This window comes from Leptidea sinapis, chromosome 10, assembly GCF_905404315.1.
Source record: "Leptidea sinapis chromosome 10, ilLepSina1.1, whole genome shotgun sequence".
NCBI classification, from domain to species: Eukaryota; Metazoa; Arthropoda; class Insecta; order Lepidoptera; family Pieridae; genus Leptidea; species Leptidea sinapis.
Genome location: NC_066274.1, coordinates 7,329,006 through 7,617,363, shown reverse-complemented (window position 1 = coordinate 7,617,363; position 288,358 = coordinate 7,329,006). Strand labels below are relative to the sequence as shown.

General features: G+C 35.5%; 12 protein-coding genes across 15 annotated transcripts; 7 read left to right on the top strand and 5 right to left on the bottom strand.

Annotated features, from left to right (window-relative positions):
• The first annotated feature begins 10,323 nt into the window (after positions 1-10,323).
• LOC126966637 (uncharacterized) lies at positions 10,324-15,674 on the top strand. The gene is made up of 2 exons (XM_050810797.1): positions 10,324-10,450; positions 14,951-15,674. The coding sequence occupies exon 2, from the start codon at positions 15,087-15,089 to the stop codon at positions 15,672-15,674; it is 588 nt and encodes a 195-aa protein (XP_050666754.1). The 5' UTR covers positions 10,324-10,450; positions 14,951-15,086.
• A 29,866-nt stretch (positions 15,675-45,540) lies between these two features.
• On the top strand, positions 45,541-80,805 carry LOC126966431 (tyrosine-protein kinase Shark). The gene is made up of 14 exons (XM_050810471.1): positions 45,541-45,772; positions 46,270-46,366; positions 46,444-46,520; positions 46,826-47,034; positions 54,148-54,346; positions 55,534-55,674; positions 58,278-58,383; positions 59,086-59,312; positions 60,373-60,513; positions 62,634-62,931; positions 67,557-67,786; positions 73,456-73,652; positions 75,702-75,927; positions 77,044-80,805. The coding sequence occupies exons 1-14, from the start codon at positions 45,737-45,739 to the stop codon at positions 77,236-77,238; spliced, it is 2,379 nt and encodes a 792-aa protein (XP_050666428.1). The 5' UTR covers positions 45,541-45,736; the 3' UTR covers positions 77,239-80,805.
• Positions 80,806-83,928: 3,123 nt separating this feature from the next.
• Positions 83,929-88,312, bottom strand: LOC126966433 (leucine-rich repeat transmembrane neuronal protein 3). The gene is made up of 3 exons (XM_050810473.1): positions 88,027-88,312; positions 86,320-86,559; positions 83,929-85,074 (listed from the first exon to the last, which is right to left on the bottom strand). The coding sequence occupies exons 1-3, from the start codon at positions 88,237-88,239 to the stop codon at positions 84,301-84,303; spliced, it is 1,227 nt and encodes a 408-aa protein (XP_050666430.1). The 5' UTR covers positions 88,240-88,312; the 3' UTR covers positions 83,929-84,300.
• An 11,418-nt stretch (positions 88,313-99,730) lies between these two features.
• On the top strand, positions 99,731-103,120 carry LOC126966442 (cytochrome b-c1 complex subunit 7-like). Its single transcript, XM_050810482.1, has 3 exons — positions 99,731-99,899; positions 99,976-100,023; positions 102,780-103,120. Exons 1-3 carry the CDS (start codon positions 99,866-99,868, stop codon positions 103,025-103,027), a joined length of 330 nt encoding a protein of 109 aa, XP_050666439.1. The 5' UTR covers positions 99,731-99,865; the 3' UTR covers positions 103,028-103,120.
• LOC126966432 (sorting nexin-17) lies at positions 103,109-120,522 on the bottom strand. Its single transcript, XM_050810472.1, has 8 exons — positions 120,349-120,522; positions 120,043-120,232; positions 119,600-119,954; positions 119,354-119,516; positions 116,414-116,638; positions 114,075-114,224; positions 112,996-113,142; positions 103,109-108,592 (listed from the first exon to the last, which is right to left on the bottom strand). The coding sequence occupies exons 1-8, from the start codon at positions 120,406-120,408 to the stop codon at positions 108,446-108,448; spliced, it is 1,437 nt and encodes a 478-aa protein (XP_050666429.1). The 5' UTR covers positions 120,409-120,522; the 3' UTR covers positions 103,109-108,445.
• Positions 120,523-120,856: 334 nt separating this feature from the next.
• On the top strand, positions 120,857-128,028 carry LOC126966435 (proteasomal ATPase-associated factor 1-like). The gene is made up of 6 exons (XM_050810475.1): positions 120,857-121,058; positions 121,192-121,508; positions 122,094-122,310; positions 124,115-124,247; positions 125,219-125,383; positions 127,562-128,028. Exons 1-6 carry the CDS (start codon positions 121,006-121,008, stop codon positions 127,856-127,858), a joined length of 1,182 nt encoding a protein of 393 aa, XP_050666432.1. The 5' UTR covers positions 120,857-121,005; the 3' UTR covers positions 127,859-128,028.
• On the bottom strand, positions 127,866-141,725 carry LOC126966430 (putative uncharacterized protein DDB_G0282133). Of its 4 annotated transcripts, none has more exons than XM_050810466.1 (15): positions 141,612-141,725; positions 140,645-140,885; positions 135,786-136,026; positions 134,793-134,890; positions 134,587-134,721; positions 134,329-134,449; positions 134,174-134,240; positions 132,954-133,015; positions 131,556-132,882; positions 131,186-131,225; positions 130,995-131,104; positions 130,397-130,912; positions 130,177-130,317; positions 129,613-129,776; positions 127,866-127,992 (listed from the first exon to the last, which is right to left on the bottom strand). In XM_050810466.1, the coding sequence occupies exons 1-15, from the start codon at positions 141,637-141,639 to the stop codon at positions 127,936-127,938; spliced, it is 3,348 nt and encodes a 1,115-aa protein (XP_050666423.1). In that variant the 5' UTR covers positions 141,640-141,725; the 3' UTR covers positions 127,866-127,935. The 4 variants fall into 4 exon arrangements, with proteins under 4 accessions (XP_050666423.1, XP_050666424.1, XP_050666425.1 ...); XM_050810467.1 differs by having other exon boundaries at positions 135,786-136,020; XM_050810468.1 differs by lacking the exon at positions 140,645-140,885 and having other exon boundaries at positions 135,786-136,020; positions 141,612-141,678.
• Positions 141,726-142,177: 452 nt separating this feature from the next.
• Positions 142,178-154,672, top strand: LOC126966437 (alkaline ceramidase). Its single transcript, XM_050810477.1, has 5 exons — positions 142,178-142,553; positions 142,885-143,041; positions 144,433-144,532; positions 151,842-151,979; positions 154,064-154,672. The coding sequence occupies exons 1-5, from the start codon at positions 142,461-142,463 to the stop codon at positions 154,383-154,385; spliced, it is 810 nt and encodes a 269-aa protein (XP_050666434.1). The 5' UTR covers positions 142,178-142,460; the 3' UTR covers positions 154,386-154,672.
• A 2,688-nt stretch (positions 154,673-157,360) lies between these two features.
• Positions 157,361-159,374, bottom strand: LOC126966441 (6-pyruvoyl tetrahydrobiopterin synthase). The gene is made up of 4 exons (XM_050810480.1): positions 159,278-159,374; positions 158,967-159,046; positions 158,125-158,270; positions 157,361-157,937 (listed from the first exon to the last, which is right to left on the bottom strand). Exons 1-4 carry the CDS (start codon positions 159,343-159,345, stop codon positions 157,731-157,733), a joined length of 501 nt encoding a protein of 166 aa, XP_050666437.1. The 5' UTR covers positions 159,346-159,374; the 3' UTR covers positions 157,361-157,730.
• Positions 159,375-167,940: 8,566 nt separating this feature from the next.
• LOC126966436 (electron transfer flavoprotein subunit alpha, mitochondrial) lies at positions 167,941-179,305 on the top strand. The gene is made up of 7 exons (XM_050810476.1): positions 167,941-168,109; positions 168,205-168,345; positions 168,597-168,861; positions 171,494-171,709; positions 172,251-172,402; positions 176,037-176,147; positions 179,092-179,305. Exons 1-7 carry the CDS (start codon positions 168,068-168,070, stop codon positions 179,155-179,157), a joined length of 993 nt encoding a protein of 330 aa, XP_050666433.1. The 5' UTR covers positions 167,941-168,067; the 3' UTR covers positions 179,158-179,305.
• A 47,227-nt stretch (positions 179,306-226,532) lies between these two features.
• Positions 226,533-227,836, top strand: LOC126966440 (fork head domain-containing protein FD4). Its single transcript, XM_050810479.1, has one exon. It carries the CDS (start codon positions 226,615-226,617, stop codon positions 227,386-227,388), a length of 774 nt encoding a protein of 257 aa, XP_050666436.1. The 5' UTR covers positions 226,533-226,614; the 3' UTR covers positions 227,389-227,836.
• Positions 227,837-267,819: 39,983 nt separating this feature from the next.
• On the bottom strand, positions 267,820-279,819 carry LOC126966439 (fork head domain-containing protein FD4-like). The gene is made up of 3 exons (XM_050810478.1): positions 278,968-279,819; positions 270,350-270,494; positions 267,820-268,044 (listed from the first exon to the last, which is right to left on the bottom strand). Exon 1 carries the CDS (start codon positions 279,751-279,753, stop codon positions 278,971-278,973), a length of 783 nt encoding a protein of 260 aa, XP_050666435.1. The 5' UTR covers positions 279,754-279,819; the 3' UTR covers positions 267,820-268,044; positions 270,350-270,494; positions 278,968-278,970.
• Between the last annotated feature and the right edge of the window lie 8,539 nt (positions 279,820-288,358).

Genomic DNA, 288,358 nt, shown 5'->3' with positions numbered 1-288,358 from the left:
TAAGCTTTTTTTTACGGAAAAGGAGGACAAACGAGCGTACGGGTCACCTGGTGTAGGTAAATGCAATTCTAACGTCTCTGTCTTTATAATTTCTATACAATTGCATGAGGGGGTGCAATGAGTCATCACGTAATTGTGATTTTAAGAAGAAATACTAAATATCGATAAAGCGCATACTGGGACCAAACATTCCAGGGATAGCTCGTAATGAGGAGCTTAGTGATAAACACACTCATTGAAGAATTATATAAATATTTCGTGGTATGATTGTATTATTACTATATGTTGTCATCCTCATCATTATCAGCCGGAAGACGTGCACTGCTGGACAAAGGCCTCCTCCACAAACCTCCACGGCGATCAAATCAAATCAAATCAAAACATTTTATTGCAAGTCACATTTTACAGTAGGATGGTTGGTACATTAATGGGTAGACAATATGTGACGCCCTGCAAGGGCACAGCAACGTTATACATAAAATACATAAGTCTTATACATTTTATACATTCTTATACTATATTGTAACTAATTCTCACATCGGCCCTGAGCTGTCGTCATCCAACACATTCCGGCGATTTTGACCAGATCTTCGGTACGTGGTCGCCATTCGAGGACTTTTCTGCCCCACAGGTCATCTGTCCATTCAACTATGTGCCCTGCCCACTGCCACTTCAGTTTCGCAATCATTTGGGCTATGTCTTTGGTTTTCCTACGGACCTCCACATTTCATGGTCCTCACAGGGCAATGGCTCTCCATTGCCCTGTGGACCATGAGGACCATGAGTTTTCTCATATTTCCTCATCAGGCCCATAGTTAGCGACCACGTCTGCGTACCGTAAATCATCATTCGAAGCACAAACTGATTGAAAAATGTTGTCTACTAGAAGTATATAGAAGGTATTTTAGCACAGTATATAGTAGGTATGAAGAATTTATAACGACTCTACATTTCGATCTTTAAAATTCTAATTCGTATTCGCAGACGGGCGTCTTGTTATAACTTTCAAATCGTGCATCGCCTCAGTTACAATTCATTACAAGAAAGCTTGTCATCACTTTAAGATTGAATCTGTACGTAACAGTCGTGAGCCCGAGCACGCCACAGCGTAATGAATGATAGTGCCATGTAGTGCTGGGTGTAAACTACCGTGCTACAATATCAGGTAGTATGTGACGACACCAAACTATTTATCTGCACTCTGTGGGTTAGGGTTGTCCCTTTAACAACAAAAAATGTTTTTTTACAATATCCGGTTGTATATGTCGGCGTTAAGCCAGGGTTTTCTCGATCATGGTCCATCACGGTGAAATAACACACTAATAATTTCTTAGTATGATCACTCACAATTTCTAGTTTAGAATTCAACTTTTTACAACAACCGCTTTTATAGCTACCTTACAATAGATAAAAGTAGATACAACTTCTTTTAAAACAATTAAATAAAATTAGGTACTGCAAAATAATTCATAAATACAGCTTAATATTTATAATAAATGTTTTAATGAATTTATATAACTTCAAATGATTTATATAATATGGTTTGTTCATCAAATTTGAATAAACATTAGTAAGTAAGAAGATGGCGCTGCAAGCAAGTTTCGAAATGCAATTAAGAAAGTCTAATTGCATAAAATAATAAAGTTTGATACAGAATAATGATATTAATTCTAATACAAATTAATTTTAACATTTACACTGTAAATTAAGTATTTTAACAATAAATGAAACATCAGACATGTTCAAAACATTCAAACAGTCAAAACAGTGTCTATTAAATATCAGACTTTAAAAAATTACGGTTTTATGTTACAAATAGCTATTTGTAATTAAATCCTATATATTTCAGATATATCTACAACAATTATATTCATTTTAATGATAAACTAAAACATAAATATCAATAGTTGCCAACTATTACCGGTAGGTGGCAATTTGCGCCCATATATATTATTACGAAAACAATATATATATTTTAATGTGTTTGTTGTTTTTTCTCACTTTCTTTTGAGAGTACTAATTCATTAGTGTTTTTTTTACTCTCCTCATGGATACTCGAATAATAAGACAATTTACTATAAAATATGTAAAATAATCAACATTTTCTTTTGTGTCCTGTTCTTCCTCTATTCTTCCAGTTCAATACCTGTTCGTGATCCAAATTTTTCTCCTTTCTTCTGTCCTACTTTTTCACTTCAAAAATACAAAACTTTAATTTGAGGTACGACCAACAGCCCTTCCGTCTTGTACTAATAATTAATTGCTAGAAATATTATTGGTATGAGTAATGACTGAATTCGGCCTTTTCGTTCGCTTGAATATGTGCAATGTAATAGTGAATACGTCGCATATTTAGGCCGTGCTGCTTTTGAATTCATATTGAAACGCCAATTGACAGCTTATGACTGTATCGCAATAAGCAAGAACGTGTAAAGCAAGGGTCGGCAACAGGCGGACCGACGATAACTCGAACTTCGGACCAACAAATATTGTAATATATTTTATACCAGGTACAAATTAATACGGAGATTAAGTATATTATATCTTTATGTATTTAAAAAATATTTTAAAGCTAATTGCAAAAAACTAGCCATCAATTTTGCGACTGTGTTTGACTCGACATACGTAGGTATGTGAAACATCTTTTTCAAAGATGAAGTTTTTGAAAAACATTTTTTATGTAACTTCCTCCTCAGTATCCTACCTATTTTATCAGATGTTAAATACGCCACTTGCCGTTTCACCGTTGCGGTGGGCCTATGCAAACAACAACTATAACAGTTGTTGTTTGATTATTGTTTTCATTTTTGATTGTTCCGAAGAGCTGTTTCACCTGATTCCTGCCGCCGAATTCCACCATCGCACGACTCGCCACAAGTTAGCATATCATCTCCCTCATCTGGATGTGTGGCGGTACTCCACAGAGCGGTTTTCAAGGAGCTTTCTTCCACGTACCACAAAGCTGTGGAACGAGCTTCCTTGCGCGGTGTTTCCGGGACGATAAAACAAGGGTACGTTCAAAAAAAGCGCGTACACCTTCCTTAAAGCCCGGCAACGCTCATGTGATTCCTCTGATGTCGTAAGAGAATGTGGGTGGCGGTGATCACTTAAAACCAGGTGACCCGTACGCTCGTTTGTCCACCTTTTCTATAAAAAAAAATGTTCGAGATTAACGGACGCAAATCTAGAAGACACAATTTGAATTTGCTATTCTTCTCGAGAACCGGACTTTTAAAAACTGGCTCAAAACCGTCAGGTCAGGTTTAGTTTCTAACATTAATTTTAGACCTTATGTTTTATAATTCTAAATTTTATTTGAAACCATACAATATATATTGCTTATATATATAATATTTATTGCGTATGATAAATTAATGTTGAAGCTAATTTTATGGTTGCCACAGAGCTACTTTAACAAGTGTATCACATAGGCGCACCGCAACGGTGGAACGGCAAGTGGCATATCTACCATACATAAAAGGGGACACTGTTAAAATAGATAGGATTCTGAGCAGGAAGTTTTATATAAAAACATTTTTTCAACCCTTCAAAAAAGTGGTCGCCTACCTACGTTCGCCAAAAGACAGTATTCCATACCAGTGCCCCGAGATCTAAGACGTTGACTGCAGCTGCGAAAGCTCCTATATCGGACAAACAAAAAGAGCTATTTCTCAACGCGTTAAGAAACACATTAGCGCAGTCAAAAATATCTGACCTAATGACTGTTCCTAAAACATCCGCAATAGCTGACAACTTGCTTAAAGCCGGTACCAACCACTTGATACAGCAGCATATATATTATAACCCACGAGTAATATCTGCTGAACGCCAATACATCCCAGGGCTTGTTAGAGAATCTATCGAAATTATAAAGCATCCTAACAATTTTAATAGGGAGGATGGTTTTAGACTCTGCAGTACCAATGTAACAAAATGATCCGAAAGTATAGACGTCGTCAGTAGTGTGTGTCGTGAATTAGGAAATCAAAGATCAAAACTAATTAGGCGCCACGTAGACAGATTCATGCACTATTAGTGTCAATGTGTTTAGTCGCGGTGGAACTGCTGAGGCGGCGGGATACTCTTAATTCAGTTGTATGGAAATGTCAGCACCAAAATAATAAAATGTATATCGTGAGTACCCGTCATTGTAATTACAATGTTAAAGTTCGGCTATGATTAAAGATTAAAAACATTTGCAATTATATTATTGCTAACGTTTGTCACGATCGCCCACTTGACGTATCTATCTCGAGTTATTTCTGTGGATTTAAGCAAACAAACAAGCTTCGTTATGATTTCTCCTTCATTCAAAAGCGGGTGCACTCTATATAGTACTTATTCCAGAAGGTATTTCTAAACGTAAATTGTGTATTCATAACTTTATATAATAAACAACCGAGTGCGCCATATTATGTTGTGGTCCCGTGGCGAGTGAATGGGACGGGCGCGCAGGCGACTGGAAGAATCCGGGCGGGGAGTTGTTCATTTTAAACGCATGCAGTTTTCATTAAAAGTTGCATTTTCAATTACTATCAACAAAAAGCAGAGTTTAACCAGGCATACATACATACAACATGGTGTATGTTTTTCCCACGGCCAGCTCTACGTGGTTTGCTCACGCGTTTTATAATCGCAAAATCTGCATGTTTATGCTGACCAAAATAAATCGTTTAACATAATTTATAGAAGTATATTGTAGTAGCTACCTGTAACTTTTGCATAACCATCAATGATCATATCCTTACAAATTATAGCGTTTATAATATCTATTAGTGTCTCATTATATCGTACCATTCAAAATACTTTGTTCCAATTTACATTTCTTAAACAATATAGTGGTTCGAACACTTATAACTGGAGAACGGCTAGACGAAAAGATTGACAAACAATGACTGGGTCTACTAAACCGATTTTTAAAATTCTGTTACCAAAAACATGATATACATATGTTAATACAAAGCCACATTTTCTGTGAGAGTTATAGGCTATATTTTAGTAACCCGAAAAATGAAAAGTCTTTTTAATGGTAGTTGGATTTATTGATTTATTTAATTAAAACATCACAAAATCCACAGAACTTAAATAAGGTTATAATATTACTATTTTGTAGAACTTACTTCTAATAACGGATTTGCAATATTTAAAAGTAATTCGGAGAAAAACAGTCGATAACTAAAAATAATTTATATGGCAAAACAACGTTTGCCGGCTATTGGGTCGAGCTAGTTCACCAACTAACGTCAGGGTGTAACAGTAATGTCAATTTGGATGTCAGGTGGCGGGCGCATCGTAAAAATTCAATGTGATAAATTTGGGTAAAAAATAAAAAAACTTGAAGTTATCCGATTTTATGCGAATCCAGTTTACTTAGCTAAAATGGTTTTGATTAGCAAACTCTCTAATGGTCCTAAATTTTAAGGCCTCTACTAAAAGTTTCCATTGAACCCTGTCAACTCGTCTCCATGGCAACTCGTCACCAGTTCGAAACAACTGTGAGCTCATCATCCCACCGCTTGTGCTGCCGGTCTCTACTTCCATTTCTGGGATTGCATTTTGTCCCCAATTTGCTTCATTTGTCCTGATTACGCGTGACCTGTCCATATTCACTTGAGCTGATGTACTTTATAGCGATTATTATAGATATAATTTAAAGGTTCAGGCATACAAATTAAATTATATTATGAAATAACTATTGGTATTAGATATAATCTTTGGTGAACTTCAAGTCAAATGAAACATATAATTGAGGCAGACTTGGGCTGGAGCAAGTATGCGGATGGCATTCGTGTTAATTTCAAAGTTCAAATCAAATCGAAAAACCTTTGTGTCGGCGCTCGTGTTTGCAGATGAAATGTCAGTTATTTAAGGTCGTTAGAGATGTTTATTGTTCGGCTGCACCTCTAAGAATATTATAATATCGTATTGTATTATGAAACATCGTCTGTTTGTCGGAATACGACAAACTGAAAGAGGTTACTTACGGCTGTTCCCAATGTACTATCTACAGATAGAGTTAAATTACTACCTTCTACTGTCAGTAATAAGTCATTCTTATCGCCTTATATTGGGACGCGTCAATTGCAATTTCCATACAAGCTTCTATCGCTGGTAAGCTATACGTCGTCCCATTGACGTTGAGTTTATTGGGACAGAAATTCAACGACAGTTACGATTTTTATCACAAGTAAGAGATAGACTGAATATTGGGAACGGCCGTTACTCGTAATCAAAGATTATAATATCCAACATTTTTGAAGTGAATACTTCTTTAGCTGCGTTAGGCACCTTTTGGTAGTGGAAAATCTTATGGTTCGCATACCGACATGACCATGACTGGCGCACGCGATAAATAAATAATTTAAAAATATATATATGTAGTTGACACTTTTTGGATTGGTGAATTTCGTGAGCTCACGTCACCGAAATACTAATAGCAGTATATCTGTAGTTATACAGCTGACGTATTGTGCAATATTAGTGCTGTGTATATCTTATAAGTGAATCGTGCATTGTTGAAATAAGATTTAATCAATCAATTTAAAAATAAATTAAAATTAATAATTTAATTGTTACAAAACATTAAGAAATTTAAAATCTTAATACTAGAAGTTCCTAATTTTCACTACTATCGGCAGTCTCTACACCTGCCAAATTATTTTTTTATGGAATAGATGGACAAAAGAGATGAACGGTCTTCTGATGGTAACACACCTCCAAATAAGGATTATATTATTGGTGGCGTGTGGTGCGATGATGGAAGTAAGGGTAGGAATCAAGCGATACATATATATTCAGAACATGGGAGTGTTTGGGACGGGACGTCATAAATGCGATAGAAGACAATGAACTGACTTCCTACACAAAGAAAACTGCATCTTCGTCAATTCGTGCAGCTCTGCCTTACATGGGTGTAATGGTTTGAGCTTTAGCTGAGTCCTTGATCCCAGATGCGAGAATTACTCCACATATGGCCGGACTTGTACCTGCTAAAATGTGGGTCAGCTTTTATGCGGCTCTCTTGTACAGGTACAATGCAAATGCGATAATTGGCTTACCTGTCTGATCCTACCAACGTCACGAATAAAAAATTATCAAATACGGATTGAAAATTCCTCTATTTGAATCTACAATATTATGAATCTGTGACTATCAATCAAACCGAAAAAAGTTTTGCCATGATTGCAACCTTTTTCGACGCATAAGATCATTACGAATGATAAATGAATAGTTTTGTGTGATATATGATTGAGATAAACGCCGCGCTGTGAAATATATTATTATACGCCTGAAGCTACACTAGTTTTTATGTAATAAAAACGGTTACGTAAATATATTTTTGCAACAACATCAACCATCCTTAGCTGGATATATTTTGATACCAAAATATTGCACTGTGCAAAGTTGTTATAACGATACAGTTAAAATTAAGATTTTATTTTAAATAGATAAATATATTTTAATTTTATATAACTACAAAATATGATATAATATACACTACTAGCTGACCCGACAGACGTTCGGTACATAATAAATAAAATACTGGTTTTTTATGAATTTGTCAATAATATTATACATAACATAAATAATTATTTGCTAAAATGTTGTTGTAATTAAATTGTTTCACAGCAGAACTATCAAACCGTGCGTCAATAAATTCTCTCATAGAATTAAAAGTAATTATTGGTTCCAAATCGAAAACAGAACTATCCCATCTCTCAAGTTGGACTAAACTGCACGCTATAAAGTAATAATCCCCATTAATCCATTCATTGGTTTAGGAGTTCAATGGAAACAAACATCAGGACACTGGATTTATATATGTTAGATTTACCACTCCAACTTGAATAATGTTCATTTGACTCTGAGTCTCTTTCTTAGTATTTATGTAGAGTTAAGCGGTTGTATTGAAAAGATCAATATTAATGATATTGATAATGTATCAATAAACTTATTACTAATGTACTCACTTTTTTATTAATTTTCTTCCCATTCATTTAAATTTAGTATCTCATTATCAGAGGGTCTTTCCCAAAAATTTGTTGCAATCCTCTATACATTGTCCCTCCAAAGATTTTACTTGACTCAGCGCCAGGTAACCTTGTAAATTTAGAGCTTAAAATTGTGTGGTTATTTTGTAGCGGCGGCTATCCTATATTTGGAAATTTTCATTAATAATCAAGCATTTCATGTCAAATTGAGAGGTTTGTCGGTATATTCATGGTGTGTTAGTGCATACGACATACGTGCATACATCGTAAAGCTTACAATAGAAATAGAGCCACTAATTAGGGCACCATAAGGTTACAATACCCGTCTCACAACAGACTATTATTTGTATAATATATATTATTGAATATTCGCGTCTTCATGTTCCGTTCGCCTCACTCCGGACCATGCTGCCTGCATGTTCCCGGAGCTAGAACTAATTATAGACAAAATAGTTACCTATTGGCTGGTCGGTCTTTCAACGACTTGTCTAAGCTATTAGACCTGGATTTATTCACCACCCCATTTAGGCAGGTAAAACAGCTTCTTACCGAGACTTTTTCAATCAGGTTTAAGTGTAAATTTTTGGTCTTTTGTTATTTTTTTCTTTATTATATTAACTCTTAAATCATATATCCATTCCTATCTGTGAAAACTTTTAACGGTCCTTCTGTAATTAAGTATGTAACTTAATTTTTTATCCAAACTGTAAGTTTTCCAAAAATTGTAAAATAAAATAACAATAAAATAAATTATTATATACCAATTCTTTGATTATGTGGTTTAATAATAGTCTTCAGATAAACGTATTATAAGTCGCCGCCTAGTCTTATTATTGAATGCGATAAAGGTCAAATGAAGAATCATAAAAAGTGAGTCAAAATCATATTGCAAACGACGAGAAGGTCAAGACAATTCTCATACAAGGTAATATATTATATTCCTAAATATAGCGCAAGATATTCATACATTCGATATAATATGATCAAATATACTCCTTATACATTATGGTATGGTTTTATTTAAAAAAAAACTTTTACACATATATTTTATTTTAAATTTATAAGTCTAGATGGAGCCTCTAGCTGCTAGACACAACCGATCAAAACAGGCCAGGTTTATTACTTTAGTGTGCGTGACAAGCTACGTCATGCACTCGCGATTAGTATGTCAATTTGTGTTAATGCACGCATTGCTATTATATTATATTAATAGAGGTTAACCATCAACCTCAATTTTTTTCGACGTTATTACAGTCTATCTAGACGTAAGGAAATGATCTATGGATAAAAATTATATTAAAACCAACTGTCACGCAACCATCGGTGGAATTATCTTGGCGTAGGAATATGTCCAAAAGATCGTTATACCTAAGTCTAGTATAAATCTAGTATAAAATATACTTAGTTATAATAATAACTTAATATTTAACTTTATTTTTTATTTTAAATAACACTTCAACTCAGTAACCAGTTGATTACGTTGTCCTAACATGTAACGTCCCTTTTGTGTCTTTTCGTTTCTTGGATACCACTCCATTATGTCTAGTAAACCATGCCATTAAAAGAGATAGCTTAGGCACAATCGTCCTAAAGTACGAGTCCATATTAAATATAGATTATTTTCTTTTTTTAAATTTAAATTTAAGATATGATAATATAGAATGAAAGTCAACATATACAATGAGAAATAATGATAATATATTAACAGCCTTTTTTGAAGCTTATTCCGGCCAGGAAATTCATGCAACTCAAAGTGCAAGTTTCACCTATCTTCTTTAGAAAATTAATGCAACGACTGACGTCACCGCGAAAACAAACCATTGGCATCGTGAGAATTAGAACACGTCTTTGCTTAAGACCGAAGAACAATCTATTTATAACGATCACATTACTGTTTACGCTTGGAAAATATTGTGGAAGTAAAAATTTGCTAGGTAACTACTTAGATATATTTTAAAAAATTGACAGTAATTTCAGACGTGCGTTGCTTACCGTAATATTAATGGAAAGTAGCCTCAAATATTATTTAGACTTGTACGTAATCTTGTCTGTTATTATTTAACTTGATTCAAATCAAATTTAGCTTTGTGAACTTAGGTCAATCCGATACACGAACATCATTAAGATTGCGAAGCGGCTACCACACATTGTTCCCTCTAATCTGTGCATCGGCCAATGAATAGGAGCTAAATAATTTATCTGGTATCTTCTGGGCATAATGGCTTGCGTAAAACATGCTTATTTTTCCACGGCTGTTTCCCACAGTGTGTGGTGCAAGCGAGGTGGTGGCCATAGCGATTCAGTCTCTATCGCAGCCTTGCACTAACAAGAACTAGAACTTTCTGAACGCGAAGATTCTCTAGTGTTGTGTGTTGTTTTGTTTGTTTGTTTATTAAGGATGTTAAGTGCGTTATCGGTTTTGTTTCAAGTCAGGAATTTGTGCATAACACGACCAGATGGTAAAATTGTTACAAAATTCTATGATGATTGCATCAACACATTCAATATCACGTGTATTTTATTAATACATACATTTAACTTATCCAATACAATAAAAATATCAAATATCAATGCCTTTATGAACTCTTACTTAAAATCTATTTAACTGCACAATTGTTTACATAAATACAAGATTAGCTGTAGGAAATTTACTACCGCGACTAGCTATTATATATCAATTTATTGTGATAATTTTCGCAAATCTCTGAGTATCGGTACACTCCAAGGTTAAATGCTGGGACCTAACGGAATATTAAAAAATGCTAAGAATATTTAGATATACTCACAAGCATAAATACAGTAGCACTGAAAGGTGATTTAGAAAATATACTATCTGTAGACCGCGGTGCTCGTTCAACTATGACGGTAGGTATAGAATAGTAGAACACATGTCTGCAGTTACCGCTACGATACGCTTAGTAAATTGGCGCTTCTGTTTATTAGGTCGAGTGCACCCACGTCTTCTATAATTTGCATATTATTATGTGTTCATATTATTTAAAAATTGCACGATGAATATTTTTTAATGAAAATAAGGGACGAGACGAGCAGGACGTTCAGCTGATGGTAATTGGTATGCCCTGCCCATTACAATGCAATGCCGCTCAGGATTCTTGAAAATCCCCAAAAATTCTGAGCGGCACTACAAATGCGCTCGTCACCTTGAGACATAAGATGTTAAGTCTAACTGTCCAGTAATTTCACTAGCTACGGCGCCCTTCAGACCGAAACACAGTAATGCAGACACATTACTGCTTCACGGCAGAAATAGGCGTTGTTGTTGTAAAATCTAGCCGGCATCCTGTGCAACGGAGCCTCCTACTGGTTAATCGATGCAAACGCTATATTGCCCAATTTCTCAAAATAATAGAAATACATTGACAGAGGCTGCCTGTAATTCTTATCTTTTTAGATTTAACGTCGGATAGGATTTAATAAGGTCTTAATAAGATCAAATTCAAATATTTTTATTCAAAATAGGATGTGACATCACTTAATGAAAGTCAAAAACTACCACCCATTCCAAACCGAATGCCTCAAACTCAGCGGGCTTTTTTATCGAAAAAATAGGTTTACAAAGTAATATTGTACATTTAAACTTATTATTTAATAGCCTGAGGGCGGTCGCTCCACTCCCTATCTGTGGTATCATTAAGAAAGTCATTTATGTTAGAGTAACCATTATCACACACACGTTTTTTAACAATTCTTTTGAATACCGTAATACTTTTGTTTTGAACATTTTCAGGGATCTTGTTGTACAAGCATATACATCGATCAAGCCCCACAAAAGACTTACTAACTCGACTTAGCCGAGTAGTAGGCATTATAAGTTTATAATTTTGAGTCTATTAGTTTAGTCCTTTGAAGGTTTATTTAGATCATTTTCTTTGGGAAGTGGTAGATAAGGTTTTTTAACATTATCAGCTGCTTACGTAAATTTTTTACTGCCTTACGGCCGTTCCAAATATTAAGTCTATCTCTTACTTGAGATAAAAATCGCTTTTCTGTCTTTTCTGTCCCAACAAACATATCGACGGTAACTGACCTTACCCGTACACACTGTCTGTCAATGGGACGACGTATAGCTTACCAGCGATAGAAGTTTTTATGAAAATTGCAGTTACCGCGACCCAATATAAGGCGATAAGAATGACTTATATATATACCCGTATATTGGGACAGCTTTAGATTATTGACAGCTAATTACTGACAGTAGAAGGTAGTAATTTATCTCTATCTGTAGATAGTATATTGGGAACGGCCGTTACTCGAACAAAAAAGTTTATTTAACTTGTAGTTTCATATGTTATGTTTTTTAAAAAGTATCCACTATAAGTTGCTTCTTATAAATAATACAATGCTAGTGTCATTTATAATGGAATGCAAAAAAAACATAATCTTATATTTATTTACATACATATTATTTTTACATTGCATTAATTGCAGAGCAGTAGATAACCAGTCCATGTTGACCACAAATTAAAATGATTAGGAGCCACTTATCCTTAAAAACAGGTTGCATTGCAAAATTCTTAAATATCTTAGCATTTGACCGAGCTTACCTTATCACAAAACCATAATATTGAAGTTCTATTCGCCGTAGCTTCATAGATCAAGGTGAACATATTTTAACAATCTTATGGAACAACCCAAGCGATTAGTAGAATTACTACAGGTTCAATGAATCGTAATTATAGACTCGGAATTTAATTTGCCATGATATCGCAACTCGCGATTATATTTACATAACGTTAAACGATCGTAAACCAAACACGAATTTAATTCAAATTACATTGTTTAATTGCATTCCACATTAATAGTTACAATTTAATTTTGATAGGTTTGAAATGTATTTAAGATATAACGTTCTTTACTCATTCATCCTTATGTTAATAGATTCTACTACAGATACTTTGTGGAATGTGGAATCAACTGCCACCTATAACAGTATTCCGAATCAAAAACCGACACGACGTAGGGACGTTTAATCTTAAAAAAACGGACTTCTAAAACTAAAAAGTGTGACATAATTTAATAAAAAATATAATTTAATACACCTCATAAGCAAACCTTTCATTATACCTTTCATTTTAATAAAATACTATTATTTGTATGTGCTACCTATTGATCGGTTTTAAATCAGTGCCACGTAAATAATAACATCATTAAATGGCAACAATAAACATGAATTGTCATAAAAAATATTCATAAAATAAAAAATTCTATAAAAAAAAAATGGGACCAAATGGCAACTATTCAGCATCAAACTAAAGAATCACGAAAATCGGATCATAAATATCAGCGTAATCGGTGTACATACATAAAAAAATATCGATCGTATTGAGAACCTCCTCCATTTTAAAGTCGGTTTATTAAAATATACTCCTACCAAACTGACCTCTCATCATCTCATCTCATCTATTCTTGATATGAACGTGCGGCTGGCTTTTATTTTATGTCACGCTAGCCTCTTGCCCGTTAGCCCTCACTTATTTAAAAAGTCCTCGTTAATCTGCCACTTCTATGATATCCCAGTATATCACCTCAAGAGTTCATATGGTCGCAGTTCTACTTCAGCGATTTGCTGTCACGTGTGGGTTGGTCTTCCAGGATTCGGCTCCCACTCCGGTGAAAACAAATTTAACTTACTTGCAATGTATCCAGTTCACAAGATCTTACAACAACTTCAACACCGTTCGTACTTCTACAAATGCATCTTGCAGTACAAGACAAAACGCGTACATTCAATAAATTCGTAATAGAGTTGTCATACATTCAAATCTATACTAATATTATAAAGCTGCAGTGTTTGTTTGTTGGTTTGTTTGAACGCGCTAATCTCTGGTACTACTGGTTCGATTTGAATGATTCTTTCAGTGTTGGGTAGTCCATTTATCGAGAAAGGCTATAGGCTATTGTGCGCTGCAAAAACTATTGACAATAGAACAAAATCATGTACAGGCTATAATATAGGCAATATTTTATTACTTATAAAACTATCACGTGAATTATACTTTATATGGCAAAACAACGTTTGCCGGGTCAGCTAGTACCAACATAAATTACCTAATAAACAATTTAAGTATCCTACAAGATTCTAACGACCGTATAGTGACGCAATAGTTTGTTACTCAAAAATGATGTAACAACTTAATGCAGTAATAGATTAACGCCAGGAAATGTACATCAAAGTGACCTGAGTTATCACAATTCTGCTCATCTGTTGCATTAACGGCACATCAGTTGCATAAAACACCCTGAGATGTTACGCAATATCAAAGCAATATTGTAGTCCATACATGGTATCCATTATTATCTGTGGCGCACGCGCTTTGCTTGAGAATTTTCCCGCGAATGAGTACAAAAAGCGCGGGAACTAAATCAAAACAATAGCAGCCGACATAACGATCCGTACGTTATCTACCGTATGTATTGTCGTTTACAACATAGCGAACGTTCTCATTATTTGTTTTGCTTTAATATTAATTAATGTACTTTATATAAAACCAGTTAAGCGTGGTAAGAAAAGCACACGATGGGTTCCGTACAAGATGCAGGTACTACGTGCTTCGCGTCGTGCGCATGTTAATTGTTTAAGGGTTGTACGAAAATAATGGTCGGCTTATATAAAACTTACAGTAGAAATCCAGCCTTAATACGCTTAATATGCTCATTAATTAAAAAAATTAAACATTCTTTTAAAATGAATTACCTAAATAACAAACATATTATACATTCTTTTTACTATTTCATGAAACAAAGTAAAATAATCCCATATTGATTCCACTCTTAAAGCGATAATTATACTGTCAAAACCTAAAAGGAAATTCTTTACATTCATTCATCAGCTACATTTTGTACATTATTTACACAATCACAGTTTATTGTTACAATTCACACAAACAAACAAACAAAACGCATTCTTCAATCATCATTCAAATTAGCTGTTCATACAGTTCGCCTACTCGCAGTGACAAGAAGACAACAATTTTTTAAAATATCGCAAACTATGCAGCGAAATCTGATTGTGAAGGAACAAGTGATGATATTAGCAAATAATATTGCAAAGCATTAACAGTACTAAATATCACAATGGTGAATGGTAATTACTTAGTATACAGTGATAGACCTTCCTCGGAATCTGAAATCGTAGTCGACCATGTACACACAAGAACTGTTGATCGTAAGGCAAAACGTAAATCGAACCGAACAGCGAATGAACTGCACCGTTCACTAAACCTAGCGCAACTTGATAACGCAACAGACTCCGACAAATACGAGAAGAAATCAACTGGGCCAAGATTAATTCGATATGTACCTACGACCGAAATCGAAGAGAACTATGTCACTGAGAAGTTTGAAACATATGATTTGAAACCTATAGAAGAGCCACCAAAACGGTACACTTTTGCAAAGAAGCCAAAGAATCCAAGTGATGGTTCTATGAATTATGCTTATTCTCGCTCAAGTAGCGGCTGCAGCTCTCCAAATGGCAATCTGCCTACAATATCTGAGCATGGTGAGCAGTACGGGACTTACAGGATCAAGCCGACCAAAACACCATCCACCAACAACGAGCTGGATTACGAATCCAAATTTGATAAATACTTCACCAGGCCGAGGGATATCAAACCGTTCACTATAAAGGTAATGGTGGAACTATTATATTCTAGTGTATAGAATAAATAATATAAATATGAACATAACAATTTGATAAACACGAAGAATTACTGCACACAAAATCGAAACAAATTATTCTCGTAATCTTGCAGATGACAACACAATGTAACGCAGAATGCATCTATTACCCATAGATAATCTATCTGACTCTCAAAACTTTCTCTAAGGTCAAGAGTCAGTGTGATGTCTCGAACCTCGAATGAGAACAGCAAGGCCTTATCGACGCAATAATCCGCATAAATTACCCACATTTATTACATTTAAGAAAAGTTACGACTGTCGCTCCTACGCCGCCGTCGCTTTCGTCCATTTAAATGACATAATAATCATTCTTATAATGTAAATATCACGTAATATTGAAGAAGCTTATGAGCTTTGACGCTTTGATACAAATATAGTCAATTTGCTTTTAGTATATTATGACACTGTTTATGAAATAGCCGCATTCCTAGAATTAGCAATAATTCCATCATTGATAGATAAAAGCGATGCATTTTATAGACCGCGAAACGCGTCGTGTAAATGGGGGCACTGCCGGCATTCTGAAGTGTTAAATCATTGCCATAAAACCTTCTTAGAATAAGTGGCAAGCTGTCCCGTCCGTATTTAGATGGGTTTTTACTTTTTTTATTTTTAAAGTGAAAACTTCTTTAGCGGCATTGAGCACTTTTCTTGGGATGGGTATACTATGTTAAACTCGCGTCAGGACACGTGACCTGATCGAAAATTCGTAAAACAATCGTTTAAATTATGGATGATAGTTGGTTTTCTGAGAGATAAACTTTCTAATGTAAAATAATTGTAATAGTTTTGAATAAACTAAATTTTGTATGTTATATAAATTGTCATTTTTGTGTACGATACATTATGAATGAATATTGTATTTTGACCACATAAATGCTAGTAGTTCTTTTATACTGATAAATAAAGCAATTCGTGCGAAATTATTCCCTAACCATTCCAAAATATTCAAAAATGCACAACCTTAATGTTCAATTTTTCACTTCTGCCGGCAACCCCGGAGTGCAACTCATTATTTTTAATTTAATTAGTGGTAATAGGGGGTTTTAAATTACAGATAGGTGTTGCACGGAAGACACACAATTGTGTGATTGTAACACTAAAACCATGCTTGATTTTCTTTTTAGATGCAATAATTTAGCTATATTTAGCCGCACTGCAAGCAGTTCTACCAAAATATATAACAAGTAGTACTAGTAATTTAGCCCAATGATATTTAAATAATATAGAAACGTTGTACATACTCACTTGCTAACCGAAAAAAATTTCACGCTGCACATTGGCACAAGAAATTTAAGGCCTGCATTGCACTTAGAATTAATTCACTCTCGTTATAACAGTTTTTTTCTTAATAAATGTAACTACCAGTTCTAAAAAAATGTATGTAGAATGTAGTGTATGGTACAACACATCCGATGAATGTTATAATTTAAATTTTTTTCGAATCACATTTTGTCTGAAAATAATTGATTGTCTGTAAAGTCGGTTTACGGACGACAACTTTACGTGATAATATCATAAAAAAAATCTTTTTAAGTTTTTATAAGATCGTTTACGATTATTACGATTTATTACGATTTCGATACGAGTTATGGTAATTTTTTGTCAAAATTGTATCATAACCTATTATACTCTACATGTTAGCCGATGCTCCGTTTTTTTTTACAAATCAGAGAACATGATGCGTCACAAGCCGAACACTTAGGCTTCACTTGGGGAGGCGCAATTATTTTTATACTTTTTAATGCATATTATATCTATTGTTTGTTTTGGAATAGTGTTTTTGAAGTCGGTTGTTTTTTGTGTTTTTTTTTTAGGAGTTTTAGTGAATCGGATGTACTCTAACTAATAATTTGTCTAAATTACAGACAGTTAGAAATTTTGCGACAGATCGTACCCTTACTGTAAAGCCGTTAAGGAGTTCCATTGATCATTCTATCGACTACGACAATTATATGACCATAACGACGTTACTGTAGGTGACTCAAATATCTGGATAGCAAATAAAAAATATTCGGCAGAGTATCGTTCATTTGCTCCTAAGAATTAAAGAGTTCTGTTACTTTGTCATGGATTCCATAATCAGAACCTAATCAAACTCTCACCAAACTATCTTTGAAGTATATCCTTTACAACAAAGAATCATGAAATCGATTGGCGTGATATTGAGTTATTCGTAAATTTGTCGCGCATATACTTACAGCAAATTAAGACTTTAATGATTTTCTCTTGGATGCACGGTTCAGATCTGGACCACACGGTAAGCACCAGCTTTCAAATAAAAAAAGAATCATCAAAATCGCTTCACCCAGTCCAAAGTTCTGAGGTAACAAACATACCGACGAATTGAGAACTTCCTCCTTTTTTGAAGTCGGTTAAAAATAGTGTATACTCTTGTTTACCTGGAGCGGGAATCACTTATTGAAATCTTGGCAACCTCTACTTGCGGCCATTTCTAGCGTTAGCGCGTATCTGCAAAGTTAGACATAAAGTTAAAAATTAATTGTAAATTTTCTTTTCAGGGTAGCCACCCAGACAGCCTGTACCGAGTGCCAACGGGAAGCGCGACATCTCGCGGAAGAGTTGTGCAGATTCTTCGCAAGTTACGATGGCCGGTCGCATTGTTCGGAATATGCGTTGCACTTGCTGTTTTTGTCTACTATCTCATGCCCGGTAAAGATCTTGACATACAAATTAAGAATATAAGTATTATGTATTCACTATGAAAAATTAAACTTAATTCTTAAGCCTAGAATTAAATAAATTTAAAAAAACCATGGACAAAAATAGGTAAGTATTTATAATTCTATTATTATATTGTTTTTTAAATTTCTAAATTACTAGCTGACTCAGTAACTGTTGATCGTAGATGGGTGAAAATTTGAAGTTGTATGTATTTTTTAACGCTGACTCATAATTAAACAAATTAAAAAAAAATGTCTAAAAAATTAAAAAAAAAATTTGGCTTGGACCACACTTAACATTTAGGGGGATGAAAAATAGATGTTGTCTGATTCTCAGACCTACCCAATATGCACTCAAAATTTCATGAGAATCGGTAAAGCCGTTTCGGAGGAGTTCAATGTTTAACACCATGACGACCTGTATAGCCGAGTGGTTAGCAATCCTACCTACTAAGCTAGAGGTTCCGGGTTCGAATCCCGGTAGGTGCAAGCATTTATATGATGAATATGGATGTTTGTTTCCGAGTCATGGATGTTTAAATGTATTTATGTATGTTTAAGTAAGTAAATCGTATTAAATATATCGTTGTCTTGTAACCCATTACACAGGCTATATATGCTTAACTTGGGGTAAGATAATTTGTGTAAAAAATGTGTCAATATTATTATTATTATTATGACACGAGAATTTTATATATAAGGGGTATTATGACATAAAAAACGATGACACAAAAATATATGATATTTACAACATTACTACCTATATCACAACATAAATGTAAAAAAGAAAGCTAAAGAAACCTTGCTATAATTCCGTCAAATAAAATGCATAAAATACGGTTATTATTTTTATCGTCCTCGAAATTTCATAAACCCTTTTGCGTGTGGAATGGAGAAATGAGAAAGTGTGATTATTTATGAATAAACCTGGTACAATATCACTGCGATAGTGAACATTAAGTGTAAAGCTGCCTTTAAGGACTTAATAATGTCCTGCAGTACGTTTAATCTTGTGGGTAAAAGCAATTTTAAAAAGAAATTTTGTTTGCCTAATTGACACTGTAAGAGTTCATTAGGTTTTATAACTGCTTATATCGATATGGTTAATAAAATAAGTATATTTATGTTTTACTTAATGTTTTACGGAAAAGTTGACTGACATTATTGTAATGAACAGATTAGCCCAGCGAGTAATCTTGTGGTATTTTATTTTAAATTTTTGGCAAAATCGCTATAATAAAGACATCGAGTAGACATTATATGAGCCCTCATATCTTCATAGAATAGGCCAGGCCAGGCCAGGCTAAAGTACCGGGTTCGAATCCAAAAAAGAAAACATTTGTATGACTAAAATTTGAATGTTGATATTTATGCTATAATGTATTGTAAAAATAATATTGACACACTTTTACACAAATTATCTTGCCCCAAGCTAGGCATCATAGCTATGGGTGCAAGACCACGATATATTTAATGAAATATACTTAGTTACTTACTTAAACATATGTACATAAATACCTTAGATCATTTATACGTCTACAATCTAAACTCTAGATTGACTATGATAGCTGTGAAAACACACAATTCACGCACACTAACACAAAGTGTCATACAAATCGTGAGTGTAAGAGCTTGTCACGCACACTAAACTTATATCTCTGGCCTGTTTTTATCGGTTGTCTAACAGCAAAAGACTCTATCTAGACGTATTAATTATCTAAGATAAATACAAATTAACAGTCATGACTCGGAAACAAACACGAACCCGGTACCTAGACAGGGCCACTAGCCACTAGGCTATATGGATCAAATCTAAAAAAACCGGACAAGAGCTAGTGTGACTCGCCCACCGAGGGTTCCGTACATATTTTTAAGTACCTACCTATACTTATAAAAAAGGGAAAGGCTTTTTCCATTCTTCGTATTAAGTCGAAAATTATAAATAATAAAAAATCTGTTTAAGCTTGTGCCAGTGAGGCCCTTTCATAAGATACCCCACATTACACGGTTAACTCAATTCAGTCATCATTAACTGGGGTAGTAAAGTCCTCGAATGGCGGCCACGTACCGGGAGACGCAGAGTTGTTAGGCCCCCTACAAGAGCACGGCAATACTTCAAGCCGGCCCACATTCTAGCGCTCTACAAAGCGCAGGTCCGGCCTCACATGGAGTATTGCTGTCATCTCTGGTCTGGCGCACCCCAGTATCAGCTCGATCCATTTGACCGCGTGCAACGCAGAGCAGCTCGAATTGTCGGGGACCCAGTACTCTGTGAACGGCTGGATCACTTGGCGTTGCGTAGAGACGTCGCTTCATTGTGTGTCTTCTACCGCATTTATCACGGGGAGTGTTCCGAAGAGCTGTTCAACCTGATTCCTGTCGGCGAATTTCACCTTCGCACGACACGCCACAAGTTACGATATCATCCCCACCATCTGGATGTGTGGCGGTCCTCCACAGTGCGGTTTTCAAGGAGCTTTCTTCCTCGTACCACGAAGCTCTGGAATGAGCTTCCTTGTGCGGTGTTTCCGGGACGATATGACATGGGTACCTTCAAGAAAAGCGCGTACACCTTCCTTAAAGGCCGGCAACGCTCTTGTGATTCCTCTGGTGTTGCAGGAGAGTGTGGGCGGCGGTGATCACTTAACACCAGGTGACCCGTACGCTCGTTTGTCCTCCTATTCCATAAAAAAAAAAAAGATGGACCGACGATCTGGTCAAGATCGCCCGCAGCGGGCAGCGAAGGACCGATCGTCGTGGAGATCTTTGGGGAAGGCCTATGTCCAGCAGTGGACGTCTTCCGGCTGATGATGATGAACTCAATTCAAAACTCGGAACCCTTGCATAAAGACCCAGTTTTTTATACCAATAATTACAAATGCATAGTTTTCACACTTTTCCCTATACATGTAGATGTAGTATAAGACGGTACATATTACTTGTCTTTCATAGATCTAGGTTAACGGAAAATATAATTTGATTCCCTTGAGAGTGTCCAAATATATATTTTTTTTTTGCGGTTTAAACAGCCACAGTGTTTTACATTATTGTTTCACAGCTTCAAAAAACTGTAGAACTAAGTTTCTTTAATGAAAATAAGGGACGAGAACAGCAGGACGTACAGCTGATGGTAATTGATACGCCTTGCCCATTGCAATGCAGTGCCGCTCAGGATTCTGGAATAACCCAAATATTCTGAGCAGCACTACAATTGCGCTCGTCACCTTGAGACATAAGATTTTAAGTCTCAATTGCCCAGCAATTTCACTAGCTACGGCGCCCTTCAGACCGAAACACAGTAATGTTTATACATTACTGCTTCACGGCAGAACGTAGAGTACACCTTCCTTAAAGGCCGGCAACGCTCCTGTTATCCCTCTGGCGTTGCAGGAGAATGTGGGCGGCGGTGATCACTTAACACGAGGTGACCCGTACGCTCGTTTGTCCTCCTATTTCCATAAAAAAAATAGGCGCCGTTGTGGTACCCATTAACTAGCTGGCATCCGTTCCTGAGATATAGGGTCTTGACAGACAGACCGACGGATGGATAACAACGTGATCCTATAAGGGTTCCGTTTTTTCCTATTAAAATAATGTATTATATTTGAATAGAGTTTTAAGCCTTAGATTACGGATTGGTCTCCGCTGCACTCCAGCAACTAATACTACCCCCTACTAGTGAGCTTACTCGAGCCAGTCTCGAACAATGTGTGACGTGGACGTGCCACAGGTTATACTTTGCTAATAATTGAAATAAAATGCCGGGTTGTGTTGTAAAACTTTGTAAAAATCATACTACAAGAAATAAGAAAGACACTGGGATAACATATCATCATTAAGTATTTTGTATTTTATTAATTTCAGTGTAAAATAACAAGAAGCTTGTTACATAAGCTTAAAGATGCCATTGAGTGTCAAGATGCCACGCACACAAGCATCTAATACTTGCCATAATAAAAAAGCTATTGTTCTTAGGTAGTGCGGTATCTAGCGAGCGCAGCAGAGACCAATCCATAATCTAAGATTTAACCCTTTTTTAAATATTACTATTGACAGCATTGACACTAGCCCGAAGCCAAGCCCACTTAAATTGTAAATAATAATCTATTCTACTGCCAATTATACTTAATTATAATTATTACAATTACCTTGTTTCACATAGCCTTCACATACTAAATTTAGAAATTTATATAAAGTGCAGTTATTATTTACCACGCTAATAATTTTGGTGTCCTCAAATTATAGGCCATTTACGTGAAACGCCTGAGGAAATATTGAATTATATTATTAAATACCCATGACACAGAGTAGCAATGGAAACTGAATGATTGGTCTTTATACGCATGAGTTCTAACACGTGTTCAAATTATTATTACTATTAAATTGCGTAATATGTTATAGTCAGAACAGTAGATAGATATCTTTTAGGTGTTTTACTAACCAACTTCAAACAAAGAGTATGTAAGGGAACCGAGGTAAGAATACCGGGGGTATTTTAAGGGTGGAAAATGTATTATTAATTATAATTATATTATACTAGCTGCCCCGACAGACGTTGTTCTGTAGATAATAAAAAAAAATACTGTTTTATAGGAATTTGCCAATTATATTTCAAAACATCAAGAGTTATTTCGTAAACATAGCTCCCTGTTGTTATAATGAAATTGTTTCACAGCGGAACTGTCAAACCGTGCGTCCCTAAATTCTCTCATAGAAAATATGTCCATACAAAACAAATATTGAAAATAAAAATGATTATGGGTCCCAAATCGAAATAAAAACTATCCTATCTCTCAAGTTGGACCAAACTGCACTCCATGAAGTAATCCCCATTAAAATCCGTTCATTAGTTTAGGAGTCCATTGCGCACAAACAACGTGTCACGTAATTTATACATATTAAGATTATAATACTCGATATCTTCGCCATTTGTAACTATTTAATTAGTTATTTTTAAATAAAAAATAAACGAAAATAAATAAAATATGGGTACTACTACGGTCTGCTGTTCAGACCAAATTGAGACACCCAAACTGGATATCCAAAATACTGCCTTGTATAATTATAGTATTTACTACAAATGTTATATTTAAGGACTGAATTTATGGAATTGCAATAAATTGAAATTGAATATTAAATGCAAATAGTAATATAGGTTTGTGGTTGTGTACCTATAACTAACGTTTCAATAATCTATCATATGATGGTATTTTGGAATAAGCACTGGCGTTTTATACATTAGAATCGTCCGAGTAGATTTAAAGATTATTTAAATTACATTTTAAAGTGGAAACTACTATAATAAGTAGAATAGTATATAGTAGTAGTAAAATTGTCTTACAATTTGTTTTGATTTCAATAATGACTACTTCGCACTTCAGTTTTTTTTTCACAACTTAGCACAAGCGAATTTTACATATTATATAGATCTCTTCAATGGTGAAAGAATGATTAAATTTGGTCTAGCAGTTTCAGATTCTATACAAAATACAAAACAAACCTTCTCTCTTCAAAATATTTCTTGTAAGTAGATGTTAATGTTTATGAATGTGTCTTCTTTTTATTTTTGTGTTCGAATCGTATATTTATTATACAAAACACAAAACAATTCAAAGATGTACCAAAAATACAAAGGGCTAACAAAGAAACTTCTAGCAATTAATTACACACCAATTCCGCTTGTTGTAACCCAAATATTCTAATTTGTAGCACATTCACAACTCTGTTACGTAACTGATAAGGATTATTAACGACGAGCAGGTTAAACTGACCCTTATAAGACGTGCTACTGACTTCTTGAACCCGGCTTTCTCCGACGTAGACCATCATACTCCATCCGATATTACGTCAACACCGTTCGATAACAGAAATCGCTGACATCTAACATTTGTTTTGTTTTCTTTTGTAATAGATAATGATAGGATGACTAGGTAAATATTTTGATCAACAAAAGTATGTCCTCGAATGGCGTGTTGCTGTCGTATTTTACTCAAGTCAAAGAATATATTATAATAGTACAAGTACAGAAGTCTCACTCTACAAAATCACCATCATTTTATTCACCTAGAAGTTGCCTCTCTTTCTATCGCGTGACACTGACCTCTTCTGACGAAATTAGGGTTGACTTCTTTACCTAAAAGTTTACCTACCTAGTATAAGGTCATCTTATAAAAATAGCTCAGTTTTTTCTATAATATAATATATAATATATTTATATTACCTATTTAGGTATGTAATCGTAATTTAAAATCAATATTCGTTCGTTGTCAAACCTACATTAGCTGCAGTCTGCAGATAGTAATGTACCTATGCGTTGGAAGACCACGCCACATTCTCTTTAAGTACCGGGATGCATTAGCCACGCCACATTCTCTTTAAGTACCGGGATGCATTAACCATGCCACATTCTCTTTAAGTACCGGGATGCTTTAACCATGCCACATTCTATTTAAGTACCGGGATGCATTAACCATGCCACATTCTCTTTAAGTACCGGGATGCATTAACCATGCCACATTCTCTTTAAGTACCGGGATGCTTTAACCATGCCACATTCTCTTTAAGTACCGGGATGCTTTAACCATGCCACATTCTCTTTAAGTACCGGGATCCTTTAACCACGCCACATTCTCTTTAAGTACCGGGATGCTTTAACCATGCCACATTCTCTTTAAGTACCGGGATGTATTTACCTATATTCAGGAAAGAAGGCAGTAAAACACCATTCACAATCGTTAATTCTTAAGGCAATTTTAGTGTTTCTTGAATTGTATATTACACGTTTCGGCCTCAATCATACTCTTGCTTAAAGTGGAACATAATTAGAGCCACATAGCTAATATCATAGTTATTGTGTATGTATCATAGTTATTGTATAAAAATCTATTTGTATTATATATTAATGATATTGGCTGCAGATAATTTGGGCCGAGAACCAGATAAAGTCAACGGTACGTTTTGGGATGAAAGCATAACCGGAGCTCAAACATATACATCGTCAACGCCGCATACGACGCGAAAACAATTCCAGAAGCAGACCTCTAAAAATACATCTACAGGGACTGGTATGATTTTATCTTAAATGATAAATATTCAAAAAGAAGATGACGTTTTTATTTATGGAAGATCGTCACAATTCGATACAATTTTGAATAATTTTAACAAAATCAATAATATAATTATCCTTCTCATCAATAAAATGCTCAGCAATTAATATTTTTACTTAAATTTGAAATTCTTACATAAGTTACATAAATCTACAGTTAAATAGTTATAATTGTTAAATAATATAATAATATTCTGCCTGTAGTAACGTTAATACTTACACACACACACATACTCACGCCTCGTTCCCGTCGGGGTAGGCAGAGACAATAGAATACCATTTGCTTCTATCCTTACAAACCTCACGCGCTTCCTCTACATTCATTACTCTTTTCATACATGCTCGCAGGTTGCGGGTGCTTCGGACCTCTCCTTTTCTCAAAACCTCCCCAATTTGATCGACTTAATACTTTACTTATATTGTATTATAGACAGCAGAACTCAATTGAACTTGAAGCTTATAAATCAGAATAGGAATAAGATTTCAACTTTGATAAAATCAATTTTATAAATTTTTATGAATGCAAACAGGTACAAAAACACCGGAAATTGATTTCTATGACATGGATGACAAAACAGTAGACGGATATTCTGTTATATCAAAATCAAATGCTACAAGAAAACTGCCGATTCCTCCCATATTCCCAACTCACATTGAACCTGAAGTTCAATATGGAAACGAAAATGCAGATACAGAAAAGTCACGCAAGCCGAAGCTACTGGAAGAAAACAATACAATTCCCGATGAATCCACTCTCAAACCGCGCATTACACAAAAACCCGAAAAGCCATTAGCTATTTATTTTAAGGATAATGAAGCTATAACAACAACTACAATAGAAACAGTTGAACCCATTAAAAATACAGAAAAGTATAATAACCATAAGTATTATACATCAACATCGATACCAATTACAACTCAATACGTAGCGATTGAAGAAAATGCACCAAACTATCGAGTACATATTTATAATAGAGACGCAAAGGCGACGTATAACACAAGGCCATCGCTGGGATACGACCAGTTTTATAATCGACCAGTACTCAATCCCGACGTGCAATTTACTTCGGGGCATTCAAAAGTCTTTGGAATTTCTATGGAAGATTCGGAGAAAATGAAGTCAACAACACAAAGTTCTCTATATAATACTAGAGTTTCTCCAACTCTCCCATCTTGGAGAGACAGGGATGATACTACGACAAAGAAATATCCAGTTAATATTTCAGATGGTAAGGCGTAAAACGATAAGTATTTGGGAGCATGCAGTATAATTTGAATGGCTTGGAGGTTTTGGTTAACGGTGGTGGAATTAAGGAGGAATTTGTTTATTTACTTAGATGCATTGTAACCAAAATAGCACTTTTAGAATTTACTATCACTAAAAAGTAAAATGCCTCAAAGTTTGGGCAGCTTTAGCAAATATTATGGAGGTGTTATTCACATACAGGTGAGATCTGCAGGATAATTATATTGTTATTTTACAGTCCCTCAATGTCGGTCTACGCGGTTGCCACTGTGCCGAGGTATCCTGCCGTACGACCTTGCGGGTGCACCTGTGACCCTTGGCAATAAGCAGGTCACACAACTGCTGCCTCAGATAGAGTATCTGGTAGCGACGAACTGTAGCGAGAGAGTGCGATACTTCGCTTGCGCACTTCTTGAACCTGAATGTAGCCCACCACCATATTCCGCAAGGTTGCCCTGCTATAATTTCTGCAAAGGTAAACATATATTTTTTTAACAATACCAAGCAAAGCCCGCGAATACTACCCGAAAATAGCGGCACTACAGATATGGGAAGAACCTCGACGTCCTTCAAATAGAAAGTTGCAACTATTTATCAATGACGTGTAGAAACACGATACGCAGTTTGTTCTAAAGTTTGTGTACAATTCTCTGTATCTTCTGATAGTCACATATAACTAACTCGCAAATGTAAAACGATATTTTTAAATTTTTGTAATGTAGCTCCTTTTTAATTTTTGATTTATTTCCATACAGCAATTGTAGATAGCTGTGAAGGCTACATACCACAGGAATTAGTCCCTATGTTCACATGCAACCAGTATTCTAGCAGCAACTGTGCAAACTCACGCGCACCATGCTTCGGAAGAGAAATGGCTTGCGGTGACGGCTCCTGTGTTCCCCGCGACTGGATCTGCGATGGTACCAGGGATTGTCCCGGCGGGGAAGACGAAGAACCATGCTCAGCTTGCGAAGATCATGAGTTTCGGTAAGTTTATAGTACCTAGGTAGGTACTATAGGTATATCAATTTGTTGTTTCTTATCCAGAATGGCCTACAAATGGGATTAGAAAATTTTGGCCAGACGTTGCTATCATGAAAAGATGTTCTGTTTAAATATTTTTCCATGCAATATCTTTATGTATGGTCATCTAACTGTCTCTAATGTTTTAAAAGCTTTTCAATCTATTAAAAATAAGATGATAATTGAAACTTATTAATTCATTGATTGATATTGAATGAAAATGGAAATACAGTATTTATATGTGTGTAATACGAGTATCTAACAAATGTATGGACTATGATGAATTTCCTGACCTAATGATACATAATACAGTAGTTTCACTACTCAAATCAGGTTGTACCATTGATCCCACTAACTATAGACCGATATATGTACCAAATTTCAGTATTTTTTTAAAAAATAATGCTAAATCAAAAAATTGCTTCATCATAGCAGTAATACTTTACTACACAACAAACAGTTTAGTTTTACCTAGGGGCGTTCAACTACCGATGCTGGTGTTGACCTAATACATATTATATTTGAGGCCTGGGAGGTAGTGTCACGTATGGATTGATGCATCTTATGTACTCAATAACTCGTGTGGTGTTTTTTTTTTGGAATAGATTGACATTTAAACTTTCTCGTGTAATTCGTGACGTTTGAATTTTTTGTCGCATCACTTCACTTCTTATTAAAATAATTAGTAAAATGATTTATTTTAAAGAGTGGCAATGAGTTTCTTCGCTGCTTTTCATTAAAGCTTAACCATTCCCGAAGTGCTAAATAGTAAAGTGTACTTTTGACATTCACAATTGTCATTTTTTGGCGGAAATGATTAACTCACTTTTTATTGGAATTGATTATCCATTGAGCATAGTACTTTATGTAAATCGTTAACTTGGAAAAAGGGAACACATCAGTAAAAAAAATAACTACGTTCCATCTACGAAGGATTCCACATCGAATGGTACTAATCCCATTCCGATACGTTCAGTATTTTTTGAATTATTGTGTCTCAAAGAAAAAAAGTTTCGTTATATTATTTTTCAATATATTAATTGTTATAAAAATAAAATAATAGTTATATGTAGCAATCTTATAAGACGCTCATTTCTCTGGTACAAAAAAATCAGGTGCACCGTCATACCATGGAAGGTATAATATGAACCCGAGCACCTAAAATTGTCATTTCCCCTACAAGTTGTAAAAATATTATTACAATAGTAATTCAACACTCCACATATTTAGATAAATGGCAAATAAAGAAAATACACACATAAAAATAAAGTTTGTGTGAATTGTGTGGGTAATGCAGTCTCCCATCAGTTGAATCCTCTAAACCCGATATAAGAGATTTTATTATATAGTATTCAAATACTATAAATAATAGTTTATATTTTTCAGATGCAACACGGGTCTGTGCATAGTCAAACGATGGCTCTGCGATGGCTACTCCGACTGCCCTCAAGGAGAAGACGAAACCGAAGCTGTTTGCAACAAAGGGCCGATAGCACGTCTTTCTTCAGTTGACTCGGAAGAAGAACTTGAGGAGGAGCCGGCAGGTTCAGCTCCTGCTCCCTCTATACACAAGCCCAACAGAGTCCCGACACAGCAAGCGAGAACTTTTGAAAAGACAGGTTAGTTACGTAGTAGTACTAAGTTAACACATGTACCTCGAAGGTATAACAATGAACAGCACATACGGAAATTGTTTCCTCAAAGTATTCCATTAGTAGAATAGTTTTTTTGTAAAGTGTATTAAAAATACTATCCAAAAATGAAATTTTCATTTTATTTTCAGCCGGTACTGACATGGACAGCAGTAGGGAACTGCTGATGACGAGTGATTCTTCCAACTCATTCAAGCGTAACTTTACGAGAAGACCATCACCCTCACGCCTCACTCCCTACTCCAGACCGATGCTCAGAAACAAACAGACTACACCATCAGATGACGCGGAACCTGTAACAGAACGAAGACGGCTAGCAAATTTTAGGAAGGATCGTAAACATGAGTTAAGCAAATCTATTGATGAAAAGACAACGGTTTCAAGCAAACTCACTCAAAATAAACATGTAGTAAACAAAGTTAATGAAGGCAAAGATTCTTCAGAAGAGTTTAATGTTGGCGATTTAACTTTGTTCGATGATATTGCTAAAGAAACAACCAAAAAGTTCGAACACACAACAACAGAACCAATACCGATCGCTCCGCCAACGAAAGTTGATAAAACAATTGATAGTTTAGATCGGATTATTGATGGCGCTGGGTTGTTGCGAGTAAGTTTTTAATGGTTTTACCTTTTGATATATTTCCCAGCATGGGTAGATACTAATTACTATGAGACATTAATAAATAAAATATAATTTAAGTGTTAAACTGACAGTTGATCAATTTTTATTTGCTGGTGATGATTGATAATTTTATACATTCGATTTGATAGTACTACAACAAAGTTGGCTAAAAAAGTGCAGAGAGGATTTGTTTGTCTATTTGAGTCGACAGAGCTAAGCAAATTTCTTATCGGCAAAAAATTATTGCATAGTTCGACATACGTGTTCGAAACCATTGATGAATTAATATAGTATATAAAAAGATCTGAAAAAGTGTTCCAATGAATTTGTGCATAACACCAAGCTTACAGAATTTGTACAGAAAAGTGACATATTAAAAAATAGGGTCCGCTGAATTTCCAGCACTCATTCTTTTCAGGTCAGGGTTATATCTTTTAGAATAGATGGTAAATTTTTACGATAAATAAATGATTTAATACCCTGTCTTGAATCAAAATATGTGAATTTGAATTTTATATATTTGGATGGCATTTGTGGTAATAATTTGATTTTACGTATTTAATTTGGTATCAGTCCATTTCACTTTACTCACTTCTTCAAAAGCTGACTATTCCATTTATATTCATGACTCTTTTGCTCAAAAAAACAAGCCAGTAAAATGACTTTTCTCCCAACATAGAAAATGTTATTTTAATTTATAATGTTCTGTAATTAATTATTTCAAATTAATTACAGAAGGCAGCTAGTGCTCGTAAAGAAGACATAGCAGAATCACCAGAAACCAACTCCACAGTAGACGAAGAGTTAAGTGGAGGTTACAATAGCGCCCATGCGTCCCCGTGTCCCAATGGTGAGCTAAGGTGCGTGGATGGTAGATGTATCACTTTAGCTCAGCTTTGCGATGGCACCATAGACTGCAGCGACCACGCGGATGAAGATAATTGCTACACATAATTGCTCCTTGAAAATAATATGTTTTGTGCCAGTTATTATAAGTTTTTCTAGAACCTGAAGCGGTCGTAAATTATTCACCAATGTGTCCATAAGAACTAAATTTTAGGTGTGAGTATGGATCTAATTATGTTGCTTATTATTGTATGCTTATGTTTATCTGTAGGGTCCAAAATAATGGCGATTTTGTTTAGATTCTGAAGTTCTGTTATCGAACCCTACTCTATTAATTTTAAGAAGATAAGGTTAACCACATAAAATAACGAATAATAGATTTCTTGTCAAACCGAGTGAAGTCAAGGAAAGCTAAGAGCATCATTTTTCATGCATTAGTGTCTAAGGTTGAGAGCGAGTTTACATCGGTATTATTAAGGTTTTTACTGCGGGAATCCCGAGTAAACTTGCCAAGCTTTAAATTTATCGAAAATATAGACCGAGCAGATGATCTTTTGATATCAGACGGGTTCATCTGCTCCTACCAATACCAATATTATGGTTTGACATAAGGCCTAACGAGCGTTGACACCTTAATTTATTGCCTCGTGTGACTGTGATTACCCCAAGACCGGTCCACACTTTATGAATTAATTGTTATTATTAATACAGTAATACTTTACTAATGTATTAAAAATAACAATAATATGATACTTTAAACAAATGATTGGTTCTTTATTAAAATAAATTTACAATAATAAAATATCACGTTTTAATATTTTTCGGTTTTTACTTTTTTAAATTACTTAGTCCATGTCTACTGTGAACCTATAATTTTTGTTTTATATATTTATATAAAAATGTAATATTAAATTACTTGATGAAAAATGTGAACACTGAACAAATGAATCAATAATCGTCTTTAACAAGAAAACTTAGCAACTAAATTCCCTTGAATCACTTACAGCAATGTTCATTTTGGTAAAAGCTATGATAAAAATTCAACTTAAGGAATATCGTATATTTACTAATTTAAAATATTATATTTTGTTGATCTATTTGTATCTATAGCTTTGACAAATAATTGCTATTTTGTTTATTAGTAATTAGTACTTATTTACCTATAGTATAGGATTAACTTTCTTCTTATGTAGGCTAGGCTTAAATGTTTAATTATGTTAAGAATAAGATGTTACAAAATAGATATTAAAATTCAATCTAAATAAGCTGTGATAAAGCAATGCATGATTTTCTATGCTATAGTTAGCATTAGTACTCTAAGTTTTTAATTACTCAATGATGTTATTATTAATAGATAAGTAGAGATGTCATTTCTATTCTATACCATTTATGAATACTCTGTGTATACTCCTCTATAAAATTCTAATTTCTGGCTGAAAAACTACCCCCTTATTCATAATAGTCTGCTAACTTATAGCATTGCTAATTCTCTCTCTGTCTTCTTCTATTGACCTAAGTCAGAATGAGAAAAAACACTCCTTAGCGGCTGTTTTAAGTTAGTGGACAATTATGAATAAGGGGGTAGTGTTTAAAGCCGTTGATAAATAAAAAAAATGTTTTGGTTCACTGCGACATTCCTGCGATAACTAGCGCAGTGCAAAAAAATGGACGAATGCAGAATGTGTCTGCGCAAAAGCATGCGCGTGGCATTTTCAATGCCAATTAGAAGTTTTGCGAGGGGTTTACCTATATCTCTCTATATTACTAATTTCAAATGTTCCTCACTCAAAGGAGTATATCTTCAAGAGGAATCTTTACTTTTTTGTACCTAGGTTTATTTTGTAAATATATAGTTGAGTAGCTACTTGATTTAATTTATTTATTGGTTATGTCACTCGTGACTAAATGTAAAAAATATTCGTTATATTTCTATGTAAAAAATTATGTTCTACATTTCGCATTTTATTAATGCATTGCTTAATGTTTCCTTATAGTTTTTATTAACATCGTAAACATTAGCCCCCTTATTCATAATAGTCTGTTAACTTTATAGCATTGCTAATTCTCACTCTGTCTTCTTCTATTGACCTAAGTCACAATGAGAAAAAACAATCCTAAGCGGCTGTTTAAAGTTAGCGGACCATTATGAATAAGGTTGTAGTTATTTAGTATAGTACCTATTATAAATCTCGCAAAATTAGATGTCATTTGGTGATCCAAAGTATTGTCATAATATTAAAATTATTTGTTATAAAATTACGAGATGTTAATTTAATAGTTAAGCTATAATATGTTTTAATTACTTGATTTTATAAAGAGTAGGTAACTTTGTTTCAAATAGAAAGGTATCTAGATTTATATCTGCGAATTGTAAGTAGTTATAATTTTATACTTTTTATATACTTTCGAATTTTCGATTATAATAAATGAAATACCATTAGCGTTGGTTTTATTCTTTCAAATTACTTTTTGTTCTCTTATATGTATTTCTTCCCATTAATCATTAATATCATTTGCTTACTTTCCTTCTTTTGTGATCCATCATCATTATCATCACACTCTTAATCTCTGATAAGTGACGTAGGGCGATTAGCATTGATTTACGCACACTGTTTTGTACCAATCTTTACATAACTTGCCAACTTAATCCAAAGACTGCATTATACACTGACGTTCTGTGACGATCTGTTTTGAGTTTTCTACTTCCCTTGTACTTGATGGCTGCCAAGTTAGGGCCTGTTTGAGGGCATTGAAAATTTTGAATTAATTGATTTTGCTCTTTATGCCTTCATATTTTCGTGTTTGACATTGTTTGGGCACAACATCAAATTTTCAACAAGTAATGTCAAACAGGTAACAAAGTAGTTTATAAAAACTAAAAAACCTGGCGTTTGACAGTTATATTTTTCAAGAAAAGCATGTCTCACAACTATTACAGGGACTTGATGCTGGAATCAAAAGATTTTTAGGTTAAGACATGGGTTTTAGTTCACCAAACCCTGCCCTTGTGTGGAACTATCGGGAACAACTACCTGAACTTTACCACTGTTTGATGTAAAAAAAATGACAGTGTGCGCTCATAATTTTACAAGTGGTCGGATAAATACAATATGGACATCATCGTACGTCATTCATAGTATGAGGGTGTCATGTATCATGCAAGCTCATTTTTATTAAAAAGGAGTGAAAACTTCAGCCACAGTGTCTCGAGAGACTATCCTAGATCATTTTGTAAACCTCTCAGCAATACGCTTTTAAAAAATGTACCTTAACTTTCAGGCAAGACACCTGATCACAAGGCATGAATTGGCCCAAGCTAGGTTGAAAGTCAATGTTACGAACTTTATAAAAGCTGAAGACTGGATCTCGTGCCGCCCAGTTTTGAACCCCTTTCACTACAAATGTATGTTCAGTTTTAGAAGACATGGTCTGCTGCAGGACACTCCGACATGGATTTGCTGAAATCTCTAAAATAAAAAATTAAACATTAGATCTCATGGTCATGCTACTTCCGCACGTAGAGCTATTATAAGTACCAATATCACTCAAGTATAAAGTATTTTTTGAAACTCTAATTCGAACTTTCCTTACTACGCTGCAATGTTGTTAGTTACCTACTCTTAGACTTGACCATATTAATTGTTATTTGATATTCTCATCAAACCAAAATTGCATGATTATATCAATATAAACATACAGGCTTATCGTGCTTAGAACGTGTTGCCGCCCCTGAGTTGACGCCGGTGCTAACGCGTTTATTCCGGCACTCTTATTCTAAAGGCGTCCCTGACTCATGGAAGTCTGCCCTTGACCATCCGATCCAAAAAAAAGGAGACAGTTCGGATCCGGCAAACTACAGGCCTATTGCTATTACCTCCCTGCTCTCCAAAATCATGGAGAGCATAATTAGCCGTCAGCTATTGGTACCTAGAGGGTCACCAGTTGATCAACGACCGACAATACGGGTTTCGCCATGGTCGGTCGGCAGGTGATCTTCTGGTATACCTGACAAATAGATGGGCTGCGGCTATTGAAAGCAAGGGGGAAGGCCTGGCAGTTAGCCTAGATATAGCGAAGGCCTTTGATCGTGCATGGCACAAGGCGCTCCTCTCCAAACTTCCATCATTTGGGCTTCCCGAGAGCTTGTGCAAGTGGACCTCTAGCTTCCTTACTGGGCGTAGCATACAGGTCGTTGTCGACGCATATTGCTCGAACCCGAAGCCCGTGAATGCTGGAGTGCCCCAAGGCTGTGTGCTGTCTCCCACGCTGTTTCTTCTGCATATCAATGATATGTTGGACACCTCCAACATTCATTGCTATGCAGACGAGAGCACTGGCGATGCCATATACACGGGCCATGCAGGTCTATCTCGGGAAATCGTCGACCAGTGCCGGGAGAAACTTGTGTCTTCTATCGAGTCCTCTCTTGAGAAGGTCGCGGAATGGGGAAAATTGAACCTTGTCCAATTTAACCCCCAGAAGACTCAAGTTTACGCGTTTACCACTAAAAAAAAACCCATTTGTCGTATCACCGCTCTTCGACAACACTTCCCTCAAAGCCTCGCCTAGTATCGGAATACTGGGTCTCGAAATCTCGAGCGATTGCCAATTTCGTGGTCATCTGGAAGGCAAAGCCAAATTGGCTTCAAAGAAACTGGGCGTCATTAATAGAGCACGGCAATACTTCAAGCCGGCCCACATACTAGCGCTCTACAAAGCGCAGGTCCGGCCACACATGGAGTATTGCTGTCATCTCTGGTCTGGCGCACCCCAGTATCAGCTCGATCCATTTGACCGCGTGCAACGCAGAGCAGCTCGAATTGTCGGGGACCCAGTGCTCTGTGAACGGCTGGATCACTTGGCGTTGCGTAGAGACGTCGCTTCATTGTGTGTCTTCTACCGCATTTATCACGGGGAGTGTTCCGAAGAGTTGTTTAACCTGATTCCTGCCGCCGAATTCCACCTTCGCACGACACGCCACAAGTTAGGATATCATCCACACCATCTGGATGTGTGGTGGTCCTCCACAGTGCGGTTTTCAAGGAGTTTTCTTCCACGTACTACAAAGCTGTGGAATGAGCTTCCTTGTGCGGTGTTTCAGGGACGATACGACATGGGTACCTTCAAAAACAGCGTGTACACCTTCCTTAAAGGCCGGCAACGCTCCTGTGATTCCTCTGGTGTTGCAAGAGATTGTGGGCGGCGGTGATCACTTAACAACAGGTGACCCGTACGCTCGTTTGTCCTCCTATTCCATAAAAAAAGGGCTTTTTACATCCTTTGCAAGGACTGATTAACGTTTTCTGGACAACTTCACTGATTTTCTTGGTTTTCACCCAGCCTTATAATTATTTTTTACACCAAAACAGAATCAATAGTACTTATAACACTGCCAAATAAGCAAGAAGAGTAATTACACTGGCCTTCAAAAGTAAGTATCACACTTTTAAAATTGGGATACGTTTAAGTTCACAAGATATGCTTTCGAAATAAAAAGGACTCCAAAGAGACTTTAATTTTGTACATAAAAACTTTATAGTCGGTAACCTTCTTTTAATAATTGGCTGAAAAAAAACTTCAAAAATAAAACCATTCCTTTTTCAAAGTGGACGTTTCCGAATTACAATTTTACCATTCACATTTTTCTTTCTGTTTTAATTTTTTTTCAAGATTGATGGGTCTTGTTTTAAAAATTTATGCTAAAAAGCACATAACATTTATTTATCATGCCTCTTTCAGTTGAAGAATGTGCTAGGATCATGGCTTTTCTGGAAAATGGAATGGCATCAGTATGCGTCGCACTGCAAGAATGGTGGGTGTGACGGTACGAACGGTCCAGAAGGTAAAGCGAAGGTACGAAGTGACTGGACACCATCTGAGGAGACCTTGTAATGGCAGACCCAGGTGTACCAGTGCCCGAGAAGATCGTTATATTATTTCCACTGTGTTAAGAAATCGCCACCAAAATGCAGTTGAAGTCCAGCAACAGCTACTTCAGACCCGGAGGGACTACATTAGTGACAGTACAGTGAGAAGAAGACTTGCTGAAGCAAATTTGAAACCCCGAAGACCAGCGAGTGGCCCAAAACTCGAGAGACAGCATCGAGTAGCGAGACTGCGATACGCCCGTGAACACATGCAGTGGGATGAAAAAGAATGGTCAAGAATTTTGTTTGCAGATGAGTCTCGATTCTCCGTTTACACTTCTGATGGTAGGCGAAGTGTTTACAGACGACCTGGTGAGCGATACCTTCAAGACTCTCCGCATCTCAGAAAGAGTCCAATACGTGTACATGTATGGGCTGGCATATCTGTAGAAGGTTGCACAGAGCTAGTAGCCATAGAAAATGGCGACCTCACTGGGCAAAGATATGCTCAAGAGATTCTCAATGAGTATGCAGGGCCGTATTTAGCAAATATGGGTGATGGATCGATGCTGATGCATGATAATGCCCGGCCACACACGGCTCATATCGTACAAGAGTATATTCAGGAGGTCGGTATCAGCGTGATGGCTTGGCCATCAAGAAGTCCTGATCTCAACCCGATTGAACACGCCTGGGATGAGCTTGGGAGGCTAGTCAGAAATCGCAGACCACCACCTACTACCCTCAGGGCACTAAAGCAGCCCCTGGTAGAAGAATGGGAGAATATTCCCCAACATCGGCTCCGAAACCTAGTGTTCAGTATGCCAAACCGGCTCGAAGCTGTAATCAGAGCTCGAGGAGGCAATAGCAGTTATTAAAAATTAAATAACATGTAATACATTTTAGTTGAATGTTTTTACACTAAACTAAAAATGTCTATTTTCATTGTTTTATCTTTTTTAAGTTAAAAATGTTACTAATGTATAGTTTTAGTTTCTAAGAATTAAAGCCTATAAAATTTGCAACAAAATGTTTTTAATCTTAAATCTCTACCTTCTATAGTTAAGAAAAAAAAAATAATTTGAAAAGTGTGATACTTACTTTTGCAGGCCAGTGTATATCACACGCGCGCTGCGTGAATTCTGACTCTGGCAACTGGGTGGTTTGGTGTTTAAAGAGTAACGCCTGATCATATTTTGCGAGCAAATACTTTCTTACTTTACTTTGTCGAAAAATAAGGTGCAAACAGTTATATGCTTATAATCCTTGTTATTGATTAATAATCCTAATAAATGTACTTACAGAATATAAGTACAAGCTATAGGAATAACACTTCTAAGTTTCTTTAGGCTTTAATATTTTGTTTTTTTTTTTTGAGGTTTTGCCTTTGTTTTATTTTAGGACAGATCATTATGATAATACAGAAAAAGATGAATTTGACACTACTATTAGCAAAATCAGTGCAGACTATTTAATTATTGATTTCCGTTTTTGTTTTATTTCTTACACTCTTAAGGCCGCTATCCCAAGAATTCGCCAAGATAGCGCACAAATGAAACCATTTCTTAACGGTTTGTATTAAGCTTTTATTTTTACAAAAAATAATTATATATCTTCAGAATATGAAAAGAAAATCCATTTATTGTGCATTAAAACTATGGCGATCTTGTGCGGGAGAGTTAACCTAGCTCCGCTCGATTCCTCAAAGCCTTTGGCTCGGTCCCTAGCCTTAATTGGTTTAGATTTTCACGATAGCTTTTGACAAAATAAGTAATCGCTTTTTTTATTATGAACATAATAACGTCTATCGGGTCAGCTATTTTTATATAAAAACTAGCTGACCCAGCAAACGTTGTATTGCCATATAAAGTAATAAAAAAATTCAATAATTATTATTTTTAGGGTATATAAATTGATGACGACCGATTCTCAGACTACCAAATATATCAACATAAAATTGTATCGTACTACAATAATCATTATATTTGATTGCTCTATTGCGTGTCCGTGGATGGATTAGAATAATATTAAAATCGCGATACAAAAGTAAGTGTTGATCGTAGATGGGTGAAAATTTGAAGTTGTATGTATTTTTTAATGCTGAATCATAATTAAATTTAAAAAAAATGTCAAATAATTAAAATAAATTTTGGACCACTCTTAACATTATGGGGGATGAAAAATAGATGTTGTCCGATTCCCCACCCTAGCCGATATGCACGCTACGATTCACGAAAATTGGTCGAGCCGTTTCGGAGGAGTTCAAGTACGTACACCGTGACACGAGAATTTGATATATTAGACTACAATGACATACCTATTACTCGGGACGACACTTTAGCTAACGATATATTGCAGGCGCTAAAAGATAATTTCGTTCAAAATTCAACAAATTTGTATACTTCCAACAAGATTTTACTCTTTCATAATATAAATTTTTTAACAATATAAATTGCTTTATGTTTTCGTTTGCAACAAATATATATAAGATTATAAACGAGTACGCGGGTTTTTGTATGTATGTTGTGTGGTGTTGGTATTTGATCATCACAGAAGCTTTGCCGATCTATTAGGTTGGTTTATAGACTTTCTACTCTAATTCTGAAGGTACCCATATCGTAAACACCCGAAAACCGTGCAGTCTGCACACCAAATATTAATACATATAGATTTCTACCTGTTTCTTTTGGTCCTGTCCCAAAATTTCTACAACAACGGGATTATGGGAAAAAGTCATCGGACAAAAAAGCACGTAAGTATGTACCGACTGCAATTAAATGTAAAAAACTTCAGCCAAAATATAAACTAACCGCTTACTGAACAATTGTAACATATTTTTCATACCAAAATATATTTATTTAATCGTAGTTTTATCTTCGATAGCCATATTTCTACATCTAAATCTCATGGGAAGATTATGAATGCTGAATGCTGAATGTTCCGCTCAAACTCTGGGGGGCTTGCACTAAACAAACTTTATAAAGGCGTTTTGTCTTACTTCTTGAGAAGAAAATTTTTAACCATTTAAAAAAAGGCTAAATCGCGGAGCCTGGTAGGAGGTAGTTGGGGCCAGATCTAGCGTTGATATAGAATGTCTAAGGATTTTTAAATGAAGGGCCTGTAGCGTTAAAACGGTTTCTCGAGTTTTATCATGAAACAGAGTTGATTAGATACTTACAATAGATCACATTACTGAACTGTACTAAAGCCTCATTTCATAATTTGTATTGGTATCCCGCTAATTTCTGGGTAATTTGATGCGAATCGGCTTCTACCATTGCATTTAATTCATCACCTTAGTGACTGGTCTTCCTCGGGATTCATTCTACAAAACAAAGTTTCCTTTACCGAAGCGATTATACCAAAAATAAACTGCGTTTTCATCAGCCGTAACCTCTCTAAACACAGCATCACAGCCAGAACTCGTATTCATAAATTCCTCTTATTATCAATAGCAATTGATTTTTATAAAATATTAAAAAAATACTTCCTACCAAATAGCATCCCGGATGTAAAATACAGTAAAATTTATTTCGCCTACGATTTAAATGTGTTAGCGGTGCCATGACGGTGACTCAACGGTTCTGCTAAATTTATCAAAAAACAAGTATTCTTAATGTATTCTAAAATAAATTTTACAACAAACGCATAGAGTTTAATTTGCCATAACTAAGTTTAGATTAGTCAATAGTTTTTTCGAGACCCAGATGTTTTTTCATTGAGAGAACTGAACGATTATTTCATCGCCACTACTGTTTGTGTTTTTGCGACTCTGTAGCGTGCAAATCTGGCTGTATTTGTTAAAGTCATCGCCACAATCAAAAGACGATATTACTCACCAAACGCCGCTAGTAAAAACTCTAACTAAACTCGTTTCAGTAGTTCTAGATAACGCTATTAATAATATAATTATTTATGTGAGCCCGTTTTTAGTTTTGATCTAAAATAGAACAATTTAATACTGTTTCGTTGACTAAATTGATATTTGATGTAATGACTCAGGTTAAAAAGGTACTTAATTTTAATTTTTATTACAGCGAAGCCATTTCTGCCAACAAGCTCCAGATGTTTCAAAGGGCGCAGTCATGAGCAGTAAATTACTGGGTTACTAAGACTTAACCATGCATTGCATTTATAACACATTGAGTTTACGAGCACACAAATATCTACTCGTTTTTGGAGACCGCATATATTCTACCTCGAGGATAGCTATATTTTTGTACCTAAAGTTTGGAAATACACTTAAGGTGAAGAGCGCAAATCAAAGGCTTGTAAGGGGTTTTCCATAATCCAGGGCATAGAAATCTAAACACGAAGCTAACAGAAATATTATAATTAAAAGCTAATTCCTTGATGGACGGTTCTCGTCTATACGTACAAAACATACATTAAGTACATGGCTAAGTAGGTACGTATTTGTAGTCGCAACTAGAAAATCAAGTGATGTTCTTGATTGTCGATACATAATAATATATATACACTCATAGAGGTCACATTAATTAATTTGAATTATTGGGATGTCTTTATAAGCAAACCCTTTCTTTCGATAAAAAATATCATAAGGGTTTTTTTTAATGTCTGTGACTAACTGTTGACTGCTGAGAAGTTAGGAGGCAAACATAATGGTAACAATCTTGGTAACACAATATTTCGTACGTGGTAGGTAACTATTGACCAATGAAGAGTTCCTATATTATGTTGGGCTTACAACACAAAATTTCACCCGATCGGTTGAGAATTTTTTAATCGTTATTTTTTTTTGGTTTCTTCGTCCATTATTAGGACAGGCAAAGAGTTCAAGCCCGTACAGCCGTATTCGTTATTTAATAATTAATTGTCAAAGTCGTCTTTGCAAGATTTTTACAAAATTGTTCTTTCTAAAAACGTAGAATAACACGACGAATAAATCATTTTAATGATTTTTTTTTAACATTTTGTACGGCAAACAGGTAACTGACACTGGACACAATGCGCTATTTGAGGATATACTTTATATATTATAGATATCATTGCTTTTCTAACGCTCAATAAGTGATGTTAAAATTCTATATTCAATATATTTTTTTCCAGGGATATAACAAATTACAGTTATTTTAACATCATTTAAATTAGCTTCTATTGGGTGTTTACGCTTAGCAGATTCTAATTAATTACGGACTTTCTTGGATATATAATCGAAAGTCTGTTCAGTATATTTGTAAAGCTTAGTAAATATTAAAAGATTTTATTACAAAATAATGCCTCAATGCCGAGTATAGCTCACATTTCCAGCACTCACAACAATTCTCGTGTCCCATTGTTTGTTACCAAAGGGCTAAACCGATTTGTATGAAATTTTGTGTCCATATCGGGTATGTCTGAAAATTGGCCAACATCTATTTTTCACAGCCCTAAATGATAAGGGGATAACACCCACCTCCAAATATATGTTTTTATTTTTAATTTGATTCAGCATTAAAAAATACATACAACTTTAATATTTCACCTGGCTACGATTAACACCTATTTTTGTATCGCGATTTTTATATATTGCCTCCATAGGGTTGCAAGAAGGCAATCGAATAAAATAATTATTGTACTACGGTATACTTTTTAGGTCTGAGAATAGGTCAACTATTTTCATACCACAAAAATTTTAATTATTGATAAAATTATTCAAGTCATATTTCATTCTATGTAGGTAAATTAATTAGGTATCTTGAGGAAGTAGTGTTGTTAAACTGGTAAGTGGTAATTCAAGTCGTCAAGGCAGTCTGGCGGCCGTCGTCCGACCACCATGCAGTGACTCACTACTTTCTACCAGCGAACTGCGGGCTGCGGCCGCGAACAAGCCACCAAGCGGTCGATGACACGCGATACATTTACTCTACTTCAATTAGTTGATATTACGTTTAATTCATTAATATTAAGAGGACACATTACTCACCATTTTTACATACATACTCTATTCTCGACTATCTTCTCGTTGCTTTTAACCCTAGATTAAATATATTTTCAAATGCGATAAATATCATATTTGTGTCTCTCTGTTTCAAATCAAATAAAAATCACTTTATTCATGTAGGTCAAGGAAATGAACCTATGAAAGTCAAAAGTTTACTTCTTTTTTATTTTTCACTGCCACTTCGGAAATGGTTAAGCTTTGATGAGAAGAAGTGGCAAAAAAACTCATTGACACTCTTTTAAATCAACATTAACAGCTTCATCTTTTAACAAATCATTTCAGTTATGAACAATATATTCCAACAACAAAAATTCTCAAACGTCAAATACACAATTCCTTACACGAGAAACTCAAAGGATACAAATGTTAATTAAACGTAAAAACAAGAGTTATTGAGTACAGTAGACTTTTTCTTAAATTTTATTTTTGGAAGTGCTAAAGTACCTGTACTTCCAAAAGTATACAAATCCAATAACAATATGCGAAAAAATGGAAACAGTCCGACACAAAATATTTACTTACTTCGTATTCAGGTTCCAAAATTTCGTTACGATCTGTTTAATTTTGGAGGAGTAAATTTCCGAGGACGGAACTCTGATTTTTATGTTTCTACCTCACGATTTTTAGTCTAGGCTGCATTTGTCGATAGGGCACCGATTTTACAATTCTTAAATCTGAAAAAGTCCTCAACTAATGTTTCCTCTAATAAACGTCCGACTTAATTAATGGCCACGACTTCAGTTGCGTAGTAGTTCCTTTCTCAAGTAGGTAAAATATCATACCTATTACGGATTATCTATATTTTTAATTCGGTAACACTTAAATTCCTACTAGCGAAATCGGTATGGAGTGTAAAGTATTTAAACTCTCACTCAACAACGATTATTTTTAGAGTGTTTTAAGGTTTTAGAGTAATAAACGTCAAAGTGACATCGATGACGTACATTTTGATATAGCGACATGGCACACTTGATAAAAACATCGCAAGTTTAACCCCTAGGCAGAAAGATGTTTGTTTTTTTAATAATTATTTAACAGTACATTTTAAAGCGCCCACCGTACACATGGTTGCGATGATATGTGATCTTACTCGAATAATTTAAAGTATATAAAATAACGAATTACTTAGCCTAAGAGTAATTTTACAAGCTCTATCAAAATTATCGTGTGATAATTCCAGCGGTGATGGCGCGAAACGATAGACTATATCTAAAAAAACATGTTAACAAAATAAATGACACATCTTCCAATAATTTAAAAGTACTCTATAAAGATTGTCTTAAGAAAATAGATATTACCAAAATTTAAAAAATTGAAATGATAAATTATGTTATTGTCACAATATCGAGATGAAAGCTTTCCATACATCCCGTGCTAATAAATAAATTTAAAAAAGAAGGCTCCATTTGAAATTTATGCATAATTAATTTAAAAAATTCTAGAATATTCTATAGTCTATACAATTCAATGAACCTGTTTACGAACCAACAATGTCGTTGTCTATCTATAAACACTGCATCTGTAGATGTATAATAATGTAGGTATAACAATGAAACTAAATAAACAGCAATGCGTTCGTGAGGTAAACAAACCTGTCGACTGGTTTAATTCCCAAGACCTGGTGATCTTGTTAGACAGCTTGGAGTTGGAACCCGACAACGCTTAGTCTGGCGCTTTCCATTTGTTTTATTGTTAATGAAAAATGGAGATTGTGAGTACTATTTATAAAAAAAAATAATTGAAACGCTCTTGCTTACGAAATCATGCAGGCTGCAAATCACACATAATATTTTTAAATTAACAATTTATTAATACTTACTCAAAACTTGTCACTAATTACTTACTCTAATTTGATAACTCTTGTTTGTTCGATAGCCGAAACTCAAAATTGGTTAAATATTTTGAGTTTTCGGCTTCGGTTTCGAAATTCAAAAAGTCTAAGTACCTAGGTACTTAGGAATGACAAGACTTCTAAACATAGGTACTTAATATTTAGGTACCTACTTATCAAATTTTTCATTTGTTACGTACCTAATCTCATTCTTGTTGGACTGCGAACTACAGATCCAACCAAACCTCACAACAGATCAAATCCTACAAACCAAAATCCAAAAATATTAGGTATATAGTAAAACGAGGAGGAACTACTTATATAATAATATCATTGACGAATTTCATATCTTAGATCTTTTATACGTCTAGATAGACTACCTATGACAGCTGTAAAAACTTCGAAAAAATTGTGTTTAGAACTAACCTCTATTTAGAGCAATTCACGCACACTAACACAGTCACAATGTGTCATACAAATCGCGAGTGTAAGACGTATGTCTTCACTGATTTAAAGTTAGAGCCATTTTAATTTAATTTATTTAAAAACGAAATTTGTGAACGAGTTAACAAACGTTAGGTAAGTACCTACCTATATTAAAAATGATTTAAATTTTCTTGTTTTAATGTATTTTGTTTTCAGCTGATAGTCTCGTTACTTATTAATTCTGTTTGGAGGGAGATGACAAATAAAATATTAGAATGCGTTTATTTTAATGACTAACTAACTCTAATAATAATAAAAAACACAAGTAGGTATAATTATTAGGAATAACTCATGATTAAACAGTAAGTACCTACCTACATTAGAAGTAGGTACCTACCTAAAGACATTTTTATTACCTACCTCATGTTCATAATAATATTGTAATTAAATTTATGTAAGGCTTTTATTTACATAAAATAATAACTTGTAGAGACGTCAGAGAATGTGATTACTTATGGCATTGCTGAACTGAGTATGTTTGCTGGTGATTCATTTCTCGGAATTGACCTTGCTATGAGTCATTCGGTGGAAGGCAGAGTTGGGGATACCGCGCCTGTCTGCCGGTTGTTTGATAGTCTCATTCCGCTTACTACGAGCGAATTTATTAAAAATAATAAGAGGAGCTATAGTGTCGTTAACAATGTGTGACTGCAAAAAATATACAAAATGTAAATAGTGCTTACTTCAAATATTGGTGATTGTTATTTTGATACATTTCTCCACTTGGATATCATGATAACGAACATGACGTCATTCATTCTATTAAAGGTAAGTAAAAAGTTAATAGTGCAATATTAAATAAAAATATATTTTTGCCCACTTTGAATTGAATTTTTGGTACGAATTATCCTCAAATAAATTAATAAGACTCTTATTTGATTACGAAAGGTATGTGACATTTGACGTTTAGAAATCCTATAATACGTTTGAATGAAAAACAAGTTGACACATCGTCTGTCTTTTTCTAATTGAAGTTATGTTGTTCAATGGTAAAAAGGATGGCGATACTAATTCATCACAAAGCATTGGTGTTGACTGTTCAAACTGTTGTCAAACAAGAATTTAGTAGGTTAGAGAGAAATAGAAGCAGCAATAATTTTCAATGTTCACGAAGTGCTTTTCAATTTAGCTTTTGTTTTGTTTCAATGCCAAAAACGATAAATAAGTGATAACACTATAGTTATTGTGTAAAATAACACTTGTTGAATATTTGTTTTCATCAGCTGTAAATGTGACGTTGAGGGAACTTGATTGTTACTTTACAGACAAACTCATTTCTATTGAGAATGAACAGAGAAGACAACGTGAACTGGTTTCATGGCAAAATATCTCGAGAAACAGCTGAGAAACTCCTCAAAGAAGGTTTGTTCTTAACAATAATATGAAATACTGTTATACCTTAAATGAATACATTCTGGTCATAATTTTGTGGATTTCAGAGGATGAAGATGGTGTATTCCTTGTTAGAGAAAGTAATACGTCTCCTGGGGATTATGTTCTGTCAGTCTTGCACCAGGTTAGTGGATAAGTTGTAGATATTTCATCAAAGAAATATTAGCCTGAGTTTCAATTGTAATTGTTTACAAAATTACTGCCAATGCTACATCTTTTGTTAGCCTAACATAGTCATATTGTGATGTAGACCTACTTTATTTGTTTAACTGCTTAGTAACATAGTATTTGCAATAAATACCATATAGTTATACACAAGAACTTTTAATGTTAACAACTTAACACTATTTATTTGTTTCATAAACATTTATTAAACTTTTTTGTTAAGTAAGTAACATATATAAACCTTCAAATATTTAATCTGTGCAGGGTGAAGTTGTACATTATCAAATCCGGAGACATGGAGAGGATGCCTTCTTCTCTATTGAGGAACACACAACTGTACATGGATTAGACACATTGATTCAGCATTACCGTGGCAATTCTAATACTCTTGTCACTCGGCTATCAGTGGTCTGCAAGGGACAGCCTCCACCTCATGAGTCAAGGACACAAGGAACTACAAACCTCTTGCACAGGTAGATGAAATTCTATGGATTTAATAATCTATTTGTCATGATGTGACCAATTGGGAAAGCCAAGATGTTAACTTGCCCAATTTCTATGTAATTGTGTATACCCCCCAGCCTTTGGAATAGGGGTGGAACCTTGCTACATTTCTTAGTGTCTGTAACATCAGCAAGCAGTTGACCATATGCAAATTATTGTATTTTTAATTTGTGATTTTTGTGTATATGTTGTCTGTCTTCCTGGAACTGATGTAACTAAATTGCTATCCTATTCTAAATGCTTGGCTACTATATTTATATATTGTTTGTTATTATTATATTGTGGTGATTAGTTAGTTGCGGTCTTAACTTGTAGCATACATTTTTCATAAATTCAGAACTAAAAACCTTACACCATCTTCCAATTGTAGTGTATGCATATATGCATGGAAGAAAAAACAACTATCCATATATAACAGTGGCATACCATGCCTTGGCGGGGCTCCATATGAAAGAAATATTTATTTATTTAATATGATTATCTATCTGTCACTTTTTCCTAAATTTTTTTTTCGGCAAGCAGCAAAAGTTTTTATTAATTTTTGCTTACACACATGGAGCCGCCATGGCCCGGGAGCCTCATATAATTGATTCTGCAGATATGGCGGTGGCTATGCCCGTGGGCAATAAATATGTTATTTAATACTTATTATTCACCCAACTTCATACAGTTGCCTGAATTTGATAGTTTAATAAGTAAACAAATGTTTTTACTCTAAAATTTAACATTGGCTATAATGTTTGCTGTTTTTTCATTATTGCAATTTATGTGGGGATTTCATTTTTTTTTTATAAAATTGGTCTTGGTGATACTGGCAAAATAAGTTTTGAAATCAGTCAAATATTTTGTATTTATTCATCGCAAATGAATCCAAATATAATTCTATTGCCATTGCTATTTTGTTGTTTTTAAGCATAACATGCATAAAACTTCATATTATATATGAATGGACTATGACAGTGAGCCCAAGTCTGTTGATTTTTTCCATAATACACGAATTAAAAGTTTGCATTTCAGACTTTAATGTCACATTGTTTTAAATTATTCTGAACACATAATGGCAATCAGTGCAAGTGTTAACATGTACGACTTGTTCGTAATTCAATGGTAATTAGAATTCCATAATGGTTAACAGTAATTCATTAAAAGGATGTATGTAAATTATATTATACAGTTATGGCAAAATCATTTTAATATCGGCAATTGCCGATATTAAAATCGCGATCCAAACGTAACTGTTGATCGTAGATGGGTGAAAAGTTGAAGTTGTACATATTTTTTAATGCTGACTCATAATCAAACAAATTTAAAAAAAAAATAAAATAATATTGGCGTGGACCACCCTTAACATTTAGGGGGATGCAAAATAGATGTTGTCCGATTCTCAGACCTACCCAATATGCACTCAAAATTTCATGAGAATCGGTCAAGCCGTTTCGAAGGAGTTTAACTACAAACACCGCGACATGAGAATGTTATATATTAGATTGATAAAGTAATACTTACAATTCTTCAAATCTTCCATAGAAGAATATAACCGTGTAAAAAAATTGTTTTACTGAGGTCTATAATTCTAATACTAATGATCTTCCTTAAATTCAATTGATTTTAAAATTCTAGATAAAAAAAATTGACAGAGATAAAAAAAAGTAATTTGAGTTACTTATGATATAGTAAAAAAAGACGGTAATAAAATCAACATAACCCACATCATCTGAGTTAAAATTTTAAATTTTATGATTATTATGCCCACAACTCAAAATAAAGTGGTATTAGTTTAGTCTTAATTGACATGTGACTTTAAATATAAACACTCCCAGCTATCTTACATTCAATAATTCAAGTGTCAACAACAGTAAAAACAGCATCTGTCGCGCAATATGTAGAACCTTTGTCTCTTATAATGACTAAAAAAGAAATTAATTGACCGCCACAATATAATTGTGTCTTAAAGGCTTAAAAAGATCAGCAAAACAGACTGCACTTTGTGATCCGTTTGGTTGAACCTCATAATAGCCACAACATTTAATGCAAGCAATAACAGTATATTCACTAATTACTATAGTTATAATAGTAATACCGATATAGGACCAAGATAGGACGACCAATATAGCCGAACGCTTAGTGTCCCTGACTACTAAGCTTGAGGTCCCGGGTTCGAATCCCGGTAGGTGCAATCATTTATATGATGAATATGAATGTTTGTTTCCGAGTCATGGATGTTTATATGTATTTATGTATGTTTAAGTAAGTATATTGTATTAAATATATCATTGTCTTGTACTCATAGTACAGGCTATGCCTAGTTTGGGACAAGATAATTTGTGTAAGAGTGTGTCAATATTATATTATTATAGTAATAAGTCCCCTTACGTTATTCTACATACATTTGTAAACTATTAAAATTATTTTTCATTTTGACTCTGTAGAGTGAACCACCAAAAAACAATGAGATTGTTACTTGGAGAGCCCCAGTCTATTAGATCTATTTAAGTAGTATCATTGTGTAGTGAAGCAGTCAGTAAGTGAATGGGTTAATTTAGTGAATTGGCCTGTAAATATTTAGGGAGGTCACTATGGGAGTGTTGGTTGACAAGGCTTGCAGGTCAGTGACCTCATACTTTGCTCAAGTGCTCGCTTTACGAAGGTACTGAGTGTACTGACAAGTTTATCGTTGATTTCCTGCTCAGAATAACGATCAATATGCTCATATTGAGAGGACGCTTCACTTGTTTAAAAATAGCGTCAGCGTTTATCAATGCGGCACTGCTGCAGTACTTAATTTTATTGTTAAGATTGTGTCAAATTTTGAATCAACGCTTTCAAGACGTGGTAATAATGAGTGCCTTGCTACTAGCAAAAGCCCGCCTCTTTTGGCGTTTTATTTTGACTAGTTTGTGTCATCATTGGAATAAAAGAATAAATTGTAATAAGTTGGGTGTGCTTGCCATAATACATTAGTGAAAACCGCATTCAGATTGGTTTAGTCATTTCTGCGAATAGCGTGCACAAACAAATAATAATAATATTGACACACTTTTTACACAAATTATCTTGCCCCAAATTAGCCTTTTATAGCCTTTATTATGGGTTGCAAGGATTTAAATGCATGTCGAATACATAAATAACTGGATCACTCGGAAATACCTACGTTATATTTATTTAATTTTTACTATTAACCTTTGACAGAACGAAGTCTGTCCGGACGGCTAGTTTATTTATACCTAACTAGCTGATACCCGCGACTTCGTCCGCGTACACACATGACTAAGCACGTATTAATTATAAAATTGTTTATTTCTTATGACAAAACTTAAGATTTATCGTTGATAAAAATTTCATTTGAAATTTTATTTGAGCTAAAATTAAGTTTATATTTTACCTACTAAGAAAGTTGGAAAGATATGAAAATTCTAATTAGTTATTCATTTTAAAATATTCATTCAATTTGATTTCTGAACAACGGGGGACGACACATCAAAGGATAAACAAAATTGTTGTTTTTATTTAATTCCGAGCATTTTCACATTTATTCACCTTTTAAACCTTCTCTGGACCAAAATCAGCTAAATCGGTCCAGTCGTTCTCGAGTTTTAGCGAGACTAACGAACAGCAATTCATTTTTATATATATAGATTATCAACTACAATACCTATATCGGATTGAGAGGGGTGACCGGTTTCTGAATTGGTCTAAATTAAATGGGCTAACTGCTAAGGGGTATCACTGATTATATAATTAATAATAGGTCATTGACTCATAATCAAAGTTTTATTTTTTATTTTATTATTGCTATCGCGACGTCATCAAATGGCTCACCGGAAGATCAGAGCTGGTTTTCAAACCTGTTTGTTTTCGACAATTTGTTTTTTCATCTTATTTTTATATCTCTACTATAACTACCGTGCACTTACAATACGATAGAATTAAATTATTAACTCGTTTTGACTGAAAAAATATTGTGATTCGGCCATTCGCATTCCGCGATCTTGATTTCAAAATATCTAGATATTTTGTGATCAGGAGCATTAAGGGACTACGCGCACTTTATTCAGCTCTTTTCAGCTTTTGTCCATAGAAAACAACAAGTACAACAAGTAGTGTACGCGTCGATTCAGCTTTCCGCGTCCATTCTGCTTTCGCGGCAAACCAGCATAAAATGAGGATAAATGTGTTTTTATTATGCGAATGCTATAGAGAGCTTTCGGCGCTGTTCCGCCGCGTACATCGCTGTTCGCCGTCGAATGCGGCGGAACAGCACTTTACAGGGATGGTTCGCGACTCCTTGTCCACAAGTTGCGACCTGTATTGTTCCTGCATTGATTTGACGTAATCATTATGCACGCAAAGATTAAAGTGCAGACGTGATTTAAAGTTCCGGACACGGCTGATAGAAGCAGAGCTGTATAAGTGTGACCAAAATCGTTCAGCGAAACGCGAATGGAGCTGAATAAGTGCGCGTAGTCCCTAATCCGTCAATATGCTTCGTACACTACCTATCTGGATCGCGTACATTGATTTTGATGGCGGATCGCGATCTAAATTGACTGTTCGGGCCGCCATACTCACACTCACGCCATTTTCCCGTCGGTGTAGGCAGAGACAACAGAACACCACTTGCTTCTATCCTTACAAACCTTATTTTTTCAAAACATCCCATTTTGGTCGACGAATGTCCTAGAAGGTCTCCCGCGACCGTCTTGTCCACACACACTTGCCTTATATATTTGATGTCATTCTTTCTTTGCTCATTCGCTCCACGTTTCCAAACCATTACACAGCATGCTCGTACTAAGGATGCATAAAATTATATTGATGACTGCATAAATTAGTTTTTAATCCAAACAGCATTTACAAGTTTAAAGTAATCTATTGCTATTGATGTAAGTAAAAAGTAATTTAATGCTTCTCTAGTTTTTTTTTTATTATTTATGCGGAGAAAATAACAGAACAATTATCTAAAATCTAGGTACAAATAAGTGGCTTATAATATATGATGCTAACACAATTGTTCCTTAGAAATTTCTCACTAAGACTTAAAGTTTCTAATGTGACAAGGACAGTTTACTTTACTAAATATTACTGAAAAAGAACATTAAAAAAAGACTAATGTTACAGAATCTATGAGCTTCATTTTAGATCATGTATTGCAGTAATTCTCTTGTGTATTACATTTTTAAATTGTGCTAAATGTGAAGTAGAAATTTAATCAAAACAAATCTTATAACTATATTTACAATACTACGACTACATAAAATTGAAACTATCATTACGTGGAAGCGTACCAAGAATACTGGCAGCATTACCGCGTTGGATAGCAAGGCTGATCCGTTGACCGAAATAGCTGCCAGCGCTTGGGTTTCCAGTAGCCTTATTGAGGCGCGAAGATAGTATTTTGAACATTCTCCGCGCCTCAGGGCCCCACGGGCCAAGTGTCTCTACACCAAACGGCACAAAGATGTATGACTCATGTGTAAATTAATTATATTAAAATCTATGTGAATATCAACAGTATAGTTGTATAATATTTTCCTCACTACCTGTACCTCACTAGTACAGATGTATAATATTTTAATAATTGTGATCCTTATATCTAGGAGTTGGTCCTAGTGACCTGTAATATAGAGTCAACCTACTGCAGACACCTCACAAAATATCAGCTGTTAAAAAATGTAACACTATACTAACTTTAACAAAGCACTGTATTAGCTTTAAGATCTTTGTGAGGAGAATATAAATAGATATTTATTATTATTTTATTATTATATTATTTATAAGCACTTCCCGTAGTATATGCACAGAGACCCACCAATCAAAACCAAGGAATACAAATGATTTAAGTTTTAAGATACGTGTCGAATTGTTTAAAAACAAATATTGGCGGAATTAACACTAAAGAAAACTTACATCATTTGTATAATTATGGATTTCCGCAAAGTAACGCCTACTTTAATAAATTTTCTTAAAACCAAGGAATCAAGCTGATCGGAGATGTGTATACAAATATTATAGTTAATAATGAGTACAAAGTATGAAAACAAACATGTTTTAATGAATCATGAATATAAATATTGATTCATCATTGAATAACAGATGTACTTACTATCTGTTTTGTTGCTATGCCATGTAGGGACATTCTCAAAATGTGAGTAATGTCATTCGATATTATAATTGGCATGTGTTTTTTATTCCTCTGTCGAATTTTTGTTGGTGACGAAGTTTCAGTTATTAAGTTATGTAACCGAAGATCAAGCAACGCGAAACTGTAAGTTCGTCTCTCCGTCTGTCATTCACCGGGCTATGTGTCGTAAAACCGCAATAGGTCTCACCAACCGAGCCAACCGTTCGAGTGACGCTTGGATCGTAAATTTTGGTATATCTTGTTCAACTCTCAGGTTGTGGCTCGAGTGAACAATACGTACGAAGATTTACGATCGAGTGCTCGCACGGATCCCGAAAGATCGCACGTGCGAGTCCCGCGAATTTTGGTCACTCTCCTTTAAAAAAAAAATATACTTAACTACTTCCAAAATTGCCGCCATCCGATTAAAAAAAATATTTCTAGTAAAAACGTATTTTACTTAAGTGGGTACTAGCTAGGTGTATTTCTTGAACGACAGGTCTTATAAGACTGTAACTCAATTTTAATGTTAATTAATTATGAAGTTGTTAATAATGTTAATTTTACGATGTAACCATTGTTAAAATTCATTTACAAATAAGTAGGTATCATCCTTTAAAATCATCGGACACTTCAAGGGGAATATCCATAGCCAACGCGGGAAATGTGAAAATTACTGAATGTAGGTGTAGGTTATATTAAAAAGTTTTTTTTTTAAATCTAAAGTTGGTATTAAAATCCTTAGTTTAATGATTTAACATGGCAATATTATGTATGTAATATATGCTTTACGTATCCCCAAAATTTCTATGACCATGTGTGTGCTTTTTAGGCCATAGAGTATAGACTTTTTCAAAGACTCATCAAAGTATGTACTTATATTATTGATCGTAGTTTAATAAATGACAGATAAAAGTATCTGGTGGAGTAGAAATAGTAAATTATTGTTCTGTGACCGCAGGGCGACGGAGGCTGGGGACTTGAACGTGGTGTCTCAGCTGCTGGCGTGCGGATACCGGAGCCGCGACGCCAAGAACCAAGATGGACAGAGCGCCGTGCACTTGGCGGCGCGAGCCGGTCGCGACAAGATCCTGGCAGCGCTCATCGACAGCGGTGCCACCGTCAATGTTCGCGACTCTTTCGGATACACACCACTACATGTAATAACTAGTTTACATCACACTTGCTCTTTCTTTTAACATCGCCGGAAGACGGCTGGACAAAGGCCTCCTCCCAAAGATCGACAAGACGATCGGTCCTGCGCTGCCCTTATCCAACCTATTCCGCCGATCTTACCGACCCTACCAACACTACGTTTTCCGGTACGTGGTTGCCATTCGAGGACTTTACTGCCCCAACGGCCATCTATCCGTCGAGCTATATGCCCTGCCCTCTGCTTCTCCTCATTTCTGATTCGATCGCGCAGGTAAACTCCGAGCCCTCTCCATTGCCCTCTGAGCTACCAAGAGCTTTCTCATAACACTTTTTATCCATAATATTGAGCACGCGTGCTTGTAATTTTATTTCTTTATGGAAGAGGAAGACGAACGAGCATACATACGGGGTATCTGATCACCGCGATCCATACTCTACACTAGAGGAATCATGTTATCTCCGATAGGCGTGATGATGGCTTCTGTGGCGTTACGTAGAAATGTGAGTTTACTCTGTATCTACCGCATATTCTCTATATCACGGACAGTTCTCAGAGGAGTTGAGCAGCCGAATCCCACCACCAGACATTACGTCAAAATACGAAATTCCACCCGCATTATGTTGAGGTCTGGTATACTACAACCTCTCTTCTTTTTGCCTTGTACAGATATTTTGTGGAATCTCCTCTTCATTTCCAATCATGTGGGTCTCGTGCCTGTTTGCCACTCTTATATAAACTAAAATCACAAGAGCATTGCCAATCCTATAAAGAGTCGAATAAACGCAAATATGGATTCGAAAACCGAAAACACATAAGACAGAATACAAATGCGCATTACAGAAAATAGAGGTTAACTTTTCGCCCCTTTTTTTTCGATGTTTTCTCAGCTATCACAGTCGTATCTAGACGTATAAATTATCTTAGATTTATCATTACATTGGCAATATTAATGCACATTCTGTCGCAAATTTCTGTAGTGATATTTGGGTTCTTAAGATAGAGACAGGATAGATAATGGACGTCCAGCTGAGTCTTAGTATGTTGAACCCTTAGTTGATGATGTAAATACTTTCTTTACTTCCTACTGGTTTAGAAATCACTTTATACACGCTCGCTTAAAGATACGTTTTGTTTGTTATCGTATTCAAGTAGATTGGGTGGCTGGTGTGTCAATATATGGTATGGTTGCAGTACACGTGTCAGAATAACCTGGCGAGCATGACAGAAATGCTGATCAGCAAGGGTCACGCCAACTACCAGATGAGGCACGCGCCCACGGGCAAAGTGCCGCTACACGACGCTGCGCAGAGAGGGAACATAGAATGTATCAAGGTAATCACTGCATTGATAATATCTTTATCTACACCCATGCTTTGAATTCTCTATTAAAGATTCTAAAACAGTTAGCTTATTGCCAACATTAAAACACCCAATGTTCTAATAACCATTACATCATCCAAACGAGTGTTGTAATGTTGTATTGAATTTCATAACAACACTCCTTTGTTTTATTTTTCGATCCCTTCATGTGCAAAGAGTTTCAACAGACAGCCACATTCGTATTGCTCGATGCGTGGTATCCCTATGAATTTCAAAAAAAGAATATTTTGGTTCCACACTACCAGAACGTCGCGCGCCGTAAAAAAAGTAGGTTATTCGAATCCCCGCCATTTTTCTTCGATATTTTTATTTTTTTTTTTTTTTTTTTTACAAAAAATTAGCGATTCAAGTTTTGACAGTACACCGTCAGATATTTTAAACGTTGCAAAAGAGCAAAATATTCAAGTGAATTTTAATAATTGCACTATACAAAATGTAAATTAGTGCTAAAATAAATAATTCTTTCATTTATACTTAGTTTATTTGTATATAATCAGGAATGGGTGATATTAGGTTACTACTAGGACTGGCTGTTTTAATGTTGGCAATAAGCTAACTGTTTCAGAATCTTTAATAGAGAATTTAAAGCATGGGTGTAGATAAAGTCTTGTATGCAACTGTTGATAATTGGGTATTAAAACGCTCATGTGATACTATTATCACACACGGCTACGCCTCGTGTGATAAACCCACATTCGTGTTTTAATGCCCTTTATTACACAACAGTTGCATAAATAACTATTAATATATATGACAGGGGAAGGCTGTTCACGCGGTCAGGATCTTTGTGTTTGTTCATTGTTGTGGGCATTGATCACGACGGCAAGTAAAACACAGCTGTTCATGGTAGGCCCGCAGGAATGCGATAGTGCTGTGACCTTCTTATAATTGCATGTAGTTCCTGAAACACGTTCCAAGCCAAACATATCACATTTTAAGGAATTCGTGTTTAAAATTTTATAAATATTAGTGTATTCCATACATGTGGGTTGGGTTAATAAGTCATGATGTCATTTAAAGAGTTATAGTAGGACTGCCATTTTTTGTCACTACGTTAATGTGAATCAAGTGACCAGTTTCGTTTTCTTAACTCATTTGAGACATAATTGTGGTTTGGAACTTTTTTCTGGAATTACGTCCAATTCATAACCATTATCATCGAGTGTGTTAATAAATTTAAATAATGCTTAAAGTTTACAATTTTTACCCAATAATGAAATCAATCAGAACACATGTCTTTTTTTATGGAATAGGAGGACAAACGAGCGTACGGGTCACCTGGTGTTAAGTGATCACCGCCGCCCACATTCTCTTGCAACACCAGAAGAATCACAAGAGCGTTGCCGGCTTTTAAGGAAGGTGTACGCACTTTTTTGGAAGGTACCCATGTCGTATCGTCCCGGAAACACCGCGCAAGCAAGCTCATTCCACAGCTTTGTAGTACGTATTGTCTAAAACATTTATTCGACATTCGTGCTCAGCGAAGAATAAAAACTCGTTTTTTCGGACCACAACCTGATGGACTCGGATCAGTCTATTAAAAACAAAGAATAACACGGGAACGCAACTTAAGTATTAACGCGATTACTCGATAAGCGACGACTACTGCACAGCACTACACGACAGGCGTGCGAGGTGGGCGTGGCGACAGCGGGGGAGTTGTTGCCGCTCTTAACCTCTCGACCGCATTCAAATCGCGCGCTACCAGATGTTGCCGCTCTTAACCTCTCGACCGCATTCGAATCGCGCGCTACCAGATGTTGCCGCTCTTAACCTCTCGACCGCATTCAAATCGCGCGCTACCAGATGTTGCCGCTCTTAACCTCTCGACCGCATTCAAATCGCGCGCTACCAGATGTTGCCGCTCTTAACCTCTCGACCGCATTCAAATCGCGCGCTACCAGATGTTGCCGCTCTTAACCTCTCGACCGCATTCAAATCGCGCGCTACCAGATGTTGCCGCTCTTAACCTCTCGACCGCATTCAAATCGCGCGCTACCAGATGTTGCCGCTCTTAACCTCTCGACCGCATTCAAATCGCGCGCTACCAGATGTTGCCGCTCTTAACCTCTCGACCGCATTCAAATCGCGCGCTACCTGTAAATTATGTGCAGTTCCTTTAATTTATGTAATTTTACTATAATAGACTTCCGAAAGTTGATCGAAGTATAGATAAGTATTTTTAATGATAAGCTCTCTGCTTTTCGGTATAAACTTCGGAAATTGATATGTTGCTAGACAGGAATATAATTTGCTGTTCAACAAAAAATATTCATTTAATCATAATGTAATATTTTAGTTCTGTCGTATTTAAGTAAAATAAGTTTTGTTAAATTTAATTAATTTTCGCTTTATAGAAACTATAAGTATTATATTATATCTTAGTATTAGTTCTTATGTTGTTAAAATTCAAAATTATATATGCTATGCAAGTTTGCATGTGGTCGTTGCCTGTAAGTGCAATACACTTAGACTTATTTAGAATAATATTTAATGTAATTAGTTAGCGATTATTGTGTTGGCGATACTAATAAATTAATAAATATTGTACACAGGTGCTATTGAAGTTAAAAGCCCCCGCCCACCCGCGAACGATAGCCCAAGACACGCCTGCGCAACTCGCCAAGCATTACGGACACACCGAGTGCTATCAGTTGCTCAGTAAGTACTACAATTTGTATTTATGAAAAAAAATATAGTCGATGTGGTATTAGAACATATGCCTGCAGAGTTAACGCCTCTGACGCTCTTAATACATCAGCTGTAACCGCTAGGCTAACCGTCCGATAGCGTATCGTTCATAAATCTTAATATAAAAATAATCACCAGCTCCTTTGCACAGGATGCCGGCTAGATTATGGCTGCTATTACGGCGCCTATTTCTGCCGTGAAGCCGTAATGTGTAAGTATTACTGTGTTTCGGTCTGAAGGGCACTATAGCTAGTGAAGTTACTGGGCAAATGAGACTTAACATCTTATATCTTGAGGTGACGAGTGCTATTGTATTGCCGCTCAGAATTATTGTGTTTTTCATAAATCCTGAGCGCCACTGCATTGTTATGGGCAGGGAGTATCAAATGCCATCAACTAAACGTCCTGCTCGTCTCGTTAAATAAAAAAAATCTTTTTTAATTTTTCGCCAAATGATTATCAACCTTAGTTTAAAATAGCACGAATAGTCTTCTACTGTATCATGTATATATGTATAATAGTACAATTCTTGACAATATTATGACATAATATGTTCATACCAAGTGTTTAAATAAAATTCAAATCGCTTTACTAACAGCTCTGTAAAAGAGCTTAATAGAAACGCAGTTGTTACTCTTTTCATAGTAAATTAATCATAAATTTGACCTACAGAGAACCACAAGCCGGCACCCTCCAATACAACGAAGAGCCAGTGGTACCACGGGACGTTAAACCGGGATGAAGCCGTTCAGATCTTAGAGGAATACTGCAAGCAGCACAACCTGACTGAGCGAAGTGACGGCGTGTTTCTGGTGCGTTACAGCGAGCGGAACACCGGCGCATACGTTCTGACCATGCTGACCGACAACACGCCTTATAACTTTATTATTCGGAAAGAGGTGGGTAGTTTGAAATTAAGTTTAAACTTTTACTTCTTCTTTGTGACACTCTTGGCGGAGTGGTCGTGGTCATCACGAAGTCACGTCTTTTGGGGCCGATGTGATTCGCCTGACGAGCATTCGTCACTTCTCCCTGCTGGCCGAGAGCCTGATACACTCGTTCTATGGACCGACAACACTTCCCTTAAAGCCTCGCCTAGTATCGGAATACTGGGTCTCTAAATCTCGAGGGATTGCCAATTCCGTGGCCATCTGGAGGGCAAAGCCAAATTGGCTTCGAAGAAGCTGGGCGTCATTAATAGAACACGGCAATACTTCAAGCCGGCCCACATTCTAGCGCTCTTCAAAGCGCAGGTCCGGCCACACATGGAGTATTGCTGTCATCTCTGGGCTGTCGCACCCCAATATCAGCTCGATCCATTTGACCGCGTACAACGCAGAGCAGTTCGAATTATCGAGGACTCAGTGCTCTGTGAACGGCTGGATCACTTGGCGTTGCGTAGAGACGTCGCTTCATTGTGTGTCTTCTACCGCATTTATCACGGGGAGTATTCCGAAGAGCTGTTTAACCTGATTCCTGCCGCCGAATTCCACCTTCGCACGACACGCCACAAGTTAGGATATCATCCCCACCACCTGGATGTGTGGCGGTCCTCCACAGTGCGGTTTTCAAGAAGCTTTCTTCCTCGTACTACAAAGCTGTGGAATGAGCTTTCTAGTGTTTCCGGGACCATACGACATGGGTACCTTCAAAATAAGCGCGTACACCTTCCTTAATTTTTTGACTTACTCGTGTAAGGTATTTAGTAATTCAGGTTTGTGTATTTTGTTGCCATCACTTTGCTTGTATTGTAATTGAAATGATTTGTAAAATTAAATTAAAAATAATAATCTGTAATACCATTCTGTTTTGAAAAGAGCAACCTTAGGGTTTCTCGTTCTGCCTTCCGAACGAGCTGTAAGAAAAAATCACATATTTCAAGTGTAATGCAATTTACCTACGAATTAAAATATTTTTGTTTGTTTGTTTGGAATAAATAAATAAAATAATATCTTTTAGAACGAGTGGCTGTTTATCGACGATGGGCCTTACTTGGAGTCCCTGGAGCGTCTCATCGAGCACTACGGCACCGTTCTCGACGGCCTGCCCACCAAGCTGACCACGCCTGTTCCGCCTAAACCCAAACCACCGCTGCCTGAAGTGAGTACTGCGATTATTGCCCGCTGAGTTATTGGAACGAAGTTCCTTATCGCGCGTTCCGAAAGGGGCAAGACGGAAAAAATTAAGACCAAAAGTTGTAACGGCACTTTTTGCTATAGTTGTTAGCCGTGCGGCGTGCGCGTGTTTCTCTGTCTCTCTCTCTCACTCTCTCTCATAGAGAGCAAGCCAATTATTTTCTTTTTGTCTTTCTATTTCGTTCTATTGAACAGTGTGGTGTCGCGACGACTATTTTTGTTGAGTGTATATATGTTTTTGTACGTAATAAATATTAAAAATTAATAACAATAATGAATCCTAACAGTGTTTCTGCTCAAGTAATAAAAAAAATATCATTATAACTTAAAAATTAAAATTTTATTACAATTCTTTCACTAATTACTCGAAAGAAACTTCGTTCCATCTGGGTATCCCTTGACACCTCTCAAGTTTTTATTACATTATTATAAGTAGGAGATTTAGATACACGTAAATCCTAGCATCTATTGTGCACTCGACTTCTTATGTCTAAAAAAAACAATGAGCTGTGGAAAAATCGAGGCTACTGACTAGGAAACGTGTGCCGAGACCTAAATTGTATTCTCTAGATCTATTCCTTTAAAGAAGCGTAGGATACTCAGAGGCTCCAGGCAGGGCACGTCCTCTGCTTTGAGTGAGGGTGTTTTAAGAGTTTGAGGGAGTTAGCCTGATTCTGGCAATGGCCTCGCATTCTAGAAGGGTGTTCCCGCTGAGTTTCTTGCGCCCGTTCTTCTCAGGTCTGAGGCATACTTTTTTGAATGATGATAGTTATAAACTATCAATTAGTGATTTTAAATCCTATATTGAATAAAATAATTTGCGTTTGAGTTGCTACCTGTCCTACATCACATATAATAATAATTATAAAATATATTATATATAATATTAATTAAAATTTTAAGCACAATTGTTAAATTGTTAGTATGTAGAGGTATTTGGTGAGTATTGCATGTATTTAGATTAAGATTCCTTTTGTGATGAGATGGGATGGGTACTTCCCTAAAATATGGCTGAGAGAGGCGATGGCTGGCTTATGCGTCATGCTCTTGAACGGGTGCTGCTTGTGGGGACAGGATGATCCTGTTGCAGTAGATACAATGAGAATTTTTTTTTGACATTCATAAGTATCATTTCCGTGACCTACATGAATAAAGTGATTTTGATTTGATTTGATATATTCAACCGATACAAACCGCTGATTTTGCTGTAATCTGTATAATTCACCAATGGAAGGCTTATTTATTCAGGATGCCCGCTAGTTGGCTTCCACAGCGGTTCTGTAAGTGGTTATACGGTCTTAGATATTTCTTAACCGAACGGGAAGATTTTGATTGTCAATAGGTTATTTTAAAATGCAATATTAAACAAACGTTAATGTTTGAATTATGAATTTATGAGTTAAAGAAAATCGTCAACTAGCAACGTATTGTAAATATAGATGTTTATAATTGTATAGTAGAATCTATAAAAATATGTGTTTTCGGGTTAGTAGCGCCACACAATTCTCGTGTACTCCAGGGTACCAGCGGTGTAATATGTTACAGTATTAGGATGAGTAGAAACCACTGACTTCTACTTTATACCACTGGACTGGCGGCTGTCAAAGTGCTTTTGTGCCTGTTTGATATTCGCCATTGTGGCGCTGTTGGCCATGTAGCGAGAGTCTGTTGTACTAAAACTAGTGATACACAACCTCCTACCTACCTCAGCAAACATCGATAGATGGTGGGAAACTATTTACAAAAAAAAATGTGTACTTTGTTGCGTTGATTCTTGAAGTATAAATAAGACGGAAAACGAAGGAAATCAATTCAAAATGCAAAAATACTTCAGAGTATCGCAGCCATTTGTATTATACGTCAAAATTAGTTCCCTGGACGCTCGCGAGTGGTGCTTCAAATAGGCACAAAAAATTTGCTGTGAAATATATGGAACAGCCTCCGGTGGAATTCTTTTTGAGTTTTGTGTTTTTTTCGTCATCTTTAATTTAGTTACATTTTGTAAAACATTTTATGTAAAACTGAAAAAAAAATATTATTCTATTCTATATTTAAAAGTATTAATGGGGTTGTTAATATTTTCAGTTCTCAACTATGCCCCGAACGAAGAAACATTCAAGTCGCGTCAACTCAAACCAATCGTTGTCTCTCGTCAAGAATGATATCCTCAACGACAACGCGTCACCGATCACGAGTAGTGCTTTCGAGCTGTTAACGAGGAACCTCTCGTTCTCGTCGGACTTCAACAGTGACCCCCTGAACAACAACGATGACGAGTGCGACACGTACAAGGTGCCGGCCAATAACAGTGCGGTGACGTCACTCACGGAGAACTATAACGAAATATCTATTAATTCGGACGGTCAGCTGTCTACGCTTCAAGGTAAGTGGATCTGTGATTATTGATTATTGGTACCACAACGGTGCCTATTTCTGCCGTGAAGCAGTAATGTGTAATCATTGCTGTGCTTTGGTCTGAAGGGCGCCGTACCTAGTGACATTACTGGGCAAATGACACTTGACAACTTATGTCTCAAGCTCACGAGCGGAATTTTTGGGTTTTTCAAGAATCCTATTATAATATTATAAATGTGAAAGTTTGTAAAAAAGAAAGAAAAATAACTACTTTGAATATATACACCGACCAAAATAGCACTAATAAGAAATTCAAAACGTTCTCATCACTTAGAACTTTAAAAGCTAAACGTAGGATTGATTTTGATATTGTAAATCCCTATGATAATCATCTCAAGCCTAAAAAAAGTGTGTCGACATCCATGCAACATGAGGAAAATAAACCCAAAAAGAAAAAACGTTTATTTATCTTTGGAGGTAAAAAATGTGTGGGTATGACTTCTTGACTCTCCACGTTTAATTTGACTTCAAAATATGAAATCTCAGCAGAAACAAAACCTTCAGCCAGTACAGAAAATATAATCGAATCGTGTTACAAAATAAAAACTTGCCAAACGGACCAATTCATTCTTAGTTTAGGCGAACACGATAGAAATCCGTTCGTATTTATGTCTGAGACTGCTGCCCTCCTACGCTACCTAAAAGGTACTGATATTATGATATTGAATATTGTGAAAAATCCTCATCTTAACGAAATTCTTATTAATAACTATTTAAAACAAATATGTCAACAATATCCAAATTGTAAATATTTGAATTCAAATGTAAATTATACTGGATATTATAATGCTAAAAATAATTATATTAATAAAGTTTGCAACAACATCAGCAACGAATTAGAAAGTCAGCATTATAAACAGGAATTTTTGGTATGCAAGGATTGGTTAAATAAACTAAAATACAAAAATAGAAGCGTTAGAAACCAAAAAGAAATGTCTACACAAGTTGATAAAACGATATTGTCAGTTAAAAACTATTGTAATAAAGCGACTCAAACAATTAATCTAGAAAATAATACACAAGCTAATTTTTTTCGACCATAAACCATGTAAGGAAATGTATCTCTTGCACCAAAACATTGCTGGTGTTTTAAATAAGCTAGAATGGATTGAGCTAGCGTTGTCTGAAATAGAAGTAGATATAAGTATCATTTGTCTTACTGAAACTTTTATAAAAAGGGCAGAAGAATCTAATCTCATACTACAAAATTATGATGTCGTTTCGACGTTTTGTAGATTGAATGAAAGACGAGGAGGTAGTTGTATTTTATTGGAGAAATCTCTAGATTATAAGATTCTCGATCAGTGTACTGAATACTCAACCGAAAAAATATTTGAATGTTGTGCTGTTGAAGTAAGAGCGATAAATTGCTACATTGTTTGTATATACAGGCCACCAAACTCAAATATTACTTAATTTTTTGAAAAATTAGAACTACTTCTCCATAAATTAACCATCAATAATAATAAAAAGATTATATTAGCCGGAGACTTTAACATTGATATATTAAAAGAAAATCAGATATCAAAATTATTTCAAAATCTATTAAGTAATTTCAATATTAATATAAATATAACGGAACCAACTCGACTTGTTGTCGAGTTGGTTCTGCATGCCTAGATATAATAGCGACAAATATTCCTACAGCAGAAGGCAAAGTAATTAAACTTTTTCTATCGGATCATGAATTATGCCAACTAGTAAGTTTACCGAAAATATTTATAAATAAACCGAAAAATTGGTCTATAAAATTTAGGGATTATTGTCAAGAGAATATACATAAATTTAATATGTACTTACAATCTCTAAATTGGATCGATGTATTAAATGAGTCAAATGCCAATACAGCCTTCAAAAATTTTCATGATTTTTTCTGCCTGTTATACTATCTTTGCTTTCCCATATATAATAAGAAAATGTCCAATTATGTTGGCAATAATAAACGGATATCAAAAGGTATTAAGGTAGCTTGTATTAAGAAATGACTTGAGATTTAATCACTACAAATCAAAGTCTCATGAAAGTAAGATAAAGTTAAAAAAATATAGCAAAATATTACGGTCTTGTATTGACTGCTCTAAGAGACACCTAAATAATCAATATATACAAAACTCAAAAAAATAAAACTAAAGCTACATGGGATATAATAAAGAAAAAAGGTAGTCATAATAATATGATAGCTAAAAATTGTATTGACCTAATTCATTATAACGACGTTGATATAACAAATCCATTAGACATTGCAAAAACATTTAATAATTACTTTATTGATTTGACAAAAAATTGTAATCATAATTGGAATAATCAATATAAATACAAAATAAATTCAATCAATAATAGTATATATCTCTCTTCATGTTCCGAAAACGAAGTAATAAAGATAATAAATTCTCTTAAAAATACAAAGGCAACGGGTTATGATTCCATATCTACACATATACTCAAACACTGCAAGCACAATATCTCTCATATTTTGACTTACTTAATTAATATATCCTTTTCACGGGGTGTCTTTCCAGAAAGCTTAAAGTTATCTGTTATTAAGCCTTTACTCAAAAAGGGGACTAAAACCGATATCAATAATTATCGGCCAATTACTCTTATATCTATTTTCTCAAAGATAATGGAAAAAGCAATGTATGTAAGAATAATGCATTTTCTAAATAAACATAATATTATAAAAAAAGAACAGACTGGATTTCAAGCTAACAAATCAACTACTTTGGCTGCTTATTACTTAATAGAAGAAATAATTACATGTATTAACAAGAAAGTACCTGTAATATCAACCTTTTTTGATATGTCAAAAGCATTCGATTTTGTTGATCATCATATCTTAATATATAAATGTGAAAAATATGGTATAAGAGGACCTGCTCTAAAATGGATTGAAAGTTATTTAGCCGATAGACAACATTTTGTAGAAATAAATAACATAAATGAGAAACTGGAGATGACTACATACAAGTCACCCTATTTAATTAGTAAATTTGGAGTTCCTCAAGGAAGTCTTATGGGACCCCTATTGTTTTTAATTTATTTGAATGATTTACCCGATGTGGTTGACTATAACTGTGTATTATTTGCAGATGACATATCCATAATTATTCCTGACGAGCATAAAGCGATAAATAATTATAATATGACTATTAATAAAAATTTTGAAACTATATTGACATGGTTTAATGAGAATAATTTATTCTCTAATATGACAAAAACTAAATATATACAATTTTCTAATTATAAAACAATACATAAATCTCTAAATATAACACACAGTGACCAAACGATTAAAGAAACAAACACAATAAAATTTTTAGGCCTTATATTAGATTGCAATTGTAACTGGAAAGCTCAATGTGATACAGTGGCAGGCAAAATAAATAAGTTCGTTTTCGCTTTAAGAAGGCTCAGACAAACTGTATCCTTTAATGCTGCACTTACTGCATACCACGGTTATATTGCGTCAGTTTTACGGTACGGGTTAATACTATGGGGAAACTCCACTAATATTTCAAATGTTTTTCTGGCACAAAAAAAATGTATAAGAGCTTTATGCAATGTCAGTCCTCTAGAATATTGTAGACAATTATTCAAAAAGCACCGTCTGTTAACGCTTACTGGTCTATATATATTAGAAATTTGTATGTTCATTAAAAAACATGGTGAACTTTTTAAACCAGCAAAGGACTATTCCATATTAGGATTAAGAGATCCAACTCGCCTTCTGATGCCATACTGTAGAACAGCGCTTCATCAAAATAACGCAAATGCTATGTGTATTAGGGTATTTAACCACCTTCCAAAGAATATTAGAGAGATGCCTAAAACATTAATGCATAAAAAATTAAAATTATGGCTAATAGATAAATGCTTTTATAGTTTAAAAGAATTCTTTAGCCAAAAATAATAGTATTCAAATGTAATTTTTGAGCGGTACCTACAAACTAATGTTTATTTTATAGCATTGAATTAAAGCTATGTAATGTGTATTAAGAACGTATAAGTATAAATTAAATATGATATTCCAATATTGACAATCAAATATTTGTATGCCGATATATTGGCGAATTGTGCTGTACACCAATTAATTGTTAACAACTATGTTACCACGATTCATACAAATAAATCATTTCATTTCATTTCATTTTATTCAATGGATTTTGATGAAACTTTGCAATAATATAGCTTACACACCAGAATAACATATAGGCTATAATTTATAAAAATATTGTGTGTCTGTTTGTAATATTGAAATAACCGTACAAAAAATAAATACGTACCGTATATGCACTAAAATAATATTTTTTACAATTTTTGTCTGTCTGTCTGTCTATTTGTTTCGTCTAATCCGGCGACTTTTATTGGCAGGTAGCTGATGTAATAAGGAGTAACTTATGCTACGTTTATTTCATAAAAATAAAGCAATGTCCAAGAAACGGTCTAACTCTAAAAATGATTTAAATGGCAAAACAACGTTTGCGGGGTCAGCTAGTACTACCCATAAATTAGCCGGCATCCCGTGCAAAGGAGCCTCCCACTGATAGATGGTACACTGATACTGTTCCACTCATGTATTATGTATTTTCGCAGAATTCATTCCATTCAGCGAGCTGACGTTAGGCGCAGTTCTGGGCGAGGGTGAATTCGGGTCTGTTCTCCGCGCGCTGTACTCTCCGGTGAACCAGTCGCCGCAGCAGGTGGCCGTCAAGACATTACACCTGCAACACACCGACACCAACAAGCGGGAGTTCCTCGCAGAAGCCAAGCTGATGATGACGCTGCGGCATCGATGTATCGTCAGGCTTATTGGAGTCTCCTTGGTGAGTTACCATTAGGTTTTATGATTTGGAGTTCAAATTTCACGACACGCCACAAGTTAGGATATCATCCTCACCATCTGGATGTGTGGCGGTCCTCCACAGTGCGGTTTTCAAGGAGCTTTCTTCCTCGTACTACAAAGCTGTGGAATGAGCTTCCTTGTGCGGTGTTTCCGGGACGATACGACATGGGTACCTTCAAAAAAAGCCGTACACTTTCCTTAAAGGCCGGCAACGCTCTTGTGATTCCTCTGGTGTTGCAAGAGAATGTGGGCGGCGGTGATCACTTAACACCAGGTGACCCGTACGCTAGTTTGTCCTCCTATTCCATAAAAAAAATAGTGTCCTAATAGCAAATAATATGTTATAGTACAAGTATTAAAATACTGACACCGCAAAATCAATTAAAGAAATAGCTACTCTTACGGCCATACAATATGGTGCAATTAAGATCGCACAGCGCTATTAAACTACATTTTTATTCACCTAGAAGTTGCCTCTCTATCGCGTTACTCTTCCCTCTTCTGACGACATTAGCATTGTCTTCTTTACCTAAATTGTACCTACCTAGTTTAAGGTAATCTTATAAAATACATCAGTTTTTTTTAAATAATAGTAATAGGTATCTAATCGTGATTTTAAATCAATATTCTTTCGTTATCAAACCTACATTAGTAATGAATGCGTTGGAAAACCACGACCTAGTCAACATAGTTCATTTTTCATTCAAAAAGTAGGAACTATCAAATACTTTTTATGTAAGAGGGGGCAATATAAGGTGTGGTGAGGCAACCGCCCATGGACATTCGCAACAACAGGTGTCAAGAGATCCGTTGCCGGCCTTTAAGGTGGAAGTATGCTCTTTTCTTGAAGGTGCCGAAGTCGTAACGGTTCGGAAAAATAGATTGGTAGGTATATTCGAGCTTGACTAGAACCATGACGCGGGCTAGATTAACTGGTCACGACCTCTTAGGTATTATATTTACAATAACAAACAACTTTTTGCGATCGGTTCTAGGTCTAATTACGAAAAACGAAACACAACCAACCTACTTAGTTTAGGCAAAGAATATATGTACAAGTATGGAGTATCACTCCGCAAAATCAATTAAAGTACTTACATAACATTAATTGCTGATAGTAATGTATGTGTTGGAACATCATAACATAGTAAAACCTGCTTAGTATATAGGAAATAAATAGGTAACTATTATGAATGACAATTTCATTATAATAATAATAATCACTTTAAAACAGATTGTGTCAGCGTCTGGCTGGGCGCAAACGTTCGGAAACCGGATTAGGTTTTCTGATCAGGAATTCAGATTCGGAATTCCGTGAGACTAGCACAAACGTCCGGTTTTTTTATTCGGTTTTTTTACGACCAGTACGAATAGTGACGCTTGTGAAAGTACACGCAAGTATTATCATAGACGGCGAAGACGAATTGATTACTATTGCACTTTTACTGGCGGTAAACAAGAAGAAGGGGAATCGTCGTTACTGGGTACGCCCGTTGAATACTCGGAGATTAACAAATAGTCAATTTTATCTCAAAAGAGCAAGATTACGAGAACACCCAGATGAATTCTTTAAATATTTCAGGATGTCAGTGAAATAATTTGATGAGCTTCATAATGGCACACGAGACTAAATTTGTTACCTACGGCGAGTCTACAGACGTCCACTCGCTACAAAGCTCGCGCGAATCTGAATTAAAATTTCCGTGCGTGTGCGGCGGTTGAGCCGAAATGTACGCGAGCGCTGCGTTCGGGATGACGTCATTGAGTTTTTTCCGTTCTTACGAACCGAACGTTAGGTTTTTTTTCTGTTCGGAAACAATAAGAATAATGTGCGCCTTGTTGAATATTTTGTATGTAATTAGAGCATTCAGGTTTCCGAATCTGATTTCCTGATCAGGAAACCTAATCCGGTTTCCGAACGTTTGCGCCCAGCCTTAAAAATTTAAGTTTGGATTGCAATGACCTTTAATATGCATTGCTTTATTTATGTTTCTCCACTGCTCGCTCCCGAGTCCCTACTGGCTGGCCTACTGTCTAGGGGCCGCCGCACGTACTTACGATTTCGATATTTCATCAGTTAATTTTTAATTTAAATAGTCACCAGATTGGTAGTTCTTTCAGTAGAGAACAGGCCGTACATGGTGGCTCTTTAATACTGATCAGTAATGAACTGAAATATAAGGAGCGGAAAGACATTGTCAGACTCTCAATAGAACGGATTATTGAAATAGCCTGTGTTGAATTGGAGCAATTAATTATTATGAGCATATACAGACCACCCTCGGCACCATATGACAGTTTTGAAAATGTAATGGAGAAAGCTCTATCAATGATTTGTAATAAAAACAAAAAAATATTCATATGTGGAGACTTCAATGTAGATTTATTATTGGATAATTCCTCTTTGTGCTGTAAAAATATATTTTTAGAACCTACTAGACTTACATCTTTTTTAACTAATAAGTATATTATAAGTAAGCTTACTTCTGACCACTGTGGTCAGCAAGTACAATTTAAATTGCCTAGTATTACAAATATATCTAAAGAAGAATGTACTGTAATAACAAAAACCACAAAACGCTTTGAAATGTTTAAACATAACTTGATGTTAAAACTACTATCACTTTAAGTATGTGAAAACCCTAATACAGATTATAATGCATTTTTTAAAATTGTTAGTGAGGAATATAACTCAGTATTTACACCCAAGACTATTTTTATAAATAAAAGGCCATGCTTTAGTGACTGGGCTACTGTAGGCATCCATAAAAGTAGAAAATGACTGTATGAATTATATAGTGAGAAAAAATTTAACTCAAGTGTTAAATTCATTACTTATGTTAAAAAATATTCCAAAATATTTAAAATAGTATGTAGAACAGCTAAATCTCGTTTTTAAGTGAAAAGATTAAGAATAGCAATGATAAAATAAAAACCACATGGAGACACATAAGACTGATTATTGCCTACAATATAACGGGAAAATGGTTAAATCAGAAACTGAAATAGCTTCATTATTGGACAATTTCTTTTTGAATATCCCAATGTCAACAACTGAGTCCCTAAATTCTTCACCTCTACTAGCTGAAACTATGTTGAAAGAAAATGTCGAAGAATGTTCTAAATATTTTAAATTTCAATATGTGCACTATGCTGAGGTCGTTAAAGTATTTAACTCTTTAAATTTAAAAAATACAATTGACCTCTGGGGTCATTCTGTCAGTTTAATTAAAACTATAATCTCTGTCATAGCTCAACAATTAGCAATAATATTTATAAATGTATTGACTGTGGTGCCTTTCCTGATCTGATGAAATACAGTAAGACAATACCTGTTTTTAAATCAGGTAATACTAGTGATCTCTCAAATTTTAGACCTATATCTGTATTGCCTGTTTTCAGTAAAATTTTTGAAATACTTATTTTAAATCAAATGCAGACACACTTTAGTACTTTGCCGACGTGTAAACAGTTTGGATTTACGAAAGGTTGCTCAACAACAGATGCGGGTGTTGAGCTTATTCATCATGTCTATGATGCCTGGGAGGATTCAATGGATGCTCTCGGTGTTTTTTGTGATCTATCTAAGGCATTCGATTGCGTCCAACACGAGACTCTTATCAGGAAATTACAACACTATGGCATCAGGAACAATGCGCTGACACTTATTAGTTCTTATTTAGAAAATAGAATTCAGACTGTTGATATCAATGGAAAGCGCGCCCCTGGATCAACCATAAAAATGGGTGTCCCACAGGGTTCAATTCTTGGTCCATTTCTATTCTTGATCTATATAAATGATTTGCCATATGTTGTTAAGGATAATCATGAAATTGTTCTATTCGCTGATGACACATCCCTTTTATTTAAGATTAAAAGACGTGAATCAGTCTTGGATGATGTAAACAATGCTTTGTCCAAAATTGTTCATTGATTCAATGCTAATAATTTGCTTCTGAATAGTAAGAAAACTAAATGTATTAAATTCATAACCCCAAATGTCAGTCAGGTGAATTCAAATGTACTTGTGAATGTGGAGTACTTGGAACTTGTAGACACCACAGTTTTTTTGGGTATTACTTTAGACGCAAAACTCCAATGTCGTCCACATATTGCTGGTTTGGCGAATAGACTTAGTTCTGCAGCATTTGCTGTAAGAAAAATTCGCCAGCTCACAAATGAAGACACGGCACGTGTCGTATATTTTAGTTATTTCCATACTGTTATGTCTTACGGTATATTACTGTGGGGACACGTTAGTATTATTCAAACGATTTTTGTGCTGCAGAAAAGAGCTGTTCGAGCAATCTACAATCCGGTAGACATTGGTTGAGAGATAAATTTAAGGAGATCAAAATATTAACAGTACCATGTCAATACATGTGCATAAAAATATAGATCGTTTTAAAAAAACAGTGACATTCATAACTGCAACACTAGAAATAAACATAATCTTGCTCTGATTCACACAAGGCAAACGAAAATAGACAAATCATTCAGAGGACAATGTGTCCGTTTTTATAATAAAATCCCTGAAGAAATTTGCAAACTACAATTAAAAAAGTTTAAAATATTTGTTAAACAGAAACTTTTAAAAAAAGCTTATTATACAATTAAAGATTATATAACAGATAAAAGTGCATGGGATTAAAGCAATGTAAATAATTTTAAGGTCTGCATACTATTTAAATTTATAAGCAGTAGGACTGTATTATTCTATTATTTGTATATTTTCTTGACTTCAAAAAGTGATGCGGTTATCCTATTTTGAGAAATAAACTATTTGAATTTGATACCTACAAGGGGAGTGAGACAGGCCCGGTTTAGGTAATAAATAAATACCTATCATGATAGATAATTACATAATAATAATCTCTTTAAATGAGATAGTTTCAGCGTCTTTAGGAAGCTTAAAAAAATTATATTTGGATCGCAATGACCTCTAATATGCTTTGCTTTTTTTTAAAGTAGCTCCATTTTTAAAATATCGGTCGGTTCGGTATATTAGGAGACGAACAAAGCTCGCCCGTGTATCACTGCTCGCTCGTGAGTCCCTACTGAACATAATGCTTGCGTGGTCTTCGCCGCCGCGCTAACTTACGATTGTTCGATACCAACACGGGGAGTGGGACAGGCCTGCTAATAGTAACCTCCGATGCCTGGCGTAGTAGTGCTTTGCAATAACAGAATAACATAAAAGTCATTTACATACAATATGTATGTTAATGACTTTTACGCAAAAAGTACTGTAAAAATACAGTGACAATTACACGCATTTGAATTCGTTAGAAGGTGTTTTATTTAAAAGAACCCTCATTCAACTAACGCAGAAAACATATTTTGGAATTCGACTACAGTGGCAGGGAGGCACCTATGCACAGGATGCCGACTAGATTATGGGTACCACAACGGCACCTATTTCTGTAGTAATGTATAGGCATTACTGTGTTTCGGTCTGAAGGGCACCGTAGCTAGACAAATTACTGGGCAAATGAGACTTAACATCTTATGTCTCATTGAGTCTTTCAAGAATCCTGATCGGCACTACATTGTAATGGGCAGGGCTCGTCTCGTCCTTTATTTTCATAAAAGAAAGGTCTGATAGGTTCCGCATGAGGTGTTTATTTGAAGTGTGTGGTGTGTGGGCAGGGTCCTCCGCTGGCCATGGTGCAGGAGCTGGTGCCCCTGGGGTCGCTGCTGGAGTACCTGGTGCGGCACCGCGACGTGTCGGCGGGCTGCGAGCTGCGCCTTTGGGCGTGCCAGGTGGCGAGTGGCATGCGCTACCTGGAGCGACGCCGCTTCGTGCACCGCGACCTGGCCGCCAGGAACATCCTGCTGGCCACCAGGTACCACGCTACCCACGTACCAAAATTTCTACTTTGCCCTGTACTTTCCCCGGGGCGTAAAACGAATAGGGGAGTCCCAGGCCCATGGGTGTCGTAAGAGGCGACTAAGGGCTTTTTAGAAGTGGGAGAGTCACGCTGCCGTCTTATGACGTCAGCATAATCGAGCCAGACTCGTCCGGGTTAATTACCACACTCGCACAGAATACAATCGTGAAGTAGCGGCCTAGTGCCGCTATGTTTCGCATAGGTTAGTGTCGAGGACCGGAGGTCATCCCTTCCCGGAACGTCCGACCATTGCCTGGTGTAGTGCCTATCCGACGCCAACGTCGCAAACCACCAGCGACCCGCCGCGTTTGGCACTACAAGTCAGCATTGGGATAGGATGCGTTCCTTTTTTGCATCCTACCCTTGGGGCAGGGTATGTTTCCCTTCTGATGATCCTAGTGCCTGTGCCGTTGCAGTAGCCGATGTGATACTACAGAACTCAGATATTTTTATACCAAGCTCTGTAGTACCGACCGGTGGCAGATCACAACCCTGGTTCGATGCGTCAGTTAAAGCAGCATCTGACTGCAAAAAACAGGCGTATCGAACTTGGGTTTCGGCGCTGAGCACAAAGGATCCGAACTGCAAAGTTCTTAAGAGGAAATACAACGTGCCTCCAGATTTTTTAAGCGGCAAATCGCCCGTGCGAAATCGAAGCACGTCGTCAAAATCGGCGAGCAGCTTTCCAGTTACCCGACCGAAACACGCAAGTTCTGGTCGTTGTCGAAAGCTGCTCTTGGTAACTTCAACCAGCCGTCCCTGCCGCCGTTGCACATTAGAAATGACGACAAAAGAGAAAGCTGATCTCCTTTGCGCTCTTTTTGCCTCCAACTCGACTCTTAACGACAACGGAAAAACACCGCCGACCATCCCGCGGTGTCAGAGCTCTATGCCTGATGTACAGGTCAGACAGCAAACTGTTAGGCGAGCTCTGTTTTCGTTGGACGTCAGGAAGTCGAGCGGGCCGGATGGCATTTCTCCCATCGTGCTTAGAACGTGTGCCCCTGAGTTGACGCCGGTGCTAACGCGTTTATTCCGGCACTCTTATTCCAAAGGCGTAGTCCCTGACTCATGGAAGTCAGCCCTTGTCCATCCAAAAAAAAAAGGAGACAGTTCGGATCCGGCAAACTACAGGCCTATCGCTATTATCTCCCTGCTCTCCAAAATCATGGAGAGCATAATCAGCCGCCAGCTCTTGGTATATCTAGAAGGTTGTTTGCACCAGTTGATCAACGACCGACAGTACGGCTTTCGCCATGGTCGGTCGGCAGGAGATCTTCTGGTATACCTAACACATAGATGGGCGGCGGCTATTGAAAGCAAGGGGGAAGGCCTGGCAGTTAGCCTGGATATAGCGAAGGCCTTTGATCGTGTATGGCACAAGGCGCTCCTCTCAAAACCTCCATCATGTGGGCTTCTCGAGAGCTTGTGCAAGTGGACCTCCAGCTTCCTCACTGGGCGCAGCACCCGAAGCCTGTGAATGCTGGAGTGCTGCAAGGCTGTGTGCTATCTCCTACGTTGTTTCTTCTGCATATCAATGATGTGTTGGCGAAGGGCTGGATCACTTGGTGTTGCGTAGAGACGTCGCTTAATTGTGTGTCTTCTACCGCATTTATCACGGGGAGTGTTCCGAAGAGCTGTTTAACCTGATTCCTGCCGCCGAATTCCACCTTCGCACGACACGCTACAAGTTACGATATCATCCCCACAATCTGAATGTGTGGCGGTCCTCCACAGTGCGGTTTTCAAGGAGCTTTCTTCCGCGTACTACAACGCTGTGGAATGAGCTTCCTTGTGTGGTGTTTCCGGGACTATACGACATGGGTACCTTCAAAAAAAGCGCGTACACCTTCCTTAAAGGCCGGCAACGCTCTTGTGATTCCTCTGGTGTTGCAATAGAATGTGGGCGGCGGTGATCACTTAACACCAGGTGACCCGAACGCTCGTTTGTCCTCCTATTCCATTAAAATAAAAATAAAATCTAGGTTGTTGCTAATGTTACAGACACCAGGCGAAGATAAGCGACTTCGGTTTGTCTCGCGCGCTGTCCGCGGACAGCTCGTACTACAAGGCGAGCCGCGGCGGCAAGTGGCCCATCAAGTGGTACGCGCCCGAGGCCTACAACTACGGCAGCTTCAGCCACGCCAGCGACGTGTGGAGCTACGGCGTCACGCTGTGGGAGATGTTCAGCTACGGCCAGCAGCCTTACGGTGAAATGCGCGGTATCGAGGTCAGTTGGAGTTTTTTCATCAGCCTATCGGAGCTCACTGCTGAGCAAAAACCTTTCCTACTTTATTGCATTTATCTTTGTCCTGTGCCAGCTCCCACCAGGTCTTATTATTATAGGCATCCAGACCGTCATCGTTTTTCTGGTCTGCCTCGATGCTTTAACCCGTCCTGAGGCTCCCAATGCGTAACGACTTGTGCCCATCGGTCTATGTGCATCCGACATACATCCCAGTTCCACTTGAGCTTGGCAGTTTTTTCTCCTCCACCAGCAATGCCAATTCTGAGCGCAGTTCCGTATGTCTAAAACGATTGATTAGCTTTACTCCCACCCAGAATACTGCGCACTATAACTCGCTTGCAAATCTGGAAATTGGACTTCTTGATTTTCTGTAAATGACCATGTCTGTTAATAAGTTAGGATGGGCAGGATGTACAGGACGAAGTGTAAGTGAGTTCATTTACTTTTTAAAATTCAATTTAAATCACCTGAAGCTGGCCACACATCTTATATAAAGAAAAAACAACTGACTGCCACAGTACGCCCCTCATCTTAGTGGATATTCCAATTTCCTATTAAAAAAGGCCAAGAAATATGGAGTAAAATAAAAATAGACTTTATCACTTGAGAAATACGCAACTATTTGGCGCAGACAAAACATGGCGGTATGAGGGAGCGTCATACCGTTTTCATTGACAGAAAACTTGTCGATTTTGCAGCAACGTACGCCAGTAGATGTTTTTCACATCCAAAAATTCCACGCATTCTCAAGAGACGAACGTGCTTTATATTTTTTTGTATATGAAAATAAGAGCCGAGACGAGCAGAACTTTCAGCTGATGGTAATTGATACGCCCTGCCCATTACAATGCAGTGCCGCTCAAGATTATTGAAAAATCCAATGTTTCTGAGTGGTACTACAACTGCGCTCGTCACCTTGAGACATAAGATGTCAAGTCTCATTTGCCCAGTAATTTCACTAGCTACGGCGCCCTTCATACCGAAACACTACAATGCTTACACATTACTGCTTCACGGCAGAAATAGGCGCCGTTGTGGTATCCGTAATCTAGCCGGCATTGCCTCCCACTGGTATTGACGTAAACAATATGTGGCCAGGTGATACAGTTAGTAGAGAGCGGGGAACGGCTGCCGCGGCCCGACAACTGCCCCGACGAGATCTACCAGGTGATGCTGGACTGCTGGGCCTACACCCCCGACACGCGGCCCAGCTTCGGGAAGCTGCTGGACGTGTTCTCGCACCACCCGGACTATGTCAACATCAGCCAGCTGGCCATCGACGACGGCGCGTGACACCCCCCACGATGCTGCTTCCTGAGGATGCTGTGCTCCGCGCAACCCCCGCACTTCGTGTGAGTGATTATATATATTACGAACAGTGTTACCCTCTAAACAATTTGTTATTTTCAAAGTGATATCCCTCCTTCTGGGATTAATGCGTATCGAACCCGCGATCTCGGGTTCCGTCCGACGGCTCTTCCAACTGAGCCAACCAAGCGAAGCCAAGGCTAACTGTCAAGCTCAATTATTTTCGACGTTTTCACAGCTGTGTGTGTAAATGATCTAAGGTATTAATCATGATATAATTATAATTACAATATAAAATGTTTAATTGACACGAATAGTCTCGATATAATATAGGGTATGTTCCGATATGCACTGCACAGTGCTATCACTGCAGAGAAAATTCATTCCGTTGTAGACTGCCAGTATTCTGCCGCAGTACCCTAGGGGAAATATATGATAAATCGCCATATTCTACTGTGAGCACTGGCGTTTTCGAGGTAAGGTACTCGCAGTATTTTGATCACGTGATCAGTCAAAACCATATACCAGTGGGAAGCTCCTTTGCACAGGATGCCGGCTAGATTATGGGTACCACAACGGCGCCTATTTCTGCCGTGAAGAAGTAATGTATAAACATTACTGTTTCGGTCTGAAGGGCGCCGTAGCTAGTGAAATTACTGGGCAAATGAGACTTAACATCTTATGTCTCAAGGTGACGAGCGCTAATGTAGTGCCGCTTAGAATTTTTGAGCTTTTCAAGAATCCTGAGTGGCACTGCATTGTAATGGGCATGGCGTATCAATTACCATCAGCTGAACGTCCTGCTCGTCTCGTCCCGTATTATCATAATAAAAGAAAACGAGTGCCTAACGTTTACGCCTAATATTTTTAATTTGACAGTAGTCCAACAACAGTTTTTTTTAATGAAATAGAAAACTTTAATACACTCATTTGAATGCTGCGTCAAAAAATGAGTTTTAAACAGTAACCAGTATAACTGGCTAATAAAGGAACGGCTTCACAGTATGCTAAATTGACGTCACACTGTACAGTGGTCGTAGTGCATATCGGAACATACCCATAATCATTATTTGTATGCTATATTTCAACTGGGGTTTCATATAACATGCTTAGTCTCTAAACTGTTTACTAAAAGCCGGACTTTATATAGCGTGCCATGCAATTTGGTCATTAGAAACAATTTCAAATTGCTATTTAAATGTAGTGATATTATCATTAAGAAATTTACTATATTAATTATAAAATTTTGGATATCTATTTAGTAAATTGTGAGGGGATTATGTTGAATTTAGTGATAAATTCTTGTAATTATATGGATCTATATTTCGTAGGTAATAAATGTAAATATTAATAAAATTAAATATATTGACAATACAAAAAAGTTGAATAAGCAACGGATAGAGCAATATGATCTGTAGTTTTGTTTTCCTGAGTGAATGAATGAATGGTTGAAATTATTCACAAATCTCAAAAAATATTAGTATTAGTTATAAATAATTTTTAAAGTTGGAATATGTTTGTTTGCCATTATATGCCTGAGGTATTATTAGATTATAAGTTTCATTGATGTACAAACTATTTGCTAATTAAACTTCCAATAGCTTATATTATATTAAGCTATACGCAATCACCATATTTTTAGAATTTTATGAAAAAAAAATATTAAAATATTTTTATTAACATTTATATAAGACGATTATTATTAAAATTTTATATACGAAGGAGTTCTTAACATGTTTATTGGAAATTCAATGAAAATCTAGAACATTTCTTTGTTTTCGTATCAGGTGTAAGTTTTACTTTAGATATTAACTGATATTTTATCCAATATTATTTTGTCTGCGGTAAGGAATTTAATATATGTAATATTGTGTATTTATTTGAAGTTATATTTCTTTAGGCGCGTTATGAAAAACTGATGAGAGTGAGATTTTAAAATTCGCGCGTATCACTGTACAAAACACAAAAGTAACAGGTTGAAGTTTGTTATTAAAATATGTCATAATAAACATTGACATTTGACACATTTCTGACAAATACACTGATTGTATGTTTTATTTATTTAGAGCCTTGGTACCAAACAAACCAAAATACAATAAAAGAATATTTAAATAGGTTTATTACTGCATTTACAAATTACATAGACATAAAAGCAAAACATAATGACGTTTGTACCTTTTTAATGTTATTGAAGATAAACTTATTTGCGCGCGCACAACGACATCTAAAAAGCGTTCTAAAAAAGTTTTCGATATTAAATTTTTTTTTGGTTTCTTTAAAAATGGATTTTAGAACAGGCAAATGGTGCAAGACGTATATATACAGCCGTATTCGCTAATATTCAATAATTTATTTCACGATTTTTACAATATTGTTCTTTCTACAAACGTAGAATAGCACAACGAACAAATAACTTTAAGGATTTGTTTTATTACAACAAAGAAGTATAACTTCTTGCGTGCATACATAAGTATACACACACTATTTTTTGTTTTTTCGATTTTTTTTAAATTGTAAACAGCAAAAAGCGTTTTGGTCGTGTTTTTTATAATAACGTTAATGATGTAATAATGTAGGGTTACCAGCGATAGTTAAATGAATACGATATGGTATGTTGAACAAAATATGTAAATGTAACTTTCACTTTTATACTTCGCTTTTGTAAGTCAATTATATACTTAGGATACATACTGTATTTTTAATAATAATATCTATAATACCTATATTAAAGGGTAATTAAAATCTTTATTAATGTGCTGTTCACGCATTTTTACCATTTAGGTTCCTTATATAGTCACGAAACATTTGATACAATATGTACATTCCTTTTTAACTAGTTTTTAGACAAATTATTTATATACATATAAAACTGCAAGTGTATTAATTAATAGTTATTTATGCCACTGTTGTGTAATAAGGTGTATTAAAACACGAATTTGGGTTTACCATAATAGTATCACATGGGTGTTTTAATATGTAATTATCAACAGTTGCATAAAAGACGTTATCTACACCCATAATATGAATCCTCTATAAAAGATTCGGAAACAGTTAGCTTACTGCTAACATTAAAAATGCTAGCTCTAGTAACCATAATATCATCCAAAGGAGTGTTATTATGAAACCGGATGATATAATGTTGTACTGAATTTCATTACAACACTCGTTTGGGTGATGTAATGGTTATTAGGACATTGGGGTGTTTTAATGTCTGGAATAAGCTAACTGTTTTAGAATCTTTAATAGAGGATTTAAAGCATGGGTGTAGATAAGTTTTAATATAATTTTTTATTGTACAACGAACTATAATGATAATATGTAATGCCATGTTTTTTTTTTCATTCTATTGCCATGTGGTTGTGTTATAATTACGTTTAGGTATGTACAAAATTTTATGGATAGTTACCCAAAATTATAATGTTTACTAATTTTGAAGAATTTATATAAAATTCTATGAGTCTGATTATGTGTATTTTATTTTGTAAAATTATATCATTTATGTTGAAATATTGTGATAAAATGGTGTTTATAAATAAAGTTTTAATGTCATCACGTTTTGTTTGTCTTATTAAGTATTTTAAATAGTTCATTAGTAATTAGCGCTGCTTTGCTTGACTCCATCGCAATTATTTATTTAAAACTGATCACCCCAGTATCTGCTCGATCCATTTGACCGCGTGCAACGCAGAGCAGCTCGAATTGTCGGGGACCCAGTGCTCTGTTTACGGCTGGATCACTTGGCGTTGCGTAGAGACGTCGCTTCATTGTGTGTCTTCTACCGCATTTATAACGGGGAGTGTTCCGAAGAGCTGTTTAATCTGATTCCTGCCGCCGAATTCCACCTTCGCACGATACGCTACAAGTTACGATATCATCCCCACCATCTCGATATGTGGCGGTCCTCCACAGTGCGGTTTTCAAGAAGCTTTCTTCGACATACTACAAAGCTGTGGAATGAGCTTCCTTGTGCGTTGTTTCCGGGACGATACGACATGGGTACCTTCAAAAAAAGCGCGTACACCTTCCTTGAAGGCCGCTCTTGTGATTTCTCTGTTGTTGCAAGAGAATGTGGGCGGCGGTGATCACTTAACACCAGGTACGCACGTTTGTCCTCCTATTCCATAAAAAAAAAACTGATTTCCAGGATCTATTTACGATGATTACGATAACAACTTCAACTCGCATGCGTTACTCCACAGCGAGTACGATACGAGGTTCAGTCCCTGTACCAACGCGGGACAGTTATACCGTGACATATACAGCAGGACATACCTGTACCTGCAAAAACCTAAACTGTGGTATTATTAAACGCAAAGTGAAGTTATTCCAAGTTTAAAAGCTTTATCTTACCTTTGTCACTGCAGATAATTAATTACATGACAGGGATAGTAACTTTAAACTTGGAGTAACTTTCACTGCATTTATTTTTATTTATTTTTTGTATTACCTTATGGTATATTTACACATTAATTATTTATATTATTTAACATCGTATACCCCATTTACGGGCTAACTCGACATGCAAATAATTACTTAATTAAATTACAAGTACTTAAAACATTATATCCTCGTTTACTTACTATCTAAATTACTGTATAAATTAGTTACCTACACAAAAATATAAAAGACTTTTAACTCTAAACAAAAAAAAACTAAATTTTATATAAACTAAATTTAAAATACAGCAACTGTTATTAAATACGAAAAAAACGAATGATATTATTTAATTAAATGATTTTTAATTTTGCGCTTGAAAATCGATGCAGAGTTCCAAAATATGTCCAATTCTGCTATTTTAAATATATTGTTATAGGACATTACAATTCTGTTAATAGGGGCGGTCCTACCTAGGTTACTCTTTGTAATTATTGGCATAAAAGTAATTTTATTTTTAATATGTGACCGTGCATTGTCTTGGAACTGCTAACCTTATTCTGTTTAATAAGTTCGGGCTATCAATAGCTCCATTTACAATTTTATGAAAAAAACAGAGATCTATTGAGTTTCTACGATTGCATAGTGATATGGTTTTATAAAGTTTTAAGAGATCGTTGGTATTATTAATTTCTTTTAATATATTGTCCTTGTAGGCTAATTGTCGTAAGATTTTTTTTGTACTCTTTCTATTCTGTCTTTATGCACTTGATAGTTAGGATTCCATACAACAGAGCAATATTCAAGTTTACTTCTAATCATTGAATTAAACAGCGTTAATTTTATGGATGATCTTTTAAATTCTTTTGTACTTCTTATTATGAAACCTAAAAGTTTAAGAGCATTACTCACCAGATTATCAATATGTGGTATGAAACTCAACTTACAATCTAGAATGATCCCGAGATCATTTATTTGATTGACGGTTTCTAATATGTTGCCATTTATGCTGTAATCAAAATAAATATTTCTTATTTTTCAGCTGAAGGTGATACTGTAACATTTCAAATAATTTAATTTTAGATTATTTTCATTGCACCAAACCGAAAGTCTATCTAAATCCTGTTGCATATTCCTTGAGTCTTCAATATTATTTATTTCACTATACATCTTGAGGTCATCTGCATAAAGATAGAATTGACAAAACTTAAAACATTAGACTACTTATATCATTATTGAAAATACCGAACAACGTGGGGCCAAGATTGGAACCCTGCGGAACACCTGGTGTCGCAATAAAAATATTTGACTGGTACACTCCAATAACAACATTCATCTCACGGTTTTTTTAAAATGAGCCGTAGATGTAGCCGATCCAGTGATATTTGACGACGCTGCGTACACGTCCTGGCTATAAGCAGAGTATGGTGCTTCGCGGGGGCTACAACTCTTGTCGGGGCTACTTTTTAGCGACGTTGTATCTTGGTAGAAACCAAGATGGTTTATCCATTGAATAAACCACAAATACCGTATGCCCCAAGTTTTGCTAACAAAATGCGGTGATCAACGACATCAAATGCTTTTGCTAAGTCTGTGTAAACACAGTCAATTTGATTTGAACGATCTATGGCAACTGATAAATCATCGACAAACAATGCTAAATTAGATATAGTAGACCTCTTTTTAAGAAAGCCATGCTGGTTCTGTATCATTATTGATCTTAAGTGCCCTGATAATATCGGACAGATTAGTGATTTAAATACTTTTGAAAATACTGATAATATACAAATGGGTCTATACTTAGTTATATCTTTTCTGTCACCACTCTTAAACACAGGGACTACTCTATTTCTCTTATTAATAAATAAAAAACAGTAAATGTTTCCTTCCCCTGGCACAGCCAGTCTGAGGTTCGCGCTTCACATGGGACATACGTTTGGCTCGCCCGATCACGTTGAAAACGCTAATAAGCTACCAGCCAATGAGCTTATTAAAAAAAACAGTACTCCACTTTTATTGCATAAAACGTGAAAAAACATAACCAACAATATCTTACATGAAAATTGGTATTTTTTCATACTCAAACATGTGTAGCCATGAGGTTAAAAGTTATATTATGTAGCGCCTTTCGCTTGGGGATGTTCGAAGTCGTGTTGCATAGCCTTACTTGCATAGGCGGCGATCACGTTGCAAAAAGCAATATTTTTTTTATTTCATTAGAAAACCTTAATATTTAAAATGGTCTTGATTGTATCTTCCTTCATAAAAAAATTTGTAAGTAGTCGAATTTAAACATCTTGGTTAAATATGAATTTTATTAATAAAAATTATTATAATTACAATATTAGTCTTATGCGTTTCTAGGAATTTAACAGTACTTCACCAAATATATTGCCAATTTAATATCGAGTATGATTAGTTACAGAATATTGCTCATCAATAAAATGTTCAAAATAAGTAAGAAAAACATGTTCAAAATAAGCGAATTTGCATCTACATCTCGTGCAGAAACACAGCAAGTTTGGAATTCTTAAGCAATTCGCTACTCGACTGGATGTCTCGGAACCAGATGTCTAGACTCCTGTTAGATACTTTACGCGCAGTACAGCAGTCTCTTCAAATAATCAATTATTGTAAGACTTATTCGCTACTTTTTAGTAATGGGTAACACAGTTATAAGTTCAAACGACATTCGTGATACGGAGGCGGCGGCGTTTCCGAACGCCCGTCGTCTGCGTACATATTTATTTCTCGGGATGGCAGCCCCTGAGTATTTACTGTATCACTATCTGTTATTAACCCTTGCCGTCTATATATCGGGGGCGTTTCTAGGTTTCTAGGAATTCCTGGATTCCATAACAAAAGATTACGCATATCGCCCTCCCGTCTCCGCATTCTCCGTCTCTCTCTTAACGACCGACGCCTGTTCATCAGTCGGGTGCATGAACATACGCTCCTCAACCACACGTACGTCGCAACTATGCCGATCGCTAAACCAACTTCAACACCTATTACGAAGGCTTGTAACGCCGAGAAGTTTCTGTCAAACTTTTGGAACGGCGTCAATGGAGTTTTTGGTGTTGGAACAACGTCTGTTGTGTTGGAATCCGACGTGATATTCCAGACGTTTTCAATTTCTACAGGATCTTTCTCCACTTCGACAACTGATATCATTTTTTCGAATATCTTCGGACTTCTCTTCGCACATATCTTCTGATAAGCGATGCCGTGTGATGTGATCCATGTCTCAGTTGCAATAAAATCGGGATTGCATTGCCAATAGTCGTTTCTTAGTTCCAGTCTGTTCAGTTTGCGCATTGGTCGTAGTACGTCTAGATTTATGGTCACTAAGTAATTTTCGCTCAGATCCAACTTCTTTAAGTTAGGTAGTCGTGAAAATACTCTGTCAGGTAATGATTTGATGCGACAGTTGTTGAGGTTGAGGACCTGAAACCACAAGTTATAAGATACATACGTATTTAAATAAGATTTAATCACAGGCAAGCTAAAACTCAAACTTCCTTTCAAAAACATTCTATTATGATTGATATTGATAAATATTATGTACCTAACCTATATTTCATTTTTGATGTCTAACTTCTTCTTCTCTAAGCTCACGTGCAGCATGCCCCTAACGCATACACGATGACAGTAAACAAAGCGCTAGCGAATACCGTTTTCCCGCGTCGGGTTAATTTCTATGCCACAAAGGGTTCAACAACAACAGCGCCATAATTGAATGGGCCAATGAAGTCATTTAGTTCCGTTGTTCATATGACGCATGCCCTAGGTTAACAAAAAAATACAAAACCTTTTTCCCCCTACTAAGGAGTATGATGAAAGGTCATGGGATATTAGCCTTTATTCCTTTCGTAGCGGGAAAAGGTATGAAAGCTGGAAGGCGTTGAGTCCCCGATTATAGTCATACCATTCCTATAAAAGTCTGCCTTTATATACGAAACATTTTTTATAATAGACACCTATCCAGAAAAATATGCATTACCTTTTAATAGCGGCTACAATCGAGGACCTAACCCTTACTATCTTTAAAATCTTTTGCGCCCCTTAATCCCACCAAACGATATATTTTTAACCAGGAAATGTTAATGACCTAAATCACATTTCAAATGGTACGTGCATACAGTAAAACTACATCATATTATGCAACTACTGTTGTGCTCGTATTTTTATAATTATTTTTTTTAATATAACAAGACCAACTGTTTTATGTTGATGTACAACTAACGCTTTTAAAAACCTAGCCTGTTTTATTAATAAACGCAATGTAAAGTAACTCACAGTTTAAAATTACTTCTCCCTGTCATGTAGTGACAAAGGTAAGATTAAGACACCTATAAATAAACTTGACATAAAGTTGTACCTGAGAATAAACAAAGAATATGCAAAATGAAGCTCTGAGAATTGTGAAGTTTTCCAAATGTGAAGAAGTCCCACAAATAAAAGCGGGAAACGTTATACGTTCGAAAAAACCAATTGTAAGCAAAATGTCTATTTGTAAATATTTTGTATATTCTTGATGTACTCTCAGGTATAACTTTAGGTTAGGTTTTAACCTAGGTACCAAGTTTATTTGTAAGGCCGAAAAATATTACATTATTAGTATGTTAAACTAGATACCATATGTCTAGTTTACCATACTATATGGTATTATGGTAAAGTTTCATCTTATACCTGTAATTTAGTATGCATAACAAATGGCTCATTTTTGATGGTTTCAAAAACATTGGAAGACAAGTCCAGTGAGACAAGTTGTGGAGTGTACCAGAACACATCAGATGGGAAGTATCGCAGCCGATTGTTGCTGAGGTTCAGCTCGAGCAGTTGATCCAGGCCGAAGAATGCGTGCAGACCGACCCAGAATATTTGGTTGTATGATAAATTTAGTATTTGGATGGACTTGTAGCCAAGTTCCTGAAAGAAAAGCAATAAATATTAAAATTTATCAGCCTTAAACATCCCGAAATCTTTCCTATACTTATACTAAAACATATTAAAACCTACGTGTATGGGTAACTATTTCACAAGACGTCTACCAGTAATAATATGTACATACAATCCTTATAAATATCACTTTTTTAAGGTGTTTTATGCCAGAAGTAAGATTTACCAATGCCATCGCTCTGTGATATTGTAGAAGATTATCACAGAACGATTACGGCATTCTCTGGTTGCCATAGCCATAGCTCCCATAGGTACAATAATAATAAGCTCAGTGCACTGCTGAAAATATTATAAAATATACACTTATTTAATCTAAATAAGGGGACAAGATGAACCCAGACGCATCAAATTTTGTGTGTGAAAACATTCAGGGTTTTCCAGATAAGGCGATGCATTTTATATTGACTTGGTTATTCTTGAACCAAATAATATTAAATTTTATTGATCAATTGGTGACTGGCGTCCAATCATTGGATTGCAAGCAAAGCAGTGATTTATTATCATTTCGCTTTAAAAGCTACTACTAGATAGCATTTAAAATCAATTGTTGATTTTAATGCCGATTTTTCTGAAAATGTGCAGTTTCACGAATCAATGGGTAATTAATTATAAGAAATATTTTTGCCTACATATTTTAATATAAAAAAATTAAATTAGAATGCCTTTAATAGTGATAATATGATCTCGAACACTACGGACTCGCGCGGCGCGCCATTATAACCCTTCCGAGCTAAACCTCTAATGAGTTACACGGACTGGAAAGTCCGCCGAAACTGAGGAATATAACAATAAAGCCTTTAGTTAAATTCGAGATATTTACAGATTTTGTAAATAAAGATACTGTGCACGTACCAATAATTAATAATTAATCTAAATGCCCGTTTGTCCTCATCCAACTTTTTCTAGTCTTCTCTTTCCTTAACTACTCTATACCATAGATTGCCTGCAACTTGTCAGAACTTGAAGGAAATGAAAAATAGTTGCCTTTATTTTCCGAGTTAAAGCCGACAACTGAATGAATAAAGAAACGTAGTTAAATATTTAATATTTTATGTGACGACGAACATTGAATTAAACCGTATTACCAAAGTACTTCAGATCCGAATAGTGCGGACGGATTTCGTTTCGGAACCATAGACTTTAAATTTACCAAATTGTGTTATTTTTATTTTATTTAAGGTAAACGAAAGACAAAATGTCTAATCGCAAACTTCCTATCCGAAACACTTTCGTAATAGGAAAATGTACGATCCGTCAGCCGTAATAGGGCTCCTGGTGTCCGTTTGGTTGGGCAAGCAATTTGGTGGCGCGATCAGCTCGGACGCATCATGACTCTGGTGTCTACTTTGGTAGCTTAGTGGTGTCCCGGTTTAATGGAACCCTAACCATCAATAGGTACCTTCACCACAAACACTGTAAACCACAGAAATGCTTTACCTTAAAACAAAAGTTATCCAGTTCACTTATAGCGTTGTGCGACAAACTGTATACTTGCACTTCTGCAGGCACTCCCACCCCAACACTCACAATGTTCTGATTGACACAGCTTGCTCTGTTCAACCCATTGTCCATATCACAATCGCACTGCGTGGGACAAACACCCACCGAGCTACCGTCCACTGTGATTAAGAAAAATATCAACAAGATCATTTTGAAACACTCCTGCTGAGTGCATTATTGTGTTTGTGTATCCGATGACACGGCGTGCAGAACTAGAGCAGCGTCACTTCTGATAATATCGTTATCATTGTGATAAGATACATGATATCAGTCGCTGTGTATTAACAATTACTATTCGAGAATAATGAACAAACGAATTAAATGAAAGACTTCCCAGATTCCATTATTTATTCAATTATAATAGTATGTATTTATAAAACTAGACGTATACATTAAATAAAAGCACACACAATTCAGATAATTCACCTAAATAAATTTTTCATAATGTCATTTCGGAACCTTTAAGTAATCTAAGTAGTTACCATACGGCGCGTTCAGAAGTTGAAAGTCAATAGTATCCACATAAGGATGATAAAAATTTAGTGATGGGCCGAATGTGGTTTCAATCGAATACGAACTTCAGTCGAGCATTCGGTAAAATCAAAAATTCGACCGAAGTTCGGTTTAATTTTTTGACTCGGGAGGGAGAGGGGCGCGTCCTGTTTATGCGTCGCGGTAAGCTACGCCCCACCTGCACTCCGCGCACCCTCAGTGTTTTAATATTTTCTTGTTACAAATGATAAAGGGCTTGTTTTATTTAACAGATATGATAAACATTATTTTCAATCATAAAAGTGCAGATGTTTTGTTTAGTTTCTTCGTGTACCGAATCGGCTTAATGCCGAAGTTCAGTTCAGCCTAATGTAAAACGAAGCTAGGCCCATCCCTACAAAAATTGTGATTTTTTAAATATATGGCTATTGTTAATATCTTGTTTGTTTGAAAATTAAAAAGTACTTTAATTTTAAGATTTATCTTTTTATATTGTGAAGTAGTGACTAATTTAAAATTTCTAATGGTAGTTAATACTTATCAACAATACTAAAAGTTCATTTCATAAGCATCAAATCATAGACAAATTTTATATAAATAATGTTCACAAAATGGCACCTCCCAATCTTAACTTACTTGAGTAGATCTTAAGAGTAGTATCCGAGCATCAAACACAAAAATAATACTGATTAACAAATATGAATTTTTTTTTACACCATTAATTTACTTAAATTGTGCATAAGAAAATTTATGTGCAGCCATTTAATTTTTTTGAAAAAATTTAACGGAATATGTATGTGCAAGCAAGGGCCTAAAAATTTACAGACATAATATTTTTAATTGCACTTTTTTTATTTGTTGGAATTAATTAAATACACATTATAGATAGACATTAAAAATATATTACAAATACTTAACTAAAGAGATTTGCATTATCTCGGTTTTGATTAGAGTTATTCTGTGTACAACATCTTTTCATGGTATAGTCCATGCCAATGATAGCATTTCTTACTTCATATATTGAGCCACACATACCCTCAAATGTTGTGGCAAGCCTCTCAACTGCTAGCGCCTGTAATATTACAATCAAATAATTTAAATGCACATTATTCAAATTCAAATATTTTAAAACAAAATAGGATATAACATCACTTATTGAAAGTCAAAAACTACCACCCATTCGAAAAAGTATACCTCAGGCCCTGTTTCCACTAAAGCGGAGAGATTAGCAGCGAAGCGGTCAGGTCATTTCCACCAAAGCGGAGAGGAGATGTTAGCTCTACATAGCGGAGATGTCAGCTGTAAGAGCTCAAAATCAGTAAACTGATATCTACGAAAGGAATATGTCATGTCCTTACAAAAGTTATATTTTAATTTGCTTGAAGAAGAGGAATTTGATATTGAAGAAACACAATTCTATAAGAATACATTTCGAGCCTCCTCCCTTTTTGAGTTAAAATACTTCGCAAAACTACTAAGGTCGGTTAAAAATACGAAAGGAACGCTTTTCGCATTGAAGATCATTAATCGAATAATTGACGCTTTCGGGTGTACGAGACGCGGTTAGAAGGTCGACTACAGACATCTCACATCTCCACTCTGCCGCGCCGCTTGCTCGCTCGCGGCACAAAATGAAAGAAAAATGAGACCTCTCCTCTCCGCTTGATCCATTTCCACGAAATGGAAAGGAAATGTGGAAATAGCGAAATCTGATGATGAAGAACGGGCGCAGCGAACTCATCAGGGTTCTTTTGGGCTGCATTAGTCATAAGGCAGCACACCAAATAGCTAATAACACATAATAATGAATACTGGCCGTAGACTAGAGGAGTCTACCATGTAAAGAATACACAGGACTTACTTTCGTACATACTATATTTGGAAAACATACTTTGAAAAAACGCATTTTCATGTCTTCCCATATGTTTGGATGAAATCATCCAAATATCAATTAGACTATTTTCCAGCATAGTAGGGGATATAATTGATATTTACATATTATTAAAAAAAACCCAATCCTTTAATTACATCAAGTTGACGAGCGCAATTGTAGTGCCACTCATAATTTTTGGGTTTTCAAGAATCCTGAGCGGCACTGCTTTGTAATGGACAGGGTGTATCAATTCCCATCAGCTGAATGTCCAGTTGTCTCGTCCCTTATTTTGATAAAAAAAAAGATTTAGAAAAAGACTCTAAGTATTAAAATTACATACTTGTTTATGTGATGCTTCTGCTATTTGCTGCATTGCCTTTGAGTTTGTGAGTGAAGCTTGTGCCATCTGCGAGAGTGCAGCTGCCTGCTTATCTAATGCCTCAATCTGAATTCAAAACACAACAAATAAAAAACTCTACTCCATCTCATGACATATTGAGTGGCAACACATAACTAAGGAGAAATGTGTAAGTAAGCAGAAAAATTAAATGCTATTCCGCTATCAGAATGCAAATGAAATGAAATGAAATGAAATGAAATGAAATGAAATGATTTATTTGTATGAATCGTGGTAACATAGTTGTTAACAATTAATTGGTGTACAGCACAATTCGCCAATATATCGGCATACAAATATTTGATTGTCAATATTGGAATATCATATTTAATTTATACTTATACGTTCTTAATACACATTACATAGCTTTAATTCAATGAGATTATATAAAATAAACATTAGTTTGTAGGTACCTCTCAAAAATTACATTTGAATACTATTATTTTTGGCTAAAGAATTCTTTTAAACTATAAAAGCATTTATCTATTAGCCATAATTTTAATTTTTTATGCATTAATGTTTTAGACATCTCTCTAATATTCTTTGGAAGGTGGTTAAATACCCTAATACACATAACATTTGCGTTATTTTGATGAAGCGCTGTTCTACAGTATGGCATCAGAAGGCGAGTTGGATCTCTTAATCCTAATATGGAATAGTCCTTTGCTGGTTTAAAAAGTTCACCATGTTTTTTAATGAACATACAAATTTCTAATATATATAGACCAGTAAGCGTTAACAGACGGTGCTTTTTGAATAATGGTCTACACGATTCTAGAGGACTGACATTGCATAAAGCTCTTATACATTTTTTTTGTGCCAGAAAAACATTTGAAATATTAGTGGAGTTTCCCCATAGTATTAACCCGTACCGTAAAACTGACGAAATATAACCGTGGTATGCAGTAAGTGCAGCATTAAAGGATACAGTTTGTCTGAGCCTTCTTAAAGCGAAAACGAACTTATTTATTTTGCCTGCCACTGTATCACATTGAGCTTTCCAGTTACAATTGCAATCTAATATAATGCCTAAAAATTTTATTGTGTTTGTTTCTTTAATCGTTAGGTCACTGTGTGTTATATTTAGAGATTTATGTTGTTATATGTGTATGGACTCGGTAGTACTCGAATTATTTCTAGAAAATAACACAGTTCATGTTTAGTTCATGGTAAAAATTAAAAACAAGCTATTAAAAGAACTGTGCCCCTAAATAATTGCAGCAATTTCCACAGTGCACACTTAATACTAAGATTAAAAGAATTATGTATTTCTTTAAAACTTGCCCTAAAACAGTTACAAATTAAAATGGGGTTTTCACTGTACACTCAGATATGAGCACTTAGATGACTACACCAAGTAAGACATACTGTGTAATTTCAAAATAACATTCTTAAAATAATGTAAGGATCTATCAGCAAAATATAATAAAAGAATAAGTTATCAGGTCTCGTATATTAATTACATATATAAAAAACAAAAAAAATGGATATTTTTAAAATTAGAACTAGCAATAAAGTACATTACCATTTTATCCATTAAATTAAGATTCCTCTCATCCAGTTCTGTTGGCAGCACAGTAGAAGTACTCCCTCCATTCTGCACAACTACATCAAATACAGAATTTTCCTCTCCCATGCAAGGTTCTTGTTTTACTGTCTTTCTTTCTAAAAGAAGCAATTTATATTTACTGTATCAATGTTGGTCACTTTAGGTACTAAGACAAAAATGAAATTTATTATTACTTTTTGTATTTTTCATAATTAGTTTTCACTTTTCAGCCTCGAGCAAAAAGTTTTTCCGTAATTTATTTAAATTTGCATTACACATATAATAAATACTCTTACTCGAACAAAATTCGTTCCAACTTCCCAATATTTAAACTTTAGTACTGACATACAAAACGCAATTATTAATTTTACAGCTAATTCCTGTAAATAATAGCTATAAGTTGTAAATTCCGTCGTAAATATATTCAATTTTCCATATAAATTTTTATTATTATTTCTATTTTCTGATAAATATACCTTCCCTTTACCTTTATACTCTATCTACGCCTAACCCTAAGTAGTAAGTACTATGTATTATTTTACTCTTTAATACCGGTTGTCAATTTGACAATACAATCCAAAAAAAAAACAATTTGACAACTCACAACCACAGAACCATAGACCAAGTATAGTAACTAGACATCGGTTTGGCGTGGCCAACATGAGACAGATAATATCCTATTTAATAAGGAACATAATATAACACAAGTGTTCTTTCACTATCACTTTTACATCGGCAAACACACCATCGCACCATATTTCCTTCGATTCTACTTAAAATTGTCACTGATGTTGAATAAATAGTGGATATTTCACACGTTTCACAACAATAATAGCTTATATTTTTAGACGCAAATAAAAGTAAACAAAATATCTGTGCAGCGCTGTCAAGTTTGTTTAGCACACCCCGTTGTGCTGACCTTGAAAAAACCGGCATGCATGGCGAAACAAAATATATAATCACTCTATATCATTTCTTTACATAAGATTCGCATATTTTTTTCTTTTTCTCGTGTGAGTGAGACGGAAGCTATCAATTAGTCTAGTTACTATACTTGGTCTATGCACAGAACACTTTTACTCTAACAAGAAGAACGCCAACTACATATAAGATAAATGCAAGCACGTTAGTAGCGCCAGTTTGTGAACTCAGGATCTCCTCGCGATTGTCTTCCGAATGTCTGCGCAGAGTTTTAGAATACTTCGGTCACATCGCAAGGAAGGACGATGGAAACCTTGAGAGGCTCATTGTGGTCGGCAAAATAAATGGGAAGAGGCCTCGTGGACGCAGTCCAACACGATGGTCCGATCAGATCCGCTCCGCCCTCGACTCTACGGTTCACAATGCCTTTCACACCGCCAGAGACAGGAATAGATGGAGAGCGATCATACGTGAGAAAGTGATACAGAGGGGTGGTCACGACCCTCAGTACTGAGGATTACGACGCAGGGAGGAGGAGGAGTAGCGCCAGTTTGTGCCACCGGAACTAATCAGTAAAAAAAGGCGGCAGATTTTGAATATTGCTAGGGAAGTTTAGGTATTGTACCTATATATGCAATGATATTTAAAAGTATAGATAGGTTACACAACATTCAGTGTTTGTAAATGATACACAAACACACACATGAATAATTTAACATTGCAATAGCACACTACATTACGATTATAGTAAATGCAATTATCGCAAGTGAAAAAGAGATAAGTCTAATTTGCTAATTGCTTCGTATTTGCATAGCAAAAACACAGAATCATTGAACAGATATGATTTTTTACCGTACACCGTGATTTAAGCCTACGATTAATTAATTCGTGAACGAAAATACGATTAATTCGTGAGTTCAAGTAATAAAAGTTATAAAGTAGTAAAACTAAATTTAAATTAGGTAAATTAGGTGTTATTGATATAAAAAAATAATAATTTAATATTGATTATAATATATAGCCATAATGAAGATATAAATTATTTGTACATAAAATAATAAAAAACATACAGACATATCAAAACAAAACCGAAATGTATTAACAATAAGGGTTCCATTTTTACAATTTTACTAACGACAGCTCCCAAAAAGTTTTAAGTTTACAATTATTATTTCTTGTATATTATATTATTTAAGAATGTATTTCTGTTGAGGGTTTATTACAATAAGATAATGGGAGAAACACAAAATGATCCATTGATTCTTTTGCAGTTAGCAAGGGATATACCGAAAGGGCTTTGTTACTGAAAAAACTCCTACGCAAGCAGATAGCTTACTATCTACGTCTACGTCCGCTACCTACCCTAAAACTTGTTTTTGTAGTTTGATAGTTCAGCTATACGCACTTGTTTATTAAAAAATATTAAATTACGTATTACATTAATTGCAACAACGCCTTTTTTACATCATTTCCTAAATTGTCCTAAAAGAAAAGAAATAAAATCGTGATAAAATACAAATACGACGTTCTTTTATATAATTTCGTATGGTATGAAATACCTTCACTTCAATATAAGATATATATCTTGCAAACATAGTTTTTACATTTTCTTAACACACAGGTTGGCATTTTAGATTATTATTGTCACGCCACGAAAACGTTCGGCTTAGCTCGCTGCTATTAGCCGACTAAATGAAATTACGACAATTGTCTGAATTCTTCTGCAACATTTTGCGCGCGCTAGTGCGATATCTACCTCTTTATTGTATATAATATCATTGCCTGTAAGTATATCCATTCTATGGTCCCCTAAATGGTGGCTATAGATTGGACATAGTAAAACAACGCTTTATACAACATAAATAGTCTATATTATCTCTTGAGAAAATTCTTACATACAATATGAACACTACAATTTACTAAATAATGTTCTATATTCTGGAAACTTTCAGCAATAGCCTCTAAACTCTTCAATGATTCTTCTCCAGCGGCTCCAGTCCAATCTGAGCTCCTGGGTCTCTAGGGATTTCGTGTTAGCGTTCCTATAGCGGCAGAATGATGCGGTAATTCATCTGAAACAAATAATCCATAATATATACTCATGGCATATTTTTGGGGTGAAATCATGGAAAAACTACAAAATGTATCGGGACTATATATTTTCATATATTATGTATATTGAATATTATTTGACTCCATTGACCCTTTTACATTTTTTAATTAACATATTTATCCCTACAATGCATGAATTTTTTAAATCATGTCAAATAAATATATGTGATTCTATTTATAATTATAATAAAATAATTATCAAAATCCATTGCTTTTATAGATATTTATTTATTAAATTTTGTTCCATATGTGGTACAATATGCATTTATACTAATATTTGGCTCTTAATTAGGAACAATGAACATAATCAAATAGTTTTAAATATATTACGTTTATGAATGAAATTTATTAAAACAATTGTTATCTTTGTTCAAACACAACTCAACACGACACTTTTCGCAAGATATGTATGTCTGTCCTTTACACTGAGGATACTTACAGCGTTGTCGCTTCTCGTTCCATATAGGAAGATGATCAAATTTAACAAGTCTTACATCTCGAGGGGGAAGGATAGCTGCATTTTTTTTTTCATCTCGATCATGTCATCTATGGCAGAAGAGGGTCTTCCTCATTTTCTTTGCAACGACGGATCACACATACAAACACTTTTAGCTAGTTCTAGTTTAATTTTTTTTAATTTAATAGGATTGGGCTCATTCTTCTGTTCTCCTACCCTCTTGTGCAGTAGCCAGCAATTTATGGTGGTAATGTCTAAAAAATGGTAAAACAAACGCAGATACCATTTTCTAGTACGCATTTTTATTTTATGCTTCCCAAGACAGGAGTCCAATAAATCTGTTCTTTCGTTCTGTTCTTTTTTAGTGTGCTTCAGATCTTGCAGAGATGGAATTTTCAAATCTTTGCCTTTGTTGACAGTTCCAAGTGCCTGGATACCTTGTTTAGACAGGAAAGAAATAAGTTCAGCTGAAGTGTAGTAATTATCTAAAAATAATTTATACTCTTGGTGTCTCGGCATAGTTCGAGCTAGGCGAACTACTATATTTCCACTTGCGCCCAAGTCATGCTCATTAGCATATCTCAAGTCAAAATATATTCCATTCCAGAGTATATTTCGAAGTCGTATGCCATGCCTCTATCATCACATAGCACAAGGAGCTTATGTCCCCATTTGTACGGTGTATTGGAAAGATATTGACGTAGGAAATTTGCAGCTTTCGTTGCGCACATCTGTTCGTCCACTGATAATGTCTCCCTCTTAGGTATATTCTGGCATTTTTTTTTCAGTGTTTCGAGTATTGGCCTTATTTTGTGGAGGTGATAATGTCCTGGATGATGTGATGGTGCTTGTACGGAGTTGCCGTTAAAGTGCAAGAATCGCCTTATCTTCTCAAAATGATTCACGGTCATAGACTCTCTTACTATAGGTATACCTAACTCAGATTCCCAATACATTCGTTTATTAGGTAATGGTGCAATGCTCATGAGCAAACATATACCTAAATACTTTATTAATTCATATGTGGTGATATGGAACGGTTTAGACGGGTCTTTCTGGATGCTGAATTTATGTATTTCTTCAACTATGTGGTTTAGTAGGTGTTCATTAAAAAATTATAAAAAATATTGCAATGGAGTATCCAAATTTGTGATTAGTGGCTTTAAATTTGTACTTCCAGAAAATTGGGGATGTTCAGTTTGTAAAGATTTCTTTTTCCAAATTAAATTGATTTTCATCCTTTTATTAGTTACATTATTCGTAAATCAATTTCTTCTAACTGGCAAAGAGAGAGAACTTCTACTTTGGCGTGATGAAGTACTTGGTCCTGATATGCTGGCCTGATGATTTGTCGATACTTCACTCATATTTTCGTCGAGGGTAGTACTACAATTAGCAGAAGAAAATGCTGCATACCTGGTAGGCTCATTTCAGAGTCGCCATCTTCATTCATTTGGTGCAAGTTTCTCTGATTTTCGCCATGTCATCATCACTTTCCGCACTCGAAAAGTCTTGACCGTCTTCACTTCCTGACGGTATATCCAAATACTGCTCAATCAACTCGACAAACAATACCTTCTTCGCCATAATCTGTAATTAAATCCAACCAGAACAAAATGTTAGAAGTGAACTAATGCATGGTGTTCCATATCTGGAACATTTAAATAAGTTGATAGGTTAGAACAAAAAATAGTAATGTTTCAAAAAAATAACTTACCTTCATTTAATATACACCATTTCTAACGTAATTGTGTTTTCTCCGCTTTCTAACACTCAAAAAAATTTTTTTTTAAGAATTTTCAATTTACGTTAACCACGAGTACGCGTCAAACTTTCAAATTGTGTACGAATCAGAGTAACAATCAATTGCTAACACGATCTGGTGACACTTACCATTACTAATCCGTTGCTATGTGTGCAAAGTGTGTATTTGTGTGCAATTATTCCGTCAGTCGGCAGATGTTGCTAGGTGTCTTTAAACGAACAGTAAACTTAATTATTTTGATTGTACCAGATATGCCACAGTATGCAATTAAGGGTTATTATAATTTTCCATGCTCACAACTGAAGAGAACAAGAGGGCCGGGGATAGCTATATGGAAAGTTTGAGCTACGCTCACGGTAAGCCGGTCCTCCGTCCGGTTGGCTATGTCTATCAGCCTAGCGAAACTCTCTAAGAAAAAAGCGATTCAATACATTGTATGAAACGTGCAGTCATTGACAAATGACGGCTATAATCTCGTAAAAAAGGAGATCCGAGATGATGAGAGATGGCCGAAATCCAAAACATTTTAAGCAACTGCTCGCTTGCAAACTTAGCCGGATGCTTCATGTCCAATCGCCATACTGTAATTACTAGTATTTCAAACTTATGTCAAATGACTGCATGTTTCATACTAAACTAAATTTCAATTCTTACTTAGACAGTCCCGCCTCTTATGAAGTAGTACTTACAATTATTTTCATCCTCTTTGATGTCTATGGCTATGACCATGTTTAACGGCAGACTACCGTGTATGTTTTGAATGATGATTGTTTTTACAGTAACCTTGCAGCATACCATTGCGAGATGAATATATAAAGAAACCGAAGATAAGAAAATCTAATCTACTCCTATATTGCCTTGATATTGCTTTAAGTGTCTGATTTTTATGTTATTCGAGTGTTGTGTAGTTAGGTTGATAGGTACAGTGGCATATAATTGAGGTCATAGTATATTATAGCCTAGGTCGTTTCGTATTGTGTTAGCTACGACACTGTTATGGGTAGGCTATGAAGCCTGATATTATTTTGGATTTATTGGATCATGTTCTCGTGCTCATTTATTGCCATGAAAATGAAACTTACCAATGTTATTGATAAAATAATACACATTTATAATATAACAATATCTATATTAATTTGGAAATAAAGAACTTTATTTTATTTTAATTAACCAAGGATGCCATTCTTATCGATAATAAATAATAATACGCCGACTACCGTACATTACGTATATATATGTGACAAGATAAATGACAGTGACAATGACGCATAAAGCCACAGAATAATAACAACATATCAAATGCATTTCTAACAGTTATTTCGGGTGATAGAAAAGTATAACTAATAAATTCCATCGCGGCAACTGGATATGTCATGCTCATTTACTCAAAAGGGACAAACAATCCTACAACCCGGAAAAATTAATGAACAGTAAAGTATAACTATTAACTAATAAAAATTATGGCTTTGCGCCAAGATTGATAACTTGAAGTTACTATAGTTTTTTTTTAATAATAATATTTATTATGGTGATAAGCAATATTTTTACTGATTATTCTCATTATTGTGGAGTTTTTTATCGCGTGTTAATAGTCTAGAGCCACAAAGAATAGGTAGTCATCTTAAAAGCTTTACTAGCTGACATACAAAGCTGATCAAAACTTTTTCCAATTTCACAAAGATAAGAGAAGTGAAACAAAAAGGCATACCAGCGGGCCTACCACGAACTCTTTACTGGCCCTCAGTACTGCTTTAGTTTCAACATTTGCTGGTATTTATTGTTCAATAATAGGAGCAACAGCTGTAGCACAGTTGCTCTTATTATTTCTATATTTTTACAAAGCAAAAATATTTAAACTTATATCATTCTTACGTTATGTTTTGTGATTTCCACTCAGTAATAATATACAAAAAATCACTATTTTTCTTAGTATGGTGAACAATGAATTAAAATAAATTACGCATCCAAGTACATACTTCATCCTAGGTACCACAGAGAAAAACATGAAAGCCTTATGAAAACTAGGCTTGCCAATCCTCAAATTGAACAAAAAAGCAAAAGTTGTCATTTGTCACTTTAGCTCTGAATTTTCGATCTTTCACTTGGTTTGGGAAAATAGCGTTCGATATTCATCACACTGTGTTTTCAGATTTGGATTTTAAATTCTGTGGTCTGTTTTCTCAAAACAGTGTAACACTATTTTGTAAATTATGGCCCTTAGAACTACTAGAGTTCTGTATAACAGTACGTATATAAGTTAAAAATAATTCTTTAATGTGGTGCAATTTTTAATTTATAACATGATTACATAATTTTTCAGACAGTTTGAAGAAATGGTGTTACAACCTCTCCGGATTTAACAAATACGGTAATAATACATTATTTCTTAATTTTATATAAAAAGTATGTTATCCTTTGCAGTCACATTATATAACAGTATAGGAAGCTTACATATCGTTAGGTGATAATGATTTTGTTCAAATTCACTTTTTTAATGATGATACATTAATGTGAGAATTAGAAACTAATGAAAGTAATATTTAAATAAACAGTATTATTCATGGAACTTAACCTTAGTCCTATATCATTCTGTTGATTTAAAAATTTTACAATAAGAAATATATTCCAAAATATTCAACAAGATTCTGGAATATATAATTCAACAAAATAACTTCAGTATAAGTTATTTATTTTTCTAGTTTATACAGAATGCGCTGGATCAGTGTAAATGATTTTTAAACTCTTGTTATCCCATTTGAATCTCTTGTATATTAAATGAAATTTTAAAGTAAATACCACCTTTTGGGTGCCACCATTTACTTTCTTTTGAAACATGAAATATATTTTCTGTATTGATCATTCCAGTTGTATACACAAATGTGTTAAAATATGTGTGAGAGTTCCATAATTATTATGTATTTTTTTTATTTTATGGAATAGGAGGACAAATGAGCGTACGGGTCACCTGGTGTTAAGTGATCACTGCCACCCACAATATCTTGCAACACCAGAGGAATCACAGGAGCGTTGCCGGCCTTTAAGAAAGGAGTACGCGCTATTTTTGAAGGTTCCCATGTCATATCATCCCGGAAACACCGCACAAGGAAGCTTATTCCACAGCTTTGTAGTATGTGGAAGAAAGCTCCTTGAAAACCGCACTGAGGAGGACTGCCACACATCCAGATGGTGGGGTATGGTATGGTATAGGGGCTCCTGTTTCCGCAATTAAACCACTAGCATGGGTCCATTTTGCGTGCAGTAATGGCCAGTTACTCTAACCAGGCCAGCTCCTTCCAGAAGTTCAGATCATTCCTGGAGTGTTCACAGACTTCTTGGAGCGACCTCATATTGGTTAAGGTTTTTGCCCATTGGTTGGCTACCCCCGCACATTCCAGGATTACGTGAGCGACCGTTTCGTCTTCGGTCAGACAACCTCTGCACTTAGGACTGTCCGTTACGCCGATTGTGAAAAGGTGTTTGTTTAGTGATGTGTGACCCGTTAGGGTGCCCACCATTATACGGATGTCATGTCCGGTGATAAGTCTACGTGTCAGTTTGGGCGATAGTGCAGGTATCGCCACCTTCGACTGTCTACAGCTTGAGACATTCATCCATCGGGTGTTGTGTAGGTCGTTGGTGAGAGAGCGTATCCATGAAGCGCATTTGGCTGAAGGGCAGTGGCAGAAGTGGCAATGGACCAGTCACGCCTTGCAAGCTCATCCGCTGCATCATTTCCCAACGAACCGCTATATCCCTTGATCCATTGCAGAGTTATAAGAGGTTATAAGAGGCAACTTGTTCAGGGGTTTGGTGACACTCGTGTATTAGTGCTGATTTGTAGGTGGTAGTACCCTTCAGCGCTGTTAGTACCCCCATACTATCAGAAATAATTCTGATTCTGTGGCCATGTACTTTTCTTCTTAATATTGCGCTGGCGGCTTCCTTGATGGTTACGCACTCACATTGGAAGATAGAGCTGTGTGTGCCCAAGGGTAAGGAAGTGTGTATGTTCAGTTCCTGTGAGAAGATGCCAGCACCAGTTCCAGTAGCCATTTTCGAGCCGTCTGTGTAAATTCTTAATTCATTTACACCAGACTGGTCAGCATCTTTCTCACATAGCTGTATGTGATAGTTTTTATGAAAAGCATGTGTTTTAGGTATCTTGTCGCATATTGCCTCACAGAGTGGATAGTCCTTTGTTACCCTATTCCAGAGATTATCTGTTAGGCAGTCTTCATTCTTCCATACACCCAACAGCTTTAGACGTAGAGTCGCCATTGTCGCTTCTTGTTGAAAGTGTATGTCGAGTGGTGTTAGCCCTAGAATAGTTTCAAGGGCGGAAGTAGGCGTGGAGCGCATGCATCCTGTTATGGCTGTACAAGCTAGCCGCTGGAAACGCTGCAGCTTGGTTTGTACTGTCACAAGCTCTATCCTGGGCCACCAAGCTATTGCTCCGTAGGAGATAATTGGTCTGATGACTGCTGTGTAGAGCCATCTACTTATCTTTGGAGCAAGACCCCAGGTTTTAAGTATAAGCACGCTTTTTCCAGCTATGTTCAAGATGTTTGTTCCAAAGCAACTTACTATCGAGTATGACCCTTAGGTATTTAACTTCTTTAATAAGGCTTAGTTCGGTGTTGAACAGCTTTGGTAATGTAAGATTACCAAGGCTGTGTTTGTTTGTGAATAGTATTAACTAGTCTTTGACGGATTAGCTGTTAGTTTGTGTTGCGCGCACCATTCCTCAAGAACCTTAAAAGCAGATCTCATGAGGCTACACAAGACACTCTCGACTGGTTCTGTTATTAGAATGGCGAGGTCGTCAGCAGATGGTGGGGATGATATCCTTACTTGTGTATGAGATGATCGGTTTCTGTGTTACCACTATGGGACCTGTAGACATGTGCATAGATGCGGTCCTCTAAATCTACGCGGAGCCAGAGAGTATACAGGTCCCTAACCCCAATAATCGCAACATGAATGAAGCTAAAACTTAAATCAGTGATCAGTTTATATCATAATTTTTCTTATGTAAAATTTGACCAATTGTTTAATTTTATTGATATTTCAATATTATTATTTTTTTAAATCTGTGTGTAAAAATATTTACTTTAATGTGTACAGGTCTAGTCCGTGATGACTTGCTGTATGAAAATGAAGATGTTAAAGAAGCTCTACGTCGCCTTCCTGACCATGTAGTTGATGAACGTAATTTCCGTTTAATTCGGGCTATCCAATTATCTTTACAAAAAACTATACTACCTAAAGAAGAATGGACAAAATTTGAAGAAGATAAACTATATCTTACACCTATTGTTAAACAAGTAAAGAAGGAACGGGCAGAACGTGAGAATTGGGAGAAAGAATATTAAAATTATATCATAGAATAATTAGTTTATTTATTTTAAAATAGTTAAAACTATGTGCACTTTTATTTGTCAATAAAACAACTGTTCATTTTCAAATAGGTAGTTTATATTTAAATCATTGTAAAACATAAAAAATAACACAGTAAATGTGATTAAACTTATTACAATTATATTATTATAATAGAATATGGTAATATAAATAACATAATGATGCCATTGTATGGTCCCCTCAATAAAATATAGTATTGATATTTATTTTTTATTTTTATGCATGCTGATGCAATTTATGTCAGCCAAGATGTTTGTGAGACTCATGTTAAACATTGCTTTCCGACTACTGGTATTAAAGAGAATGTCTAGTTTGATCCGGGAATGTATTTTCCATACACTTACCCCCTTATTCATAATGGTCTGCTAACTTAAACAGCCCTTAAGATTTTTTTTTCTCATTCTGACTTAGGTCCATAGAAGAAGACAGGGTGAGAATTAGCAATGCTTTAAGTAAGCAGACTATTATGAATAAGGGGGTTAGAATATAATAGCATAGATTATCACTGACATCCCAATAATATGTTTGGAAATTTTGATTTGTCAAGGTGTGCATTATTTAAAATATGAAGGACCTAATTCCAATTGTGGCCAAATGTGTAAGACTTATCAATATAAATTGGGTACAATGAGAATAGATAAGCTTTCCTTTTCTCTTGTCATGCTGTGTGTATCCTATCCACTAGTATATTGTAAGTCTCTGGTATTAACACATAATATATCCGGCAAAGTAAGTCGAGACTAGTAAGCAAATTAATATGATTTTTAAACAAACAGCAAAGTGAGCACATTACATTGCACTTACATTTTATATGCAAGATCATCTAGCAATAAGTGACTTCACATAATCAGGTTGTTAATGTACATTTCATATGACTACAATATATACTGGGTGGCCGAGAAGTTGACGTCCAAAGCTTAAATTAGAATTTGGCTCATTTTATTGGCCAATGTTCTGGAAAGTTTTTAAAAATAGAAGCCATAGGCTCCCCATTTTTTTTTATACCTTGAACATTTTCATGAATTTAGCTGGAGCAGTTATCTTGAACTTACGACTCAATTCTAAACTAGTTCCGCATTGTCTAAACTATTGATAGTTTCGTATGTGGTTATTGCAACAGTAGTTAATAATTATCAACAATAAAATTAACTAAAACTGTTCAAAAAAATTTGAAAGAAGTGTTAAACTACAATTAGGTGAAAAAAATTATTATCTCCTAAACTACGCAAAATCGTAGAACATACATAGGGGTGATTCGGATACTCATCACCATGAGGCTTTCAAATTTTAGCTTTGGACGTCAACTCGGCCACCGTGTATATTAGTCATGTATAGCTAATTTATTTAAAAAATTATGATACAAATGATTTAAGTTTTCTTTAGTGTAAATTCCGCCAATATTTGTTTCTACACAATTCGACACGTGTTTCGCCTCTACACGAGGCATCCTCAGGACGTGTTGTCTCGCCAAAATCTGGCACGAGACTGAATCAAATGAGCCGGAAGTGTGTTCATTCAACAATGTAAACAAATTTAGTCCCATCACCTTTGTTACGTATCTCTTCCGGGGGTAATACGTCACAACAGCCGACCAATCACAGCGCGTCATTTCATGGGACGAGGGTATAAAAGAGCGGCTTACAGCTCATTGCCAGATTTTGGCGAGACAACACGTCCTGAGGATGCCTCGTGTAGAGGCGAAACACGTGTCGAATTGTTTAGAAACAAATATTGGCGGAATTAACACTCAAGAAAACTTAAATCATTTGCAAAGTAACGCCTAATTTAATAAATTTTCGATAAATTATGATTCAAATAATATATTAAATTTATTACACCCGTAGATGAATCTCTATCATTCAAAAAGTTCTTCAGTTCAAATATTAAATTCTTGTACATTTTTTTTTTGTAAACATTTATCTACAAACTTTGAGACCACACAAATTGACATAGCCATAGCATATAAAATTATGCTGAAATATAGCTTGTTCGTAAGTTATAAAATATGAAACGAAGTCTTGCGATAGAAGTAAAAGCAGTCTTATCACATCTAAATATTACATGGTTATTATTTGATCTAAATTATCTCTATAGGTACCTACAACACAGTACCCTGTTTGAATGACTACTTGAACTTACAAATCTATAGATTTGGAAGAAATATTTTTAGTTGCAGCTTTCAAAATTGCAGCATAACGTAATTTATGCAGGCATATGCAATGCCTTGGCACCAGCTGTGTACAAATAATGGATCTAATATATTAAATATAATATGGACATACATTCAATAATTATTTTATGAAGATAACTTACAAAAGTGATATAAATAAATATGCATTCCAAAAAATTACCTGTTTGGGGTTTTATCTGGCAACAGGAAAATTTTATCTAGTTAAAAAGACTGCTTAAAAAAGATCACCACTGGTCTATTGTAAATTCAGTATCCGATCATCTTGAGAAGTACAGTTCTACAAGTAGAAGTTATTATGGAACTTTTCTGACTGTTTGCATAATCACCGCGGGGATTTTGAGACGTCACTTCAAAAATCCAATCAAATGTATCATTTACTAACGTGTCGCAGAGTTACCTAGGTACGTATCACGTAGAGGTAGGTATCGACTACTTAATTTTTATTTTACCGTGACCATCCTTATTACTAAAGACTTTCAATATACCTGCGTATAGACGACGCGACAGCCTGATAATGCGTGGCGTGCGTGGATAATTTTTGTTCGCTACTGGTTTTATATTCAAAATAATGCCTAGCGTGGCTGACTATTTCCGACCTGTCAATCAAAATCGGTTACAGTAACAATAGATTCGCTTACCGATTCTATTTTGCTTTATTTCCTTTGGAATGATCTCTGTCGTATTTTTTGTTTGTCTATACGGTAGTATATTGTAAGTGTATAGTTGTTACAGTTTATGTCGTCAGACGCACAATCACAATAAATCACACCGTCTGCCAAAGTTTAGACAGGTTCGAACTGCGTGTAACGTTTGTCTTTAAGTTAAGGCGAACAGTAAGTAGAAAACACGCAAACATGGTGTTTTTAGACAAGTTTTGTGGTGAAAATATAGTATTTCGAGCTATCAACACTACTTAATCCTGTTACACATATCCTTAAGTCTTATTTGTAGGTTGCTAATGCTTGCTGTTGGTTATAGTTAACACTGCCGAGCCTTTTTGAACTTCCACTTTTCTTTGAAGTTAAACAAGTTTTTTGGCATGGCGTGACGCATTTTTTGGTACTTCTCTCAGAAAAGTTATTCTTATAGCTTGTACTTTTTTGTGTAGGTTCATTTATTCAGATTATTAGTTAATAACGAGGATTGTAAGCATATAAACTGTTTTCCACCCAAGAAATTTGAAAATATTGGCTTTGTGACATAGATGGCGGGCCGGCAGTCGTGAACTCATATCGCTCAAGGTCGCTGGCATTTAGTGTCGCCTTAAGGGCTGGTAATGATTATTAGTATTATTCCTATACTAAACAAGTAGCTACATGCTTCCATTATTACTTAAATAAATATTAATTATGGTATAACATAGTATTTTCTAAATTGAATAAAATCTACATGGTTATTCAAAAAGTGTGTGTGTATTCACGTACCTACATTAAATTTTTTGCTATTTTACGTATGCAGAAAGAACAATATTGTTATAAAGATGGTATTAAATACAACCAATGAAAATATTATTAACCGCATATTTTTTTTTTCAATCAAATCCCTAGAGTAGGTAAGGTAAGCCCGCGGCAGACTTTGACAATTCAAATAATAGTTGTCAAAACTTTCCTTTGGTCGATAAAAAAGACGTGTGGCACTCAGGGACTGCCGCGGTAAAGCTATTGCATAGTATTTTTTGTCAACTTATGCAATTATAATTATTTATTTATGCAGCATTTTATTTTGATAAAATTAATTTAAAAAAAGCAAACGGGAAGTGAGTAAAATTTAACTTGCAAGATTTGATTACAGACACACAACGGGACGGGTGAAACTAAATAAAAATGCTTGTCATAATGATAAAAATTAAAAAACGTGATAAAAAAAAATAAAGAAATTAAAAAAAATCACAGGCTCGAACCTGAGACCTTCTGCACAAAAAGCATACGTGATAACCGCTGTTCCTCGGCAACTGTAATGACCGTGGTGAAATATCTATATAGATCTAGTAAGTGTTAGGTTATTTTCGTTACGGAATTTCTGGATTCGGTCTCAACGCTCAAGGCCCGCGATAGAAGCTATGCAATAGCTTAAAACTAACGTTTGGATGTCGGTATGCGCACGCAACGAAAAGTTCACTCTAATAATATTTCCCTAACGCAGCAAAAAGGATAACTTTGATTTGATATAAGATCATATTCGAGGTAAAGGTGTCATAATATAAGTATGAAGTAATATTGATAGTAAAATTGTATAATTTTTGTAAAAAGTATTTTAAATAATTATAGGTAATTCATTCAGACAAGAGGAGATGGAGAGCGATCATACGAGAGAAACGTGATACAGAAGGGTGGTCGCGACCCTCAGTACTGAGGATTACGACAGCAGGACGGAGGGGGAAGCAAAGCAAGGTGGTGAACATGAACAATTAGAATTAGCACTACTGGTAGTACTATCAGCATATGTGTTTTCCTCAACTATAATGTTATATCATGTAGGTATTATACCTAGGCCCACTATATGAGTTACATTATAATATATATCTAATTTAAACAATATGTTATGTTTTTAAAGTGATAACCCTCACTTCTAGGATTAATACACAAATAAAATTTGAAAAACAAAATTTTATGAACGATGCGGGATTCGAACCCACGACCTCCGGCGACCAGCCACAACCTGAGAGTTGAACAAAGCAAACAGAATTTTATAACGAGGCGGTACTCGAACGGTTAGCTCAGTTGGTTAGAGCACCGGCACGGAACGCCGGAGGTCGTGAGTTCGAATCCCGCATCGTTCATAAAATTTTATTTGTGTATATCTAATTTATAAAACAATATTTTTGGATATTGTGTACTTGATAAAACACACATAAAATTCACATTAGAACCTCAACAAATAGCTCACATCCCACGAAAATTTCGAGTAAGTAATTATTTATAAAATATAGGTACAAGATAGGTAAATATAATAAATTCGCTATAAATATGGCAAGTTTATGGCCGGAGATAACACGAAGGTTTAGGTATGTTAAATAACGCCACAAATTAAGGAATGAAGATTAATTTCATAGCCATATTCAATTTAAAAAAAATCTAACTATTTAATACATATGTACATAGAACTTATGTACAATTTAAGGCTATATCTACGCGAATATTGTATATTGGCGACATTATCTCTTTGGAAAATGGTGAGTATTTTACAATTCTTCATCTCCGATTGCCTCGAAGGCATTATTCTCGACACAATCTTTCCCCGACTTGAAGGCGACGGATGCAAATTTTTCAGTCAGTTTCTGAACAGAAAATATCTCCCGGGAACTTCCCGAAGTGCAGGAATCGCCATTCTGAAAGTCAATGTTTTAATATTAATACTAATAGGGTAACAGGCGGATAATTGGACAACATTTTGAAAAAAGTTCTAATGACCAACTATTAAAAACTAGATGTAGGTACTCTAAGTACGTATAGGAATATATATATTTAAACAAAATTAAAACTGGCTTCGAGTTATTCTTGCTTTATTAGAACTCTCAAAATCGTTAGCTGCGAAAATTCTGCTAGGATATGATACAAGAAGAAAGTACTATGTTTTATTAGATAGAATTATATTAATATCATAAAAGGCATTTATTTTCTCAAAATTGATTCCTTTAGAATTCTTTTTGATAGCAAAAGCGGTGGTACCGCTTCAGAAAGAAACGGCGCACGGAGCGAGAGAAAGCTGCGCAAGAAACTGGCCCAGCATTCTTTTTTTGCGCTCGTTTTAATAAAATATATAATCAATTGATGTAATTATATTTAATTATTGAGTATATAAATAATACAGAGTAAGTACCTACATGATAATTATTTATTCAGCCTGAAATTGATTATTCTGATTAATATTGCAACAGTTCACTCTCGTAAGCTTTGATACAGTAGATATAATGCAAGTGCAAATACTATTAAGGCCCGCGATATGACTTATCTCCATCGGATAGGTACAGCTTGGTACAGATGTATGGCCTGTGATATTTGACAATCAAACCATTATGGTGCCTGATTAATTCAGAATGTTTCAGCTTATTCTGATATATGCCTCCATATCTAATTAAAATCCATAGGAATTTTTTAAATAATTTTTAAAAAGACATCGTTTTTAACCGACTTCAAAATGGGGGAGGTTATCAATTCGATCGGTATTTTTTTTATGTATGTACACCGATTACTCTGAGATTTATGATCCGATTTACGTAATTTTTCGTTAGTTCGATGCACCATTTCGTCCAATAAAAATTAACTGACACTAAAAAGTAATAAATAAATATAACTATGTTTAAAAAATTTACATCAAAAACTGAAAAGTATCAAATTTAATTGAATACATTATAGTATTTTATTAATATTAAAAGTAAAGGTAAATTTTTAGTTATTTGATACTTTTCAGTTTTTGAAGTCTGTTTTTTTAAACGTAGTTTTTTTTTAATAATATCATTGTTGCTCAGAAGATAATATATAACATAAAAGGGTGAAATTAGCAAATTAGCGTTGCAATATTTTTATTGCAAAAGTTTTATCGGGAAACAAAAGGAATGAACGAAAAACCTTTCGAGCTAGGTTTTGGTTAAAACACAGAAAACAGGTTTTGTCGACACGACATAATATAATAAATTAAAATAAGTACCTACTTATTGCAAAATTTAATAACCTTGCAACTATTATAACGCACGTAGCTATAAAATACACGAATTAATTATTGTATTCATCCAAGCAGGCTGCTAATGACACAGTGATTTGCATTATTTGCCAAGTTCTAAACGCCAAATTAACACATATTTGAATAAAATACGATGAAAAACAATTGAGTACATAATATTATAAGAACAGATAGTTTCGCTACAAACTGCAGTATCTCCACAAGTTAGGATATCATCCCCACCATCTGGATGTGTGGCGGTCCTCCACAGTGCGGTTTTCAAGGAACTTCCTTCCACGTACTACAAAGCTGTGGAATGAACTTCCTTGTGCGGTGGTTTCGGAACGATACGACATGGGTACCTTCAAAAAAAAGCGCGTACACCTTCCTTAAAGGCCGGCTACGTTCCTGTGATTCCTCTGGTGTTGCAAGAGAATGTGGGCGGCGGTAATCACTTAACACCAGATGATCCACTACCATAACGCTACTAATACCACTCACTGATAACGCTTGGAATTTACCAATTTTCTGGAGTAGAAAGAAAAGGGGTCTGTTATTAAACTCATGCTAAATCATGAGAATGTTGCCAGTCATCAAGGTGAGTGAAGACGCGTGTCATATCGAACTGAAAGGACCGTAGAATGAAGAGCAATAATTGATTATTACCATATTATGTGTAAAATGTAAATAAATACAAGTAGTGAGTCCACTCGACCACTGCACTGGACGGAGTAACGACAGGGTGCAAGAGAGAGGCGTCCCCCTCCTGCCCGCACTGCCTTAGACCGTACCGGTTCGCTCGGTTTCGTATCGGTACCTCTATTTAGGCATGTCACGTGTAAGATGTTTAATGCCACAACACGTATAAGTAACAAAGAAGGGGTTTGTAATTATTAATTTACCTTTGGGTATGGGATAACTAAAATCCAACGCACAATATGACCATGAGATAAGATCAAACACAAATTTCTTTTGTTTTTTAATTTCTACAGAAAACTATTTCGAGTGTGTAGATTTGTTTTTCTAGAATATTATCATATTATGTATAAAATGTAAATAAATACAAATAGTGAGTCAACCCGGCCAATGGACGGAGCAACGACGGGGTGCAGAAGGCGTCCCCCTCCTGCCAGCACTGCCTGAGGCCGTACCGGTTCGCTCCGTTACGTATCGGTACTTCTATTTAGGTATGTCACGTGTTAGGTGCTTAATGCCAAAACAGAAACGAATGAGGTTGTGCTCTACTTTCAACTAGCAAAACAAGCGATTACTTGAACTAAATTTGTCTCTATTTATTTTCTTACGCACTTGCATAACAATATTTACATATAAACGTAATGTAAAAACACTAGTTTCAACACTTGTGACACTTTTTAAAAGACATATTATTCCTTTTAAAATAATTAAAAAAATTATGCCGTGGACGTCCGGCTGTCAAATGTATGTATGAAAACCGGCGTGGTCACGATAACTGCCGAAAAACTTAACTGATCAAGTCCATTTATTTAGAGATATTTTTTTTATCAAATGGTAATAACATCTAAAATGTAAATAACGTGAAAAGTAATATGTTGACACAGTTTTGTAAGTTTTTGTAACAAAAGTTGAATTTTCTTATCGACTAAACTGCGCCCGTCAGTCTGATACTAATGTTGGAAATGTGCCAGTAATACACATCCTAAAAACCGAAACAGTACAAATGCACTATTATTTCTCCAATAGCTGATGTGAACGAACGAACATACAGTTAGTTCGAATCTTCACGCAGATACATAGGCTGCACTAAAAGTATCGGGAATGGAATATTTCCACTGTTCCTGTCATATTAAAATCTTTTTAATTGAAAACTCCATGGTTTTAAAAATCGAATACCATTTATTTATTTAAAAAAGATTCTCGGTCTTGTCACAAGGTCTTGATGGAATTGACTCGAGAAAATTCTAGAGCGATGATTTATTATGACTTTCGAGGTGTTTTAACACAAAAACAGTGTATTGACCGGATGATTTCTGCATTTGGTGATGAAGCCCCATCCAAAACCACAATTTATCGCTGGTTTGCTGAATTTCAACGTGGACGTGTCAAGCTCAGTGATGATCCCCGTCAAGGTCGTCCAAAAACTGCAGTCACCAAAGAAAACGTTGATGCTGTGCGTAAGCTGATTGAGGAAGATCGACATGTGACATACCGCGAAATTCAGGCAACTTTAGACATTGGCATGAGTCAAATACAAATAATCTTGCATGAACAATTAGGTGTAAAAAAGTTGTTTTCCCGATGGATACCGCATTTACTCTGTGAAGAGCAAAAAGCGGCTCGCGTTACTCGCGTCAGAACTCTCAAAAGATTCCACGCAGGATCCTCAAATGCTGTATACAACATCGTATCAGGTGACGAATCCTGGATATACGCGTACGAACCCGAAACAAAAAACCAGTCACGAGTTTGGGCATTCGAAAATGAGTTAAAGTCAACAAAAATTGTTCGTTCACGGAGTGTTGCAAAAAAAATGGTGGCCACGTTTGTCTCCAAAACCGGCCATTATGCGACTATTCCTCTTGAGAGACCAAGAACGGTAAATGCAGAATAGTATGCTAGTATTTGTTTGCCACAGGTCGTTTCTGAACTCCATAAAGAGAGCTGCAATCGCCGCATCATCCTCCATCACGACAATGCGAGTTCTCACACCGCGCACAGAACAAAAGAGTTTTTAGAGCAAGAAAACATAGAAGTATTAGACCATCCGCCGTACAGCCCCAACCTAAGCCCTAATGTTTTCTATACTTTCCCTTAAATAAAGAATAAATTGCGTGGTCAGAGATTTTCATCACCTGAAGAAGCTGTGGACGCCTACAAAACGGCCATTTTGGAGATCCCCAACTTCCGAATGGAATGTTTGCTTCAATGATTGGTTCCATCGTATGGAAAAATGTGTCAAATTTCGCGGAGAATACTTCAAAAGCAATAAATACATTTTTTAATAGTAATGTTGTGTCACTTCCTTGATTCCCGAAATTTTCAGTGCCGCTCTCGTATGTATGTACCTACCGCAGTATAACGGATATCACTTACCAGTGAGCTAAGTGTGTCGCTGGATGAAGACGGGGTGATAAGCTGACTGGAACCATCCCTTCGTAGGTAGGTCAGGTTGGCTCGCTTGTGTCGCACTGAGGTCGGACCCTCGCCGACTTTCTGGCGCATCAGCTCATCAACTATCGACTGAGTGGTTTATATTTATCATTATCAAAGCTACATAGCATATAATCTATTCAAATTCAAATATTTTTATTCAAAATAGGATTTAAAATCACTTATTGAACGTCAAAATCTACCACCCATTCAAAAGAGACTGCCTCAGACCTGAGAAGAATGGGCGCAAGAAACTCAGCGGTTTTTTTTTTATATAAAATATGGATTACAATGTAATATCGTACAATAAACATTTATAATTAAAGAGCCTGAGGGTATTCGCTTTATTCCGTGGTGTCATTAAGAAAATCGTTTATGCTATAATAACCTTTCCCACACAAACGTTTTTTAACAATTCTTTTAAATTTCGTAACACATTTGTTTTGTACATTTTCTGCGATCATATTGTAGAAGCATATACATCGCCCAACAAAAGACTTACTAACTCGACCCAACCGAAAATATCTATACGAAAATATCTACTAAACTATCGACCTCATATCCCATAGCCTAATAAACGCAGTGTTACTCCAAGTTTTATTACTTCTCCCTGTCATATAATTCTGTAGTGACAAAGGTAAGATAGGGACAAAAAGTTTTAAATGTGAAATAACTTCGTGTTTATAAGTAACACAGACGGGGTTTCCAATTATTATCAATGTGTTCCAATTATTTCCAGTGTGTACAAGATAAATAGAGATTTTTTTTTCTGGAATCACTGTGACCCTATTAATAATGTTAGTCAAACTTACATTTTGGGCGTGGTGGTATTTTTTTATCACAACTTCTACCTTCTATGCGTCATTGAAATATCAATATTTACAGTTAGATAAAGCTAATTTAGCTGGAAAATATTGGACATAACAAAGATATGCATAAACATAATATAATATTTTACAAGAAGTCAGTATATCATTATTCAGAAGATATAAATTATACAATGTGTTATAAATTATTCTTACTTGTAAACAAACACTTATGAATATGGCGTGTTCTGTTTTGAGCGTGACCCAAGCAAGGTTGCCCTTGCTAATAAGATATTCAAATGATAACTCGAAATTCCTTACAGGTTCCTCCAGCAAAGAATCATGGCCGTTGGGTTGTCGATCTGTCTGTAAGAATTCATTCAAATTAATAAATTTATATTTATTCTATATTAAGCTTAATGGAAATCGCCATTAACGCACTTATCTAATTTACTATAGTATCTAAATTCAAATTCAAAAACACTTTATTCATGTAGGTCTGGAAATGACACTTATGAATGTCAACAAAAGAAAAATATTAAGATATATTTTCTTATTGAATTTACCGCTGCTTCGTAAAGGGCTGAGCTAATGAGAAGAAGTAGCAAGAAACTCATTGCCACTCTTTTAAGTCAAGATTTACATTTTAATTGTTTTACAAATCATTTCAATTACAATATATGCAAATTGACGCAACAAAAATACTCAAATGTCAAAAACTGAAAGGCTTACACGAGTAAGTCAAAAAAAGAAAAAAAAAGGAAATTAATACTTATATAAACACAAGAGTTATTGAGTATAGTAGATGCATCAATCCACACATACCGTAAATAAATAGAGGCATTATGTGAGCATTTCATAATATAAAATATATAATAACTTTAACTTTAAAGCAAATAATAACAAGAAAAGACACATCCCTCCTCCCGGTAACAAGACCATCCATCCACCACGAGTAGCACCCGTTCACGAGCATGCAGAGGCATTTAAGCGGGCATGACGATGCCTGTCACGAGAAATCTACCGAATAACAAAACAATGTTCATCTACATATTATGCAATACTTACTAAATGCCTACAACCATAGACTAATTAAAAATAAAACTGCTTAGCTCAAGTTTGATATTTCGCCTCTAGAAAGCATGTGATTTTTAATTACGACAAAAACATTAAACATGCTTATAAATTTCTATTGAACTAAAAAAAAAGTAGTTGTTTACTAGCACATACTATATTATACGCTTGACATGAACTTTTTTTATTGAAATAAAACTTCTTTACGTCCGGCAGAAAAAAGTCAATTGAAAAAATTTTTTACCGTCATAATTTAATAGTTTAAAAAAATTGCATCAAACTGCTCAGTAATATTTTCTGAAAATCTCCAAGTGTATTTGTTTATTTATGACTACTTTTGTAATAATATAATATAATAAATAAAAGTTCTCAGTCTGAGTTCTGCGACATTCGTTAATTTTTCTGGTTTTTTCGTCCATCGGACAGGCAAAAGGTTTGAGCCCATAGTAAAGCCATATTCAATAACAATGTTATATTGATATGTGTGATAATAATAATTAAATTATTTTTATTCAATTATTTATTAATAACACGGAATTAATTAATGTGAGTATATATTTAATTGTATAAATTAAATTTTCTTGTCTTTCAACTTCTTTAGAATATCTGTTATATATACTGGGACTGAGACTGCCTCAGAATAGGTGGGCTAATGTTCCTTTTTCATTTTTATTAGTCTAATTTCAAAGTCTCAATATGATTAATTATTGGATTAAAATGCAAATATCGTATGAATATAATTTCATAAGCTAAAATAAAAGTGATAAAATCAAATACTGGTTATTTGTGCATTGTGCTATCAAGTCTCACTTAAATGAGTAAATAACGGCCATGTGTTAATGCCGTTCTGTGATGCCATTATCACATTTAAACATTACATCATCAACATAAGTGCTAGTTTCTCATTATGGATTTTACAGATATTGTGCATGTAAAGTAGATAGTTATGTTGTAGTTTTATTTTAAAACATTTATTCCCCTATGTCAAACAAAATGTTATATGTGATATGTCAGGTTTAGATGCAGGTTTTACATTTACCACCACTTGAGATTTTAAATTAGAAGAAGTGGCAAGAAAGCAATTGTCAATCAAAATATTAAGTTTCAGAATTTTACATTAGTTATATTAAAACAATGTTTGCGGAAAGATATCAAATGTACTCACCTCAAAGAGTATGGTTATCATGAAGGTGGATGTCTGAACACATATAGGTACGCATAATAGATCTACAGATTAGAATTTTTGGGTTTTGAAGAATCCTGAGTAGCACTGCATTGTAATGGGCGGGATGTATCAATTAACTGAACCTTGTGCTCCTCTCTACCCTTATTACAATAAAAAAAAACACAACATACACAAAAGGCCCCCATAACAGGATTCACTAGGCATCACAAGCGGTGCCCATTCAGGAGCATGACACACAAAGTTTTGAGCAGGTAGTTTAGTTTTGAAGGTAGTTGTGAAATAAACAAGTACTTACATTATGAAGTGTTGTTATCCTCCAGCATTTCATCCTTGTTACTTTGTATTTCTGTTCATGGTTTGGATGCATAATGCTTGTTAAACTAAGCTCCTTAGATGCTAATGATACTCTTACTCTGACACTATTATTACTTCCCACTTCAGCTATATTCACAGAGTCTGTCAACGCTTCTCCTGCTGGTATTCGACCATAGTGTTGTAACCTCTGTGCTGTTTCAATGTACTGTAATAAGACAGATATGATACTATGAAGGCCACTGATTGTACTTGGCATCATCAATTTCATTCATCAATATTTTTTTGCAAAAAACAATTAATGGTGTATTCCATAAAAGTACAGCTATATGTAAGAACTTTCAAAATTACTGAAATAAGTAGCTTGAAAGACAACCTGTTAAATACAAATAAATAAAATATTCTACTAATTTTAAATTGTATAAGAATTTCAGTGAAAGGTATGGTATAGGGGTCCTGTTTCCGCAATTAGACCACTAACATGGGTCCATTTTGCGTGCAGTAATGGCCAGTTACTCCAACCAACTCAGCTCCTTCCAGAAGTTCAGAACATTCCTGGGGTGTTCGCAGACGACCTCGTATTGGTTAAGGTTTTTGCCCGTTGGTTGGCCACCCCCGCACATTCCAGGATTACGTGAGCGACCGTTTCGTCTTCGGCCAGACAGCCTCTGCACTTAGGACTGTCCGTTACGCCGATTGTGAAGAGTTGTTTGTTTAGTGATGTGTGACCCATTAGGGTCACCATTATACGGATGTCATGTCTGTTGAGGCTGATAAGTCTACGTGTCAGTTTGGACGATAGTGCAGGTATCGCCTCCTTCGACTGTCTACAGCTTGAGACATTCATCCATCAGGTGTTGTGTAGGTCGTTGGTGAGAGAGCGTATCCATGAGCGCATTTGGCTGAAGGGCAGTGGACCAGTCACTAGATTTGCCGATGCCCGCCTTGCAAGCTCATCCGCTGCATCATTTCCCAACGAACCGCTATATCCCTTGATCCATTGCAGAGTTATAAGAGGCAACTTGTTCAAGGGTTTGGTGACACTCGTGTATTAGTGCTGATTTGTAGGTGGTAGTACCCTTCAGCGCTGTTAGTACCGCCATACTATCAGAAATAATTCTGATTCTGTGGCCATGTACTTTTCTTCTTAATATTGCGCTGGCGGCTTCCTTGATGGCTACGCACTCACATTGGAAGATAGAGCTATGTGTACCCAAGGGTATGGAAGTGTGTATGTTCAGTTCCTGTGAGAAGATGCCAGCACCAGTTCCAGTAGCCATTTTCGAGCCGTCTGTGTAAATTCTTAATTCATTTACACCAGACTGGTCAGCATCTTTCTCACATAGCTGTATGTGATAGTTTTTATGAAAAGCATGTGTTTTAGGTATCTTGTCGCATGGTGCCTCACAGAGTGGATAGTCCTTTGTTACCCTATTCCAGAGATAATCTGTTAGGCAGTCTTCATTCTTCCATACACCCAACAGCTTTAGACATAGAGTCGCCATTGTCGCTTCTTGTTGAAAGTGTATGTCTGGTGGTGTTAGCCCTAGAATAGTTTCAAGGGCGGAAGTAGGCGTGGTGCGCATGCATCCTGTTATGGCTGTGCAAGCCAGGCGCTGGAAACGCTGCAGCTTGGTTTGTACTGTCACAAGCTCTGTCCTGGGCCACCAAGCTATTGCTCCGTAGGAGGTAATTGGTCTGATGACTGCTGTGTAGAGCCATCTACTTATCTTTGGAGCAAGACCCCAGGGTTTAAGTATAAGTAGATGGATGAGTCTTCTGCACTGCCAAAAGATGATGCACGCTTTTTCCAGCTTATGTTCGAGATGTTTGTTCCAAAGCAACTTACTATCGAGTATGACCCCTAGGTATTTAACTTCTTTAGTAAGGCTTAGTTCGGTGTTGAACAGCTTTGGTAATGTAAGATTACCAAGGCTGCGTCTGTTTGTGAATAGTATTAATTAGTCTTTGACGGATTAGCTGTTAGTTTGTGTTGCGCACACAATTCCTCAAGAATCTTAAAAGCTGACCTCATGAGGCTACATGAGACACTCTCAACTGGTCCTGTAATTAAAATGGTGAGGTCGTCAGCATAGCCCACCATGTACAGTTTCTTTTTGTTTAGCCTTGTGATGAGTTCATCCACTACAAGGTTCCAGTGCCAGAGCAGTGGCGAGAGTACCCCTCCTTGTGGGCAGCCCGTTGCCACCACACATCTAGTACTAATCTAGTAGTGTTCACAGTGAATCGTATCACCCTATGCCTCAACATGCTGTCTATCCACCCGGCAATTGTAGGATCTACATCATGATCAGCTAGCGCTCGGCCTATGCTAGAGAAAGAGGTTTTGTCAAAAGCGGCTTCGATATCAATAAAAGCACCTAAGGTTGATTGTTTATGTGATAATCCTTTCATTACAAGAGATGTTACACAATAAAGTGCAGATTCGGTTGATCTGCCCTGAGTAAAGACGTGTTGATTGGCATGTAGCGGTTTTTGTATGAGAGCATTTCCCCTAATATCCCTATCGTAGAGTCTCTCTAGAGTCTTCAACAAAAATGATGTAAGACTGATTGGCCTGTACGATTTGGGGTAACTATACTTACGCCAAATCGTAGACAAAAGTGACTACTTTTGCCGGGCTTAGGGATAAATACCACTTTTACCTCCCTCCACTGGAGCGGTATGTATTTGTAGGCCAGGCATGCCCTGTAGAGTCAGTGAAAGTAATAGATTTCCCGTTAAACACTAAGTTGTTATTATTTAACTGTTAATCTTTATACAAGATAATTTGGTACTGTAAAAGAATATGCCTTACAAAAATTTTATGTTTAGAATATTTTATATTAGAAAAAACTTAAAGCATTTTGTAAAATTTATTTAAAAAATTATATTAATCATAACAATCAGTTTTTTTTCATACCTCTCTCTTTTGTTTCTTTGCTTCATATGCAGATAAAATAATTCTTGTTTCAGAATCAACAATTATCCACCTTAATTCAATATCCTCTATTATTTGAAGGTATAATAAGTCTATCGCTACTCTGTCATGTAAAAGTTCCATATCATAGCGGGGGTCCCAGTAACTACAAAACAATAACAATTCAATTGCATTCAATATGAATTCATTATTATATACAGGAGGTTGTTATGGTATTTTATGGTTTACCTCTTTCTCAGCACTATTTTGTCTTCAGGTCTAACATATTTCTGAGATATGTATGGGGACTCAAAGTCTTCTAGTTTTTTCAAGCTGGGTTGTCCATCCCTTGCACAACTCCAGTTAAATAAAAACAATGAGAAATACCTAATCATATCTTTTGGTAAATTTAAATAATTACATGCTATATCTAAGATTGTATTTGAAGTATCAGTTGATGACACAGACAGTGGTATTCTATAACCATTCATTAATGATATCTCTATATCGACAACATGCACCTTCACATTGTGGGTTTCTTGCTGAGCAGATAAGAGAAAGGTCATCAATATTCCAGAATTAGCCAATACACTATTTTGACCAACTGAAACAACGTATTTGATTGATAATTTCTAAATAACAAATAAGGAAATGAAAATAATGAACAAAACAAAGGTGATGTAAATACATACCTAATTGTATATATTTTTCCAAGAGTATCCTTCTCTCTTCTAATTGTGAGTTAGTGAGGAAAAGCTTTTTAGGTGGAAATTGAGGCAATTTTAAATATGGATACTGTGATTGCAGTTGTTCGTGTAAGCTAAGCAGCTGTTTGTATCGAGACGTGCAATGGAAAAATCCATCTATGTGAATATTATAGCCCTAAACAGAAAAACAAACTAGTAATTATTTTTAATTAAGCTGGAACTTATTGAAGGTATATAATACATAGATTGCCTGAATACAACTTTAATTCTTAAGCTAATATCCACACTTACCGTATATGTTACCCCGTTGTCGTCCCGAAACTGTTGCAAATTAGGAATTGAAAAATGCATTTTTTATACCGATTGATATATAATTCATAACTTTCACATCAATAGTAATAAATCGCTGATATGCACCACACAAAAATAGTAAATACGAAAAGAAAAACAATAACTCGCCCAGTGCCCACAAGTGACTGATTACCACAGATATTATTACACTATATACTAGTCGGAGAGTGGGGACCAGATATGAGACTGATTCTACTGGTAAATGGTATTACCATTTACCATTTTATCACATACAAGTGAAAACTGTATACATAAGTGATTACAAAAAAAACTTGCTTTTTAGGTGGAACATGCTTAGAAATATCAATCTCAATTGTGAACGCAATTTACCTACAATACATAAAAGTCCTACTCCTACTAGTTACTAAACTTGGTCTATGAAAATTCAAGTGGAAGATGTAGTACTCTGTGGTTTTAAAGTTTGACATATTGAATTATTTACAAATTAATAAATTTTGTGATGAGTACATACACTACATTACAATGACCTTTTAGTTTTTACTTTTTAAATTTTAACTTCCAGTCTACTACAGATGTAAATGTAATACTACTTATTAACTGAGTCAGCTTAAAAAGTAGTATTTAATATACTGAAAAATGTCTTTCTTGCCGGTTATTAGTATTCAGTGTGATTGGAATGATGTACTAAGGTATTAATTCAGTCTTTAATGTTTATATTTAAAAACTTATCATGAAAAAATTAATACATTATTTTTAAGACATAAATTAAATTCATAACTCTTTATTAGTAAACATACAGAAATAAGTAATCATTATTTCCAGATTGCCAAATGGAAAAGCTTGGATATCCTCAAAGTATTTAAATATTATTAGTGTACATGAAAATATTACTGCTACTCAAAATAAACCCGATGTTAAGCTTAAATTAAATGTACCCTCATCTTATCAATTGCTATCACATTCAAATCTCAGCCTTGTGCTAAAGCATATAGAGTCTGGTTTAAAGGTAGCATTTGTTGCCCCAACAAAAGTACATTATATTCATAAAAAGGGAATTTTGTCATTATGTGCAGCTGATAATTCATTGACTGTGTCTTCATGTGAAGAAGATACACTTTTAGTATGGGACAGTAGAACAGGTAAGTTGTTACATTATAATATTCTTTTAAAAAATTCTAAACAGTCTAAAGCTATTTTCCTGTTTGAATGACACATTAATATATTTTATTATACTGAAAATTTCTACACCTGACTATAAAATATAGGTATATTATAATAACTATATTTTTTAAAATTTATTAATTATTTAAACTTATTTTTTAAAATTACATTGCTCCAGGAACATGACATGACAAACTGAATAAACCATTCTATTATTTAAGCTTGTTTAATAACAATTTTAATGTATTTTTTTTTTAATATAATAATTATATTTTCAATATTATATTCACTTCTACATGAATTATCTTGCCCCAAACCAGGCATAGACTGTGCTGGGTTGCAAGACAACAATTGATTAATCTGAAATACTTACTTAAACATAAAAAAAATCAAATATAATAGATTAATATGTCACATAGAAAGCTCTAGTAATGTATTCATTTTAGTCACATGTGCTAGTATTGCATTAGACTTAAGAGATGCACAGTATGGCTGCCACAGTTAGTATAGATTAAGGAAAAACACAAAAGTATAAATTTAAGAAACTATTTATCTTTCCACAGATGAGCAATTATTGGATTTAAAGGGACATGGAGGTCCTATTTACAAGTGCAAATTTTTCCCATCTGGGGTTGTAGTAGTGAGTGCTGGTGCTGATGGATCATTAAGAATTTGGTCAGCTCAATCTGGCATCAACCCAGTTACTCTTAAAGGACACAAGATGGCAGTCACTGATGTATCTATAGTAGATGTAGGAAGAAATATAATTTCTGTAAGCAGGTAAGACTTCTTGATGATTTTATAATGTTATTATTGCTGATCTTACAAATTTCTTTATTGTTTTGGTTACTCTACTTACTTACTATCCGTGATTTTAGAGAGCGGGGAGGTAATACCAATAGGCCTGTAGTTTGCCAGATCTCATCATTTTTGAAATGTCTCCTTTTTTTGGATCGGATGGACAAGGGCAGTCTATGTCCATGAGTTTAGGGGCACACATTCTGAACAGGATGGGAGAAATATTTTTTATTTACGAACCACAGTATCTGCTTGACGCGAGTATTACGAACAGCACCTAGGAGCTGAATGTAGTCGGTAAGGATGGTGTTACGCTTATGCATTAGTGGGCCGCAATTGCAGAGGAGATGAATTGGCGTTTCATTGGCCTCAAGGCAAAGTCTGCAAGTTCTTTCGTTTTTGATTCCGACCACACAGGTGCTTGTTTAGGCGACAGTGCCGAGTTAGCATCCTGGTGAGTATGCATATATTTTTCCTGCTCAGTGATAGGGCTTCACTGCGGGGTGGTCGGCGGTGTTTTTATGTCCTCGTAAAGAGTCGAGTTGGAGGCAAGGAGAGCCCACAGCTTTGTCTTTTGCCATATCAGCCAAGGTATCATTACTCATGTGCAGGTGGTGGCAGGGACGGCTGGGTGGTTACCAAGAGCATCTTTTGGGTAACTTGAAATTCGTCGATTTTGAATACGTGCTTAGATTTCGCACGGGCAATTTGCCGCTTAAAGAGTCTTGAGGCACGGATATATTTCGTCTTTTGAACTTTGCAGTTCCTATCCTTCCCAGCGCTGCAACTCAGATTCGATACGCCTGTTTTTTGCAGTCAGCAGCTGCTTTAATTGACGCTTGGAACCAGGGTTGTGATCTGCCACCGATCGTTACCACAGGGCTTGGTATGAAAAATATACATCACATCGGCACAGGCACTGGGATCGTCCGCAGGGAGATAAACATTGCCCCAAGGGTAGGATCCAAAAAAAGAAACGCATCCTTTCTCAATCTGCTGAGTTGTAGTGCCAAACGCGGCGGGTCGCTGGTGGTCTGCGACTTGGGCGTCGGGTAGGCACTACACTCCCGACCAGACAATGGTCGGACGTTCCGAGAGGGGCGTCGACAGAGTCTTGGTAACTATCGGGATGTGTAGTTAGCAGAAAATCTAATAAGGATGTCATGTAGCTATCCACGTCTGGGAGCCGCGTTGGCGACTCAACCTTCTCCACGGTTGTTAGAGACGTGCTGGACAGAATCCTGTGGATGCATCATGCAAATCATCCGCTCTAGTTGCAATCATTATTCTGACTATCTTCAGACCTGAGGGACCGACCCCAGAGAGAGTAGACAGGTCAGACAGAGAGACCCTCAAAATTGCCGAGACTGCGAGAGCAGAAGTCCTCCCTAACGAATACATATACCACGGGCATGTGGCAAAAAATTGTGCTCAATTTTGTACCCAGAGTGTACAAATATGCTGTATTGCTCGGTCGGTAAATCAAGGCCTCCTGCACCGTCTCAAGGTTTGTCCTCGGATATGCGCGGTTGAGTATTCACCCTAGCATACGATGGACGGAGAATGCTCGCGAAGGTATTCTCCGACTCTCACGGAGCCGGTACTCTGCTGAGGGAAAATCTTAAAGACCACTGACATATTCTGGTGCAGGGACGGGGGGATGGGCTCCGGTCCTCGACGCCACGTTGGTTTTCGGTGCACTTAATATCGGGTGACCCGTACGCTCGTTTGTCCTCCTTTTCCATAAAGAAAAAATACCATATGAATAATGTATAGTGTTTTTTAGAGATGGCACAGCCAAATTATGGGATGTTGGCAAAGCAAATTGTTTAGATGATATTATAAAAGATCAGGGACAAATAAATTGCTGTGCTATTGGCGTATCATGTGATGACGTTCCTGTTGAGAATACTAGAGAGGTAATTTACTTTTTTTTTAAATATAAAAACATTAATTATACAGTCGAAGAGAAGAAGAAAGAAAAGGCAAATCAGTTTATAAAGTTAAAAAGATATAAGAACTTTACTCACTAACTTGTCTGATTATCAACATAATGTAATTAATTCAAATAAAGTGAATTCATATGTTTAAGTTAAATTTATATCAGTATAAGTAAATAAATTTTGCCTGTTCTAGATTCTAGAATGTAGATAAGAAGGACTTAATATATTAATAACAGAATAAAGAGTAATAAATAGTACCTACAGATGTTTCACAAAGTTAAAAATAGTTGGGTAATAGTTAGATGCGGATTTCAGATTCGATTTAGATATCAGTATAGCAGATACATTTTAAATCATACTCGGCTCATTCTGCACTTACTTTTAAAAATAAAACGGAATTAACACTAAAGATATTTATTCAAAACATTTAAATATATATTAATACTAGCTGACCCAGCAAATGTTGTATTGCCATATAAATTAATAAAAAAATTCAATATTTAAAATTTTTAGAGTATAAAAATAGATGATGACCGATTTTCTTCCTACCAAATATATCGTACATAAAATTTATCATACTACAATAATCATTATATTCGATTGCCATCTTGCAACTCTATTGCGTATCTGTGAATGGAATAGAATAATATTAAAATCTCGATACAAAGATAGGTGTTGATCGTAGACGGGTGAAAATTTAGGGTTGTATGTATTTTTTTATGTTGTATCATAAAAAAAATATATGTAAAAATAAAAAATAAATTAGGGTTGGACTACCCTTACCATTTAGGGGGATGAAATATAGATGTTGTTCGATTCTCAGACTTACCCAATATACACACAAAATTTCATGAGGATCGGTCAAGCCGTTTCGGAGGAGTATAACTACAAACACCGCGACACGAGAATTTTATATATTATATTAATATATAGATAATGTATTTCAGGTTGGTACTGGCAGCAAAATTGTTGTTGTGGGCTGTGAGGATGGTATGGTGGTAGGTACACATGTTGCTAAGAGAGAAGAAATATTTAGGAGACAACTGGAGTCACCATGTAATGCATGTGTTATTATAGACCAAGTTGTTATTATTGGTTGCAATAATGGAAAGGTTTGTAATTTTTTATTAAGATTAAAAAAATATTAAAACTGGTTGAATGTTTCGTAAGGTTGTCCATGTGGCAGTTATGGAGTCTGGATATAGGAGTCTGGGTAAATAGCTCTTTCGGATTTTCCCCTACAGACATAGTAGAATACTAAGTACTAATACACCAAAACCAACATAATACCAAGAGGAAGGTTGTCAGACAAAGTTTTCTATTACCTATTGTTTTGACGAAATTGAAATATTGACAAAGTAATAAAAAATCATATATATGATATTATTATTATAAATCAGAAAAAAATGAAAATGAGTACCAAAGCCTGTGTAGAGTGGCCATTGTGTTCTCCCCACAAGCTCTACTTTTTCCAAACCAGCAGATTCAGTAATTCAAATTACACAAATATTTTAATGACAATAAAAAGCGCATAGCTTAAGTCTAATTGAATAAAGTACATTTGACTTTGTTACCATAGAGGTTCAGGTCGAAATACAAAATTTTTATTTTATAATAGCCTGTCGAAGTCTCATCTATTGAACTCTGGTGTTAGGGATGTCCACGGGTGGTTGCCTCTGAGTTGTCTGACTGAGTTGTGGATTCAATTCTTTATATTTATTCCAACATACTCCCTTTTTTGTTTTTCTCAGTGTTGTTTTGTGAGAGCCCAGGTTTCACAGATATAAGTTATGCATGGTAAGATGTGTGTGTTGATTATTGAAGATTTTTATTTTGTTCACTTGCTTAGGTCTTTGTGTTTTAATTTTACCATCAGTGACCAATACTTTCTCCGTTCTCCATTCACAGGCTACTCTTTTGTCATTTTCCATAGTAATTTGATCGGAAGGAGAAATAATTTATTAAAATAAACTATAAACTATTTTGTAATTTTTAGATACATCTTTAGTACGACAAGTTAGCTCCCCTAGTTGTTGTATCGTCAGCAAAACCAGAGAATTAATCTGAGAGAATCGAACATAGCCATGAACCATTAATATTTATACCAAACCACTTTTCTGAAGATGCGTTCCAGGTACCGCTGAAAAAATTAGGTTATAACAAACATTAAAAATAATCCACATGATGAGTATACCACTTATTTGTGGTGTTTCGTGCGATATATGTATTTTGTTGGAATAGGTACAGTAGAAGTCGCTCTATGAAGCGTCATATTTATGGAACGCCTATATATCCTTAACTGTATGCAAATTGCAATGTCTGTTAGTAATGAAAAGTCTTAACAAAACTTATATGTATTTATTTATTGAATAAGACACCCTGGGGGTGTCTTATCCAATATCCTGGGGGGTGTTTGGTGGGCCAAATCCTTGTTATTTTGCTCGTTGCACTCCAATTGTGAAACCTTTTTTAATCAGTGAAAAGGAAATTTCTCTAAAAGCACAATCTCTTACTGTGGGGATTGCTAGGCCATGTCCTGTCCACTAAGCTTCGGATCTTTTTTGATGATATGTGAAAGAGAATTATTAGCAGGAATCGTCATTTCTTGCGATACAATTTGGGATATAATTGGGCTACTGGAATTTCAAAAGAGCACTCGCTGCAACCTTTTTAGTTCTGCATGTTCTTTTTAGCACGCTTTTATCTTTTATGCTCTTTGACACAGGATGTTTTGGTATATTTATCAGCAGTGGAATATATGAACATATGACTATATGAATAGCTTTTGAAGTGTCTTAAAAATGACCTAAGTAAAGCCGACGTTTCCATACCCACTTTGTGCAAGTCTATCATTTCGATTCAGTTCTCTTTAACACCCCATGCCATATTGTGATCTAATATTATCGATATGTGAAAAGGCGGGAAACGATCAAAGTCTCTAACAAAATAAATGCGTTCCAAATTTGAAATAATAAAAAATTTAAGTATTTATGTTGTAAGTAGGTAATATATATGTCTTAGGGTTTCTCAATAATGAATTTTATCCTCCCTCTGCTGCTTCAGAGATACCATACGTTGGAAAGGGACGGTCATATAAACGTTTGGGTGACGTCAGTAGATTTTGATTGATGATTTTTGAAGTTTCAACCTGCATCTGACGTTAGTAACTGGCTAAGAAGCTTGCCATTCTTAAGACGCGGCAATTTACTTGTCTTAAACCTACAGTTTCTCATTTTAGTTACAGTTTTGTATGTAATTATGTCAATTAGCGAATAATAATATTATTTCAGATAATTCATATAGACCTTCAGAGTGGAGATGTGAAAAAGGAATTACATGAATCAGCCAGTCCTGTTCTAAGTCTGGGCTGTCTCTCCGATGTTCTTTATGTTGTTGGCAGACAGGATGGTAACTGTGCTGTCATGTCATTACAAGATACATTTAATTCTGTTCGTGTCCAACTAACTGGTTCAGATTGTGATGGGATAAGAGATGTATCATTTAACGGTAAATGGATTTTCGCCGGCTGCCGAGACGCACGAGTGAGGAAGTATGATTTCAACCAAATAAATATTCACTTTAAGTAAAAGGCAATTTAATGTTTAATTGATTATAATTTCATCTCGGATAAGTTTGACATAATAAAGAGGTTATATTGTAAAAATTATGTTATAACTGTAGCTTCGTTGCATTTACACACTTGATTGTAATGCCATTTGTCCTGAAAAGAAAAAATATATATTTTATTGAATTTGTATGCTCTGTGTTTGATTACATTGATAATTTAGGTAGGTTATAGAAAGAACGATTGATTATTTTTAATGTAGATTCCTCCCCAACAAAATAGGCTATGTATGAAACCTTTTTTATGGTGCATTACATAGTTTATCTACACCCATGCTTTAAATCCTCTATTAAAGATTCTGAAACAGTTAGCTTATTGCCAACATTAAAACACCCAATGTTCTAATAACCATTACATCACCCAAAAGAGTGTTGTAATGTTGTACTGAATTTCATAACAACACTCCTATTTTTTTTTTTCATTCCCTTCATGCTCAAAGAGTTTTAACAAACGGCCACATTCTTATTGCTCGATGCGTGGCATCTGTTTGAATTTCAAAAAAAGAACATTTTGGTTTACGCGCGCTCCACACCACCAGAACGTCGCGCGCCGTAATAATAGCCATTTTTCTTCGATATTTTTACTGTTTTGTTTACAAAAAATGAGCGATTAATTTCCAAAAGAACATACATAATATTCAAGTCAATTTTAATTATTGCACTATACACAATGTAAATTACTACTAAAATAAATAATACTTTCATTAATACTTAGATTATTTGTATAGAATCAGTAATGGATGATATTAGGTTACTGCTGGGACTGGCTGTTTTAATATTAGCAGTAAGCTAACTGTTTCAGAATCTTTAAGAGGATTCATATTTTGGGTGTAGATAAAGTCTTGTATGCAACTGTTGATAATTAGGTATTAAAACACTCATGTGATACTATTATCACACTCGGCTTCGCCTCGTGAGATAAATCCACATTCGTGTTTTAATACCCCTTATTACACAACAGTTGCATAAATAACTATTACCTACCTATTACGTGTTGCTTCCTAGATTGTATAGAATTCTTGCTGGTCCACCGGAAATTCCTACACTAAATTTATATACTTTTTAAATTATTATTAGGGGCTGTTTCACAATGTCCAAGTAAAGAAGCAGATTGTCATAGGCTAACTAAATTAATTTGAAAATTTCTGGATGGCTTATCTGGCAGATCGGTCTGACAACCTCGCACTGAATAGTTCCGCTTGACGAATTGAAAATATTAAAAATACTGTTTCTTACATGAAATAACGTAACACAAGGTTAGGTAAGGGCTTTTAATGAAAATTTTATTTCATATTTTACAGTTTTCTATTTGAATATATTTTTAAATAGCACTTCTTCTACTATTTGCACAGTAAAATGAATCATCACATATTTGTATTCCGCTTCCGTGTTGCGAAATTTGAGAATGTCAACTAATCAATTGTCATTAGCCTATCATAATTGTCAATAAGTCATAACATTATCTCGGGCTCCCCTACCATTATCTAAATTGACATTATTTTGTCAAATGCTTGTCACTCTGTCAGGCGATCCATCAGATGATATCTGCCACTACATCCATCCTATAATTTAAATGGCCCTTAACTGATAACACTGACTATATATTGTGAAACGCAAATGATGTCTTTATTCGATAGGTAAGTAGCAAGTAGCGTATCAGGAACTTTACTTTCACATTGTGAAACATGTTAGTAAAACAATTTAATGATGTACCTACCTTTTTATTTTTGATGGAATAATAATTTCGATAGCTGTTTAGGCCACGATCAAGACTCTTTTTTAAGTTAAGCCATGTTTTAACATCCGAATCAACATTTTTTTTCAGCTCTGTCCACAATTTATATTTATTTTCGTTAATTCTTATTCCATACATTTCGACTTCTGCAAAAATAAAGTGTATAGAGTTTTATACCTCATTTTTTATGGCAATAAGGGACGAGACAAGACGGACGTTCAGCTGATGGTAAATGATACACCCTCCCCAACCCGAAAGTTCTGAGTCTACAATTGCGCTTGTCACCTTGAGGCATAAGATTTTAAGTCTAATTTGCTCAGTATTTTCACTAGCTACGGCATCCTTCAGACCGAAACGTTTCACGGCAGAAAAAGGCGCCGTTGTGGTACACAATCTAGCCGGCGTCCTGTGCAAAGGAGTCTTCCTCTGGTTAATGCGCTTAGTCGCCTCTTACGACACCCGTGGACTTCTGGGACTGGGAAGCACAGGACAATTGCAGATCGGATTGATATCAAATTTCAATTAGGTGTTATACAAAAAAAATACCGTTTTTTCTCAAATAATTAATATATGTTCTGCTTTTATCCATCCACTGTGACCATTCTTCTAAGGAAGAAATCACATTCTCTAAACCCTTGCACCAAATGCGTATTTCATGTTGTGGTATATATTTTATCTGTGGGACCTCTGAAAGCATGAGTGAAAAAAAATCATTAGTGGGAATTTAATTTCTTGGCATAGGAATAACATTATTCATGTTACATACTTGAAATATATTGAATATCATCTGTTTGTGTTATTTCTGTTTTTGTTTTTATGTAGTTCTTTTTAATTATTTCAGGGCTGATGTCGACTATGGACATTATTTCAATTTTAAATTCTCTATTATTATTAGATTTTTTAAATATTAATGGCATTTCAGTGTAATTTTTAGCAACTTGTTTGTAAGTTTCCGGTGATTCTGTCAATTGGACTATTGATGAATTTCTTTTGTGTTCATTTTTATTGAATCCATTCTCAAAGTTTTCTTCGTTGATTTTTACTTTCTCTAAGTTCACGAGTTCTGTTATTAACTCATGATGCAATTCTTCGCTAAATTCCATGTCTCGATGTATAAATTCGGTACTAAATGTTTCTTTCTCATATTTAGCATCTATAGAAGCTGTTGACATTTCATCTATCTCTGATATAAATCCGAGTGAAGTAACAGACTTGGAAACACTAGCACTAACTTTAATTGTTGGAGGAGACATGTTTCCAATCCACGGTTCATCAGCGTCACCTATAACAAAGGAGTAAATTAATTGATGATTAGTAATATCTTATATCAACAACTTATGGATAAGTTTATCATAAGTACTTACTGAGTAGGTGCAAATTTGGTTGTAATAAATTAATTCCCTTGGGGTAGTTTAATGATAAATCAGGAGATAATCTTCTATGAGATGTCACTATATTTAATCCGTTATGAAATCTGTAAATTTTTTTTTATAAATTGTATCTTATAAGTCTTAAATATTCATAATGATCACATAGCTTCAAAGTTCAAACTAACCGTTGACTGTCTTTTTGTGAAACGCCATCATCTACGATTACTAAAAAGAAAAATTGTATAATGTTAATTTTGCTTAGGGAAGCTTTCATTCTTATTCTAACGACACTCTATGACTACTGTTTAATCCTTTTTTTTATTTTATCTATTAAAATGTGAGTAATTTGAAAAAAACTTTCTAATGAAAGTATTCAAAACTATCTTTAATAAAGAGAGCTATTGCCAATGTCCTGCTACTGTGCACTATTACTATCTATCCGACTTTAATGATTTGCCTCATTAAATGATAGGAGGACCAATGTCGGCTGATATAATAATACTTTAACATTATGTAGGACAATATTGAAATAATAGCTACATTATTTATAATTACCAATATTTAAATTAGAAAATTTTACTTTTTTTAAACTTTCTTCAAGATTTTCGTCTATAATGATTGCCTGTTCTTCACCGTGTTTGTCATCATTATTGTCATTTACGTTCATTTCTTGGTTTTCAAAATTAGTAAGAACTACTTCTGTTGCAATATTTTTCTCATCTTTGGTTGTATTTTTGTTCTCAAATGAACCTGTACTAGTTTCGCCAGCATTTATATTTTCAGTGGGAATTGTTTTTAATTCATCTGTATTTCTTATTTTTGATAAACCAGCCTGAATTTCACTTTGATAATTGTTCTCAGGTGTAAAATATTGTATTTCGTCTGTTTGTTCGGTTTTCGTGGTACTTTTCCAAGTTTCGTCCCTATTTTCACTTTCAACTGCAGATTCTTTCATTTTGTCAGTAAAGTTACCTTCTGATAAACCAGTGCTTATTTGAGGATATTTGGTTTCTAGTGTAACGGATTGAGTTTCGTCTGTGTTATGGGCTTCAGTTGTATCCGATGCATTTTTGTCCCAAAGCCCATGTAGTGAGATATCGTTTTCGGTTACTACTTCATAAATACCTCGTGTTGTATAATTTTTGTCATTGATTTTTTCAGCTGTAGTGTTTTGATCAGTTTCGTTTTCATTCGTACCTACAACTTGATTTGGTGACTGTGCATTTGTTATATCAGTTTTTTCATCACCGAACTGTGTATCAAATTTCATTACTTTGTCTGAAAAGTTGTCTTCGGAAGAACGGATGTTTATTTTGGGAAATTCGGTTTCTCGTGTAAAGCGTTGAGATTCGTCTGTGTAATGTGTTTCAGATGTTTCCGCTATATTTTTGTCCCAATGGCTATTAACTGGGATATCTTTTTCAGTTTCTACGTCATAAATATCTCTTGTTGCATAACTTTTGTCATTGATCTTCTCAGCTTTAGTGGTTTGATCCGTTTCGTTTTCATTCGTATATGGCAGTTTATTTGATATATCAGTTTTTTTATCATCGAATTGTGTATCTTGCCACTCTTCAATGAATCCACTTATGTATGGTCCAGAATTTGCAGTATTAGGATCGTCACGCACACAATTTTTTATGACGTCTGCTAATATACTACCTATTATAGATTTGGATTCATAAATAACTTGGTCTTGATCATTGATATCGGGCGTTTGCTCAAAATGATTAGTATTGAAATCTATAATGTTGATAGGATTTACATTTATTTCGCCTCTTACTGCTTGTTCAAAATCCTGATTTGTTGCAGAGTCGTATTCACTTTCACTATTATTTTTTGTGATTGTAGTAGATGATGAATCTTCTATTTTAGCCAACAACTAGAATGATAAGAGTTTTGTGCACAGTTAAAACTATATAATTATATTAATAGAGATTCGATAAAACTTACCATTACTGCTTCAATAACTTCGTCAATTAAATCCCAAACATGGCCTTCTTTTTCCTCTAACTCTGCAAAGATGAACTCATAATGTTAGATAGTGGACAGCTGTCCATCTATAACTCACTTTCGGCCGTTTTCAATAACGTATCTCTAGTTACGGATACATTGCTGTCACCGTTTAATGACAAGATTTATCTATCTATAGTTATGTTATGATAGGTTATTGAAATGTAAGTAAGCGTTAAAGGATAGATTTGTCTACCTCTAGTAAATTAAACTAAGGATAGATAGGTTATCAAAAACGGCCGTAAGTCAATCAGTCTACTAGTTGATTGGCGGATTGATCGACAAAGGTGAGATATAGACCACTATTTTTGTAATGATTATCTTTTCGAGATATTCAGTAACACTACCTTCGAATGTTATTTCACATGTGCATGTGAAATTTTGGTGATCATTTTAAAAAGTGGAACAATGGGTATGGTTTCTCCAATTTCTCTAGATTTATTCCTTTCGAATACTTTTTGACCCAATTAAATCACTACCACGGCTGCCGACTCAAACGGCGCACTGAGAGAGAAGAAACAGAACAAGAGACTACCAGTATTTCTCTTTATTAATATCATTTATTTAAAAAAAGGATCTTAAGGAACCGAGCAGATAGAAGAGTAATGCAAACTACAACAAGCGTTTTCAAGCTGCGAGGATACAATATCATCTGCGTAGAAAATTTAAAATTTATAGTATCTTTATAAACTATAAAATGCGACCTAAAAAATTGCCTTGTGGAATATATATTACATTATTGCATCACTTTAGTGTTAATTTTCATTTAAAACTTATTTTCTGATTTCAAACTATTCAACATCGATGAGTATATTGAATAGGGCTTTCTTGCAAGCTCTAGAAAAACTCCAATGCAACAGTTGTGTGGGTCGCGAACAGAGAAGCTTAAGAACGGCAAACGGCGAGTGAAGACACCTCTTTTTAACATTTAACTGATCTCTCGTTTGTTCGTATTATATTTAGCGTCTTTTTTAGAAAAGCTTGCTCAGTAGCGTTTTATCTTTAATCTATAGGTTCACCTTTTTTCAACATTAATGTCCTTATGGAAATAAGTTTGCTATCAGATACAGAAATCATATTATTTATTTCCACAAATTTTATTACGAAAGTTAAAGAATTTTCCTGAGAATAATATAATTTTTATTATATGGCCAACTCACCATTCAAATCTTCCAACATTTGGTTCATGCTTGTCTCATCTAATATTTCTTGGATCCAAGCAGTTATCTAGAAGTATGGTTGGATATAATAAAATAGTATAAAATGATTACCCTCCCCTCATTATGTCTCCTTACAAAGTACATTATTACATTACCTTATTTGCCGTTTCTATTTGCAACTGAATATTGCTATTATTTTTCTTATTGATATGTTCATTGTTTTTATTTAAAATTTTCGATATTTCTTCATATATTATTTTAGTTATGTTGCTTGAGCTGGAATCAAAGGATTTGTACCTATATGTTTTTCTAAGTAAATGTTTTTATAACTCATGATGTAGGTTCTTATTTTGAGAAATTTCGGTTAGATTTTGATTAAGACTAATATTCTTACCAGGTAATAAAGAACTGACCTTAGATCTCTGCAAGTCGTGACTTGCGGTCTCAATAACCATTCTTTTATTTTATATCCAAATACAGCGCTCAATATTTTCTTACTGTCATTATGATCAACCTTTTTTCTGCATGTACTTCGTTTTGATTGCTTCCTACAATGAATTGTTTATGAAGTTATATGTTTCGAGTGAGAATTATTATATTTTATAATCTACTACAATACCTGATCCTCCGCTTTTTATGAGCTTCAAAGCAGCTAAATGCGTCATTTATTTTTACAATTGGGATTTCGTCTCTTACACGTTGCTTCAATCTGTGAACCTGTGTCAAGATGCTGTTAACATTGTTTGTCGCTGTTTTCCCGCAACAACCTACTAATTTACCGGGAGGGTAAAGAGGAGAACTTATTTACTACAATTTCGGCCCTATTCATCATAGTCATCCACACGCGCGATATATCCACGTGGTGTAGCTGCCGTTATAACTCCAGGGTTATGGTAGTCACCCTACTAGAAAACGAACGAATTGCCAACCGAGTAGGGGCGCTATAACCGGATTGTGTGACCACCACCAATATGCAAGTTATCACACAGCAACAAAACTTCATGAAAACCATGGGCACTCTGTCACGAGTGTACTAACCAAGAAGAAGAACAAGTAGATGCAAGAAGCCAGGCAAGTGTAAAAAAACGGGCGACCTACTTCTCTGGTAGATTTATGAATATTTATTCAGGTCTACTTTTATCTGAAATAATTTTGTATTGATCATTACGTTTGAGGTGGTACTCAGTAGGAGGCTCCTTTGCACAGGATGCCGGCTAGATTATTGGTATCACAACGGCGCCTATATCTGCCGTAAAGCAGTAATGTGTAAACATGTGTGTTTCGGTCACACATACTATGTTCCAGTCTAAAGGGTGCCGTGGCTAGTAAAATTACTGGGCAAATGAGACTTATCATCTGTCTCAAGATGACGAGCACAATTGTAATGCCGCTCAGAATTTTTGGGCTTTTCAAGAATCCTGAGCGGCACTCCATTGTAATGGGCAGAGCGTTTCATCATCATGATCAGTTGAACGCCTTGCGTGTCTCGTCCCTTATTTTCATAAAAAAAAAGTGTCATCATCAATGCACACACGTTTAACACGATATTTTTCAACACAATACCATCTCAGGGGTTGTCCAAGCAAACATAGCTTCATGACTATTATCGTACCATAAAATTTGGCAGTGTTCGTCCTTTATTTTTCCACGTTTCCAAGCAATGTCTTTTTGAAGGCTCTGCTAATTCTGCTATTCTTAATGGGCAATCTTTCTTAGGCGTAAATGCGTGAGGTAATTTTCGCTTGCATCGTGTTTCGTTTAGAAACTTCGATGCTGTGCAGCATAACTCGATCAAATTGGTAGACATATTTAGTTCGTTCATTGATGTGTTCTTTTGTCGGATTTTTCTGTAACTAAATTATTAAATTAGGTATTAATTTACATTTTGTATTTTCACTTCCTATATGTTATATTTAAAACGGATCTTGTGATATTTTTTTTTAACTGTGATTTTAATTATTTTCATCATTCAATGGGTTGCTCAGATCAGAGAGTTGCTTCAATCATGTGAGGAGTACGCTGCTAGACATGGGTGAGTGGTATAACGTGGCCAAAAGTGAATACCTGATCTTTAAGGCCCCTCGTAAGCAAGTGCAATGTGAGCCTAGTATCGCACTCAATGGGACTTTACTCATACGAGTGACCCAGTACAAATATCTAGGTCACTATGTTACGGAGGACCTTAGGGCCCAAGTGGACATAGAACGAGAACGAAGAGCCTTAGCCGTAAGGTATAATATGTTGGCCCAAAGGTTCACCCGATGTAGCAAGGAAGCAAAAATAACGCTGTTTAAAGCCTACTGTCAAAAGACACTCGACACGCTAAGGGTGCAGTATAACAACAGTTTCAGGATGCTGCTGGGCTTGCCGCGGTTTTGTTCGGCATCAGGCATGTTTGCTGAAGCACGAACGGATGATTTCTATGCCATCATAAGGAAAAGTACGTCATCCGTCCTGGCAAGGCTGCGTTCGAGCTGAAACAGTATCCTGAATTTGATAGCGGGAAAACTGTACTGCAACGATCCGTTCAAGTTTTTGTCCGATAAAAACACGCTGTCTCAGATTGTTATAACAGTTATCCTATGTTTTAATTATGTATTTAGAATAAAGTATATTGAATTATGAATTAAGAATAAATTATATTATATTATGCAAATCGTAGAAATTGTAATATACTAACATAGTTTTGTAAGCCTAACTTTTAACTAACAAAATATGGGCCTCTGTTGCCCCAATAAAGAAATTTATTATTATTATTACGAGGGCTGCACTAAAAGTATCGGAAATCAAGGAAGTGACACAACATTACTATTTAAAAATGTATTTATTGCTTTTCGAAGTATTCTCCGCGAAATTTGACACATTTTTCCATACGATGGAACCAATCATTGAAGCAACCATTCCATTCGGAGCTTGGGGTCTCCAATATGGCCGTTTTGTAGGCGTCCACAGCTTCTTTAGGTGATGAAAATCTCTGACCACGCAATTTATTCTTTATTTTAGGGAAAGTATAGAAATCATTAGGGCTTAGGTCGGGGCTGTACGGCGGATAAACCATCCGCCCCGACATAATTCTATGTTTTCTTGCTCTAAAAACTCTTTTGTTCTGTGCGCGGTGTGAGAACTTGCATTGTCGGGATGGAGGATGATGCGGCGGTTTCAGTTCTCTTTACGGAGTTTAGAAACGACCTGTGGCAAACAAATGCTATCATACCATTCTGTATTAACCATTATTTGTCCCTCAAGAGGAATAGTCGCAACATGGCCGGTTTTGGAGACAAACGTGGCCACCATTTTTTTCGCAACACTCCGTGGACGAACAATTTTTGATGGCTTTAACTCATTTTCGAACACCCAAACTCGTGACTGGTTTTTTGTTTCGGGTTCGTACGCGTATATCCAGGATTCGTCATCTGATACGATGTTGTATACAGCATTTGAGGATCCTGCGTGGAATCTTTCGAGAGTTCTGACGCACCAAGTAACGCGAGCCGCTTTATGCTCTTCACAGAGCAAATTCGGTATCCATCGGGAAAACAACTTTTTTACACCTAATTGTTCATGCAAGATTATTTGTATTTGACTCATGCCAATGTCTAAAGTTGCCTGAATTTCGCGGTATGTCACATGTCGATCTTCCTCAATCAGCCTACGCACAGAATCAACGTTTTCTTTGGTGACTGAAGTTTTTGGAGGACCTTGACGGGGATCATCTCTGAGCTTGACACGACCACGATGAAATTCAGCAAACCAGCGATAAATTGTGGTTTTGGATGGGGCTTCATCACCAAATGCAGAAATCATCCGGTCAACACACTGTTTTTGTGTTAAACCACTTCGAAAGTCATAATAAATCATCGCTCTAGAACTTTCTCGAGTCAATTCCATTTTCTAAACGACTAAATAAGTTTGAAAAGACCTTGTGACAAGACCGAGAATCTTTTTTTTAAATAAATAAATGGTATCCGATTTTTAAAACCAAGGAGTTTTCAATTAAAAAGATTTTAATATGACAGCAACAGTGGAAATATTCCTTTCCCGATACTTTTAGTGCAGCCCTCGTATAATGGGTGTGTGGTTTCCTGTGTTCCAATGCTGTCATTGTTTTTCCCGATGCAGGTTATTTAACTCTGCCTTTTAATCTGTTGTTATTTGTATAATATAATAACACTAAAATTATCGATCTAAAGTCACAGAACAGGGCTTTCGGTGTTTTTGTCATCATATCATTTCTTAAACTAACTTAATAAAAACTTTAAGTAGGTACCCAAAACTACATTAATTATATATAGATTGAAAGTCAAGAGGAACAGAGATTTTGACAGGTTCCAGCACAATAGTAAGAAGTATAGGTAGGTAACCTACCACAAATTTATATCTATCCATTTCAGCCGGAATACGTTCACTGTTGGACAAAGGCCTCCCCAAAGATCGCCATGACGATCAGTCCTGCGCTGCCCACATCCAACCTACTCCGGCGATCTGAACCAGATCGTTTGCCTATCTTGGGGGCCTACCAACACTACGTCTTCCGGCACGTGGTCGCCATTCGAGGATTTTAGGTACTGTCCCAACGGCCATCTGTTCGTAGAGCTATGTGCCCTGCCCACTGCCACTTTAGATTCGCAACCTCCTGGGCTATGTCGGTGACTTTGGTTCTCCTACGGATCTCCTCATTTCTGATTCGATCTCGCAGGGAAACTCCGAGCATAGCTCTCTCCATTGCCCTCTGAGCGACATTGAGCTCATTGTCGAATTTTGTCTAATTCCTAATAATTTAATCCAATTTAATTTGAAAGTTGTATAGTGTTCGCGAGCTTATGTTAGTAATAGTCGCAGTAACAATAATTAAACAGCACAAGGGCAAACTCTTTCCTTTGCAGGCGTAGATTTGGGTGTAAGTTGCTTTTTATGCTGCTATATAAATTGCGCCAATAACTTGTATAGGTTACGCACATTTCTGGAGTTTTGACTTTATTGTGCTATAAAGAAAAGTCTTATTGGAGATTATGGAGGTGCACTAGCATTCGTTGTGGCTTTACTCCCGTAGGTCCTTATGGAATCTAATCTACAACAAACACCTAAGGCGAAAGTTGTACTAGCTGATAAGCACAATAGTAGAAACGTTAACGTAACGGACATTTGCTATAATTTAAAACGTTATGAAATTGTTGTTTTATTGATGCATCAAAATTCTGAATTAAGTTACATTAATATAAAAAATAATTCATCTATAGAGCGAGACATTACTTCATGCTGACTCACAATTTGTGCTCTATTGTAGTTCTTAAAGACCGCTCCACATTCAAGCAAGATCCTCGCCTACAATCTCAGCAAGACATTCGACATTCTCGGCGAGAGCTTCTTCGGCTACACACTCGCAAGGTTCTCAGTACAGTTCTGATGCTCGACTTCAATGGACACAGAAGTAACTGCTGCCTTATTTTTTTTTGTTATAAATGTGATTCTATCAAGATGCTAATACGTTTCCAAGCCTCGTGGATTTTTATATTATTTAATCTTTTAAACTTATATTCTACAAAATCGGTTCTGCTATAAATATTCTAGGAATGTCAATTCTAGTTCGGTCGTCTAAATTAAAATATTGATGCTCAGTAAAACCACGCAAAACTGTTACAATCGACGAGTCGCTCGCGCTCGCTACCGACACTGAGAAACTTGCGAGCGTGGAGTCAATGCAAATTGTCGTCTGTAGTCGTGTTCCTAGCTTTTTTATCCCGCGCCAAAAAACCGACAAAAATCGGAGAACAATGCGACAACCAGCGAATATTATGTGAATCGATTCGCGTTTCTCGTGTTTTTCTCGCTTGCTCACGAGATTCTCGCGTGAATGTGTAGCGGGTTAATAAATACGTTCAGAGTTTAGGTATAATTTGTTGAGATAATCAAGTTGTGGGTCAGCTCCCGAATCCAGAATAGTGAAGTCATATTCACTGTATTTTCGCGCTTTCCGCGCAAAGAGGATGTAAATACTAGGTAATAGAGGCGGGAAATTTAGTCTAGTATGAAACGTGCAGTCATTTGACATAAGTTTGAAATAGTAGTACCTAATTACAGTATGGCGATTGGCCACGAAGTAGAACCCGACTAAGTTGGAAAGCGAACAGTTGCGTTGTTAAAACGTATTTCGGCTATCTCCGTTTTTTTCAAGATTATAGCCGTCAATCTATCAATGACTGCATGTGACATACAATCGAGCGAATCGCTTTTTTCTTTGAGTTTTGCTAGGTTGTTTCCGCGAAGCAATCCGTCCGCCACAATTGTCGCACCTTAACTCTCAAGCAAATCAAAAAAATCCAGTCAATCAAATTTTCGTATATAAGGTTGCGGAAACGGAAGTAACAACACATACAAAAAAAGTGCAGATTTAATCAGAAGCAGTGGTCTGTTGTATATCAGCTTACCTACTTTATAAATAATCTATTAACCATGTATTATTATGATATTTACTTTTTGCGATTTGTAGTGGTATTATTATACTGAGCCGTGTGACTAGACTTTCCATTTAATAATGATCTTTTCTTAGAGCATCCCGGTGATCTTAATTTTAATTCATATTGCTTGTTGCTCATCAGTTTGTATGTTTTTGATTTTTGTTGAGACAATTCAGCGCCTCGTTGTAACTCTTCCTTTATGCTTTTAGCGGAAGAGAAGTCGTTGTAATCTAACCCACTCTCCGTATCTGTGAAATCTGGAATATATGTTAACCTATTACCATTAAACTTATCTGGTAATATTATATATATATATATATATATAACAAATTACACCTTTGAATTTGAAACCTCTCAATCTTATACTTGAATAAACATTGTTTTCTCATTTTGGTGCCAACCTGTTATATTCTTGTGATATTAAGATGGGGTTGGGTGATAAAGAGAAGAGAATACTGTGATAGCATTACATAAAGTAAGCGTACGTACGTAGTAAGTACTCTACCAAACATAATTTTTGAAACTCCGCATGGTTTTTGTACTGGGCTATTGAAGATAGATATGTTGCTTTAAAAATGCGATCGAAGCAGTGAATAAAATAAAATTTGACTGAAAATTGTTTTTTGTCGCGGGAAATAACTCTAATATGACTTTAATGACTTCAAAGGTTCTAAGAGCGGCCATGTCTCTTTAACGGATAATTGAAAATATACAATTGATTATAGCTACAATGTTTAAACTGGATTGTCGTCAATAAAATGTTTGCGAATTTAATCTGTTAACATTAGGTACCTATATAAGAAGAGGTACCCACAAAAAATAATATACTATCATTATTATACGTTGTAAATCAGTTGAAGGTGTTCCGAAGAAAGATTCATGTAGGTAGGTTAGATAAATGTTTTCACATGATGAGGTAATTACTAACAGGTAGATACTTTTATTCGGGTTGTGTTTGGAAACAAAATATTATTAAATCTTACCTTGTGTTGAAAAGCATGGCACATACATGTTTGTTTAAAAAAATACACAGTTTATAAATATTTAAAATTTAACTAATACCTATTTTTTCCGAAAAATGCAAAAAAGGAAATCTAGGAGGCTTCGAAAGTAACTTTGACTATAATAATTAGTGGTTGTCCGTCTACTAGGCTATAAGAAAGGGATCATTGTTCATGACCCGAACGAATCTTGAAATTATATTTGAATCTGTTATTCTCAACTGATTGATCTGTAATTTTACGTATTGGCTACGTTCTGATGACAATATATAATAATTTTTATGATAAATACCTGGATTGACTTCGGGGTCGGTCGATTATCCTGGTTTTAACGTGAACACAACAAATATATCTTCTACTGACAAAACAATCACTGTTGTTTGTACCAAATATTCTATTTTTAATCAATTCCCTTCTATTGTATAATTGTTGTCTACTGATTACGTAATCTGCGATTTCTACTGACACATGTCAGGTTATGACATTTAGTTGTAAAAAATCAGATTTCAAAAGTCATAATATTATGTCATTTCAATGACTACTGGTAAATTAGTTTACAAACAATGAAACAATTTTATTTAGTCAGATGTTTTCGAATCGCTTATGGTAGTGGTTTTCTTTTGGGTTAATATTGAAACATGCCGAACTTTTTCTATTTTTACGAGGTTTAATTAAAATGGTTCAGAAATTTATTACCGAAAATGTAATTTAATCAAAAGGAAGGAAGAATATAGCCCTTTCTTGATTCAGTTGACTTCTGTGTCTCAAACTCTGCCATTTATTTACGGTGAAGTTGTTAAATCTCGATTAGAAGACCAAGAAATTCGCAAAATGTGGTCGCACCTTGAACGTGGCAGCTCTCCGGTGGATTGGTGTGAATCTAATTATTCTATAACACCTATGATAGCTGAATTCGTCAATACTGTACGTAAACTTTTTCAATATTTATAAACACTGCAGATTAAAAATTTATTCTTCAAACATTTGCTTAGGTTTTAGTACTAAATAGGTATTGTTCAATATTAATATAAAAGGGCTCTATACAATATAATTTTGGGTATTTGTAGTTTGCTTAAGATACCTATATTTATTTATTAAACATTGAAATTATTTTTCTTTATTATAAAACAGGCATATACTACAGTTGTAAAGCATAGATTTTCTTTTGTAAATGAATTAACATTTTTTTAAATTAAATTGAGATTAAATATTAATAGCATCTGAAAGCATTAAATATATTTATGTTTCATTACAGGTGAGCAATGTACTGTTCTTCTTGTTTCCACCTGTCCTCATACATCTATTTCAAGAGTACTCAAAATTTTTCAATCCTGCTATAAATATTCTATGGGTACTGTTGATGGTTGTTGGATTAAGCTCAGCATATTTTCATGCTACATTGAGTCTTGTTGGTAAGAAATATTAACTTAATGAGCATTAATAATTAATAAGTTACTGGTTACCTAATAGTAGTGAAGTTAGACCAAGGTAAATGGTAAAGTTAACAACTATCTGAAAAATAAAAGATGATAGCTGATAGGCAGTCAGGTGAGGTATGGCAAAAAAATAATTATAAACAGCTAAGGCTAAAAATCGTGTTAAGTAGATTCTGACTTACAAGAGATTATTTGTCACCGAGACGTCAGCTATTATGTGCTTGATATTGTTTCTTAATTAGGTCAATATGTGTCGATAAGGCATAATTAACTGTCAGCTCTTGGTGTAACTAGAGAATCACCAGGTGATCTAAGACCATCAGTACGGTTTTGTGATGGTCAGCAGAAGCTTCATCACTGGGCGCAACATACAGGTCGTAGTCAACATTATAGCCGATGAGCGCCAGAAAAAACTTGTATCTTCTTCCAAGTCCTCTCTTTAGAAAGTGTCGGAATGGGATAAAATGAACCTTGTTCTATTTAACCTCCAGAAGACACAGGTTAACTTCTCAAAAAACCGCATTTGTCATATCGCCTCTCTTCGACAACACTTTTCTTAATACTTCGCCAAGTATTGGAATACTGGCTCTCGAAATCCCGAGCGATTGCTAATTGGATTCGAAGAAGCTGCACGTCATAAATAGAGCAAGGCAATACTTTAAGCCGGCCCACATTCTTGCGCTCTATGAAGAGCAGGTGAGACCACATATGGAGTATTGCTGTCATCTTTGGTCTGGCACACACCAGTATCAGCTCGAACTGCGTTTGACTGCGTGCACGCAACGTAGCGACGCAGAGCTGTGCGCATTGTAGGGGAGCCTTTATTCTGTGAACAGCTATATCACTTGGTGTTGTAGAGAGACATCGCCTCATTGTGTGTCTAGTACTGCATTTATCACGGGGAGTGTTCCGAAGAGCTGTTTGAATTGATTCCTGCCTCCGAATTCTACTTTCGCATGACGCTCCATAAATTAGGACATCATCAGATTCAGAACAGTATGTAGATCATTTTTGAAACAAATAAAGTGCCACTCACTAGAAATGCCAAAGATATTATCATTATATTAAAAGCAGTGAACTATTTTGGAATAGTTGGCTAGTACAGTTGGCTGTATTTGCTTGGGGTGAAAATTTAGTATGGGTATTAAGCGAAAGAGTTTATTAAAAAGCGAATATGTTGCAAATAAGATTGTGACATCCATTCACTGTTATCTCTGGCAACCATATTTGGGTCAATGCTAAATGATGTATATATGCCAATATGATATGCAGATTGGACAATTAAAAATATAATTAAGCCAGATATGAATTGCATAATTGAATATTTAAGTCTTTATTGCTGTGTACCACTTTTTTTATCTTTTTAGGACAGTTATTGGATGAATTGGCAATATTATGGGTATTTATGGCTGCATTTGCAATGTTCTTTCCCAAAAGATACTTCCCGAAATTTGTTGGTGGTAACAGGTAAGATTTTCTCATATTTACAAATGCATTTAAATAGTAGTCATTTAAATATCTATTTGTTTAAATTTCGCAGGCAATTTGATATATTTGAAAATAAAATGTATTATACAAGCCACAAAAACCTTTGTCATGAAAATATAATAAAGTTTATCTTTATTGTTTTTTTTTTATGTCCTTTTAATGTTTGGTTGGTAGTGTAATTTCTTGTTATAATATAAAAACAAAAGAATATTAAGTTGTATAACTATGTAACTTTACCCTAACTATTGCATGACAATTACTGGTCATGTAGTTTTAAAAGTATGGAACCGTAAGGTGCGCTTGGCCTCAGTTTTTGAATCTCTGCACAAAATGGAAATAATCAAGTCATGGTTGAGAAAAATCATATGTAATATGTCTTGGTTTAATATAATATTATGAGGAAAATATCTTTTTTCAAATGCATTATTACCTACTGTTATGTCCGTGAGTTTATACATAAATATGATTGCATACAATCCCTTAAACTTTGATCTCTTATCAATTGGAACACGCACTTTCTCCGTGATTGTATTATTCACTGCCAATCTTATAGATTGTTTAGGGACTCCAAATTATCACGGCATTACGGAGAGACAAACAGTATGGCATACATATGCTGTCTAAAACTATATTTCATAATCCAAAAGATTAAGAATGGAACTATAAACGCTCTAAATATTGTTAATATCGGATTAGTCAGAATTATTTCACGTATAGTCAAAGAAGACCCGAAGCTTGGTGCTTATCGTCATATACAGGAAAATCTCTACAGTTAAAGAGAGTGTCCTGAAAAAATAGTTGCTGTCCCGATACGTGGTAAAAGTACACCAATATCCTTAACTTTTCATTGATGAAAAAGTTTTCGCAACTACAGTAAACAAAATGACAAAGTGTACGCTCATAGCTCTAAAGAAAAGTTTCTATACTTTTTCACAATTGCTCGCAATAATGCAACGTGCTCATCATCCAGCGTTAGTCGTGGTTTGGTGGGGGGTGTCATATCAAGGAGACATAAAGCTCATTTTTTTTTGTGAAGAAGGGGTGAAGTCTTCAGCGAAAGTATACCAAGAGACTGTCTTAGATCGTGCTGTGAGTGCGTCTAAAAATGCACATTAGACTTTCCAGCAAGACAACACCCCTTCACATGGCACGGACTAACCAAGCTTGGCTGGAAGTCACCGTTTTGGATTTTTGAAGAGCTGAAGAGTGACCATGATCTGAACTCCTTGGACTACAAATTATTATTCAGTTTTAAAATACGTGGCGTGCGCTAAACGACACGGCGACATCGAGTCGCATAAGATATCTCTAGAACAAACAGCGATTAAATTTCACATGAAAATAGTGCGAAAATCCATATTATATTCCTGGCCAGACAGATTACGGGCCTGCATCAAAACTGAAGCTAGTCATTTCGAATAGAATTATTTTTATTTATTGGTGAGACTTCAATAAGTAAATTCATCAAATTTTATTAAGATTATCATAATAAATATGCATTTATATTATGTAAACCAAAACCAAGATAAATCTTGTTGAACAATCAATAATGTATATTCTTTTGCTATCTTGATCTTAATAATATTTCAAATCTTTGTTGAATTTACTTAATACGTGATTGAATTATTTCACTATATGGGCTGCAGGGGCTTAGTCATGCAATGTTACGTCACAGAATACGTTACGTTCGATTGCAGATTGTTCGTGCCTTCGTGTGTCCTTTGTTCTAGACCTACATGAAGTATGAAGGACACACGTTTTATCGCCGGATTATAACGCTTGCCTCATACACGGACTAGTAAAAAAATAAGGACTCCGTGTCACCTTACATAACAGTGTGGAACCAAAACAAGCCGATTAACGTGTAAATACATAGCCCCACGCACATACTTACATTACTATAGGCCGATAGGCGGCCATTATGAGAATTGTCATCGTCTGTGATAGATCAGTTTGCGTCTCAATAAAATATTTTAAAAAGTGTAAAAACGATACTATATAAGTATTTGTGGCCATATATGATTATTTTACGGGAGAAAAATTTTTGTAACTAGTATCCCCCGTAACCGCACACACACACTAGCATAACGGTGCTTCACTAGTGCTAATATCACGGCGCGGAGTCATTCTTTTTTTACTCGTCCGTGGCCTAACATTGTGGCTTTGTATATTCTATACGGCATATGCAGTTCGTTAACGATAAGTCTTCAAATGCTTTTGCAATGCAAGGCAGAAGTCATCCAGGCTGATTGAGGCCTTTACACGCAAGTTTTTTATTCAATGTCCTCAATAAATAGCGTGTGTTTATAAAAATCATATCATGAAATAGGTACCTATTATTTAATTGTTGTCTATCTGTTTGACGCGGCTGATCTCTAAAACCGTGAGAACGTATTTGACAGGACATTAACTAGCTGATACATGACATGTTATAACTTAGGGCTCACTTCAGCTCGGAACACTGATTAATTTCCTAATTTTTAAAATCGTGTACTAAAGGCGATTTTATTGTAACTTACAATTCGTAAGTTCCGTTTACCACCTTAAGTCGAAACGATATCTACGCGGCAAAGAAAAGTAACATCCTTGCACGTATTGGTCACCAGTTTCCACCGTTCCTTGTTGGAACAGCAGATCGGTACATATTACTTCAATAGAAATTTTATCACTTGAAAACAGTTAAATATGTAATCGGCTATTACTTATATAACTAGATTCAGTGTCAGTACTCAAACTCTATCGATACAATCGTATAAGTTCGTTATCAAATTGCCCATTTCTAACATCCTAATCGGATTTTTTAGTCTAGGCAAATAAAATGTAATAGTACAAGTACGCTTCATTGTGTGTCTTCTACCGCATTTATCACGGGGAGTGTTCCGAAGAGCTGTTTAACCTGATTCCTGCCGCCGAATTCCACCTTCGCACGACACGCCACAAGTCAGGATATCATCCCCACCATCTGGATGTGTGGCGGTCCTCCACAGTGCGGTTTTCAAGGAGCTTTCTTCCACGTACTACAAAGCTGTGGAATGAACTTCCTTGTGCGATGTTTCCGGGACGATACGACCTGGGTACCTTCAAAAAAAGCGCGTACAACTTCCTTAAAGGCCGGCAACGCTCCAGTGATTCCTCTGGTGTTGCAAGAGATTGTGGGCGGCGGTGATCACTTAACAACAGGTGACCCGTACGCTCGTTTGTCCTCCTATTGCATAAAAAAAAAGTATAGAAGTCCCTCTTAATTCCTAACCTACATTTTTATTCACCTACTAGTTAGCTCTCTTTCTATCGCGTGACTCTCAACTCTTCTGACGACATTAGGGTTGTCTTCTTTATTTAAAACTGCATCTACCTATTATAAGATCAACTTATATTGTTTCAGCGTCTTTATGAAGGTTTTAGGAAGGTAAATCTAGCACGTACTTACGGTTTCGATACCTATACGGGGAGTGAGACTAATCTCGACTCATGCCTTCGCGAAGCCTCTTACAAAACAGATACATAACAACGCGGATTATATAAATACAAATTAGCATTAATTTTAATATACCTTCATATTGTGAAATTTATTTTTTATAAACTAGAGCAACTCTGTATCGCAATATTTATAATTAGGTGGAACTTTCTTCCTCGTGCTACAAATAAACTTACTTGAGCTGTGTTTCTCCATAATACACATATATTAACCATAGATTTACAATATACTAGCCTATAGACTAACAAAGCGTACGATAGAAAATAACATACCTAAAGAACCTTACATAATTTATACGTCTAGATAGAGTCTCTTGCAACAGCAAACAACCGATGAAAACAGGCCAGGAATATTAGTTTAGTGTGCGTCACAAGCTACGTCTTACACTCGCGAAATGTATTAGTGTGCGTGAATTGATCAAAATAAAAGTAAGTTCTGAACTCATTTTTTTTTGATATTTTCACAGCTGTCATAGTCTATCTAGACGTATAACGGCCGTTCCCAATAATATACTATCAGCTACAAATAGAGATAAATTACTAACTTCTACTGTCAGTAATTAACTGTCAATAATCTGAAGCTGACCCAATATACGAGTTAATTCATTCTTATCGCCTCATATTGAGACGCGAGAATTGCAATTCCCACACAAACTTCTATCGCTGGTAAGCTATACGTCCTCCCATTGACAGACAGTGTGTACGGATAAGGTGAGTTACCGTCGCTAAGTTTATTGGGACAGAAAAGTCAACGATGGTTCCGATTTTTATCCCAAGTAGGCCACAACCGGAGATAGACTGAATATTGGGAACGGTCGTAAACGATCTGAGTAAAGAACATAGATTATTATAGAATAAGAAAGTAAAGCTATCGTTATGAATAACATAAATTTATTTAATATATTCCTAATCCTAAATTAACTAAATATTATGCTGTGTGGCAAAAGAAAAGGCCGATGCTCAGCTATAGTCCATATATATATGGCTGCAGCGCTGATTATGTATCGTTACAGTAACTGATTTTGATTGACAAGTCGTAAATAGTCAGCCACGCTTGAAATTAGCTCAATAGTATTTTGAATATTAAAACAGCTCTCTGTGTAATGAGACAAAGTATATTTCTTCCACAAAAAATTGGCAAGCGTAGTGTCGTCCCACAAGATGTATCTTAAAACTCCCTTTTGCATACATAAATGTATACAAGCTGACCCAGCAAACCTGCATTGCCATATACAGTAATAAAAAAAATCGATACTTAAAAATAATGTGGTATAAAAAATAGATGCAACCGATTCTCAGACCTACCAAATATATCCTACTACAACAATTATTATATTCGATTGCCATCTTGCACCGCTATTGCGGATCTGTGGATGGAACAGAATAATATAAAAATCGCCATACAAAAATAGGTGTTGATCGTAGATGGGTGAACATTATGTATTTTTTATTGCTGAAACATGAAAAAATAACAACAAAAAATATTGTCATGAAAATAAAAAATATATATTTAGGGGTGGGTCACACTGTTCATTTACGGATATGAAAAATAGATGCACACAAAATTTCATACAAATCGGTTTAGTCGTTTTTTTTTTTAATTTTATTTTATTATGATTCAGCATTAAAAATAGATACAACTTCAAATTTTCGCCCTTCTACGATCTACGACTATTTTTGTATCGCGATTTTTATATTATTCTGTTCCATCCGCAATAGGGTTGCAAGATGGCATTCGAATACAATAATTATTGTAGTACGATAAATTTGGTAGGTCTGTGAATTGGTTGCATCTACTTTTCATACCCCAAAAATTATTTAATTACTTTATATGGCAATACAACGTTGGTGGGTCAGCTATTATAAGATATAATTATATTTACTGCATGAAGTTCACACAAAGGTACTAGAGCACTACGCAGTACGCACGCAACGGACGTACCAATCAACCTACTTGCTACTGATTACAATGCCTCGCGTACAAACAACTGATAAGTGGTCTCGTATAGCATGTGTTATGAATATAATTATCAATACAGCTTGTGAATATCAAATGAGTCGAGAATATCTTTTCAATTCGTCCCTTGCTAGTCTTTTTCATGAATTATAATATACCAATTATTGAATGTAAATGTAGATGCTTTTACAACAACATGCCAAAAGATATTGATATTAACATAACCATAATTTTATAAAAAAAAAATATCAAATTAATGTATTGTCATCGGTCCTCGATAAATCTACATAATTTGAAAGAAATCTGGCCATTTAAAGTGGGTCAAAATGGCGCCCAAAGGAGTCTGTTACAAACAAACATACATACAGGTGAAGGTAATAAAAAGCGTGTAAGGCCTGCTGAATTTCTTGCGCCCGTTCTTCTCAAGTCTGAGACATACTTCTTCGAATGGGTAGTAGTTTTTGACTTTCAAAAAGTGATATCATATCCTATTTGAATGAAACCAAAAACAACTTTTTTTCTGTGCCGATTTTGATCAAATACAGCCTAAATGTTGCTCTAGGCTACGCTGAAGGTATTCATGAAAGTCTCTCAGTAATTCCAGAGATTAGTGTGTATAAAAACAGACAGACAGACGAACATTTTTTTTTTAATTTTGTATATTGTAGAAATACTTCCAATGTACCGACTGTACACGTCGTCTCGAACAGTTTTATTGTAGTAATATATTTATAGATAACTAGCCGACTTACTAACGGGCAGACTTCTTACTTCCTCAATCGATAAATAAAAGACCTAAGATTTTGTAAAATGCGCGATAAGAATGAAATTTTATTATTTTTTTAGATTAATTACGCATGATGCTCACTTACAAAACAGAGTTTTCCTGAAATACTGGCTATTTATAAGGTTTCAATTTGATATTGACAGACACACACAGTTATGATACGTCTGTTATTCAATAAATCTTTCAGATAAAGTATATTTTGAAGTGAAACTTCTTTAGAATCGTTGTGATTTCAAACCGGAGGGCAACGGAAAAAACGACAGGTAAGAGACACAAAATATACAAAAATGTGTAGGATGAAGCCGGCAGAGAATGAGACAGAAATATGCATACTATTTTATTTTTATATATGACGCGAGTAGGTACCTTAATATATTCTTATGTCATACGCACGACTTATAACTGCATAGACACCAGGAGAACATAAATATGGTAGCGGTGCTAGTAATGTCTTTCATAGCGGTTGAAATAATGTGTCATCCTAGCAACATGTACCAGGACTTCATAAATTATACATAAACCTATTACTACATCAATATATAAATTACTACCTTCTACTGTCAGTAATTAGCTGTCAATAATCTGAAGCTGACCCAATATACCCGATAATTCATTCTTATCGCCTTTGGGACGCGTCAATTGCAATTCCCATACAAACTTCTATCGCTGGTAAGCTATACGTGGTCTCATTGACAGACAGCGTGTACGGATAAGGTGAGTTACCGTCGATAAGTTAATTGGGACAGAAAAGTCAACGATAGTTAGGATTTTCTTTATCTCTAGTAAGAGATAGACTGAATATTGGGAACGGCCGTAAGTAACATACTTGCGATATCAGTTTAAAGTTTTTGATATCTGTATTAGTATCAGAATAATCGTCTGGTCACACTTATTATGATAACGACCTGTAGGTATGTTGAATATTCCCAGAATACGACGAAAGCAGGGATTTATAAAAACCTGGAGTAATTGTGAGACGACTTATCACGTCTCATCTTTAGATGGCTGGCATGCCATGACAATGCAGTAGTTTTAACTTTTTAGAATTGATCATTGTTGGTATGTTCCAGGAGAGTGCTGGCGTACTACGCGAGCGTGTTTTCCGTGGTGTCCACCGGGTTTCTGGTGATGCATCCCAAAGCCAACGCGTTCGCTCTTATGACGCTTGCTTTGCCGGCTCTCACGTTCTTGTGTAAAGAACTTAAAAGGTTAGCCACAGTCTAGTACACTAACTGCAGGTCTAAGACTAATAACAGATGGGTAAACCTGAAGGAAAAGGGGTTCCGCAGGGTTCTATTCTCGGTCCTTTCTTGTTTCTTATATATATTTTATACGATTACCGTTTGTGGTAAATGATGGCCATGAGATTGTATTGTTTTCTAACGATCTTCACTTATTTTTAAAGTGAATCGAAGTGAATATATTAAACAATACACTCTCAAACATAGTGCGTTGGTTTGAGACGAATAATCTGCACTTACACAGTAAAAAAAAACAAAGTGTTTACGGTTCATTACACTAAACACAGCGGTGGTACAAACCAACGTACTTATAAATGACCAGGGATTGGAACTTCTGGACACTACTGTCTTCTTGGGTATCACGTTAGATAAAAAGCTTCAGTGGGGTCCACATATTGCTCAACTAGCAGATAGAATCAGCTCTGCGGCATACGCCGTTAGAAAGATTAGAGAGTACACGAATGTTGCGACCGCTAGATTAGTGTACTTCAGTTATTTTCACAGCATCATGACGTACGGTATTGTACTGTGGGGTCATGCTGCTGACATTGATATAGTGTTTGCTCTGCAAAAGAGAGCTGTTCGTGCAATATATCAGCTTGTTTATAGACAGTCTCTCATAGAAAAATTTAAAGAAATAGATATTATGACTGTTCATTGTCAGTACATTTATGAAAATTAAATATACGTTCACAGAAATCGTCACCTTTTTGCTCTTAATGGTGATTTTCATTATTATAACACCGGAAATAAGGGATTGCTTGTAACTAATTCTAGTAGGCTTCATAAGATACATATCCCACCCACTGTTCAGGCATTATCTATAAATAAATTTAAATGCATTATTAAAAAATGGCTGTGTCGTAAATCCTTCTACTCCACAGCTGAATATCTAAGTGATCGGATAGCCTGGGACTAGATTATGGTTATTTTATAGCATTAGCAAAGACAACCCAATGTTGTACATTTTATTAAGAAGAGCTCAAAAAAAGAATGCTGGTAGAGTTTCTTGCGCTCCTTCTTCTCTCTCAGAGCACCATCAGAAATGACATCAAAAAGAATTCTAAAGGAATCAATTTTGAGAAAATAAATGCCTTAATGCCTTTAACAAAGAGCAAGACGCAACATTAGTCGCAGCTGAATGAGACAAAAGATAATCTTTGTGTACGTCACGCATATATTAATGCATGAGTTGAAACATTTTAAAAACTACCTAGATTTAAATTTTTTTTAAATGTTGGTTTATTGGGTGTGTATCATAAGACCATTATCACTAAGACGAGATCAATACCAGAGAAGTCCTTGACGCACATTGTTTTATATTCGTTGTACCTAATGCTTGGACAGGAGACACCTAACAGTCCTCACGGGGTTGCTATCCGGCCATTGTAAGCTGAATGGGCACCTATCCAGAACGGGGCTCAGTGAATCAAACCTGTGCAGATTCTGCTGCGCAGCCGCCGAACACATCCTTCTGGAATGCGAAGCCATTGCCAGAATCAGGCTGGGGTGTCTTTAAAGACCTACACTCAAAGCAGAGGACGTGCCCTGCCTAAACCTTCTGAGGATCCTACGCCTCTTAAAAGTAATAGGTCTCGAGGATATAATTTATTTCTCGGTACAGTAACACTTTCCTCGTTAGTAGCCCCGATTCTTTTCCTTATCTCATTTTTTAGACACAGGGAGCTTAGCGCAGGCGCGCTAGCGCAAGCACAACAGATTCTAGGATTTAAGGGCATTCTAATCCCCAAATCATAATAGTTATAGCTGCAATTCTCATAACCAGACGGACGGACGTACAATGGAGTCTTTATGGTTTCCTTTAGTTACACTGCGTAGAGATCCCTTACAATAAGGTTCGTAAATAATTATGACATTATTTGGATGTGAGACGTGTAGCCCACACGGTATTTTCTTCCCTGTACAACCTACCTGTGTGGCAACCCTCTAAGTATTGCGAGAATCACTTACAATCAGGAGACCCACAGAGTCATAAAAATATACAGACTTAACTTATATTTTCTGATACTTTTTACTACAAAATGTTACAGAGTGAAATGCGTTCGAGTGTATCGACTAGGCCTGCGCTGTATCGCCGTGTGTCTCCTCGCCATGTTCTGTTGGATCATGGACCGAGCGTTCTGCGAGGCGTGGCTCTCCATCGACTTCCCCTACATGCACGGCGCTTGGCATATCCTCATATTCATCGCCAGCTACACCGCTGTAGTCCTTTTCGCGTATTTCAACGTTTCTGAGGAGCGGCCAGAGCAAAAACCTCAATTGAGATATTGGCCGGTTGACAATTTTGAACTGGGCATACCGTATATAACAATGAAACATCCATGCAAAAAGGATGACAACATAGCTATCTAGATTGCCCAAATTAATTATTTGTGATAACAACTGATATATCTACCAAAATAAATTATATAATTAACCCCTTTATAAATGTTAACAATGAAATATTTTGCAATAAAAAGTTTTGCCATTTAATCGAAACTAGCTCATAATTTGATTTGGAAATGGGGATGATTATTTTAACTACAAAAGGTAAAAAATAGTTAAATAAAGACATGTTATATTGAATATACAGTTTTTATGGATTAATTTATTTGAAACAGCTGTAAGCAACTTTACATGGACTAGTTTGGATTTTATAACTAATATGGTCATCCAGAGTATATATACTATTTGAATTCTGTTTGTTGAATAACAGCTGAACTCTGTGCGGGAGACTTTAAGCTTACGAATTTATTTTAAACCACCGTCTTTATTCATAAATTACTGTAATACTATGACAGCTATTATACAGTTTACATTTTTATACAAAAAGAATACGACGATTGTTAAAACGTGGTAACTTTTTTATTTTATTATTTTTGAGTTTGCTTCTGTAATAAAAGATCTAGTGTCAATCTGTGATTATTAGTAATATATTGAAAAGAGTGCAATGGGTAATATTAAGACTATATTTTTACAACAAGTATCCCCTATAGGTCTGTTAAGTATAAATTGGTAGGGATGCCATCTTTTTCTAGGAGATGCAGTGTAGGTATATCTGATTTCCCAGATGTGTACTATAATATGTACCCACTTAAAGAGTACAGATCAATTTTTTAACCTACTTGGCGCCATTATGTATTGACGTGATTGTTTAAGGTTTAAAAGACAACAACATAAAATAGTGCATTATCTATTTAAGACCCCAAAATTATTTCTTTAAGGTTGGCAACCCTAGCTTTGTGTTGGGTTCTCTGACATTATGACTTCTTATATTATTTAAATTTAAACTTTCTTGGCTGAATGAGCATACAGTGCAGTGCCAAAAAAAAATTAAACTTTCTAGAATGTTTTCATTCAAAATATTAAATTAAATCACCAATTCGAATATCACAATAGTTGAAAAACGTCATAAGTTCGTTTTTTTTACCACGATCCAATTTATACTTGACTTAATTTTGTTTTTGTATGGGTGTATATACCTAGGTACATAATCTTTGTACTAAAAGTTAGAACTAATGTATTTATGGCAATAATTTTTCGTGTGGTTTTTTAGAGTGTGAAATGTAACATTTTTTATATTATTATTTATTCTTTATTCAGCTTTAAAAGCTCTCGAATTTTGTATTTTAATATTTTATACGGATGAAAATTTTATATTATTCTACATATTTTTTATGTGTTATTGTGTGCGTTATTTTAATGATAGGTACCTTTCTGTAGTTCAGTAATGGGATAGTCTTAAGAAGTAATAAATATTTTAAAGTCTGCTATATTATTTGTCTTTAAATTTACTCTGAGCTCCAGTTTGTCCAGATACTAACAACGAAAATAAGAACAACTTGAACGAAAACACCAGCGAAAGGTCTTTCTAATTGAAGTATAACTTCTTTAGAATCGTTGTTTTTTCAAACCGGATGCAACGGAAAAAACGACAGGTAAGAGACACAAATACAAAAGTGAGTAGGATGAAGCCGGCAAAGAATGAGACAGAAATATGCATACTATTTTATTTTTATGTATGACGCGAGTAGGTATACCTAAATATATTCTTATGTCATACGTACGACTTATAACTGCATAGACACAAGGAGATCATCAATATATTAGCGGTGTTAGTTCATAGCGTATATTCATATATTACATATTCATTTCATAGCGGTGAAATGAGGTTCATGCACAATGCAGGTTTCACTTCTGACATGTGTACTTTGTACACACGCAATTTTTTTTTAATCGCCTCGCCTCATACTCTTTCTATGTAGTTTGTTATCTGTCTTTCGACTGCGAATGTTATGTATGGACCCGGCCTTAAGAGCTTAATGATTAAAACTGTTACAATATGATTTATTTAGTTTTATCCATTTACATCTACTTTGCGGACTAAAACCAGCCTAGCGAAACTAAGAAAAAAGCTATCCACTCGATTGTATGAAACATGTAGTCATTGATAGATTTTTTTATGAAAATAAGGGACGAGACGAGCAGGATGTTCAGCTGATGGTATTTGATACGCCGTAACCATTACAAAACACAACAATACCGACACATAACTGCTTCACGGCAGAAAAAGGCGCCGTTGTGGTACCAAAAATCTAGCCGGCATCCTATGCAAAGGAGCCTCCCACAGGAATAATAGAGAAGATGACGACTCTAATCTTGTAAAAATCGGAAAAAGTCGAAATCAAGTACGTTTTAAGCAACTGTTCGCTACGTTTCATACTAAACTAAATTTTTACCTAGGCAGTCCCCCCTCTTACTACGTAGTATATTTAAATCCTCTTTGACTAAAACTACTTTTGTATTTCGCATATAAAACGATTGGTTTCAATGGCTACATTCTATTACATTTTTTTTAAAAGGTCTAGCATAATATCTGACTGGTCCATGATTTAACACCAAAAACGTTATCAGTGTTGCCAGCAAGAAAAGCGGGTGCCATGCTGATATACTTCATTTCCTTGGCTTTGATAAATTGTATGTCTAAATAGAGCCTTTTGCTCTTATGCAACACACGACAACAGGTTTATAACTTATTATGCATGACAAGCTACATCTTACACTCGCGATACATATAATCTCTATGTTTGAGTGTGCATGTGTTGCTGAAAATAGAGGTAAACTGATCACCGCTATTTTATTATACGTGTACATAGAATTTATAAATTATCTAAGTTCCTTGGATTTCACTTCGTTGAATAATTATTCTTTGGGGTAGCATCTCCAAATAAATAATTTTCTCTCGAAATTTTCGCGTCTAGAGACGATTTTGAGTAGTGGCTCAGGATTATATTTAATGAACATTTCTAACAATGAATAGAAAGAAAATTATAATAAAAAAAAAAATGTACAAAAATATAAACATTTAATTCATTTCTTTACAATAATGTAAGGCAGATTAAATAACATGTTCTAAGCATAATGAAAAAGAATACAAAAATAAGTAAACATTTTAATTTCTCATGTGTATACATTAAGACAAAATAATAAGTAATTTTCAATTATTTCTTAATAGCTACCAGTAAGAATTTACAAAAATAACAGGTTTTTAATAGTACTCAAAATAATGAACCTCATTCTATTTGTATACTTAATTCTAAGTTAATTCTTCCAAGGGCAACTTAATTCTAACTATAAATGGAATGTAGATGGCAAGTTAAAAGCATAGGTAGACAAAAAGAGATTCAAAAATCGATTTTCAACAACCAGTCACACATTCTAATCGGAGTCTGAGGAAACATGGTTGTTTCCAGGGTGCATAGATGATTTGTTACTTTTGTTTCGAGGGAATGTGGTGCCTCCACGATAGACAACATGGTTCTTTTCAGTCTCCAGTATTTTGACTTCATGTAGAAGCTGAGGCTTTGGCATCAGTTTTTGCAATTGATCCCATATGAATATTGCCAGGTTCTCTGTTGTGCTTACCTAAAATTTTATTTAATTAATAATAATTGAAAAAAGCAAACCAGAAATGATCTGCCACCATCTACAAGAGATTACTATGGCTAATAAAAGTAAGTAAAAAAGAAACTTTGTATGTTTGAAATCATAGGACAAAAGTTGTTTATTATATTAATAATCTAACAATAATATATAGAAAGTAGCTTCTCACCACAGCCTTAAAATAAGGCACATCTTGGTCCAAATTTTTATGATCAAGTGGATCCATAATAGCTTCTTTCATATACTGCTTTAGATCATGAACATTCATCACCATCCCTGTCTGCTGGTCCACTGGACCCTTCACTGTCACAAGCACTGAAAAGATAATTTTTATTTTTAGTATAAAGTTAGAGAAAATTTTAATCTCTCCAAAGTATTATTTATAAATTTTCAAATTCAAATAATGTTGTTATGGGTAATTTTAAATTGTGGTAGAACAGTTTGCCGTTGTTATTATATTTAAACAGCAAAAAAAGTAGCAGTAGAAGACCCAGTGAAATTTAAGGGGCATTGAGATGGTGCAGATGGGGCATGGGTAGATTAAAAAATATAGCCTAAAAAGGCAAAAAAAAATACACGAAAATACTCTAGAAAAAAAAATATTCTCAAAGTGGGTGGTGAGCAAAATAAGGTTGAGAAACTATGGTCTACATGATACCTGATGATAGGTGAATAGCCAGGCACTCTGGCAACATCAGATTTGCACTGATAAAAATAAAACTAAAAACTATTGCATAATAGTAAATTTTGTGTAATGCATGTAGTTTTCAAGCCCATTCATTTTTAAATCAACCACCTTATTTATTAACTTTAAGTTAGGACCAAACATGAGATTGTGCCTTGTTCACAAAATTGTTTAAGATATTTTGAAATGAATATTTTTTTACTCTAGGGAAACATTAATCTATTATTAATTATTATTGTGTAATAAATACAGTGACTTTGTACTATTAAACTGTGCAGATGTATATAAAGATAAATAATAAAAAATAAAAAAATTTTTGGACTTACCAACATAATTGTGCCCATGACCATTTGGATTGTTGCATTTTCCATACAGTCTTTTGTTCTCTTCATCACCCAGGAAAGGGCTAAGGACAGATAATAACTTAATTTAATGTTTTAACAGAGTTATCAAAGAGTGATAAAAGGTTAAAGGTAACAATTCAAAATAAATTAGATAATTATTAGCTGAAGTTATACAACGTTGACTATGATAAGAATAAAATATATTATAAGTAGTTAAACATATAATTATTATATCAATGATCAAACATCATATTGAATACTAGCTTAAATAGAAAGTCTCATTTTCTACAAACCTGTGTAACCGGTGGCAGGAACTAAAAGTTTCTCTTCTAGTTATAGAAACAATTGGTAAAGACGACATATTTCAGCTTATTTATTTATTTATTTATTTATTTATTTATTAGAAACAATTTCAATTGATTTGCTATTTAATAACTAATTAAAAAAAACTGCCGAATAATTTTAAGTGGAAGACAATTTTTTATAAGAAAATAATAGTTTTTAAAATTCTCTATTAACACAATACCGATTATTGAAGCTACTAATATAATTATCAATCAACTATTATAAAGGCCACAACATTGAACAACTGTCCAATGCACATAAATGTAAATAAAATAATTAATTTAAAACTTGAAAACTAGGTACCAACTACTCGGGTCGTCAAAGAACTACTGAGTAATTGAGTATGTATATTGTATTCACTATTCAGTGTTGATAATTGAGTAAGTAAGTAGGTAGTGCTAGTGAGTACTGATTTACTGAATATTGGACGTATTATAAAATATATATTATAGTGGGTAAAATCTCTTTGGAACTACTTGAGAACTATAGTACAATTATTTGCAAACTGAAACTCGTACTTAGGGAGGGGTACGTTAAGGCTTAGAATATATAGCGTTAATAATTAATATTAAGCGGGTAGTAGTGATCTGTCACCTGTGACCACAGACTATTATGATGCTAACGCATCCTGTGACAAATACATAGTACAAGTTTCCACAGACTACCACAGAAACAGATGACAGGATACTATTACATAAAAGAAACGAATAATTCGCTCTCACTCGCCCATATAATATCACTCTGCCATCTACCTATTTCGCTCTTAGACTGACCTGTATCGCTGCCATTTTAGATTCGTTTTATTATTGGCACTATTTAAAGGTACTTCGTCACCGACCCCTCGTGGTCTAGCGGTCAGAGTTCCGACTTCTGGGTTCCGCGGTCACACGTGCGCACCCTGCGACTGGTCCGGGTTAATTTGGAGTGAGTTTCAGTAGGTAATCGTTGTCACTGGTTAGGTGACTCGATGAAATGTTGTCCATAACGTTGGAAATCGTACTTTAATTTGATTCCGACAAAAAAACAACTCCGACAGAACATACGTTCACTTTGACCGTCGCGGTTGCTGTGTGTATGTAATATGTAGGTAACAGTGAACGCGGAACCCAGATCTCGGAACTCTGACCGCCAGTTGGGCCGGCGCTTTACACTATGTGATTCTACTGATATATTCTCAAGTAATATACCTACTTACTAAATATTCTTTGATAGTTGCTACCGTGTATTACCTACTGACTAACTAGTTACCTTTACATTTAGTTATTATTATTTACTCAATCCACTAATTTACTCCATACTCGTAATTTTCAAGTTTTCAACCAACAATTAGAAACAATATGATATTTTTTGATGATGGCCGTTTTGACGTTTATCCACTCATGAAGTTTCGTATTACTTAATAATTACTTTAAAGGAGAAAATTACTGTTCTTTATTGTTAATAGTGACGTGCAGTTAGTCATAAAAATTTATCAAATGTATAATTTTAAGACATAAAATTTATTTATAACATTGATTTCTAAACTATATTAGGGTTCCGCAAACATTTTTTTTAAGATTCTAATTATTGGTCTATTTTGTGGTACTTATTTACCACAAAACACGGCAGTTATTTTTGAAATTCAAAATTTTTAATAATAAAATCGAATACGATCGTCACATAGGATCGCTGGCCCGCACAACTACAACCTCCGGCAAACTCGCATCAATGCTCAATGCAAAAAAAAGCAGTTTCGACTTGATGTTGCTTCAAAAAGTACAAATTGAGAGTGCACCGCGATTGTGATATAGTTTTGACCTGGCTTTGGATTTCGGGATATTGGTACTACATTACAGTTGACCCTTGCACGTTAATTTGGACTCTGTTTACGCCTTTTGTTGTGGATTTCGTCGATATGGCCGAACGTACGCAGAGAACTGTTCTAAACAGTCAGACATGTTAGTTCGTTATACGCCTTTGTAACTATTTCGATCGTGAATCTCAAAATGGAGGGCCAATTTTACCTATAACGTCAGTGGTTGAACGCGTAGCTGATGCGCTTAATATTGGACAACGAACTGTTAGACGAATAACTAAAGAAAAATATGGCGAGACTGGCACAGAAGAAAATAAACTTCACACACCAAAAAAGAGAAAACGAGCAGAACCAGTCGTAGGAATTGATAGCTTTGATGCCGATGCCATCCGAAGACATGTGTACGGCTACTATTTACGGAAGGAGTATCCAACAAGAAAAAAGTTAGTGCAATCACTGAAGGAAGCTGGATTATTCTTCGGTGGGGAAAGCTCTTTAACGAAGATTTTGAAGACCGTTGGATTTATAACAAGAAATAAAATTAAATGCTTAAAAAATCAACAATAGTAAACATTCCCCAAAACGGTTAGCCCCGCGGGGAATCAAGACCAAACTCATCCAAGGAACATGAACAAAAATCCGTTTGTTTAAATGTAGCAACAATCAATGTCAGAAAATTAAGTACTCCAGAAAAATTAATCGAGCTTGAAACTGCTTTACAAAAGTTAAAGTGGAATATAATTGCCATGAGCGAAGTAAGAAGACTAGGAGGAAATATAGAACAATTCAAGGAAAATATTTTATTTTACAAAGGTGAAACACCAGGTCAATTCGGAGTTGGGTTCTTAATACGAAAAAATATTGCTCGCATGTTAGATGAAATAAAAGGAGTTTCCGAACGAATAGCAGTCTTTATAATTGTAAGAACGTAAAGAGTGCGGTGAACGATATTCGGCGTTTATGTGACGATTGTGTCATGATAGTACTACAGGAAATCTGGTTGGTTGGCTCAGGACGAGTTACGGTTTCTAAACAGCATAGACAGCAGGTTTAGCAGCACGGGGACATCAGCTGTGGACACGTCCGCTGGATTATTGCGGGGGAGGAAATATGGAGGAACGGCATTGCTCTGGAATACGAATGTGTTTCCTTGTGTTACAGTGATAGATTGTGATAATCCGCGAGTGAGTGCTATTCGCATCGAAACAGCCACGTCTCCGTTTATTGTGGCCTGTGTGTATATATATCCGGTAAACAAACCGGACAACCTGACGGTGTTTACCGATTGCATGGCGACTGTAAGTGCTATTTCAAATGACTATGAAAACGTATTTTTATTACAGGGGATTTTAATGCTCATCCCGGTGAATTATTTTTTAAAGAATTAAATATTTTATGTGACGAGTTCAAATGGGTACCCATTGACGCGTATAAGATGGGCTTGGCGTCGAATACATTTACCTATACAGATCAAATATGTGGGTCGAAGCGATGGCTTGATCATTGTGTTGTATCACAATCAGCTGCTGTCTCTGTGTGCAATGTGTATGTAGTGTGGTCTGACCATTTTCCCATATTTGGGAGTGTGAGTTGAAATACTTGACTCCTATAACACTAACATTTAATAAAAGTATAAATAAAATCAGGTGGCGAGATAAATCAGCTGACCAAATCTCACCTTACAGTAGTGAATGCCATAAACGACTGCGACATATCGATTTCTACAACGATTTTGAAAAATGTGCGGATCGGTATTGCAACAATCCTGCTCACAGCTTACTTATTGACAAACTGTATTCGGACATTGTGCTCGCGTTATCACAGGCGGCAGTGGCGGGTAGGCGTGAGCAGTGTATACGTAAACGAAAAACACTAATAGGTTGGAATAAACACGTTAGTGACAGTCACAGTGAGGCGAAGGCGTGTTTTCAGGAATGGTTGTGGTCGGGGAGTCCTTCTGAAGGAAATATATATCAAAAGATGTGCAATAGTAGGAGAATTTTTAAATCAAGATTAAGATGGTGTCAAAAACATCAAGATCAATTAAAAATGGACGTACTCGCTTCTAAGCACTGCGCGAAGAATTTCAGAGGTTTTAGGAAGCACACAAATGGTCAGCCTGGTCTTCCTGTGACTTTGGATGGTACAAATGATCCTAAATTAATTGCTGATAAGTTTAAAGAAAATTTTGTTGTGACATCACCATTAGGACCGTCACAGTCCCAGACATCAGGTCGGGTGAGTGGGGAGTGTATAAATACTAGAATTATGGCTAAGGATGTATTAAAAGCAATTAATTCATGCAAACAGCATGTCGGTTGTTACATAGACGACGTATGTTTAAATAACATAAGCTATGCGGACGACATGGTTCTGCTGAACGCTTCGGTCTGTGGACTCAGAAAGTTGATAAGCACTTGTGAGGGCTATGCAGCTGAACACGGGCTGGTGTATAATGTTAAAAAGAGCAAGTGCATGGTCTTTCAGGGAGGGCCTAGAAAAGTAACAGAGATGGCACCTATAAGGCTAAATGGAACACCGTTAGAAATGGTTGATCTATTTAAATATCTTGGTCATTTAGTAACACCTTCCCTGAGGGATGACGCAGATGTTGAGCGGGAACGGAGGGCGATGTCGGTAAGAGCTAATATGGTGATCCGTAGGTTTGCAAGGTGCTCTTCAGATGTTAAGATTACTCTTTTTAGGGCCTACTGCACCTCATTCTATACCTGCAGCCTGTGGACTGACTATAAGCAAAGATCGTACAGCGCCCTTCGGGTCCAGTACAACAATGCATTTACACGATGCTGATGAGGCTCCCTCGCTATTGCAGTGCCTCAGCGATGTTTGCCGAAGCCCGTGTTGACTGTTTCTTTACAATAATGCTAAAGAGAGGCACGTCACTGGTGCGCCGAGTCCGAGGGAGCAACAACAGCATGCTGGCTGCACTGGCGGATCGGCTCGACTGTGGTTATATAAACCGCTGTTGTAAACTGCACGTTGCACACAGGGACTGAGGAATATGGGGCTTTGTTATTATTTTTTTAAAATTCAATGTTTTATGTACTTATTTTATGTTATTTATGTATTAATTATATCTGACTGTATTATTATGACATTTAAGTGGGCCATAGTAGCCAATTAAAAGCAATTAATTCGATCACCAAGGGTTAATCCCCTGGCCATGATGGGCTGAGTGTGGAGCATGTTCAGCACGCTGGACCTCATATCTACAGGGTGCTGGCCATGCTGTACAACTTGTGTATTTCCCAATCCCACCTACCAAAGAACATGATGAAGACTATTGTAGTACCTGTAGCGAAAAATAAAAATGGAAATTTATCAGATATAAATAACTATAGGCCTATATCTTTAGCTACTATTATATATAAAGTGTTTGACAGTATTCTAAATGCACAATTAAATAGATTCTTGCAGTTGCATGATAACCAGTTTGGTTTTCGGCACGGACTTTCCACGGAAACTGCGATATTGTGCTTGAAGAGTGCTGTCAAATACTATACAGGTAGAAATACATCGATTTACGCTTGCTTCCTTGACCTTTCCAAGGCCTTCGATTTGGTCTCATATCATCATCCATCCTATGGGAAAAGATGAGAGCATCCGATATTCCTAATGAGCTTATTTTAAGTACTGGTATGGGAACCAGTTGAATAATGTGAAATGGTCGGGCACCATGTCTGATTCGTACAGATTGGAATGCGGGGTGAGGCAGGGGGGGTTGAGCTCGCCCTCCATTTTTAATCTATATGTAAATGGTATGATCGAGGCGCTCAGCAAACAGCATGTCGGTTGTTACATAGACGACGTATGTTTCAATAACATAAGCTATGCGGACGACATGGTTCTGCTGAACGCTTCGGTCTGTGGATTCAGAAAGTTGATAAGCACTTGTGAGGGCTATGCAGCTGAACACGGGATGGTGTATAATGTTAAAAAGAGCAAGTGCATGGTCTTTCAGGGAGGGCCTAAAAAAGTAACAGAGATGGCACCTATAAGGCTAAATGGAACACCGTTAGAAATGGTTGATCTATTTAAATATCTTGGTCATTTAGTAACACCTTCCCTGAGGGATGACGCAGATGTTGAGCGGGAACGGAGGGCGATGTCGGTAAGAGCTAATATGGTGATCCGTAGGTTTGCAAGGTGCTCTTCAGATGTTAAGATTACTCTTTTTAGGGCCTACTGCACCTCATTCTATACCTGCAGCCTGTGGACTGACTATAAGCAAAGATCGTACAGCGCCCTTCGGGTCCAGTACAACAATGCATTTACACGATGCTGATGAGGCTCCCTCGCTATTGCAGTGCCTCAGCGATGTTTGCCGAAGCCCGTGTTGACTGTTTCTTTACAATAATGCTAAAGAGAGGCACGTCACTGGTGCGCCGAGTCCGAGGGAGCAACAACAGCATGCTGGCTGCACTGGCGGATCGGCTCGACTGTGGTTATATAAACCGCTGTTGTAAACTGCACGTTGCACACAGGGACTGAGGAATATGGGGCTTTGTTATTATTTTTTTTAAATTCAATGTTTTATGTACTTATTTTATGTTATTTATGTATTAATTATATCTGACTGTATTATTATGACATTTAAGTGGGCCATAGTAGCCAAATAAAGAATTAATTAATTGAATAACGAACGAATTATTAAAGGTCACAATAGAAGAATCAGCACCAAGACTAACAAAGCTATATAATGATATCCTAGATTCAGAAGCTATCTCGGCAGATTGGACCCAATCAACTATAATATTAATACACAAAAAGGGTGATAAAAAGACATTGCAAATTACAGACCGATAAGTCTTATGTCAAACATATTTAGAATATTTTCCAAAATCTTGCTTTCTAGGTGCACAAATATATTAGAATTTAACCAACCGAAAGAACAGGCATCATGTTGTCAAGCAAATTCTGCAAAAATACTGGGAATATAAAAAGAAATATTACATAGGCTTTGTAGATTACAACAAAGCATTTGATACGTTGGACCACAATGCTATATGGTGCGCACTTGAACAACAAGGTGTACATCAGAAATTCATTCGCATCCTGAAAAAAGTATATGCCGAGAGTGAAGCTATTATAAGACTGGATCAATTCAGTTCACAGTTTGCCATAGAAAGAGGCGTCCGTCAAGGAGATCCAATCTCGCCAAAATTATTTTCATCCGTATAGGAAATGATATTTCGTAAGATGAATTGGCAGGAATATGGCATATATGAGAATAAATGGAGTGTACCTAAATCATCTACGCTTCGCTGACGACTTGATACTATTCTCTAAAAATGGTAAAAACTTAGAGGTTATGCTTCAGCAGTTAACAGAAGAAAGCATGAGAGTTGGACTCTCTATGAACACCGAAAAAACGAAAATAATTACCAATTCTGATAAAATTATAATAACAGTGAATAATGAACCCATAGAATATGTAGAAGAGTATATTTATCTCGGACAAGTGATAGCTACTATGGAGTCAACAGAAAATGAAATCAACAGAAGGGTTACAAACACTTGGAAGAAGTATTGGTTATAAAAGAAGTGATGAAGAATATGGAAATCTCTATATAAGCCAAGAGAAAAGTATTCAACTCTTGCATAATCCCTTGCCTTACCTATGGTTGTCAGACCTGGGCCCTTACCCAAAAACAACTAAGTAAGTTAAAAGTTTGCCAAAATTCAATAGGACGAAGTGTAGTCGGAGTAAAGTGCCAAGACTAAGTGCGATTGAAAGCAGCAGAGAAAACAATACGGACTTTGAAATGGAGATGAGTAGTCCACTTTACGAGGGATGAAACACCAAAATGGACTAGAGCAATAACCGAATGGTACCCCAGAGGAGACAAGAGGAATAGAGGAAGACAGTTCATATGATGGGAGAATGAACTGAAACAGAATGGAGGACCACTATGGACTAGAATAACAAGGAACCGGAAAGAATGGAAGACCTTGGAGGAGCCCTTTGTCGAAGGACAAACAGTTAAGAGAAAGAGGACACAGACTGTTTAAAAGTAACTGCAAGTAATTAAGTATAATATAGTTATGTAAGATAAGTTAATTAATTAAAATGTTTTATGGTATGTGTATTAGCTAGTAAGTAATTTTTTGTTTTATTAACTGTAATAAAGGCTTTATTATTATTATTATTATGAAAGAGATGTGAAAATAGAAAATATTTTAGAAAACGAACTTACAATTAATGTAGGTTATGATAGCAGTGACGAGAGTGAAAATAGCAGTATGGACGAATCTGATTAAATCTGGCCTTTTGTTACACCTTTTTTTGGTCTCTTTTTGTATTCATATTTTTCTTATGTGCATATAAAGTATGTATATTAATTTTCATTCCAATATTCAGTTCGTTCAAATATATTAAGTAAGTATTTATATTTTTGTTTTATTAAACCTTTTTAATCAGGTACTACTTGCAACAAAAACTAATAGATTTGATTATATTTTTTTCGAGAATAAATTGAAATTTCACATCACTATTATAACATGTCAAAACGGCCATCATAGTGTGCCGCTAGTATAAAAATTTAAGCTTACTTAAAACATAATTCCCATGATTTTATTCATTATATTACATTGCACTTATCGGCATTTTCAAACCCTGGATCTCTAGAAAGTAGGCGGGCTCATTAACTACTTGGCTATTCAGTCAATTCGACCAGACTAATTATTGATTACGGAATTGAATAGTGATTAGACGGCCTAACGCAATGAACAGCTGTAGTGTCCTGTGCAGTGTAACTGTATTCTGTGGCTTGAATTGAATTTGGACTTTGACTTTCAGACTTTCTACAAGTAGAAGACTAGGAGTACTTATACAGTTTACTCAAATTAAAACTTTAAGTTTTTTGTTTTGTTGAATAGCTTACTATAAATAAATAACTTTATTATTAATAATAAAGTAATCATGTTTGCTCCTAGCACTCGAAAATTATTATGCTCTACTCAGGTACGTATACGTTGAAGGTAGTTTTCGGACGTGGTCATTGCGTTTGTAATTTATTACCACTGCAAGTTGCAACTAACGATAAATATATTTGCTAGCTAAGACGTCTTCAAAGCACTCTAGTAATCGCTGAACATAACAATGAAGTTTTGTCACCCGCAACACAAAATACACTGAGTGCTGCCAAGAAAATCGGAGGTGAAATCTCTGTACTGGTCGCAGGAACAAAATGTGGACCTGTGAGTATAAACATTAAATTAATAAAGGATTCAGCATAATACTAATTAAGAGTCCAGTGAGTTTTCATACTAATTAGACTAAAACAATATTAGAATATAATGACTGAATATAGTTCTAAGCACTTACTAGATAATGCTATATTGCTAAATTTAAAATGTCATGCTACTAATAATATAATTTACATTTCTGAACTTTCTACTGAAAGTTTAAAATAATAATCAATTGTTTTATAAATATACAACATTTACAGGCATCGGAGTCTATTTCAAAGGCAAATGGTATATCTAAAGTATTAGTAGCAGAGAGTGATGTGTTTAAAGGTTTTACAGCAGAAACTTTAACAGCTTTAATATTGGCTGCACAAAAACAGTTTAACTTCACACACATAGTGGCGCCAGCAACTGCTTTTGGCAAGGCAATCTTACCCAGAGTTGCAGCCAAATTGGATGTCTCACCTATTACTGATATCATTGGTGTCAATGACGCTAACACATTTATTCGAACAATTTATGCAGGTAAATAGAATAATGAATAGTAATTAAAAAAGCACATGTTTAAAAAACATTATACACAAAGATGTTAACATCCATCACAAATTGGATTTTCACCAAGTCCTTGTATATAAAGACCACAATTGACCATCTCATATCAAGTAGATGTTTGAAATTAAAATTACATGAATAAAATTCAAATAAATTTTCTCATTTTTACAATCTAGTATGATTTATTATTATCTGAATTCACAAGCAAAATTTGCAAAGTAAGAATAGAAATAGGGGTTAATTAGTCCATGTCGACCTCCAAAAATTATCTTTGGTTTATCTCTGATTTAAACTGTATATTATCTGTAGTACATCCCCCTAAAAATGTCAGCCTGCAGCCTGTTAAATAAATAATGATAAAAACAAAAATTAGTAACTTGTACACAAAAACCTAATTTAAACTTTCCGTTTTGGGAAATATTCTAATTGCGTGGTATGACTCAGATCGGTGTGATTTAGGCCCTAGCGTAGCATTCTGTCAATAGATATTATTTTATATGTATTAATAGATTGCTTATAATTAGGATGATTTGAGTGAATGTATCTGAAAGCTATTGAAACAAGCGATTAAGACCATGCAAAATAAATCATCTTATGAACAAAATAAGGATCAGAACTTGTTGATGGAATAGTGTGCTTGGCACTCTCGGTTTTTGTGTATCTGAAAAATCTAGTGCCTTGGGGTACGACCGATTTCGGAAGTTTAAAAATAAATAAAATACATGTGTTTTAATCTTTTTAAAAGTATTTTTTTTCATATAAATGTGTAACACACTTTAATAAATGAAGTTTTAAATGCACTGTCAACCTTACTTCCCTGATGTTATGTATATCTATATCATTTATCACATTGTTGTATTGATATTGTGACCTTAATAATATTATTTTTTTATGAGATAAATAAGACATTGACCTGAGAGTAAGTGATTGGACCTGCTCATTACAATACTGTGTTCTGGGTTCTTGATTTAACTCAAAATTATGAGCTATATACTAGTAACTTTGGGACATAAAACATTATTTACTAGCCCAGAAATTTCACTAGCTACAGAGCCCTTAAAACTGAAACACAATAATGTTTGCACATTACTGCTTAACAATAGAAAAAGGTACCACTGTGGTACCCATCTACCATCCTTCCACATTAGAATTTAAATAATATTATGTAATATTTAATCAACCAACTAGTGTTGATAAATGTTTAAATGAACATAGATACATTGTACTGTCTTTAGTTTCCATCTTAGTATCTTATCTTTGCCTATTTGAGAAAATGATAACAGTTACTAATGGTATAACATAAACAATAAACATGTCTGTTGAATTATTGTGCAATATCATATAAATTATGATGTTGTAAATTATTTAGTAAATTAAGTTTAATGTTTTTAAAACTTTTTTATTTAATATTATTATTAAATAAAAATGTTTTAAATCATCAGTTATAAAAAAGATGCTTGTGTTGAGAAGAATTGGAATAAAGCTCTTTATGACATTATTCGACATCATTCAAGAGTTATCCTTATATGTATACCTATATAGGTGATTAATTCATTACTCAAGTGCACCCATAATAATAAATGTGAATCATCAAAGTGAACATTCATATTTATTGAGTTATTGGTACTTAGTAAGAAGTATAATTATACTGCTGCTTTCCAAATAACATTTACATAAAGTAAAGTTCAAAACAATTAAAAGTCTAAATACTCATAAAAATATACTTTTAAAATAAGCTATATCATAAGGCCTTGACCACATCGCATCATGCAATGCAATGGCCATGCCAAACATAATATTTCCTTTTCGCTTCGCATAGGTGTTTTTTAGCCGAATTTGATATATGTGGACCAGGCTTAAAACAATAAATCATAAAATTGAATGGAAAAGAAATTAAATATATCATTCTCTCCTGACCAAATAGTATTGTCACTTTACAAGTTATGGTACTCATTTACAGAATAATTTGCTTTTCTGAATAAAATTCGAATAATATGACTTTGTATGACCCCAAACACTGAACCATGTATGACTTATTGAATTTACCGATTCAGAATTATGGCACATTTTTACATTTTAAAACTATTTTTATTATTTGGTGTTTGCATTATACTGTAATAAATGTATTTTGACGCAATAGTCTAAATATCGGTTTTCTTAGTGTGTCTAAGTATTTATTAAGAAGTTGTCACATTTGGATTATTGTTAATATGTAAAAGAGAACAGATTTAAATCAAATTTCATCTCTTTCTTATTCTTATTCCTTTAAAAAAAAAATCAAAATAATTAGGTTTCGTAAGCTAACAAGACAATTTTATACAATATGTTTTTGAAGAAATATTCTAGTCTATACTAGGTCTATATAGTCTACGAATAGTAAAGGACCCAAAATTTAACCCTGTGGTACACCCATTCGCGTGAATGCTCCAGTGGTTTTCACTAAATACATATAAATATTATAGATAAAATAAGTATATTATTAAAATAGTCGTAGCTTATTTAAATTAATGAATTCTACATTAGAATAGTGGTTATTATGAACACCTGTTTATTTAATACCTATAATATAACCCATATTTATTAATAGTTTTCTAATGACTTTTAGGAAATGCTGTATTGACATTAGAGGCGACAGACCCAATAAAAGTAATCACTGTGAGAGGAACTGCCTTTCCCGCCGATCCTCTCGAAGGAGGCTCAGCCGCCATAGAGAAAGCTCCAGAGGGTGACTACAAAACAGATTTAGTAGAGTTTGTCTCACAGGAACTTACTAAGTCTGACAGACCTGCTCTAACAAGTGCTAAGAATATTGTTGCTGGAGGTAAGTAACATTTTATTCCAGGTCAAAAACTTCCATTGCTTTACAGTAAAGATTTTAAATAAGCAAATTTGTAGTTAAGTTTAAATCAGTCAGCTGCAAGGGAACCCCATTCTCTCTAGACCACACCAGATAATGTTAACAATATTTCATGTAAGGAATTGGTATCTTACACCGACCTCATTCTGGCCGTATTTAATACTAGGTAAATTTAAAGGTATAACGGCTGTTATTCGTAACTCGACCTTTACTGAATGTCTATTAAGGATAATTAAGCCAAGTGTGAGTTTTCAACTTTACAAACAACCTCTGAATTTCTTCTTTGGCATAAAAATAAAAAAAGGTATTTATTTTCTCAAAATTGATTCCTTTAGAATTATTTTTGATGTAATTTCTAATATATTAGATACTACTACCGCTTCGGAAACAAACGTCGTTCTGAGAGAGAAGAAGCAACATTTTAAGTGGAAATGGGGCAAGGCATGTGTTGAGAAAAAAGTGAAATGAATAATATTAATATGATGATATAATATGTGTGTTGCAGGTCGTGGTCTCAAGTCAGGTGATAACTTCAAGCTGTTGTACGACTTAGCAGACAAATTGAATGCAGCGGTGGGAGCATCCCGCGCAGCTGTTGATGCCGGCTTCGTGCCAAATGACCTGCAGATTGGGCAGACAGGGAAGATTGTCGCTCCTGTATGTATCTGGACTTCAGCTGGCAGCTTTATATATTCATCAATACAAGCTATTGTATATTTATATTGATAATGTTTATTCTGCTAAATATTTAGTAATACTCCTAAATCTGTAGGGGACCGATTACATGGTGTCTCAAATTATATCACCCACTTATATTTAAATGTGGAAATAGGTTTGGCGACTCATTTGTTAATTGCCAAAAAGTTTTGACACATCGTGAGTTGAAAGGAAGAAAATAGTCTAGATTTTATATTGAAATTTTGAAGATAGAGGAGACGGGGTACTGCTGGCATATCCAACTTAAGTCACAAAGTGATGGGTACAGTGGAATGCGGCCGGTGTTGGCGGTATGAATTAGGTCGTAATGTGCGTTATGACTCCTACCTATCATCATTGATTAAACTTGTGTTGTTGCATAACATCAGGTGGCCCGGCCCATCTGCTCGTTTCGCCATTATAACCAAAAACCACCTGGGGGAAGAAGTGGGCATATAGCATATATTTTAGAATAATAATAGACTATAGATAATCAATTGTTGTTATTAGACTAAGAAATCTAAGTCACATTTAGATAATTTTAGTTTTCTGCAATATAACAACCAATTCAATAAATTATCGGCCATATATAATCTAACAGCTATTGATAATACAATGTTGGGGTACTTTGGCCTTGTATGAAAGTATATTGACTGCCCTATTTTATGGGACAATTGTTGAAAATGTATTAAACATCGGCCAGGCAAGATCAAAGAGAGCATCTGTGACAAGATTGATGCTAGTGAAAGAATAGATAACTAAGTAAGGACTGACATATCGACGTTCGTATTCTCTGCCTTCTCCTGTGGGAGACAGGCGTGACTGTATGAAAATAAAAATGACGCTGCGCCGCAACGCGGCACAGCCTATGTTGTGGCAGACTAGTATCACTGTAACTGTGAGAAAACGTAGATAACAACTGCCACGTTGTTCATATGTTTGCCGTAAGCACGATAACCGACTTCTTCGGGATCATCAGATCTCGTATTGCGGGATTCTGGATCTGGTTGCGAGGGTAGGAAAATACCATCGTTTCATCGTTGTCCGGGAGTATGAACTGCTCGATCTTCGATCATTGGACTCGCGTGCATCATGCCAATAATCGCATATAAATTACGATGTTTTTTTGACTGATATAATCTTATGTATTTGACGTCAGCACAATCGGGCCAGACTCGTCCGGGTTAATTATCACACTCGCACAGAATACCCGCGTGAAGTAGCGGCCTAGTGCCGCTATGTTTCGCATAGGTTAGTGTCGAGGACCGGAGGCCAACAGAACAAAAACAGGCGTATCGAACTTGGGGTTGCGGCGCTGGGCACAAAGGATCCGAACTGCATAGTTCTTAAGAGGAAATACAACCGTGCTTCCAGATTTCTTAAGCGGCAAATCGCCCGTGAAAAGTCAAAACACGTCGACAAAATCGGCGAGCAGCTTTCCAGTTACCCGACCGGAACACGCAAGTTCCGGTCGTTGTCGAAAGCTGCTCTTGGTAACTTCAGCCAGCCGTCCATGCCGCCGTTGCACATGAGGAATGACATCCTGGCCCATACGGCAAAAGAGAAAGCCGATCTCCTGTGCGCTCTTTTCGCCTCCAACTCGACTCTTGACAACAACGGAAAAACACCGCTGAACATCCCGCGGTGTCAGAGCTCTATGCCTGAAGTACAGTTCAGACAGAAAACTGTTAGGCGAGCTCTGTTTTCGTTGGACGTCAGGAAGTCGAGCGGGCCGGGTGGCATTTCTCCAATCGTGCTTAGAACGTGTGCCCCTGAGTTGACGCCGGTGCTAACGCGTTTATTCCGGCACTCTTATTCCAAAGGCGTAGTCCCTGACTCATGGAAGTCAGCCCTTGTCCATCCGATCCAAAAAAAAGGAGACAGTTCGGATCCGGCAAACTACAGGCCTATTGCTATTACCTCCCTGCTCGCCAAAATCATGGAGAGCATAATTAGCCGTCAGCTCTTGGTATACCTAGAGGGCCACCAGTTGATCAACGACCAACAATACGGGTTTCGCCATGGTCGGTCGGCAGGTGATCTTCTGATATACCTAACACATAGATGGGCTGCGGCTATTGAAAGCAAGGGGGAAGGCCTGGCAGTTAGCCTGGATATAGCGAAGGCCTTTGATCGTGTATGGCACAAGGCGCTCCTCTCTAAACTTCCATCATTTGGGCTTCCCGAGAGCTTGTGCAAGTGGACCTCCAGCTTCCTCACTGGGCGCAGCATAACCTGTATGTCCTGTATGTCGACAATGACCTCGTTGTCGACGGACGTTGCTCGAACCCGAAGCCCGTGAATGCTGGAGTGCCCCAAGGCTGTGTGCTATCTCCTACGCTGTTTCTTCTGCATATCAATGATATGTTGGACACCTCCAACATTCATTGCTATGCAGATGACAGCACTGGTGATGCCGTATACACGGGCCATGCACGTCTCTCTCGGGAAATCGTCGACCAGTGCCGGGAGAAACTTGTGTCTTCTATCGAGTCCTCTCTTGAGAAGGTCGCGGAATGGGGTAAATTGAACCTTGTCCAATTTACCAGAAGACTCAACTTTGCGCGTTTACCACTAAAAAAACCCCATTTGTCGCATCACCGCTCTTCGACAACACTTCCCTAAAAGCCTCGCCTAGTATCGGAATACTGGGTCTCGAGATCTCGAGCGATTGCCAATTCCGTGGCCATCTGGAGGGCAAAGCCAAATTGGCTTCAAAGAAACTGGGCGTCATTAATAGAGCACGGCAATACTTCAAGCCGGCCCACATTCTAGCGTTGTACAAAGCGCAGGTCCGGCCACACATGGAGTATTGCTGTCATCTCTGGTCTGGCGCACCCCAGTATCAGCTCGATCCATTTGACCGCGTGCAACGCAGAGCAGCTCGAATTGTCGAGAACCCAGTACTCTGTGAACGGATCACTTGGCGTTGCGTAGAGACGTCGCTTCATTGTGTGTCTTCTACCGCTTTTATCACGGGGAGTGTTCCGAAGAGCTGTTTTACCTTATTCCTGCCGCCGAATTCCACCTTGGCACGACACGCCACAAGTTAGGATATCATCCTCACCATCTGGATGTGTGGCGGTCCTCCACAGTGCGGTTTACAAGGAGCTTTCTTCCACGTACTACAAAGCTGTGGAATGAACTTCCTTGTGCGGTGTTTCCGGGACGATACGACATGGGTACCTTCAAAAAAAGCGCCTACACCTTCGTTAAAGGCCGGCAACGCTCCTGTGATTCCTCTGGTGTTGGAAGAGAGTGTGGGCGGCTGTGATCACTAAACAACAGGTGACCCGTACGCTCGTTTGTCCTCCTATTCCATAAAAAAAAAGTATGTATTTTGACTTTATTGAATACTATTTTATTATTTTTACTACTAAATATTGTGATATGGGCCTGAGAAAGATTTATTACTTTTATTATATAATACATAAGGAAGATGAACCAAGAACTGTAAGAAGGCAAAACATGTTCGAGGATCGATAGAGATAGAGATTGGAGGAAGTTGGAAGAGAACTTTGTCAATAGAAAAATGAACTCACAGTTCACTCGAAAATGAATTTACAGTTGGAATTTGATTTATTTTCTATCGCAGAATCTATACATCGCGGTGGGCATCAGCGGTGCCATCCAACACTTGGCAGGGATGAAGGACTCCAAGACTATTGTGGCCATCAACAAGGACCCAGAGGCACCTATCTTCCAGGTAATTATTTACTACAGTTGCCAACTGTTGTGACGAGATTCACAGGACTACCCTCGTCTCTCGAACCCCTCTGTGAACTGATTGCCTATTTAGAAGTATTCCGCAAACCTGTTTGGCCTGATCCCTGCCGGCAAATTCAGTCATCGTACTACTTTTTTTTTATGAATGAATGAATGAATATGGGACGAGACGAGCAGGACGTTCAGCTGATGGTCATTGATACGCACTGCCCATTACAATGCAGTGCCATTCTGGATTCTTCACCTTGAGACATAAGATGTTAAGTCATTTGCCAAGTAATTTCACTAGCTACAGCGCCCTTCAGGCCGGACCAGTAATGCTTACTACTACTTACATTACTGCTTCACGGCAGAAATAGGCGCCGTTGTGGTACTCATAATCTAGCCGGCATCCTGTGCAAAGGAGCCTCCCACTGGTGCCACAACGTCACAAATTAAGATAATATAACTCTCTAGATGTGTTGATCCACAGTAAGGTTGTCAATAAAGTTTCATCCACGCACATTTAATTAAATCAATATTTACCTACAGATACAAAATTTTATTCATGTATTTGCGATCCAATAAAAATTCTTAAATTTCCACTTAATTGTAAGCCAGTTTAAATCGCAAAAAAATTACGTTTAAAAAAAACCGACTTCAAAAACTTTAAATTATTAAATAACAAAAAATTTAATTTAGTACACCACTTATGCAAACTACCTTTAATATTAATAAAATACTATTTTTTATATGTGCTACCTATTGATAGGTTTTAAGTCAGTGCCAAGCCCTAAACAAAATAAAACTTAATATTTTACAGTAAGTATACTGTAATTATTTAAGTTGTCTGGCCACGCGTGTCTGTCCGCTTGGTTCTAGACGAAGCTATCCCGTTCAAAGCCACACGTGGCGAGTGTAGGTACCTTTATTACATTTGGCTTGGCACTGACTTCGAATCTATCAATTTGTACTAAATACTATTATGTGCACATACAAATAATAGTATTTTATTAATATTAAAGGTGTATTAAATTAAGTTTTTAGGTATTCGATACTTTTCCGATTTTGAAGTCGGTTTTATTAAACATAGTTTTTTTTTTTTATTTTTTACTTTTCAGTGTCAGTTAATAATTATAATATGTAATCAACCTGAATGAAAACTCCTAAAAAAGTACACAAAAAAATTATATCATCGAGGTAAACAAAAATTTTCATAAAAAATGTTCATAAAATGAAAACTACTGGGCCAAACTATGTTAAATTATAGGACCAAATGGCATCTGTTCTGCATCGAACGAAAGAAAAATTACGAAAATCGGATAATAAATCTCAGAGTAATCGGTGTACATACCTACATAAAAAAATTCCGATCGAATTGATAATCTCCTCCTTTTTGAAGTCGGTTAAAAATAGGTCATACTAATCCGTCATAAGAGTCGTTGTATTTTAGCCCCAAACAACCCCTACAGTAAATTTCATCAAATCGTTATTGTCATTTGCGCCAGACTCTAAGCGAGCAAAGGCGCGGGCAGGCCTTTGTGATGAACAAAATATCATTTCGTTGTTTACATGAGCAGGAAAATCGTTTTTATATCTGACATTTACTAAGTATCGGATGAAATGTCAAGTATTTACCAAAACACCTCGGGCGATGTATTTTGCATAAATTTATAATAAAATGTGCACCCGATTACTGTAATTACACACACCACCATCACTCTATAAATGTCTTGTATTGGTAATCATTGTGTCAATAAATTTGTCGATTATGGCTAACTAGTGCCAATTGCATAGGACACTTGTCAAGACAGTCTGTGCTCCTGGGGGTGACATCTAAAGTTTCAGCTGTTACTAAGGTTTTCGACCTGGTATAGTAATAATTAAGTGGATAATATTTTTCCATTACAACCATTAAAAGATGACTGCAAAGGCTTTGATATTTGAGTTGATGCAGGTTGAAGCCGAGAGCAGAAAGAATACTAGTTAGGACTATATGTGCAATGGCCATTGCGGTTTGCGCATTAAGTAAACATGCGTAGATTCAGTCGTTGAAATAAGAACAATTGTAATCAATCTCGCCTCTATATCCTACCAGAATTCACTAAAACTTCGCCCCCCTTCGATATCATTCGCATAATAATAATATTAACACACTTTTACACAAATTATCTTGCACCAAACTAGGCATAGGCTGTGTGATGTAGTATAGACTATAGACATATAGTCTTATGGTATATTGCTATGGGGCTGCCGATATCAATACCATATTTGTGCTACAGAAGAGGGCTATTCGTGTTATTTATAACCTAGGGCCTAAAGAATCATTGAGAGCAAAATTTAAAGAAGTTAACATATAGAGTTGTTAAACTGTCATAACCATAATGTTAACATCATAAACAGGCATAAACTTGTAATGCAATTTATTTATTTAATAGGTACACACAACAGAATTACAACAAATACACAATTAACACAAAAAACTATCAGCTAAATACAAGATAAGCTGCAACTCCACGAGGGTGTGTACACAGCAAGTTTAGCATAAATTAATTACTATTAAGATACAATAATAATAGCCATTTTAAAACTAGCTTTAGGTAATGTAATATTATAAAAGAAATAGAGAAAGTATATATTTGGAACAATAGCCGTGAATAATTATGGTAAGGGGTATATATTTTTTTAATTACTTAAACTATTGCAATTTTAGGCATTATACTTGCTTTCTTCTGCGATTCAAATTCAGATACCACTCTTCGATTGACTTTTTGTCCATTAATATAGTATTAGAAAGCATGACCAGCGAGCCATTTTACAATTTTCTTTATTGACACGGGTTACACAATTTTTGATGTGCCGCCGACCCTTTTGTAAACGTTTGTTTGAATGTATTCAAGGTTTTATAGACTCATGATGAATAAAATATTTTCTCCTTTTTTTAGGTCTCAGACATCGGTCTTGTAGCAGACTTGTTCAAGGCAGTGCCAGAGCTCACCAACAAGTTGTAATGCACAGAGTAATATAACATGTAGATCAAATTTACTTCCAAATATACACCTTATGTATATATATACAATATTATATTCCGTAGAAATGTTAAATAAGTGAAACCGTGTTATGTACTTTTATAATTGTTAATAAAATTATTTTAAGATATTTCTAGTTTTATTTTAATCCTGTATTTCAATTCCGAACTCACACTGTGTTATTAATAAATGCGAAGTAAAGATATTCCAAATTTACAACTCTTTGTTTTTATCTTACCTTTGTCACTACAGAATTACATAACAGGGAGAAGTAATTTTAAACTTGGAGTAACTTTTCATTGCGTTTAATAATAAGACAGACAGCGAATTAGCCTTACATCTTCGTAGACTATCTATAAAATATTAGCAATTCAAATATTTTAGTCAACCAACTTGAGGAGTGTGCTCTTTGGTCAGTTGTGTTCACGTCCGATTTAGGTACATATTTTCATATGTACACGTATTATGGTTAGATGATTATAATTCGAACCAAAGTAAAAATATCCACAACATAAAATATATTAACACATGTAATATTGTTAATAAAATAAGATGAAAATAAGTTAAACGTAGTTTAAAAAAATAAAGAAACAATAACAAGAGGATTTTTAACCTGTGCATAAAATGCTTAGTCTGGCTTTAGTTTAAGTTACTAGTACGTTGCTTAGTTTTTTTAAGTTTTCCGTACCCCATGGGCATTATTTAATGAGATTGGTTTTTAAAAATATAGGTATTGTTATATATAAATAAGTACTTAATAAATATTTTGAGCTATATAACTGATTCATTTGACGAATCATCCACAACAATAGTCATAGTATCAACAGTAGTTAGTTCATTTAACTACTGTTCCGTCACTCACTCCCACTCCCCTTTTCCTGGGGGAGTAGGATTTTTTAGTCTTTAGACCATACGCTTTAGGGAAAATAATAAAAATAGGATAATTTAATACAAAGTATGGCCTCCCCTGCTAATCAGAACTTGTCGGCAACGATTATTCATTGAATTAATGAGACTGTATGATGATGACTGATGTATCTTGCGGTATTCGCTCCGAATGGAATTGTAGCAAATCCTACAGCTGTTGGGTTGTTGTCACTCCTTCCAAGTCCTTCAAAACACGTCTCTGGAGCATGTCCCATGCGTGCTCGATGGGGTTGAGGTCTGGCGATTGTGCAGGCCAGGGCAATACCCGGACGTTCTCCGTTGCCAAGTATTGACTGGTTCGCCGAGCTGTATGTGAACGTGCATTGTCATGCATTAACGTAAAATCGGAGCCAAAGGTTTGTGCAAATGGATGGACATAAGGTCTGAGAATATCCTCAACGTAATTTTCAACGTTCATGTTTCCATTTACAAAAACGAGCTCAGTTCGCCTGTTCTATGAAAAGAACAAAACATAATCTAAATTTTATTTTATAACCAGCCAGTATGTCATCAATGACAAAAACGTTTACATACCTATGCACTTTGAGTGAATAAAGACTTAGAAATTAATATAATTAATGATAAATTTGTAATATCATGCATGTTGCTTAGACTTTTTTGATGTGTGTATTTACAGACAAATTTAAATTTCAAAATTAAAATTCAACGGCGTTATTATTTTTTTCGATTATGTAGGGAAATTAAACCAACACAGGAGAACAGAGGCAGTTGTGGTGCCACGAAAAGAGACACATGCTTTGATAAGTCTCATAGATGGCGCTATCGGTGCAGCACAGACACAGGCCACAGTCAATATCGTGTACATGTTTATACACCTATTTTGTTACAAAATAAAACATAAAACGATTTAGACATAAAATTTTATTATTTTGTTAGATAACTAGGTAATTAACAATTGTACATTTATTTTAAAATAGGTAGTAATAATTCATCGCTAACATGTGCTAATAACAAAACAGACCCATAGACTCGTTGACGCTTGAGTGCACGGTTATAAAACCAACAGGAGGTAAATGTGCAGTCAATCACACGAGTTAATGATAGTATGTACGAGGTACTGGCGAGATGTGGTTTTGTCGAGTGGCATCCTCGTTATCATACAGCGGAGAGAGCCGAGAGGCACCAGTTGGTAGGGGAAGGGCCGGGTATAGCCCCGCCTAAGGCACGCCTTGACCCGCGGAGTGCCGGCGGCGGACGAGAACCTTGTTACAACAGCCTGAAATGTTAACGCGATACCAACCAGATACTGTTCATTTTAAATAATATCGTAGGGTTATAAAGGTATTTATTTTCTTAAAATTGATTCAGAATCCTTTTTGATGTCATTTCTAATATACTAGATACTACTCCCGCTTCGGAAACAAATAGCGTTCTGAGAGAGAGGAAGCGGCGCAAGAAACTCTCCCAGCATTCTTTTCTTGCACTCTTTTTAATAAAACTATACAATATTGTACTGTCATTGCTATTGCTATTAAATATTTATAATCTAGTCTCATGCTGTGCGATCACTTAGATATTCAGCTGTGGGGTTGAAATTACTATCTTTTTTTTTTTTTTTTTTTTAAATTTAACATTAATTAAAATTATAATTTTTATTTAACATTGATTGTAGCGAAATTAATTTTAATTACATAATTATAGTCTCAACACGTTTTATTGACCGACAAAATGTCTAGATGAAAAGTCCCAAAAATATACATGAAGTAGAGAACTAGGTTCATACTGTATTCCTCCCCATCACATCTCTTCAATCAGGCGGCGAGGTGGTGTAGTAACTGTTCTAGAGCGTCGTCTTGGTTGTGGTGTTGATTCTGGAGTAACAGAGACATAAAAGGCATAAAAGGCAGTTATATTCTCAAAATTGATTCCTTTAGAATTATTTTGGATGTCATTTCTAATAGCTACTAGATACTACTACCGCTTCGGAAACAAATGGCGCTCTGAGAGAGAAGAAGCGGCGCAAGAAACTCTCCCAGCATTCTTTTTTTTTGCGCTCTTTTCAATAAAAATATACAATATTGTACAGTCGCTATAAAATAATCACAATCTAGTCCCAGGCTGTCCGATCATTTAGATATTCAGCAGTGGAGTAATAGGATTTACGACAGAGCCATTTTTTTTATAAAACATTTAAATTTATTTATAGATAATGCCTGAACAATGTCTGGGACTTTATTGTAGAAGTGTATACATTTACCCTTAAAGCTATTATGTATCTTATAAGGACAGGAGTAACATGTGGTGTTTGAAAAGGGGGTAGACTCAGGTGTGGTATCTGTTTCAACTATTTCATTATGCGTTCTGATATGATCGGCGTGTCGTCTCTTGAAGCCCTTAGGTGCCCTTATTTGATAGGAGTATTTGCGAGTCCTTTTTTCCAGGGTAGCCGGTTTCCATTTTGGCTCAGGAATATTAGTTATTATACCTCTAAATATATTTTGATAGGTAATATTATTTATATATGCGACTGAAGTTGATAAGAGTCCAGATAGTAGATCTTTTTAAGAGTTGTTTTCTAGTCTAAGGTGGTGTAAGTATTTGCTGGAGATGCAGTTGGTTTTTATGGGGTCTTTAGACTGTCATCATGTTGGATAATTCGCTGTCTAGACTAATTTTAGTTAAAACCGTAACCACTAAGGCTGTAAACGCACGTAAACCATTAGGATAATCAGATATTAATATTTACATTAAATCTCATTATATAAAAGCATTTCATTTAAATGTGTTACAGAATCACACAGACACCACTAAAAAAATTATAACAGTTCCTTCATGAAATATTTTAAAATTAAAAATATTAAAATAGTGATAGGGTAGTTGGTTACGCTTCGGGTACGTAACTTTTTATAAATGGGGACGACCTGTGGAGGTTACAATTGCCCCTTTAGCAAAAAATCATAAAAACAAGATGGCGGGTAACTCGAGACTGCCATAGAAAATTAAAAGATAAAAGTGTTCTTAAATACTACCTCTTAGGTAGGTATAGGATGGGTTTAGGTATAGGATATTCACTTGCTATTCCATGCAACTCGACCTCCGCGTCTCCTGTGCTTTGCAAAAAAAAACGCCCTAGTTTTAAGCTAAATTTTTGAAGTTATACTTCTTTAGACGCGTTATGAAATGATGAGAGTGAAATTTTATGATGCGCGCGCATCACTGTAACACAAAAGTAACAGGTTGAAGTTGGTTATTAAAAAAGTCTTGATTGAAAATTAACAATTATTGACATTTGACACATTTCTGACAACTTACATTGATTGTTTGTTTTTTGTTTTCTTCGTCCATTATTAGGACAGTCAAAGGCTTCAAGCCAATACAGCCGTATTCGTTAATATTCAATAATTTATTTTACGAGTTTTACAATATAGTTCTTTCTACAAACGTAGAATAGCACGACGAATAAATAATTTTAAGGATTTGTTTTGTTATGCCAAAGAAGTATAACTTCTTGCGTGCTTATGCATATAAGTATACACACACTTTTTTATTATTTCTCCGTAGGAGTGTCGAAGTACCGTATATTCAGGAATCGAAAGCACATATTGGTACCTGAGCGCGGGTATTGAATCGCCTACTTCCGGATGAGAGACAGCGGACCAAGTCTTTCGCCTCCGACGCTCTACGATCTTTGACATCTAGCACGATGGTACAGAACCCGTATGAGAGCTCGACTCGCACTTGACTGGTTTTTTAATGCTGAAAATTATTTATTGGGTAGATTTCTATACCTACAATAAATGATAACAACTAATCACGGGATTAAAGCACTAAAATAAGGCTTTCAAGGAACACTTTATTGCATAGAGCAGGTGATGTTACACTGCATACAAAAGTCAAACATCAGATTAATTCCCAAACGTCATAAGTGGAGCTATTAATTGCTCAAGTTCTCCCCTATAATCTACAAGGTGACGGTCCCCCGGCTTTGGAAGCAGTTAACATAGATAATAATATTATAATACGATATAAAACGTTTATATTTAATGTACCGTGAATATCTATGTGGATACGATTAGATCTGTGAACCTGTAAAATATTGTGTGGTTTTTTTTGCAAAAATTTCATAGTTTCATATCTCGTTAAGCAAAATATAATATAGTCTTATTTAATACGACTGTATCATATTTTTTTTATGAAAATAAGTGATGAGACGAGTAGAACGTTCAGTTGATGGTAATTGATACGCCCTGCCCATTACAATGCAGTGCCGCTCAGGATTCTTGAGAAACCCAAAAATTCTGAGCGGCACTACAACTGCGCTCGTCACCTTGAAACAAGATGTTAAGTCTCATTTGCCCAGTAATTTCACTAGCTACGGTGCCCTTAAGACCGAAACACAGTAATAATGCTTACACATTACAGCTTCACGTAAGAAATAGGCGCCGATGACTGCCCTGAGCGAACACTGCACATTCAATAAGTTTAACTTAGTAGTAAGTAAATTTAATTAGTTTTAATTAGTAATAAAAATTAAGAATCAATCAATTCGAATTAGAATTCAATCAATTCGAATTAGAATTCAATCAAATTTGATTGAATTTAAATTTTTTCAACGGATTTTATCAATTGATAGCTATATAAAATAGCTTTAGTCTAAATCTGGATCAGCAGTTTGCTTTGTATTCGTTTTGCTAAAACTTTAATTCCAATAATACACCTACCACCTCACGTTCTTTATCATAATTTTAAAAGTATTACCAAATTGTCACAAATAGCTAAAATAGAAAAATAAGACTGCTGTATCGATTCGCAACAGGCAGAAATTGGTTTCGAGTTGTATCTATGGTCTGCTGGTCACACAGTTATTGCATTGTGAAATCAAACGTGTTTCAGATATTTAGATCTTATCGTCTGGAAAAATGCAAGAGTGCGTCTTAATAGATCGTCAGGAATTCGTCTCGCCTGTTTCCAGCCGCCCTAGTTCAATGCTTTGAAGGAAAAAACAGTTTCCAATTTGTAAAATATTTTATATCGAATTGAAATAATCTATACTAATATTATAAAGAGGAAAGATTTGATTGTTTGTTTGTTTGTATTAAATAGGCTCCGCAACTACTGACCCGATTTGAATAATTCTTTCACTGTTGGGAAGCTACATTATCCCCGGCTGATATAGGTTACATTACATTTTCAAAAAAATTAGGGATCACTAATAAAAGTCTAATAATGTAACCCAAGATGTAAAAATATGTACGTGAACGACGTCCCGGGGTATCAGCTCTTATAGTATATATGTATGTATAATCTTTTTAATTATAAATTTGGGTAGACGCAATACGCGCACGTCTTCGGTAAGTACAAAATATTTAAAACTTTTGAAAATGCTATAAATATAACAACATGCAATGCTTATATACATACTTACATAATATAAGTAAGTATCAATCCCTAATCTGTGCTAATATTATATATGCACAACATGCTTATTACAATATTTACAATAGTAATTAAAATGATTTTACCTACATGAAGAGAAAACTTTACTACGACGAAGTGTGCCAAGAATAATGGTAACATTTCCGCGTTGATAGCAAACTGTAGTAAACTTTATCAGTAGCCATATTGAGAAGCCTATGTATAGTACTTAGTACATTCTCCACGCCTCTGGGCCCCACGGGATAAATGTCTCCACACCAAACAGACCAGATGTAAGATTCACTGAGACTGACATAATTGTGTTTTGTTTACTTTACTGTCTTCGGCAGTCGAAGCAGCATAATATTGGGTCACTAGCTTTTTGGCTGATCGGAGCATCAAGGTTGTTATCAACGGTGCATGCTCCGACTTAAAACTCATAAACTCTGGTGTCCCGCAAGGCTGTGTGCTATCCCCTACGCTGTTTCTGCTGCATATCAATGATATGCTGCAAATCAGCAATATTCATTTCTATGCAGACGACAGCACGGGGTATGCTTCCTACACCGGCCGTGCCAACTTGTCCCGGAATAGCGTCGACGAGAACCGGAACAAACTTGTGTCTGAAATCGAGACTATGCTTTGCAAAGTCTCGGAATGGGGCCGACAAAATTTAGTCCAATTCAACCCCAAGAAGACACAAGTTTGTGCGTTCACCACTAAAAAGTCTCCCTTTGTCGTATCCCCTCGATTCGAGATCACTCCTCTAACTGCCACAGCCTGTATTGGCATACTTGGCGTCGATATATCGAGCGACGTTCAGTTCCGTGGTCACTTGGAAGAGAAGGCCAAACTGGCCTCTAAAAAGCTTGGTGTACTCAGTAAGGCGAGACAGTACTTCACTAAAAGCCACCGCCTGCAACTATATAAGGCGCAAATTCGGCCTCACATGGAGTACTGTTCTCACCTCTGGGCGGGTGCTCCCCAGTACCAGCTTCTTCCATTTGACCGCATACAACGAAGAGCGACTCGAATCATCGACGATCAAGTCATCTCCGATCGGCTTGATTCTCTAGCATTGCGTAGAGATGTGGGTTCTCTCTGCATCTTCTACCGAATTTATCACGGGGAGTGCTCAGAGGAGCTGTTCGGGTTGATTGCAGCGGCCGAATTCCTCCACCGGACATTACGTGCAAAGTACCATCCGCATCACGTAGACGTCTGGCATTCCACAACCGCGCGTTTTCTTCGAAATTTCTTGCATCGCACAGCCACTTTGTGGAATCAACTACCGGCAGCGGTCTTCCCGAACAGAGACGACTTAGGGACCTTCAAGAAAAAAGCATACTCCCACCTTAAAGGCAGGCAACGCATTTCTTGACACACCTGTTGTTGCGGATGTCCATGGGCGGTTGCCTCACCTCTCCCCATCCCGTGAGCCTCTTGCCCGTTTGCCCCCTCTCATATAAAAAAAAATTATAATGTATAGGTAATATATTCATTTTACGTAGTAGTAATTACCACCAACTTCAAAACGTTGTAGAGTATACTATGTTTTTAGCTACCTTTTTGTAAAATTTTCAAAAAAAAGTCTATATCTTTTTACAAGTTAAGTAAGTTGGTGTACAGAAGATGGCGAAGATGGAAATCCTGATTACGGAACATGCGATGGGAGTACCTCCATCGAACAACAACAGTTATTGAACACGACTGAAGAGGAACACATATAGTTGTTTATTTTATTCTAACTATATTCTGGTCGCGAAATATGAGGAAAATAAATGGATGAAAAATTAAAGGGGAAAAGGGGTGGAAGTAAACGTACAAACTTGGGTCTTAGCGTAGTCGGTTTTTATTTATTAAACATACCAACTACTACTGGGAATATTCTAATAATACTTGGTACAGGATACCGGCTATTTGGGTTCAATAGCGGCGCCTTTTTCTGCGACTACTATTTGTGTCTAGGGCGCCGTAGCTCGTCAGGGCTTATGAGACATCAGCTTACGTCACAATGTAACGCGCTCAATCGACAACTTAGAAATTGTAGAGAATAGCTGGAATAAGAATGGGCAGGGCTTATCATTTAAGAAAAATCATGTGAACACCTTGCTTATCTTCTCACTATTTCTCATAAAAAATACACGTTGGGCATAATGTATTTTTATGTATGACGTAATGTTTCATGCGTAAAAAGTCTCATTTCAACATCTTTACCTAATTTATACTTTTATTCAGTTTGATCTAAAAACATAGCAATTGCTCGGAAACTAGATACAAATAACAGAGATACGGGAAAGTAATAAAGTGTTTACACGTGGGTGGTGTTACTACACGGCCAGTAATTATATTAAAGTTAGTATTGGAATCTTCTCACGCCACGCGCACTGGTAAATAAAAAGCTCTTTAGCTGTTGTAACCGCGTAGTAAGTAGCTACCAGCTGTACTAAGGAAGCGACTCTCTATGTGTAGTACAGTCGGGTACAAAATACATTACATTTAAAATACTGATTTTTATTCGATTTTGAATCACAATAATATTTGGCTCGATTTCTTGGCGTTTCGTAGAGATGTCGTTTCATAAAGCCCAGTGGTTAGTGATCCCATGACTAGCTAGGGCTCGAAACCCGGTAGCTGAAAATGTCTGTTTTTTTATTATGTAAATAAGGAACGAGATGATCAGGACGTTCAGCTGATTGTAATTGATACGCCCATTACAATGCAATGCCGCTCAGGATTCTAGAAAAACCCAAAAATTCTGAGTGGCACTACAATTGCGCTCGTCACCTTGCGAACAAGTGTTTAAGTCTCATTTGCCCAGTAATTTCACTAGCTACGGCGCCCTTCAGACCGAAACACAGTAATGTTTACACATTACTGCTTCACGACAGATATTGGCCGTGGTTTTCATAATCTAGCCGGCTTCCTGTGCAAAGGACCACCCACCGGTACCCGACGCTCTAGTGTTTCCTAAAGGTCGATGTTTGTATGATGAGTATTAATGTTTGTTTCCTAGACATAAGTGTTTATATATAAACTTATGAATGATTATTATATAACTCTATCGTTGTTTGGTTAACATATGTTATGTTTAATTTTATTTTATTGTACGAAAGTTTAGTGACAAAAAAGTTAAAAAAATAATAAAGACGTTCAATAAGTCATTTTAAATCCTATTTTGAATAAAGATATTTGAATTTGAATATGCCTAATTTGAAACTTGACAATATGTGTGGAGTGTGCCTGTTATTATTGTGTATATTCTACCGCATTTATTATGGGGAGTGTTCCAAAGTAGGTTTGACCCAATTCCTGCCACCGAATTCCAACACACAACGGTAAACTTAAATACAATTCTTGTTATCTGGATTTTCCCAATCTACAGTGCGGTCTCCGAGGAACTTTTTTCCACATATAGCCAAACTATGGAAGAAATTCCTTAAGATATAATTTCAGGACGATACAACATTACATACTTCAAAACAAGCCCTTACACGTATTTGAAGGGCAAATCTGCCGTAATTTTTACGGTGTTATATAAGAGTTTTTTTTTCCGTTTCCGGCATCAGAACTGTCAACACCGTAGTGATAAACTCCGAGTGAAATTAAGTGAATAAAAATAGTAAACGTAATTTCTGGTTGCTAGTATACGTTGATACAGTACTGGGACCTCTTAGAAGTGACTAAAAACATATAGTGAAGTGCGATTACTGGAATCCATCGCGGATCTACAACCACAATATCAACTATTGGTTTAGAGGTTAGAAAACACGTAAACAACAAATCGTTCACTCAATGACACTTGTCGTAAACGTCAATAAATCTGACATCATTTTATTTTATTTAGTGGCACGGGATGCAAGTTCTACCATATTCTACTATTGCGTCTCGTTACACGTAGATAATAAATTATATGATGGAAGGTCAATTTCAAATATTATTTGAAAAAATGATAATAGAGATGCAACGTCAAAATGCTGAATTGAAGGACTCTATAACAAATAGTATTATGGAAAAGATGGATGAGAAACTAATCCCTATTATAGAAGAAAATAAGAACTTGAAAACTAAAGTAGAAAAACTGGAAAAAGAAATAGATTATCTTAAGAGGGCTGAGAAAAACGATAATATTATAGTATTCGGTTTAGAAGAAAACGAAAAATTCTCTTATGAACTAATACAAAAGCTCAAAGAAACCTTTAACCAAGATTTGAATATTAAAATGGAAGAATACGATATCAACAAAATTTATCGCTTAGGAAAAAGAAAAAGAGAGAGCAACAAACCGAGACCGGTATTGTGTTCATTTATAAGCAACTGGAAAAAGACCGAAATTATCAAAAGAAAAAAGAACCTTAAAACTATATACATCGCGGAGGACTACTCGAAAGATGTGTTAGAAAAAAGAAAAGAGTTGCAAGCCAAGTTAACTGAAGAGAGACAAAAAGGCAATATAGCATATCTGAAATATGATAAATTAATTATTAAAGAGAACAACAGCCAAGAGAAAAGGAAAAGGGAAATATCCGCTTCACCTTCTTCCGATAATAATCAACCAAAAAAGCAACAAGCCGTAAACACAATGAATTAAACAGGACTTATGCTTTTGATTTAATGCGATATAGATCCAGCTCCCTTTCGAACATGCCTAATACTAATAAAAACCAATAGCAACTAAAAAACGGCAAACGGAAACCAAAACCAACCAAAGAAACTGCCAATAAAGAAACAAAAAAGGAACGAACTCCCCCAAGCCGATTGGTCCTCGAGGGGGAAACCGACCAAAACCCTCCAACATCTAAAGACAACAATCACCGAAAACCAGTAGTTTACATAGCATCCCTCAATGTAATCACCTTGGGAAAAGAAGAAAATCTTATGGAACTGACATATGCGCTAAAATCTATCAAATGGGACATAATTGGTTTGAGCGAAGTGAGAAGAATGGGCGAAAGTATTACTTGTCATCCAGACTATTTACTATACCAAATAGGAGAGACGCAAGGCCAATATGGGGTAGAATTTATTATTAAACAACATTTAAAACAATATGTGGAAGAATTCATAGGAATCTCAGAACGCATAGCGATTATGAATTTGAAACTACCAGGATATAAAAAACCGTGGTCTATTGTACAAATATATTCACCTACACAGCAATCAAATTTGGAAACGATAAATAGATTCTACCATAATTTAAACGAAGCCATTCAAGAGCATACCCATAAAAACCTTATAGTCATGGGCGACTTCAATGGCCAAATTGGAGCAAGACGCCCAGGAGAAAACGCAATACTAGGACAATTTTCATATAGTAACAAGGCCAAAAGCAGAAATGGGTAAAAAATGACAAACTTCGCGCTAGAAAACAAATTAATAATCTTAAATACTATGTTCAAGAAGAACCGAAAGAGCATGTGGACCTGGATCTCGCCGGACGGTAAAACAAAGAATGAAATTGATTTTATTATGACCAACAGAAACAGCTACTTCACAAACTTAACTTCAACATAGAGCTAAACTTAGAGACTTTAAAGAGAACACTAAGGAACTAGAAACCCAAGATAAATACAAGTATATAATCAAAACCCAAACTAAACTCATAGCAGATAGGAAAATTGATGCAAAAGAAAAACTATCAACAGCCACTATAAAACTCCTAGAAGAAAGAAATCACCTTACTAACGAAAGAAGTACTCAAAACAGAAGACAGAAATTAGCCAAAATCAGCAAAGATATCAAGGAAAGTATCAGAAAGGATAGAAAATAACGAAGGATGCGAATGATCGAAAATTACATACGGAAAACCGGTGGAACTAAAAAAGCACTCAAAGAATTGACTGGCACGAAGAACTGGGTCGTAAAAATGAAAGACAACCGAGGAAAATTCGATTATCACAGAATTGACATATTAAAAATAGCAACGTCATACTACAAAAATCTTTATCGAAACTACAAAAATCTTTATCGAAACAACACTACGCAAGCTGAAATTAGTCTAGTGGAAATCTCGTACACCCCCAGTATTCTCCAAGCTGAAGTCGGCTATCGATACTCAAAAGAGTGAGAAAGCACCCGGGCCTGATGGCATAAGCAATGAAATCTTAAGAAATAGCAAAGATATACTGCTACCTGTCCTCACAGATATATTCAATGATATCATGAATACTGAAACCATCCCCCAGCAATGGACCGAGTCTCCCATCATCCTATTGTATAAGAAAGGCGATAAATATGACATAGAAAATTATCGCCCTATAAGTCTTATGTCCAATGTATATAAGATTTTTGCTAAGATCATCTTAAAACGGATTGAAAGAACCCTAGACGAAAACCAACCTATAGAACAAGCAGGATTCCGCAAAGACTACTCAGTGATCGACCACATTCACGTAGTGCGTCAAATTCTGGAGAAATACAACGACTACCAACTCACATACTACATCGCATTCATTGATTATAGTAAAGCATTTGATTCTCTACATCATGACAAAATATTATATAAATGGCTTTACTAGAACAAGGAATTGAGCACAAGTACATTAGATTAATTAGAAATATATATAGCTGCAGCAGAGCAAGAATCCAACTAGAAAAGAAAAGTACTCCTTTCAGAGTAGAAAAAGGCGTAAGGCAGGGAGACCCTCTATCTCCGAAGTTATTCTCCGCAGTACTAGAATCAATCTTCCGAAGACTCAATTGGGAACATCTCGTAATTAATATAGACGGTCAACTGCTATCGCACTTAAGATTTGCTGATGATATAGTATTATTGGCAAACACAGCAGAAGACTTAACCAGAATGATAAAAGAACTTGCGCAAGAAAGTGAGAGAGTAGGGCTGGCAATGAATCCGGAAAAAACTAGGGTGATGACAAACGGGTACAAACATACTATATATCTAGGAAACACTGAAATCAACTATACAGACGAGTACGTATATCTAGGGCAGCTCATAAGTAAAAAGGACCCTATGCAGAAGGAAGTGGATAGAAGAATAACAAATGGCTAGAAGACATACTGGAGTCTAAGAGAGGCTATGAAAGATAAAGAGCTCCATATAAACCTAAAAAGCAAACTTTTTAACACCTGCATACTACCTGTCCTTACGTACGGGTGTCAGTCATGGTCCTTAAATCAGGTCACCTCAAACAAACTAGCAACTTGCCAGTATGCAATGGAAAGCAGTATGCTAAATATTAAAAAGTCCGACAGAGTAAAAAAAATCGTCATTAGAAACAAAACAAAACTACCGATGTAATAAGCAAAATCAAAAGACTCAATGGCGATGGGCTGGTCACCTGGTAAGAGGACACGACAAATGGAGCAAAAGGGTGACATGGTGGTACCCAAGGGAAGGCAAAAGGAAAAGAGACCGACCACAGAAAATATGGGACGATGACTTAAGACAAGTGGCAGGAGTCACATGGAACAGAGTGGCTCAAGAAAGAAAGGAATGGAAAAGGTTGGAGGAGGCCTTTGCCGACTGGCAAACAGATCTAGGAAAGATAACCAAGCAACAAATACTAGTTTAAATTTATTCATATCTATTAAGTTTAAGATTTTTATGCTAGTCCTTTACATAAGTTTAAAAATTCATTGTACTAAGAGATCTGAATAAAAGGCTATATTATAATTATTAATATTATTATTATATAAGAGTAGGAGCGGTAAATGAGCACCACTTACCTACCATGAGGTGTCTCGTACGCTCATTTGTCCACTTAATTATCAAATAAAAAAAGTTTTTTTTTGGCAATGGAGGGTTTTAATATACTATATATGACAATTATTCCTGTGGCTGCTTTAGTAGTTTTTATCACTCTTAGGCAGTGTTTTAGTGGTCTACCTGACTTAATAAGTATAAAAAAGTACTTGAGAATAATGTGTTAATAAGCAATAACCCTTCTTAATGAAACTGAAACGTTGATTGTGGATCGGCAATAGTCATTTCAGTGCAATAGCAAAGAGTTTTTCCAAATTCGTATTTATAATGTAGGTAGATAAAATAATGATTAATTGAAATAAATGTTTACCGAATCATCATCATCTTTTGTGATGTTTTAAATAATTAAATAATTAAATAAAAATAATCATCATTTCAGCCGGAAGACGTCCACTGCTGGACCAAGACCTCCCCCAAAGATCGCCATGACGATCGATTCTGCGCTGCTCTCATAAGCCAATACAAGTAAAATATTTGGCTTCGTTTTGTGCATCGTTCTTGGTTCTATGGCCGGCACTGTATATGTATATAATTGTGCATGAACACGACAACTTGGTACTCTTTTTATTAAGCCGTGGATAACGTTGTGGACTCTTCATGTAACTAATTTCGTTATCATTGTATAATTAGAAACCTGTTCAGTTGTTTGTAATCCGTAATAATAATAAACAAATATATGTGCTTAATTAAATTGAATTAGTTAACTTATTTCTTTTTATTATGATATATATGTATGTATGTACATTTTTTCTTAATACATATTATAACCCGGTTTTATCGCAATTTTACACTGTTTTTTTTGAAAAAAAAAACTCTTTCGCGAATTATTGCAGCGGGCATCCGTAGTCCATAAACTAAAATACAGAGTTAATTTCTCCGTATTTCTCTGACGTATTTTAGGAGATTTCTTTGTAACCGAATTCAAAAAAGGAGGAGGTTCCCAATTCGTAATAATATTTTTTTTTATGTTTGTTACCTCAAAACTTTTGACTGGGTGAACCGATTTTGATAATTCTTTTTTTATTTGAAAGCTGGTGCTTCCCGTGTGGTCCCATTATAATTGAAAAAAATGGTCCAGATCTGACAATGGCATCCATGAGAAAAATCAAGAAAAGTCTTAAATTTGCTATACATACGTATAGCAAATTGGATGATAAATTTACGAATAACTCAATATCGCGCCAACCGATTTCGATGTTTCTTTTTTTATTGGAAAGGATATACTTCAAAGATAGTTTGGTGAGAGTTTGGTTTGGTTCTGATTACAGAATCCATGGCAAAGTAACGGAACTCTTCAATTAAGCGCTTACGTTCATTGCTGCATTGAAAAATTTTGTATAACTGCACATATTTAGACAAGTTGTTAGTTAGTGTACTTCAAATTCACTAAAAATCAAAAAATTACAAAAAAACAACCGACTTCAAAAACACTATTCCGAAACAATAGATATAACTAAAAAGTATAAAAATAATTGCGTAGTTTTATACAAACTAATTCTAGTTACGATTACTGTATTTTTGGAGTTGGTGTCATCAAAGATAGGCTTGTAACTACATACAGTTATAGGTGAGATGTGCTTGAGTCGTGAAGAGGTGAGAGGCGAGAGCGGGTCGCGGCGAAAGGACACCGATTCCAAAAATTACAATAATCGTAACTAGAATTAGATTGTATAAAAATACGCAAACTTTTTTTATACTTTTTAGTTATATCTATTGTTTCGGAATAGTGTTTTTGAAGTCGGTTGTTTTTTTGTTATTAATATGAGTTATTTTAATATTAAGTATACATGTGTTATCTTCAAAAATAAGATGATACTTTAGTAAATGACTATAATTAGATGACAATAATAAGAATTATAAATTTCATTGCTAAACCAAAAATTATAACGTTATGGTAAATAAATTAATTCCAATTCGTTAAAGTTAGCTTTTGTTTGCGAATGTCCAAATGGTCCAGTGAAGTGAACGCGGCGCGTCTCAATGTCCGTGCGTGACTGATCCACTCAGCATCAAATTCACGGTAAGTCAAATGTTTAATTTGTTCTATAAATCACGCTATTAAAAACATTTCAAGGGTGTCATCGCCGAACCGATCTTATTGGAAACGTGACTGACTGAAGCCACCGGCAGAACTTTCTTCTTTATCATCACGTAACGTAGCTCTTATTACTTCAGGAATAGTAATGATTTTGCCAAGGCAAAAGTACAGGTTTTGAAGACTTCTGTGTGGTCGACCTCCGGACAGCGGAACTATATTGTAAGTGTATGGTAGAAAATTTTGAATCAAATTCGATTTAATGTAAATAATTGAATTACCTGTTATCTTTTTGGTTTCGTTTTTATTAAAGACTATAGTTCCTGCTTGCGGCTTCGATTGTTTAGATCACAGAATTAAGTTTGATATAGAAGAATTAGAGAAAAAAACTAGCCGTAAGTATGTAGGTAAGAGTTTGCGATTTCAAAATCCCGTCGGTACTTTAGCGGCTTTGCGCTTGTCAACAGCTGTGTGCCGCGACATTCATGCTTGCGGTGATAAGTGATAGTCTCTATCTCCATAGGTTTTATAATATTTATCAAATAATGTGAACTTATTTTTATAAATAGCGCCCCATGGTGTGTACTCGCTAAAAAGCCCGCGTCCTAATTGAGAATTCAATTTTTTTTGTACCTGTGCCCGCGACTACTTAGATCTATCTAAGCCTGTTATAATAAAATTTCACCTGATTTTTGTCTGTTCCTTAATATAAATTTACCTCAAATTGTTAGCATTATTGTTATTAAAAAGGTTATTCATTATTTATTCCGAAAGTTCCATTTTGTGTTAATAAGAAAATTCATTATGACATACCTATCCTCGAGATTTTACTGTCATGGAATCGATTGAGTTATCGCTACGGTCATTTAATATAGTTACGAGGATAGATTTAAAAGTAATATACATATTTATTTCATATACTTCGTCTGCATTTACTATTGTAACCATATAAGCTGGTGTTTCTACACGCATACCTACATATAAAAATCAACGCCCCTGCAACCTCATTTTGCGGGTGAAATTTCATAAAATCTGTTCTTAGCTGACCTTTACTCGACAAAAGGAATATTCCTACCACATTTAAAGTCTCTGAAATATTAGGTCCATGTCGTGATGAGTACCATATTACATAGGTCTAAATCTGATATATATATTATATCCATGGATTGATAGATGACGCACATGGTGCATGAAAGCACTCCTTCTGTCTACGTCAAACCATGACCGTCAATACATAGATTTAATATATTATAGTCTATGGTTACTACCTACCTATAATATATTAAATCTAGTGTTGGATACTACAGAACTTTGAACTCAAAATTATAACCATCACAATTCTGGCAATAACATAAATATTTTTATTCATTCTTCAAGTAGAAATCTACACAATTACAAATACCATCTATTAATCTAAGTAGGCAGGTATCTATCAAATTAATAGTCTATAATAATATTGCGTACAGTTGCGTGACGGTGAGCGAGCGGGAGGAAACTCGCATTTAATTGAATTAAATTAAATTGATTTATCGAAGGATGGACGTGAACCCTCCCCCCCCCTCCCCCCTCGGTCCCCGCCGTCCCTCTGCCCTCAGTCTTGTAATACCACGCTTCGTTCCGCTATCAGCCACCTAATTTCCTAATTAATGCTATTAAACTAGGCAAGATCGCCGTTTTAATTAAATATTATATTTTTAATCTTCTCGGACCTCTGAATGCCGATAGGCTTTGGGTTAGCTATTTGAAATGTACGCCTAATGTTCATTGTGTTTAGGAAGGCATAATTATATTTTCATATATATATGTATAAGCATTATTGTGTTTCAGTTTTAGGGTACCGTAGCTAGTGAAATTACTGGGCAAATGAGACTTAACATCTTATGTCTCAAAGTGACGAGCGCTATTGTAGTGCCGCTCAGAATTTTTGGGTTTTTCAAGAATCCTGAGCGGCACTATATTGTAATGAGTAGGACGTATCAATTACCATCAGCTGAACGTCCTGCTGGTCTCGTACCTTATTGTCATAGAAAATAAAAAAAATAATCCACAGTAGTCCTAAAGTATCCACAGATTAAGCGTGAGTGTAGTTTCACTAGTTTTTGTTTACTACGAAAAACTAGGCTGACCGGCCTTTGTAGGATTGAGTGTACCGGGGAGTGAGTACCCCGGGGCGAGAAACTAACGATTATGAATAAAATTATTAATTGAACGAATTTTTTTATTGATTTGCTATTTTTTGGTAAGTAAAATCTTTTTTTTCTCATAAATGTTCAGTAGCTAATGAAACAGTTTTTATTTCGTAGTCTTAAAACTACAAACACAATAGCTCAATGATTCAAAGACAGCTCAATATTTAGCAAACTACCCATAAATCATAATCCAGCGGATTAAGATAGACGACGGCCAGTATTCAGCTCTGATGAAGTCCAAAACGTTCGTTTCCAACCAAGATTGCGTAGACCTAGCTTTATGACCCGGCGCCGAGTCTTGCTGGAAGGACCATTCTTGGTTATTGAACATGGCGCTATTTAGCGACCACACTTCCTTCTAAAGACCTCACCTTTTTCACAAAAGTATGGCTCAGTAACTCCTTCATAGCTAATAAACCCACCAAACCATCACTGAAGTCGGAAAGTTGCACTCTGTCGACTAATTGGGAAGCTTCTTTAGAGCTTTGAGCGTATGACCTTCCTTTGATTACCACTTCAGTAGTTGTTTCGATTTTACCACCCTATTTTTTTTAAATTATGAGTTAAGAAATGACCAGTACGCTTAAGTTTGTCTTATAGACTGCAAGTCCTAAGTCATCTTTTAAAATACGCGACATGGTTCTAGGTGCAATCATCACCTCCCGAGATAAAATCTTTTGCTTTCGGACAGGATTTTTTCGAATTCTTTCCCTTACTGCTTTGTCCACCTTTTTCGTACTAACAGAGAAGGCCTCATTGTACCTGTTAATAGCCTAGTATATAAACATTTTACTAATACCAAGCGTATGGAGAGTTTTAAAAATTGCATTTGGCTACATACCTGCTTTCTGTAATGCAATCACAGCGATTCGGTTCTCATAATCACCTCACTTCATTTTAATATCGCAAAACATTGTACAATGTATTGGCGCCAAAATGAGAAAATACAATGAACAATCACATCAAAATGACAGATTCCTAATTCAAATGTAATATTTTGTTTAATTTTAATTGTAACAGTATTTATGGCCAGAGTAAGTATAAGTATATCGTTGCTTGGTATACATAGTTATATTGAATATAATTTTATTGTCCGAAATTAAATTAACAATTTTTTTTAAATGATAAAGACAAAGTTTGTGATACGATGACTTTAATTAACAGCAAGCTATGCGATATTCAACTTTAAATGGTGAATCATAATGTCGAGATTCCCTTACGCTTAAGGATCTTTCAAATTATTACGCGAAAATTAGATGAGACCTACGATACAATAATAATATATTATTTTTGTACGAATTTTGTCGAATTTCTATTAAATCGCTATACTTAGCCTATCAAATTCCACTGATTTATCGGAAGTCTTATTAGTCACATAGCTTCTTCGTATAAGAATCTAAATACAGTTTTTTGTATTTTTTCTTATAGACATTCCGTTATTGAGTTACCAATTTTGTATCAATTTTATATTCCATGTTATATCAGTTATCGCTGTGTGCCAACATATAATAACACATAATTATCCATAGGTAAGTGTGTAAGCCAGTACAGAGATGGTCTCCTTACTGGCTTAAAGTAATGAAAGAGCGATTTGTACCATATTATGTTAATTTATAATTTAATTTAATAAAGTGACAAATCTTATAACTCTATTTACAATATTATGACTATATAGAATTAATACTATCATTACATGGAAGCGTACCAAGAATACTGGCAGCATTTCCGCGATGGATAGCAAGGCTGATCCGATGACCAAAATAGCTGCTAGCGCTTGGGTTTCCAGTAGCCTTATTGAGGCGTGAAGATAGTATTTTGAACATTCTCCGCGCCTCTGGGCCCCGCGAGCCAAGTGTCTCGACACCAAACGGCACAAAGATGTATGACTCACTGAGGCCAACATATTTGCGATGCTTGTCGTCTTTGGCAGTCGAAGCAGCAGCCCCAGCACCAACTGACGTAGCTTGGACATGAGAAGGAGCCAGTGTCGACGCAAGTCGCGTCCCACACCAGTGCCCTTCCCCGTGCCCAAACCACCAGCGACATTCCATCAGGACGCTTGCCATCGCGGCGGGTAATACCATTTATAAAGTGACATAAGTATGAAGAAATAAAATAAATAAATTCTGTGATTAGTGTTAAGATTGTTAAAGCACCGTAACTTATGAAATTATAACATCAACCATTTGCTCATCATTAACCTTCGCTTCATCTAACTATTGTATTTTACTTTTAAATTAGTTTCATCTATAGTTTAATCGTAAGCAATAATTAGTGCTCATTTATTTAACGACTTAAAAGAGCCATCATAGAAAATTAATTTCTGTTAAACGTTAATGAAATTAACATTAAATAGTGACAGCCCTTAATAATTATATTGCTAATTTATAATATAATAATGTATATTAATAATGTACAAAATATTTGAACGATGCCGAACTCGACTGAGCCAACCGTTCGAGTGACGCCTGGTTCATAAATCTTGCTATGTCTTGTTCAACTCTCAAGTTGTTGCTCCACCTACAGGGCCTACATTTCAGTTGATAACCTGATCAACCCCAATAATTGCATATTAGGAAATTGACTTTAGATGTCGCTCTTTCAAATTTTATCAAATCTCAGTTGGAATTGCCCTCGGACGGAACCCGAGAGGTCGCGAGTTCGAGTCTCGAATCGTTCATAAATTTTGGTTACAAATTTAATTTAATTAATCCCAGAAGTGACAGATATCACTTAAAAATAACAAATTGTTTACTCAATTTTTCCACGACTGCCTCGTATTTTGCATGTATCTACTGAGGTGTACCTCCTACTAGAGATAATCTCAGTGATTTATCTACAGAGAAATATTACAAATTGTGGTATTACAGTACGTATTTTTTTTTTATATAAGAGTAGAAGTGGGAAGTAGTGAGACAACAGGCCATGGACATCCGCAAAACCAAGAGTTAAGAGATGCGTTGCCAGCCTTTAAGTTATAGTTAAGTTACTTGTGGAAAAATTAAGTCTTCAATCTAGTTTTCAGAACAGAAGCCCGAAATTGGGCTCGTTCTTCTCAGGTCTGAGGCATAACTTTTGGAATGGGTGGTAGTTTTTGACTTTAAAAAGTGATTTTATATCCTATTTTGCATAAAAATATTTAAATTTGAATTTGATTAATTTTCTTTTATTTCCAATATTCATTTGCTATTTTATGTTGTTATCACCATTTAGAAAATATTGATAAATTATTTAATTATTTTAGGTACTTAAATGTATTGAGACGTTTTTGTATTTGTGTTCTAAAATAATAGTGCTTAGACTCTTCTTCATTTTAGTTAAAAAAAACTTATCAACGAACTTGAATTCACTTATAGAATTAATTAATAATAACTGATGAAATAAGGCAATTTAGTGCCAGCTAACGATTTTATATTTAATTGAGATGCATATCTAAACTTACTCAGACATAAACAATACCATTTACCATACAATTGTGTGTGTACCGGGACTAACCCAGTACCCAGGTCATTAACCAAACGCTTAACCCTCAAAAATTCCGCAATGGATCTTGAAAACAGAATTACCAAAGTTATAATTTAAGGAACACAGTTATCAGATAACAGTCTGTTTAAGTTTTTGATAGCATAATATAGATATATAAACACAACGTCTCAAGTACAAAAAACTAAAATTATATCGCGGCAATTTGTCTTAAAAAATGTAATTAAGATTAAATTCATCAATAAATCAGTCCATCAATGCATATTATAAATAATTTAACACACAATATTATGACACGACACATAAAGTGATTTATACACGATAATTTTACACATAAAACATTTCATTGTAGGAAGCGGGAGCGATTTTTCAAAGATATTTATTCATGTCGAATGATTGCCTTTCCTTTGTGATCCCGACAATGGATCGAGAATACCATTTGGATATTCTTTGTGCACGCTACGACTTTTGTTTTCAAGAGGCCTTTTCACGCACCGCTAACAACTTCGAGCCTATTCGTCTATTTAAAATTAAATGGATAAGATTGATGAGTTTATACATAACCTCTGACATGCACTACCGAACACCGAATACCTATTTAGGGTATGTTCCGATATGCACTGCGGCCACTGTACAGTGTGACGTCAATTTAGTATACTGTGAAGCCGTTCCTTTATAGCCAGCTAAACTGGTTACTATTTAAAACGTAACGCAATCCTGTATACTGTCAGCCGCATTTTTTGACGCAGCAGTCAAATGAGTGGATTAAAGTTTTCTGGTTCATTAAAAAATTAACTGTTGTTGGAGTACTGTCAAATTAAAATTATTTGGGATCTAACTGTAGGTATTGTTTATAAAACGTTAGGCACTCGAGTGGTTTTGACTGATCACGTGATCAAAGTACTGCGAGTACCTTACCTCGAAAACGCCAGTGCTCACAGTAGAATATGGTGGCGATTTATGACGTCATATATTTCCCTAGGGTACTGTGGCCGTATACTGGCAGTCCATAACGGAACGAATTTTTCTACAGTGATAGCACTGTGCAGTGCTCGCAGTGCATATCGGAACATACCCTTAGTTAATTTAGAAATGCATTTTATCTCACCCTTTTTGTGTAATTAGGAATCGGTAGCGTTTTATAGGCTGCCTTTGTTTAGTGCTGCTCGGCCGCTTAATAGGAGTTTTTGTGCCTCATCTGTTGGAATATTAAATTGGACCGTTAATTCACTTCTGCACCGAAATATATAACATTTATCAACGTGATTTGTTACGCATTAGTGGGGATGTTTATAATTCGCTGTGGACCTTTATTGTGAAGATTACGTAGGCATATAGCCTTTATCAAAGTCAAGCGGTCTTTTGTTTTTTATTTGGGAGGTCAGGTTTGTTATATACTTCGTTAGGATTTTTGAAAAATCCAAAAATTCTGAGTGGCTCACTAGTAATTTCACAAGCTATGACGCCCTTCTGACCGAAACACAATAATGTTTACACATTACTGCTTTACGGCAGAAATAGAAGCCGTTGTGGTACACATACATAATCTAGCCGTCATCTTGTACAAATGAGCCTCCCACTGCGACCATGTTTCAGCCACTACTCACAAATAGAGATTAACCATCAAATAGATCCATTTCTCGGTCTTTCACTAAGACGAAAACCTATTCTAGAGAATAACGTACTTCTTTGATTAATATGTCCTACCTACTAAGCTAGAGGTCCCGGGTTCGAATCCCGGTAGGTACAAGCATTTATATGATGAATATGGATGTTTGTTTCCGAGTCATGGATGTTTAAATGTTTATATGAATTTATGTATGTTTAAGTAAGTATATTGCATTAAATATATCGTTGTCTTGTAACCCATAGCACAGGCTATATATGCTTAACTTGGGGCAAGATAATTTGTGTCTGGGATCGGCGGACAACTGCCTGATCCGGAGCACCGTGCCGATCACGCGCCTAACACGGCCCCGCTTCTTAGGCTGTCGCCGCGTGTGGCACTATAGGTCAGCAGAGTGGGACGAGGTGCGGTGCTTTTTTGCATCCTACCCGTGGAGGCAGATCTGTTTTTCGCTGGGAGATCCAGATGCCGCTGCTGACGCTGTTGCTGATGTGGTACTGCAAGGTATGGAACTCTTCATTCCATCCTCCTCTGTGCCTATCGGTGGCAGGTCCCAACCATGGTTTGACCGTTCCTGCAAAATGGCCTCTCGCCGAAAGCAGGAGTGATATCAGGCTTGGGTCAATGCGGTGGTATCTAAGGATGTGAATTCCAGCGAACTTAAAAACACTTCAATCATGCCTCCAGGTCCTTCAAAAGAGTTATTGCTGACGCGAAGTCGAAGCACATTGGCAGAATTGGCGAAAGACTTGCACGCCTTTCCTCGGGAACTCATGCGTTCTGGTCGCTCGCCAAGGCTGTCCAAGGAAACGTCTGCCAGCCAGCCATTCCGCCACTGCACAGGGATGAAGACTCGCTAGCCCATGACGCGAAAGAGAAAGCTGATCTCCTGGGCTCCCTCTTCGCGTCCAACTCGACTCTGGATGACCAAGGTGCACCACCACCGCATATTCCGCGGTGCGATTCATATATGCCGGAGGTAAAAATCCGGCATGGTGCCGTGCTTAAGGCGCTTCTCACCTTGGACATTCACAAATCGAGCGGGCCCGATGGCATTCCCCCGATAGTGCTGCGGACATGTGCTCCGGAACTGGCGCCGGTCCTTACCCGCCTTTTCCGGCTCTCCTACTCATCAGGCGTAGTCCCGAAATTATGGAAGGCGGCTTTAGTGCACCCGATCCCTAAGAAAGGTGTACGCTCAGATCCGTCCAACTACCGCCCCATTGCCATTACCTCCATTTTCTCCAAAGTAATGGAGTCGATCATCAACCGCCAGCTCTTGGGATACCTAGAAGGGCACCAGATGATCAGCGACTGCCAGTACGGTTTCCGTCAGGGTCGCTCAGCTGGTGATCTTCTTGCGTACCTCACCCATAAATGGGCGCAAGCGGTTGAGTCGAAGGGAGAGGCGTTGACGGTGAGTTTGGACATAGCGAAGGCCTTTGATCGGGTGTGGCATAAAGCGCTTATAGCGAAACTGCCATCCTATGGGCTTCCCGAGAAGTTGTGCAAATGGGTCACTAGCTTTTTGGCTGATCGGAGCATCAAGGTTGTTATCAACGGTGCATGCTCTGACTTAAAACCCATAAACTCTGGTGTCCCGCAAGGCTGTGTGCTATCCCCTACGCTGTTTCTTCTGCATATCAATGATATGCTGCAAATCAGCAATATTCATTGCTATGCGGACGACAGCACGGGGTATGCTTCTTACACCGGCCGTGCCAACATGTCCCGGGATAGCGTCGACGAGAACCGGAACAAACTTGTGTCTGAAATTGAGACTATGCTTTGCAAAGTCTCGGAATGGGGCGGACAAAATTTAGTCCAATTCAACCCCAAGAAGACACAAGTTTGTGCGTTCACCACTAAAAAGTCTCCCTTTGTCGTATCCCCTCGATTTGAGTTCACTCCTCTAACTGCCACAGCCTGTATTGGCATACTTGGCGTCGATATATCGAGCGACGTTCAGTTCCGTGGTCACTTGGAAGAGAAGGCCAAACTGGCCTCTAAGAAGCTTGGTGTACTCAGTAAGGCGAGACAGTACTTCACTAAAAGCCACCGCCTGCAACTTTATAAGGCGCAAATTCGGCTCACATGGAATACTGTTCTCACCTCTGGGCGGGTGCTCCCCAGTACCAGCTTCTTCCATTTGACCGCATACAACGAAGAGCGGCTCGAATCATCAACGATCAAGTCATCTCCGATCGGCTTGATTCTAGAGAATCATTGCGTAGAGATGTGGGTTCTCTCTGCATCTTCTACCGCATTTATCACGGGGAGTGCTCAGAGGAGTTGTTCGGGTTGATTCCAGCGGCCGAATTCCACCATCGGACATTACGTGCAAAGTACCATCCGCATTACGTAGACGTCTGGCATTCCACAACCGCGCGTTTTCTTCGAAATTTCTTGCCTGGCACAGCCACTTTGTGGAATCAACTACCGGCAGCGGTGTTCCCGAACAGATACGACTTAGGGACCTTCAAGAAAAAAGCATACTCCCACCTTAAAGGCCGGCAACGCATTTCTTGACACACCTGTTGTTGCGGATGTCCATGGGCGGTTGCCTCACCTCTCCCCATCCCGTGAGCCTCTTGCCCGTTTGCCCCCTCTCATATAAAAAAAAAGTGTGTCAATATTATTATTATTATTATATGTGTTAGCAGAAAAGATAGACACTGTACTTTAAAATAATATAAGGCCGGCAACGCTCCTGTGATTCCTCTGGTGTTGCAAGAGAGTGTGGGCGGCGGTGATCACTTAACAACAGGTGACACGTACGCTCGTTTGTCCTCCTATTCCATAAAAGAATATATCAAATCAAGTAAAATTTTATGTTATATGGTCTGATGTAGGAGGATAAAGCTAAGAGTTATAAAAATAGAATTATTCTTCAGATATGTTTTTAAATTTGTTTTTATGAAATAGGGGTCGAGACGAGCAGGACATTCAGTTGATGGTAATTGATACGCCCTGCCCATTACAATGCAATGCAGCTCAGGATTCTTGAAAAACCCCAAAAACTCTGAGCGGCACTACAATTTCGTTTGTCACCTTGAGACATAAGATGTTAAGTCTCATTTGGCCTGTAACTTCATTAGCTACTACTATTTAATATTACTACTAGATAGTAATAATGAATACAAACATCAGACACCGTTTACATAGTTTCTGTGATATCACAGAGGCATCTATCGGGTCCAATTTTTTTAATTCGAACCATCGAAGGGTTATGCAATCTTAATATTTCAACTAATATTGAACTATTCATAGCCGTAAGATAGACATAAGATACATAATAGCTTTAAGGGTAAATGTATTCACTCTTATAATAAAGTCCCAGCCACTGTTCAGGCATTATCTATAAATAAATTTAAATGTTTTATTAAAAAATGGCTCTGTCGTAAATCCTATTACTCTATTGTGATTATTTTATAGCGATAGAAATGACTGTACAATATTGTATATTTCTATTAAAAAGAACGCAAAAAAAGAATGCTTGGAGAGTTTCTTGCGCCGCTTCATCTCTCTCAGAGTGCCATTAATTGTTTCCGAAGCGGTAGTAGTACATAGTATATTAGAAATGACATCAAAAAAGAATTCTAAAGGAATCAATTTTGTGAAAATAAATGCCGTTTATGCCTAGTCCATTTTGTATCACAAACAGTGAGTTGATCGAAACGTAGAATAACATTTGAAACCCGCCAGAATTAATCATCGAAAAATTTCCGAACAGCACAACAGTGTTTATAACTCCAGCTGCAAACAAAAGAAAAATTAAAGTTATTATAGAGTAATTGGAATGTTTGGGCTTTTGGTACCGCGTGAAATTGGACCAACACAACACTACATAGGTTGTTAGCAGTCCCTTGTAATTTGTGAGGCGCACCGCTTCTTACAAACTTTAAGTATCTTAGCCTACTTACAAATTGTCAGTAAACTATTACTGTTTGTGATATTGCTTCATGAAATTGATACCTTGTTGTTTTCGATTTGGATATAGGCTGGTTTGTTGTTATGAGAGGGAGCACTGTTCCTAAATATTTAAGTAGAGATTTTCGTATATTTTATAAAGTAAACTATAATATCTTTGGAATATTAACTAAATTGAATAAAACTTGAAAACTTATCAATAGATATAAGGATGTGCTTTCATTTTGATGTTTTATGTTAAGTGTTTAATTGTTTATAATGCATATATTTTCATTAATATATTTCAGACCATCTTGAGCGTACAGCTTCCCAAAATAGCCCAATACCAAGTTTCTAAAAAGTGCTCACAATTGTGTTAAAATGCCACAAGCTGTAAGTACTACTTTTTTAGATATCTTGTTTTTCTAATAAATATATTACAACTTCCACTATGTTTTTTCTTTACTTAACTTATCTGAAAGATTTTATGAAGTTTTTAAATTAAGTGGGCCTTCATTGGCGCCTCTACCTATTCCTAATCTCCTAATCCATATAGCCGAATGGTTAGTTACCCTGACTACTAAGCTAAAGGTCCCGGGTTCGAATCCCGGTAAGTGCAATCATTTATATGATGAATATAGATCTTTGTTTCCGAGTCATGGATGTTTATATGTATTTATGTATGTTTAAGTAAGTATATTGTATTAAATATATCGTTGTCTTGTACCCATAGTACAGGCTATGCCTAGTTTGGGGCAAGATAATTTGTGTATGAGTGTGTCAATATAAATAAATAAAATAAAAATCTCTACCTAAGCCTAATCTAACGAAATCGACTAAAAGTCAAAGTCAAATAAACTTTATTCAAATAGACTTAAACTAAAAGCTTTTGAATCGCCACTACAAATATTTCATTAAAATTACTGAATTTAACATGTTCTAAAAAATTGAGCTCAAGAGATCATTGAGGCAACAATACATAACAAATTAGTTTGTAAGGTGCTTTATCCAATATATAAGTCTTGTTTAAATAATATAAATTATTTAATGTAATAAAGAATTAAATGTATAAATATAAATTATCGTATAGGTACCTACCTATTGGATGCATCAACCCTTAGAGCTTGAATTCATTGTTTGTGAAAGGATGCTTCGTGAACATGAGGGTCGTGATTACTGTTATAATTAGTAATTGCATCCAACTAATACAGGGTTGTCCAAAAGTCCGTTAACATTTGAATCGGTTGCCGCGTCTAGCAGTGGTGGCGGAGGGGGGTGAAGTGGTTACGCATTGCAAGAGCGGCCAATGGGAATTTAGTACCATGGCATCGTTCAGCGGGAGCCAACGTGCGTTTTGTGTACGCGAGTACTATCGAAACAACGATTCTGCGACCTTAGCTCAACGAAAGTTTTGCAATCATTACAAGATACGACACAAAAATCAAGCTCCATCAGGTGTGTTAATTAAAAAATAGGTGCTCAAGTTTGAGAAGACGGGTTCAACAATGGATTTACCTCGATCTGGCCGGCCTAGAACGTCGAGGGACCCCGAAAACGTGGAGCGAGTAAAATCGTCTGTTCGTGACCAACCTGGACTTTCAACTCGAAAGCGGTCTGCTGTCCTTAACATGCCAAGATAATGATGTATTAAACCGCATTCTCAAGAAAGATTTAAGTCTACATTCCTATAAAATCCAAATGGTGCAGGAATTAAGGCCTCCGGACCATGCCACTAGGTTGCAGTTTGCGAACGAAAAGGTAGAGCGATTCACCAGTTTTACAAACATTTTTTTCTCAACGAGGCACACTTCCACCTAAATGGGCATGTTAATAGACAAAATTGTCGTTATTGGAGTGACATTATGTCATGGTGATCAAAAACCCCTGCATTCCAGCCAACCAACCCAGTAACTCTTGACAGGATCGTATTCGCACAGAAATCCAAAACATCTAAACAGAAACATTTAAAACTGTTATCGAAAATTTCCGCTCTAGATTGCAGCAATGCCAGAATAATGAAGAATTGCATAAGGATGATGTAATTTTTAAGAAATAAATTCCCTTTTTTTTTACTATCGAAAACAATAAACAATTTTGATCTACTGTAATTAGTTTTTTTTTTAATCATCATTCTAATTATAAACGGACTTTTGGTCCACCCTGTACAATGATTTATTAACTATAACAGGTCGAACTGGCCCTTAAATTCTAATAGTTAAAAAATGAAGGCTAACTCTTTTTTTATGAAAGTAAGGGACGAGACGAGCAGGACGTTCAGCGGATGGTAATTGATACGCCCTGCCCATTACAATGCAGTGCCGCTCAGGATTCTTGAATAACCCCAAAAATTCTGAGCGGCACTACAATTGCGGTCGTCACCTTGAGACATAAGATGTTAAGTCTCATTTGTCGGCGCCCTTCAGACTGAAACACAGTAATGCTTACACATTACTGCTTCACGGCAGATAAAGGTGCCGTTGTGGTACCCATAATCTAGCCGGCATCCTGTGCAAAGGAGCCTTCCACTGGTAAAAGTCTAGTTAAACATATTATTATGAAGGAGCCATGTTATGTTCCAAAGGGTATCAAGAAGTACCAAGAAACTATCCCAGTTTTTTTTAGCGCTGTTTTAATAGCATTAAGATGACGTGCGATATGTAAGTGATTGTTATAAACCATGGTATAAGCCCGGGCTACCTCATCGTTTGGTTATCTAAAATGCTGCAAAGAAATGGCTATTCGGTAGAGCGTAGGTATTACTCAACATAAATAAAGTTTACAGAAGAGTCATGTTTTTTACCAACCTTTCAAATAGATTATGAAACTAAGTCTGAACATAGTTTGGGAATTTATAGTAAAAGTGTAAGCATATGCCCCTAATACTATTAAATATTCTATCGAGGCTTTCTAATGGAAGAGGATGGCAAAAGAGCCTACTAAGAGTAAACAGCAGTTCCTTGCTTCTCGTGTTGTAGCTGTGAAGGCACTACTTTGAACAAAAATTTTCTCATTTTTAAGAACTTAACTATTAAGTTTTCATAAATATACTGAGAACGAACAGTCAAAAATTTTTATTCTTAAAAAATTTACATAAGAGACAGTCTATACCCAAGCCGATAATATATGGCATGAACATCTCTCTCCTGCAGCGTAAAAAGTATATTATTGTCAGCAGCATGACCCCATAGCAAAATGCTTATCCTGTATAAATACTAATCATATCTGGCAGTAGGAAGTTAGTGTACTCTTTGACCTTTCTAATGGCGTATGCAGCAGAAATATGTCTATCTGCAAGTTGGGTTGTTCACTGGAGCTATTTATCTAACGTGATGCCTAAGAAGACCGTGATATCCACAAGTTCCAATCCCTGGTCATTTAAAACAACGTTGTTTTGAAATTCTGCTGTGTCTGGTATAATAAACTGTAAACACTCTTGTTTTCTGTTTAAAAGAAAATTAATCATACTCAAAACAACGTACTTACCACGTTTGAGAGTGCATCGTTAACATCGTCATCAATTTTTGTACTGTGATTCACTTTCAAAATTAGATAAGTATCATCAGTAAACATAATATGTAAGTCGTTATATTGTATATATATAAGAAGAAAGAATGGCCCGAGACTTGAACCCTGTGGAACCCTATTCCTACAAGTTTACCTGAAGACCGTTTGGCGCTTCTGTTGACTACCAGAGCTCTTTTACTAAAGTAATGATAACGCTAAGGGTTTAGGAGTAAAGTTTTGATAGTGCATGCAGTCAATACTTCGGTCGTGTTCTCTGATACATAATATATAAATACTACAGCATCTCTTATTCTAATTCCTTGCTTAGATTTACTTGTATTTTGTGGTGAACAATATTTAATAAACACATATATATAACTTCTTACTATCATCAGTTTTAGTAGCAATTTAGGTAATTGAAAACTAATTTGTTTTATAGCGAAATGTTGTTCACCTTTCTCAAATCTTACACAAATCATAAAATCATTGCTACATCTCGAAGAAAAAATTACTGTTTAAAAGCTCATTCCAACACAATAGTTCATTCACTCCTGCAGCCAAATACGATTGAAAGAATATCCGATATCCTATAGGGTAGAGCCCCAATTTTCGCCAACTCTTTCGCCAAATGTTTAACTTATACAACCTATCTAGTCATAGTCGGTGTGGTTGCTTAGTGTTACGATTGAAACTTACTAAATAAACTTTTTAAGTAATATCTTTAAATTTAATAAAATGCGTGACGTAAAAAGAGTTCATCTAATTTTAAATAATATTTAAGAACGCGGTAGTGTTGCTATTTTCACAAATAAACATACGATACATAAATAAATGTTTACGTTGTTAGTTTAAAAGTGTACAATTATTGGGGGAAAACGTAGCAATCGGAGTTTCTTGGCTGTCCGATTTTTATCTGGAACGGTGAGCGGACGCTTTACACGGCGGTAATTATATGGACTGGAAGCTAGAGTGAATTATTAGACGCGCCGAGGTGCGGTAATCAAACCAATAATAATTGTTATTTGACGCCCATATTGTTTTGAGATTTGTGGTGCGCTGCCTATGCATTCATATAAATTGAATTTTATGCAATCAAGGTTTGATTGCTGATAAAATTGTTATAGATATTGAGCGGTAAATGCTTTAGAAAACAATAAGCAACTTACAACTCGTATCGGGAATAAAATTTGGGAAATAATTGAAGACCCGTTGGTTGCGCCTCGTAGTTTAACGTGTTGGCATTTTTTGTAGCCTAGTAACTAATATCAATCGTATGGTTAATGATATTAAATTACTTTCTAATGAAAATATCTGTCCAGCCGCGGACTACGCGTAAAAGTCCGCAGTAAGAGAAGGTACGTTGTCGCGAACCCACCACACTCACCCTGATAAAGGACCTGCGAATGGTCCGAAACTAGTCGGTACCCACACCGATAAAACGTGAGTAAAGCTGTATAAATAAATAAGTTAAAAAAAACACTTCAGCCTAAAATTCCTGAATCGCAGCGAATACTGGTTGAAGAAGTAGGAAGTAATACGCTATATCCAGTGCCGTTCAAGATGCTTGAAGCTGCAATACGATTTTGCTCCTCACCTAGAAAATTAAAATGTTATGTGTCAATAGCAAACTAATGTCACTAGCAATGGCTTTCTTTACACGAAATAAAGAGTCTACACATTACTGCTTGTCGGTAGAAAAATGCTCGGCGGTGGAAACAAACTAATCGTCACCTTATGCAACAAGGCCATTCACTCATACGAGACCAATACGTTCGTAATGCAAACAATTTAGCCAACCTCTTGAGGTGAGCGGACGCGGCCCACTATTGGTCAGGTAATGTTATTTTAATAAGTCAGGTAAAAATAACATAGCGTGATTGGTCAGGTAACAATCGCAACATACCTATCGCAAACAATCGCTATTGGGTACTGTTGATTTATATAAGATCTGTGTTCCTAATATAGTCTCTGAATGCACTCGCCTTTTATAAGGCGCTTAAGGGCTACAAAATCTGAATTTGGTATCAGGTTAAACATAACAATGACAATTCCAATTTCAATCTAATTCAATACACACAAACACGGCCTTTTAGCTTCATCACCAGATCAGTTCGATGGTACAGTTTAAGGAAGACAGCTTTGAAATTGGTTGCTTAAGAATCCCTCAATTACACATAGTTTCCATAATCAATGTCGAAAGTATGGAAGTGACCATTTATTTAGGCAAGTTAGCACATATATAATACTAGCTGACTGAGCAAACGTTGTATCGCCATATAAAGTAATATAAAAATCGCGATACAAAAATAGGTGTTGATGAGCAAAGGAGGAAAATTTTAAATTGCATGTATATTTTAATGCTGAATCAGAACAAAAAAAATGAAAAAAATTGGCCAAAAATTAAAAAAAAAAATAAAGGGTGAACAACCCTTATCATTTAAGAAAAATAGATAGTATTTACACATGCACTACACACACAATATAACATATATCCCACAACTTAATCTACTGACATTCAAAACACACAATCTTAATCTGAAGTTAGCATTATGTAAGGTAAAAAGTCAATATCATTTTATACCAATAAGTTACATGTGTATAACTACACTCCAACTACTCTCACAAATATCACACAACAAAAGCACTCTCATATGCATGTTTATATTATATACTAAAATGGCCACACATAGAACATCAGTGTCTTAACATGACTACCATTCACAATTAACTCACTATGGATAGTTTAAATAATCTGCACGAAATTAAATGTGATATTCAAGATCTATCTCTAATTATACTTTACTTGGAATTTATCGATCCCCATCCTACAACAAAGCTGATAACTTTATTTTTTCCCTCAATTCATGTCTTGAATCTATCACGCATCACAAAAATATATTTAATCTAGGCGACATAAATATTGACCTTATACCTACTCAGACTGAAAAAGCCCATGAACGTAGGAATAGGCTTGAATATTTAAATGTACTATCTTTTCATGGTCTCTCACCGGGCCATACTACATCCACGAGAGAGAATAGCTGCATCGATCATGTCATTCTCAAACTAGAAAAGAACGACAATAAAGCTTATGTAGCTGTACCAAATACTACAGTAACAGACCACAACATGGTGGTGTTGACTATATCGAGCACATATGAAAAAAAGTCAAAACGCAAGATTAAAACTACTACTGATTTTAACAAAGCATATCGCACCCTTATATCCACTGACGTTACTAAATTAAATATATTTAATGACCCTAATTTATTTTCTAATTATTTAATAGAAATGATCAAATCTGCTATCCAAGTAAACACTAAACTCTCAGTGATATCGCACACTAAAAGAATATTGAAGCCATGGATAACGCCTGGAGTTTTGCGTTGCATCAAACTTCGAAACAATATGCAAATTAAACTGAGATTAAACCCACAGAGTCTTATTCTAAAATTAACCTACAAACGTTTCCGAAATTATTGCACTAGCCTCATAAAGAAGCTTAAAATAAAATACAACAAAGATCAAATAAATAAGTCCCTAAGACACCCTAGAGCTCTCTGGAGTACTATAAATGAAATAACTCATTATAAGCCTCCTAAAACTAAAAACATCGAGCTACTTAATATTACTCCTGACCCACAAAACTCAGTAAATCTAATTACTAGAATCTTTGTTGAAAATGGACAAAAGCTGGCTAAAACAATTATTGAGCGAACTGGCTCCTACCAAAGTCCCTCTATACATCATTTTCATTCATCTTCTTTTGTACTACTTGATACTGATACTGAAGAGATCAACAGCATACTTATGAGTCTTGACTCTAGAAGTGCTCCTGGCTGGGACGGAATTTCAACGAAATTTCTAAAGCTCTCTAAAGATTACTTGATTATAACAAGATTGGCTAATCTCTGCTTTAAATCAGGTATTTTTCCTTCCTCTCTAAAGCGTTCCATTGTTACTCCTGTGTACAAGAGTGGGACTAAAACTGATGTAAACAATTATAGACCTATCTCTGTATTGTCTGCTATTTCAAAAATAATAGAAAAATTTATTAACAATAGACTTCTTAAATACTTCAATAAATATAATATTATTTCTAATTGTCAATATGGCTTTAGAAAAGGTGTTTACACACAAGACGCAATTTTAGGATTAACAAAAACTATAGTAAGAGAATTGGACAAGGGCAATAAATGTCTCGCAGTTTTCCTAGATTTAAAAAAGGCCTTTGACACAGTTTCTATTCCCATTCTTGTGCGCAGATTGGAGGGCCTGGGCATTCGTGACAAAGCCCTCTCTCTCCTAGACAGCTACCTAAATGACCGAATACAGGAAGTTAAGGTTGACCTATATCACAGCACAATGGAAAATGTGAAATTTGGCGTACCGCAAGGCAGTGTCCTTGGCCCGACACTCTTTTTAATCTATATTAACGACCTATGTAACCTCCAGATCGACGGGGCGAGTATATTTACTTATGCTGACGACACAGCCATTGTTTTCTCTGGTATCTCGTGGGAAGCCGTACAGAGGAAGGCTGAGATGGGCCTTGAAAGAGTCTCAAATTGGCTAAAACAAAATCTATTGTCACTCAATATATCAAAAACAAACTATATATGTTTCTCTCCACATGACAGATACCAGCCCGTTCAAGACTTCTATATCAGAATCCATTTATGCTCCAACCCACACGATTTGAATTGTAATTGTCCCTCCATAGAAAAGGTGAATTGTACCAAATATCTCGGCATCCTGATTGACCAAAGGTTAAGTTGGCATTCCCAAATCGAACTGGTCATAACCAGGGTGAGAAAACTTATGTGGATTTTTAAAACTCTGCGGCACGTTATGAATAGCACAGGCCTTAATAAAATATACATCGCTTTGGCTCAATCAGTGATAGTGACCTACTGCATCCCGGTATGGAGCGGTGCAACTAAGATAAGCCTCTTAGAATTGGAAAGAGCTCGAAGATCACTTCTCAAGGTCATGTACTTCAAACCTTTAAGATTTCCAACTGATTCACTCTATTTGACTTGTAATCTTTTGACAATTAGGAAACTTTATGTTCTTAACATCATTTCAGCCGTCCACAAGTCACTTTCGCTAGATCACGCCAAATTGATCAGTAGAAGAAATGATAAAGTAGCAGATACCATTACTGTTCGCACTACTTTTGCTGAACGACAGTTTAGCGGTCAATCAGTGTTCTTATATAATAAAATAAATCGTGTCCTAAATATATATCCTATGACATTACATCTATGCAGAAAAGCTTTAAATAATTGGCTAACTTGTCTTGCTTATGATGAAGTGGAAAATCTTTTGATCAGACTGACATGATAAACACACGCATTGCATAGATGGACCCAATCAAAGGTCCAATTTAAACCCACATCCACACACTCACCCACTCACTCACACACACACACACACACACACACACACACACACACACACACACACACACACACATACACACACAATTAATTGTAAATTGTAAAATTTGGTTTTTAATCATTTCTGTTTATTTCTATATTGTTTACTAAATAAAAAGTTATCTGCTAAGGAAGTTTCGAGATGTTCCCAATACAAGTGTCCTAAGACAACTTACTGGGAAGTCTCAACCACTAAAAAATGTATATGTAATCTTTGAAATAAACGAAATTTATTTATTTATTTATTTATTATAGTAGCCGATTCTCAGACCTACTGAATATGCATATAAAATTTGGTAAAATCAGTGAAGCCGTTTCGGAGGAGTAAGGTAACTAACATTGTGACACGAGAATATGATATATAAGATGTAGTGATAATATTGTTAGAATTGCTGTGCTGTAATTATTCATAAGTATGTATTAAATTTTATAAAATTGATATGTATTTGTAAATTTGTTTTGTACCTATTACATACATTTATATTATTATTTTTCATGTAAAACAGCTCAATAAATAAATACTTAAAAAAAACTTATAAAAATACTTCCTAAAATATTTCTTTACGACTCAAAAATCATGTCCTCACGTTTGTGCAGCTAAGAAGCTTTCACTGCGCTTTACGGACATTCCCAATATTCAGTCCATCTCCGGTTGTGTCCTACTTGAGATAAAACATCGTAACTATCGTTGACAAATCTGTCCCAATAAACTTATCGACGGTAACTCATCATATCCGTACACGCTGTCTGTCAATGGGACGACGTATAGCTTATCAGGGATAGAAGTTTGTATGGAAATTGCAACAGTGAACTGGCGATAAGAATGACTTATCGGGTATATTGGGACAGCTTCAGATTATTGACAGCTAATTACTGATAGTAGATGGTAGTAATTTATCTCCATTTGTAGATAGTATATTGGGAACGGCCGTTAGTGGCGTTCAATTACTGACAGCTTTATTTAAAAATTTTAATAATGAGGCGAATCCAGAAGAACATTTTTATGAAGAAACAAATCAAATTGGTTCAAAAGTAATGGACAAACATAAATATGTCTTAATAATCTCCTACTATTCTTTTTCTTTATTCAAACTGGCCTACTCGTATAAATCAAAATCAATACTTAACCAAAGAAACTTCACGATGACGCTACGATCAAATCCCGACTTAACTAGACTTATAAGTCAAAGCAAAGCGTTTCGAATGAAAACAAGAAAACAGCTGGCAATTTATTTTCCTAGGGCGGCGGCCCTCGCAAATTCATTATCAGTTTGTATCAGCGCTTCCGTTTCCGACTAGCGTTTTGGTCGATTGAAATGAAATTTATTAATTTGCAATACATTGCTTGTTTTCTCTTAGTCTGATCAAAAATTGTGAATCGATTAATATTAATATATGTGAAATACAATATATGTGGATCCAATGATATAATAATATTGATACATCCAATACTGATAAAAACAACCGAAAATTAGTAATGTCTTCACAGCACACTGAGACATTGAAATGGTGTGGTAAAGATGGCGTGATTACAACAATAAGGAAACATACTTATTTTGTTTTTATGGAAAAAGGAGCACAAACGAGCGTAAGGAAGGTGTACGCATTGTTTTGAAGGTACCCATGTCGTATCGTCTCGGAAACACCGCACAAGGAAGCTCATTCCACAGCTTTGTAGTACGTGGTACTTGAAAAGCACACTGTGGAGGACCGCCATACAACCAGATGGTGGGGATGATATCCTATTTACCTATTCAAGCTTTAGAACATTTGTCACTAGGCCAAAATACATTATGAAACAGATTATTCAAAATTATATTTTACAAACATACACGCGCTTACAAAAAAGAATCCTATAGGTTTTTGGAAAAAATAAATTTAGTCATGTATGGTAGCCCTCCATTTTTACTTATTGTAACCAACATTAGTTATTGTCAAAGTGCACCCCAAATAGGACGCTTTCCAAACACGCTATTGACGTGCACGGAGTAATGTGAGAGTTAAACTGGCATAGGTACTGGATGTGAACCGTTGTATTAAAAAATTTGCAGAAATTCTTAAATGGAATCAGTATAAAAACATTTGCCCTAAATTATTATGAATTCCCTGTAATATTATTATGAATAATATGTCAAGTTTCTTGAAATTGAACCTGATCATTTCATATGCATATATTTTGTCTTCATTAAAATTTGCCAACAAGTTTTGAAACCACTCATTTTAAAAGCTTTTAATTTTTGAATTTAAAGTATAACACATTTTAAAGAACCAGCTTATGTACAATTACGTTATCTAAGGAATTGACAAAAATGCAAAAAATGTAATTAACATCATCATCATCCCCAAAGACGTCGATTTCCAAGACGATCGGTCCTGCGTTGCCCCCATCCAACGTATTCCGGCGATCTTGACAGATCGTCGTTCCATCTAGTGGGGGACCTACCAACACTGCGTCTTCCGGTACGTAATCGTCATTCGAAGACTTTATTTCTCCGATAATGAACATATTGGACCTGAAATAGAATAAAAGAAGCAATGTATCGGGTACTAAATATAGAGTCGTTACCTAATACAGTTGGTAGCGGTTGGTACGGGCAGTAATAAGTTGACGTGGCTCGGTTTACTCAGTCGATGTCTGAACTAAAACTAACATAAACATTGATATGCATTCTACACACGCTACCGTTTTGTAAATCATGCTATACGCTCTTTATATTCATGTATGATGTTTATATTTCGTTTAGAAAAAGAAATGGCCCTTTCCATAAACCGTTTCCGTTCAGAAATGTTTTTGTAATTCCTGTTGTAAATGCAGTTGTAAAAGATTTAACAATTGTTCAACAAAGAACAATATTGATTATATTAACTTAGATTAAGGATTGGTCTCTGGAGCGATACCTATCTAGTTATATCGTACTACCTAATAACAATAGCTTTTTTACACCCTTTTTATTAGCTTCACCTGTATGTATGTCTTTTTGTAACCGAATCATATGGGCGCGATTTTGACCCACTTTAAACGGCCAGATTTCGTTCAAACTTCGTAGATTTATCGAGCACCGATGACATTACATTAATTTGATAAAATTATTCCATTTTTCAATTTGCAAAATAAGATATTTGTAAAATATCTATCGTCGAAAAGTCAAGAAATTATGTTAATTTTAAATTTCTTAATTGTTGTTCTTGTTAATTTTTTAAACTATTATATTTTAATATTATTATTACAGTAACTATTAGATGCTTGTGTGCGTGGCATCTTGACACTCAATGGCATCTTTCAAATAACATACGCTTCGTGTTTTATGTTACATTCAAATTAATAAATTACATAATAATTACTGATGATTTGTGATCCTAGTGTCTTGCTTATTTCTTATTGTATTATTTTTACAAATTTTTACTACGCAACCTGGAATTTTAGTTTCAATTATAAGCAAAGTCTAATTTCTCTTAGGTCTTCTACATATCACACATTTATAACTTGGCAGGAAACATATTAAAATATCGATTTACTTAATTAATTTAACGTCTTGCAGAAGAGTAATTATAATATGGAAATGGTCATTTAAATATATACCGACTTTAAGTATTTACGAGTAGTTTCTCATCAGTTAATCACATTACTGGCAGCGTATTTGGTATTCTATGGCAATAATAATAATAATTATAGGCAAAGTATATTTTTTTTATGGAAGAGGAGAACAAACGAGCGTAAGGGTCACCTGATATAAGGTGATCACTGCTGCTCACATTCTCTTGCAACACCAGAGTCATCATAGGAGCGTTGCCGGCCCGTTTAGAAAGTTTCCGCACTATGGAGACACATCCAGATGATGGGGATAATATCCAAATTTGTGGCGTGTCGTGCAGAGGTGGAATTCGGCGGCAGGAATCAGGTCATCAGCTCTACGGAACCCTCCCCGTGATAAATGCGGTAGAAGACAACAATGAAGCGACGTCTACGCAACGCCGAGTGATGTAGCCGTTCACTGAATCCCCGATAATTTGAGCAGCCCTGGGTTCTGCTGCTGCTACTGGTTCGAGCTGATACTGGGCTGCGCCAGACCAGAGATGACAGCAATACTCGATATGTGGCCGAACCTGCGCTTTGTAAAGCGCTAGAATGGGGCTAGTGGGGTGGAAATTAAAAATATTTCATACCCTAACTTATGTAAGCAATATAATAAATTCAAATCAAATAAATTATAAAAAAACCTGAAGAGTTATTGAGTAGGTACAAGGATGCATCAATTGACTTAATTGAATTTTGTGAAATTGATAATTATTCTCTTCTTTATAAGTTCAACTTCTTGTGTTATTGTTGAAAAAACGAAAACGGTATCTTTCATATCATTTCTATCATTCTACAATTACGTTTGATTTAAATAACAAACCTGAAATCTGATATAATAGTTTTTTAGTTGTAAAAGAAATTTCCAGTTCTGAGATAAAATAATGTAATGTTTTTTTATGAAAATAAGGGACAAGGCGAGCAGGAACTTGAATTGATACGAACTACCCATTACAATACAGTGCCGCTCAGGATTCTTGGATTACCTAAAAATTCAGAACGGCACTACAATTGCGCTCGTCACCTTGATACATAAGATGTTAAGTCTCATTTGCCTAGTAATTTCACTAGCTACGGCGCCCTTCAGACCCAAACACAGTAATGCTTACTACTATTTACATTACTGCTTCACGGCAGAAATAGGCGCCTTTGTGGTACCCATAATCTAGCCGGCATCCTTTGCACAGCACTGCCTCCCACTGGTACCTCCACGTCACAAATTAAGATAATATCACCCTCTGGATGTGTTCAGCCACAGTAAGGTTTTCAAGAAAGTTTCTTCCACATACAGTTTAAGTGAACTTCTGCACGGTGTTTTCACTAGCTACACACTAATCACAGTAATGTAATAACACATTACTGCTTCACGGCACTAAACAGCGCCGTTGAGTGGTACCCATAATCTAGCCGGTATCCTGTGCAAAGGAGCCTCCCAGTGTTGAAAACGTAAACTAACGCTTGTAAGCTTTTCTTAATATTTCAATACAGTTAAAAATGAAATTCTTATTCGTTCGTTTTTAATTTTCTATCGCTGATTTTTCCTTTGTCACTGCAATATTTATCACAAAGTGCCAGAATTGCCGCCCCAATGACAGCATTCCACCATTAAGTCTCTACAAGACATTTCAAATAATTAATTCTCGACAACATCTCCACTAACTCAAAAAAGCTCTCAAGAAGCGTCCGTCATTACTTGCATATTTTTTGTTAAGAATAGAAATGAAATTTTTTCGCGCGCCCCCGCGATCTTGGCCAGAGGGTGATTTATGATAAAAATAAGCGGCGCTTTTAATATCAACGGGCCCTTAAAGCCTGCCCTTTGAAGATGCCGCGATGATAACCTAATTAACAGAGCTTATACGTCATTGGCTAGCGAACGCATTTTATTAATTATGTTTAACTAATTATTCTTGAGCGGTATTTCGAAGTAACGTTAGCAATAACAAAAATGTTAAAGTAAATACCGGTAAAGCAAAAAATGCGTTGCACTATTCGGCGATTAAAGCTATTATTGATGTTAAATAGCCATATAGAGACCTTTCAAAAGTTTCATATAAATATTCGATGTTGACTTGATATTCCACTTTTTAACTTTAGCTATAACTATGCCATGGAATACGATAGTGCAACACATTCCACAGTTTATGTTAAAGTCAGCATTCCAGCGTACAGCGTTAAAGTTTTTTTTTTATGGAATAGGAGGACAAACAAGCGTACGGGTCACCTGGTGTTAAGTGATCACCGCCGCCCACATTCTCTTGCAACACCAGAGGAATCACAAGAGCGTTGCCGGCTTTTAAGGAAGGTGTACGCGCTTTTTTTGAAGGTATCCATGTCGTATCGTCCCGGAAACACCACACAAGGAAGTTCATTGCACAGCTTTGTAGTACGTGGAAGAAAGCCTCTTGAAAACGGCAATGTGGAGGACCGCCACACATCCAGAAAATTTGACTTAAACCTTAACTATAACAGCTAATATGAAGTAACCAGGCTATATCATTGACTGTCTTAATTTCACTTTTTATTGTTTTTCCAAGTAATTTCCGTTACTCTCTACACATCGTCCCATTCGATGGAACCACTGAGAAAAGCAGTGGGCCCATTCTTCTTTAGAGGTCTCTTCTATGGCGTTTTCGTACGCTTTCACCGTATCTTCAGGGCTCGCAAAGCGAATACCTCGAATTTTATCTTTAGTTCTTGGGAATAAATAAAAGTCGCAGGGCGCTAGGTCAGGACTGAATGGCGGATGACTCATTATCTCGACATCTGCCATAGTCAAAATATTCAATCGTCCGTTTTGCAGAGTGCGCTGAAGCATTGTCGAGGTGAAGGAGGATCCTGCTTCGAGGGCGCTGCTGTCGAATTTTTTCTAAGACAACAGTCTGTGACGAAGTCAAATACAGCATTTGAGTCACCGCCGTTGAACTTATCTAACATTTGGCGACAATTCTGTCGTCGGTTAAAGTATGTTAAGTTTAAGTTAAAGTTAAAGTATAAAGTACAAAGCTTCCTGACGCCTAAATGTTTATGTAATATTTTTTGAACTTGACTCATACCAATGCCTAGGCTTGCCCGTATCTGCTGATAGGTCACTCTCTTATCTTCCTCTATCATGCGTCGCACAGCACTGATGTTATTTTAAGTAGTCGCTTTTAAAGGACGTCCTTCACGCGGATCATCATTGAGATTGCTACGTCCACGCTTAAACTCGTTTAACCAATTGTAAATAGTTGCACGAGATAGGGCTTCATTAAGAAATGCTAATCAATAAATAAATCATTGACCGAAAATTTTCTCGCGTTAAGTACATATTCACGTGTAACAAGAGTTTTAGATTTGCCGCCAATTCACAAAAACAAATGACAAAGGAATGCAACATTCTACATTAGGTTACCACAGAGTTCTAAAATTGAAATTCAAAAAAGTTTTCATTTGCAATGTTTCTAACTGACCAGTTGTTCTAAACATTTTCAGTGTGACCCACGTATCTGCTCTTAGTATCTGCTACTATTTTACGTCATATCTCCGTCTTTTATGTACCGAATAGGAGAAAAATACACATATATTGATAGAATTTATAAGTAATTAAGGAAACTTAAAAAAATTATGGGTATACATTCTTATTTTTCCATTATTTATCATTTCATGGAACAAATCATATGTGGTATACATACAGAAAGTGTTGAAAACGATGATGGAGAAATCTAGAGATGACCACTGGAAATTCTCAATTATATTGAATTTATTTGAAAATAATAAAAACCCATCCTCATTTATAGGGTTCACTTTAAAATCACATAACAATCTGGCCCATTTAACTGATGTGGTGATGAAGTCGGAAGGTGGACATCGGAACTCCTTATAAGAACCATGTGTCCCAGACGTGTTTGGGATTATTTGAATTCTCATTTCATAAAGTTGATCTGATAAAGAACGCTATAATAATCAATTTCACAAAATTCAATTAAGTGCAATAATCTGACGGCAAGATAAATATCTAATACAATGGACGTAGAAAGCTCAGCTGCTACGTGCTTGGCTCTAATAAGAAAACACCGACCAGTCTCACATTCTTAATCGACACACACGTTCGATAAGCAACCGTGACGAATTCGCACCATTCCTATCCGACCTCCATGCTCAAAAAGATCTTAAACACATCTTACACAGCGTAAAATAAACCATAAATCAACAATATAAAATACGAAATTCAATATCAAAGTAGAACTTTAAGTCTTTTCGTTTTGTGCATCGAAGGAAAACGGACGAGATATTCATATCGATACGATATTGTTTCCAATTACGATGCTTTTTACTTTTTGTGTTTACAAATTTGCTGAAAATTAAGAGAATATTCCATATGTTAGAATTATCAACACAGCTCATAAAATATTTATAGCTTTTGAACTACATTAAGATTTAAGAATTTCGAAAAAGGGATTACTTCTATCTGAGATAAAAGATAGTCTGGTGGCGTGAGTTCAATAATGATGCTGTTTTTTTGAAAAAAGTTACGAGACAAGGAACTGATAATAATTCACTGAATCTGATTTCTTGACTGGACCCAAATCTCTGAACGGTAACTTTGAGACATGAAAATTAAAAAATTTTTGTCTATGTAAACTTCGTAAAGCATTTGTAAGTAGTCATAAAATGTTTACAAAAACAAGTGCGCAAAAGCGTCAAAAAGTAATTTACGTTAGTATTGGACGCACTGGGGTCGCAGAGACTCGGGATATGCAAAGAAACGCACACCAAACCTCTTCATCCTCAATATAGTCTTTAATATTATAATTCCTTGCCATTAAAAAAGTTTTACGTACATCTTGAATGTTTGTCAGGAAATTCTGTTATGGTTGTGGGGATTTTATTGTAGGATCTAACAGAATTTCCCAAAAATAACATATTTGCCTTGGCAGTTCTAAAACTGGGTGTGGCAATTTTATGTTTATGTTTAGTGTTAAAGTTATTTTGAGATATTAAGTTTCATTAGCAGCCAGTAATTTCTTACGGGTCCGGGAATACGGGTCCCTTGAAATTGATTAACAGTAATGCTTGCATACCACTACTTGACGGCAGAAAAGACACAGCAGTGATACCCATCTAGCCTGCATCCTGTGCAAAGTTCTTCCACTGATTCTATAATGTTTTTTTTAAAAGCTCGATCAACCCGTTGGTCAAGAGGCAAATATTTCATGCGATCATACTCGTAAATTATAAGGTTTTTTGTCCATTAGTATAAAATATAACTATCAACTTCAACGAGTGATATTCACTGTACCAAGCAGGAGGGTTCTTTTTTACACGCTTTTAACATTTATTTTGTATGTATGTTTGTTTGTAACCGATTCATTTGGGCGCGATTGTGACTCAATGATTTCGTTCATAATTCGTAGATTTATCGAGGACTGATGACAATTCATTAATAATTTGGTAAAATTATTCTATTTTTCAGTTTGCAAAATAAGATTTTTGTTAATATATAAATTTTTCATCTATCATCAATAAGGCAGGGATTGATAGTAGACCGAGATACCTAATAGACTGGGAAAAACCCGCCCAAAGTTAACTACTGAAGAAAACATACCTACCTACAGACTTGAACATTGCACTGAAAAATATACACATTAAAATGAAATGCTTTCTAGAAAGCCGACAAAGAACGCTATTTCAAACACAGCTGCATAGGTAGACAAGAGGAATGTATTTTTCATCAGATTATTGTGTTTTTCAGCACTCATAGTCAATTTAAAATACAATGAAATCAAAAAGACAAAATATTGGCAACTTTCCTTCTATATTTCCGTATTATCGACGGTCACGCTTCGGATAGAGTTACTCAACAAATAAATAATTATTGAGTTTTTCTCCTTCTTCAACATTTTTCGTTTGTATTTTTGTTCGTTTACTGTTATCGACAGTTCAATCACCGGCAGACCCAGTCAACTGTGACAACAGTTTAAAAAATAACTTACCTATACGTTTATTTAACTTTTTGTGAATACTTTCCATTATGTTTATAAAATATTTACTTAATCATGTATCGATAAAAAGTTTAGAGTTATCATTTTTTTATACTAGCCTATATAACAAACATGTTTACTGTTTCAAAGAATAATAAATATGTAAATGTTTTAAAATATTATTCATTCTCGAGTCTTATCAACAGAAGACAATACGTCATTATATTACAGTAAGTCTATCTGTCAGTTATGGTGTAGTTTTTTTTTATAGAATAGGAGAAGAAACGCAGTTCACCAGATAGTTTTGAAACTCCAGAAGAACTAAAGGTCAATGAACGTCAATAAAGTTTCTTCATAAGTTTGCTTCGGTCCTGAGCCCTCAGTGAATCTACTCAGATCTAAACGTACAATATTGATAGGTTATAATTATAAGTTAGATTTTTGCTCTGTGCTTCCCCGTCGCATAAAAAGAAAAGGGAAGTCCCAGGCCCAAGGCGGCATTTACCATTGGGGGCTTCGTTGCACCTCATGCCGGCTAGATTATTGGCCACAACGGCGCCCTTTTCTGCCGTGAAGCAGCAATATGTAAGCATTATTGAGTTCCGGTCTGAAAGTTGCCGTAGCTAGTGAAATTACTGGGCAAATGAGACCTGACATCTTATGTAGGTATCGGAATTTTTAGGTTTTTCAAGAATCTTGAGCAGCACTGCAATGTAATGGGCAGGGCGTATAGATTACAATCAGCTGAATGTGCTACTCGTATCGTACCTTATTATCATAAAGAGATGGTCAACTAGTTAGATGGCCTTATTATTTGGTCACCTCTATACTACTACCCTACCCTTTCGACCCCTTAGTGTAAGGTGTAGCGATTGCTTCTATCTCGAGTGGAGGAGGTCCTCCACGCGAGATAGAAGCAATAATATATCAGGTGATAACGATGCTTGCTTTTTTCCGTAAATCACCAGGAATGCCTTCTAAGAGCTTTAAAGTCTTTACTACAATGGTGGTATTATATAAATATACCTAGTTTAGTATAATTAAGGCTTATCTGAGGCTACCGTTATAGCAGCCAGAAAAATATCACCATTGACTTAAGTAGGTACATATGAAATAATTTAGTTAATACAAGGGCCCACTATGTTAGCGTATTTATCACACTAATATAATTAATTTCACAATCAGTTTTACTCACAATACTTTTAGTAGAAAGTATAATTATAATATATAATACTTAATTACATCAGTATTTGCTAATGTAACATGTAATCTATTCATGTAAATTGTAATTATCAAACTCAATAACATTCACCGCTGAATTGGTGCATAATTCAAATCTCTTATTCCGTATCATTATAATTTACATACGCTTAATAAAAAGCGGTGTCATCACAAAGGATGTTTGGAGGCAATATAAACATAATATCAATTTAAATTCCTTGTTAGTGAGCCGACATCATACCTGAGTGTCGTCCGCCGCCATTGGGTGGATTTAAACCAATCACAGCAGCGGGTGGTAAAGCGCTGTATAGCCGTGGAATGGGTCCCCGTAAAACGGGCGGACCGAATGTAGCCTCTCCGCACCTCAGTTGTTTTTCACACCTCGCATCGAAGTGACGTGACTACACATCGGTGGTCGTTTTAATTCTGTATAATTCAATTCTTGGCCATCCGTGCAAGTGACCATGCCAAGACCTTCGCGCGAGTCTTATGGTGATCAGAAACCGCCGTATTCTTACATTTCTTTAACTGCGATGGCGATTTGGAGCTCGCCAGAAAGAATGTTGCCGCTGTCCGAGATATACCGGTTCATTATGGATCGTTTTCCGTATTATAGAAGAAATACACAGAGATGGCAGAACTCATTGAGGCATAATCTATCCTTCAACGATTGTTTTGTGAAAGTGCCCAGGCGTCCAGACCGACCTGGAAAAGGTGCTTATTGGACTCTACATCCACAAGCGTTTGATATGTTCGAGAACGGTTCTCTGCTGCGCCGTCGGAAGCGATTCAAGTTGCAGAAAGGTGAAAAGGATAACCTTAATGCAGAATTGGCAGCACTGGCGAGTTTTAATAGAGCATTTTTGGCACGTCAAGGGAATACTGCGCCACCGACGGCGATGGGCAGTGCTAGCTTATACACTCCTCCGATGTGTTCACAAATGAGTCCGGAACCGGCGGAGCTGCCTGATGTATCGCCGGTGACAGTTCTGCCTCAACGTCCACGCCGAGCATTCACTATAGACGCACTCCTAGAGCCGGAGCCACCGCGGTTGTCACCTTCGCCACCACAACCGATGCTGGGCATGCAAGTGCTGTCTCCTCTTCCACGGTTGGAGCTGCCCATTCCCTCTCCGTACATGCTAGCGGCGCACAGATATCAGGCCGAGCTCCTGCAGGCTGCGGCCCATGCTCTTCGCCCGTGCTACTTCCCTCCACAACCGCTTCCAGTTGCGTGACATCAGATGGAGTTTGTGAACTGTTTTAACCCGTGCAATGATAGATTGTAAGTACCAATGACTCAGGTTAAACGTGATTGTAGTATTTTGTTATGTATTTATAACTGATGTTGCAGAAAATAATCTTGGTTTTTTCCTACGACAGTTAAAACTCAACTACTTAGAAAACCGTAAATAGGCATGACATTCAAGCTCCCGACGATTTCAGAGCGCCTAATTTTTTTTATTAATATAACAATTTTGTTTCAATTGCCCTGATCTCATAATGGATTTTAAACTTATGATGTGTAGTCAAGTAGGACACAAGTTTTAGCTTAATAGAAACTAATACCTGTGTAAATACTCTTAATAGTTAGGTTTAGTTTAAGATGTTGATAAATGTAGCTTATAATTGTTATTTATTTTCCTCTAATAGCTGTTATTTTGAATGATCGTTGTAAATATAATTTGTTATAAATATAAATTAAAAAGATAAATTGATATTGTACAAACTGTTTTATTGAATATTATTTATACCATATTATTATTCTTTTTAGCAAAATTTAGACAGTTTATTTTGCGTTATAGGTAATAAATTTCATTATTCAGTAGAACTTCTATAGTAAAAAGTTCAAGAACGATACAAAAAAAACTTGTTATAGACTTTTCGACTTTTGATGAGTTTTTAGGACGATACGATATGGACCTTCAAGGAAAGCGCTTTACACCTTTTAAAAAGATCCGCAACGCTCTAGTGGTTCCTCTGGTATTGCAAGATAATGTGGGCGACGGTGATCACTACATCGCCCATAAAAGTTGCGAGTTGGTCAGATGAAAAGTCGTATTCGACTTAACGAACTTTAAACGAAATTTATTACCTTCATATGTCCGAATCGAATTTTGGTAGAGGGTATATTAATGGAATTATATAACTTTGAGTGAAATTATAAAGTGTCTTTATCTCTACGGAGCTTGTGTAAATTATTTTTTGCATTTAGATGCATCAGCTCATCTGAATCTGGATGGTTAAAGGTAGTTAAATTAGTTAAACATTAATGTGTCGTAGTACAAACATTAGAGTTGCTTGACTATGCGAAGTTTGAATATCAACAGTATCAATATAAATCTGATCTACTATCTGGGTGGTAAAGGGTAAATTAATCAGATTACAACGCTTTTTAGGTAAAAAATGTAAGAGTACCTCGTCTTCGTGGGGGGCGTGATGTAAAAAAGCATTTGAATGGTAAAAAATGATCGCGGAGGTGGTCGGTTTCACGCTGTAATATGGCGCATCGTCCCCCATTTGTTGTGTAATAGTTCGTGATATTGGGTCTACTTGAACTATTGTTGAGTCACCCACCCACTTATTAGGCGTATGTGTTAAAAAGTGGCGTAACACACAGAATAAGAAATTGGCTATAATATCTAATAACTGTTATATACTCTACACCTGTCTTAAATATTTATCTATCGTTTGGAATGTTTCTTTTTTATTAGAGGATTGGAGTTTAAGGACGAAAGGATTTTTTTTTATTAATTATTAGAGGAATCAAAGACAGTAAGTTGAATTCACTTTTATTAGTCACAATTCCAAAATTAAATCAAACCACGAAGTTGCTTCTGTTGTTGATAGTAGGTATGTTAGTTCGATTATTGATACATAACACCAAATTTGGCAATAGTTATTAATAGTTGTTTTAAGCATAGCGTGATTTCTGATCTTCCCATATCATTTGCCAATATATAATTCGAAAAGCAATTCTAATTTGAATAGCAATAATTGAATTTTAAACCAAATGCTAACATACATTAAATCACATAAATTGCTTCACCTGAAACAGATTTTGAGGTTATTCAAGAATATTTGTGCAGCCTGAGAGGAGCCACAAAAAGTCTTGCACCTTCAGTGATTTATCTGAGGCTTTTGATTGTGTTTAACATTAAATGATGATCAGGAAGTTATGCCATATAGTTAAAAGGCATTGTACTAGACCTGAGTTATTACTCAATCAATTTAGATGTAAGAGGTCGATGTAAGCGGAAAAAAATCTACTGGGAATCCGTTTACTATGGCGTGTACAAGGGTCTATTCTTGGTCCGTTCTCTTGTTTATTTACGTTACCTGACGGTCTTCCTAATGTTATAGACAAAAACATAAGGTATTAATGTTTAGGAAAAACACTTCACTCATATTTAAAAGTAAAAAGAAACTAAGTTATTTATGATGAATTGTTTACACAATGTACCTTTTTTTTGGTTTTGATGTAACATTGAGTTAAACGGAGAGGTTTAAAACCTGCGGAATCTGCTGTATTTCTTGGTATTTAATATCTTGATTCCAAATTAAAAAGATTGAATGGTAGATTTTCATGTTCTATAACTGATTTTGAAATCCTATATTTATAATACTAAATACTGATAGGTAAGATATTTGTGTTTTAGTTTGTATTTGCTAGAAAGGGATAAAATTTTGCATCAAATTCAATAAAAAATCTATATTGTACAAATAAAGGGTATATAATTATTTGTCAATTGAAATGTTGAATATTAAATTATTAATTACTCACTAATTAGATTGCTCGAGTCATTGACAGAGTAGAGACAACAATGAAATTCTAAACAATGAGTGATTATCTATTTACAATATGGCCAGCATTTTGTAAATTACACAATAAAAACTCTATTAAACTTTTTTCAATGAATTCTTGAGCGAGTTTTCTTATTGATATTTTGGAGTACTTATCGATTATACATAAGACATATAATTATACATTATATAATCGATAAATACTCCGAAATATGATTAACCTATGTATCTAATATGAATAAAAAAAAAATTTTTCCTATTTATGTTAACATATAATCTTTGCTATAACTGCAACTTTTAACAAAAATTAACTGCATATTCAAGTTAAAGTTCCTCTATTTTAAAGATATATATCTGCTCTTTTCTTTTCGATAAAATCATAATAGTTAAACCTACCACAACACTAGCAGAATTAGGATGCAATTTTAATGTAACTAAAAGCCGACAGATTTTGTAATAAATTCTGGTTTATTTTTTTATTTTTGTTTTAATCTTTAACAGGACTTAAATTTTATCATAACATTAGTTAAATTCTCCAATGGCTCATAGTACAGTTTCAGAAATCAGAAAGATTAAAAAAAATACAAGTTACACTCCGGGAGTGCCGACAGAAATGAAAATGTACATTAACGTTGTGCATTTATGAATATTTTGGAATGGTTAGGGAATAATTTCGCACGAATTACTTTATTTAAAAGTATAAAAGTATAAAATCGTACACAAAAATGACAGTTCATATTTGATAAGTTTACACTTCAACAAAAAACTTCAATTCTATTGAATTGATAAAATACAACATGACACATTTGTAGGTGGAGCTTTCTTCCACGTACTACAAAGCTGTGGAATGAGCTTCCTTGTGCGGTGTTTCCGGGACGATACGACATGGGTACCTTCAAAAAAAGCGCGTACACCTTCCTTAAAGGCCGGCAACGCTCGTGTGATTCCTCTGGTGTTGCAAGAGAATGTGGGCGGCGGTGATCACTTAACACTAGGTGACTCGTACGCTCGTTTGTCCTCCTATTTCATAAAAAAGGTGGTACTCTTTCGTGGCTACCGAATTTTCAACAAATAAATACGCGAGTGTTTTGGTATTAGGTACTTATTGATTCTATATTAAGTACTTAAAAAGAAATAGGTACGTATAGGCAAAGTTTTGCAACAGAATTTATTGTAACATATTGACAATCTCTTATGAAGCTTAATCACATCAATATAACATAGTAACAAGATATATCAACAACATAAATCAATATTACGATGCCACCGCGGATCATTTACAACAATGCCGAACTAAATAACAAGCCGAGCCATTCTTCGCTGACACTTCGCTAATATTTTGTCAATTGTAACGTATTCTTGCGAATCAATTATACAAAAGTGACACATAATGAAATTATGCTTAAAGCCTGCCACGAACTGTGGTTTGCAAATTGATAAACTATATATTCCCCTGGCACATTCCCTATTTGGGGTCGGCCCTCCTGATACAAGATCGCTACTGTTTGCGATCTTGGGTCATTACTGGCGTTAAGTCTAGTATCGTCATGTCTTTGTTAACAGTTCTAGTCCAGGTAGTTGGTGGGTGACCTCTGACTCTCTTTGTCTCATCCATATCCATGACTCGTCTCGTCATATGGTGTTCGTCCCTACGCATTACATGCCCATACCAGCGTAATCAAATTGATAAACTATTGAGTATTATTTTCTCCTATTACGTCTTAAAAGATGATATTTGTGTGCTAAATGTTTATTGCGGAATTTTGAAGGGGGTTTTTTTAAATGAAAAAAAGGGCGAGAAGAGCAGGACATCCAGCTGATGGTAATTCATACGCCCTAATCATTCCAATGCAATGCCGCTCAGGATTCTTCATAAGCCCCAAAAATTCTGAGCGGCACTACAATTGCGCTCCTTACCTTGAGACATAAGATGTTAAGTCTCATTTGCCCATTAATTTCGCTAGCTACGGCGCCCTTCATACCGAAACACAATAATGCTTACACATTACTGCTTCACGGTAGAAATAGGCGCCGTTTTGGTACCCATCATCTAGCCGGCATCCTGTGCAAAGGAGCTTCCCACGTGTCGTAAGTGGGGAAGGTCATCTGATGTTAAGTGATCACCGCGCGCCGCTCACATTCTCTTGCAATGCTAGAGGCATCGCAGGAGCATTACCGGCTTTTAAGTGTGCGCGCTTTTATTGAAGGCGCTGTCGTATCGTCCTAGAAACACCAATATCAATAGTAGGTATAAAAAATTGTTTATTTATATCGATTCTTAAAGTCTTATTCTTTTTGTTGATATTTTTTATTTATTTATTTAGATTCACCAGTGGTAATAACAATATCACATTTATTATTATTTTAGTAACAAAGGTCTTATTACTAAATGCATTATTACCTTTTTTTTAACTAGCATAATATGGTATTCTGATCTAATTTTTTTTTAAATACATTTTGTATTTGACAATGCATTGATCAACACCACAAAGAAGATAAATTTAAGTGGAAATATCCAATAGTATCAAAAACCATAGTAAAATATGTTGATATCTTTGGAGTTAAATCCTTAGAAAAATCACCAGGATGACATACAAATATTAAAACACATACGACATAAGTATAAGAAGAGAATTCTAATCATTGAGGAAATAAAGTTTAAAAAACTAAGAAAAACAGGATTTATTATGAAGCGGACTTAAAAATTAACGTGAATCGTTTACCCATAGACTTTGAAAATAGCAGCGTAAAGACGGTTCACCAGTCCTTTGCACAGGATGCCGGCTAGATTATGGGTACCACAACGGCGCCTATTTCTGCCGTGAAGTTGTAATGTGTAAGCATTACTGTGTGTCGGTCTGAAGGGCGCCGTAGCTAGTGAAATTACTGGGCAAATGAGACCAAAAGCGCAATTGTAGAGCCGCTCAGAATTTTTGGATTTTTCAAGAATCCTTAGCGGGACTGCATTGTAATGGGTAGGGCGTATCAATTACCATACCAATAAAACCAATAATACCAATTAAAAAAAGGCGACCTGACAGCATAAAAATACGTGACCAATTTTGATTTGTTTATGTGTGCGTTAGTTAGTGGTTTAATATTTAAAATATGAAGGAGCCAAGCGTAGCTGACTGTTTACGAATTGTCAATCAAAATCGGTTACAGTAACAGTATATTCACTTAGCTTTCCTCTCTTGCTGTATCTCCGTTAGAAATGATTTTGTCTCTCGCACGTTTCTTTGTCTATTCGCTAGTATATTGTAAGTCCAAAAATTTAAGATTGAACGTTAATATTAGCTAATACATTTTTGATGTCTAAACTATATTGAATGGAATATTTTTTTGCATAAAATAAAAATATTTTTAATCATAAAATAACAATTTTTTTTTCTAGCCCGCGACTTCGTTCACGTAAATAAGAGTGCATTGGTATGAATCCTGATTTTTAATGTAACCATGCAAACGAGAACATAACATTAAAACCACGACATAACACATGTACAAGAAATAGAAAACATACAAGTAACATTTTTAAAACAGCTTAACTATCGCGCACGACACAATTACGTGGACTATCCCGAACCTTGCAGGTTCAACAGCATGACATTGCTTGAGGAGAGGCGCAAGGTTCTGGATCTCTCTTTCCTTCATAGCATAGTTCATGGCGTACCATCTACATTATAGAGCTAACCAAAGAGAATTTAATCTCTACGTTCAGAGCTAACTGAACTATTCTTACATTTACGAGTGCCGTCAGTTCCCACTAGACACACGTCTCTATTCCAATTCCCGCTGAGTCACACCAATTATTATGAAAATTCTGTAATCTGTCGCACTCTATGCAACTATAATAAACAATTGAACACTACTGAACTTTTTAATAACAGTAAACCTGATTTATAAGGACTGTTAATAAAAATCTAATGGAAGGTTTAATAAATTCAATTATATATTCAATAGTAATTCACAAAAACACACAACCACACGCACAAAAACTACGTCTTATTGTAAATATTGTAAATCCATTATTAGAAGGATGGTCTTCAATAGCATTATTATAAACTAAAAAAAATAAAATAACTCAAAACTTTTTTCTTTTACTCCCGGCTGCACTGAAGGCATTCGTAAAAGTTTCATGAAAGTCTGTGCAGTAGTTAGAGAGACAGATTAGCATGTACAAAAAACAGACAGACCGACAGACAATTTTTTAATTTGTATTTTAGTGATCAGCTACACTCTCTTTCTCACCTAAAATCGTTTTTTTTTTTTTTAATGGAATAGGAGGACAAACTAGCATACGGGTCACCTAGTGATCACCGCCGCCCACATTCTCTTGCAACACCAGAGGAATCACAAGAGCGTTGCCGGCTTTTAAGGAAGGTGTACGCGCTTTTTTTGAAGGTACCCATGTCGTATCGTCCCGGAAACACCGCACAAGGAAGCTCATTCCACAGCTTTGTAGTACGAGGGAGAAAGCTTCTTGAAAACCGCACTGTGGAGACACCGCCACACATCCAGATGGTGGGGATGATATCCTAACTTGTGACGTGTCGTGCGAAGGTGAAATTCGGCGGCAGGAATCAGGTTGAACAGCTCTTCGGAACACTCCCCGTGATAAATGCGGTAGAAGACACACAATGAAGCGACGTCTCTACGCAACGCCAAGTGATCCAGCCGTTCACAGAGCACTGAGTCCCCGACAATTCGAGCTTTATACAGATTATAGATTTAGATAGATTTCCCGCCAGATATGCGACGTGTACTGAAATACTCAACACGACACAAGTTACTATATCATTGTTTTTTTTGATGGCATGTACCATCTCTATCTTTCTTTCGTTTTCTGGTTCATACCTCTCATATTTCATATCAACGCTCTGGCCATTTAATTAGTGATTAATTTTTTATTATATTCAACATTTGTTCTTGTTCAGAAAACATTATTTTTACAACTATTACTTATTATACAACTTATTTTTAAGATACTTAACTTACCTTAAATGCAAATTAGAGTCACTGTTATTTTTATTGAACGATGTGTTCTCCTATTATTGGTAGTACATACAAATGTTAAGATATAAGGCATATTGTGTTAGATGTAAGTTAATATGTACAACTGTTGGAGATCCATACAAATAAATAAATATATTATAGACTAAACTAACTAACCCAGCAAACGTTGTATTGCCGATATTAAAATCGCGATACAAAAGTAACTGTTGATCGTAGATGGGTGAAAATTTGAAGTTGTATGTATTTTTTAATGCTGACTCATAATCAAACAAATTTAAAAAAAATGTCAAAAAAATTGGTGTGGACCACCCTTAACATTTAGGGGGATGAAAAATATATGTTGTCCGATTCTCAGACCTACCCAATATGCTCAAAATTTCATGAGAATCGGTCAAGCCGTTTCAGAGGAGTTCAAAGTTTAACACCATGACACGAGAATTTTATTTAGACTAAATATTAAGTCCTTTATCGTCCTATATTTGTACTGGTGTCATTTTTTACGAGTTGTTATTTGTACTCAGTAATATAAATATTTGCTCAGGCAGCTGTTTGAGTAGGATTACACAAACGTAAAATAATAATCGGTCTCTTAGCACTTCTGTCGGGTTTTTTGCCCGAACACCTTCGCAGCAAATAACATAACCTTCAATTTGGAAATTAATATCTAACACATTGTGTCCATCCTTTCGTATGGCTGTTTTTGTAGGTGTTTTACAATAAGCTGTAATTATCCCGGTGTGATATAAATTTGGGGAATATTATTGGATTGAACGTGATTTGGGACAGATGCAACCCATATGTTTTTTACTTTAACTTGTCGGTATTTGTCTGTATACCTAATCTTGTTATCGGAAACTCAGCTTCATGTTTTTAAAATTAAAGCTATTATATATGTTTGGATTGATGCACCTACTATAGGTACTCTATAAGTCTTTTTTACTTAGTCGTGTAAATATACCTCTATTAAAGTATATATTTGAGAGATGGATGCTTTTGGCTACAAACTGGGCAGGTCCATATAAAATAAAAAAATCCTGGAAAGGACTTGTCAATTAAAGAAAAAATAAGAAAACTATGGAAATTGTTGTAGAGGCTTATACCAGCTAGGGGACTTAACTTTGTTAAAATATAATATGTATTTTATATGTGTATGTGTATAAAATTTAGTTTTTACTGTACTTTGATGGTTTTTACATGTAAGTTATGGAAAATAAAGAGGGAGGGAGTGGGAGGCTCCTTTGCACAGGATGCCGGCTAGATTATGGGTACCACAACGGCGCCTATTTCTGTAGTGAAGCAGTAATATGTAAGCATTATTGTATTTCGGTCTAAAGGGTGCCGGAGCTAGTGAAATTACTGAGCAAATGAGACTTAACATCACATGTCTCAAGGTGACGAGAACAATTGTGTTGCCGCCCAGAGTTTTTGGGCTTTTCAAGAATCCTGAGTGGCACTGCATTGTAACCATTACAACCTATCCATATAGGGCGTATCAACTACCATTAGCGACCGGCTCGTCTCGCCCCATACTGTCATGAAAAAAGGTTTTATTTTAAGTATAATATTTATAAATATGTGCAATGAAAGCGACTTTGAGACACAATCACGCAAAAACTGTTAAGTAGATAGAATTGGGGTACGATTGTGAACATTAGATTATTAATGTATTTATATTTCGGATTCCATTGAACCTCTGCCATTTTTAAATTGATTGACATAAATATTATTGTGTACATTTTCTACTTATCCAACAGTGTATGTCCGGCTTTAGCTAGTATATCTACTCGTATGTATTAAAATACTTACCTACAAAGTGTAACACAGATTAACCGTACAAATTTAAATTTGAATGTATAAAGGCACGACCATCTCTAATGATTCGCTGAAAATCAGATCAATTAATTACAATTCTATAGGAGAATCACCCCTCCGTATTTGAATTAAGCGAGCCTTTATAGTCCATAATCGTTTGCAGCGGGGGTCTCAATGGATCCGTAGTGACACGGTCTTGAGTCAATGCTTTGAATTGTCGGCGACATCGCGACATCCCGCCGCGGTGTTCCGGTGATTGTGTTATGTACGACCGCCCCTAACTCATTTACAAACTTGAGTTACAAGCTCGTTGATCAATGTTTGTGAGTTTTGACTTAATAATATTAATTGTATTACTTCGGTATTGTTCCGATGTAGGTATTGTTTTCTTGTTTTCCCATTGTTTTGTCTCAAGTAATTCGTTATTTAAAACTTTATTTAATTGTAGATTAATTAGATTCATTCTGATAGCTTCCTTTGCATCCTAATTCCATGCAAAATTAATTTGAGACATTTTTAAGTGTTTTAAAATTATCATTATTTTATTCAAATGCAATCAATAATTGAAATGTAAAACACCGAAGTAGGTACTTACCTCAATCTTTAGATAATTTCAGTGATTCAAGTTATCAATGACTTAACAGCACAGTATAATCCAAACAAATGGCAAACAATGGCAATGCAAACACTTAAGTCGACCAACTGTTGTGAGTGGGTGTGAGGCAGCCTAACGAAACTCTCTAAGAAAAAAGCGATTCACTGATATGAAACATGCAGTCATTAATAGATTGACAGATGACAGCTATAATCTTGTAAAAAACGGAGATAGCCGAAGTCCACTACGTTTTAAGCAAATGTACGCTTTCAAACTTAGCCGGAATAAACTTCGAGGCCAATCGCCATAGTGTATTTACTAGGTACTATTTTAAACTTATGTCGTATCGCTGCACATTTCCCTTTTCTCCCGCCTCTTATTACGTAGTATTTATATCCTCTTTGGTGTGAGGTACTGAATGATCATTAGTCAGGTAATAATTTTTGTTCTATCGATATATCATATCGCACTTGGTTACGTAATAATCACAACATACAAAATGTAAAAATCGCTGCTTGCTACTGTGATTAATTAATTCACGATCGGGCAGCGTTCGTCCATAGACAAGATCAGAGTGAGTTATACTTGAAGTAGTAGTGACAAATGATCCAGTTATATTTGCATAAATTAAATTTTATTATTTATGCAAATATTTACCTAGGCACTACTTATTGCAGTTACAAAGTTGTAAACTAATCTATATGATCTACAAGCTCAGATCTATTTCATAAGCTTTTCATTTACAAATCGGTAAGATAGGAGTATGTCCTGCGTACCTACCTGATACGTGGGTTCACTATTAAACATTCAAAGCAAAAATGTTCTAAGATTTATATTTAAACTACTTAAAACCTCACACTCTCTTAGTCTAACATCACTTACATTATCAGACCAATAAAAATCTTATCGTCCAAATAACAAAAAAAAACATTTAAGCCAATTCAAAATGGGCCAGTCGCGGACCAATAAAAGAAACGTCATAGTTGATTAGTTTGGGGGAATCAACAATGGTTTACGTGTCAGGTTCTACACACTCGGTGTTACAAACAGTATAGAAAAACTGGCCGCATCCTAAACGCATCCCAAAAGAACCGGTTCATAGAGAACGGGACCATTCGGCGAGCTCAAAGGTGCCGCATCGGCCATTTCACACCACGCCGACTATCTTACGTCATGTAATGACAGCGATACCATAGATTATACATAAAACATATTTTTTTATTGTAAGCGACGATTTACAAGACAGAGGTCCGTATGAGTGAGTGTTGGAGTGTATATCGATCAAATGAGTTGCAGAATCGACTCCCAGATGATGGAATATTAAAAAGGTATTATTAAGATACATGAATAGATGTTTGTTATGTCAGTGAATGGTTGAAAATTGTTGTGAAAACATTAATCTATACTAATAAATGGAGAGCTGTTTTTAAAGTTAAGCCTTAAACTTTTTGGCACTTTTTGGTAGGGGAAAATCTTATGGGTTTTCTTCACCGACATGCTCATGACTGGTGCATGCAATTTACTAAATAATTAAAAAAAATATGTATAATTAGACACTTCTTGGATGGGTAAAATCTCGTGAGTTTGCGTCAACGAAATGCTTATAGCAGTATATCTGTAGCTATACAGCTGACGTATTGTACATTATTGCTGTGTATATTTTATAAGTGAAATTGAATGGATTTTATAACAAGTTCAACGTGTATATACTGTGCACTGTTGAAATAGTGTTTTTGTTTCATTAAAAAATTTTTGAAAATAAGTTTTTAAGTTAAACTAAAATTAATATTTTAATTGTTTTTGAAAAAAATGAATTTTATAATTTTATTACTAAAAGTTCTAAGTTCTATAAGCAGTCTCTATAACTGCAAATTTTTTTCATTCGATCATACTGCGAAAACTATTGAACCAGTTGGAATAATACCTATACCATAAGATGCATCGTGTTTTGGAGGAGGTTTTATTATTTCTGATATGTTGGTGATTACTTACCCGGCACGTTAGATTAAGTATTGGTCTCCGCTGCGCTCCAACTACCTGCCGCAGGCGTAGTCGTAAAGCGCGGCAACTAATACTACGCCCAAATGGGCGTACACTAGCCAGAAATCTCTCGAACAATGTGTGACGTTGACATGCCACATCTTCTGTTAAATTTTGCTAGTAATTGAAACTTTAATGCCGGGTTGCGTAGTAAAACTTTGTTAAAATAATACGGCGAGAAATATATTATATTAATGACACTAAGATCAGATATCATCAGTAAGTATTTTATATTTTATTAATTTCAATGTAAAATAACACAAAGCGTATGTATCAAAATTTTAAAAATGCCATTGAGTGCCAAGATGCCACGCAAACAAGCACCTACTAGTTGCTGTAATAAAAAAGCTATTTTTCTTAGGTTGTGCGGTATCTAGTTGTATCGCAGCGGAGACCAATCCTTAATCTAAGTCCAGTATACCTATGTTTTTTGACTAAGAAATACCAATATATTCGCAATACATATAATTCAGCCAATGACATTTCATTATATAATATGACAATTCATACAATGGGCTGTCAGAACTTGTAACATAATAAAAAGTATTATTCAATCAATAAATATCGGGAAATAAGAAGCTACTGCAGAAGTATAATTGTCCGTGATTAGATTCAGAAAGAAATTTATAGATTCGAGCATCTAACAATTACATAAATGGTTAGAGTTTTTGATCAAATTGACTTAATGTTTGCACGCGAAATTTAATTGGTGATCAATAAAATTTGCAGCATGTCGCCTACGATAAATAAATCGATAGTTTATGCAAGTAATTGGTTAGTAGTAATAAATGTTGATTGGATTCAATTAACTGATATATATTAGAAAGGTCTGATTGATTTTAATGTTTTTAATCGCTATTAAGACACAAGAAATGTCAGACGGATGCTTGAGCTGAGAATAATGATCCTAAATTACATTTTGATTATTTTAGAAAGGCAACAGATGGCGTGTAAAGTAGCATTATTTTGCTTGTTTTACCTCAGATCATTTACGTCTAGATAGAGTGACTCCTGTGAAAACGTCGAAAAAAGTTGAGGTTTACAGTTACCCTCAATTTTGAGCGATTAGTAAGACTTAGCTTGCCGCGCACACCATAAACCTAGCCTATTTCATCGGTTGTCTAGCAGCAAGAGGCTCTATCTAGACGTATAAATTATCTAAGTGCATACTATTCTGGTGTTATTCTATAGATATATATGAACAATTTGAATAAGTGTACGTAAAATATATTTGCATAATATTATGCAATTGCAAATATCAGTTTTTTTATAACTCTATATTGCACAAATTTGCAGCTTCTTACCTAAAAATGTGCACATCTTTCTAAGTTCAGTATTCCTATACAAGAACACCTAGGATTGTATTTAATGCAAGAATTATTTAACCATTTAAATAATTGTTAAATATATTTGTTGTGATTTACTCTTTGTTCTATGATGTATGTCTATGGAAAAGGAAATGTACTCTGTTGTCTCTTGCCACCACGCATTTCTGCTTGCGAACTTTGTGTATGTAACATCCAAAAATGTAAGTGATTATTAAAATATCATGAAACAATTATAATAGTTTTTCCTTGCCCGCCTTTCTCACAACTATAAACTTTAAAAATAATTTCTATAACTGAGTTGTATATGTTTATATTAGTTCAGATACACATCAGTTATAACTCCGTATCTTTCAATTATCTAAACAGTAATGGTAGCAAAAAACGTGCTCTACGAATAGTAGAAGTAACAGAAGTGTTTTAAGCCATAGCTTCATAATTGATTGCGCATTGATCTTCCCAACGTGATTGTTAATTAAATAGAAAAAGATCAATTCATCATTTTGTTACACTTTACTACCGTTCGGTTGAGAAAACTCTTTAAAACGGAGAACGACCATCATTTTGACGAAGAATCCTTACACAAACAATTAATTCAAGCTCTAAAGGTTGATGCATCCAATATACTATAATTTATAATAATACAGTTTATTCTTTATTATTTTTTATGAAATATTTGATATTTAATACGCTTTTAATTTTTAACAGGATTCATATATTAGATGCATCACTACTCAATACATATACATATATACAAATACTCTATTAATTGAAAAGAGTGGCCGTTGAGTTTCTTGTATGTTCTTCTCACGAGCTCTACTTTTTCCAAACATATGATAGATTCAGTAATTTAAAAGAAATATTTATAGTGACGATTCAAAAGTGCTTAGTTGAAGACTAATAGAATAAAGTTTATTTGAATTTGACTTTTACTTTGAACGATATGTCGATATAAATAATTATATTTAATGTTTTAAAACTAGTTTATTTTCTTCTTTTTTATTCTCAATAGGCTCAGAACTTTTGAAACTTAAACTTTATTACTTTGTGGAAACATCTGCCGATTGTTGTAAATGTTCCCGAAGCAATACAACTTAGGGGGTCTTCAAGTCTAGAACTTAAGTAACCGGTTAAATAAAACACTTATTTCTAAAGAATTAAAACGCGTGTAACTGAGTTTTTACATTATTTTTTGCGTTTATATTTTTATTTTTATGTTAGCCCGACGTTTCGTGACCTTTCCAGATCACAGTTGTAATTATGAATCTAGCGCCATTTAGTGGTATTTGCTGTAGATGGTTTTTGGCAACATTTACTGACAGTGTCCTCTTTTATTTTGGTATGTGTAGTCTTGGATTTTGTTACTTTTACGAAATATCTACTATAAAGACAGTTAAAATTACACGCGTCTTAATCCTTTAAAAAGTGTTTTATCTAATTTATAAATTAAATCTGTAACATTCACGTTAATCAAAGTAAATACTACTAGTAACCGTATCAATTTTTTTTTATTGAAAAGGAGGACAAACGACCGTACGGGTCACCTGGTGATTTAAGTGATCACCGCCACCCACATTCTGTTGCCACTTCAGAGGAGTCACAGGAGCGTGACCGGCCTTTAAGGATGTCGTATCGTCTCGGATAACACCGCACAAGGAAACTCATTCCACAGCTTTGTAGTACGTGGAAAAGCTCCTTGAAAGCCGCACTGTGGAGGAGCCGCCACACATCTAGATGGTGGGGATGATATCCAAACTTATTGCGTATTGTGCGAAGGTGGAATTCGGTGGCAGGAATCAGAATAGCTTTAGATTTCTAGACCCAGTATTCCAATACTACGCCGCAAATGCCGACAACGCATCGTTAACGTTTGGTATTGTTGGGCGTTTTTACTACTTTCCGTCAAGTAAGCCACTTGACTGTTTGTCCCCTCTAATATATAAATAAATATAGCAACAATAATTCAATAGATCTTATGAATAAGAGGCGCGACTTCTCCGTTTGTGCTTCGATATTTCTTAAATAGCCAAATGATCGTTTTTTTTAATTTTACTTTATGAAAATAAGGGACGAGACGAGCAGGACGTTCAGCTGATGGTAATTGATACGACTTCCCATTAAAATGCAGTGCCGCTCAGGATTATTGAAAAACCCCAAAAATTCTAAACGGCACTACAACTGCGCTCGTCACGTGATAATGTTAAGTCTCATTTGCCCAGTAATTACACTAGCTACGGCGCCCTTCAGACCGAAACACAGAAATACTTCCACATTACTGCTTCATGGCAGAAATAGGCGCCCTGGTATCAGGTGATAAATAGGTGGTAAATTTGTAGGCTTTTTTGGCGTAATTTGAAGTAAAAATACAGGTCAGAATATTTGATGTGCTGCTTGGTTTATCTGCTGCGTTTTCCACATAATTAGTGAACAAAATCCAGCGAAAGATGGACATATCCTTTTCTTTTTTCTTTAACTCACCTCGCACATTCACTGCTATTTTGTTAGTTTTCCTTTCTAAAAGTAACGAACGGGACGAGACATTAACCTGATTGTAAATGATACGCCCTGCCCGAAATGCAGTGCCGCTCAGGGTTTGAGGTTTGAAATACTCGAAATGATAAGGCCACTCAGCTTTCTGGAGGGGGTTGTCTCAATTCCTCATGGATTTCATCATCAGATAATAATAGAGGCTGATTTAACTCATTTCATGATTTTGATCATCACAATTAAAAAAAATGCTGTGGCAGTGCTGAGGAATTAATATGCCAACAATACTTGCATTTTCATTTACGTAAATAATAAAAAACACACACGAATTGGGAATTATTAATAACTATAAGCTATATTTTTATTTGCATAAAATAAAGTTGTTATAGATTTATTTTACATTAACAAAACCACTACAGTGTATGTGAGTTTATTAAATAATTTGCTTCCATAAATAAAATTCCTTGAATACGAAAGAAATAAAAAGGCGTTCACGACATTAGCTCCTTTGTTGTGTACACTGGAACTGATTTTTCATCATTACGAATAAACCAAGATTGATTCCCACACAAAAGCTGTCAACCTTAGCTTTATGAAACTCAAAGGCCTTTATTGTTGTTACAACAAAATGAAGTAGTAATGAGCCGGCCCAGCTCACTCTTGTCGCGATACAATTAAAGTGACTTTAAAATTATAATCTTATTGTGCGTTTGCATTTGAAAATACACTGGCCATGCATTTGTGCTAGTGACTATCATGCCACGTAGAGGTCAGGAAAGTAATATTATCTTATAAAGCACCAATTTAACGACATCCTTTGATTTCTCGAGGTCTTTTTCCTTCCGTAGTTGCAAAACCCTCAGGGACTAGAAGGAAGGTATGTCCAGACCTTAAGGTTTCATCATGTGAGAGATAGCCTGGCACTCCAGCATGATGTGCCTTATATCCTCAGTGTAAGAGTGTGGCCACATACCGGGCCAAACACATGGGGATCCATGACCTCGAGGAGTGTCCTCCCGACATCAGAGATTTGATACACTACCTTGAGCCGGCCACTGAATCATGCAAAATAGGCACGCTTTAGTCGTCGAGTTGCGGATAGAACCCCGTGAGAACCTATAACCTATCCTCAGTGTCACAGTAAAGTAATAGAACAGTACATTTACTTCATACTAGAGCGCCCGATTCGACGCACTCACAGATACACACGATTTACACGGCCGCTAAACAAACTTTGGAAAACAAAACTATGGAGTGTACGCCGTACGCCGCCGGGACTGGTCGCTGTTAGAGTTATATTAGTTGGCCGCGCCGTCGGCTTCGTCCATCTTTTTATATGTACCAACCCTAACGCTCCGCCCTGACGTAGGTATAAATTTGAAGGAGATCACTGAGTAACGGCTACCGTTATATTAGTACTTGTATTGTGTCAGTGTATGCCTTAGAGGCAATATTTTATTTATTTACGTACCGCTTTTATTTATAATTATTATATTGACGAAAATAATCATTTTATGTATGTATTAGCCTAAAACGATACCCATGAAAGATCTTGCACCACCACCTTATATACCTTGTTCAAGAGTTTGTGCAAAAAGCTGAAAATAAATCGTATATTAATCGCCAATCGTTTTGCCATTAGGCTAGAACCAGCATATTTAGCTACCTGTTTTACTTTTCCTAAGATGAATTTCAAGGCATAGTCTATAAAGTCAAAGTCAAATATTATTTTAAGTAAGTTTTTAAGAACATCTTTTATAGTCAATCAATTTTTATACGAATCTCTTAAGAAGTCTTTAGTAATATTTTCAAATAATTAATAACAATATATTGTGTACATACATTGGGCACGGGGTAGGAACGCGACTTGGGTCGACACTCTGGCACCTTCTCATGTCCAAGCTACGTCAGTTGGTGCTGGGGCTGCCGAAGACAGCAAGCGTCGCAAATATGTTGGTCTGAGATCTTTGTGCCGTTTGGTGTCGAGACACTTGGCTCGTGGGGCCGAGAGGCGCGGAGAATGTTCAAAATACTATCTTCGCGCCACAATAAGGCTACTGAAACCCAAGCGCTGGCAGCTATTTCGGTCAACGGATCAGCCTAGCTATCCAGCGCGGAAATGCTGCCAGCCTGCCAGTATTGTTGGTACGCTTCCACCTAATGATAGTTTTCATTTTATTTAGTCATAGTATTGTAAATATAGTTATAAGATTTGTTTTGTTTGAATAAATGCATATATTAGATATAATAATATACATAATGTTGAATTCCAAGATTTAAAACGAATGCAAAGTTCCGTGGGACCAGTAAGCGGAACAGTGCTGGCGCATGTGGCTGGATGCATGTAAAGCTGCGCAGGAGTTGACAATTGACAAGCGTTGCTGACGGATGTCACTTGACGAGTGACAGCGGTGCACTCGCCCGCTGGTGACATGTCCCGACATAACGAAGCCATGTTTTGTAATTGCACACTTACGGGTTTGCGCTACCATTACCTGATAGTTATAATTAAGCACTTGATGCATGTATTTGTGTAAGGACTAATTATTATTTTTATCTTATGTCATTGTTTAAATTACCCGCGTATATTTAACTAGTTATTAGCAATGCCAAAGTTTTAAAGCTTTGGCATTTGGCCGAGTAATTAACGGTCTAGAGAGTTTCTATAAGAAAAAACCAATTCACTCGATTGTATGAAACATGTAGTAATTGACAGATGACGGCTAGAATCTTGTAAAAAACGGAGATAACCGAAATCCACTACGTTTTAAGCAACTGTTCGCTTTCAAATGTAGCCGGATAATACTTGGTCGCCAATATGTCAATAATACTATGTCAAATGACTGCACGTTTATAAAAATAATCATTAAACAACAATAAAGAAGAGAAACAACAGCATACTATTTGCATCACCTATTTTATTTACCATTTTAAGACAAAGATAAAGAATTATGAATTGTGATCACCTAGATATATCAAATTAGACTGTTTATATAATCAGTTTATCATATTCATAGGCACTGAGAATCAATTGAATGTTCGCAATTGTAAATTAAAATATATTTAAATTCAAAATAGAATATGACACGACCCATTCGAAAATGTATGCCTCAGACCTGAGAAGAACGGGCGCAAGAAACTCTGCGGTGTAAGTACTTTGTGTTGGCTCGAGAACATAATAGAGATAGGTACCTAAAGCATAGGTAAAAAAGTATCCCAACGATATATGAGCATATAAAAATTACAATTGCTATTTACCAATTAAGACGAAAAAAGATCGTATGTAATTTTTTGTTAATAACTCAAAAACGATTAATACTTTAAAAAAATCAGAATAGAGGAGGATTTAAAGAGGAAGAAATTTCCAAAACTCTGAATTCCCGAAACTGTCTCTCTATTATTTATAACTTTTTCAACGCCTAATGTATATTTAGGTCCTCCCGCCGCCGTGACCTCATAAAATAATATCTATAGTTTTTTGGGAACTTCAACAAAAAAATTAACAGAGTAATAATCTTTTCTCGTGTGGTAAAACTTGTAAGTTTTCATATTAGCTATCCAACGCGGAAATGCTACCAGTATTCTTGGTACGCTCCTCGGTAATGATAGTTTTAACTTTATGTAATCATAGTATTGTAAATATAGTTATAAGATTTGTTTTATTAGAAGGACTGTAGGAATAAAAAAAAAATTAACACCTATTTTCTGCTTAATTTGTTAACAACAATTGCATTTTTTTGTGCTAATATATTCTCGAGGTACATTTTTGTATATGCCATTCCGAATCGAATGAGCTAACGGTCTTATTTTTAGGACCTTATCAATAACGCTTTATTGAACTAAATTTCCTTAATTTTGGTTATTTGATATTATTACTTCAAATAAGATTTAATACCTATTTCATAACAGAAATAAAACTACTTGTTGTACCTGAACTACTTGAAGAAAGAATCCAATTCGTTGAGTATACTTTGAGTGCACCGGGCTGATTACTCACGCCGTGTAATCACCGATGCCCGTAAGTCTGGCCCGACGCTTCCCCCCTCTCCCACCCGCCCTGCAACCACCTCAGCCCTCGGGCGAATACCTTCAAAAAGCCTTCACCGCGTATGTTAACGACTCGACCTGTTTCCAAAGCAGTGTGAGAAGATTTAGCGAATTTGAATTCGAATTGCTCCGGCCAACGCAACGGTTCATCCATCAAGTAAATTGATGGATTTAGTCCCAAAAAGACGCGAAAAACTTGCGAGATGAAAGCGGGCTATTTCGTGAGTGGTATTTGTAAGCGATGCTATTATGGTTGGCCATTATTGTTTATCTCTGCTTTGAGTGTTAATTATGTGCTTGTTTTATACGTAGCTACACTTAATGGCTATTTCTGTGAAATATTCAGTTTCATATTAGGTATTGACGTCAAATTATAATTAATAAACCTTATGCATACATTTTACTTGTTACGTTAATAATCCTTGTACATTTATAACGGTCTACTTAATTGTAAGTAGGTTTAAGTTAACAAAAACATGTGAGATATAACATCCGACCCTCTCTATCTTACCCAGGTCTACTATATATCGGTTTCGATAATCGCTTTTTTTGGGTGTTGCCTCAAAATTGGATATGAATTTCCAGTAGAATAAAAACAAATTAAGTCATATATAGTTACATCTGTACGAATACGAGTATTGCACATTTAAATAAAATAATGTTCAAATTATTAAACTTTTTTAATGAATTTTCAGTTTTCCATTTAGATGTTTGTGAAAAAGTAATAATTTTATTTAACTCGACGATCGTTGTTTCTCCTGTTTAACGTTTTCAGGGGGACTGAAGGTGATAGGAGTCGAAAAAGTTATTACTGTCGTATTTTTTTCTTAAACATGATTTATTGCATTGTATTTGCTGCAGACTCTAGATGGATTAGTTTTGGCAAAATCAACTGACCGCTTCTTTTTTCGTAAGAATTATTTTATGTTAAATAAAAATGTTGTTTCCTACCTAATATCAAACCCAACTTTTTATTAATTGTTTAAAAAGTATTTTATTTATTTATTTGTCCCAGTTAAACCTAATTGCTTTGATTGTGAAAATAAGAATTATTATTAGATAATCTATTGGAAATTTAACATGGCATACTATACGTACAAGAAATATTGTGAGTGAATCTCTCACATGTCGACATTCCTGTATGATTGTTTCATTGTCGCGCTGTGTCCAATCATTACTTGTCTCGTGCTGTCTGCAATCAACTCGTCTTCGAAGTTTGAACCCGTTTTGATATTATTGGTTTCGTTTAGTTCCTTTTTCAATACTAGGATATTAAGGAATACCGAAGTGTTATACAGTAAGTAACTATAACATAATTATATGAATAAGAAAACAAGTACAAATAGTTATAGAAGACGTCTGTCTTTTCCTCTTTGAATTTATTGCTTATAAGCTTGATAAAAATCAAACAGTTCTGGGTATATTTAAAGTCAATTTATATAAAAGCCAAAGTCTACGATGTTGTTTCTTTTCCATTTATTTTGTAAAATATTGATTGTAATATGAAGCTATTGTGGAACAGCATTGGAAATGTGTCGAAGTTATCTTTGTAAACAAGAGTCAAGAGACAAACCTCTTATGGAGCGCCGCAAGGCATTGTGCACAGGCCGAAACTCTTCTTGATATACATAAGCAATTTTTGTTACAAAGCTTCTATACGTATCGTTACGTTTCATTACCTACGACACGGTTTTTACTTAAATTTATTTTACTTAAAAATTTAAGTGACATGTATTCTGAAATATTCTGAAAATGCTTCGATTGATAAGATGCATCATTGATAGGAAACTTATGTAGAAAAGATAAATTTATTAAATTTAGTTCTTATGTAAATACTGAACAAACAAGAATTTAATATATAAGATTGACTGCTTGGGCCTATGAATATAAATTTTATAAATGACGCTTTATACAAGGAATTCGTCTGCTTCAGTGGATACCCATTACGGTTTCTTGCGGAACAGGTCCCTTGAACTGTTGAACCATTCCACTGCACCAAAAATCAGCTTTTTCTTGCAAATAGGATTGCTAAAATCTATGCTAATCCTGCAAAACAACAAATGTTATTAACCTACTTTAAAAAGAAATTCTTAATTCGTTGCGAAGATTTTGTAAGAAAGTTAATGCATCATAAATGAATATAAACAATATATTTTTATTTATTTAAATAGTTACCAGGAAATTATTTATAAAACAGACTGAATATATTAAAATGCTAGTCAGATTATAGTTCTGTGTCGGAACCACGACGGGGTCATACAATATGTCAGCTTAGATATACGGTGGCCATCACTCATCATTAAACAAATTAATGCGTGTTTCTTAATTAAACGATACCAAATCAATGTGTTATTTACATACTACCTGTTTTCGTATATAGATTTTATAATTAAAATATGTCGCAGATATAAAGAATTCAAGTTTGTTAGTATACCTTAGATACCCATGGCCATTTCAAGCCGAATGTACACCTAAGCAAAATTGCTCGCATTTAGTCCGCTCTGCTTAGGTTCTGCCGCGAGAGCGAAAACCCGAAAACACGTCTGATTGGAATATAAGGCTTAATACTTAAGAAAGAGGACATTGCACTACATTGTACTTCTGAAGTTTTATGGCTCTTAACGGTAAAAAACCTTGAGGATCTGATTTAACAAACAGTAAAACTCCAACTCAGCAGCTCAATCCCTACGTATTAGCCTTGTATTCTCATCTCCAAAGGTGTGGGGAAATAAAGGACATGCACTATAACACGTAGTAGGCACAATAAATCCCCGATAATCTTCAATTTTTAATTTATAAAAAAATGTTTAGCTAAACAGGCTTAGTACAATATGACATTCTTTGAAAATGAATGACAATGTGGAGTAAAGGAAGGGCTAGTGACAGCTACTGATAAGATAATGGTGGGATGGTTTGATGATGTAGAGAGGAGGGATGAAACTATATTGACTGAACAAATTTATAAAGGTGATGTGGAATAAAATGTTGTAAAAAGATTAACCTAGACATACAATCCACATCAGTTCGTAAAAGGGCTTCGACATGGGGAAAAGAACTGTTAAGAAACTGCCAGTCCAGCTTTAAAAGATGGACTGGCAGTTTCTTATCAGTTAAATTATTTAATATACTATCCAATTTTAGGTAGTCTGCGCAGATCCAGAAAGAACCTTACATTATTTTCTTCTATATAATCTGCTATACTGTAGTAAGCCTTCGAAGTCCTTAATACATTTCTTGAATTTGTGCTTAGAGAGTCCTAGTATACTGTTTTATTGTAATTTTATTGTAAAATTGAATACCAAGAAAAAGCCCTTAACCGTAGGCTAACCTGTTATGTCAGGACCTGTGTCAGGACGGTGGCAAATGGATTTCAAAATCTCTGCCATCCACTCTGGGAAATAGTATTTTATGTATTCATAAATATGGATACATTCTGTTGTACAAAGGATAAAAGCCTGAGCGAATACAGCGCGGTTGACGTTACAAGAAACTTGGATCTGGAAGGATTTCTAACCTCAAGGACACTATTAACTTCAAAGAAGGATAGTTGGTCTCTTACTTAGCTCCATTAGCGCTACAAACCTCATATGGTCTACTCAACAATTCTTTTCTATATCTGAAATGTAGCAGCGTTGTGGGGTAGATTGTTCCCTTTCCTAGAATATCGCTACCGAAGCGATGGCTAGTCCATGCTTCATGCTTATACACGGCCACCGCTTGAGACTGGACGATTCTCTCATCAAGAACTATTTTGTTAGTAAGCTTAAAGTTATATATTATAACTATTTGTTGAAATTATTTAACATGTTCATCAGATGCATCTGCGTTACTCAATAACTCTTCCCGCTTATTTCATGATTTACTTTTTAAAATTAATTTAGACATGTTAAATGATGCATAGAAAATACTCAAAAGTTCTGATTTTTTATCTTACAGATACAGTTTAAAAAGTGTTCATAACTTTCTGGACACTTATTCCCATTAAAGTTAAACTTTTCCGAAAAGGAGGTAGATCGTAAATAAAATTAATTTAAATTTTTATTAATAAAATGTATAATTAAATAATTGAATTGTCACTAACGGCTGATTTCTAAGTTCAGTTGCAATCCTAGTTTATCTATGGTTAATATTTTAATCCAAATTTTGGAACCTGTTTGGTGATCTCTTTTTCCCATTCATTTAAGCTCATGTATTTTTATGAATGTGATACGAAAGATGTGTCTATATTATGATGTGTCTACGTTATGCTATTAGCGACTCTTTGTCAATCAAATACTAGAAAACTAGTGTTACTTAGTTGCTATTTGGTTTTTTTAATGATCTCTCACAACAATAGTAAATTATTTACGTAAATTTGCAAGAGCGACACATCAAGTCAATTTCCTAATACATTCAAAATTATTAAGGTTGAGCAGGTCATCAACTGTAATATAGATCCTGTAGATGGCACCACAACCGGAGAGTTTAAGAAACATACCTATATCCTACCGATTATAGCGTTTTTTAAATGTATATATATATTTACTTAGTTGCCTTTTTCGTAATGGGCGGTAAAAAAAAAAACAAATTTAAGCGTTAACAATATCTGAAGTATTTCTATTATCAAACAGTAAGTTCTGCAACCTTCAAACAATCAATATGTGCTGCGGACCTTGTGAACCTTGCGGAGGCTGCTCCTGTCCAAACATTACCATCTACACGTGCTGCACCAAGATCTGTTAAATCCACCAACCATTTCCTTGTCTTTGTGATTGTTTTGTCAATAAAAGATAAAATAAAATAAAATAAGTATTCGAAAAGTTGTGTATGATTATCAAGATATAAAGTTATACATAGTCATCACTAGACGTTCACATGAATGTCTGATTCCCCGTAGACACCGCAACTTATAGTTTTTATATAAGTGGTTCTCATTCGTGAGCAATAAATTTTGGGTTTATGTCCGCCGCTCATTTGAACCGGATCCGAAGCGGGATACTAAAGTTGTATAATTATTATAATTACAACTCTACTTGAACACTAATAGCTGGCTCGTAATTAATGTTTGTTTACTTTTAGTGTTGCCAGCTCTGCTAACGCGTACGTACTGACGTTCTGTTATGGTTAGACAAGGTTTCATCTATGACTTTGACCCTTTAAATTGTATAAGTGAGAATGGGTCTGTCCACAGACTTTTGTATAATATTTTTGTTTTCTTTTATTTAAGAGGGTGAAAACAGGCAAGAGGCTCATGTGATAGAACGCGGTGACGCAATCGCCCATGGACATCAGCAACACCAGGGGTACAGAGATGCGTTGCCGGCCTTTTAGTTAGTAGTATAAACTAGAAAGGTCCTAAGTTGTATCGGCTCGAGAAAACTAAAACCCGGAAAATCGCCGGTAAATGATTCCAAAGAATCGTTGTACGAGGCAAGAAATTTCTCGCAGTTGCAATTTATCATAATATAGTAAAAAAATCTGGTGCTTTAGGCTACTTAACCTCAATTTGTACATAATATTGTTGTTAAAATACATTTAGTTGATTCATAATAAAAATCGGTTGAGTGTGTGTGGTGTGAGTCTGACTCGTACCAATATGTAGGTATTATTTAATAATAATTTGGTATAAAATAATATTATTTTTGTTTGGCAGTCTAAGTCTAGAATACGAAAGTACACAATCTGTCAAAGTTTCACCTGCCTAAGTATTCCGACTGACAGAACGACGAATGACAGAACAGCAGGGACTTAGTATCAAGCTGTGGAATGAGCTTCCTTGTGCGGTGTTTCCGGGACGGGTACCTTCGAAAAAAGCGCGTTCCTTCTGGTGTTTCAAGAAAATGTGGATGGCGGTGATAACCTAACACCAGGTGACCTGTACGAACAGATGCTTTTGGAACTTTGGTTATCTAAATTAGGAACGGAAAGTTAAAAAACCAAATTTCTAATGTACCTAAGTTAGAAAGTCGTAAAAATGAAATGTGAAATACAATTTCATTTGTTATTGATTTCAAATGTAAAAAAAACTAGCCAATTTCTAATAGCAGTTCAAAATGGTTACAATCTGACACAGATTAAATAATTATAAATACCGCCATCTTGTCGTTTCCGTCACGTAGCTAATCGAAAAAACTACACGAATTTGGTACGGCCAAATAGTCGCAAAGTCAAGTTGATTCTAGCTGCTATCATTGAGTTGTAATAATCCCCCCATATACCTTACATATCGTTTTAGCTAAAGGCATTTTAGGATATTTAAAAATTATTAAAATTTATCGTTTGTGATTGTTGTTTGCCTGTCACTAAGGCTGAGATCTATAGACCGTACTTAGAATTTGCTCAGACTTTACTTACGTAAAACTTAGCTGAGTGTAAGCTTAGCATAAACTTTGATTTCTTTTCCATAGTCATTTGAAAGCTGAAATTATACTGAGCGTAAGCGAAGACAGCCCGATTTTCGCGTGTTATCACACACAGCTATGATTTACGTAAGTAAAGTCTAAGTACGCTTTATAGATCTCAGCTTTAGTCAAAATCGAAAAATCAAAAATATGTCATTTTTTATTACAGCTCGTTCAGCAGATTCCCTTAGAGAAGAACGAGTAAGAAATTCTAAGGTTGCTCTTTTCAAAACAAAATGTTATTACACTTGGAACGCGCGGCGTCAAGTACCTTAGTAGAACATCTTCCCTACTACCGTTGGTTGATGCAGGTCACATCAACATGGAAACTACGAACAATTCTTTGATCTATATTTTTCTTGAAAACTTGCATGAAAACTTTTGCCACTTTCCGATACCTTTTTGATAAAAACTCACTAATCTGTTAAATTATGATATAAATTGTGGGTATCAACAGAAAACAATGATATTTACCTTATTTACAAATAAATTTTATTATTACATTATTACGTAATATTTATACGACGAAGCCTCAGACTGCATTGCCGGCACAATCGTAGTAATCGTCGGCAAGGGTCTTCTGTCCCCACCTCACCGCCCTTCCACCTTTGTCGCCTATTCATCGCGAAGACGTTCTACTTATAGAGATTATACTTACTTTGGTAAAACTTAGAAGTGTGTAAAATAGCTCTTTTGTTTTCTTATATCGTTAAACGAGCAATTCTTGTATATATGTATATATAATCTGAATCTAGGAAACGGCTGCAACGATTTTCATAAAATTTAGTATACAGTGGATTTCAGGGGCGATAAATCGATTTAGTTAGGTTTCAATTTAAAAAATGTAGTTTTATACGTGTTTTGATGAGAAACAGTTACAATAACATTAGAATACAAAGATAAATTTCGCCACTATATATAAAACTATAATAGCTCAGATGGGACATTGGGTGATCCGGATAGCTAAAGACCGCGGTTCGAATCCGGATGTCCTATTAGTTTTTTTTCGTTCAAGTTTTGTAAATTCTTAAAAATCCGAGCAAGGCTCGGTCGTCCGATTATAAAATGACTTGACTTACCTAACTAAATAATCTCAGTTCCCTGACGTCACAATTATGTTACGTTATGTCTCTTCTAAATTTAATGACTCAAGTTTGACTTTAACGAGGCAGGAATAGATTAAACTATAGTATATTAAAATTATAAGAGATGTTATAAATATCATAAAAAAATAATAACCTTCAACATAAATTTTAATTTGTTTCTACTCGTTTCTACTACTATTTTTCCAAATTACCAAAAACGTTTTTGGGAGTTAAGAGAAGAGTTGTTATTAAACGTATAAATTTATCATAAAAATAATAGAGCTTACTATCGTATAGACAACCAGACAGCCCGATAACAATTTGGGCTTGTCAATGTGTGCCTTAGATAGGGGTTTAATATTCAAGATACTGAGGATGTAATTCCAAGCGTGGCCGGCTGTTTACGACCTGTCAATCAAAGTCGGTTACAGTTATAAATGATTCGCTTTCCTTTTCTATCATATTCTGAGTTAAAGTCAAACAAACTTTATTCAATTAGGCTTAAACTAGGCGCTCTTGAATCGTCACTACAAATTTTTTTTTTAAGTTACTGAATCTACCATATTATGTTCGTAAAAAGTTGAGCTCGCGAGAACAACATACAAGTAACTCAACGGCCACTCTTTTCAATCAAATAGAGTATTCTACAATGGCTGTAATATACATAACAAATTAGTTTGTAAGGGTCTGCATCCAATATATGAATTGTGTTTAAATAATATAAATTATTTCATGAAAAGTTAAAGAATAAACTGTATAAATTAACTATTATTGGATGCATCAAGCTTAAATTCATTGTTTGTGTAAGGATGTTTATTGAACATGAAGGTCGTTCTCCGTTTTAAAGAGTTTTCTCTCACCCAAACAGTAGTAAAGTTTTATTTTATGATAATAAGGGACGAGACGAGTAGGACGTTCAGCTGATGGTAAATGATACGCCGTACCCATTTCAATGCAGTGCCGCTTAGGACTCTTGAAAATCCCAAAAATTCTGAGCGGCACTACAATTGCGCTCATTCGCCCAGTAATTTCACTTGCGCCTTTCAGACCGAAATAAAGTAAAGTTTACACATATCTGCTTCACGGCAAAACTGGGCGCCGTTGTAGTACCCATAATCTAGCCGGCTTCCTGTGCAAAGGAGCCTTTCACTGGTTGAAGTGTAACAAATTGTAAACATGATGATTTGATCTTTTTCTATTTAATTAACAATCACGCTGAGAATATCAATGCGCAATCAATTAATGGAAGCTATGTTTTAAAACACTTCTGTTAATTCTTCTATTCGTAGAGCACGTTTTTTGCTACCATTACTGTTCAGATAATTGGAAGATACGGAGTTGTAACTGATGTGTATATTAACGTTATAATAAAAATGTTGTCGTGATTTTTTTTATGAAAATAAGGGACGAGACGAGCACGGACGTTGCAATGCAGTGCCGCTCAGGATTCTTGAAAAACCCAAAAATTCAGAGCGTCACTACAATTGCGCTCGTCACCTTGAGACACAAGATGTTAAGTCTCATTTGTCGCGTAATTTCACTGGCTACAGCGCCCTTCAGACCGAAACACAGTAATGCTTACACATTACTGCTTCACGGCAGAAATAGGCGCCGTTGTGGTACCCATAATCTAGCCGGCTATCTGTGCAAAGGAGCCTCCCAAAGGTAAATTGATTACTGTCACAATAAGTAATTGCATCCAACAATGACATTCATACAAGTTATCATCCCACCATCTGGATTTGCGGCGGTCCTCCACAGTGCGGTTGTCAAGGAGATTTTTTCCACAAACTACAAAGCTGTGGAATGAACTTCATTTACGCTGCGGTGTTTCCGGGACGATACGACATGGGTACTTTCTAAAAAAGCGCGTACACCAGGTGACCCGTACGCTTGTTTGTCCTCCTTTTTCATAAAAAAAATACAATGAACTGTCTTGCTGTGTCTCCGTCTAACGGCCGTTCCCAATATTCACTGTATGTCTTACTTGAGATAAAAATGGTAACTATCGTTGACTTTTCTGTCCCAATAAAATTATCGACGGTAACTCACCTTTCCACAAAACAGCTCTGAACTCAAAAGAGTTCATTACATTGCTTAAAAACCGAGTTTACAAATTGCCTGTTACTACTGTCAAAACTGCATTTGCATGTCGCTTTCCAACCTTTTTGTACCCCCGGATTTATAATAAACTGGTCCAGCTATGTAAATTTAAAGAACACTCCATCTTAAAGGCTAAAGAGCTTCTATCAAAATATTTAATACAACTATCTTGTATGGAAACTGAAAATCTTCTTAAGGTACACTCCTAAAAAAATACATACATACACAATACACACACTTTCACCTACATATACACACAATTAATACTTGTATAGTTATTACTTTTAGTTTATTTCTTTATATGATTAGTTAAATTTTAGTAATCAGCTTGTTGTCACTAGCCGCTTGTATATCTTTATTTTTTCTTAATTCTACTATTTCTCCCACGAGACAGGCAACGCCTAGTGTGGGGGTCAGTATAAAATGTTAATTTGTACATGAAAAGTGTGAAATAAATGATTTTGTATTTTTTTTTGTTATCCGTACACGCTGTCTGTCAATGGGACGACGTATAGCCTACCAGCGATAGAAGTTTGTATGGAAAGTGCAATTCACGCGTCTCAATATAACGCGATAAGAATTATTTATCAGGTATATTGGGACAGCTTCAGATTATTGACAGTTAATTACTGACAGTAGAAGGTAGTAATTTATCTCTATCTGTAGATAGTATATTGGGAACAGCCATAAGATGTTCTTGTCTATACGCTAATATATTGTACGTCTATGATTTAAATCGACCTTTAAAGCGAAGGGATAGCTTTAGTTCGGCGTCGTTGTTTGCATGTGCACAAGGCCTAAGACGAAACTACTGTTTATTAAGTGTAACATCTGCCCCACATTTCATGCTTACCTTTATAATTTCCTAACAGACGCTCTCGATCGCCAACACACTCGTTTTCAAAATACTTCCTTCTCAACTGTCCGATGACCATGACTGATTAAGAGTTTTTGTCAAATAATAAATATTCTATAACAAATGCAAGATGGCTTGAAGCTATAAATTACACCATATTGAAAGGATGGTTTTATTGGTTTAGTTAATGATTTATCTTATGAAGTTCAGCTGTCAGGCAACTAGGACTTTTAATACTGCAGTCTTAGATTAAAGACGGGTCTCCGTTGCGCTACTACTAGATACCGCATTACCTAACAACTATCGCTTTTTTATTACGGCAATTATTAGATGCTTGTGTGCGTGGCAACTTGACACTCTATGGCATCTTTCAAATTATGTAACATACGCTTCGTGTTATTTTACATTGAAATTAATAAAATACAAAATACTTAATGATGATATGTGATCTCAGTGTCTTTCTTATTTCTTGTAGTATTATTTTTATAAAGTTTTACTACGCAACCTGGCATTTTAGTTTCAATTATTAGCAAAAGTTTAACAGAACATGTGGCACGTCAACGTCACACATTGTTCGAGACTGGCTCGAGTACGCTCATTAGTCCAGGTCACTAACTAAGGCTATAAAGGTCGTCAATATTTATTACTTTTTGCCTTATTCAACCGATATAATGTATCTTACACTCGTCCGGACTACAGATAGGAGTTGCTATATAAAATACAACATATTTTTTATCTCAAAACTAGTAAATATGCAACTAACTGCCGTTCCCAATATACTATCTACAGATAGAGATAAATTACTAGGTTCTACTGTCAATAATTAGCTGTTAATAATCTGAAGCTGTCCCAATATACCCGATAAGTCAATCGTATCGCCTATAATATATATATTGGGACGTGTGAATTGCAATTTCCATACAAACTTCTATCGCTGGTAAGCTATACGTCGTCGTGCTTGAACGGATAAGGTGAGTTATCGTCGATAAGTTTATTGGGACAGAAAAGTCAACGATAGTTACGATTTTTATCTCAAGTAAGAGATAGACTGAATATTGGGAATGGTCGTAAGTGGTACGTAAACTATGCGATATGGACACAAGAACGAACAATGCTTATTAAAATATTTGTTATTCCGTTGTTATTTGTAAGTATTTGAAAGCTTTGTAACACCGACATTAGGTCTCCCGGGCGCAGTATATTGTCGTATGGTATTGTTACAGCCACTGTGACCAATTCGACTTCTGTATGTACAATAGTAACTTTGCAACATTTGCTTAGCATTTTGTGTGACTGTGTCGGATTTGAACAATTTCTGATATTATGTCGCGTTATTCATCTGTCTATCGATACCAACATAGGTATACCAGTGGGAAGCTCCTTTGCACAGGATGCCGGCTAGATTATGGGTACCACAACGGCGCTATTTCTGCCGTAAAGCAGTAATGTGTAAGCATTACTGTTTCGGTCTGAAGGGCGCCGTAGCTAGTGAAATTACTGGGCAAATGAGACTTAACATCTCAGAATTTTTGGGGTTTCAAGAATCCTGACCGGCACTGCATTGTAATGGGCAGGGCGTATCAATTACCATCAGCTGAAGGTCCTGCTCGTCTTGTCCCTTATTTTCATAAAAAAAAAGTATAAATATAAGTTAAGATTTTGTTTTTAATATCAGAAAACCTGTTTGAACTATATTATAATTAGACGGTAGGTGAATATTTAATTTATTTGGTTTGATTCTCGTGAAAGGCTTCATGCTCGCAATGCTACTGCTTGTGGCCGCGACCTGGTGCGGGTCATTTCTTTATCTAAAATATGGCCGAAGGGGGATGGCTGGTCCTATTTCTAGAAACTGTCTTTAAAATTAAAATTATTATATTTTTTTAATTGCTAATGAAATTCTCACAAAATACCTTTATTTAATTACGGTGTGTGTGGATTGATGTTTACTCAATAACTCTTGTGGTTTTACTTAATAATTTACATACATATGTATTTTTTTTTACTTAAACGTGTAAGGCATTGAGAACTTCACGGTTGAGTATTTTTGTTGCATCACTTTACATACAATATATATCTCGGCGATTTATTTGGATTTCAAATCGGGCGTCATGGTGTTGGTATCCTCCATGTTGATTCAAGTCGATCAGTGCGCACAACCGGCGCGGGCGTTAGCTTGAAGACGAATGCCACTTCTCAATGAGCGCTCTACTGATGGACAATAATAACTAACTTCAATCGTGTCATAGACATTGACGTACACTATGACAACTTGACAGATGACGTTCGCCATCAGTTCAGCCCAATACACAGAGTAGAATATAATCATACAGGCCATATAACTTTTATATTCTAATTCTCCGACATATATCTATTGTAATTGAAATTATTTGTAAAACGATAAATCTGTAAATGTTGATTTAAAAGAGTGGCAATGAGTTTCTCGCCACTTCTTCTCATTAAAGCTCAACCTTTTCTGAAGTGGTTGTAGATGCAAAATGATAAGAAAACTTTTTAAATTCCTACATGTCACTTCCTTCACGTACACGAATAAAGTGATTTTGACTTGATTTGATTTATAACCATAACAGTAATTAATACTTATAAATACTTGTTGAGGCACTGAATTTTGTAAGTATTGAATGAGAATGAGCTGTCATGCTCGAACATGTAGCGTTCGTTCGGTCAGTCGGCTCGAATGTACTGAATTTTTAATTTTTAACAAGTACTAGTAAATTTCTAGAGGACTCGAACTGGATGATAGTTCATGTCATAAGGAGTAATTTATTATACTTCTACTTTTGAAAATTACTAAAGATTAGCCACAATACGCGGTCGCTTGCAATTTATTTAATTGTTAGATTAGGTAATTAGTGAGCTTTGCATATTGTGTTTAGAGATACACATATCTGTCTTGCTATTTGGTTGAGTTCTTCTAAAAGGCTTTGCTCGCTTGAATGTCATTTAACGGCGGTGTCGTGGGGTGGGTCGTTTCCTTCCCTAAAATGGTCATGCTCGGGAATAGGAGCTATTGTGGTGGCTAGATGATCTCTTTATCCGGAGCTATATTCATATTGTTGAAATTTAAAATTATTTTATATTATTATAGTCACATAATTTATCTTTATTTATATATATATTGAATGAAAATAAGGGACGAGACGAGCAGGACGTTCAGCTGATGGTAATTGATACGACATGCTCATAACAAGGCAGTGTCGCTCAGGATTATTGAAAAACCCAAAAATTCCAATTGGCACTACAATTGCGCTCGTCACCTTAAGACATAAGATGTTAAGTCTTATTTGCCCAGTAATTTCACTAGCTACGGCGCCCTTCAGACCGAAATACAATAATGCTTACACATTACTGCTTCACGGCAGAAATAGGCGCCGCGCGTTGTGGTACCCATAATCTAGCCGGCATCCTGTGCAATATGCACAGTACTTACATAATAAATAAATAAAAGGTGTGGCAGTGAGTTTCTTGCTTACTTCCTCTCATTAAAGCTCAACCTTTTCAGAAGTGGTGGTAAATGTTAGAAAGCATAACTTCATTAGTGTCATTTCTTCTGATCTAATTGATTTAAGTGATTTTGATTTGATTTGAATGTATTTTGTCTTCATTGATTAGTATCCAAAAATCCCCTCAGACTTTTATAACACTGGCGTCTATATAAATTTCATTTAAAAAACAACAATTAAAGTTTAAATTGGATTCCTAGAACTTGTCCCAAATTTATAGGTAAAATTTTCGTTTTGTTCATCTTTTATCAGGGCTTATTTATTTAGGCAGAATATTTGTTATTGATTATATCATAACTTCCGTTTCTTGGCGTGCGTCTTTGTAGAATGGGATGTCGCTATGCCAACTTAATGCCTGACAGGCTTGCCCTACATGTTTCAGTATGACAACTATCTTTTTTATCCCTACTTAAACATTTTATTGAGATAAAACCTTAACTGCGAATTCAACGGGCAACAACTATTTGATAATATTATTCTGCCTTCGCCTTATTTTGTGAGGTTTGATTCATAATTTCGTGGTAAAATTTTAAAACACACATTTTCAATTTAACCATCTAACGAAAAACAAATCTAGCACACTATTTACAATTCGCCACAAACACCCATAAATGGACCGATTAAATAAAATCGATTTGGTAGTTCATCTCGACTCCTGCATCAGATTTACACCTTAGAACGAATCTACTCAATTATAATTAACTGGTGGAGGAAAATTAAATCGACCATCGGCACGTCGCACATCAAACGTCGAAATCGTTAAAACATTAAGAACCATTTTATCTCTCTCGAATCTCAAATGGAACCCGCAGACGAAACGGCGCAGCGTAAAAGAGATAGCATATATAGAGACAGCTGATAACCCTTAAATGTTTATGGTTCTACTGTTCTACTTTGTCTATGCCGGCATTTCAAATGTTGTTTCAATTGGTTTCTCGATGTTTTAAAGATGCCGCAGACATTTGATTGAGTTGACGTGCAATCAATCGAATGAGGATCTGCAGTAAGATACTACCAGTATTACTTTGTAAGTCTAAGCGGCTCCACTTAAAGCTTAAGCATATAAATACAGATTAACATCTTGATGCATCATCGTATGTTAAACAAGAACTGAGTGCGGCTAAAGTTGTTAAGTCAGGTTTATTTTCAGCGATTTGTTAATTAAGTATAAACTAGTTTTTATTTGCTGTGCGGTTACATTTTCTGATAGGTTAAGTTTAGCTATATATCGATAAATGTATCGATAATTTTGATAATATACCGCTTAATGTGTTATTTACATATATTTGTGCCCCTAAATAGTGGTGGACTGGTCGGTAAGTGGCTTATCTGATGAAATGTGGGCAGAAATGAGTGGCCCTAGGCTATTTTGTGATACGTCACACCCAAAATTATATTCTCTCTACAGAGATATTCTGCTCCAATTCTTCATTAGTAGGTATACTTAAGTCCTCTTTGGTGAGGGTGAAGGGTGACCTTAATATCTAGAGGAGAAAAAGCATGGAAAGTTCGTCTTATTGTTTTATACTTAGATTATTTATACGTCTAGATAGACTGTGACAGGGGTGTAAACGTGGAAAAAAATTGAATTTGACTGTTAACCTCTATTTTCAGCAATTCATTCACACTAACACAGAGTGACATACAAATCGAATGTAAGACGCAGCTTGTCACGCACACTAAGGTAATAATCCTGGGATGTTTTCTTCGGTTTCTAGCAGCAAGAGGCTCTAACAAGACGTATAAATTATGTTAGGTTTTATACTAGGTAGTGACGTTGAGGTGCTTCATCATCATCGTCATCAGCCAGAAGACGTCCACTGCTGGACAAAGGCCTCCCCTAAACATTTCCACGCCGATCGGTCCTGCGCTGCCCTCATCCAAAGTATTCCGGCGATCTTGCCCAGATCGTCAGTCCATCATGTGGGGGGGCCTACCAACACTGCGTCTTCCGGTGAGTTGCTTGTTAATACGTAATTCAGACATTGTTATGCAAGGGTGTGAGTAGGGTTTACCATTAGTAATTTGAAAAGTCCTGACAAAAAGTCTGACATCTCGATTAAAGTCCGTATTTTTAGTTGAACTCGTATATATTTAGTTTCTCGTAAAGACTTAATTGAGACTAGTCAATATGGAATGTAACTTATCTATATATATAAAAATGAATTGCTGTTCCTTAGTCTCGCTAAAACTTGAGAACGGCTGGACCGATTTGGCTAATTTTGGTCTTAAATTATTTGTGGAAGTCCAGAGAAGGTTTAAAAGGTGAATAAATAGGAAAATGCTGCTAAATTAAATAAAAACAACTATTTTTTTTTCCTTTGATGTGTCCATACATAATTTCTATGAGAGAATTTATTGACGCACGGTTTGACAACTATCAAACCGTGCGTCAATAAATTAAATTGCATTAAATTAAAAATTAATTATTAAGTCAATAAATTAAATTAAATCAAAAAAAAAAACCATTGTTTCACAGCAGAACTCTGCTGTGAAACAATTTCACTTCGACAGCAGGGTGCATATTTTACGAAGTAATTTTTGATGTTATGATATATTATTGACAAATTCATATTAAAACATTATTTTATTTATTATATACAGAACAACGTCTGTCGGGTCAGCTAGTTAAAAATAAAATCCAGACAAAATCCACACTACATACTTAGACATTGTCAAGACTTAACTTACGTAAAACTGAGTGTAAGCTTAACATAATCTTCGATTTCGTTTTTATAGTCATTGGATAGCTGAAATTATGCTGTGCTTAAGGTGAGACAGTCCAATGCAAAAGTAAAGTTCGCGTTTTATCACACTCAGCCTCTAGTAATTCATCTGTAGATAGTATACTGGGAACGGCCGTTAGACGGAAATAATGACAATCTATCTTCTCTTTTAAGGCGAAGAGTAAGCAGAAAACACGCAAACATGATGTTTTTAGACAAGTTTTGTGGTGAAAGTATAGCATTTGGAGCTATGAACACTTTTTAATCCTGTTACACATATCCTTAAGTCTTATTTGTAGGTTGCTAATGCTTCCTGTTGGTTATAGTTAACACTGCCGAGCCTTTTTGAACTTCCACTTTTCTTTGAAGTTAAACAAGTTTTTGGCATGGCGTGACGCATTTTTTTGGTACTTCTCCCAGAAAAGTTATTGTTATAGCTTGTACTTTTTTGTGTATATTCATTTATTCACATTAGTAGTGAATAACGAGGATTGTAAGCATATAAACTGTTTTCCACACAAGAATTTTGAAAATATTGGCTTTGTTACATAGATGGCGGGCCGGCAGCCGTGAACTCATATCGCTCAAGGTCGCTGGCATTTAGTGTCGCCTTAATGCTACTTTTTGCAGAGATATAGGTAGTTGCGAGGAAGGGTTAAGCGTAGTGAAAGAAAGGCTAAACACGTGTATTTAGGTGCAAAAAAGAATCGAAAAATAAAAGTAATCATATATTTATTTTTATAAATTACTACCCTATGTTAACATATCATTAGGGTAAACATCTTGCCAAGTTACGAGTGTACCTACTTATTATTTTTTAATGTTAATAGCTTAGATAATTTATACTTCCAGATAGAGCCTCTTTACTTAAGTGTGCATGAGCTATTTTATTAGTCTTTTTCACAGCTGTCACAGTCCATGTAGAGTTAATATTATAATGAATAAAATAAAAATATTTTTTCCTATGTGTTTATACAATTGAGAAAAGAAATATATTAATTTACTATTGAGAGTGACAATTATGTATATGTCATGACATCCGTTCGTAAAGGGGCTTAAAAATGGGGGAGAAAAAGTGATAAAAAAACTCCTAGCACATCTTTTAAATCATACAATAACAAAATTGATGTAATACTTCACAATAATACTACACAATTATTGTTGGCCTGAGCAGAACAAGTCAAGAACTATTCATTATTTTTTTTTATATAATCTGCTATATCTACTATTGTAAGCCTTCTTGGTCAAAGAAGCATTAATATATTTCTTAAATATGCGCTCAGTGTGTCCTAGTATACTCTGTTTTTTTATATGATTATAAGGAGCGAGACGAGCAGGATATTCAGCTAATGGTAATTGACACGTTCTGCCCATTACAATGCAGTGCCACTCTTGAAAAACCCAAATATTCTGAGGAGCACTACAACTGCGCTCGTCACCATGAGACATAAGATGTTATGTCTCATTTGCCCTGTAGTTTCACTAGCTACGGCGCCCTTCAGACAGAAACACTGTAATGTTTACACATTACTGCTTTACGGCAGAAATAGGCGCCGTTGTGGTACCCATAATCTAGCCGGCTTCCTGTGCAAAGGAGCCTCCCACTGGTGTATTATTTTAATTTAATATTAATACCAACACCTATGAAGGAGCCTTAACATAAGCTTACCTTGACTTAAAATTCTAATAAATACTGTTAATTTTATAGTTATTTACTTAGTATTTTTAATGTTTATTTTTTTACGAATAAAATAATTAATATGGTGTAAAAATGCTTGATTGCACAATCACACGTATAAACATGTTTTTTTTTTTTTAGCTTTCTTATTTGAAATATTGTTCAACTAATATATAAGTCGTTAGCCACATCCAGTCCTTATTCCGTATAAATATAAAATTAATTGAAATTGTAATGTTGAGCAATTTTTATGTACCTTAATTTTTTGTTATATTTCTTCAATTTTGTAACTTTGTTTGTTTTGCATGCTTAGTCATGACTATGATATAATATTACTTAAGGTACCTAAAGTAATATCATATTGTATATCTATGTAAAATTCTCACGTAAGTGATTTCATGTTAAATCTTATGAGAATAAAATATGTCTTTAAACCGAACTTGGTACGTACAATTTACTCTTTCTTCTTGAATACAATGAATTCAAATCACAATTTTTCATTCAAATTACAATTTTTCTTGAACTTGAATTTCTATTTATTTATTTTATTTTTTTATATTTTATGAAAATAAGGGACGAGACGAGCAGGATGTTCAGCTGATGGTTATTGATACGCCCTGCCCATTACAATCCAGTGCCGCTCAGGATTATCGAAAAACCCAAATATTCTGAAAGGCACTACAACTGCGCTCGTGACCTTGAGACATAAGTTATCAAGTCTCATTCGCCCAGTAATTTCACTAGCTACGGCGCCCGACAGACCGAAACACAGTAATGTTTACACATAACTGCTTCACCGCAGAATTACGCGCATTTATGTGTTGTTAGGGAGGTAAGGATGTTAATCAACTTAAATTGTTTTATTTCAGGCAGATAGATCATGTTATAAGGAGCTACATTTTTTTTAAAATTTCAATTGTTTTTTTTATGTGATTGCCTATGAGGCAATTAGCTCGTATTATAAGACTTAGCCTTTATTGTAAGGAACATGGGCCTTGGTTTGTTATTTCTTTTGTAAGTACGCGGCGGTCTTTCAAAGCTCGGTCGCTGTGTGGACTGGCTTTGTGTCCGATTAGTCTCGGTGGCGGTAGGCCATCCCGGCGAAGTCGGCTTGGAAACGATCTGTTGACTTGCGAGTATTGTCGTGTGCTGTGTTGTGACAGAAGTGTGTGACAAGCGCCGACCCGCGAGCTGTTTGCATTGTTAGCTACGTGCCGTCGTCCGTCACATACTCTTTGTAAAACACCGACGCTTTCGCAGACTGTTTATAACCGATTTCAAAAAAGGAGGAGGTTCTCAATTCCTCGGTGTGTTTTTTTTTAATGTTTTTTACCTCAGAACTTTTTGACTGGGTGATCCGATTTTGATAATTATTTTTTATTAGAAGGCTGGTGCTTCCCGTGTGGTCCAGATCTGGCCAATCATGATAGCAACCCTGACCAAATCACACCCCGCCATCGGTGAGATTCCTATATTGATATACTTTTATTAATGTATCTAGTGTTGACAGTGACATATTTTTACTATATAAGCCAATGCAAGCCCATGTCTACACACAAAGAAGGTAAAACTTTAGATAATTTATACATCAAGATAGAGTTTCTTGCTGCTAGACAACCGATGAAAACAAGCCAGTTTTATTACTTAAGTGTGCGTGACAAATGCCTTGCACTCGCGATTTGTATGTCACTCTGTGTTAGTGTGCGTGAATTGCTGAAAAAGAGGTTAGCTGTCAACTTCACAACTGTCACAATCTACCTTTAAATGATTTGAGGGTAAAGCCCTTTATCTTCCTTCTCTGTCAGTCACTTCTCTAAACATACTCTTTCTCTTTCATTGCTTAGATTTATTTCGCTGTCACTCGTTATATCTGGAACTTGACATACACAGACTTACTAATTACTTTTCGGGTTCTTAAAACTAAACTTAAAATTAGAAAATATCCCAGAAAAGCTGGCATTTAATATAATAATATGCCCATCACTAATACTTTATGTAAACGTATGTATAGTTATGTAAAATATTGAACAACACGTTGGGAAATAAATTAACTCGTAAAAATGTCACTACAAATTGTGTATTTAGACATTAAACTTTATTCTATATAACTACGTCGATAGATATCTTTTAATTAAGACTACGAAATTAATAGCTCAGTCAATGAATAAAATTCAGTTATTAATTAAAAAATAAAAACGGTTAACACATACATTATATTTCTCTTCATTACGATTACAATAAATTACAATTAATTTAATTACATTTAATTAAAAACTGTACATATTTACAATGCAACATTTAACTTAAATATCACAGGTATTTATTTCATTTAATAAATTAATTATATACTAACACTGTATTGCTAAATATGATGACTCTTAATTGATTGGGACTTACATATTTTTATGAGTTTGCATACCTGAAAATAAAAATAAGAAGGGTTAAAGTTAGACAAGAAAATAATAATTATAAATGTTATGACTGTTCATTGTCAGTACATTTATGAAAATTTAATATATGATCACAAAAATCATCACCTTTTTGCTATTAATAGTGATTTTCATTATTATAACACTAGAAATAAGGGATTGCTTGTAACTAATTCTAGTAGGCTTCATAAGATACATAATAGCTTTAAGGGTAAATGTATACACTTTTATAATAAACTCCTAGCTACTGTTCAGGTATTATCTATAAATAAATTTAAATGTTTTATTAAATAATGGCTCTGTCGTAAGCTCTTAGTGATCCGACAGCCTGGGACTAGATTATTTTATAGCAATAACAATGATAGTAAAATGTTGTATATTTTATTAAAAAGAGCGAAAAAAAATTGCTGGGAGAGTTTCTTGCACCGCTTCTCCTTTCTCAGAGCGCCATTTGTTTCCGAAGCGGTGGTTTAGTTAGAAATGACATCAAAAAGAATTCATATAAGAATATTTTCATTAAAATGATATACCTTTTTGTTGATAGCGTATTGTAAACTCAAACAATTATTACTTTATAGTTATCTACGTAAGATATGTTTAGTGAAGGTAATTATTGTAATATTTGTAACAACAGTTTAAAAAGCATCGCATAGAATACACGGTTTTTAAATTTCGGCTTCAGTATTTTTTTAGAACATACACAAAGTATATTAAAAATATTCAATATACATTTTCTACTTTGTAAAGATTTTTTAAATATGCGATGAAATTTGCAAAAAATGAACGTAAATGAATTAAAAGATTGTTACTTTATAATATCTTCAGTACCCACGTACTTATATGTAAAAGTGCATTATTTAGATTTTAGAGGATTAAAATGCTTCAAGCGGAACTTGCCCCAACTCAATTTAGATAAATAAATAAATATTGACACACTTTTACACAAATTATCTTGCCCCATACTATATGTTTATGTAGGCATAGTCACTCTATGAGTACAAGACAACGATATATATAATACAAAATACTTACTTAAACATACATAAATACATATAAACATCCATGACTCGGAAACAAACATCCATATTCATCATATAAATGTTTGCACCTACTATCCTTATTGCAAATTAAATATTCTTTTTCAATTAAAAAAAAAGTTATTTTAAGATAATATAGGATTATTTAAAGCGTCGAATGAGACACTTTATAAAAAGCGTAATTAATACTTATGGTATCTTTTTAAGGTATTAAAAGTAGAATTTTACTGAGTTTTAATATTTTTTTATTAATACCATAATTAATAATGTTTCTATTTTGCCATTATCGTATAGAATATTAAAATATATAAACGATGAAAAAGAATTGAATGAAAAATGATGGATGGTTAAACTTTCTTTAAATTAGCACATAAAATATTTACATAATTATTTTTAATGATTAACACACATAATTACTTTTTCACGTACATAAGTACAACTAAAGTATTAATTTTACTTTTGAGTCTCTTGCTGCATAACTTTGCGTATATTATAAAATAATGAAAGTATAAATGTTGATATAAAAAAGTGGCAATGAGTTTCTCGCCACTCGTTAAGGCTCAACTTCGCGTTCGAAGTGGTGGTTAATGGTAAAATTAATAACTTTGACATTCATAAGTGTAATTTGACATCCATAAGAATAATTTGACATTCATAAGTGTAAATTGACATTCATAAGTGTAATTTGACATTCATAAGTATAATTTGACATTGATAAGTGTAATTTGACATTCATAAGTGTAATTTGACATCCATAAGAATAATTTGACATTCATAAGTGTAAATTGACATTCATAAGTGTAATTTGACATTCATAAGTATAATTTGACATTGATAAGTGTAATTTGACATTCATAAGTGTAATTTGACATCCATAAGAATAATTTGACATTCATAAGTGTACATTGACATTCATAAGTGTAATTTGACATTCATAAGTATAATTTGACATTGATAAGTGTAATTTGACATTCATAAGTGTACATTGACATTCATAAGTGTAATTTGACATTCATAAGTATAATTTGACATTCATAAGTGTACATTGATATTCATAAGTGTAATTTGACATTCATAAGTATAATTTGACATTCATAAGTATAATTTGACACTGATATGTGCAATTTCACTTTATTATTATTATTTCATAACAGTTTTTATTTACCTACATCCATAAGTACAATTTCATTTAGTTTCTTTTAAAGAAAAATTACGTTTTTTTTTTCAATAAATTATTAATAAAAGGAGTAAAACTTACCAATATAACGTCAATTGTCATCAGTATGAGCGTATACGAGGGTATATTGACTCTGTTACTCTAAATAAATACTGTTACAGGCTACAAGGCGCCTCTACATTTTACAACTAACACTATTGAGATCTTCTTTGACGTAGCGAAGTACCTGAAACAAGATATCTAAATTGAAAAATTTTATACAAGATATATTAAATATTTTATATCAATATAGATATTTAAATCACTTATTGAACGTCAAAATTTTCTATTTATTAATTGTCCTCGGGGCAATTCTTTTGTGTTTCGTAACGCATGTATTTTGTACGATTGCTAGAATTATGTTGTAAAATCAATATACATCGAATAACTCAGATGCAATAAGTTACAAGAAATAGCGCATTTTATTAACCTCTAATATGCCAATACGTCCCGCGCGCCCGCAAAAGCCACCTGCAGAGATGTTTTGGCGCCAAACCAAAAAAGCGCGATCACGTTCCTTAAAGGCCGGCAACGCTCTTGTGATTCCTCTGGTGTTGCAAGAGAATGTGGGCGGCGGTGATCACTTAACACCAGGTGACCCGTACGCTCGTTTGTCCTCCTATTCCATAAAAAAAAAAAACCGGCGCCGGCCACTTGAGACGCTATACCCACTTGTGTTTACAATATTCGAGTTATCATTATGCGGTTTATATTACGGGTTGCTAGATAAACAAGCTTGGTTATTGTAAACACGTGATTTATGATAGATTCGTGCTGTGATATCGCCGCTCGTTCAGAGTTAAGAATGATCTCTAGACACTTCTTCCATCCGAAATAGAAATATTAATTCACATTTAAAAACAATTGAGCAACGACTTTAAGTGAATATTCTATATATTTCCAACGAGTGTATTGTGTTATAATTTAAGGATAAACCAGGTAATGGAAATGTGTTATAAATAAATACATAGTAAAATTCGACGGGATTGCGAAAACAAAGGTTTGAGTATCTTTGTCGCGTCACATTACATAGAATGTCACAAAAATGTTTATAAAACTATGAAATAAATATTAATTTAAAATTCTTCTTCTCATTTACCGAAGTGATGGTAATGGTATATAGAACTTTGACATACTTAAGTGTCATTTGATCTACGTGAATAAAGTGATTTTGATTTTGTAATTTTTTGTCCTACATAAATTTTCTTTTAAGTTTAAGATTACCATCCAGAGAGCTTAGAGTTCAGTAGGTCCTAATATTTATTTTTGTGGATATATTTATGTTGAACCCAGTTGATGATATTTATATTAAAAACATATATCTGAATTATTCAAAATACTTTAACCAATATTTTTATTTATTAAATGAAACATATTCTAAATGTTATTGCTCTATGTGAATAAAACAATAAAAACCAACTTAGTTGTATTTCGTATAAATTATTAATCTCAACTCAGAATTATCTCACCTAGAATCATAATATATAGTTACACTAGCTGACCCAGCAAGAGTTGTATTGCCGATATTAAAATCGCGATACAGAAGTAACTGTTGATCGTAGATGGGTGAAAATTTGAAGTTGTATGTATTTTTTAATGTTGACTCATAATAAAACAAATAAAAAAAAAATGTCAAAAAAATTAAAAAAAAAAATTGGCGTGGACCACCCTTAACTTTAATAGATGTTGTCCGATTCTCAGACCTACCCAATATGCACTCAAAATTTCATGAGAATCGGGCAAGCCGTTTCGCAGGAGTTTAACTACAAACACCGCGACATGAGAATTTTATATATTACATATCGTTCAGTCGCATACGGAGCTCGATTTTACAAACACAAATTACGTATTTCTTTTTGCAATAATCTAGCTCATAACTCATGACAATTTTGTGTTTGTTAGTTCAATACATCTTCTTTTATAGACTGATTTAGACTTTTTGAAGTGAAAACCTTCTTTAGCGGCGTTGAGCACTTTTCCAGGGATGGATATAAAATGTTAGACTTGCGTCAGGACACGTGACCTGATCGAAAATTCGTAAGACAGTCATTAAAATTATGGATGAAAGTTGATTTATCTGACTAACTTACTACGAGATAAAATCACCGACTTGAAATTTAATTAATTAAAAACAAGATTATAATGTTTTGGAAGTGGCACCAACTTCAAATTATTAAAGAGATTTTTTTTTAATTAACTTTACTTGATCTGTTATAAACTTTATCTACATCCATGCTTTAAATCCTCTATTAAAGATTCTAAAACAGTTAGCTTATTGCCAACATTAAAACAATGTCCTAATAACCATCATCCAAACGAGTGTTGTAATGAATTTCAGTACAACATTATACCATCGGTTTTCATAATAACACTCCTTTGGATGATATTATGGTTACTAGGACTGGCTTTTTTAATGTTAGCAGTAAGCTAACTGTTTCTGAATCTCTTATAGAGGATTCATATTATGGGTGTAGATAATGTTTTGTATGCAACTGTTGATAATTAGGTATTAAAACACTCAAGTGATAAACCCAAATTCGAGATTTAATACCCGTTATTACGCAACAGTTGCATAAATAACTGTTATTCTATACTTTGAAGTTAAAGTGAAGAAGTATTATCTATCATATTTTATTTAAGTTCTGTATTTGATTTTTGTGTAAAATGTTTATTTTAAGAAATAAACTTAAAAATTTGAATGGGAAGGTATCACTTACGTATGGGTAGATACGAATTTAACAGTTATTTTATTTAATTACTTTTACCTACTTTTTGATATTATATAAAGTTTTCGTGTGTATAAATATTGTTATAGAATAGGATATATGCTCTTGATTTAAATCAGGGTCAAATATTTAATAAATTTTGTTATTTACAATGCCTTATGATGTAGAATTCTTGTATTGTTTTTGTGGTAAAAACGAGACAAAGGCGCGAAGTAAAGTTTACTAACGATACAAAAAGAAAATTGGAATTTTTTTGTTCAAATAATTATTAGACTTATACTATGTTTAACTAAAACCATACAATTATAACAAATGTTTACAACATCGCTTACGTTGAGTGATTTTTTTTTTGGAAATGCTATCTCTTTTACTCGGCATTAGACCGAAACTCACTACCAAAATTTATTTTGAATGTTTGCTCTTAAACTAATTTAGATAATCAAATTATGCCAAAGCAATAAATATAAACAATAATTAAGGATATTATTAAACTTCTGACCGCCATTAAGTGAATGTCACATAATATATAATGATTAATTTGATAACTGCTTACGTAAACTACCACCGTCTATTTATTGACAAAGATCTATAATTTAAGGCGACACTAAATGCCAGCGACCTTGAGCGATATGAGTTCACGGCTGCCGGCCCGCCATCTATGTAACAAAGCTAATATTTTCAAAAATCTTGCGTGGAAAACAGTTTATATGCTTACAATCCTCGTTGTTCACTAGAAATCTGAATAAATTAACCTACACAAAAAAGTACAAGCTATAAGAATAAATTTTCTGAGAGATGTACCAAAAAATGCGTCACGCCATGCCAAAAACTTGTTTAACTTCAAAGAAAAGTGGAAGTTCAAAAAGGCTCGGCAGTGTTAACTATAACCAACAGCAAGCATTAGCAACCTACAAATAAGACTTAAGGATATGTGTAACAGGATTAAGTAGTGTTCATAGCTCGAAATGCTATACTTTCACCACAAAACTTGTCTAAAAACACCATGTTTGCGTGTTTTCTGCTTACTCTTCGCCTTAAACAGAACAGTTTAAGTTCAGAACAGAGGCTACTTGATGTTGGCACAGAATCAGTCTAGTCATATTTTACGGCGAATTAAATAACAAAATGTATTTGTTTTGAAAGCATTTCGTGTAAAAAAAATATTTTACACGCGAAATTACGATTTTGCTCTTTATTCCACAGTATGAAATGCCGAAAGCTTCATTGTTTTTTTTTTTTGATCATTGCAAGGAACTTACTAAACTTTTCCAAAATTGCAATATTTGGGAAAAAATATAGCTATGCAGTATTTTATTTAGCTTTCATGAATACCCATGGATAAACTCTGCTTAATTTCCATTAGAGGTAACGAATTTATCCACTATGTCCTCACGTAGTATATAACATAATATCTATCTTTAATGAAGATATCACTTTAATTTATAAAGAGATCACTTTACGGCTCATCAGAGCCTGATTTACCTAGTCACTTCATAGTTTCGGAAATCAAACTGATTTTGAATCTCGTCCCATGCCTAAAGTATAACTTTAAAAAATAAGATGGCAATTTGTAATGCCTATTCGATTCTCATATAGTTTTGACCCACCGCTATGAAATTTAATATGCATTTTACAAAATTTTCCCAAAATTTTATAGATAAAATTAGAACTTTCATTTAAATTAACACCTTATATCGTCGCAGTAAAGTTCAAAGTGTTTTGTATACGCTCATTGGAAGCTCGGACGCGAACACGAGGCAAGAACATTTTTTTTAGCATTTGAAATGTAATTATTTAATAAACGTCAAGTTTCACATTTTTTTTAATTTAAAGGGGCACTTACCTGAAGTACGACACTCCGTCGTTTTTAAGTTTTGATAATATGCTGTAATATGAACAGCTTTTCACTGAACACTGTCATGCGTGGCATTGTATTCAAAGCGCAGTCCAAGCACAACAGAACGAAATCTCTGCCTAATACTAGGCACAGTTTTGCTTCAGACAATTACTGAGCGTGATTCTGAGTCTAGTCGTACTTCAATGTAGGTATATGTAGCTCAAAATAAAAAAGTATAATGGAAAACTAATTGCATTGCTTGACAAAAATACGAGATTTTTTGTGAAAAAAAAAACGATACGATAATAGGTCTTCAAAAATGATATTGAGATTTCTACTATATTTTTTTTTCTAAACTGAATACTGTTTGCGCGAGAGATAACTGAGATAACTTCAAAGTAGTAAAATGTGTGTCCAGCCAGTATAAGAGAATGATAAAACTTAAAAAAAATATATGATGTACATTACCATGCAAATTTCCACCGAAAATTGGTTTGAACGAGATCTAATAGGTAGTTTTTTTTAATACGTCATAAATCGTTACAACGAACTACAAGTACTTTTATATTATGTTACTTACTTGCTGCTACGGAACCATTCTTGGGCGACCGACTCGCACTTGGCCGTTTTTTTTATGTATCTAGTAATGACGGAACTGACTAATAATGCCTCTTTTCTTCATTAAAATTAAAACCGAGACAATCCCGCATTGATGGTCTGGGTGACTAGTTCAGAAAATTATGACACTTTGATAGAAGCCCGATGAGATAGTCCTCGTCCTGTAATCGTTTAACACCACTCACACTCACATCACAAATCACACACCTCCAATAACACTACACACAAATAGTCACACACTTACATACACTCACACATACTTACATACATATATCACCGCACTCGCCGGCGAGTGCGAAATCTCTTCAAACCTAGAGTCCACTGGACTAACAGATATATTAGATCGTTAGTGATCCTCCATCCAGCCTAGTGAGCAGGCGGTCCGAGGTTCGAGTCTCCTTCCGAGACGCCCCGCGCCTGTGAGCTACATTTTCGGCCTCCAAGGCCCCCGCCCGGCTTCGCTGTAAAAGCCTTCAGGGCTATCAGCACAGAGGAGGTTTTTAGTCGGTAGGGGGTGTTTACACCCGAGCCCGACATATGGGCCCCGTTTCGGGGTCTTCAATACGTAAATGTATTTTACTCCTCTCGAAAAAAAAAATAGTTCAGAAAATGGCGTATTTAAGGCTAGGGACCGAGCCAACGGCCTTGAGGAATCGAGCGGTGCTAGGTTATCTATCTCGCACAAGATCGCCATACTTTTAATTCAGAATTAGAAGCATTTTTAACTTATTAAAAACATGATACCATTTTCTTTACAAAACAATGTCATGTTAAATAGTATTGGCGTACAATTAATTAATTTTCATACAATTTTAATCTAGATTGAATGATTAGCATGGCTCCATCTGTTAGGAGTATTTTGGTGATTTTTTTTTCGCATGTAATGAAAAAAAAAATTAATTCGCTTCTCATATTCTGTGGGTATACGTAATTATTTTTTGTAAAAATATAAGCTTTTTATAAACTGTCGAAGTTTGCGCCATTTTTGCGATATCTTGGCATAGCAGCCTTAAGTTAACCTCACAAAGAGTGTAACGGTACCCAATAGGTAAGAAAGGACTTGAAGTCCGGATAGAAAGACAATCCTATTCGGTCAAATTGTTTCACCCATGAGAAGAACGATCGCAATAAACTTATTATTTATAAATTATATTATAAATTATAATTTATACGGCTTTTAATAACTTAATGGGTATGTCAAATTCATACTCGAGCCAGTCTCGAACAATGTGTAACGTTGACGTGCCACATGTTCTGTTAAACTTTGCTAATAATTGAAACTAAAATGCCGGTTTGCGTAATAAAACATTGTAAAAATAATACTAAAAGAAATAAGAAAGACACTGGGATCACATATTATCAGTTTTTTTTTGTATTTTATTAATTTCAATGTAAAATAATATGAAGCGTATGTTACATTTTTTTGCATACAAATTTGAAAGATGCCATTAAGGTCAAGATGCGACGCACACAGGCATCTAATAGTTGCCTTAATAAAAAAGTTATTATTCTTGGGTAGTGCGGTATCTAGTTGGAGCGCAGCGGAGACCAATCCATAATCTAAGGCTTAAGCATTAGGAAGCAGTTCTTAACATATCAAATGAGAATTATTCAATAAGAGCGAAAAATAACAATAATGAATGTCAAAAAGTGTTTGAAGAACTGTATCTACCTATTTTACCATTTACCAGCACTTCCGAAGAGGTTGGGCTCTAATGAGAAGAAGTGCCAAGAAACTCATTACTATTTTAATAAAATTAATTATAATGTGAAGCTGCGATGGAACACACGAGTAAGGTAAAATTTGAAAAATATGTTAATTAAAAATGAAAACTGTAAGATTTATTATATAGTACAGGCATAAATCCACATACAATATTCATAATAAATAAAGATTTATGTGAGCATTATTGATATAGTACCTAATCAGCATAATGTAATTATCAGTATGAAAATATATCATCATTGTATTCTAACTTTAAGTATATAACTTACTATAATTACATAAAATTAAAACTATCATATTTGGTATTTTTTTTATGGAAAAGGAGGACAAACCGGCGTATGGGTCACCTGGTGTTAAGTGATCACCGCCGCCCACATATTCTCTTGCAACACCAGAGGAATCACAGGAGCGTTGCCGGCCTTGAAGGAAGGTGTACGCGCTTTTTTTGAAGGTACCTATGTCGTATCGTCCCGGAAACACCGCGCAAGGAAGTTCATTCAACAGCTTTGTAGTACGTTTAAGAAAGCTCCTTGAAAACCGCATTGTAGAAGACCGCCACACATCCAAATGGTGGGGATGATATCCTAACTTGTGGCGTATCGTGTGAAGGTGGAATTCGGCAGCAGGAATCAGGTGAAACAGCTCTTCGGATCACTCCCCGTGATAAATGTGGTAGAGGACACACAATGAAGCGATTCACATATTTCCTTTCATTTCGAATCAATTTGGTATTTCCTTTCATTTCATATCAATTTGGTATTTCCTTTAATCTTAAGAAATATATTTATTTGCAAAGATTGATCCTTATCAGCAACAAAGTTCATTGGTCCAATAATATAGGATGTAATTTTTTTTTAAAACCATCTGGGTCGATTTCAGTCAAAAGTTCAAGAAATTTTTAAAATCTAAATATGCAGTATTTGTTTTCTTATAAATTGAGGGCATGGCTCCTTTCACGACTTTTCTCTACTACTCATAGTTTCCGACTAGGCCATCACCGTCCTTCTCAAAAAATCAACCTGTATACCTCAATACGGGGAAGCTAGGCTGATCCGTTGACCGAGAAATAGCTGTCAGAGCTTGGGCTACTGAGCCCTATTGAGGCGAGAAGATAGTACTTCGCATATTCTCCGGACTTCTGGGCCAGTCACACGGTCAGCAATTAACAACTAACTTATGATTCCTTGGTGTTACAAGGGTATATGAGGCGCGGTGATCACAATTACAATCTGGTGATCCGTGTATATGCTTCTCTGTCTTACATAAGAAAACAAAACATGAGAGGTAGCTTTTATTATTCGTTGTTATAATGGGAATACAGTACACACTGTTAAAATTTCTTGTATTGCGTTTTATAGACGGATGGATAGTTTCGGTACACTTTATAAGTCTTGATGTAGAAGGTAGTATTCGAGACTGCAAATTTGGATTTTAAAGATGTGTTTACCTATATTCCGGATGAACTTCAATTCGCATATAGGACTTTTTTCTGTTTAAATATGAAACCGGAGTATCCGTAGCTAGTATGTAAGTTGGTCTTGGCAAGAAGCTGGTGTAAATACTTGCCATCAGATATATTTGTGTCAACAGCAGGTAAACTCTATGACTAACATTATTTATCTAACAAAACATAGTATTATTGTTATAAATATAAATGTAATCTCGTATTTTTATAGGTATTTTTATCAGTCGAATTCCATCCGGGTAAAGCCGTGACAGTGTTAGTAGTATAAAAGCATGTTGAACAACTTACCATTCACGAGTTTAAAGTGTAATGTGAGAACTGACTCGTATCGCGCCACGTCCAGAGCGGTGGCAGGCAAGACTGCTGTAGCCCTGCGAGCAGTTCTGCATGGTATCTCTGGGCAGCCAGGATGTAGGGCGCCGGCAGCGGCATCGGGTAGTGAGGCTGAAGGGGGGGAGGAGGGGGTGAACATGGCGAGGAACTCCGAGGCTCCGGTTCAAGCAAAGCATCGATCGTAAAAGCTCTTCTTGGTCTTGTTCCCGACGGCAAAAGTGCCGCGGTGTCTGGTCCGTCAATCAGATCCGGGCTGGGTCTAGAACACATCGCTCCAGGCGTAACAAACATACTTCCTCCAGACATAGCCGTCCCGGGAGTCCCACCAGCCTGCCGCGCCATGAACGCTCTATTGAAGCTTGCAAGTGCGGCCAATTCAGCATTCAAACTATCCTTCTCCCCCTTGTGAAGCTTAAACCTCTTCCGCCTGCGAAGAAGCGATCCATTCTCGAACATATCGAAGGCTTGGGGATGTAGAGTCCAGTATGCACCTTTGCCCGGCCTATCCGGCCTTCGCGGCACTTTCACGAAACAGTCGTTGAACGACAGATTGTGTCTCAGTGAATTCTGCCACCTCTGCGTGTTTCTTCTATAGTAAGGAAATCGGTCTGTGATGAAGCGGTAGATCTCCGAAAGTGGCAGCATTCTTTCAGGCGAACTCCAGATCGCCATAGCGGTGAGCGCGATATAGGAGAACGGTGGTTTCTGGTCTCCGTATGATTCGCGGGTCGGCCGCGGCATTATTTAGCACTGAAACTTTCGGGCGCGATTGTTTGTTTTTTCAGGAGGCACGTCTCTCACTAGGTAATGAATGATAAGGACTGGTTGTTCGAAGGAGAGTCGGGGCGCCAAGCGGGTGGGACTAGCGGCAACGCCCCGCGACCAACGCACCAATCAGACGCATGCTGTTGTGTTTGTTGTTTTCGTCGGCTCCGGGCCCGTGCAGAAGAATTTAAATTGTTATCACGTTTACATTATACAAAATTTATTCGACACCGATACTTGAGCTTGTTTCAAAATTGCAATGATTAAAGGAGTTACCTATTTGTCGGTGTTGTGGTGTTGAGAGCAATGCTAAAATGGCGCGTCTATCATTACGCTGATTAAGATAACTATAAACTGTTGGCTTGTATTGGGTTAGCTTTGCTGTTAGTTAACAATAATGAACTATTTGGTTTATAGGTTTTATAGACGACTTGATTTTGTTCGCAATTTCAGGGGAATATTTTTTTTCAAATGAAGACTGGTTAATTTCGGTCAAGTCATTTCGTAGATTAATTAGCTGGTACAAAGGAAGACACAGACTGTTAAAAAAATTCGTATGTTTTAATAACTAATCATATATAATAAAAATAAACAATTTAGAGTTATTAATAATTATAGTCTCTAGGTATAAGGTACCTACAATAGGAAACCTCAGTACCTAATCAGTTCCTGCTCCTTAGCCATTGCTTTGATTTTATTTTATTAATTATTAAATAAATACGTCACTCAAATTAATAAAATCGGAATTAGAAATTTCATTGAAAACCTATTTATTATTATTATTTATTTTATATTTTTTTTCTTATATTTACTCTACACAAATATTTATTATAAAAAGGCATAAAAGGCATTTATTTTCTCAAAATTGATTCCTTTAGAATTCTTTTTGAAGTCATTTCTAATATAGGTACTAGATACTACTACCGCTTCGGAAACAAATGGCGCTCTGAGAGAGAAGAAGAAAAGAAGAAAAGGCCGGCAACGCTCATGTGATTCCTGTGGTGATGCAAGAGAATGTAAGCGGCGGTGATCACTTAACGCCAGGTGACCCGTACGCTCGTATGCCCTCCTTTTCCATAAAATAAAGTCAGGCAACTGTGTATCAATCAATATCTCTATCACAAGTTACTTATTTTCGACAATTTCTAATAATCATTACACAAATTTCACTAAATAGCCCAGAGATATATTGTATCAAAATATAATAAAAACACATAAACGAAAAGTTAATAATGAATATGAATGAATTGTCGAAACTTAATTAAGAACATTACAATGTAATCAAAACTATAATTGCAACGGCATAATTAATTTGAAAAGTAAATAGCCTTTTTTTTAAGTTTATTTAGTAAGACAATCAACAATGGATAACTTCACAAAACGTGTATATCTTTTATACAATGTAGATAATAAGCTAGTTAATTATTTTTCGGATTTGATTACTGGGTTGCATAACATAATCTTCAAAAATAGTAAAGCAGTCCTGCTTAATTCCCACATTACAAAATCTTCAAATACCGTTCGGCCAACGAAAGTTGAGAGAAAACAATTTTTGGCAGATGAAGGTACTTAAAATAATGCTGAACACACGCTTTCTACTTATTTAGTATACTTATACCTAATAACTTAAAAATATTATATTAATTATTATTAATTAGTAATAAGTTTCCCCCATCTCTTTATTAGATAACATTTCTTCAAGCTTACAATAATATTGAAGTAATAAATAGGTGTTTGTTATCAAAAAGTTTTTATTTAATTTATTTTTCGTATTATTATCAGCAGTACCGTCTGTCATCAGCGCAGACGTATTCGCTAAATATGGTCCTGATGAAAAAGCTCATGGCCGTTTAGAAAGCAATGGAGAGGGCTTTGCTCGGAGATCCCTGCGTGATTGAATCAGAAATAAGGAGATCCGTACGAGAACCAAAGTCACTGACATAGCCCAAATTATTGTGTAACTGAAGTGGTAGGGGCAGGGCACATAGTTCGACGGTCAGATGGCCGTTGGGGCAGTAAAGTCCTCGAATGGCGACCACATACTGGAAGACGTAGTGTTGCTAGGCCCCCTACAAGATGGTACCGATGATCTGGTCAAGATCACCGGAATAGGTTGGTTGAGAGCAGCACAGGACCGATCGTCGTAGAGATCTATAAGTGAGAAGAGAGAGGCTGATATGGGTATTATCAGCAAACTCTTTGGGCGGGAAAATCTATGCATAAACTGACTTGGAGTAAATTACAAACCCTCATAGGTTTCCTGTCCCGGAATTGCTCCGAACTACCCGAAATTGACATCTGTCAATCCAGCCTATAAATATTCTGTCAGGAAGCCTACGAAGACTCCTTTACTCAGGATGTGCTAAGGGTATAGACCTCACTCCCTCAGCTCTCAAGGCCATCGTCTCAGTGAGAGCAGGATGCCTTAAAACCCTCACAAAACCTATCCCACCTGAGTCCCTGAGGATCGTGCGCATTTAGATAACAGAACTCCGATTATGCAAGGGAAAGTTTCTCTTAACGCTTGCCCGAATCTCTTTACCACAAAGATTTAGGTATATTTTCTGTGGCTTGCTGATCACTAGTTCGGTTTTTTTCGTAGGTTCTTATTGTGATGCCAACCATTCGTGAACGTAGCATGTGGTCCAAATGTTAAATTTGGTATATTTCCTCGTATCTTATCTTTCATAGACTCCTTTATCGCGCCTGTCTCCAAAGGTCCTTCAATGTTAGTACTTCCCGAGCTTTTTCAAAAAGCACAATCTTTTTCATGCAGACTCTTTTGTTCCTGGTACTCTTCACTCGATCTCCTCAAGAGTAGCTACAGCTACGTAAGAAAGATAATTGGGAATGTGAATATCATTAGTACTTCAGTAGTGATATATTTTTATTCAAAGAAGTATATTTTTTATCACTTTTTAAACGTCAAAATCTACCAAGCCTGAGAAGAACGGGCGTGAGGAACACAGTGGGCCGTTTCTTTAAGTAATATTTAGTTGCAATAAAATTTACTTACTTAATAAAATGAATTTAAAATAGAATATGAAGCAAACGGGATTAATAATGGTATTACAACTTGCAGAAACGTAATAAACTTCAGCTAAATGGTTGTAGCACAATAATTTTAATGCTGAGAAATTTATTTGAAATGAATCTTACGAACTCTTATTGCGTAATTTCAATTAAAATATGCAATTTTACTTCTAATAAATGTACTAAATTATAAACACTATTTTACAGCAGTTAAATGGATACTATAAGGAATCTTCGTCTGAGCTATAAAACCTCTTTTTTCATACCAATACTAGCTGACCCGACAGACGTTGTACTGTACATAATAAATAAAATACTGTTTTTTATGTATTTTGTCAATAATTTTTCATAACATCAAGAATTATTTCGTAACGTATGCTCCTTGTTGTTATAAAGAAATTGTTTCACAGCAGAACTGTAAAACCGTGCGTCAATAAATTCTCTCACAGAAAATATGTCCATACAAAACAAATACTGGAAATAAAAATAATTATGGGTCCCACATCGAAATAAAAAGTATCCTATCTCTCATGTTGGAACTAACTGCACTCCATGAAGTTATCCCCATTTAATTCCGTTCATTAGTTTAGGAGTCCATCGCGGACAGACAACGTGTCACGTAATTTATATATTTTGTATCGTATTTTGATACCAAAGCTTACAGAGATAATCTGTGGCATTACCAAATTCAAATTTGGTCCCAAAAAGAATTAGTACTTTCGTCAAAGCCGGCTGCAAGGCTGAATCATCACAAATACAATAGATATCAAAACATTTTGCTCACCCTCTTTGAAATACATTTAAATTGTAACCGCGGTACAATTTTGTTACGCATTGCGACAATTTCGTTTTGGTCGCAGCGATACGGCTATTTTTAAAATTTAATTGTTTGGGGAGATACGAATATATTTACAATTGCTTATTGGTTACAAAGGGATTAGTGATATTTGGGGTTCAGTTATATAAGCGTTTAAAACTTCTTGTGTAATTTTGAAATTTGATGAATAGAAAGCCTTATATAATTTATACGTCTAGATATTCTCTTGCTGTTAGATAAAAACAAGCCATAACTAATATTAGTTTAGTGTGCGTGACAAGCTACGTCTTTTACTCGGGATTTGTATGACACTCTGTGTTAGTGTGCGTGAATTGCTCAAAATAGAGGTTAGTTCTAAAGTCTATTTGTTTCGAAGTTTACACAGCTGTCGTAGTCTATCTAGACGTATTAATGATCTAAGCTTTTTGGTGTATAAGTGTCTAAGTCTCGAGGAATAGCTTGATATTTCTATTCCTGTTGGAATATATCAATCAAACAATAATACAATTTCAACAATGCACAGTATATACACATTGAACTTTTCACTAAATCAATTCAATCTCACTTATAGCATATAAATACTCAGCACTAATGTTGCCCAATACGTCAGCTGTATAGCTACAGATATACTGCTATAAGCATGTTGGTGACGCGACCTCACGTGATTTCACCCATCCAAAAAGTGTATAACTAAATTTATCTGTATTAATTTTTTAAATTACTTATTTATCGCGTGCGCCAGTCATAAGCATGTCGGTGACGAGAACCCATAATAAGAGTTTCACATACAAAAAGTGCCCAACGCAGCTAACGAAGTTTCCACTTCGTAAATTAAATTCAACTAGTACTATATAATAGTATAATAATAATAATAAAGCCTTTATTAATGATTTTCCATTTGATTTCTACATTTTAGTGTTAGTATGTTAGTACGGTTATTCGACAAACATGATTATTTTATTATTAACTTTTATGTTAGTAAGTTATAATGCATGCACTATGTTAGTTTTCTTGATTATTTTCAAATGGATCCCAGTTGGGTAAAGGCCTCCTCCATTCCTTTCTATTTTTTCCTTTTTCGAGCCAGTTAGTTCCGCCAATCTCTCTAATCTCATCGGTCCACCTTTTATGCGGTCTGCCCACATTTCTCTTTCCTACAGGTCCCTTCCATGTTGTGGTCTGAATGGTCCATCTAGCGTCTGTTAGTCTGGAAATGTGTCCGGCCCATTGCCACTTTAATTTTAATGCTTGATTTAAGGCATCAGTTAGTTTTGTTTTCTTCCTTATCTTCTGGCTATGTATCTTATTAATTTTTCTTAATTTAAGCATGCTTCTTTCCATTCCGCGCTGACATGTCCTAATTAAGTGTTGTATTTTCTTCGTGAACACCCATGTTTGGCAGTCATATAACAAAGTTGGATGAACACAGGTTTCCATTACTAATTATATAATAGTATATAGTACTATAAATGATTTCTAATGTATAGGATACAAAGAATATATATAATAGGTATGTAAGTATTTTTTAACATTTGGCTCAAATTTACTGCAGAACTTAATGTACCTAATAATACTTTCCTATCATCAAATTTCTAACTGCACTAAAATTTTCAAAACGTCATTCAAAAATACCAAAAAAAACTCACATCAACACCGGTTGTGGATACTTCAAAAGATCACACAATTGGAAGCAATTACAGTAACGTATTGGGCTAATATCTCCTTTGATGCTACCGCCCGACTAGATCAAACACCTCAGCCATGCTATTATGGGTGAGTTCATCAAATTGTTCACAAATATTTGTCTCTACCTGTGAGTTTTTACTCATATTATATTTGGCGGAACCAAACCAAGGACTTCTACGTCGTAAAGAGGATTATAGCATGGAGTATTTAATGTTGGCTTTTAACGAATATATTGGCTGATATGTTGTGCGAACGAATATTAATCTGAGAGATAAAAATATATTAGAGATGCTATAAGGCAGTATGTTTTATTAATTTAGGTTCTAGGTTTTCAAGGTGGGATCTGTTCTATTTATGGAATTTTAAGAAATATATTTATCCTTCAAGAAAAGAGCATACTCCCACCTTAAGGCGAAGAGTAAGCAGAAAACACGCAAACAAGGTGTTTTTAGACAAGTTTGGTGGTGAAAATATAGCATTTGGAGCTATCAACACTACTTTATCCTATTACATATACCCCTAATTTTTAATTGTAGGTCGCTAATGCTTGCTGTTAGTTAAACTTAGCACTCCAGAGCTATTATGAACTACCAGTTTTGTTTTCAGTTAAACAAGTTTTTTCTCGGCATGATGCATTTGTTTAGTATACTGCTCTCATAAAAGTTGTTCTTATAGCTGTTACTTTTTTGTGTTGGTACATTTATTAAGATTTGTAATCAATAATGACGATTGTAAGCAATTAAACTGTTTGCGCCTGTTAAAATTTTAAATTTTGACGCAAGAATTTTGAAAATATTGGCTTTGTTACATAGGAGCCGTGAACATTCATATAGCTCAAGGTCGCCGGTATTTAGTGTCGCCTTAAAGGCCGGCAATTCAACTCTTGACACCTGTTGTTGGGGATGTCCATGGGCGGTTGCCTCACCACTCCCTTTGAGCCCCTAGAACGTTTGCCCCCTCTTGTATATAAAAAAAAAATAACTGAGTTGTGAAAACTAGGTCTATGCAGATAAAATTATAATACATGGGGCACACTAAAAGTTTTGCACTTCTAGCTAATCGGAACTATTTGAATTTCGAATATTATATTTTTTGAAACGTTGCAACCTTCTTAGTAATAAAAAGAAACAATTGGCGGGAAAACATTTGTCAATTGTTTTTTATCACACGTCAAAGTTCTACGTACCCAACGAAAATAGATTTTTTATGATTTTAAAAGTTCTCTCTCTCTGTAAAACTGTGGCGCTCGTCTTCAAAATGCTTTTCGGAGAGAAGCACCTTGCTTGAGCACCGTGAGGCGATGGTTTGCTGAATTTGAGAGAGGGTTTCTTTAAATGACGAATTTCGTGAAGGGCGACCTTCAACTACCGTCAACGAAAATAATGTGGCTACAGTTAAGCGGCTAATTGAAGAACACCCGCGGATTACCTATGAGACAATTTGCGGACTATTGGGGATTGGTATGAGCCAAATTCAGAAAATTTTACACGAAGAATTGAAAGTTCGGAAACTTAGTTGTCGTTGGATCGCTCATGAACTGACAGCGGAGCAGAAGCGGGCTCGCGCGGAATGGTGCTCACAGGTGCTAATGAAGTACGACCACGGACATTCTAACGCTGTCACAGGAGACAAAACGTGGATTTATTGTTTTGAACCCGAAAAAAAACAGCAATCTTGTGAATGGATGTTTGAAAATAAAAACAGGCCAACAAAAGTGAGGAAGAAGAAAGGAAGATTAGGCGAGAAACATCGCATCGATCGCATTTTTTTCTCAGCTACGGGTGTCATCTGCACAATTCCAATTGAAGATCAAAAGAGTGTTAATGCCGAGTGGTATTTAAAAGAAGTTCGCGAAAGACGACCAAAAAGTCGCGTTCTCCTACATCATGACAACGCTTCTTCACACACGGCCAACAAAACGAAGGCATTTTTAGCTTCCGAAAAAGTACAACTCGTCACCTGCACATAGCCCCAACCTAGCATGACAAGACCCTGTGATTTCTGTATTTTCCCTAAAATAAAAGATTTGATGAGAGGTTTTACTTTTACCAATTCCGAAGAGGCAGTGATAGCGGTCAATCAGCACGTAGAAAACATGCCTTCAGATCTGTGGTCCTCCTGTTTTAAAAAATGGTTCGATCGCATGAAATAATGTTTAATATGTAAAGGAGAGTATTTTGAAAAGCAATAAGCATAACATTTTGGTTAGAACATGTTGTTTTTTTAAGTAATGCAAAACTTTTAGTGTGACCTAAAGTATACCTTTGTATTCCTATGAATAAGACCAAGGTCTGTACGTCTATAATTAGTTCTACATTACGATTTCGATAATTTAAATTAGTTCTATGGTTAATTATTGTATTTATGATGTAAATCTGTTGGTGAACCATTATATAAATAAATAAATTAATTAATTATGAACAGGAACAGCCGAGGTTTCAAAATCATAAACTAAAAAAATTAACATGACCTTAAAATACTTATCAAACCTAACTTCCCTCTTCCTATATTTTCACCCCAATTTTTAACGAAAGTTGTAACTCAAGTGACGTCTGTTTTCAAACTGGGAAATAACGTAATCATTGCAAAGACCTTTCAAATCACTTAATAATAAATTCAGCATCAGATTTTCTATTGTTTGGCGTTGTAAGAAAATGGCGAGACGATGTTGCCACTTATTATTCAACCCCTATTTCCCGGACAGGAGGGGAATAAGTGCTTTCCCGCTTTCAATGATTTGACTCATTTTTCGAGTATAATATTGTTTCTCTGAAAAATAACATTGTTACGACCTTTTTGATGAAAGACCTTTCGTGGATTTATTTTTATTAATAGAAATAAACATGAGTTGTATTGCTTTATCGTATTATGTATTCATTTATTATTCCTTTTCATAAGAAATTATTAAACTATTAAAGAATACAGTAGATACAAAACATTTTAGTGAAGCAATATAAAACGAACAAACACCTAAACACCCGCACATATACACAAACACATACTACACGCAGACATACACCTATAAACATAATATTAACTCAATAA

Excerpts from the sequence above, each read along its gene's own strand:
- LOC126966437 (XM_050810477.1), top strand. The coding sequence starts at position 142,461 with ATGTGGTCGCACCTTGAACGTGGCAGCTCTCCGGTGGATTGGTGTGAA. Across the intron at positions 142,554-142,884 it reads TAGCTGAATTCGTCAATACT|GTGAGCAATGTACTGTTCTT; the intron begins GTACGTAAACTT and ends GTTTCATTACAG. Across the intron at positions 143,042-144,432 it reads TGCTACATTGAGTCTTGTTG|GACAGTTATTGGATGAATTG; the intron begins GTAAGAAATATT and ends TTATCTTTTTAG.
- LOC126966435 (XM_050810475.1), top strand. The coding sequence starts at position 121,006 with ATGTCTTTCTTGCCGGTTATTAGTATTCAGTGTGATTGGAATGATGTA. Across the intron at positions 121,509-122,093 it reads AGTATGGGACAGTAGAACAG|ATGAGCAATTATTGGATTTA; the intron begins GTAAGTTGTTAC and ends ATCTTTCCACAG. Across the intron at positions 125,384-127,561 it reads TTGGTTGCAATAATGGAAAG|ATAATTCATATAGACCTTCA; the intron begins GTTTGTAATTTT and ends ATATTATTTCAG.
- LOC126966440 (XM_050810479.1), top strand. The coding sequence starts at position 226,615 with ATGCCAAGACCTTCGCGCGAGTCTTATGGTGATCAGAAACCGCCGTAT.
- LOC126966430 (XM_050810466.1), bottom strand. The coding sequence starts at position 141,639 with ATGTATGTGCCATGCTTTTCAACACAAG. Across the intron at positions 134,450-134,586 it reads ACGACTTGCAGAGATCTAAG|CTCAAGCAACATAACTAAAA; the intron begins GTCAGTTCTTTA and ends CTTTGATTCCAG. Across the intron at positions 130,913-130,994 it reads ACCAAATTTGCACCTACTCA|GTGACGCTGATGAACCGTGG; the intron begins GTAAGTACTTAT and ends CCTTTGTTATAG.
- LOC126966441 (XM_050810480.1), bottom strand. The coding sequence starts at position 159,345 with ATGTCGTCTTTACCAATTGTTTCTATAACTAGAAGAGAAACTTTTAGT. Across the intron at positions 159,047-159,277 it reads TCCTGCCACCGGTTACACAG|CCCTTTCCTGGGTGATGAAG; the intron begins GTTTGTAGAAAA and ends ATCTGTCCTTAG. Across the intron at positions 157,938-158,124 it reads TGCCTTATTTTAAGGCTGTG|GTAAGCACAACAGAGAACCT; the intron begins GTGAGAAGCTAC and ends ATAAAATTTTAG.
- LOC126966439 (XM_050810478.1), bottom strand. The coding sequence starts at position 279,753 with ATGCCGCGGCCGACCCGCGAATCATACGGAGACCAGAAACCACCGTTC.
- LOC126966431 (XM_050810471.1), top strand. The coding sequence starts at position 45,737 with ATGATAACGAACATGACGTCATTCATTCTATTAAAG. Across the intron at positions 47,035-54,147 it reads ACTACAAACCTCTTGCACAG|GGCGACGGAGGCTGGGGACT; the intron begins GTAGATGAAATT and ends CTGTGACCGCAG. Across the intron at positions 58,384-59,085 it reads CGAGTGCTATCAGTTGCTCA|AGAACCACAAGCCGGCACCC; the intron begins GTAAGTACTACA and ends TTTGACCTACAG.
- LOC126966432 (XM_050810472.1), bottom strand. The coding sequence starts at position 120,408 with ATGCATTTTTCAATTCCTAATTTGCAACAGTTTCGGGACGACAACGGG. Across the intron at positions 119,955-120,042 it reads GGAAAAATATATACAATTAG|TTGGTCAAAATAGTGTATTG; the intron begins GTATGTATTTAC and ends ACGTTGTTTCAG. Across the intron at positions 108,593-112,995 it reads GCGACACACTTAGCTCACTG|AATGGCGATTCCTGCACTTC; the intron begins GTAAGTGATATC and ends ATTGACTTTCAG.
- LOC126966436 (XM_050810476.1), top strand. The coding sequence starts at position 168,068 with ATGTTTGCTCCTAGCACTCGAAAATTATTATGCTCTACTCAG. Across the intron at positions 168,110-168,204 it reads AATTATTATGCTCTACTCAG|CTAAGACGTCTTCAAAGCAC; the intron begins GTACGTATACGT and ends TATATTTGCTAG. Across the intron at positions 172,403-176,036 it reads CAGGGAAGATTGTCGCTCCT|AATCTATACATCGCGGTGGG; the intron begins GTATGTATCTGG and ends TTTCTATCGCAG.
- LOC126966442 (XM_050810482.1), top strand. The coding sequence starts at position 99,866 with ATGGCCCTTAGAACTACTAGAGTTCTGTATAACA. Across the intron at positions 99,900-99,975 it reads TACTAGAGTTCTGTATAACA|ACAGTTTGAAGAAATGGTGT; the intron begins GTACGTATATAA and ends ATAATTTTTCAG. Across the intron at positions 100,024-102,779 it reads CTCCGGATTTAACAAATACG|GTCTAGTCCGTGATGACTTG; the intron begins GTAATAATACAT and ends TAATGTGTACAG.
- LOC126966433 (XM_050810473.1), bottom strand. The coding sequence starts at position 88,239 with ATGATCTTGTTGATATTTTTCTTAATCACAGTGGACGGTAGCTCGGTG. Across the intron at positions 86,560-88,026 it reads TGGATAACTTTTGTTTTAAG|GAACTTGGCTACAAGTCCAT; the intron begins GTAAAGCATTTC and ends CTTTTCTTTCAG. Across the intron at positions 85,075-86,319 it reads TTATGCATACTAAATTACAG|GTCCTCAACCTCAACAACTG; the intron begins GTATAAGATGAA and ends TTGTGGTTTCAG.
- LOC126966637 (XM_050810797.1), top strand. The coding sequence starts at position 15,087 with ATGGTGAATGGTAATTACTTAGTATACAGTGATAGACCTTCCTCGGAA.